The 225,616-nt window shown below is 37.5% G+C and overlaps 29 protein-coding genes, 1 long non-coding RNA gene, 1 other non-coding gene and 1 pseudogene across 40 annotated transcripts; 13 read left to right on the plus strand and 19 right to left on the minus strand.

The window, feature by feature from the left end:
- Positions 1–6,118: 6,118 nt before the first annotated feature.
- TRNAS-UGA lies at positions 6,119–6,200 on the minus strand. Its single transcript has one exon. It is a non-coding gene; the product is annotated as a tRNA-Ser (tRNA).
- Positions 6,201–6,719: 519 nt separating this feature from the next.
- On the minus strand, positions 6,720–10,725 carry LOC125477970 (putative E3 ubiquitin-protein ligase RF298). Of its 4 annotated transcripts, XM_048585512.1 has the most exons (4): positions 10,565–10,725; positions 9,064–9,975; positions 7,822–8,970; positions 6,720–7,452 (listed from the first exon to the last, which is right to left on the minus strand). In XM_048585512.1, exons 2-4 carry the CDS (start codon positions 9,910–9,912, stop codon positions 6,928–6,930), a joined length of 2,523 nt encoding a protein of 840 aa, XP_048441469.1. In that variant the 5' UTR covers positions 9,913–9,975; positions 10,565–10,725; the 3' UTR covers positions 6,720–6,927. The 4 variants fall into 4 exon arrangements, with proteins under 4 accessions (XP_048441469.1, XP_048441468.1, XP_048441470.1 ...); XM_048585511.1 differs by having other exon boundaries at positions 7,822–9,975; positions 10,565–10,724; XM_048585513.1 differs by lacking the exon at positions 10,565–10,725 and having other exon boundaries at positions 7,822–9,417; positions 9,516–9,658.
- A 1,791-nt stretch (positions 10,726–12,516) lies between these two features.
- Positions 12,517–15,028, plus strand: LOC125477972 (methyl-CpG-binding domain-containing protein 4-like). The gene is made up of 2 exons (XM_048585532.1): positions 12,517–12,675; positions 14,143–15,028. The coding sequence occupies exons 1-2, from the start codon at positions 12,640–12,642 to the stop codon at positions 14,674–14,676; spliced, it is 570 nt and encodes a 189-aa protein (XP_048441489.1). The 5' UTR covers positions 12,517–12,639; the 3' UTR covers positions 14,677–15,028.
- Positions 15,029–18,078: 3,050 nt separating this feature from the next.
- LOC125478145 (piezo-type mechanosensitive ion channel homolog) lies at positions 18,079–32,734 on the minus strand. 4 transcript variants are annotated; one of them, XM_048585933.1, is made up of 21 exons: positions 32,305–32,734; positions 32,118–32,198; positions 31,078–31,237; positions 30,827–30,987; positions 30,324–30,480; positions 29,963–30,149; positions 29,490–29,605; positions 28,441–28,525; positions 27,364–27,579; positions 27,103–27,280; positions 26,749–26,877; positions 26,395–26,568; positions 26,051–26,284; positions 23,883–25,433; positions 21,040–23,537; positions 20,383–20,778; positions 19,833–19,991; positions 19,114–19,623; positions 18,840–18,984; positions 18,603–18,747; positions 18,079–18,428 (listed from the first exon to the last, which is right to left on the minus strand). In XM_048585933.1, exons 1-21 carry the CDS (start codon positions 32,351–32,353, stop codon positions 18,293–18,295), a joined length of 7,467 nt encoding a protein of 2,488 aa, XP_048441890.1. In that variant the 5' UTR covers positions 32,354–32,734; the 3' UTR covers positions 18,079–18,292. The 4 variants fall into 4 exon arrangements, with proteins under 4 accessions (XP_048441890.1, XP_048441892.1, XP_048441891.1 ...); XM_048585935.1 differs by lacking the exons at positions 30,827–30,987; positions 31,078–31,237; positions 32,118–32,198; positions 32,305–32,734 and having other exon boundaries at positions 29,963–30,088; positions 30,324–30,463; XM_048585934.1 differs by lacking the exons at positions 30,827–30,987; positions 31,078–31,237; positions 32,118–32,198; positions 32,305–32,734 and having other exon boundaries at positions 29,963–30,120; positions 30,324–30,447.
- Positions 32,735–36,972: 4,238 nt separating this feature from the next.
- Positions 36,973–39,314, plus strand: LOC125478054 (protein RESISTANCE TO PHYTOPHTHORA 1, chloroplastic-like). Of its 2 annotated transcripts, none has more exons than XM_048585780.1 (4): positions 36,973–37,398; positions 38,326–38,536; positions 38,630–38,715; positions 38,902–39,314. In XM_048585780.1, the coding sequence occupies exons 1-4, from the start codon at positions 37,132–37,134 to the stop codon at positions 38,926–38,928; spliced, it is 591 nt and encodes a 196-aa protein (XP_048441737.1). In that variant the 5' UTR covers positions 36,973–37,131; the 3' UTR covers positions 38,929–39,314. The 2 variants fall into 2 exon arrangements, with proteins under 2 accessions (XP_048441737.1, XP_048441736.1); XM_048585779.1 differs by having other exon boundaries at positions 36,976–37,398; positions 38,630–38,799.
- A 293-nt stretch (positions 39,315–39,607) lies between these two features.
- On the minus strand, positions 39,608–41,946 carry LOC125478017 (transcription termination factor MTERF4, chloroplastic-like). Its single transcript, XM_048585659.1, has 2 exons — positions 41,789–41,946; positions 39,608–41,315 (listed from the first exon to the last, which is right to left on the minus strand). Exon 2 carries the CDS (start codon positions 41,285–41,287, stop codon positions 39,722–39,724), a length of 1,566 nt encoding a protein of 521 aa, XP_048441616.1. The 5' UTR covers positions 41,288–41,315; positions 41,789–41,946; the 3' UTR covers positions 39,608–39,721.
- A 139-nt stretch (positions 41,947–42,085) lies between these two features.
- On the plus strand, positions 42,086–44,543 carry LOC125478018 (auxin-binding protein T85-like). Its single transcript, XM_048585660.1, has 5 exons — positions 42,086–42,247; positions 43,216–43,322; positions 43,632–43,835; positions 43,914–43,981; positions 44,219–44,543. The coding sequence occupies exons 1-5, from the start codon at positions 42,157–42,159 to the stop codon at positions 44,328–44,330; spliced, it is 582 nt and encodes a 193-aa protein (XP_048441617.1). The 5' UTR covers positions 42,086–42,156; the 3' UTR covers positions 44,331–44,543.
- Positions 44,454–47,410, minus strand: LOC125478113 (exosome complex component RRP4 homolog). The gene is made up of 8 exons (XM_048585900.1): positions 47,346–47,410; positions 46,535–46,792; positions 46,305–46,410; positions 46,135–46,176; positions 45,910–45,999; positions 45,311–45,376; positions 45,150–45,215; positions 44,454–45,019 (listed from the first exon to the last, which is right to left on the minus strand). The coding sequence occupies exons 1-8, from the start codon at positions 47,408–47,410 to the stop codon at positions 44,570–44,572; spliced, it is 1,143 nt and encodes a 380-aa protein (XP_048441857.1). The 3' UTR covers positions 44,454–44,569.
- Positions 47,045–49,141, plus strand: LOC103947539 (probable galacturonosyltransferase-like 4). The gene has a single exon (XM_009358448.3). The coding sequence runs from the start codon at positions 47,570–47,572 to the stop codon at positions 48,620–48,622; it is 1,053 nt and encodes a 350-aa protein (XP_009356723.2). The 5' UTR covers positions 47,045–47,569; the 3' UTR covers positions 48,623–49,141.
- Positions 49,142–51,124: 1,983 nt separating this feature from the next.
- Positions 51,125–52,832, plus strand: LOC125478064 (BSD domain-containing protein 1-like). The gene is given in 4 exon segments (XM_048585816.1): positions 51,125–51,351; positions 51,354–51,505; positions 51,507–52,416; positions 52,419–52,832. Coding segments are annotated over 4 exon segments (1,410 nt in total). The 5' UTR covers positions 51,125–51,254; the 3' UTR covers positions 52,670–52,832.
- Positions 52,833–53,789: 957 nt separating this feature from the next.
- Positions 53,790–59,020, minus strand: LOC103947542 (RNA demethylase ALKBH10B). Its single transcript, XM_009358449.3, is given in 8 exon segments — positions 53,790–54,565; positions 54,649–54,803; positions 54,980–55,095; positions 55,213–55,314; positions 55,583–55,700; positions 55,825–55,955; positions 58,442–58,607; positions 58,609–59,020. Coding segments are annotated over 8 exon segments (1,629 nt in total). The 5' UTR covers positions 58,987–59,020; the 3' UTR covers positions 53,790–54,102.
- Positions 59,021–71,673: 12,653 nt separating this feature from the next.
- LOC103942748 (ADP-ribosylation factor-like protein 2) lies at positions 71,674–74,212 on the minus strand. Its single transcript, XM_009352951.3, is given in 4 exon segments — positions 71,674–72,527; positions 72,530–72,654; positions 72,726–72,838; positions 74,054–74,212. Coding segments are annotated over 2 exon segments (555 nt in total). The 5' UTR covers positions 72,558–72,654; positions 72,726–72,838; positions 74,054–74,212; the 3' UTR covers positions 71,674–72,000.
- A 495-nt stretch (positions 74,213–74,707) lies between these two features.
- Positions 74,708–77,177, minus strand: LOC103942747 (L10-interacting MYB domain-containing protein). The gene is made up of 3 exons (XM_048585729.1): positions 76,770–77,177; positions 75,500–75,818; positions 74,708–75,409 (listed from the first exon to the last, which is right to left on the minus strand). Exons 2-3 carry the CDS (start codon positions 75,815–75,817, stop codon positions 74,816–74,818), a joined length of 912 nt encoding a protein of 303 aa, XP_048441686.1. The 5' UTR covers position 75,818; positions 76,770–77,177; the 3' UTR covers positions 74,708–74,815.
- Positions 77,178–83,269: 6,092 nt separating this feature from the next.
- Positions 83,270–86,610, minus strand: LOC125478095 (E3 ubiquitin-protein ligase SP1-like). Its single transcript, XM_048585876.1, has 11 exons — positions 86,148–86,610; positions 85,969–86,021; positions 85,651–85,772; positions 85,440–85,535; positions 85,095–85,232; positions 84,949–85,014; positions 84,483–84,595; positions 84,217–84,327; positions 83,991–84,034; positions 83,798–83,906; positions 83,270–83,706 (listed from the first exon to the last, which is right to left on the minus strand). Exons 1-11 carry the CDS (start codon positions 86,219–86,221, stop codon positions 83,604–83,606), a joined length of 1,029 nt encoding a protein of 342 aa, XP_048441833.1. The 5' UTR covers positions 86,222–86,610; the 3' UTR covers positions 83,270–83,603.
- Positions 86,611–89,403: 2,793 nt separating this feature from the next.
- LOC125477968 lies at positions 89,404–91,187 on the minus strand. Its single transcript, XR_007258810.1, has 5 exons — positions 90,857–91,187; positions 90,364–90,494; positions 89,767–89,904; positions 89,621–89,686; positions 89,404–89,503 (listed from the first exon to the last, which is right to left on the minus strand). It is a non-coding gene; the product is annotated as an uncharacterized LOC125477968 (long non-coding RNA).
- A 10,163-nt stretch (positions 91,188–101,350) lies between these two features.
- On the minus strand, positions 101,351–103,200 carry LOC125478114 (E3 ubiquitin-protein ligase SP1-like). The gene is made up of 4 exons (XM_048585901.1): positions 102,490–103,200; positions 102,302–102,354; positions 102,040–102,143; positions 101,351–101,464 (listed from the first exon to the last, which is right to left on the minus strand). Exons 1-4 carry the CDS (start codon positions 102,558–102,560, stop codon positions 101,351–101,353), a joined length of 342 nt encoding a protein of 113 aa, XP_048441858.1. The 5' UTR covers positions 102,561–103,200.
- Positions 103,201–103,409: 209 nt separating this feature from the next.
- Positions 103,410–107,103, plus strand: LOC125468292 (elongation factor Tu, mitochondrial-like). Its single transcript, XM_048585851.1, has 12 exons — positions 103,410–103,752; positions 104,004–104,079; positions 104,301–104,393; positions 104,520–104,594; positions 104,674–104,778; positions 104,891–104,981; positions 105,068–105,273; positions 105,615–105,698; positions 105,915–105,980; positions 106,071–106,133; positions 106,392–106,632; positions 106,755–107,103. The coding sequence occupies exons 1-12, from the start codon at positions 103,568–103,570 to the stop codon at positions 106,820–106,822; spliced, it is 1,353 nt and encodes a 450-aa protein (XP_048441808.1). The 5' UTR covers positions 103,410–103,567; the 3' UTR covers positions 106,823–107,103.
- A 4,687-nt stretch (positions 107,104–111,790) lies between these two features.
- LOC125478031 lies at positions 111,791–115,799 on the minus strand. The gene is made up of 5 exons (XM_048585732.1): positions 115,641–115,799; positions 114,326–114,503; positions 113,296–113,701; positions 112,884–112,964; positions 111,791–112,651 (listed from the first exon to the last, which is right to left on the minus strand). Exons 1-5 carry the CDS (start codon positions 115,725–115,727, stop codon positions 112,150–112,152), a joined length of 1,254 nt encoding a protein of 417 aa, XP_048441689.1. The 5' UTR covers positions 115,728–115,799; the 3' UTR covers positions 111,791–112,149.
- Positions 115,800–121,326: 5,527 nt separating this feature from the next.
- On the plus strand, positions 121,327–123,763 carry LOC103939340 (BTB/POZ and MATH domain-containing protein 2). The gene is made up of 4 exons (XM_009349421.3): positions 121,327–121,993; positions 122,106–122,454; positions 122,743–123,019; positions 123,351–123,763. The coding sequence occupies exons 1-4, from the start codon at positions 121,566–121,568 to the stop codon at positions 123,527–123,529; spliced, it is 1,233 nt and encodes a 410-aa protein (XP_009347696.1). The 5' UTR covers positions 121,327–121,565; the 3' UTR covers positions 123,530–123,763.
- Positions 123,764–124,065: 302 nt separating this feature from the next.
- LOC103939353 (aspartic proteinase 36) lies at positions 124,066–125,985 on the minus strand. Its single transcript, XM_048585583.1, has one exon. It carries the CDS (start codon positions 125,588–125,590, stop codon positions 124,154–124,156), a length of 1,437 nt encoding a protein of 478 aa, XP_048441540.1. The 5' UTR covers positions 125,591–125,985; the 3' UTR covers positions 124,066–124,153.
- A 4,486-nt stretch (positions 125,986–130,471) lies between these two features.
- LOC103939354 (aspartic proteinase 36-like) lies at positions 130,472–132,029 on the minus strand. The gene has a single exon (XM_009349440.3). It carries the CDS (start codon positions 131,946–131,948, stop codon positions 130,512–130,514), a length of 1,437 nt encoding a protein of 478 aa, XP_009347715.2. The 5' UTR covers positions 131,949–132,029; the 3' UTR covers positions 130,472–130,511.
- A 9,515-nt stretch (positions 132,030–141,544) lies between these two features.
- Positions 141,545–149,280, plus strand: LOC103939341 (mediator of RNA polymerase II transcription subunit 33B-like). The gene is given in 13 exon segments (XM_009349423.3): positions 141,545–141,903; positions 142,576–142,686; positions 143,481–143,828; positions 144,048–144,367; positions 144,473–144,564; positions 144,704–144,841; positions 144,843–145,062; positions 145,388–145,598; positions 145,979–146,090; positions 146,202–146,363; positions 146,481–147,138; positions 147,246–147,452; positions 147,727–149,280. Coding segments are annotated over 13 exon segments (3,987 nt in total). The 5' UTR covers positions 141,545–141,616; the 3' UTR covers positions 148,848–149,280.
- A 3,602-nt stretch (positions 149,281–152,882) lies between these two features.
- On the plus strand, positions 152,883–155,551 carry LOC103939343 (protein PALE CRESS, chloroplastic-like). The gene is made up of 7 exons (XM_009349425.2): positions 152,883–153,061; positions 153,273–153,340; positions 153,521–153,715; positions 153,874–153,960; positions 154,419–154,469; positions 154,715–154,894; positions 155,191–155,551. Exons 1-7 carry the CDS (start codon positions 152,944–152,946, stop codon positions 155,434–155,436), a joined length of 945 nt encoding a protein of 314 aa, XP_009347700.2. The 5' UTR covers positions 152,883–152,943; the 3' UTR covers positions 155,437–155,551.
- On the minus strand, positions 155,517–158,930 carry LOC103939342 (isoamylase 2, chloroplastic-like). 2 transcript variants are annotated; one of them, XM_009349424.3, is made up of 2 exons: positions 158,774–158,930; positions 155,517–158,303 (listed from the first exon to the last, which is right to left on the minus strand). In XM_009349424.3, exon 2 carries the CDS (start codon positions 158,251–158,253, stop codon positions 155,641–155,643), a length of 2,613 nt encoding a protein of 870 aa, XP_009347699.2. In that variant the 5' UTR covers positions 158,254–158,303; positions 158,774–158,930; the 3' UTR covers positions 155,517–155,640. The 2 variants fall into 2 exon arrangements, with proteins under 2 accessions (XP_009347699.2, XP_048441634.1); XM_048585677.1 differs by having other exon boundaries at positions 155,517–158,280; positions 158,774–158,925.
- A 1,110-nt stretch (positions 158,931–160,040) lies between these two features.
- LOC103939355 lies at positions 160,041–161,381 on the minus strand (annotated as a pseudogene).
- Positions 161,382–169,365: 7,984 nt separating this feature from the next.
- On the minus strand, positions 169,366–170,657 carry LOC103939344 (EID1-like F-box protein 3). Its single transcript, XM_048585824.1, is given in 2 exon segments — positions 169,366–170,391; positions 170,394–170,657. Coding segments are annotated over 2 exon segments (891 nt in total). The 5' UTR covers positions 170,605–170,657; the 3' UTR covers positions 169,366–169,711.
- Positions 170,658–173,426: 2,769 nt separating this feature from the next.
- LOC103939345 (protein HUA2-LIKE 2) lies at positions 173,427–190,384 on the plus strand. The gene is made up of 17 exons (XM_048585902.1): positions 173,427–173,792; positions 174,431–174,507; positions 177,638–179,725; positions 179,985–180,444; positions 180,954–181,062; positions 181,242–181,354; positions 181,535–181,722; positions 181,803–182,286; positions 182,383–182,812; positions 183,041–183,220; positions 183,295–183,350; positions 187,795–187,881; positions 188,004–188,080; positions 188,179–188,240; positions 188,814–188,932; positions 189,715–189,882; positions 189,995–190,384. The coding sequence occupies exons 1-17, from the start codon at positions 173,670–173,672 to the stop codon at positions 190,025–190,027; spliced, it is 4,854 nt and encodes a 1,617-aa protein (XP_048441859.1). The 5' UTR covers positions 173,427–173,669; the 3' UTR covers positions 190,028–190,384.
- Positions 190,385–196,010: 5,626 nt separating this feature from the next.
- Positions 196,011–196,642, plus strand: LOC125478061 (small polypeptide DEVIL 14). The gene has a single exon (XM_048585803.1). The coding sequence runs from the start codon at positions 196,240–196,242 to the stop codon at positions 196,396–196,398; it is 159 nt and encodes a 52-aa protein (XP_048441760.1). The 5' UTR covers positions 196,011–196,239; the 3' UTR covers positions 196,399–196,642.
- A 1,648-nt stretch (positions 196,643–198,290) lies between these two features.
- On the minus strand, positions 198,291–203,558 carry LOC103939346. Of its 2 annotated transcripts, none has more exons than XM_009349433.3 (9): positions 203,418–203,558; positions 202,889–202,953; positions 202,249–202,411; positions 200,917–202,061; positions 200,257–200,430; positions 200,036–200,152; positions 199,526–199,705; positions 199,397–199,443; positions 198,291–198,773 (listed from the first exon to the last, which is right to left on the minus strand). In XM_009349433.3, the coding sequence occupies exons 2-9, from the start codon at positions 202,934–202,936 to the stop codon at positions 198,455–198,457; spliced, it is 2,193 nt and encodes a 730-aa protein (XP_009347708.2). In that variant the 5' UTR covers positions 202,937–202,953; positions 203,418–203,558; the 3' UTR covers positions 198,291–198,454. The 2 variants fall into 2 exon arrangements, with proteins under 2 accessions (XP_009347708.2, XP_018501033.2); XM_018645517.2 differs by having other exon boundaries at positions 203,316–203,467.
- A 1,346-nt stretch (positions 203,559–204,904) lies between these two features.
- On the minus strand, positions 204,905–211,544 carry LOC103939347 (DUF21 domain-containing protein At4g14240). Its single transcript, XM_009349434.3, has 13 exons — positions 211,226–211,544; positions 211,033–211,109; positions 210,692–210,775; positions 210,469–210,582; positions 210,069–210,152; positions 209,761–209,832; positions 209,291–209,358; positions 206,707–206,794; positions 206,502–206,575; positions 206,047–206,407; positions 205,841–205,887; positions 205,675–205,744; positions 204,905–205,298 (listed from the first exon to the last, which is right to left on the minus strand). The coding sequence occupies exons 1-13, from the start codon at positions 211,500–211,502 to the stop codon at positions 205,188–205,190; spliced, it is 1,527 nt and encodes a 508-aa protein (XP_009347709.2). The 5' UTR covers positions 211,503–211,544; the 3' UTR covers positions 204,905–205,187.
- A 1,789-nt stretch (positions 211,545–213,333) lies between these two features.
- LOC103939356 (protein WHAT'S THIS FACTOR 1 homolog, chloroplastic) lies at positions 213,334–214,547 on the plus strand. Its single transcript, XM_009349444.3, is given in 2 exon segments — positions 213,334–214,219; positions 214,222–214,547. Coding segments are annotated over 2 exon segments (1,197 nt in total). The 3' UTR covers positions 214,533–214,547.
- LOC125478082 (annexin B11) lies at positions 214,447–216,353 on the plus strand. Its single transcript, XM_048585852.1, has 3 exons — positions 214,447–214,586; positions 215,447–215,559; positions 215,748–216,353. Exons 2-3 carry the CDS (start codon positions 215,496–215,498, stop codon positions 216,206–216,208), a joined length of 525 nt encoding a protein of 174 aa, XP_048441809.1. The 5' UTR covers positions 214,447–214,586; positions 215,447–215,495; the 3' UTR covers positions 216,209–216,353.
- The last annotated feature ends 9,263 nt before the right edge of the window (positions 216,354–225,616 follow it).

The raw sequence follows: 225,616 nt of genomic DNA on the forward strand, positions 1-225,616 counted from the left end.
CCCGAGTCAACATTATAAAATATTGTGCTAAAAATATGAGGTGACAGAAAGTTTATAGAGAGTCTTACTTTTGAGATAGTTTCCTTAGCATTCCTTTCTCTGCACATGAAATTGAAAAAATTGTGAGTTCTAACTTGAAATCTGTAATCAAACACTTAAAAATTATCAAATCAATTAGGAGGACTAGTTCCATTCACATTCTTTTTTCCTTTTCCCAGTTGATGACTTCTATAGACCAAGTAAATATAGAGGCACTGTTTGGTGGGTTGGATGAGATAGGTTGTTATTAATTAAAATAGACTTAAGTCCAATTTGTTGGTTGTTGTGTCAAAATGTGAGATCGACAGAACTAGACATGATAGGTTATTAATCTACAATAGAGTGGGTTATCTAACATATCCTTATACATGAGTTACAAATTTTGTCTTATAAATCTCTGCCAATCTAATTTCATCTCTACAATCTCAATCTCATCCAGCTTACCACACGGGCCAAAGTGTAGACTACTGCTCAAATTGTTGTAGAGAATTATACTGAAGTACTATAATGAGATATAACTCATTCATGCATTATAACATGAGTAGAAACATATGGATACCATAATTTTTTGTTTGTTGAAAAAGATGTTTTATTCACAACAAAACCTATAAAGAAAAATTAAATGGGCTCTAAGCTTTATAAAAACACAAATAATCAACATTATAAAAGATTAGCATATACGAAATATATCAACTTTATCGTGCATTTATATTCAACATACAAGATAATTAGGTTCGCCTTTGAGATTTTAAGGATCTTGTGCAAAAGATAGTAAATGAACTCGTGTAAAAACTCTTGCTACAAAGCTAATTTATATGTCAATAGTTGTATTAATAAGGATTTAATAGGAGTATTATTACTTGAGTTATAGTCCACATCAAACAAAATCATGAAAATAATTAAATAGAAACAAAATTTGGACAAAGTCGGCAAAACTAAACTAAAAACATAAAACCTGATTTCTCTCATGCATATCGAGGTCATATTTCTCGCATTCACATGTAGAACCTATAAAATTTTCCAAACCGGCATATATGTATATGATATCATCTTTTAGGGGACTTTAAGATTGAAAATTTGGAAGCCCTGTACAAAGGCACTTATTGCACCTGCCCAAAACCACCACAGGAAATAATTATACCAAGTAATTATATTCTAATTCCATACAAAAATGTTTGGAGAAGGTGAAATCCTACAATCCTATTCCCAACTGCTCTGTATAAAGAAAGAAATGGTGATGAAATTTGTACTATTTAGGGTTTATATACAGCCTGCCTAGCTGTATATTGGACTCTAGAGACATGTTGCTCGGTCTGGGATTTAGATTAAGATAATGTAGATTAATTTTTTAGTAATGACGTCGGTTCAAAAATAAAGACAGAAAAAGAAATGCAAATAATTATTAATTATTATTTGAGGAAAAGAAAAAGAAAAAGAAATATGAAAAGTAAGAACCCGACAACTACAGCCTACAGACCATGCATTGCATGCAAGTAGGATTCTTTCTGGGAACGCCACGTCACCTGAATCCGGCGTATCCGACTCTCCTTGTGCAAGCCTAGTGGCAGCTGGATGCTGGGAGTGGAGCCCAGTAATTTGAGAGTGAGGTGGTGTGTGGGGCCTGTGCGCTCCTGCTCTCATCATTCCTTAAATCTGAAGGCCCACCATTTTAGAAGCATACGTATGTATACGCATATGAAACTAACGTTGCCTTCTTATTATTAAATATGTTATGTTGTCAAATTACCAATTTAAGTTACACGAAATAATAAGTCAAATATCTGACACGGTTACAATTCTACTGATCTTGGCTTCACTAAGGCCCTGTTGGTAATGTTTTTTTTTTTGTTTGACAAAAACTGCTTAACTTTCAAATTAGTAATAAACGTTTCGTAAAAATAAAATATTTTACTTATTTATAAAACAATGGCTTCCAAACATCAGTTTAAATGCAACTTGTAAGTTGTTTTAATATAAAGTTGAGTTGGGCTTTCAATGAATTAATTTTTGAAAATCATAGTATTTATCTTTCTACATACATTCTCTCCAATAGAGAACATTGACTGCCACCATTTACTACTGGAACCATTAACCTTACATCAATAGCGCAATTAATCATCGTTGTCACCACTACCACCACCATCACCACCGCCACCACTGGCACCACAACTGTCAAAACCATCGTTGCCATTACCACCACCATAATCTACCATTGCCGCCACCACCACAACTGGCACCAGAGCTACCACCACCACAAAAATATATTATATTGAATTAATATACCTAAATGTGTGTACCGAAATGTATTATATTGAATTAATGTACTTAAATGTTTGTATCGAAATGTATGTACCGAAATATGTGTACCTAAATGTATGCACTGAATTGTATTATAATGAATTTAATGCACCTAAATGAAGAAGACAAAGTACGTATATCGAAATTTATTGTATAACAAAAATTAGTTTGCCTAAATGTTTACAACAAAATATATTACGATGAATGAAATGAAAATGAAAATGAAAATGAAATATAATAAATACATTAAAATTAGGAAGAAAAATAAGAAATAATTAAAACATCAAAATATAATTAATAAATGAGGTGATTAATGTATCAAGAGACTAAAATTAGATTGTGATCTTACTCATGGTTTTAGTCTAAAAGTCATATTTGCTAAGGATTAGAATAAAGTTTCCTAGTACTATAACTATCTTACTTTTACATTAAAATTTACCAAATACTTTACATTGTTTTTCATAATCACAACACTTTTAAAAATACAGCTTATCAAACGCTCAACTACTCAATTTTAAAACTGATTATTCTTAAAATACAATAGAAACAATTTTTTTCTTAAAAAACACAACAATTCCAAATTTTCTCTGAACCTATTACGATGAAATTCCTTATACGTAAATGTCACCCTGTGATATGTTGACACATTTGGCAATACCTACAAAACGAGAAGATCTTACCTACAACTTGGATGCCTTTGTCAATACGTAAAAAAAATTAATTTATAACTTAAGATACCGTCCTAAAAACATCTTGAAATAAATAAGTCCCTCTCCTCCAAAATACGCTCCCATGACTACGACTGGTATTAGCCTTAAAAATACAGATATAAAATGGTGACAACATATTAGAAAAGCCAAGATTGCCAGACAAAAATGGAACCCGCGTTCTCTGAAAGTAAAGAAATATTAAATGAGGGTAGGGAAGGGAGGCACATATAATTACATACACGCATATATGAAAGATTGGGTGAGTTGGGGATTTGTTAATTTATGAATTAATGGGGTGACTTATTTTGTGGGTCTAGCTGGATTTGATGCATCAAGAAAGATGCCGATTGCATGCTTTGGACCCATAAGCACTTATAATTAAGCACTTTTGTTTTCAACAAAAACATGACAGTTTTTTCTGTTGTCCCCACGTATACCTAAGCATTCATATCATACTGTTCTACTCAGATATACCGGAATATTAGAATTTTCGATCGTTCAGTATTAAAAGTGCAGTTTAATTTCGGGTCTTTCACTTTTGAACGACAGAGAAGATCATTCAGAATGTATATTTAAGTTCATCTCCATGTCCTTGTCTCTGTTCTTCTTTTTTGCTAGAGATCACGGGATTGTCTCTGTTCTTGTTGTTTGCAAGAGACCACGGGAAGTAGGGTTTTTCAGTTTTGGTTTTTAGCAGAGGTGAACTGTTTACTTTCTGGGCACAATTTCATCATTTGACCTAACATTGCAGGTAGATGTGACAAATCAACTTATTAGGTTGTTAATGAATACCTGTTAAGGCCTATTTAGTTTGTTTTCAACTTACCACATCACTATCGCTACCAATCTTACTTTTATAGTATGATGATGCAGGTTCTATAGTGGTTTGGTGCCGTAATATGTGAGTTTTTTTTTTCCACAATTCAGTCCCTTAACCGTGCTAAATCAAAAGTTCCTATTCTAAATCATTCTACTCTTGTGAAACTCTAGTGTAATTAAGAAGAGTAAACACATTGTTCTAATCAACTGACCTAACTGAGGTCTGCTCAAAATTTTGGGATTAAACTATAATCATCTTTGGCATGACAAAGAAATACAAGTCAGAGTCAGATCAAGAAATATATTCAATATGATTGTGTAAGAGAATAAATATTGATTGGCAGTGCATCATGATGAGCAGTTAGTAATATAGTAGGTAGCATTTTTTTGAGAAAATGAACCATTCATTGGCCTATTTATGGCCAGAGGTTTCAATGGTGTGGGGGTGATGTTTCTCCCACCGTCAATTTGATGGATATATGTACATGCATAATTCACATGGCCAGTGCCCCAAAGAATTGCAAATTTATGAGTCCTTAATTTATTTACTCTAAAATAGCAGAAATTTCATTTATGTATATGCCTACCTCATGCCTACAAGGGCCATAATACCGGGATTGGGATTCTGTAACATCTCACATCGTTCAGGGGAGTGGATCATGTAAGCCTTATATGTATATTTTCATCTCTACCTAGCACGAGACCTTTTGGGGACTCACTAGTTTCGGGTTCCATCGGAACTCCGAAGTTAAGCAAGTTCGGGTAAGAGCATTCCCAGGATGGGTGACCCACTGAGAAGTTCTCGTGTGAGTTCCCATAAACAAAACTGTGAGGGCATAGCTAGGGCCCAAAGCGGACAATATCGTGCTACGGTGGAATCGAGCCAAGGATGTGGTGAGGGCCCGAGCTGGGATGTGACAATTTGGTATAAGAGCCAATCCCTGGTTGGAAGTGTGCCGACGAGGACGTCGGGCCCCTAAGAAGGGTGGATTGTAACATCCCACGTCGCCCAGGGGAGTGGATCATGTAAGCCTTATATGTATATTCTCATCTCTACCTAACACGAGGCTTTTTGGGGACTCACTGGCTTCGGGTTCCATCGGAACTCCGAAGTTAAGCGAGTTAGGGCTAGAGCATTCCCAGGATGGGTGACCTACTGGAAAGCTCTCGTGTGAGTTTCCAGAAACAAAACTATGAGGGCGTATTGTGCTACGGTGGGGTTGAGCCCGGGATGTGGTGGGGACCTAGGGCGGGATGTGACAGATTCACTCTGGATTAAAGTCCACGGATCGAGAGATCCAGACTATTCAAGAGAGAGAGAAAGAGATTTGGATCGTTCAAGTTTTTGAATTTTTGTAAAGTGGGTCAGTGAAATGGGCTAATGGGAGCTTAGGATTGAAATTGAGCGGTCTGGACTGTTCAAGAAAGAAAAAGAAATCTGAGCCGTTCAAGTTTTTTTGTTTTTTTGAAGTGAGCCACTAAAATGAGATAATGGGGAACATAGGATTGAAATTGAGTGGTCCATAGTAATAGATTAAGAATGGATCTCATTCCATGATATTGGACCCCAATTTTTTATTTTTTAGTACATTGATATTTTCATACTAGGGGGAGGGGGAGTTCGGCTAAACCACACAATGGGAAACCTAATTTAGTATTGAATTCGCCATCCACGAGATTCGAACCTAAGACCTGTCACGTCTAAGCGAAAAGGAATACCATCAGACCATAGTACTAAATGACATTGGACCCAAAAAATTAAATCTGCTAGAATCACTTTAGCTTTATTAGGTTTGGCTATAATCATCATTACTTATTAATATTTCCATTGATTACTGTCCTCAATCCTAATATAGGGTCCACTGTATTAACTAGATCATGTATTCATGTTGCTTTAAGTTAGTTAATATGACTAATGTCATTGATTTAACACGTGATGTTACTGATTGATGTGTTATGACATAAATGATGGTACCGCGACATATGAAAGTTAGTTTCAACGTTTTTGGGTGAACCTTCTGCATTTGCTTTCAACTGGTGCAGGTTAAGAATTTGGTGGTCTAAGACATACTTATAAAGTTGTCTTTTTATTTGATACAAGCGATATTTTTCTATACGTAAATAATTTCATAAAAAGGAATTACTAGCTTTCTAATAGGAAATTATGAGACTTCAAAATGTGTAAGAGTGCATAGAAGTAGAACCTCCAGAAGTAGAGCAGAATTAAACCAAAATAAAAAATAAAAAAAAATCGTCGACAGCAGGGTTCGAACCTGCGCGGGCGAAGCCCAACAGATTTCAAGTCTGTCTCCTTAACCACTCGGACATATCGACTTCTTGTCAATACCTTCAAATAATTTTCTAATAAAAGCGTTGAATTAGGATTTAAAAGGCTTCACATTTGTCTGTGCCGTCGTGCCGAGGATTAGATTGGAAAGCTCATAATATTCAAGATATGTTAAATGTAGAGGTGAATGATATTTTTTTTTCCATTGCAAGGGTTAGATTGTAATACGTATTCTAGTTCGGACGAAATTTCTTTAGTTCTTCCTTTAACATACCTTGCAAACCGTAGATTATCTAATCCAACCCAATCTTGGGTATCAAGACATGAAAAATATAAACAATAAGTTCTTTTTGTTTTGTTTGAGGTAAGAAAAATGGAAAACTAATGAAAAGAACTTGAAAACTTTAAGTTTTAACGATAAGGACAAAATAAAGGGTAAAGTAAATAGTACCAGGATGGACTTTTTAGTGTAAAAATATGATTTTTCATTAAAATAAACAGTACCGTGAGTTTTTCGTTAAAGTTCCCTAAAAATCAGGAAGAACAGAAGCAGAATAAATGGGGCATTGCAGAAGGTAAATTTCATATTTATAAAAAGAAAGAAAAAAACATCCTACCCTCTTCTCTATCTATTTCTTTTTAGAGCTAAACCATTTGAACTGTGAGTCTGTGACTTAGAAAAGAAAAGAAAGACAAAATCCACCATAGCATGAATGTGTTTAACTAAGTTTCCTCCATTGATCCAGTCACCGTTCTCGCTACAAGGTTTACACGCTAAGGATGAGCATACTGCACGTTGATCCTCCGCTGAATCGGGGTCCTACAAGAAGGGCAATCCTTCATTCCTTGTTTCTTGTGAAGCTCATTGCAATTTGCACAAACAACCTGATGTGCACACGGAAGGAACACCACCGACATCTCCTCAGATAGGCACATCACACACTCGCGGTCCTGTCTCAAGTCCTTGGAATTCTTTACCTTCTTGAGGCTGGTAAAGTTTTGGTTTCCCTTTGTTGCCATCCCACTTTTTCTGTCTGATGGGGAACCTCCAAAGGTTCCGGCAGCTCCCCTTCTTAGTGCTGCAATTCTAGAGGAGTCGGACTTCAACTTAAGTTCTGATAACTTGCTCTCAACTTTTCTGATGTCTTCCATATACTCCTGCATATCATATTCTGCACTCAGTTTGATCCCGTCCTCCTCCAATTTTGTCAAAGCTTCATGTTGTTCTCTGTCTTTTCTTATGAAGTCGGCCTGCGCAAGTATTTTCTCCCTTTCTATCTTCTCCCTTTTCCATCTAGCCTGTAAAATTTAGTAGTACATGTGAGAAATAACAACCAGAACATCAATGTATATTACCAAATATGCAACGGACCATAACATTATCCCAGTAAAAAATTGAATGGAAGAAAGCTAGTATTACATGTGTTTGCCTCTTTACTAAAAATTTCTTTGTTTCTTCACTCTAAAAACAAGCTTCCTTATTAATTATTATGCTCAGTGAGAAGAACTGTTGAGTTAGCGGCACCACAAGCAAACAATTTTCTGATAAACAAGGCCCCACGACTTTTTTCATGAATTTATTCCCTTGTTCACCAGTATCCCACAAGTGAGCTCACATAACATAACTTTGAAAGTTATCTGTTATATCTACACGTTGAAGAAGCATACCTCGATTTGAAGATGGACATTTTTTGCCTTGCCTAAATCCTGTTGCAGTGCAGCCACCTTCTTCTTTCCTGTCTCAAGCTCTTCCTTCAATGCGCTCCTCTGCCCCTCCCATGCCCGGGCCTTTTTCAGTGCATTCTGCTCCCTCTCTAATGCTTCCTGGTGACGTGCAGTCGAATCTATAGCCATTCTTTTGGCAGTACTCCTCTCCTCTTTCAGAGCGGAATTCTCCAACTCAAGCCTACAGATATTAGAGGTAGCTTTCTCAACCTGGTCAGTTGCATTATTTAAGGCATTCTCCAACTCAGAGATTCTCTTCACGGTGTTCTCCTCCAACATCTGTTTCTCTTTTTTAAATTTCTCTGCTTCTGCCTTCTCTTGCCTCAGTATTTTAAGTTCAGGTCGTTCCTTACTAAGCCTACGAGAAACCTGCATAATCTTCTCATTGGCCCAATTAGTCCAGCTTTCTATTTCATTCTGCAGCTCCTCAAGCCGAGGAACTAGTTTTAAAATCAGTTCATCCTTCTCATCTCGCGCGACATACTTTCCTAGAGACTTATCATATGGGATGCCAGCATGGTAATCAAGAGGAACAAGACCCTTTAGCCGAGGAGCTACCTTCAAAAACAGCTCATCGATCTCATCTTTTGGGATATTCTTTCCTGGAGACTTGTCATCACATGGCAAGCTAGCACAGCAATCATGAGTCTTGGGGGTTGGAGAGATGCCAACCGGGGTCTTGGCCTTAGGTCCAGATTTGTTTTCCAAACAAGACTTCTGGGAAAGATTGGGATCTGCAGATCGCAAGTAAGATATAGGTAATGTTACTGTGCCACCTGTTGCTAGTGAAGCAGATGAAATCTTGGTTGAAGCACTATGTCTTCCAACTGAAGAAGGGATGGCGGATCCAGCTTCGGCACTCAACTTTGAGGATGCAACTGTTGCTCGTCCTCCAGGAATTTCAGATGGAGGCTTTAGCCTCTTCTCCAGAACAAAACCACCAAAAGTGACTTTCCCTGATTTGAAGCCTCCTCTTTTCCCATAAGCGCTGTAATTTTGATCCGTATGGAAGGACTTCTTACGAAGTGCTGCTAATTCTTTCTTGGTGCGCCCTGTTAGACCAGCTCCTGACTTTTCTTCAGTGGTGTATGTCTGAGATTTTGATTGGACATTTTCCCCAGTGAATCCTAAGCATTTTTCCAGACTATCTAGCATAGATGATAAACTATCTTTCTCAGGGGTTACCTCTTCAGGTGCATGAGAATGCGTACTGTTGGAATGGAAACGGAAACTTCCAAATTTGAGTGTTTCAGGAGGATTGCTTTGAGCATGGGCAGGCAGTGGCTTTGAGGAATTGGCTTCATCGGGATTTGGAAGAATGGTTTCAGAACTATTTGCCTCTGAGCTTAATTGGGGAGAAGAAGAATCAGCAGATTCTTCAAAACCAAGAGCACTAAATGGATCTCCTTCCGATGTGCAGGCTAGCAAAATGTTTAAGTCACATATCAACAGCCACCACATTGCTTCCGCAACTGATAAGGATAGCCTTACCTCCCTAACCACACTGATCATTTCTAGCATTGTGTATTCCACCAGGTGCTGCAAATTAACAAACTGATCATTTGAAGCATCAATATCTTTTTCTTTCTTAAGAAATTTCAGGGTATCACTAACAATATTTGCTAGAGGGTCTTTACCGCCAATGTAAAGGCCGCTTCTCAAAACAGCCTTTTCAGCAACCTCCTCACTGTACCCATGTTCAGCAACCTGCTTAATTGCACTCCGGAAAATTGCTTGCAAATAAGACAGTAGTAGTTCTTCAAGCTGGCAAGCAATTGGGTCATCCCAATCTGCACACTCAAAAGCTCCCACTTCCACTTCTTCTGGCTGAACCACCCCCTCCTCAGCTAACACATTGTCACTCAATTTTCGACATTCCTCTGAAGGTAATTCACTCTGAGGGGTTACGGTTAGGGGCGAACCAGGGTTAGTTGCATTCTGCGGGGAAGGGTCAGCTTTTCTCTTGTTCTTACTGCCTTTTCCTAAGGATGTCCCTTTGCCTTTTCCGGTACCACTGTTGACCATTTTTATCATACTAAGAACAACAAGAACTCACTCCGTAGTATTTTGCACCGGTCAACTCTAAATCAATTAACCCTACACAACCCAACCAACAAAACAAATAAATATACCAAAAAAATGACAAAAGCTGAGAATTTTAACAAAAACAACATCAAAAAATTGTCAAAAGATAAAATGTACAACCATATTCTCAAACATTTTTTTCACAGACAATCACTAAAAATTAAATTCTTCGATGTATCAAGGAAATAATTACAAACAACAAGATATGTATGCATTCCTTAGTCTTCAAGTTCAATTAAAAATCAACAAGAAATACTATCAAATTTCATACTCTGAGCTACTAAGCGAGAACAAATAGGCACAAAAAGAACATCTCCTAGAAGCACTTAAATCGTAAGAAAGTTGGAAAACAGATTAAGCGCAACCCAATTAGCTAAACCCAGCAAAAATCCAATAACGCATGCAGCCACACAAGTCCAACTGTTGAAATACCAACCCATTTCTCCAAAAGCATCAGAAACTCGACTCCCATTTCACAAAACCCACAAAAATTTGATCCCGGTGGGTGCAAAATCTTAAACATATACAGCAAAAAATATGAACCCATATGAAGTAAAAAAAAAAAAAAGGATTTTTATACCCAAATTGAAGAGAAACGTACCGGACGAGCAAAGTTGTGGGGGTGGGGAGTGGCTAGGAGGGGGAGAGAGAGAGAGAGAGAGAGAGAGGGGTAAGAGAGTGAGCTTCTGCACTGAGTCAGTGTCTGGGGTTTTGGGGATGGTTTAGCATGGAAGGGCCACATAACAAAATAAAATTGGTCCCTTGCTTTGCACTTGGCGTCTTTAGGCCTAATTTTGGCTTTTTATGTATAGAAAGAGTTATAATGCATAGACCCTCGTATCAATTAGGATGGCGATTTTCACACGCTCGTTTTTCATTTGCAATTTTATTCTTGTTCGTTAATTTTATTTTTATCACTAAACACCAACTTACTTATGCAACCTTGAGATGCACAAATTCCAATCATTCAATCAATGTATTTTTTTGCTCCAACATGAATTCTTGGTTTTCTCTAAGTTTACTAATATAGAATGAAAAAGTATGCGAATTTTACATTACAATCTTTTATTTAATGCCTGAAATTCATGAATATATTAATTAGAAAGTAGTTGAGCACGCATGATTTTACGAATTAAAATTAATGCTAAATAGGGATTTGCACTATTTGTAGAAGGGCATATCCACCTTTAACATCAATGTTATAATTAGGTGCATGCATTAGAACAAAATTAATGCTAAATAGGGATGATTAAAATGTTAGGTTTTGAGGGACCAAATGAAGTTAATTTAGAGTAAGCATAAGCAAAGACAAATTTGGAAAGTAAACATTATTGTTATTTTTCATATCCATGTCGATCCAGATGCAATGATTAAATTGCATTAATTACCTATGGAAAAAAAAAAAATGTAACACCTGAATAATTAAAGGGAATCTCTACACCTATACAGTTTAGGAAAGCGTTTATTTATGGTCATTACCCTATTTATCAGTATTGGATGCGTTTACATTTTGAGATTTGTGTTTATCCACTATATCTTAAAATTAAACTAATGTAACGATGATAAATATAGTGGTGAACACTCCCATTTAAGAAAATGATTATCTAACGATAGTAGTTGTTGGTTTTTATTTTTGGACTCATTTTGTATATTATTTGATTTAAAAGACAATTTCTTACATTTCTTTTTGGAAGATAATCTCTATAAAGTTCATCTCAAACTGTCTAGATTATTACCTGTAGTTAAAATAGAAATAAATTCTAGCAAACGAGGCAAATCGTTTTTTGATGCGCTTGTTTTAACAAAAAAAATGAATTTTGAAAATAATAATAAAATTGTGAGGGCATCAAATTATAATTACCTTGTAAATATCAATGATTTAATATGAGCTCAACATTTAACGCGGTGCATGATTAATTCAATGATCCAAGGATGATTGTTTATTATTGGGACCTATAATTAACGTGTTCCAAAGATTATTGTTCATTATTAGGATCTATAATTAACGATATCAAAGGAGTTTTACGCAGTATGGAGATAACAACGTTGAATTTTGTGCATCAGGAAGCAAACAACGTAGCACACAGGCTAGCTCGTGCTGGTTTGAGTGTTTCTAGTGAAGATAGGTGGGTTGAATTTCCCCCGGTTTTTATTTTAGATGCTTTGTTAGAAGACAATCAAGTGTAATCGTTTACATTACGGTAATGATAGCTATTTATACGGAACAGTCTTTTTCCCTTAGACTTAGACTGTGTTGAAATTCTCAGCAAAATTTTTATTAAGACCCATTTTAGCATCATATCCTCTTTTTGTACGTGTTTTTTCGTATTAATGAATATTGTACTTTCTTCACCCCAGAAAAAAAATGAGCTCAACATTTTTTATGCTGAATTTTTCATAATTCATTGAATTATTAATATTTTTAGTTTTTTTTTTTGGACAAATTTAATATTTTTAGTTATTAATACAAGATATAAACATTTAAAGGGTAAAAACGTCATTTTGGTCAAATATAAACGGATGAATTTTTTTTTTTTTTTTTTTTTTTTGTGGGGAGAAATAAACGGAGGATCCGAATAGAGCACATACGGTGTCATCCTCCTCCTTCGGCTGTTTGGCTGCTTTGGCTGGATTCGGAAAAGGAAGAGAATTTTTCAGCGGCCGAAAAAGCGCCAAATGAACGGCCAATCCCCCAAAACATCGTCGTCCAAGGTACGGATAGCATCCCTTCAATCCAATATTTTCACTTTCGTCAACATCTCATCTGATTTTCGTTCGTTGCTGGTGAAATTTGAAAATTGTGGTCCGTTTGGTTGCCGAGAAAACCCGGGAAAATGAAAGAAACTGAAAAGAAAATTAAAGGGTTCTTGTATTTCAATTTTTTTTAGTAATTTGGGAGCTGAAAAAACGTAAACTGGAGCGAATTCCAGTTCACTGTGATTGCATTTCCAGATTAATTTGTGCTTTAATTTTCTTTTTCTCGGAAGTCGGAACGCGGATAGAAAATCTTTCGAAATTGAGGTAGTAAAGGCTCCGCATGTCAATGGGAATTGCTCATTGAAATTGGGTTTTTGAGATTTTAGGGAATAAGTAACTGAGGATTTAATGCTAATTGACCTAAAAGATGCTAGACGCTAAGCGCTAGTCGGGCGGCGGGCTGGACTTAGATCCTAGGCGGTTAGTTGGTTTTAAGTAAATCTATTGTATTTCGTGTAAATAAATGTCTTTTTATACTTAAAATATATATAATTTTATCATAAACTAGAAAATAGAATGACATATATATTATGAAGTATTGTAACATAATGAAAACATGGGGAAGCAAACATATAATGTGTGTTTATTTAAGTTTTCAATAAGTTTCTTACAATTTATTGGAAATAATAAAATGCAAAAAGAAAGTTATCTATTTTTTATTTGAGCGAGTTGCAACCTAATCAGGTGTCTAAGCGGGTCTAGGCGGGTGCCTTGGCGGTCTAGGCGAGCGTCTCAGCAGGTCTAGATGCCCTTTCTTAATTTTCAAACGCCTAGGCAATAATCGGGGTAATGGCCAGCCGCCTGGTGCGTAAGCGGCGGTAGGCTGGAATTTTTAGAACAGTGCCTAATTCAAATTAATTTTTCATGTTAGTAAAATGTAAAAAATTTAGCAAAGATAGAATTATGGGCCTGGGATTTAATGCTAATTGACCCAACTAATGTTTCTTTGATAATAATTAGCAAAGAGGGGTTATCATCTTAATAAATTTTGTAACTTTTTCGAAGCGTGGCCGTATTTTGAGTGTTAAAATGTGCTTCTTCACCTTACTGGGAAGTGCTAAGCAATATGTTGTTGTCTTCACAGCGTAAATGGTGTTGAAATTGGTGTTGAAATTATTTAGCTGAGAGATTTTTAAGAAGTTCAATTTGGAATAACTTCGACTATCGCACAATGACATGAATCATAGATATTTGCTCATACCGGGAGTCCTTAGGCTTCACATAGCATTGAACTGTGGTTGCAATACATTGAACAAACAAACTTGTGCTCTTTCCATAGTGTTCTTATAATTGTATGCTATCTGGTATGCATTCTTCTTTTAGGATTTTGAATTTCGTTTCCATGAGTAGTTTGATGAAATGCTTGTGATTTGGATGACTAAATCATTGAATGTGCTATACCCATTTGGATTCTCTTGACAGAAACCAAATATAGCGAAAAGTTCGATTGATGTATATGCTGCCCAGTGTGAAGAATGCAAGAAATGGAGAGTGATTCATTCAGAAGAAGAGTATGAGGAAATCAGGAGCAAAATCAGTACAGAACCCTTTTATTGCAACAAAAAATCTGGTGTGACTTGTGACGATGCTGCCGATATTGAGTACAGTGCTAGCAGGACCTGGGTCATTGATAAGCCTGATCTTCCGAAGACCCCAGAAGGTTTCAAGAGACATTTGGTGGCTAGAAAAGATTATTCCAAACTGGATACGTATTATATTACACCCAACGGAAAAAGACTAAGATCCAAAAATGAGATGGCAGCATTTTTAAGACAAAACCGTATGGATGAAGGCATATCCGCTTCAGATTTCGACTTCGCACCCCCAAAGGTAATGGAGGACACCGTTCCTGAGATCTTCAGTAAAAAGGGCTCTGATAGCGTCCGCAGAAAATTTAAAATGAGAAAGAATGAGGATAAGAGCACTGATATCACTGCTGAAGAAGATTTCGAATAGCTCATGTTGAAAGACTGCCGGCGAAAATCTTGTTGGTAGGTTTTGCTTTGTGTAGAAATGATGTCTGATGTACTACTCCAGCCATACGCGTGCTGGATTTTTGTTGTAGTTCAGCCGCAAGTTTATTCGGATAGATGTCTTGGGTCTGTTTCTGAAAGGGATTCGAAAATTGATACTCGCAGTTGTATTTGGTTGTGTTTCCATCTCGTTTTGTTACCTTGGTACTGTTTTATGTAGGAAAATCAGTTGAAATGCTGTTCTGTTTTTAGAATTTTTCGTGTGTTGTTTTTCGTTTCAAGAGATTCAAGTGATATATAGTCTTTGTTTTACAAGGAGAAGTAACAAAAGTCTACTGAAATTTGTATGGCTTTTTATCTCGAACTTGTACATGCCAAATCAAAATCACTTTTGAAATAATACATTGTGTACATGTAACCACTAAGCCATCTGCGATTAGGCGAACCGATGCTGAAAATGAAGAACAGGCATGACTGCCGGCGTTTTCCGTGGCCGGTTTCGTGCATTCGAGCAGCATGTGTGTTGACCTGTAAATCTTCACCGGTGTTCGATATGATCTCTTCAACTCCAAGCTCACCCTCTGCTCTTGCAGCATATATATCTTCACAAATGGCTATCAACCTATATACCAAAAAATATCATACAAAACCCATTTAAGACCAACCGAGCATGTAAGAATTTGTTTGAAAGTGCTTTTAAAATGGCTAAAAGCACTTCTAAAATTGGTTTTGGGCTATTGAAGATTTCAATGCGCTTCTAATAAAACAAAGGATAAATTCTAATAGGAAAAAAAAAAAAAAAAAAAAAAAAAAGAAGGAACTTTAACGAAAAGCTCCTGGTACTGTTTACTTTAACGAAAACAGCCAGATTTTACCTCTTTTTGTTGAATTGATTCAGGCGCTCAAAGGTAGGCTCCTAAAGTAGCAAGATCGTGCCGAGAAAGTCGAAAAGCCACAGCCACGGGCTCTCGTCCATCTTACCGAAAGAAGGCTATAAGATTATATATTAAGACTACCTAACCATTGATACCAATCCTGATCTGATAGCATATGTACCAGTGAAATCCTCGTATAGGCCAAGTTTCGTTAAGCCAATTGCCTGTTGAAATGGTTGTCTAATGTATGCCCCTATCTGATCGTAAGAGGATGCTAAAAAGGGCTATTTTTTCATTTTGCGTTGTTTTGCTTTCACAAGACAAGCTTAATGCTTCCCGTAATTCTTTCATAAGTAATTGATTGAAGGTCATCCCATTCTTCGCTAAGGAGCTAAGCTAGTTGTAAGAAGATGTGTAGGCCTAATGTCAATCTATTCCTTGAACTATAACCTAAGAGTCTACCCCCTTTTCCGCCCGACTCTTTGTTATTTTTACACTAAAAAGTCAATCATGATACTATTCACTTTACCCTTTATTTTGTCCTTATCGTTAAAACTCAAAGTTTTCAAGCCATTTTCATTAGTTTTCCTAAAAAAAATATTTGTCCATTTCTCTTAAAGATTTGATTCACATTCCTCTTCTAAACAAATCACAATTTGACATTTACGTAGATTTTTTCTTTTTATGTAAATTATTTGTGTATAAATATAATGTTTTAGACTTGATTTATCAAGAATTAGCCAATCAGTGTTTATTTTTAACTTAATATGTGCATGAAGCAAATATTGTGTGCTCGTTTATTATTTCTTTGTAAACCAAAAAAAAACAATATTGTGTGCTATCATCATTGTGTATCAATTGAAAATTACATTCCTATAATATATACAATAATTACGAAGACGATTGTGAAGTAATTAAATATATTCCAACAGTTCCCATCCTCCAACTCTATGAATACAAAGTTATACGAATGACAATGACAATTCAATAGCTATTTGTACACGCATTTTCCTTAGAATTCTCATTACAAAGTTTAAGATGGTCGCAAAAGCATTGGCACTCTTCAGCTGTCTAATCATTCTTGTTCTTCTCAGTTCAGGTAATTAATTAGTCTTCCCCCATATATATACATACATTTCCCTTTAAGGGAAGGAATTCCCGTTAAAAAAGAGGATTAGTTATTGGACCCACTCGATATCGATGATCAACAACCCCAAATCTTCTATTTTGTAAGTTTTGATTCATTGATCATCCTTCACTTAAATCCGAAAAAAATTGCCTAATTAATTGTCCCGATGAAATTCAATGTTTTTTTCTTAGAATTTAATGTTTGTCAACTTGTGTCAACTCAATTAAAAACATTTTCCGATTTAGCTAATATTTTTCAAAATTGATCTATGAGGTGACGTAAAAAAATAAGTAGTTTCAATCGTTAAAGTGCAACGTGGTGCCTATCCCATATCTAATTTTGCTGCAATGCAGGTAAAAATACAAAGGCAGTAAGAGCCCCGAAGATGGACGAGGAAGGCAAGTTGTGCACTGATGTTATAGATGATTACCGCTGCTCGAGCGATAAAAAACCGACTGAAGCCGGATGCCAAGACAAATGCCGAGAGAAAAATTCGAAATCCTACGGAATATGCGAAATGCCTTCCGGCGTCGCCGATCATATACTTTGCAAGTGCATTTATATTTGCTGACCAGACTTCTGGTTTTTTTTTTTTTTTTTTTTTAATTTCTGGATTTTCAATGTGGAGAAATCGAATAAATAAAAAACAGATGTTTGTTATGTTTGTTTTCGATAATTTAAAATATTAGTTAATTAAGATGACCAAAATACTGTTACTCTTCGTTTAATTTCTTAATCGTTCTTGTTGTTCTTCTAGGGCCAAGTAATCTTCCACAAGTATCACATGTGTACTTGTTGCTCAGCAATCTGCATCAATTAGTGATTGAAATTTATTTGATATTGGAAATATTGAAAAATCATAAAAAGATTGAAATTTTTTCGATACAGGAAATATTGGAAAATCAGAAAAAGATTTTGCAAGGTGAAGTTTACTCTATAGCGGAGAAATTTCGGTTAAAATCGACAAATTTCATCGATATTTCTAATATATCATTTAAATGCCGACAAACGGTCATATAATATTCCAAAAGTTTCATTTTAAATTTTCACATTTTGACAAACTTTCCATCATATGAAAAATATAAATAAAAACATAAATACACACATTTCTAAATCTTTCAATGGAGGATCTCGCCAATCAAAAAGAAAATTAAACGGGATCTCAAATATCCATCTATCCAAAACTCCTATCTACGTCTCCCAAAAGTGAAATCAAATGTAAATATAATTTTTTGATCTCAATTTTCCATTTCGCCATTAGAATTAGTTTAATTTTTACTCCAATGTATACGTGTAAACGAGGAGATGTAAATTTACTGTAAAATCTTGTTCTTTAAACACACACTGGCTTTTTTTTCTTGAACTTGTATTGAACCATACATACATGACAAATCAAAATCCTTTTCAAAATAATACATTGTGTACATGTAACAACTAATCCCTCTGTGATTAGGCAAACCTATGTTAAAAAATGAACAACAAGCAGCACGAATGCCGGCGTTTTCGATGGCCGGAAAAGAATTTGTTCTGCATTCCTTCTATAACGGGTGTTAGTGAAACCTAATGTCAGCAATTTAAACCTAGATAGAGGAGAACTAATCCGGTTTCGTGTATTCGAGCAGCATGTGTGGTGACCTGTAAATCTTCACCAGCGTCCAGTATAAGACCTCTTCAACTCCAAGCTCACCCTCTGCTCTTGCAGCATATATATCTTCACAGATTGCTATCAACCTGTACATAAGAAAATATCATACAAAACCCATGTCAGACCAACCGAGCAAGTAAGGGCCTGTTTGGAAGTGCTTCTAGAATGGCTAAAAGCACTTCTAAGTGATTATGGGTTATTAATGATTTCAACGTGCTTCTAATAAAAACGCTTCTAAATTTTTATTAAGTTGGCTTTACCTATCACAGGAAGGAAGGTTCTCATAGGGGATTCTCATTCGCAAGTCAGAGCACTGAAGTCTGATAAAGCGGCCAACAGCAAGAACAAATGTTATGTAGAGACCCCAAATGCTGAACTTGCTCAGGGTGTCACCCAGAATACCCTCTGAATATCACCCGAAAATGAAGAAAAAAAGCAATTTTAGCCAAGAGAAAACGAACATATGAAATGACACATGATGCTTTTGGTAAACTTACGTGGCGGTGTTTCCTCAGATACGATGATGGCCATCGGTCCAGTCAAACCTCCACACCCATTGACATCTGATGAATTTATGTCGTGGAAGGACCACCACTCATAATTTACGCGATTCAGAACAAGGTCAGCGCTAACAAAATTATCCTGTAAATCGTATTTCAGTAGTTTTAACAAATAACTGCTATACAAATTACTGCAGAAACGCAACAGATAGAACTGACATGCAGTTATGGTACTAGAGTTAGTAAAACATGCATGCGCGAGAAAGGGTACCTCTAATTCCAACAGTCTGACATCACCAGAACCAGTGACACGGAAGTATCTTGGATAAATGTTGTATATCCTAAAGCTGTTTATGGAGCCATTGAGAACCTTTTGGACATCTGACTGTTTTGGAAGATCCTGAGACTCCAAACTTCTTTCATATTTCACAGTTTCCTTGCCCTTGGGTCTGTCCCTGGAAAGTACCCAAGTAAAAGATATAGCCATGTTGGGGTCCCAATCAAGGGACCGAATGAATCTGGTTTGAACTACATCGGGGATAAGCCACAAAGTACTAGCATCAGATTCGCAACATATCAACTGGACGTCTTTCTTATTATAGGTATCCAGATAACCTTCAGGATCGAGATTAACATCAGAGTCGAGTTTGTCCCATTGGAACTTTTCACAAAGGGTGGTTTGATACAGGGTCAATCTTCCACTCGCTGTCTTTATGTCAACCTGAACACTGGCATCTTTGATGGGATTTTCAATGTTCGTCGGGTTACCACTGCTGTACATCTGCAAGGAGCAAAGGAGTTTTTGATGCATGATTCAGAAAATAACCAACTGTTTCTTCTGCTCCAATAGTAAACTTAATATTAAAGCACAGGTTAGCATGTCTACTTGTTTGTGTGTGTGCCAGGTTGCCTAAGACTGAGCAAAACCATTTACTTTATGAACTCATGATACAAATTGGTAATCAGTATCTGTGGGTGAACATTACTTACCAGCATTGGGGCCCAAATAACACAAATCAATATGAAAAACAGACATATCCCGTTGCAGCATTTGGTCATTTTCGTTTGCTTATCTCCTTGTTTGTGTGTTGCTCTATTCAAGACTGCGTCACATTTGACAAGGTACAAGCTTGCATGTATGTCCTCCAGCTAAATAGAAAGCCAGTCAGTTACGGAAACAACATGAATATGCAAATGTTCATGTATTCTGAAAATATACATATAGTTACGTATAAGCAATCAAATAATGTTTTGACCAAGGTATTTACAGGGAGAATAAGATATACCAGCTGTGGTGGTTCTTACGAATCTAACCATCCCATTAATTTCAATTTTCAACACACAATGTGATCCCACTCTTTTAGGTTTCTCTATAAATTATTCATATTTCAACAATGATAGCAATATCAATAAACGAACACAGTAATGATAACTGATGGCACTCCAGTGATGATTCAGTGCATGGTTTTGAAAGTTGAAGTATTATCTTTTATGCAAGATTAAGTATGATGGAATGCTCCAGATAGGTTTAGAAACTCACTTTCAGCCAATCATACATGGTCAAAGATGTGGTTGTGCATGACCAGTCAAGTGCACATCTCAGTTCATAAAGGAAAGGCAGAGCGCGGTATAGTCGATATCCCAAATAATTAATTCTTGAAATCTCACTAGTCAAAAACTGCCGGTACAAAGTGCTTTTATGAGGAATTCCATGTCGGAGTTGTATAGCCTGCAGTGCTAAAGAAACTGCTTTTGCAAGAAATATAGCACGGAGTGCTAATCCTCCAGCATGTTGGTGGGAAGGCTCCATGTTCCAAGCATACTCTGTTACTGAATATGTGAAGAGGATGAGGTTGAAAAGATAGAAAATCACTTTTCCGGTGGCAAATGAACAGAGATAGATTATGCGGTCAAGCACGATCAAGAAAAAGATAATCTGCACGAAAAATCACTTAACCTTTTAGCAATTTAGATAACATTATACATTTCAGTCTTATTAACCATAATAAATGATATAAATTCGTGGACCGAAAAAGAAACAGTGCAATGAATTCCTCCACCATAGCTTTTGGTATAAACCAAGAACAAAAGGTGAGTTATTTAACTTCAAACTTGTAACTCCATGCTTTTTGCAATAGATCTTAAAGTACTTGATTTTTCACTAAGCATGACCTAAAATGATGAAAAAATAACTAACCATTAAGATGAATACAAACTCTTTCGGAAACTGATCTTCAAGCTGATACACATCAAGAAACTCACTTTTATTTTTTATGACGGATTGGTAGAACATGGCGACTAAAAAGAAAACAGTCAGATCGGCACCAAATACATATGCATACAGATCAATGTCCCTCTTGCCTCCTCCAATAACTGAGAGTATAGGGTATGGAAATCCTATTTCTTCAACAAACCCAGCATCTTGTGCTTTAAGAATTTCCTTCGCCACATCAGCTGCTGGAGTAAGTGACTTGTACCATTCTATTGAATCGCCACACTCTGTCATGGGGGAGGCATATACCACCTCAAAAACAACCAAGGCTACATTTGCATTTTCTTGACTCTTTTCAATGCTTTGGACATGCACCCTGCTAGCGAAAGGGCATAGATTAGGGGTTTTCTCCATGCACCTTTCATCATGAATGATTTTAAGCAATTGATTTACTCCAGACTCAATCTTTTCTGGCTGAATCCCGTCTTCTGGCCATGAGCGCACATCCATAGACACCTGAATAAAGTAAGGAGGGGAATCTGCTCCCTGTGTCAGTGAATTCCAGTACCTAAAGAAGCTTCTGATTATTGATTTTATTGCATTTTCCATTATTTGCAGCAATTTCTTTATTTTCTGACTCCAGCTATAACTGACAGGAATCTCATTCCCATGGAAAGCACTCCTCCTATAGAAGTCGAAGTCTGTAGACGACATCCACTCACCATCTTTTGCGGTTATCGAGCTCTGTAAGAGGGTAAATAAGTAGACAAGAAAGAGAGGTAATGAACTGACCACAAATGAAGATGTGATTTTATGTTCAGGAAATCCCCACTCACGAAGCAAGTCTGAAGCAACACTGAAAGCCCAGTGCTGGATGATAATCTGGTACAGATACTGAAGCAAAATATAGACTTCTGTGTAAATCAGCATAACAACCCAGAAGATGTAACTTGGACCAGAATTTACACATAGTGCGTACAAGAATAAAGCCGCCAGATACACCATAGAAAGCAAACTGAAGTTCCATAAAAAGACAAGGATAAAACAACAATAACACACAATATCATTGTTGGATCGCATTTGGGACCATATGTGACGGAGGATCCTTCCTAACTGCAGACTTGTTGCATCAGAACTCATGTCGGACTGCACGGAAGATGAACGGTTAAAGGACACCTTAACTTTCTGGCTCTCCATTTCATCATATACCCCATCCTCAACAGAAGAGTGCTCACTGACATCAAACTCATGATCAATGTTCAAAAAGCTTACAAGGTTGTTAACTGCCTGATTTCCAATCGACTGTACCTGGGAAACGCCATCACCTAGTAGATGAACTGCAGATATTAGTGGGCTTTCCCTTGCTTTCCCTTTAACTTTGTCCTTCTTTTCTGAAGAAGTGAAAAATATGCCATCAGCAACATCATCGTCAACTTCAGTGATCTCACAGTTAAGAGATTCTATTGAATCTCTCGCAGACTCCATCACTGTTGGGGTTTCCACATTCACTGGTGCAGGAGATTCATGCAATTCAAAAGGATATAATGAATCCTCTCTAAGTATCTGTTCCTTTTTCAGTTGTAATCCTTCTTTGTCAGAGGTCCCCCGATCGTTGTTCGAGTTAAGAGAAGTACTCCTCCTCCTTCTTAGGCCTTCACTGACAGCAGGAGAGTCACCGCAATTAGTAACTGAATTCATGCTGTGGAGCTGGATTTGCAGGTTGAGCATCTCTGACTTCATTTTCTCCACTTGCAGGTTACGCTGGTGTTTCTTCTCCTCAGATTCACGAATATGTTTTAACTGTGCAGTTTTCCATGCAGCTTTCTTTTCTTGCTCACGCACAATCGCACCAATTTGCTCAGCTTCAAGATAACGAGAAACATAATCAAACTCTGGGGAGGAGAACATATAGGACTGAAGTGATACCAGCATAAAAATGATAATTTCAACGAGAGCTGATCTTGCAGTAATCCGAAACCCATAATCATACTTATAAAATCCAATCATCTCAAATACGTAATCTACGGTCTCACACTTTCCAGCACAGAACTCCCCCACGAAAGGAGATTGGTATGCAAGAGAAAGAACGATAAGAGCAAAGTTGTATATGCGCAAGAACTTAAATATCTTGTTCCTCTTCTTTAGTATTTCAAGTCTCACCCGAAAGAAAACCAGCGCAAAAGCAAGATAACCAAGGTGCAAAATGTCATACTCAATAGTTCCAGTAATCAACACCAATGCTAGCACAAGATCCAATAGATGGCAGTAGCAGTAAAGCCTCAGGTAGTCAAAGAAGGTCCACATGCTTTTGGTTTCGAAAGAGAGGTCTCTCCACACAAATAAATTATTACGTTGAGATATCACTTGACGGTAAGTTGATGACACCGAGAATCCGGACAAATTATCAGCACGAAGTTTAAAACAAGCAAGCATGAAGACGGCAAAGTAGCTGATAAGCATTCGCGGATCATCGACAATAAGTCCTAGCATAAGTGGTATATATTGTTAATAATTTAAAGGGAATGAATTGATCTACATAACAACTGAAATAGAAAAGGAAACAAGATACAAGGTCAGACAAAAAAAAAAAATTGTCTTGAAACTTGAACACCAATGGAGTAATAATCCATATCAATTTTCTGCAACACTCTCCAATCCAGCAAAGAAACTAAATAAATTTAGTAATTCAGAAAGCATGTATCCCTTCGAAAGGATAGTGTTCAGAAAAGAAAATAAAAATAGTGTTTCTGTGTGCTCATGCATGTGTATATTTGTGTGTAGTGTGCGCGCCTGTGTGTGTATGCCTCAGATGGCTACGAGAGTAATACCTAACCAGCAGTACTTGCAGTAACTGAAATACATGGTTGAGCTTTTCCAGCAATCATGGCAATGTGCATTAGTCTCATCAGGCTGACTTAGAGACCACAGACTCCTCCAGATGGCAAAGTACTCGAGGATGAGAATGGATGCAAACAGGAAAACTAATATGGGCCATAGTTTACGTATAATATGCCGATTCAAAATAATACATGTAGCAAGTAACGCAATGTATACCATAGAAATGGCATTCAATAAAGCAAAGCTTGCAAGAAGCAATGCAATCATGTTTATCTCAAGACCAAAGAGGTTAAACATATTCTCCATCCAGAATTTCAAATAGATTTTTGCGATACGCTTCTGTGTGTCAAATCTCTCCTTTCTCAAGACAAGAATCCGCTTCTTGTTCCATTTATGACTCTCCTTGGTGCTGCCCCAAATGTACCCAAATGAATATTTGTTATTGCTACTACCCTCAGAATCTCTTGCTTTAGGGGACACATGGTTAGGCAACTGCGATGAACCAGGAATAAAAAAGGGCCATGATTGGCTCCTAGCCCCTTCTCGTTTCACTGAAATCGCTTCGGAATCTGTTGATTGCTTGTTATCCTCACTTGGGATGGAGCCATTAATATTGGCATCGGCATCTTCTGCTGAGACAAACAATGGACAAGGCTCTTCCCACTTTCCTTTGTTCAGGATAGTACTTGGCATCTTTTCCAACCAGCGAAAAACATTATATTGAAGAGTACATGCAGCAATCACCAGAACTTTTCCTCTCAAGCCAGATTCTAGACCCCAAAATCCCGGTTTAAATACACGGAAACCCAAAAAAAGGGAAATATAAGAGTGCTTTTGTCCAGGAAACATTGCAGCCTGTCTACCCCACATCTGAAAAAGGTACTCAGTTGTTACTAGAAATCCTGTGTAAACCAAGAATGATTTAGATGGGAAATGTGAAGCTTTAGGTAAAGATGAACAGATGACAAGGCCAAGTAGATAAAAGAAGCCAAAGGCGCTTATTGGAGATAAAGATGCATAGAATAATGCAATAAACAAGATCTTGTTGCTGTGCCAAATGACAAACCGCTTTACAAACCCAAGCACTCCAAATTCCAACACATGGGCATCATCTGACCTGTTATACCTGCTCTGCCTTCTCTCATAGCTATAAAGTTGCATCACAATCAAGACTGCTAGGGATTCCCAAACATTTTGCAAAGATGAAGCTTCTGAGTCATAACCTAGATAAAAGTAAAGGTCTATGAACTTGGACAACCACAGCTCAATGCTCGGGAAACTGCTCAAGCTATAGATAAAGATAAACACCACAATTGCATATGCTTTCAATGGGAACCAAAGGCGCTTTTTTGTTCTCTCGACAAGTTGTCTTCCAATGATCCAAACAAGGAGAAGGAATATGTACCCAAATGATATATAGTTGGGTCTCACCAAGTATACAGTAAGGAGAATTGTCAGAAAGGCAATGTAGGTTCCACATGATCGGTACACAGATAAAAACTTCTGCCCAATTGCACCGAGGAATAATGCAATTCTTCTCTCTGGAAAGAGAAAACAAATCAGAAAATATCAATGTCAACAGTAATTAAAGAGAACACTAGAAGTAGTAGAAAAATGTCTGCTTTAGATGGTCCTAAAATACAAGGTTGATTTATAAAACCAAAAGCATAGACTTTTGAGAAGGAAACCAACAATGTATAGTTTTGAGAAGTTTTATTGGATCTGTTCCATTTCATCAAATATTCATTACATACTTCACCATACACGCATTTGTAGCATCCCAAAGTATGTTATCAAATAACTCTGTTTCTAGTGGACCCTGCAATTTGAGTAACCGTTTTTTTCTTCGTGTGCACAATCGCATGGGTTAAGTACACATAAGAGAAATCAGGAACTGATTTCTAAAAGCCCAACTTCAACTGCAATCCAATATAAGATCCAACTCAAACGAATGAATCATTCATTTCACATTTTCTTTCTTATGGTAATTCATTTAACACCATCTACATCACTTTGACGAAGCATTCACTAGATTATCACTTGAGAGTAAATGAGAAGGTTCAGACCAACTTTCAAATTTATTCTGCAATTGTCAAGAGACCAGATTTGGCCACATTCATGAAAATAATAAATAAATATATCAAGGATGAAATGATACCATAAGAAGGATTATCATGGCTGTACTGAATGGCTGAGGAGGCATACACTGACAGCAAAACTGATTTATTCAGACCAGCTTTCAAAATGCTGAAACCAAATGGACGGCTAGGTGTATGCTGCACAATTGCTGAGAACGAAAATAGCATTTCAAAACCATGGTTATGAATTGCACAGAAGCAAGCAAGCAAAGCTATCTGCAAAAAGTCCCACGAGCTTTCATGTTGAAGAAGACCTGCATCATTTCCAGAAAAGATAATATCACTAGACATTTAATTTTTCTTTTGGCAGCAGTTTCTGACATAAAGCATAATAAAAGTCTCATATGAGAAAACAGTTGCATACCCAATTGTGATAAGATTTCTGCACTCAAAGTGCCTTTTTTCTCCAAAGTATCAGAGATCGGATTAATCTGAATGATATACAATAGTGCAAAGTGAACCTCACATAGGAGAATCAAAGACTGGCGCATTTTTCTGTTAATGTTGTGGCTCAAAAGATACATCAAAAAGAATATCACTGAATCACAAGTCAAAACATAAAACTAATTAGAAAACTGTAGTATGTTGTAATTTAAGCATTAATTTCATCATTACTAGATAAAGAAATAAGACTGAACAAAAGGCATCATGCTAAGTTGCTAACAGTAAATTTCATTAACTAATAACTAAGTAAATTAGATACTGATTTGATACATACCATATACAGCATGGATGAAACCAGGTTTCATGGCAATTAGAAATATCAGTGCCAGCATGATAGCTCGGGAACTTTTGCGCAGTCCCCAAGCAATTGTGGCCACTAGCAATACTTTGGTCTCTCCCTCGCCTATGATAAAGGATATAACGGGATATAATTAGAAATGACCTAAGTATATGCGTAACTTAAGTTAAATTCAATGGAACAAAATCTGCGTGAGTGTGGAGAAAAAGACTTGACAAACATATAACTTAACCTAAGCAGAGCCATCTAGCAACCCCCCACTACCACATAGAAGAAACAACAAGAGCTACTAGTTATTCAATCAATTGGTTTCATATTGTATCTCAATACCTTCTACAGTACTGTTGTCATTTGAAGGTTGTCCATCCTCATCAGACAAGCAAAGGAAAACCGAGTTGTTCACAAGATTACCCAAGGCAACCAGTATTCCAAGACAAAATTGTGCAAGCAGAAAGAATCCAGGTATGGGATAATGCCACAACCCAATCATCTCCCATATGTCCATGTTCTGACCATGTAATCAAAATAGTTAACTTCCAATCATTTTCTGTTAAATTCAGACATGAAACATCACCAGAAAGAGAGTACTACCTTCCCGATTTTCCGATTCAAGAATGCAAATGCTACATTGAAAATATATGTGCTAGCAGCCCACAAGAGAATGAAGACAAGCAGCAGCCCGTTCAGTCGATGTAAACGGAATAAGGAAGGGAAGGCATATATGATGTAGCCAACATATGCAAGTAGCAAAAATGCACATATACTTGCAAAATGAAAACTCCAAAACGAAAGAGCAAACAAGGAAACCTGTCAAATTCACCATAAAAGCCAATTAATAAAGACTGAAAAGAATATAGATCTTAGAACAACAATTTCAGCCAGATGCAATTAAATGAAAAACCGGAAACTCATAAGTTAAAAAAAAAATGTCACAACCCAGTTTTCCTCCCAAACTCTACCTTACATGGCCTCTGCAAAACCTTATTATACAAACCCTAAACAAGTCACTCACCAACTCAAGCTAAAGAACTCAATCATTTGAATAAGAAAAAAGAGAGATGAAATTATTGCAAAACTACCAAATACCAATTGGTGCATGAAAAAGACTACAATAATGTATTTGTATCATCATCAGTTCATCATCATACTTTCCATTGTCCTACTCATATGAGGTCATGAAATATCTCCTATTAAGTCAATGTATTTTAATATTTTTGTACTACTTCTGTCCAGTGTTAGCCACTTAATTTCCTACCTGGCCACTTTATCTACCTAAACTTTTAAATTTCCAGTTAATCTTAATTTAATAAAATAAATACTTTATCTTAAGTTTCCAAGTCCAAAACTTTAGTAGAAAAAAAGAGCATATCCATATTGTTACAATGAGTTTATTTTTGGAAACCAAAAAATAGCAAGTAACGAGAACCTTGTTCTCACTGGATTGGAAAAACATAAAACCTAAATGAACACTTTGGTATGGCAAGTAAGATCCCTAGATGATGGTTCCAACTAAATAGATACCCAATGCCCCACGCATTAAAATCAAGCACTTAAATTCACAACTGCCTCATCTTCACCTTCAAAAAGATGGCATGCATGGGTCAATTCAGCCTCAATAAACATCATGATGTTGTTCAGTCAAGAAGAAGGGAGTATAGGAATACATACTGGGAAACCATATGTGAAGAAGTTGATACTAAAGGTCCGGAAAACCGCTCCAGTCAATAAAACATTGGTATGCCTTACACCAGATCTGAAAACAATAAACAATTACTTAAGCTGCAAGCAAACACACTGACAATTATAAAGGTTCCAACAGAGAGAAGTAACCAGTTACACTAGATCCAGCAAAAAAAATTTTTAGTTATGCAATAATTGAAGGCAAACAAATCATCAGAACAAATAAGGAGATATTTTTTATTAGTCGCAAAGTATTTTATGCCGGGTATAGCCTCAAGGATCAACTAAAACAGAATCCAAACAGGGATCTAGTGCTTAAGGGAAACAGCAACGTCAAGCCAATCTGCATGAAGTCACTTTTGGCGACCGCGGCAGGGGGGGTGTGGGGGGGACATAAACATGGATAAACATCGTCTGCGACATGTCAACTATGTGATGTTGACTGATGGGTTATCATCACAATCTTTCTGACAATATCAATCTTAGTTCTTTCACAAGAAAAAAGTGAAAAAAAAAAAAAAAAAATCATAGGCTTGATGAAGGGTCGACCCTGCAAAGTCTTTTGATCTTGACATTGTTTAATGTGCTACCAGAAAACTACAGGCTCTTTTTCATTTATTTACTGGGGGATGATTCTAAGAAACTGAACTCCAAGAATTTGTTGACTTGGATTACTCTAATTTCATCTACCATGTTCTTTAAAAATTACTGGCCTCTGATATGGGTTGCAGCTTTAGTCAGATTCATTCCAAACTTTCTATATGTTAAATGAGCCCAACCTATCATGTTCTGATCTTATATCCAACAAATGGTTTTGCATGTACTTATCCTGCTACATATCATGTTCAATTCAAAACTCTGCTTCAGCAAGATCAAAGATATGGACTTAGAGTAGGAATACAGAAGGTCTTCCTCCCTCTATGTTAGAACTTAGAACAAAATCAAATAGTTAACTTATATGCATTGAAGGGAATGATTAAAGGAGACGGCACACGGTGAACCAGATGACAAGATGTTACAACATCCAAGAATATTACCTAGATTCACGAATAAAAAATGAATGCTTCGAGGGAAGAAGTTGCTCCGTCAAGTTATTTTCTTTCATGGATAAAATAAAATCCATTTCCTCCAGATCACATTTAACACAGGATAGCTGCATTAGAAGGGAGAAAATGTAAAAGAGAAACCACAAAAAGTAAGCACTGAAGCACTTATGCAATAAAGTACCATGGACGACATACACATTTGATAAGTACTATGGGATTGGCGCACATATCACACACTTTAGCCATATCACAACTTTGAACTATAGTTTACACTTTCATACACAAATTTTTAAATATTTTATGGTCAGATTAACTTGAATAATGTAACAGTATCACCCAGGAAATAATTATTACATTATCAAACCTGCAGAACCTAACTGTAGATAAGCTGAAATCAATGGTTTTTAAGTATCCTACTACATAAACTGTGTTGAATTTGTAGAAGACATAAAACATATCCATACCATGATGTAGAATAGTAAAAGAGAGCAGCATGAACAAAATTCAGTCCAGTCCGAATGTAAAGTTATTTTGAACAGACCAATGAACTCAGCTACCCATCGTAACATATCCGGAAACTCCACAGGGAGCTGATACACATAAAGCAAGACAATGTTGAAACCTGCATACAAGTGAAAAGGCTTCCACCACCTTCAAACCCATAGATGCAACCATGAGCAACTGAAGCGAAACTAACTAAAGCAGATGCGTACATAGATAGACATATAGACAGATAGTGTGTGTGTGTGTGTGTGATTGAGAGAGAGGGAGAGAGAGAGGCAACAATATCATCCAGTGACGAATGATGGATTACAAGGAAATCACCTGAAAAGTCCTAGAAAATTACTTGACAAAGACCAATCCACAAGACCAATGCAGCTCCCAATAAAAAAGGGTAGAGAAACCCATGAAGGACGGCTAATTCCAACAACCAACTGAATGGCAGGCAACAGCAACAAGGCAGCAACTCTAAGATGAGAACCTTCCAGAAGGAACAAAGAAATAATCCAAATCAGTTGTTACTTTTGTATGATTAATTCTGATATGATCAACTTAACCAACTGATAACTGATGATTACACACGGGCATGTATATGCCAATTTAACATAAGCTTAATGAGGTGAACAAATTAACTGCTAGAAGCATCTTTAAAAATTTGCAAGAACATCGTCCCAAGAAGAAAATCAAATGCATAACAAGAACCGTGTCCAAGCTTTATACATTACAATTGGATTTCTTTATGTATTTAATGTTATATGGGTTGAAAGGACAAATCATACATAAAAACCAAAGAGAAAAAAAATAAATCCGGGCAATTAATTACTTACAAATTAGTCGTTCAATGGTTGATGAGAAACGACCCCAACATGAATCACATGATGAAACAAGACCAAATCTGTTTCCATACAAATCAACTAAGGCAACAGCAACTACTGATAGTTGTAAGAGTAAAAAGTATAGCACGAGAGGAGATTTCCATGACTGCAATCTGCAAAAGCACACACAAAACACTGTATAAATGTATGTGTATAAAATAAAGCGATGTGAGATTAAAGTAGAAACAAAAGCAAATTCATACATCATGAATCCAATAACATTTGCCCACCAAGCATCGACTCCGCTCCATTTATTTCCCTCGATAGCCCATATAACAAGATATATCACTTGAGAAAAAATAACAAATAAAGAAAATATAACAATGATCCATGACAATAAAAGCCGCCTTCCAAAATGAAATCCTACAAAAAGAAAAACACTGTCAGAAGAAGTAAAGTTAATTATATAAGTAATTCCAGCATTTAGGATAATCAGAAGCAGCATAAAAATACAAAAACATTTATCTTTTGTCTCATAAATTGCATTGATAACACCAAATTTTGCATGAACCCAACCCAAGGTTCGACATTGAGTGAGATCTTAAATAAAACTTGAACGGATACCCAAAAATTCATGTTCCTTTATTGTTAAAAGAAGTTCACAGAATTTATGCATAAATTTGGCATCTATGTGGGTGGACATAGCTACTCAGGACAACAAAATCTGACCCTCATAGATGCATTGAAAAAGGAATCATGACAATTATATTTTAAACCGTAGTCGAACTTCCTACTAAAGATATTATTATGGAATCCATAACTGCATAATATGTTTCTCTGTTCCTTATACATAAACACACAATAACCATCTGTGACAACGAAAACAAAAGAAAGAATACTGCAGAATCGTGCTATCACGTTCATGAAATAACTGAGGCACATGATTGAATTTACGGACTGGCGAGTCAATGCACCTCATGCAACAGTCAATATGCAGTATGAACTTAACTAAGTGATTGTGACCTGAAACACTCTTTTACAATTCACATTGTTTTCGGGCAAAGTCAAAACTTTAGCTAGTCTCATGTAGCTAACATAGTCATATCAAGAAAACCCGTTGCATATGAGGAATTACATCATTTACATGTCAACTCACTAACAAGAAATTAGTAATCCATAAGCACATTTTGCACATAGTTTCCTAGTATCTCACAATAACATTTTCACTTGGTACCATGTCTACCTAAATTCATTCGAAATGTTGAAACCAAGCTGGAAAATTCACACAGAGCAGTTAGCTTACCTAGTTTCGGTGCATTAAATAGAATAAGAAGAAACGCTATCAAATTGACCAGAGAGAGGACGCTCCAGTTGATAATAGCAGCTGTAAGAAAAAAGATGGTAGCTTTTTGAGTTGCAATTAAATTTCCAACATTGGCAAAAAAACAAAAAAAACAAAGGCATTTGCATTTGAATTTGAACTTGATTACCTGCTAGCAGCAGCAGAGGCAACACAAACCCGCCAAGAAATCTCCCCATTACATGCCCCAAATACCAAACCAATCACTTCAATTCCAAAATTCCACCAATGGGTTTTCGATTCACATCAAATTCACGAAAACCCATTTGCCAAAACCTTCAAATTTCCTGAGAAACTCCAAATTTTCCTGAGAAAGCTCCCAACTTGAACAGAAAATGAAGAAGCTTGGATGTAGCTTTCTTCTCTGTTAGGCGCACGATAACGAAACAAAACAGAAAATTGGTACGTTACTCCTCCAAAATTCGCGGCAACTCAAACAATCGTCGAAACTCCAAGGTAATAATTAATCAGAAATGTTAATCTCTGGAGCTCCGATAGCTACCAGTCGGAGCTGAAAGTCGGAGTTATATTTCTGAGATTGGCAAACAAGCAAGAAGCTTTCAGAAAATAAAAAATAAAAAAGTCATTAATTATATTGCAGCCTGTAAATTAAGTGATATTTGTGACCAATGGAAAATTAGAATATTGTTTTTTTTTTTTCGGATTTTTACGATATTAACCAAGGTCGGACAGAATTTTCTGTTATTTTGGTGTGATTGGTGGACTCGCGGCGAAGTAAGGGAGTCGTACGCGTGTTCGTTTTTCTTTAGGGTATTATTTTGGCCCTACTTAGGTCATCTTCAATCGATCTGGTCAAGAGGTCATAAAGCTAAAAATAACTCAGAATTACATGAAAACCGTCTCCAACTGAGAGTTAGGCCAAAGGACTTGTGGGCCCCACTAGGCCTAAACCCCCAAATCAGGCTAGCGGACTGGCCATTTCCAGCAAGCCCTCTAGCGTCAGAATGTCAAGCTTGACATTTTGCCAATCCTCCAGAGCCAGAATGTAAAGTTTGACATTTTGCCAGCCCTCCAGCTCACCCCATTTGAATGTCAACAATTACCTAGCGTCAGCATGACGCCAGCGAGCAAGAGCTACCTAGCATCATGCTGGCGTTAGGTTATGTAAAACCCCACCCCTGATTTTAAAAATAATTTTGAGTTTTTATTTAAAAAATTGTTTTTTGGATCTTAATTGGTGAGTCCAAAGGGCCCACCCCCTGATTTTTTTGTCCCCCGACCCCAATCTTTCTTCATTATCTCCTTCTTTCTTTTTTCCCTAACTCTCTCCTCTCTACCCGTGCTCTCCCTTTGCACTCTCTCCTTCTGGCTGAGCACCACACCCACGCACCCACCACCAAAATCACCTTATCACTTCGGCGAGCACACCCCCAAGTAACCATCATTCTAGATCCTAAACTAAGCAAGGAAAACTCTTCTTCTCCTTCACATAGCACGGCACAGTTACTGTGCATCCATTTCTGACAATGTATCACCGTCTCCGGTGAAGGTGAGCTTCGAAACTCCTTCTATCTTCCTCCCCTGTAGGCTAGATCACTTTATTGACAATTAAAAGTGACTTTGGTGAAGGTTTGGATGTGAAAACAGATTAGGAAGTTTCCCCCATATTTTTCGGCGAGAACCCGGCCTTTGCAGGCATTTTTTGCCCGACTCTGGCCACCACTCGCCTCGAAATTGGTATAGATCTCTTCCTTGCTTTACGGGCTTCATTTTGGTATTTTGGTTTACGTGAAATGGTTATGTTTTGAGCTAGGGAAGTCCCCGGCCATGTTCCGGCCTTCCTTTTCCTTTGGGTCTAGCGACCCATGTGTTGGACTCAGGGCGAGCTTTCAAGCCCAAAGCCCCAAGGAGCCAAGGCCTTTTGGGCTGTGCAAAGAGGGCCCAAGGCCCATGACCCCAACCCTTTTACCTAGAAACCTAAACCCAACCCAATTTCCTAATTCTAAAATCCAACCCAAAACCCTAAGTGAACTAAGGCCCTTGGGCCGTGTGAAGCTTGGACACAAGCTCAAAAACCCTAGGGCCCTTCGGCCTAAACCCTCCAGCCCATCAGACGGAATATTCCTATGTTGACTATTGTTGACTTTTCAGAAATTTAATCGGGACCCTTCTTAGGGTAATTCGACATCCTGAATCCGTTTCCGATGTTTGTTTTCCCAAATTCAATTGTTATAATAGAGTTTTATTAATTGGACCCTTTATGTGCTCAGGGGCAATTATTTGGGGTGCTTCCGTCTTCATTAGTTTGCGTGGCTCTTCGGCGGCAAAGTATCTATGAGTGGACCCCTTCTAAAATGCATGTTTTAATAGTAGAAATGCATACATGAAAAGCATGATTTAATGATTACGTTTTATGAGAAATTGATTATCATGTTATACTAAGCTTATTTTGGAATACCATATTTTTTGTAAAACCCATGTTCTTGTAGGGTATCTGATGGATGGTGATATACTATTTAGAACATGTTTTCACACACTTCTTTATAGTATAGATGATGGATGACTTTATACTATGAAGATGCTTTTGAAATACACACACACACACTTATGTTTGGAAAATCTATATTCAATGTTTTTGTGCGTATCTAGTGGTTTGCTTGAAGGCGATGATACTTATATTGGCTTCGTGCTGGGTGTAGGTTGGTGGCTTCGACTGTATGATACTGATACAGATACTACTAGTTAGTACACTATATACGAAATATGTTTTATGGAAGGTTTTATGGCATGCTAGAGTTTTCGAAGAAACCTATTACATATTATGCTATTTAGTTTTCATAAAACTTTAGGGGTTAGTATGTTGAATAACTATTTTACTATTATATATATCAAATTGGTCCACCCATGTTTGTTTTGCTCCCCCTTAGGACTTAGAATCGAGGCGTACAATCCCAGCGTCAAGGCATTTCCGCATTGGCATCTTCGAGTCTTCTCGGTGTAGGACCCAATCCTCTTATTCATTCAATTTTATGTTATTCTTTTTAGTGTTCTAGTTAGTTGTATGCTCTGAACACGTTCCTCAAATGCATGTTAATTCATTATATTTAAATTTATAAGTTTTATTTATTTCTTGTTCTTAGCATTTGCATGTAATAAATGGCTTGCGTCACCTTAGGGTGTTGGCCAACACGTGCCTATCGTAATGTTCAGGGAATATCGGGATCGGGGCATGTCAGGTTACCATTGGAATTTGATTTTTTTTTTTTTGTACGAATTTAAAAAAAAAATCTAATTTTTTTTCCTGTAAATACCTACACCATTCATATAACATTGAAAGCTAAAGATAAAAAGTGTCACGTGGATAAGAATCATATCTAAAATTTACATAACCAATTACCTCTCAACACGTGGTATTCAAAATCCTATCCGAAAAATTATTAAGATTACATAAAGATAAGAAATCTGGAGATTTACTCGATTTAGCGACACGTGTCACTTAAAATCCTATCCAAAAATTTATTGAGATTACATAAAGATAAGGAATTTAGAGAGTTACTCATGTTAGTAACACGTGTCACTCGAAATCGTATCCAAATTTTTTTTGAGATTATATAAAAATAAGAAATCCGAAGGCTTATTCATTTGGCGACAAACGTCACTCAAAATATGTCCAAAAACCTTATTTTAATATGGTAGTTTAATTTAATTAACCATATTAATTTAATTAAAATAATAAATTATGTTTGGCCTATGGCCCTTTGGCCCCCTCGGTTGGAGATGGTATAAAATATGGCATAACACTGTTCATTAAAATATAATTTCTTGCAAGGCTACAGGGCTAAAGGGAGTTCTTTGGCTCTTCTTTAGTTGGAGATAGCCTTATGTTGGGCCCACAACCAATGAATAAGAACGAGATGTACCTATAGCAAAACGTAGAGATTTTTCAATGAGTCCGAAACAAGTGCAAAACATTACATTCATTATAATGACATGTAATGTTTTGCTTCGTGTTTCGAGCACATTGAAAAATTACTCTGCAAAATGAAGAATATTTTGTAATTGACATAACAATTAATTTGACAATTTTTCTGGGAATTGTTATTAGCATTCCTAAAATCTCATTTGGCACTCCAAACTTTCTATAATTAGAAAGAAAAATACACTTGTGTGGAGTGTAGAATGAGATTTTTGGAGTACTAATAACAATTTTTTTTTTTTTTTTCACATAAATAATCTTCAAGCAGTGACTTAAAAGTTTACAATTTTCCGTTATGATATGCATTACAATCAAGTGAATAAGAAGGTGTACCTTTAAGAAATTCTTGTGTTCAATAGTTGGACCAAATAAACTGTTTGATTGACCTACCCACGAATAAATAGGCCCCTTTGTATTTAAGTATCACTCGACCTTATGTAGTTAAACAACCCGATGTAATGGTCTTTGTAAGCAACTCAGACAGTCCACTTGATACACTATCAGGCACATGAGTTATTCTGCACTTTGAGGTGCGAGAAGGACTTAGATGACACATGTACATTGTCATCATTTTGCCTCATGTTAATAATACAATGATATATGTAGGTGGTGCTATTTACACACTCGTTATTAATTTATATTCTTTAATCCTCTTCAATTCATTCGACCCAACGATCAAAGATTGAGAGGGATGTATGAAATGTAAAAGGCTGTGTATGTATGTAAACACGAAAAATTCAAATTTCGATGTCTACAATGTATAGCACCATTTATGTGTAAGTTTCGCTCTATATGACATTGTGTCATTAACCAGGAACGTCGCACTGACGGTATGTCTGTGCCATATATGTCACCCAATTGTATGGGCCAGAACTCTCCATTCAGTGAGGCCTAAATGCTGTCCAACGTCTCTTTCTTCCCTGCCTCAAATTTCTTATCTCCCTCTGTTTTTCCTCTCACCTTTTTGTTGTTGAATTCTCAGAAAAAAATCTTATCAGCGGAGAGAGAAAGTGTTCAAACATGAACACCTTAACTTCGACGTCTCTCTGCAACCTCCAAGTTTCAAGGTATCCTTCCACCGTTTCGAACCAGAGAAACGTTTCACCCTGCAATTCTCCACTTCCCGCCAAAATTTTCTTCAGACTTTATGCCAACGCCAACGAGCTGGATGCTCAGCCAGCACTGGAGGAACCAAAGCAAGAGGTGGAAAAAGCCGAGCCACACGAAGCTGGAAAATCCTCCACTTTCCCTGCTGCTGCTTCTCCACTCGACAAGGACCTCAAAAAGGTTGGATTTTTAAGCTTTTTGTTCAAATGGGTGTCCTGAAATGCAGTTTATATACAAGACTTTGTTTGTAAATTTACTTCTGAATTGTGAAATTGGGTAGTGAAAACGGAATTATTATGTCAAGTGGGTTGTTGAGAGTGTGAATCCCGCATCAAGAAAAACTTTCCATGCTCATATTATGATGTGGTTGTTGAAATGTCCCACATCGACCGTACCAATGAGAAAAGAAGAGTTTAAATATCCTAACTCCACTTCAACTAACACCGAGACCTTTTGTGATAAAACTCCACGATGGATTGTGCATGTGATAATTACCAACTTGGGACAGTATCGGTGTTGTTGGAAGTGGACCTTCAGCCTGTCTCTCTAATGATTCTACTCTGGTATCAGAGGCAATTTGCAAGATGTGATTTAGAGTTGGTTTAATGTGTGCTTTAGTGAGCCTAATGTGGGATTATGAATCGATTTGAGTTGAATTCGGGTGATCGAATTGAGTTGTGGAGTAAACTTGTGATTAACAACCAGTTCCAGTCCTCTGAACAATCATCAAATTCGACATGGTTAGATTGAAGGAGTTGTAAGCAAGGATTAAAGAGCTCTCCTCAAAAGAACCTCGTAATTTTCTGCAGTACTACAAATACAAGCTTTTTGCTTGTTACACTAATGAATTGGATGAAATTTAAGCCAAAAATCGGCATTGATTTCTACCCGAAAAAGCGTTTCACTTCGACCTGATTACCAGAAACATGAACAATGAACTGAGCTAGTAGAAGAAGCTAACAAGTAATGTACATTGGAGAATAGTCTGATTTCGGCTATTGTTTTCAAACATAATTTACCTACCTGCATTCCGTTTTGTTTTGCAGATAGAATACTGGTATGTTCGATTTCTCACAACGTTATACTTCCATTTCTTGTAACAAACAGGTTGTTCAGAAGACTGCTGCAACCTTTGCACCAAGGGCTTCCACAGCTTCCAAAAACCCTGCCGTGCCCGGCAGCACTTTGTACACTGTTTTCGAGGTTCAAGCCTATGCCTCCATGCTGCTAGGCGGAGTTCTGTCCTTCAATCTCATCTTTCCGTCAAATGAACCAGACATATGGAGATTAATGGGAATGTGGTCCATTTGGATGTTTAGTAAGTTATCCCCCCTATAAATTTACCTGCAAAGTTTCCTATGTGGTAAAGATATAGTGACTGAACAAAGAATTTAACCTTCTAATTTTGCAGCAATTCCTTCACTGCGCGCACGAGACTGCTCAAAAAATGAGAAGGAAGCTCTAAATTATCTCTTCCTCCTCGTCCCGTTACTCAATGTTACAATCCCATTCTTTATTAAGTCCTTTGCTGTCGTTTGGTCTGCTGATACCGTAGCCTTTTTCACCATGTATGCGTGGAAGGTACGTGATCAGAGATTCAGATGTTTACTTTAGGCATTCCTTTGTATAATTTGTGATATTTCTCTGCTGATGTAGTTAGTAACATACATTCTGTTCCTACAGCTTGGTTGGCTACAAACAAAAGACTAGGAATCCAAGTTGCTTGCTTTTTCAGATGAATAGATAGGCACATGATTATACGAAGTTTCTCGATGCTGATGGCTCGGAAGTATGAAGAGAGCTTGTACATTTACATGAAAAAAGTGGTGCTTGCCTCACTTGCAGCCTGCAGGAGCCAAACCCACCGTCAGACTTTGGGGAAATGCCGCAATAATGGACGCATTTGTTCATGTTCCGGCGATCTTGTTCATATAGGATGGATATTGACAAGAGAAAATATAGTTGAACAAAAGTTATGAAATGATAAATTTGTAGTTTTGTACATAGAAATACTGAATCGTTTCGCTGTTGTTCTTGCAACAACATAACAATGTCATTCGTACTTCTATTGGAATCTCAAAAAGTTACCGCATCAATTTGCTCCCTTGTCCTCACCAGAACTGTGTTCTGCTTAAGTTCACGATCGAACTCAAGACGAATTTGGTGTTTAAATAGAAAAACTCAAAAATTTACCCCATCAACAAAGAAAATCCATTGTGGAACTAACAAAATACTCGTGAAACAATACTCTCAACACGCGTCGTGCTTTGAGAAGGGTGGTGAGCAAATTCGGACTCAATTGGTTTCTAGCATCTTCCTCTTCCTTTACATTCTTGCTATATTAGCACATGTAAATACAATAACATCACAAGTACTTGCAAAAAAGAAAAAGTGTGTAATGCTTCAAATAAATAAATTTACTTTCACAATATAACATCCACAAAACTCTACTGGAAACCCCAATTTGAAAGGCCAAATTGAAGGTTGAGTGATCATTCTATTTCTATACATAATCGTCATCGCTATCATCATTGTAGTCAGAACCTGAATCGTCGCTCCTTGGTTCTGTGAGTGTATTCATATCAAATGACGGTAATGATTCCATCTCCTCCATGTCAATAGTGTCGTAGTCCATTCGTTGCGCAAACTTTTCATCAGAGCAGTTGAGAAGCCATCCGAGGGAGCATTTCAACCCTTTCTTTGAAACCATCTTATGTCTTGGTTTTATAGTCGATTCAAGACCGTAAGTAAAGAATGCAGGGAAAGCAACCAAGTCATCCAAAGGCCTTTGCATCTCTGTTTGAAAGAAATCAAAGCTGAGTTTCATGATGTCGAGATTCAAGGCAAGCAACTGGGGACACCTAACGACCATCTTCCTCACTTGCTCCAAGGAAAATCCACAATTCTTAAGGAAATCGACATGCTTCATCATAGGTCTATCACTGAGGCTAACAACCTGAGGCATCTTCTCAACAACTCTGCCAAAGTCCTCGGGTTCCAAATCAATTACTGACTTGAGCGAACTTTGTTGACTGAGAAGCTTAGGCTTGAGATCAATTCCTATGATCTCAGGATATTGTGCCACTACAGAAGCAAGTGATTCTTCTCGAACGCAAAACTCCAAAAGGGATTGAATATTTGGTTTCACCCTCTCCTCCAATCCAAACCCAAGGATGTGAGGCCGCTTTTCTATCAGTCTAGCCACACCTAGTCTTGGAATACCCAACTTTTCAAGATATTCAACAAACGGCTTGATCACCCTACCAACACGCATCCCTAAAATCTCCGGGTATCTAGTTAAAACTCCGCCAATCTCCCTTCTTGCAACCCCAATTCCAACTAAGTAAGCCACTGAAGTGCTCATGGTCCCCTCAAGCTTGAATCCCAGCACTTCTGGATATTTCTCAAGAACCCGAGGAATGTCATCGGGTTTGATATCCATTCCTTGAAGATACTTGACCACTGGTGAAAGGTCAATAACAACACTAGCATGCAGGACTTGTGGATATCTTCTCAAGAACTCAGTGAATGTGGATTTCCTAACACCCAACTTCCCAAGATAATCGAGCACAGGAATCATGTTTTTCTTCACACTGCAGCCAAGAACAAGTGGATAGTTGTTAATGTCTTCGATTGTAAGCCCAAGATTGTGAAGAAAATCCACACGTTCCCTCATAACTTCGACTGTAACAGGAAGCTCCAATCCATCAAGCTCATCAGGGACAATACCAATTCCTCGCAAGAAATCATAAACCCGGGCACGATTTTCCATCCTTTCATTCTTCATATCTAACAGACTAGGACGACTGTATAAGGATGAAGAACCTCTTTCTCTCCTACCTAAACGAGTGGTGTTTGGATTTGAAACCGACGAATCCTTATAACTGCTTTCTGACCTTCTACCAGAAACAGAATACTGACACCTTGTTATCAACCCAATCAACTTCTCTCGGTTGCAAAGCGTGGATATAGAATCGAATCCGGGCTTAAGAGATGTAAGTGCTGGTAACTCTGAATGCACAAGCAAAAAGCTGGGCTTCGTAATACCAGCATAGCATCTGATCTTCATACTTCCAGATTTAAAACTACCAACACGCCTGCGAAAAACGAAGGCACAACTCAAATACAAAATAGTACACAGCAGAGAACAGCATGATAATCTTGTTCATCAAAGAAAATCTACTAATACAACATGATAATCTTGTTATTTTCTTACGTTTGACTTACAATTCAGCAACCAAAAGAGTCTTAATTTTCATTTGTGAGACAAATTTCTACAAAAATACATAAAAAGGAATACAATTTTCATACCGTAGGCACCAAAAAAACTTTGGGTTCTACCATTTACATCCAAAAATACATAATACGAAGAATTTAGCTTTTCTCAGTAGCAAAAGCCGGACAGCAGAAAGTTCAGCTTCTTTCAGAAGCAGACAGTAAAAAGCCACCCAAGACACAAACTTTTGAGAAAACCCAATTATCCATTTCTCATTTAATCTCCATTTTCGTAAGCGAAATGCTCGTTAACTTGAACAAAGTTGCAGAGAAGGAAGAATAAGAAGTAGCTGACCTGTTCGTGGAGTCGGCTGGCTCTGGCTGAGAATTGGGTAACCTGCTTATCCAGAGAGCAGCTGAGAGAGACCGACTCAACAATGGTAGTCAGCTCAGTGGAGCAGCAGCTGTGTAAACACTGGTCTCCTCCTCCGTCTTAAAGCCTAAACCTTTGGCAAGGGAACTGGTCTGGTTTGCCTTATCCCATAAAAGTGCTTTTGGGCCTGAACGTGTTTTTGGTCCTGAACGTGCTTTTGGGCCTGCGGAAACCCAACATAAAGTTACAACCAACCACACTCCCCTCAAATAATTAGAAACAGAAAATCACTTAAGCACACCCCAGGATAAAGATGCAGAGAAAGTAGAAGTTGTGGAAGGAACGAGAAAATGGCAGGCCCTTCTTCTCTTACTATCTTTTTCTTCTTCAGCTTGCTGTTCTTCTCTGAGATATCTGAAGCGTCCAAATGCTCACTCAAAGGTAAAGGTCCTTCTTAATCTTTCATTAATTTATACAATTCGTGCTTCAAATCTCCATTTTTTAATCAAAGAGTATTAACAGTTGTTTTCTTAATCATGGGTTTATGGTTAATCAGCAATTGATTCATGATTAATGTCTCTGATGGTGTTTGATTCTGTACTTTTCTGGGGATTTTGAGCTTTCCCATATGGTGAAATCTTCCACTTTCTTATATCCCTCGATCGTGGGCTAATATGCTTATTAATGATATAGACTAAGCTAATTAACTGTTTCATTGTTAGTGTATATTTTGATGGTGAGTAAATTGTTGCAATGGTCCCTTCCTTTAATTAAATTGGGACCATGGTCCTTCAACTAAAAATCCATTATCATTGGTCACTAACTCATCAAAGTGTGTAGCTTTGGTCATTTTCGTCAAATTCGTTAAAATTTTGTCAAAATAAGTTATATTCGAAGAAGCATTACTACAATTAAGGTCCCTCAATTCATCAAAACGTGTAGCTATGATCATTTTCGTCAATTTCGTCATAATTTTGTCAAAATGAGTTAGGTTGGAAGGACCATTGTTATAATTGGGTTAAATTTGAGGGACCTATTGCTCCAATTAGGGTTAAAGTTGAGGGAACATTTCTCTAGTTGGATTAAAGTTGAGGGACCAATGGTAATGGATTTTTAGTTGAGGGACCATTGCTCCAACTGAGTTAAAGTTAAAGGACCGTTGCTACAATTTACTCTCTTATGGTTAATGAGCATTTGATTCATGATTAATGTCTCTAATGGTGTTTGATTCTGTTTTCTTCTCCTTTTGAACTTGATATTTTGGTTGTTTCTTGGGAATTCTGAGCTTGCCCAAATGGTGAAATCTTCCACTTTCTTATATCTTTCGGATTGTGGATAATATGCTTAATAGTGATATGAATTAAGCTAATTAACTATTATATTGCTGAAATGGTATATATTCGATGCAGGGTTACCTATAGTAAGAAATATCAGTGAGCTTCCGCAGGATAACTATGGAAGGGGTGGTTTGGCACACACAACTGTTGCTGGTTCACTCTTGCATGGGTTGAAAGAGGTATTGGGTGCACCATTACACCGTTGTTTTTGAGAATTTACTGTTCTTGTGATCTTGTGGCTTAGAGGACCTATACCATTTGATTTGCACTATGATCTTCAAAAATATTTAACTGAAAGTTGTCCGATAATATAATTGTTCGTGTTGATGATCTTTTGAGAAGTATATCCGCTATCATCGAAAACCACCGATGTTTTTGAGCTTGTCGTTCTTTCCTCTGTCAACATCTTATTTTGTGATAAAACAAGATATAAATTTGCAAAATCGTTTGGGAGACATGATATATGATGCAATTTATTGGGTTCACAGGTCGAGGTTTGGCTACAAACATATGCTCCAGGATCAGGCACACCAATACACAGGCATTCTTGTGATGAAGTTTTTGTTGTCCTAAAGGGAAGTGGAACTCTCTACCTTGCACCAAGCTCGCACGAGAAGTTCCCTGGAAAGCCACAAGAGTTCTCTATCTTTGCAAATAGTACATTTCACATACCTGTTAACGATGTTCACCAGGTAAACCCAAGCATTCTACGCTTAATATGTTTTATTTTTCTCCGCTATGCAATTCACAACTTACACACTGCTTTGCAGGTCCGGAATACAAATGAACATGAGGATTTGCAAGTACTTGTCACCATATCTCGTCCGCCAGTTAAAGTGTATGCAAACTACCTTCTTTCATCTTCTGTGTTTAATATCATCTATTGCTTCTTCAACTTCAGTCCTGTGTCAAACAGAGCACCGTGATATGATGCAGATGCATTCTTTCGCGTTCTCATGCTGGGTTATTTGTTTCTTCTTTTTCGGGTTTTATTCGGGTTCAACATTAGTACACTAATATTCTTTTTTGTTCATATTGCTTGAATGATACTTCTAAGTTCTACCCTTGGTTTCAGGTTCATATATCAGGACTGGTTCATGCCACACACTGCAGCAAAGTTAAAGTACCCCTACTATTGGGATGAAGAATGCCTCGAAGTCGAACCACCACCAAAGGATGAGCTATGATATCTTAGAAACGTCGCAAACAACCGTTGTAAATCATCTAGTCTCATTATCGTTCGAAAAAGACATTGAGAATAGAGTTTTGATTTCAATGTACATTTCGCAATTTGCAAAACGACGAGTAACTGGGATGAAAGACTGATGAAAATTGTGATACACATGTAGAGATTTCAAACGATAGAAATTTTCTGTTTACTGGAAAGACTCTTGAATACAGATTACATTCGTTAGACAACAAATCGTCACTTCTTTTTAGTCATGCTTCGGCGTACAGCTTCCTTCTCTGCAACCAGAACACAAACCTCTGCACCAAGCATTTCATGTATATCTACGTTTATAGAACTGCTCAAATCAACCGTCTCCATGATCACTTCTACAGTAATATTTATGCCTAAAGCAGGCAATACGCGGATAGCATTTGCGGTCCTGCATATGCTCTCTCTTGTCTGTTGGGGAGTGTAGTTTTTCTCCTGATCTTCGGGACTAAAGGAATTTTTATCGGCTTTGATAGCATCTTGTTCTGACTTGTGATCCACTACCATATCATCGGTAACTTCAATGCGTTCACCAACCCAGATGAAACCATTACAGCCGAGTATCAGGTCAATGCCATAGTTTTCTAAGTGATGGAAGTGCTGCTTTCGTCGTTTTACTAGATAAGAAGGAACTGTGAGCAACTGACCCCTTCCAAGCTGCAAAGCAGGTTACAAGCATGGTGAGAAATACTAACAAATGATGGATACTCACAAGACCATGGATGGAACGAAAGCAATGCAAGATAAAATTGAAAGGAAAGCAACAACGATGGAGAGAATATCGAACCTTTCCGTACTTCTGACTTCTTGCTTGGAGATGTAAACCATCATGTTGAAAACCACGAACTTCAGCCTGGAAAAGGGCAAGTATTTGTAACAATTGACCAAGTCTTAATTTGTTCCTTTTTTCTATTCAACTAGGCCAGTAATACGTGTTACATGACTTACACAAATGACATCGTTCTCTTCCAAAATGCTGCGCACGTTGAGTTCATCCAGAGCAGTTTGCCGCCTCTAGCAATTGAAAGAGTGAAACTTAAGTAAGGGATTGTAACCCTAAATTTACAGTAGTGGAAAATCCAAATTGATCCAAACATGTCTCCGTTTCAAGAGTGGGTGATGGTGGAAATACGCCACTTCTATTGAAAAGGAGTTCAAATTATCTAAATAAATAGAATACATAATGAATAAAAGGGTTCAGTAGCGTTCAGATTGATAACCAAAAGTTCAAACTAAGAAAATCTAGATCATCTAACAGATTCAAATACAGCAATATGAATCGATAGAACAGAATTCCATGCTTTGTGTCAAATATGTCCAACGGTAAATTGGCATTCCTTTGTTCCATCTCGGGGTTATCTTTGGCCCTAATCCACAAAACTGTAAATAGTGGACAATGTACTGAACAACGAACTAGTTAGCATTCTTCTTGAAAACTGTTTTACACCACTCCGAGTCACTTATCTAGCAACACTACAAATTGCATATCTGGTAAAAGAAACTTATCGCTACTGATGCATGCTGCGAACTTGGGCTAACAGTTATACCTGGATGCCGTCAGGTAAGTTCATCGATGAAAGCATCAACACTGCATCATGGCTATAGTTTATCTCCACTCTCCAACGTTTCGGAGCAACCTGCACAATATTAATCTTCAGATCACAAAAACAGACACATAAAACCAACATACACAACAAAGAAAGCAAATTAAATCATCGAAAATCAAACTTTCGATAAAATTACGAAAGGTAGTTCAGCATTCCGGTTTTTACCTCAATTACACGCCCCACTATGATATCTCCAACCTCTGGTTTGTACCAACCATAATTTTCGTTTTTCGAAAATTCATTAAGCGCCAATGATCAAAATTTCAACAAAAATTAACAAAAAATCAAACTTTCAAATTCTTAGAAAACCAAATAATTAAACACTTAATTACTATGTACCTGGCCCTTAAAGAACGCACATAAACCAGCTTACTGACTCTCTCGACGACCCCGCGAACCGTCGCAACAACTTCCCCATTGACCTCAGAGGTCCCATGTCCCCTGAATCCACAAGAAATCTAAGATACCCAGAAATTATTTTACAGATAAAATAAAATTTTGTAGAAAAACCAAGTCAAAAATCACCAAATCAGAGCATTCTAGAGAGAGAAAGAGAGCGGGGTACTTGAGAAGGCCGTCTTCGTAGTTAACGGGGATGGAGTCCGCGACGGTGACGGGGGCGTTGGAATTGGCCTTTGAAGACAAAGACTCGAGCTTTTCGAGAGCTCTCTGTAGCCGAACCTTCTGGGTTTGGTTCAGCGAAAGCTGTATATCTTCATCTTTCTCGCTGTGGAAGAGAGAGCGAGAGAGAGAGAGGAGAAAAACCCTGAACCCTGGCCTGAGTTCCCAGATCGTTGCATGGATTGGAAGGCAATGAATGGGCCTCACGTTTTAAGGCCCAGTTAAGAAATGATGAAAATAAGCCCACATTAGATGACGTCGTTTCTGACATGTTTACTTACATAAATTGAGAATATATTATAAAAAATAAAAATAAAAAAATTTGAAATAGGTCCAATTTTATAGACTACCTTTTGAAATAGGTCTAATTTTTAGTAACTTTTGACTTTTGAAATAGGTTTAATTTTTAGTTACTTTGGACTCATTTCAAAAAACCCCTATAAAAAATAAAAAATTAAAAAAAAAAACCTAAGGGACGGGTTAAGTGAAATATGCTTAGTTTGAGTTTGATTTTCATGAGTCCGATGTTGAGGTTCTCAGTTGTCGGAAAATAATAGTTTTTCAAGTTTATTTTTTACTGCTTGGGTTTTTCTATAGTTTAGAATTTGAACCTAACTCGTTAGAATTAGGTTTTATTTAGAAATTAAAATTTAGTTATTATAAATAAGATGCTTATTATTCACTTGTGCGTAATATATGCTTGATTTTGGGACATGGGGTCTTACGTACCATAACTAATAACCTTACCTTTTTACACATAAAAATCCCCCTCTCCTCCTCCGAGCAATCTTCTCTTCCTCACAATCCCACCAACCTCCATCCTCCCCCCAAATTTTTTATTTTCAATCATTAATCTCTAACCTCTCCCCTAAACCGTCTCTCAACCAGCCTAGCTATGGCTACCACTCTCCCTCATCCTCCTATTCTTCCTTGACCCCCTCAAGGGCCTCCACCACCTTCTTCTACCATTAAGGGCAGGATGGCCGCCTCATTGACATCGCATGGCCTCCTGTCTCTCCTCCTCCTCCTTCTCATCTTCCTCCACTGCCCCACCCACGGGGCCGCCACCACAGGCATCCGCCTTGGCATCATCCGGAAAATTTCTCCGGATGTTGCCATTTTTCGAGAAGCTCCAGCTTTTCGAAATGGGGATGTTTGCGAGCATGAAGAGAAAATTCACATTGCCATGACACTTGACTCCAATTACCTAAGAGGCACCATGGCGGCTGTGCTTTCAATCCTGCAACACTCGACGTGCCCAGAGATTGTCGAGTTCCACTTTCTCTGGGCACGGTTCGAGCCCGAGGTGCTCTCCAACATCAAATCCACCTTCCCCTACCTCAAATTCAACGTCTACCGCTTCGATTCAAAGAGGGTACGTGGGAAAATATCAAAGTCGATACGCCAAGCCTTGGACCAACCCTTAAACTATGCACGTATTTACCTAGCCGACATAATCCCAGTTGAGGTGAAAAGGGTTCTATACCTAGACTCGGACCTTGTGGTTGTGGATGACGTGGCAAAGTTATGGAAGGTTGACTTGCAAGGCAAGGTATTGGCAGCGCCTGAATATTGCCATGCAAACTTCACCCAATATTTCACAGAATCGTTCTGGTCCGACAACGAAATGTCCAAAACGTTTGAGGGCAGAAATCCTTGCTATTTCAACACAGGGGTGATGGTGGTGGACGTGGATAAATGGAGACAAGGTGGGTACACTAAGAAAATGGAGGAGTGGATGCTGGTGCAGAAGCAGAAGCGAATTTACCATTTGGGGTCTTTGCCGCCGTTTTTGTTGGTTTTGGCTGGCGACATCACGGCTGTTCATCACAGGTGGAACCAGCATGGACTTGGTGGGGACAATCTCGAAGGCAAGTGTAGGAGTTTGCATCCTGGCCCTATAAGCTTGTTGCATTGGAGTGGGAAGGGCAAGCCCTGGTTGAGGTTAGATTCAAGAAAGCCCTGCACCGTTGATCATCTGTGGGCCCCCTATGATCTCTACCGTTCATCAGCTCATTATTTTGAAGAATGAGAGATGATGAGATCAACGGTGTGGGAAGAGCAAGAAGGTGAGAAATAGTTTTGGAGTAAAAAATTTGGGTCAAGGGGGATAAGGGAGTTTGATTAACTAGAAGAGCAAGAAGGTGAGAAAATGGTCACTGGGTAAGTTGCTATCCTTTTTCTTTTTACCTTTTAATATTTATCCTAGACCAAGTAAAAATAAAAAATAAAAAGCAAGAAAAAGTATAGAAACAAAAGTAAAACTTTAGGGAGTAAATTAATTTGGGCTAAGGCTGGTTAATTGCAAGGAGGGCATATATTTACTTAAAGGAAACACATGGAAGAGGAAGAAGACTTCACAGTGTTTGAGTTATTTTTTCTTCTTCCGATGGAAATGTTATCAGCATAGCTTTCGACCACCGGAAGATCCTCTTACCGGAGTTTTATGGCGGCCCTCAACGTTATTTGTTTAAATATGGAATGATGTCTCCATATCCAGTTTAGTGTATAATTAAGTTTATTTAGCCTAACAATATGTTGGTACATTTTTGTTTTCCTTATTTCATTTTTGGTACAGTTTTTCTTGTACCTTCTTGTAGCATCTTATAGTTTGATGAGATGAAGAGCAATTGAGCCTCCAAAATTTATCAAAAACTAACTCTTTCTACCACCAAACAAGGCTCCCAATTCCCAAATTTTGATGGGAGTCATTTGGTAATTCAATTAGAAATATCCAGTCTTGGATAGGGTATTGCTATCCACACATCATTTTTATTTCTCACACACCCTTCTTAATTTTCGTCATTAGATCGAACAAATTGAAAAAGATCAGTGGCAAAAAATTAACAATGTGTGGTGGAGGTAAAAATGGGTATGTGAATAACACTTTCCCTCATATATCCTCCACCATTTCAATTTTTATTTTTGTTGTTTTGTTATATATGATTCCTTTTCCCTCACGGTTTCAATGTTGAATGTTGATATGAATTCGTTTCGTGGACCAAATGGTCACACTGAACAAACTTAGCTAATGCCTTCTTATCAAGAAATTTAAAAACTTTCAGTATAACAATGACATAATCACATAATGTTCTAAATTCAAATGTTGTAATTTGAGTGAACAAAAAATTGGACAATTTTTAGTTCACCCTTTGCACTCGGCTGCGAATTCTCATGTTACATTGATTTGACTCATTTGAGCATAGCCATTTCATCTCTCGGAAGCTCTTGTGACTACCCAATAATCTCAGTAATTGCAAGTTGCAACCCCAGTGTGCACTGCAGCCCGACGAGCCACCATGCCAGCCGCCACATATGACATATAGCTAGGGCTAAGACTTACTCGGCTCAATGCCATTGTTCCTCCTCATAGCTTCCTTTCTACTCTGAATAAAAGCTTTTGATTTTTCGTCTTCGATCTCCATTGCTAGTGTCAACTTTTCACTACTCATTGCACCCTTTTCCTTTCTTCTTCTCATTTTTCTCTTTATCTAGTTTTGGTACATCCTCAATGCTCGAAACATCATGTTGCTTTGTGTCCGGAAACATTGCCCTCCACTGGTTCACCTACCTTGTCAATCTGCGTCCATCATCGGTTTGCTTGGAGTGAACTTGAATCTGAATATACCTGAATCCTTCTTGCGCGTTTGATGAGCCTCATGAAGGTACGTTTTCTCAACCCCATTAGGGTTAGCAGCTGGAGCCATAGGCTGTTCGTCTTGAGGCATCGGATGACCTAACGTTACTTGCTTAACATGGCGTCTAGCAACAAGGCTATTCACAATGAAGGTGAAGAACCTATGGAAAAAGCCAATAGGCTGCGTACGATTGAGCTTCTCCTGCACTGCACGACTTTTTAACAAATCTTAGGAATTATGATTAGGGTAATGCTCCTACATATAAAATTTGGTGTCTTACCTCTATCAGAGCGATGATTTAGATGTGGTCTATAAAATGTAGTCTTTCTAGCATTTTTTGCTGCGATTTATACATCATACATATATATTAGTCAATTAAATATAGACTCGTTTTTAGAATGTGCCATTTTATTTCGACAAGTATAAACTGTATGCGATGAAAATTACAGATATATACACAAATCCACAAACATCTTGGAGGAGTCTCTTGATAGACTTTTCATTGTGCTAGACGATACTACTTTTATAGCCTAACAACCCAACTCATGGAATATACAACCCCATATGGGGAAGATCCGACATGAAGGTTTCAGACCTTCGTGTCGATGTGAGTTCTTGGAACAATAACTTTACAACATTATTTTTTATTTTTAATATTTTTGATACAATGATATATTTATATTCAGGAGGTGAGAGGCTTAGGCTAAGTCGGACCTTGCGATAATAATCGGAACCGACAGATCACTACGCTCTACCTTCGTCCCTGCTTGATAGGTGGGTCTATCACAAAGCATTGGGCCTACAGTCCATTCTTTATGTTGGGCCCATCTCCATAGTTAAAGCCCAAACACCAAGCTAGACATTGGCCACCCAAGTGACCCAACTCACTGATGTGCGCACTACACTTCAAGCGCACGTTAACATCCCTAAATTCCCATTTTCTTCTTCTACGGTACTCCAACCCCTCTCTCTCTCTTGCAATTTTCTGGTAATTCCCAATCCCTCTGCTTTCCCAATTTTTCCTCCATGAATTTCTTCAAATCCGTATTCTCCGACGACCCAGATCCCCTATACCCCGAATCCGAATCTGAATCCGAATCCCCAACGACTCAACCCAATCCCAACCCTACGGCAACACCGGCGGATGGAATTTCGGCGATCTGATCAAAACCCTAGCGACCAAATCCGAGTCGGTGATTGAGACCTACCGCCGCGACCTGCAGGAATTCGGGTCGGGTCTAAAGAAAGAGATCGAGGTGGCTCAGGGGTCGTTGGAGGACGGTGGGGCACGTCATCGATGAGTTCGGGAACACAGTGCTGAAAGGGACGGCCGAGATCATCGCTCAGGGCAAGGACGCGATCCTTGCCGACGACGAATTGGATTCCTCGGACGCCAAAGATCAAAGCTTTAGTTCTCAGCAGGGCTTGAATTCGAAACGGTACAGTAGGTTTGACGCGCAGGTGCGTGCGATTCAGGGTGACCCTAGCACTTACTGCGAGGAGCCTGAGGATTTGGATGATTACGAAAAATGGAAATCTGGGTTTGATCTGGAGGAGAAAGGTGACGAAATCGAGAGGCTTTTCAAAGAAAACGGAGCTATGGAGGGGATTTACAAAAGGGTTGTTTCGAATAGCGTTGATCACGAAAGCTTTTGGTGTAGTTACTTTTATAGGGTTTATAAGCTGAGGCAGGCTGAGGAAGTGAGAGTGAATCTCGTTAAGCGGGCAATTTCGGTCGAGGAGGATGAGGAGTTAAGTTGGGATGTTGATGATGATGAGTCTGATGACAATGTGAGCAATGTGGTGTCGAAAGAGAATTCGGGGAAAAGTACTGAAGTGGCTGCTGAAGGTTCTGGTAAAGATGGGAGAGTTGAGGACTTGAGGGTTGGGAATGAGGTTGGAGAGAAGAGTTCCAATAATGCGGGAGAGGGGAGCAGTGTTAGTGAAGAGACTAATGTGGTGTCGAAGAAGGGCGATTTAGCAGCGAATAGCGAATTGGTCAGCAAAGATTCTGAGCAAAAGATTGTTATGGAAGAGAGCAGCCATGTTGGGGAATCTCAAGTTGTTGATCAGAAGAAGGGTAGTGCTGTGGAGTTGAGTGGCGAAAAGGAGTCCAAAAAGAAAATGCAGGTAGAAGGGGATTCCGGGAAGAAAGATTTACCATTGAAATTGGAGGAGAAAGCGGCAGTGGAGGGAAGAAGAATGGGGCTGCTGAATCCGGTAAAGGCAATGAAACGCCGGAGGCAGAAGACCTTGGGTGGGATGAGATTGAGGATCTTAGCAGCATTGATGATAAAAAAGTTAGCCATGGTGGTGGAAGTGGAAGTCCTACTGATAAAGCCGAGCTCCGAAAGCGGCTCAGTACTGCAGCTGAAGAAGAAGAAGAAGATTTAAGCTGGGATATTGAGGAGGATGATGATGATGTACCAGCTAAAACTTGAGTAGCAAGTAAATTTGAAAGTTCTTGGTTCTTAAATTTAGTGCACGAAATTTTTTGTACTCCCCCAATTTGTTTTTGTAAGTGTAATATATGTAAGGGGGGATTCTTTTAAAATTTTCCCTTTTGTTTTATAGTCAGTTTGTTTAAAATGCAAATAGGTTCCTTTATATCTGAGACTTCCTTAGCAAAAGTTATCTAGATATTGTTGGATAATGACTTAGTAGGAACGTCTAACTACGTCATAAGCATCTCTTGTGAAAACTCGAGAGTTTCTGTGTTTCGGTCCCACCTGGTGCGAGAGATACCCTAATCAAACAGCACGACTAAAGCAACACATCCGAAGGAAATCAGGAGGTTTCTCGAACAACATGCATTCCAAATCATGTGCTAGATCTATTTATGAAGCGCGGTTTTCACGTTTTTAATGTGAATTATATGCAGTCCCTTCTGCGGCATTTGCACTGAACAGATGCCCACAATGTAGTCCCGGGTTCTAATACTGTCAACAGAGCTGGCAGTTTCTCATCCAAGAGAAAGTTGTTGCATATGCTTATATGCCTACCTAACCCCTTCTTCTATTGACTCATTGGTGCAGTAAGTAGTAACTGTGAATTGATATTGCGCAGTGTAATGTGGAAAGCATGCAGATTTTTCCCCACTGATGAAGGATCTTGATGCCCCTTAGAATCCTTTGTTTTGACAGAAATAAGTTAGGTTCAGCCCCTTTTCAAATCGCTCCGTGAAGACTGACTTCCAGAAAGGTTATCGAGATTATCAATCTTTTAAGTGGGAAGGGAGCGAGACCAAGCCGAGCCACAGAGTAAGCCCTTCCCACGTGTCAAAATGAATGCAGCCTCAACCAGAAAGGTCAACCTGCGCCTTCGATTTAAGGTTCAAAACTCTCCAATATAATTTAAAAAGGACGAATTTGCAATAATAGTTTTTAATGCGGTTTTTTTGTTGTGTTATGTTTCTTTTTCCACTCTTGGTTTCAATGTAATGTACTAATGGCCCTGAATCCGCCAGGGACGTTGTTTAGCGCATTTGCCCTTGCACTGGAAGTCTTGTGTTTGGATCCCTTTCACCTAAATATCGCTTGTATAAAAAATTGCGGCTATGAATTGAAGGAAAGGATCTTGTGAATAAAATAGTTTAATCCGTCAATGAAAAACTTTCAACATAATACAAAATTCAGCTCCTTTTACTTGAGCTAAAATTCACACCCCACAATTTTGATACCCTACTAAATCTGAAGGCCATACACCATCCAAGAAAAAAGTACTGTAACTCATCTAACAACACCTAGGCTTTGTTTGTACAACAAGAAAAGATTCCTGTAGAACACAAGAGAGAACGTGAACGCAAACTTTGCTGATTCATATGATTTTTGGACCCAGGGCTGTCTCTGGCTAACTTCGGACCTTCGTTCTTCCATTAGACACTGATGCTGGGCTCAGAAGTGGACTCTGCCACATGTGTTTCTGCTGGGGAAGGGAGTGCCATAAGCCGTCCCTTTTGGGCGCGAGGTGGAAGATGCTTTGCTGATTTTCTTGACCCCCTGGTCCAGGGCAAGAAAACCCCGGTACCACTTTGAGGAACTTTTTGAGGGCTCGTTACCATAGGACGAACGGGGGTTAGCATGACTACACCCCATTTGGGCATCACATCCATTGCCTCATAACCATTGAGAGCTGCTCCATCTGGCACCGCGTATGGGCTCACCATCCCAGGTTGCCATAGAGTCATGGCACCATTGTGGGTTGGACTTTGGGGAGACTGGAACTGGTTGGAGTCTACTCGGACTCTGAAGAATGTGATGCTCACCCTTCTGTTTGGAGATGGACACATCACGTGTCGTGACATGTCAGCACTGTTTCCCCTCATGACTAAAAGGGACCTGCAGAAGTTAAACATTCAACGTTTTCGCTTTTCAATCACCGTGAAAAGATAAGTGAAACTGAAAGAACTAAGAGTACATACCCTTGTTTCAGCGATAGCATCAGCGGCCCCTTGTAGTTCCCATCATTATCACTCAGAAGGGTGCGCCCGAAAGCCATTGCTGATTCAGAGAGGAGAAGAGTGGCGATGGGCTGGTCCAAATGGGGTGGTTTCAGGAATGGCTGTGAATATTCTCCCTACAAAAAGAAATGATTGCCATTAGAACTGTTTCTCTCTTAAATTAAAAAGAAAGTGCATAAACAAAGACTCATAACACAAACCAATGCCGTGAAGCGCCCTCTTTGCTGCTATGTTCTAGTAAACAGTAACAGAGGCGGTAACATGACAATGCAGCAAGCAAAACATAGAATACCTCCTCAAAGAAGTTGATGATGCAACCATTCGGTCGTTTATACTCCGGAATTAACTGCCATAGTACAAAGTGATCAATCACATCTTCGAGAAGAGCTGGAATCGGCCCTATATTGTCTATAAAAACAAATTAAAGTTAGCTTCGGTATTTAGAATAAGGCCCTGTCCGAATTTGACAAACTGAATGACATTTATCAAATAGTTGAAGTATGCATTACTAGTTTCGGTTATTACTTGTAGTGTCCTCCTTGATCTGCCCGAAAATTGGAACGCCAAACTGAATCAGCTCTCTCCTGTTTCCCTTAACCTGCTTGTTGAACAAAATGAAGGTCTCGCCTGTATTCAGTCAAGAAGATAAGAGTTAGATTCTTGAATGAATACTGATAACTTAGATTAGCCTTTCCTATGTTAAAAATTGAGTTAGCCTCGATAAAGCTACATGGAAATGATTTCACATTCAAACTTCAGAAGCGAATTTTTTAAAGAACAAATGGATATCTACAATTATCCCCAATACACAAAACGACATAATAGAACAATGTATAAGACCACATTGAACAAGATACAACCCAGGATGAGTTTCACAAACAAGGGATTCCTTTACCTGAAAGCTCTCCATTAAGTCCAGCCGCGTGGAGATCATTTACGAAGTCAGTCAATTTGCAGAGTTCGGTGTCAGTGAATATGTCCTCGTATAGCTTTAACCCTTTCACAACATTCACCTGCCAGTTTCGGTTATCTGCTAGTCAGTAATAGCTACCTGATTTTCTTACCAGAATATACAGCATAACCAACTCTTTCACTTCTCTCTTGTACAGGTAATATTAGATTGAAGAAATAACTCACCATACGCCCTCTGACCAACTCCTTTGCTGAGAAACCTTTAGTCAATTTGATCTGGGTACGACGCTCCTCACACTCGTCATGATTAGAGCATATCTCGTCGTTTACTGAATTGAGCTGCGCTTCTTGTGAACCTGCAGTAAAAGTATGCAATCGAATTGTTAAAAAAAATGCAATCGATAATCATATGAACTCACTAGCAATAAATCAAAATTAGTAACAGTTGCACAAGTTAAACAACCAATTATTCACGTAAACATTCACATACTACAAAGGGAGAAATACAATGAGGTTATTTAACAAAGGCGAAATCTAAGACAGACCAACTGATCTAAAAACCAGTTGGTTTATGTTGTTCCGAAGTCAGCTAGCGTATAATTAAGTAACAAACTAGAATCTATCTATATGCCAAAATAGCTATCAAACAGAAATGATGCAAAGTTTCCATCAAATTCAAGTCTACGAACATCGCATTTGCAATAGATCAGTGATACTCATGTATTGTACGCAAAGATTTGAAACATAACTGAACAAGTGTGTTTTTTTTACTGTTAATACCGTAAATCATGTATAATCGTTTCTATATACCAATTTAACTGTTAGTACCATGAATCAGGCGGTACATAATAAACTAAACAACAAATTTTAACTTCATTTGTAATTGATTTGCAATACTAGACCCTTCATAACTGATAAAAAAATCCACAAAGAATTGAATTAGCTTCTATGATTGTGGAATGTGCATCTTGAACACAATTTCTAAAACATAAAAATGGTGATATGGCCATTTTATTCCTGATAAACCAATGCTTCCACCTGCCGTTCATAAGTGCTTTTACAAAATGCAAAAGCTAGCGCTACTCACCACGCACAACCAAATAGGCACGACACAATAACAAACAAAAATGCAGTAAAGCTACACGCAACGCACCACTATAAGCATTCAGAATATCGGAATCTTGAATAGTGGATTCGGGTGTCCGAACATAAGAACACCCGAGCCAGTTGGTATTCACACATAGCCATACATTACTCGAAACTTGCACGAATATAAAAACTACATATGCACGATTAACACATTAAATCGTCCTTTTAGTTTTGGCCAACATGTGCACGATTATATACACTACTCAAATTTGAACCTATTCATTATTATTTTTTAGTGTGACGGAACATGACATAATACAAATGATTGAATATTTGGGTAAAAATATTTACGACCAGTAATATGTCATTTAATTTACGGAGCTGCATTTCTGGCATCTTGAAAATCTCTGGATCTTTTTCCTGGGGATTCTATGATCGTAACTGTTCATCGTGTGATCAAAAATCATTTCAAAATTTAAAATTTAAAACTAAATATAAATAGTACTTAATGAAAAATTAATCACACGATGTACAATGAACGGTCACGATCACAGAATTCCTAAGATCCCTAGGAAAGAATCCTTTTCCCAGATGCCTCTATCTTATGTTTGCTTTGTTATGTAGGGCTTTGTTCTGTGTTTAAGTTTAGACTTTTCTAGCACAAATTGTATCTTTCTTTCGTTAAATAAGCTCATTTTTTTTTTTCAACCAAAAAAAAAGTCCGGGCCCACACAGAGATGAGCCCCACACAATAATAACTAATTTTAATGTTGGGTTGACCACCAACACTTTGTCAAAGGGCACCTAACAACCCAGACTGAATCAACAAACAAAACGCAGGCGGTGACGTCAACGGCTCTGATCAAGCCGCCCACCCTTTAATCAAAGGGCACGCATCTCGAGAGCCCGAACCAACCATGACACCGAGTGCATCCAAACTTTCCCCTACCCTCGAATTTCTGAAAACCCCGCTAAAACCTCGGGAAAAGAATTCAGCCACAATAAATAATTTTTTAACTTTATTAATTTCCCATTATTTTTTGGAAAATTTTGAAAAATATCATATAAAAAAAGAGAGATATTTATTAAAGAACTTTAACAAAAAATTTTCAATACTGTTCATTTCAACGAAAAATCATATTTTTACATTAAAAAATCAATTATGTAGTATTCACTTTACTTTTTATTTTCTTTTAAAATTCAAAATTTTCAAACTCCACCGTTAGTTTTCCTTGTTTATTAAGCTGGGAAAATTAGAAGTCAATCCGTCAAAAAGCAACGTTGAATTCAAGGTAGACGAGGAGATACGGTTTTTCAAGGAAATGTAAAACGGACCTGTTTTGAATCTCGGATCAGGTGGAGGCGGAGAGAAAAACACGTTTTTATTTGGCTCCTAAAAATAATGGACCAAAAATTATTAATTAATATAATAATATATTTTTGCAATCAGAGAAAATGATGTAGCAAAATCATTTTTATTTTCTCGGGAACCAAACACGGGAGCAAAAAGCTCTCCAGATACCAAACAAGGGTTTTTTTTTTTTTTTTCTTTCTCACCAACCAAACGGACCCTTCAGAATACAAGAAACTTTCTCAGAGTAGCTTCAATCAGAAATAACACAGCTGAATCAGATTCAAGAAAGATAAAATATTTTCAAAAATTCGATCGCAAAAATTAAAAATTTCTACCAGTTCATATCAAATTTCAGAATCGTATGTAACAAATCCAAACTGTAGAGGAAAGGAATCAGACCTGAATCAGTAATCTCGCTATCCGGCGACGCCTCTTCTTCGGCAACGTCATCGGCAGCGACAATTCCATTACTCTCCGCCACCTTCTCGTCACTATCCTTGTCTTTGTCCGCCTCCAAACACGACTTAACCTCGTCGCTCTTGCAATTTTCTTCTGCTCTCAAAACTGTCGCCGTTCTCCACGCACCTTTCCACCCTTACCTTCTTCGGCCCGACGTTTCGGAGCTCCACCATCACATCGGCAATGGAGTGGTACTTTTGCATCTGGAGCACCGGGATCCAATTGATCCTTCTCCGGTGTATGGCTGCGAAAACAGAGGCGTACTCGGCGCCACCTCCCCCGCTAAGCTGAGTCAGGTGGCCGCAGAGGGAATCGATGATTGCGTTTGCCGCCGCGAACTCTCCTCTGTACCACCCGATAATTGCGTCCTTCGCCAGCTGGTCAGATACCATAGTCACCGGAGCCTGCATCGGCATCATTGCGGGTCCCAACACGGGCGCGGCTCCATCAGTCGGCGACGCAGCTGGCCCAACCGCCATCGCCATCTATGTTACCGTTAATACCGAAATCAAATCCGTTCTCTTTTCTACGGACTCCGAAACCAAATATCGGATGCTTTTTTCCGGCGTTCGTCTCAGTAATCGTTCGATATTTTAGGAGGAGAGAGAGCAAAGAGAGGAGAGAGAGGTTGAAGATTCACATGGAGGGGTTTGGGTGGGAACTACATATATACTACCGGAGGAGTGAGAGCGGCTATGTCCTTGTCGGCGGGGACCACCGGTTGACGTGGCAATTTTGAGGTGGGGACGTGGCGTTGAACGATGTTTAGGGTACGGTTGGGCCGAATTGCAGGAAAGATTTTTCAATATAACCGGCATATTAGGTGGTACATCACGTGTTATTATATAAATAGTGAAATATGTGTGTTAAAAAGTTAATAACTTAAAAAATAAAATTTTCCACCATTTATATAAAAACACGTGATGTACCACTCGTATTCTCGAATTGCAGAGGCGGGGACGGTGTGTAAGTAAACTAAAATGACGGAAATGATCTTTTTGTAATTTTTTAATAATCCAACATCCCGATTAGCTTTTTTTTTTTTTTTTTTTCGAACTTTAACGAAAAACTACCAGTAATGTTCACTTTAATGAAAAACCATATTTTTACATTAAAAAGTCAATCTTGGTACTATTCACTTTACTCTTTATTTTATTCTTATCGTTAAAACTCAAAGTTTTCAAGCCCTTTTCATTAGTTTTTTTTTTCATAATTTTTTAATATTATTTTTGAGGGGTTACATGTTCGATTTTAATCAATATATTTGTGTTACCTATTTGTAATTAGGCTCGTCGCAATAGCTTAAATTTGTTATGCACTTTGTAATGTTGTAAAACTCACATTGAAGATGAAAAAATAAAAATAAAAATTTAATTTGAGCTTGGACCCAAAGTGGTAAGTTAATGGCACCGATGATGGCTAATAAATAAGATGATGAGTAAAAGCAGGTTAGGTTACGGGTTCGAAACTTCTAATAAAAAAAATTGGTAGGTTAATAATGTCGCTTTGTTTATCTTTTGGTAGCTTAGTGCCATTTTCACATTTCCAATTTATCTGCATTTTCATTAACATTTTTTGGTCTTAGTACTTTTCCAAAAGTTTAGAATTTTATTAAACATGAACCTTATTTTAAATGGTACCCTAATTTGGTGATTTGGATGAGTCTCAGCCTTATATTAATTCTAACCAAGTTCATAATTTTAGTCTTATAAAATTAAATATTGGGTGGATATTTCAATAACTAACTGAAAATGTATTGCAGAATGCGCGTACAGTTTATGATTTAATTCAAAGAATCCAAAGCATATTGTATGATTGATGATCAAATAATGAGTACTCGTATACCCGTTTTATTTGATCTCACCATAATGTAGAAGTGAGATTGGTAGTAATGATAATGGTGTAAAATGAAATCAAACTAAATAGATCTTAATAGGTACACATTAACAACTCAATGGATTGATTTGCCATCTCTAATGCCGAATGCCTATGCATAAATTAATGAGGAATTAGGTAATTCAAATGTCTAATATTGGATCTAATGAATATGATCGTAACTAGTTAATTAATCACTTATGACTAATTATTGAATAGTACATTTACACCTAATTGTCGTACGAACTAATTAAGAGCATCTCAACACCTTAACTAAATGAAGCTTTTTGGCTACTTTAACAAAAAAAAAAAAAAAGTGTTATTAGACCCATCCCAGTGTCTTATTTTCTCACTCACATGATAATCCCACCCACCATTATTTCCAAAATAACCATAATATTTTTTTTAAATAACTCTAATACATCTTTAAATAATATTATAATAAATAAATAAATAAAGAAAAAAAAGAGAAAGAAAATGCAAGATCTAAGACCTAGACATTCATCATCTCCTTCACACCTAACGCCGCCCTGCAGAGACCCTGGATCTCCAAACCACTCTTCTTCCTCCTTTTTTGTCAAAACCGCAAATCTCACACCCAATTCTCATTTTTCTCCATTGAAGTTTCTCACCTTCATCTAGCACACGCCCATTCCTTCCTCCAACCTTTCCGTCCATTCTAACCTAAATCTTTCCCAAACTCTTTCCACCAAGATATCACATCCCACCCACCATTATTTATTTATTATTTTAAATTATTTTTTGTTTTTTCAAAATTTTAGTACTGAATTAAATAGGGGTTTAAGAGTTTTCTTTTAAAATGATAAATATGTTATTAACATTTTCATTAAATGGTGGGTAGAGAAATAAGACATCAGGGTGGGAATTTCACCACTCAAAAAAAAAAAAAAAAAAACCTCCAATAGGCTGGCTAACTTTACAAACAATAATTAGCTAAATTTAGTTATACTTTGGCCAACGAATGGAAAGCTCTTTGGTTGAGATGATATAAATTGAAAAAGGATCCTTGCTTGATCCTTTTCTTGATAATCCGGGGATCCCATGATTATATCCGTTCATTGTATATCGTGCGGTCAGAAATTATTTGAAATTTAAAATTTAAAATTAAATATAAATAGTACCTAACGAAAACTGACTGCACGATATACGATGAAATGACACGATCACGGGATCTCCAAAACCCATGGGATCCTTTTCCGTATAAATTATCATGTAATCATAGTTTATACATTGTACAATGTGAATTCTTGTTTTTGGTTAATTAATTACTCTGCATTTTTGTCTTAGATCACCATTTGTAGCCTATCAATCATGAATTTTTTGGTTTACGAATAGTTGGCGTTGTTGTTTAAGGTAAGAAGAATATTAACGGATTAACGGTCCTTACTAATTAGCGTATTGCATGCATGTAACGATTAATAAATTCTTTCACCTAAAGCGTAGTTACGTGACCTCCGTTATATATTAAGTTATCGAAATCTTTATTTCTCCATTACTGATAAGTAAACAAGTCCTTAAATGAATTGTAACAAGTAATCGATTTGCTTGATCCATCATTTTAATCATCAACTAGTTATATGATAGTAATTTTCCAAGTATTCCATCCATGAAACACTTTTTAATCTATTTAGGATTTGTATTAGCACACTATTTTATACTAGTTCAATTCACAAAGAAGATATATTGACTTAATTTGATGAGATCATGGTTAGCTCAACTAGCATGCTAAAGCTTTGATGAGATCATTTACAATGAAGATTCATTGACCTAATGTTAATTAATGAATGCTCTTAACTAACTGTATTTATTTAACGGCTTTTTATCTAAAATGGTTCCTAAGATTGGCATGGCTCCTCATTTTGGTCTTTGAGATTCGAAATCGATAGAAATGGTTCTTGAGTTTCTCCACCATCAATTATTTTGGTCATTATGTGAAAGTTTTATGTTAAATATGACAAAAATATCCTCAATTTAATGAACAATGGTTAAAAATGATTTGACAAATTAAGGATATTTTTGTTATTTTATCCTTATTTAAAGTAGATTTCATGGAAGCACCAAAATGATTGATGGTGGACAAATTCATGAGCCACTTATATATATATTTTAAATCTCATGAACTAAAGTAAAGAGTTATGTCAATTTTAAGGATCATTTTGATTAAAAAGTCTTATTTAAACTTTAGAAAAAAGAAAGAAAATGTTGATAATGTATCTAAGAAAAAACCAAAACACACTACAGAAACACAAGAGGTGGTTTTGCCCATAATGCTATTTGACATCACTACAAGTAGGCATAACAAAATTTTATGACAAGACCGACCCAGAAAATGCCATATATGCGGTGCAGGGCAGCAACCCCATAACCAGGAAAGTTCGTTTTGGGTGGTAGGGTCCAATGAGAGAGCTCTCCATTGTTGTTGGCTTGTAGACGAGGAAGGAAAGTTGTGCGGGTCCCAAGACTGTAGGGTGGTGACCTAAAGTTTTAGGGTTAGCAATTTGTGCGTTCTTCTTTGTTGTGTCCACAGACTCCACTCTCCACCGAAGACATGGATGGATGGACGATAGCTTCTCAGCAGTTGCCACCACCATAAAAGACAGTAGTGGACTGCCAAATAATTAAGCCGGCTGGCTGTCTGGCTAAAAGCTGCTTATAACAAAGCCACTTACCAATCCGCTTATTGCTTTTTTACCTTTTTTTTTTCCTTCAGTTTTTGTGTTATTTTAGGGCAAGAACCTTTGTTATTCTTAATAAAGGTTTGCTGTCTAATTCTCTAACTCTGCATGAAAACAAAATAAGCAGCTTCTTTCATAAGCTTGACGTTTACCTGTCAATCCATGTGAGTTTATATCTTTATGTCATACTAATACTATAATGCACGTAAAACATCTGATTGACATTACATCCACATGAGAACATATCCCATTTTGTTTTAATTAGTACGTAACCCAACGTAGACTTCATTTCAAATTCAATTATGTGGTCTTTAATTGATACTCTAATGTTATCATAATTTCTTTCTTCTCTTTTTCAAAAGGGGACCAGTTGTTGGTTTTATACGGCAGTTGATCATTTTAGGGATAGAAAAGACTCACAAAGGCATTTCAGCCTCTCCTTGACCACCATCGTGCAATTCACCCACCGCTAGAAATTAACTGAATCCAGGACAATGCCGCGTGTAATACAGGTCTAAAATTCGTTGCAACCACTAAACCAGCATGTGGTGATTCTAATGTTATCATAATTAAAACTGAGAATATCATGAGATAGAACTTAATGCTTGTATTACAAGATCCTCCATATATATATATATATATAAGGTCGTTAATATATGAAGCTAGGGCTCCGCACGGACGCAAAACTTCAAAATGGAGTTGTTCTGAGCAAGTGAAACTAAAGTGGGGGAGGAGGGAGAGAGAAGGGACGGTATGCATCTTTTTAACAAGAGCATTTTCAGTCGTGTCTACTGCGCACTTTAACATATTTTTATTGAGTACGTTATTTGTAAAAAGAAGGGTTAGAGAATCCAATTTGGGTAAAAACATCTACACCTGTCTCAAATTCCTCATTAGTATGGCAAATTTTAATCTTCCAATTAGGATAAAAAGTTCTTGTTTCTAAAAGGAATGACAAAGCCATCGTCTCCTTAAGTAAATTAAGAGGGAATAAATTAACTTTAAAGGCTTTAACCTTTATTAGAATTTGTGTCAATTGAGAATAACATATATTATACGAATCCCACATTACTGTGTTTTGTATACATTAATTTACATAAAAATGTACACATAATATTCTATCGACTTTTCTTTGGCTTTAACTTATATTTAAAAAAAATTCTTGCTTACCCTTTACATCATATTTGAGTTTCTAAGTTTGTGCAATGTTTTTAGTTCTCTCTCTATTGAATTTCGGGTCTTTCAATTTCTATGCAAATTAGTCCAATCTCTCATGTTCTGAGTTCAAATTATCTATGTATGTGAGCGGTCCTCCCACACATAAAATTCTAACTCCGCCACTGATTCGTGACATGTAAAACCTTTTCATAGTAATTAATGGTAGATTTGTAATAAAATAAAAATAACTCTACGTGGCCAAGTTTTGCAAGGAAGCCAGGCTTAAGCTGAAACTATATAGTGGGGGAAAAGGCCATGATTCCATTTGCCTTTTTAGCTCAAAATCAAGGGTACCCATGAGACTTGAGAGGTCCATGTAAAATGGAGTTCCTAAAAAGTGTGCCATTTGGATGGAGACCCACAAAATCACTTTGTAGAAAAGTTAAAATTCAATTTCTAACTTTCACGCAATTTGTTATCTTCAAAACTTCATGCCAATAGAAACTCAACATGTACATCTCACGCTATGAACATGAACATCAATCTTTTTCAATATAATTTAGCATCTACTTAAAGGAACCATTTATTCTTGATGCTCTTGATAATGACATTAATCTATATATCGATATCGTGTTTGTACGTACGTCTTCACTATGCATGCCAACTTTGAGGGTTCCATTTAGGATGTGACATTTCAAACATGAAAACTTTAGTTACTTATGCTCCACTATAAAGAAAGATACGAGTTTAGGTCAAATAGTTGGATGAAAATATTAATATTATATAAATATCTAGGTGTGGTGAGGTTCGATCTTACGTACCTATAATTAAACCTCTAATATGGATCTTACCTACAAAAATGGAATCCAGGAATTTTCTCAAGGGGGTTATAATTTCTTTAATTCGAAATGCTCTCATCTAATTAACTGACTGGAGTCGTTTTGGGAGCTGCTTTGATCTAGTTGGCTAATTTTTGTTGGGTGAGATATCTAATTTTCATTGAGTGAGACAAGTTTCTTGTAAATTAGCAATTTTGTTTTTCATAAACACAATTGTATTAGAACCAACCCACCCTACCCTAGGAATTTAAAAAAAAAACAAATTTATTATTAAGGGAATGAGGAATTGTTTGATATTATTGCAATAATTTAGAGGATAAAGAGTTTCAAACTACAGACGCATGAGTAGAAACCAAATACCTTATCAACTAGGATATAAGACCACATATGACTCTGCTAATATAAGGATGACTCCGCCCTTGCTTGATTACCCGAAACTCCCAAGACCTACCATGAAGATAAAAAGAATCTCTATATTAATTCATCCAAAAAATGTGACCTTCCCTTTACTTTGAACGTGCTTGAGCTTGTGATAAGTACTGCTTTTTTTTGTTAAATTTGGATGGTGGAGGATCGAGGAAGATGTACACAACTCACACATATGTAACCTGGACCATGTAACTTGAAGTAGAAGTGGTTGCATATGATTCCATTTATTGAGAAAACGCAATTAAAATAATCGAACATGTCGTGTGGTTTGTTCACGGCCGTGAGGTTGGGAGAAAGATAGTTAAAGAAGAAATCCATTCCTTTTCGTGATCTGTAAAATCTCTATGATCGAAGGTGCTCGAAAGAAAAAGTTGATAAGTTTAGGCTCCTCTACCTCCTTTGTTCTATTCTCTTCCTTTTTATCTTTCATGCCAGTATAGGTAGATTATAGAAACATTTTATTAGCTTATGATTTTAGTTTGTTTAATATTTGTTATATCAGATGGCACTTTATGGCAGAAATATCATATGCATTTTGATACAGGTTTGATCCTATTGATTATTTTCTTTCTCAAAAAACTAATTATTTAACTCACTAAGGTCTACTAAAAAACATTATTTATAGATTATATATGTGAATGATTCTCATTGCCAACCTCAAAGTTGATGTCGATTTTTTTATTTTTATCTTTTTGTTGTAATAGCATCTTCAAATTCAAACTAATGGTCTGTTGGGGCCAAATGTATAGCATGCATCTCCAAATTAATAATAGTGTGCAAATAATGTGCTATTTGTTTGCGTAATGGGTGGTGCTGTATAGAAGTATAAAACCGACACATTTGTTGACCTATTAATTATTTAATATATATTAAAAAATGTGTGTGATGCGTCCAAATAATTTTATCATTTAGCAATACTAAAGTCGTGTTGTATTTTCACCACATGCGTGCCGAGATAGTATGATATTAACACATTGTATAATTAGAGCTGTCTTATAATCCATACTGGAATTGTTCGGTTAACCCTATTGGACTCGTTATCCATCTCTCTACCTCTCAAGGTAGTTCTACAAATTAATGTAAAGATAGATTTTGTGGACAGGAATGCAAAGTCATAGTAGGTCATTTAATTGGTTGAGATGATTCAATGTACTTGGAATATGGGGTGGTACACCATACGTAGTGGAGAAAGATTTTTTTTTTCTTTTCTCGTGTTCCACCATTTATATAATGATTTATGACGTATAGCCTGTGTTACGAGTACACTAAAAAATCTCTCGTAATTTGGTTGCATGACCTAAAGTTTTTTTTGCCCCCTCTAAGATTTGTGAAAGAAATATCTATACATCTAAAACGTACTAGTCTGGTATTTTTCCACATGTTATAATATGATCAATAGACGATATGATTATGTCTCATTTTATAATAAACAAATATATATTACAAATTGAGTGAATTTGTACATCATGTACCGGTGTTACATTTCTAAACCTAACAAGTAACAAATTAATCTTAATATATAAAACTACCACATAGTTGTACGAAGGCTCACAAATTCAGTACTTTGCTGCAACCTCGTGATATTTTACATTCAATGGTTTACCAAGTAGAAATGTTTTAGCTAAATTGGTTGTAGCAATGTTCTTTTTTATGCATTTAAATTTGTATTATCTTATACGTAGTATAGATAAATTTAGTGTAAAACATCGATCAATCGTACAAAAAAGAAATTAGTCTACCATTAATTTCATTTTGACTCTCACTAAAACATACAACATGCGTTTGTCTGCATGTGTTTGGGTTTGCATGTGGGGGTTTTGTAAGGGAAAATTAGAATGCTCTACATCTTTTCTATAGTTGTTAGATTAAACATTCATCCCTTTTAAAGATTTGATTAAGGTGCTTTGATCAATTGCCACCTCAATAATTTTCTATTTATTTAATTTTCATGTCATTAATTTAAATGCATTTATATAGAGGCATAAGGTAACTTAGCAACTAATTGCCTACTACAATATAGGAATTTAATTTCGTCAGTCCCCTTCTACACATTAAATGACATTTTTTTTAATAAAATAAAATAAAAAATTAATTAACTAATTCCTCATTACCTTATTATCAGTATTTAAAAAAAAAAAAAAATCTCTTTCTATTAAAAATGTCTCAATAAAGTCTTCAATATATATTTTTTCACGTATAGATATATAAAAAATATACTTAAAACTTATGGTACAGTTGAGAACAAAAGTATTGACTTTTGATACGTTTAGATTTCAAATGTACCGAGAAACCAAATGTACCATAAAACCAAATGTACCCATTGTTGTGTAACCCTTTTGGTACGTTTAGATTTCAAATGTATAGATAAACTAAATGTGCCCACTGTCAGGTAACCCTTTTGGTACGTTTAGATTCCGAATGTACCAAAAGACCAAATGAACAAAAAATCACAAATGTACCACAAAACTAAATGTCTCTATCTGATAACCTTTTGGTACATTTACATTCCAAATGTACCGAGAAATACAAAAAATCAAATCCACTATAAAACTAAATGTGTCCATATTATAGGTAACTAGATGTAGCTATATAATCAAACAAATCTTTATTATGTGTTGGGTCTTCTAAATAATAAAATCTAACAATTTTTTTTTATAAATATTCTACTATATTCACAAAAAAAAAAAGAATAAAATTATAACAAACAATAAAAAAAATGCATAGAGATGGATAATAAATGCATAAATATAGGGATAAGAGGAAAAGAAAAAAAAAACGAAATGTCTAGGAAAAGTTGTGAAAAACTAAAATTCTAAACAAAATAAACTTATGTGAAAAACTGAAATTAATAACCAAAATTTTAAGAAAATGCTTGATCAAATTTTCAAAAGGAGTGTATGTTTAGTCTAAAAAATTAAAAAACGAGGCACCTATATCAAACGCCCCGTTTTGTAAACGTATATGAATCGTATGATTTGGTGGTTTGTCACAAAATTGAATTGTGAAATCGTTTTTGATCAAAATATCATATTATAATTTATATGCAAGCAAAGCCCGCATGCTTGAGCATGTTACATACAATATTTGATTACTGTTATTCATTTGGACGGCTTGACCTCTGCTGATTTATTACATAAAATAAAAACAAAACAATATAATATATAGTTCTTATACGTGCTTACAAATACTTTTTAAAAAAAAAAAAAAAAAACAGTTGATGATTTCATCATGACAGTTCATCTTTTTTGAAAATAAAAAGAATCATAAATGCATTTCAGGCTCCTTCTGACTACCATCGTTTGATTCACCATAATTAGAAATACAAGCCAATATGTGCCGTGCTAGAGTAATTAAATAGGTATTATGTACGTAGTAGATAATATTAACCTCGGATTAATATTATTTCTCAATCCAAATTCCAGTGCTGCTAACATCTTACTAGCTATATCTTCAGGTTACACCAAACAAATTAAGTTAACAAAAATTAAAGAATTTGTTTTCTATTCAGCAAATTCATTGAGATCCCCTAATTATGAGGTTTTCTATTCAGCAATCTGCTAGTTCATCGTAAAAACTTCTATTCACACACTCATTTGTATTCTTTTTAGATTCTTGTTAATTTTTTGCTATTGATATTCAATTTATTCAATCCGATAGCTGAAAATTAAGAGGTGTGTGAGAAGTAAAAATTAGTGTATGAATAGCACTGCTCTGACCAACTTAACTACACACCCATCTGTATAAATTGAACTTTATTTAAATATTACTATTTTAGTGAATTTGATTTTCTTTACTTTTGATACACATTTTGAGATATTCTTAGTTCACATATGCATGTTTGACCTGGCTTAGCAAGTGAGGGAACGCTTTAGAGGAAAACACAAATGCCATGCACATCAAGTATTTGCCAAATGCATTATTAATTAATCATATATTTATTTATGAGCCAAGCTGGATGAAGATTTCAATTTGAAGCAAGCAATGCCTTTTCCCCCTTTCCACCGGGCAATACTCTTTCCCTTTCAAGTTAGAGCAAATACTCCATCATTACATTAAACATAATCAATAAGCTCAAAAGTGTTATTGCAATGGCGTTTTATCACAATGGCAAAAAGTGATAATGCTTATGCACTCTAGTGCAGATTTGATCCTACCGATCATCCTCCCCTTAGCATTTAACAATTTAACCCACTAATGCTATCGTTTGTCAAAAAAATAGATACAACATTGTTTAAGCCAAATAACCAAAAGTATTACACCAAACTTATTAGCATAGGTGGGTGTTTAATTGGTGTTACCACACTAGCCAGGCTATTAGTTACCTTAATCACATTGTACACTGTCATTTACTCATTTTATGTTAATCCAATTCTTAATTAGCAGTTTTTATAGGAAAAAATTACAATATATTAGTAATGAAAATGGTTACGACCTAAGGGAGAAAACTTGTTTCGAGTCATAGAAAATTAGACGAGCTAAACTACACTTCCTGGATTACAGATAACAAAGCAATATACGTCTTCACCTGTTCTGAGCAATTGAAAAGTTCATACCCTACATAGAACGGCACCGTCGTTTGCCTAAATACTCGGACTGCTAATGTTTTAATAAATAGTTAAATGTGAGGAAATTCTTATGTGTCACATATGTTATAATGGCAATTTGAGATGACTAATGGAAGGAAGGAGAGGGCATTGGAATGATATGACCCCAATTAGGTCAACTGTCTCCCCCTAAACATTAGGCATGACCCAAAGAAGTCCTGAAAAGACAAGGACGTAGAAGGCCATGTTCATTTTATATGTTTTTGTAAATAGTTAAGGGTATGTATTATGTGTGTGTGTGTGTGTGTGTTATTAAGACTCAAATATGTAGATGGGGTGTATATATTGCTTAAAGAAGGGTGGAGTGAATCTATCAGTGGATTATTACATCACGTGATGGTGTGACAATTAAGAAAAATGATTCAGGTATATAAAACACGATTAGATATGCTTTTTTATAAAACGTTTTTACTCAGTAGCGCTTTTGTCAGTAACACTTGTTGTTTGATATGCAATCAAATAAGTGCTTTTACACCGTAAAAAAAAGCGCTTTAATAATAACTGAAGGTCATTATTTAACAAATAGAAAAGTATATATGGCATATGGAATATACAATGAGAAGTTTCTTACAGAAGGCGGCTTAGGTAGCTGCATAATGCACAACAGTCAACGAAATAATTCAAAATTAGGAAGCAGAAACGAGAGAAGAAAACAAGAAGTCGAATTAATTAATTAGTGAGTTGAATTTTGTAGGTGTAGGTGTCATTCAAGATTAAACAAAGGCAATGGAATAAGAAAGCATGGTCATGGTGTAACACCCTCTTACGCCGTCACGAAAGATATTCAAAAGCATGGCAAATCCCAAATTCTAAATTAATCATAGCTTTATTTACATTATAGTATTGGTCTATATTATTATTACTGGCGATGATATTACTCGAAGTTATCAAAGAGTTTGAACTCGAGACACATTAAGTTGAATAAAAGAAATAATGTCCTAACTAAAAGAACAATTCATCGCATAAATGACACATTTTATTCATAATACATTATTATAAAAGACATATTCATCAGTCGCATGCAATGTGACACTAATATTAAATAAGATGTACAAAAGATGAAACGAGTGTGCAGAAACCACTTGTAATTTCTCTAGTGAACCAAAGAATGGCAGCTCCATTTCATAGTAACCATCAGTCCATAAAGTTAGACGGGCCCAACTGGACCTACGCTCTCGCGTTTGGAAGAGATTTGTCGATGTATTTAGAACACAGGTCTACATCACATGTAAATATACAAGTAGAGAAAAAAAAATTGCAAATATGTCACCGCTTGTATAATTATATATGATGCATTAATCCATATTTCCGACAGACTAAAAAAATCTCTACGCATTAGAAGACTATAGAAGCTTCGTGCACTAAATGACAGATGGGGTCCACTACTGAAGCAACAAACAGAGTGGGCCAAATAGAAAAATCCAATTATGTTCTCGTAAATCATTGTTAAAGCCCATAAGAGCTTACCCAAGCGACCTTTTAGTGTTGTTGGAATGTCCAGTTGGTCGGCTTGGTCATATTGACGTATTTTTCATCTCCCCATTGCCAAACTATATAAATTAAGATATCGCTCAAGCGCTAAACGGTTAATAAGTTAATACGATGCTAATCACTCGTTTGAACTACTACACAGCATCGTCTCATTAACTAAAACACACATCGTCTCATAAAAACTCTTAGTGAGAAACAATCACAAACAGGCCGATACATCGACAACATAATATAAATGTAAACATAGCTTGTCTCGCGACATTCATTACAGCGCGGTCTTGCTGTTGCTTACCGATCACTTCAAGATTCCGTTTGGGTTCTTCCGTTGCTACAACAAATTGAAGAAACATATTCTGCCAATCCATGGATTGTGATCCCCATTACCTTCCAGTGACATAAAATTGGCACTAATCAAGAACATAGATCCGAGAGGCAATGTCTTGGACCAACCAATCGAATCCCTCAAGCAGTCCCTCACCGGTGAATGCACTGCAGCCGACAATTTGCCAGTGCCGAGTTTTATCCATAGCCTCCAAGTTCAAAACCTTGGCAATTTCTTCCGGAGTAAGGGCACCTTTTATGTCCTGCTTATTTGCTAGTATCAACAAGGATGATCCAGAAAGCCTCTCCTCCTTCAGAAGATTGTCGAGTTCCGCTTTGCAGTCTTCTAACCTTCTAAGATCTGAACTGTCAACTACCCATACCAGACCATCAGTTTGCTCGAAATAGTTTCTCCAGTACGATCTTATTGTTTTCTGGCCCCCGACATCCCATATATTGAGGGTATACTTTTGGTAAATGATGGTCTTGATGTTGAAGCCGAGTGTGGGACTGACAACACTGGTGTCCTCTCCATTAATTCTCAGCACAATGGTTGTCTTGCCGGAATTGTCAAGCCCAACCATGAGTATACGTATTTCTTTTTCCTTCTTTTAATCTTTCGAATAATGCTGAGAAGCCCCATTTGTTCCAACCAAAAATCAGATTGAGCTTCTCCAAATAGACTTTGAGGTTCGATGCAAAAACCAATTGAGACTTCAATGACGCGTTCAAAACCTGAGCTGTTAAATTAGGAAAAATTAAATTGACAAACAGAGCAAAAACAAAAAATTAGGAGGACAACAAAACTTACTTTAGTTGTCTGTCGGATGGTAGGCAGTGGTTGTTGGCTCAGTCCTGGTAGGAATGGGTGAAGTATGAAGTGCTTAGGGCCCGGCTAACGTGATTATTCTGTTTTACCGAAGACTGCACAAATATGAAATTTCCCTTATACAACAAGAAAACACTAGGAACTTCACGAGTGTGCTATTTACTGCAAAGCCCATTTGTGCTGAGAATATTTCATGAGGACTGTTGAACACATGCTTATGATCAGTTAGCTAAGAAAAACCTAAAAACATGTAGTTACTGCTCCGGTGCGGCCTATGAAGTAAACATAAAACATCATGCAGACAAACACCTATATACATGCTCACAGGAACAAGAGATGCATATATACTGGATTAGTAACAAAACTCAGTTTGAAATTCAGAAAGTCTAACGCAAAAAACAAGACGCTGTCGCAAACATCGACTACAATCTAAAACAATTACTATACTAATTCCTATTTTAGCTGTGGAGGTTGAGCTGGCGATGGCATTACAAGGAAAAGAAAGGAAGCAAAAAGAACAATACATTTCGAAAATTCGCAGTCCACCGCAATGGTGCAACACGAATGATTCATCGGTCTCGAAAACACATGATATTCAGGACATGGCATAAGTTCTACGGGACTGCCAAAGGGTGGGAAACTAATGCAGAAGAGGTACATTAGCCTCATAAGAATATCACAACACACAATCTACACACAAGTTGTTCAGTTGAGATTAAAAAGCACAAAGTCTAAAACTTCATAACTAGTTCAATTAGGACTGCTAAAGTCCATGAAACACAAAATATATCACAACACAAAATCTAATTGCAAGTAGTTTGATTGATCAAGTAACCATACAACAACAACAACCAAGCTTTATCTCGCTGATGGGATCGGCTGTATCGGCTGTATGATCCTAGAACGATACTGCGCTCGGTTTTGCACTAGTCTTCCGATCAAGTTCAACCATACATAAAATTAATTATCTCAAAGTCTAAAACGTTAAAAGTATAATTTAAAATCAAACCAAACCCAAATGTAATCGTATCCTCACAAGAAGTTTAGAGAGAGAGAGAGAGAGAGAGAGATAACTAGAAGGGTTGTGGTGAGTTGTTGGGGCTGAAATTCGAAAAGTGGGTTGGGGGAACCTGATGAAAATAAACGGTGGCCATCGATATCGGGTATATAAGGCGGAGATCAGAGCATCCGAGAGGGAGAGTGAGTGGTGCATTGGTCGCCATTGTTGCAGCTTTGATAGTTTCAGTTTCAAAGATTAAAGCTTTAACACGAGAGAGAGAGAGAGAGAGGGAGAGAGAGAGAGAGCTTACCCACGTGGGGAATTTCAGACTGACTCGGCGTCGGCGGTTCCCGGCGGATCTGATGGAGTGGGAAATAGACACACCAACTCTGTGTACGAGAAAGCGTTTCGACGCGGAGCTAAGTCGATTCATACAAAATTGCACATTAGCCACACCAACTCTCTGTATAATTACATTTTGGTTCTCAAAAAATTGTACTTTTCAACACGGAGCCGAATCGATTCATCCAAAATTGCACATTAGCCACTCACTCTCTATACAATTACATTTTGGTTCTCAAAAAATTGTACAATTACATTTTGGTTCTCAAAAAATTGTACAATCACATTTTGGTTCTAATAAAAAGTTGCAGAAGAGGAGTGGAGGAGAGAGGTGAGTGTGTATTTAGTGATGCTAGAGAAAAATTAACTTAAATATTGGTATGTTTGGACCCTTATTTGCAAATTGCTTTCAGAAACGTCCTCGGGCCAATACATTGTTTTATAATATTTCTTTTCTTTTCCGCAAAAATTTTCATATTCATCGATTTTCTTCTTGAACAATTTATAAATAGCCAATTCTCATACCGTCATATTTACACATTCTTTCTAAATTTTTCGTCCAAAAAAATCACTTTGCCGTCATTAAATGTGAAGTTGCACAAAATATGTTGAAACATGACCGGAAGAGAGAAATTGCCACTCATAAAGTTAAAACAAAAGTGGAAAGTATAAAAATTAGCACTTCTTATAGCACTTGTCCTAAAGAAAAATCTATATCATTACCAAAAACTTACTTTAGGCTATACAGCCACATTCTTTTCCTTGCATCAGACATCTTCATGAACATCCTCCTCCAATCCGAACTCGTAAACCTCTCACAAGCTCTAACATAGGCGGCGTCATCCAAATCCTCCATAGCCTCGAGTATTTCCATACAATCTTCAATCGAGGCCAATTCTCTAAAAGAGGATGAAAAATCGTTCTTCTTTCTGCATTCAACCTTTGGTAACGAAGATTCAGTCTCGGCATCTGGAGATGCTGCGCATACATCCACTCCATCACCTAGCTTGGCCGCCTTCGATGTCTTTGATTCCTTTCTTGTGCGGCAATAACCTGGGGGACTTAAAGGACGGCGCTTTTGGGTCTTGCTAGTACCTTCGTCTCCTTTATTTTTAGTATCTATGCCGCCTTCAGTATCAGGGCTAGTGCGTGCCCCGGAGCTGGGAAACTCGGACTCTAAGCCTCTCTCGACATCAGAGTTTGGAGGAGATGCAGTGGATCCAGAATGCATTTGTCCAGTAGAAGGTATGTGGTTGAAGATCTCTCTGAGCACTTGATACTCCGGGCATCCCTTTCTACGAAAGCGACTAGCAAACTTGTTTTTCTGCATGTTTAGCACATGAGTTAGAGCTGCATAGCATATTGCAAGACTCCAAAACAGTTCAGTTGTAAAATTTCACAAAATCATACATACCTTAAGGTAGGACTCCCAAACTTCTTCAGATGCATGTACCTTGTCAGTCTCAGGGTCCCAACACATCCCCGTATGAGCCACAAGCTTTGCAAACTCACGGTATATCTTGCGCAAGCGATTGTACTTTGCCTTCAATTTTTCACGTGTGTATCGTTTGCCAAATTTGATAAAAAACTCATCTTCTATTGCATCCCATGCATTCTTATCCACAGTTGAGCCTTTCAGCCTTTTTTTTCTCTCTTCATGCAACAAGTGAATAAAATGTTTCTCGACCGTCACTGGCCAACTGGCGACATCTTCATCTTGGTTTGAGCTCATCCTACGACAAATACAAATAACCAAATCTCAAATGTCAAAGAGAACAGAGTATTTACAAACAAAAAGTCCCCAAATATAAAATACGAACATGCCTCTAAATAACACAATCAGTAACTTTAATCAACCACAGAATCTATATATGTTGAATGCACAACCGGCAACAATCTTTGGCTAACGATAAGCACACATAAATGCAACTTAGTTTTACGGTCAGAAAATTGGCTTCCCCAAACGAGTATGTAATATGATAGTCTATTTACTCTAGACGACCATGCAAGGAATCCGAAAAGTAGTAAACTCCAGAGAATTGCACTAAATCTATGAACCATATTCCCTAGTAAATGAGAATCTCACTAAGTAATGAAACTATTAAACCATATTTTCACCAAAAATAGTTCAGTATCACACATGAAAATGTTGATTCACAGTATAATCAAGTCAAAAAATGCGCTACAAGAGAGTCGAACAGATAAAATCAGCGCCAAAAGCATTATCTTCGGTCAGTAAATCGACAGCATTTTGCTCACTATTCACTAAAAAATTCACAAGTAGACCCTCGATAACATATTCACTTCGGAGAAAAACACTTCAAACTCAATAAGTTTCGAACCCAATTGAGCTCTGGAAGTATTTTTGTATAAGTTGTCGGGGTGTTTTAGTCGTCCCGCAAGTAAAATTGGCCTCTAGGCTTTATGTCTAAGAGGAATTTTCACAAACACATTGTAAGCAACTAAAAAGCATTGCGTTTTATACACCTAAAAACAGAGAATTCATCTCAGAAAACAGGATACCCATTACGAATGAAGAAATTTATGCACAGATTTTCCATACGAACGAAGAAATTTCAGCAAACCCATTACGAAACCACAATAAATTTCACGAATTTCAGAGCACAAATTAAAACCCAGCAGACAATCGCTGAGAAAATCACAAAAAAGTAGAATAAAATTACCTTGGAGGAGGATGACCCAGGTAGCAGAGGAGAAGACAGATGAGAGAGAACTAGCTGAGAGCTGAGGGAGCAGCTAGCAGATGGCTCGCGTCGATCAGAAGCAGAAAAAACGGTTTCTGAAAATTCTTCGAAACGGAAACGGCTGTTTCTGAAAATGCGTTACGTGTTTTCAACCGCGGAAAACATTTCCAGTCCGTTTCTCAAAATGAAAAACGCTTTTGAGAAAGGTACCAAATTCGGCCGGGCCTGTTTCCGATCCATCTTGGATCCAGTTTTTAAACTCAAAAACCATTTAGAATTGAAAGCTCAAGTGCCCACGGCCTTAGCAAAATCCAATTTCTTGATACAAATTCTAAAATCGTTTTCGAGTTTGAAAAACTCGATCCAAGATGTGTGTCAAACATGCACGGGATCTTTCTTTTTAGTTAAAGTTTTGCGAGTTTGTATTTTACTTGTTACTCGTTTTCAAACATATGTTCTGTAAATTTAAAAGCAAAAATATCACTCTTAACATATAATTTTATCATTATTTGTATGCGTTAACGAATTTTATCTCTATTAAAGAGATAGTATAAATGATGGTATAACTATCTAAAAAGTGTAGTATTAGACTCAGTTAGATCCAAAGCACGCGCCATCCTCTTTTTTAGGTCCTACTGCGCCGTCCTTGTTCCCCGTCCCAGGGTAGGATCTATTCAATAGATTTCTTTTGGCAAATCCCAATTCCCAAATTGGATTTAGAGATTTGGGTTTGGAATATTACATGTTGGTTTAGAAATTCAAGTAGAATTCTCATTTATAAACTTAGGCGGACAATACAGTTGCATTCCAATTGTTTAAGAGCATTCATCCCAACACTTGGAGGTTGGATTCCACCTCCTAGTATTGTTGCTAACTAAAATTAGTGACTAATACAAATAAATGCAAATGTAAATGTGCAAATAAAAACAAACAAAAAAATTCAATCCAATTGTAAGTTGCTTTGAAAGAATAAATAAAGAAAGAAAAAATGGGAAAAGTAAGATAGGTTTATGTTGTGGTCTTGGTAACATAGTTTGCTTGAATCATCGTGGATGACACAGGAATCATTCTTTGTAAAAGTGGCAGTGACCATCTGGGTATAAGTCAAAAGAAAAAGAAAAACAAACAGAATAATCACTAATTAAAACCAAGTGACTAACAAGCAAAAAAATACATGAGAGTTTTATGCTTTTGTTGGAGAGATTTGTTAGTGTATTGAGAACATGATCGGTACACTAAGTATCATAGTACAAGTAGATAGACATTTAAAAAAATAAAAACATCCTCCCTACTTATATTATGGTACTTAGTGTATCAGGTCATGTTCCGAATACACTGAAGAAAAAAATCTCACTTTTGTGAGAGGTGCCCTACAGTCGACATGATTGGGGCATCTCTGCACAAGTTTTTCTCATTTTTTCTAGTTTTACTTGGTGTTTTTATATGGTTTTGGATTCTTGTTAGACTTTTTCCCTCTAAAATTCTACCCTTTTTTTCTTCTCTTATATACAAATAATATTGGGAGGGGAAGAATCTAATGCAGGACTCGGGTGCAATATTAGCGAGTAAATACTTTTAATTATTTGAGCTACAAGCTTCGTCATCGGTTGCTAACTACAATTCATATTGCTAGCCAAAGCAAACGTGCGGAGTAATCAAACGGCAACTTATTGCAATCTTATTCAATGGCAAACAACACCAACTCAAGCATTAAATATGTAATCAGATTTAAAGATGGATAAAGAGAGCAGAGAGAGAGGACAACTTAAACAATGTAAGTTTATTAGGCATTAAAATTAAGAAAAATGCTAACATCAGTCGTGCTTAGGTCGTGAATTTAGCAAAATCCTTAAAGTAATGCATGCAGCATGCACACACAGAATTGGGAAATCACGACGTACTTCCCACCACCACCACCGCGACCACCCCATTAGTATTTCAATCAGAAAAACCCATCAAACCAAACGTTTAAACAACAGATTAATCCCCTACTCGCGCTTAAAAGAAGCATTCTTTCAACTACCAATATTCGATGGCGTCGATTTGAACTTCTTCTTCGTATCACGAATATACTTCGAAACTCTGTCGTTAATATCCAATCCTCCTTGATCTTCAATATTCCCAACTTGAGAGTTCTGTGCTTCATGCTTGCCCTCCTTAACTTGAGAGTTCTTTTTTTCAGACGTGATTGGAATCTGAATCACTACCGGTGCTGATTCAGCTGACTTCTTGGGTTGTGGTTGTGGAGCATCGCTGCTACTAGCATGGGAGGCAGCTTTAGGTTCTTGTGGAAAAGGCACGGCTCGGCGAATTGCTCGATATGCAGGAGAAACTGTGATGGCGCTGAAGATTTTCTCACACACTCCCTTTGAATCTGATGCAGCAGAATTATTTCCATTCTTTTCCATCAAGTAATATGAATATGAGATCAAGTTGTGAAAACTGAGAGTGATTTTCTAAAGAACATAGAAGGGGGTATTTATATGCATTCTATAAAGGAGTCATGGTTGGGGTAAGAATCCCAGATAGCTAGTCATTTTTCAGACATCTTTACCCTATTGCTCCGTCGTTTCTTATCTAAAGAGAAAAGTACTTCGTCAAATTTTGGGATCATATTCTCAATCACTTTAGGTACTCCTTTTTTAAGGGATCGAGCCTTGGCGCAATGAAAAATATGCTTATTTATGACCGAAAGGTCACGGGTTCGAGTCGTGGACATATTCTCTTTATAAAACAAAAGTAAGATTGCGTATTATAGACGTCTCATCTCTCCGACCTTTGCAAAGAGTGAAGTCTTATTGGCGCCTTTTTTACTTTAGGCACCCTATATTATGAGGAAATTAGAATCTAAAAAGTACCACTATAACAAAGCATATGCGTATAGCAAGCGACTAATGTATAAATTTATATCTGGTTCCAACAGCAACTTTTGACAACTTAGTTTGAGATTCCAGAGAAATTCATCACACCGCGTGCACTATCCTGCATGTTATGGTATGGTGGGCAACATGAATGATACTTTATGGACCGTGTCAGTGGCTTATGTGTTCAACCAAAGTGAATTTGTAACATCGACGTAGTGCTGTGGCGGAGACACCAAAAAATTATTAGACTCTGACAAGGAAATGCGACATCCGGAAACACAAACATTAGCGTATATGTGGGAGCGTATATGCGGGATTGGATTTGATTTGAGTGTCAAAATATGACCAATAAAGAAACTAACCCTTTGTAACTACAGGAATCACTGTTTTCTACCTCGTGAGCCGTGACAAACCAAATCACGGATGAACTTAACACCAATTGTTGAAACAAAATTTATGAATACTTCTAGAATAAGTAATTTATTGAGAAGGACTTGTAAAGTTTGTAGTTTCGTTAATGTGAACGAACTTCCACTTCACATTTGACGTGTTATGTGGGGATAACATGGAATGAAAGGCTAGGATTGTAGGGTTATATTCGTTCCGTTTGTATTCCATCTAGATGTAAGAATCAAGTTATAAATATAAAGGAAGGAAGAATCAAGTTATAAATACAAGGAAGGAAAAACTACTTCCTTTTTCTTATCCTTTTCCCATAGGGTCAGCATGCTTATGTCATCTAACTTCTAGGAAAGTTTTATGTTTATGCTCTAAATGCTATTTTTTAATAATCGATAAGCATTGGATTTGAATTTTGGTCGTTAGATCTTTTTTTTATTGTTAGATTTAATTATATTCGATCTCAGCCTTTGGATTCAATAAATCCTAAGAGACATACCCATGTGGGTGGGGTCCTACGGTGGTGCCCACACCATTTTCTGGGCTAAATCATGGGGGAATTTGGCTTTTGTTTGGCTTTTAGCTTTTAGCTCACATATTTAGCATGTGTTGGGTTTTGTGGGGGAAGGGAATAAAACCTAAAAAATAGCAATTAGCCCAGGATTGAGTTTGATCTAATTGGTGGTTAAGTGATGCCAATGAAGACTAGCAGTCAACTAGACTTGTAGAAGGATCGGATTTGTATCCATAATCAATAAGCATTGGATTTGACCAAGGCCGACCCTAAGAATTTGGGAGCCTAGATGAGTCTTCAAAGTGAGGTCCTAGAGTTCTATGATCTTTGACCCTTTGTACATTGATATGTATAAAAAAGAATTCCCTAAATACATGAAAAGATCTATTTCTACGTCAAATATGACTAAAAATTAAAAGTTATACAAACATTAATTGAATATTACATAATCTAATTTTTCAACCAATTCCTTTTCAATTGATAAAATAGTTAACCCATTCAATCTTTCTGGTGACATAGTTGATCGGAGATAAGATTTAATCAATTTTAACTTTTGAAAAACTTCTTTATATAAAGGCAACTGTAACTGATATGGTTAACAAAATTTTATAAGCAACCCATGCATTCGGGAAACAACCATCCATTTGTCTCGTATATTTCAACAATACCATTGCCCAATTTATTTTATTTGGTAAAATTTCTCTCAAGATTCTTAGCTCTAGAACTAAGTCTTTCCCATCAATATCAATATGCTTACCATGTGAAAGAGCGATAGTTTTTGAAAAAACGAAGAGAGAAAATGAGTGGGGCTACATAGAGAAAAAGGATTGGCATTTTTTTTATTTTTAATTTTAACTAAATTTCAAAGAGTAAAACTAAAATAGAAAAAAAAAATTATGTGGAAAATTATATTATTGCCTATGATTTCATTTTAAATATTTTTATTAAATTTAAATTGTAAAAATTTAAATATATATTTTTAAAAAATGGGGGCCTAGGCGAACGCCTAATTCGGCTTCCCTCACAACCGGTCCTTGATTTGACTTGTTGATCCATATCCGATAAGCATTGGTTTCGAATTTAAATCCAATTATTATTGATTTTAAATTTTTTTTAACAAACGATATTATATACATTAAAAAGGTGGATGAGTGGACTAAATTATTGATTCTAATTTAAAACCTAAAAACGATTGAAATATCATTGGTAACTTCCTTAATTTATTATTATTTTTTTAGTACATCGATATTTTTACACTAAGGGAGGGGGAGTTTGGCTAAGCTACAAAATGGGCAGCCAAATTTGATATCGAATTCGCCATTCATGAGATTCAAACCTAAGACCTTTCACTTTCAAGCGAAGAAGAATATCATCAGACCGTAGTACTGAGTATAATTAGAAATTTTCATGTTGTATCCTAAGAAAACAATGTGTAAATTATAAGTTCATAAAAATTTAAATTAATATTACACACAAGTATAATATTACAAAATGATATAATATTTGTTAGGATTAAGTACCTAAAACTCCTAACCTTTTAGTGTCATTCCAAATTGGTTACAACATTTTTAAACATTCCAACCAAGTACCCAACCTATTGAAAATGTCTCATCCGTTAAGCTCCAATTAAATTTTTGTTAAATAACTAGGGCTTACTTTGTCTTTAACATCAATAGAAGGTTATGGAAGCATAAGGTTGCTGAAATGGTATAGACTGCCATGATGCGGCCATCACCTCCAAACCCAACACTCCACCCTACAACCCAAGCTGCCAACATCAAGAAGGTCATGAGGTTGTTGAAATGGTATAGACTGTATTGATGCGGCCCACCACCATCTTCACCGCCCATAAAGAAGAACTAAAAGCCTTACTAGTTGAAAAATCGATGAATGAGGAAATCACTTGAGCAGAAATAAGCTCCTTGAAACCATATTTGAATTCTTAACCATCTTCTTTGTTAGAAGATTTTCTAATTTTTATTTTTGTTTTCAATTTTATTTGTGAATTTGTTTATTTGTTTTTATTTTTTTAACTTCATGTCTTTTTTGGAGTTATATTTATTATTATTGTAGTGTCTGAGTAAGCAAATAAGTAAGACGCATTGTTGGCACATGTACATTTAACAAAAAAAATTTAAGAAATACTTAAAATCGACTTCCTCTTCTAAATGATGACAGAATTAAAACATGAAGCTCACTCTTAATAGCTTATGGGGCACTTGCTGGAAACGGAGACAAAGAAGAAGACGAAGAGAGTTCAAACTATTTTCTTTAGTTCCAAGGATGCAGCAAACAAAAGACTTTTTATCTAGTTGAATCGTAATTGGATCGGGGATTTAAAAGTTTCGATCCAAATCTTTTTAGTTATCGATATCCTTTTGTATCTACATCTCTATTCTCATCACATTTGAAAGACAGAGATACAAGGGGATCATTTTGTTTCCAGACACTTCTTGTTAATTTTTATTCTCATCTCATAGTTTGAGCATGAAAATTGTTCCACCAAAAATAAGAAAAAAATACGGTAATACTATTCACACATCCGATTTTACCTTCCACACCCTCCTTATTAATTTTTTTCTTTAATTCTTTTTAATTCATATCAAATATTAAGAGGAGTGCATCGAAAGTTAAAAAGAGAGGACAGCACCACCCATAAAAAAACAGTATCAGCGAAAAAAATAAAAAGGCAGACCGAAACCTGACAAGAAAAAAAGGCCATAACTTTTACGGATCACATCAATTTACAAGAATGTCTACCGCTTACATCATTTACAATTTTCAATACAAAGAGAAAGTTCAGTAACTGGATAGAAATCACCATGCCACTAAGATTTCCGGAAAGAAAAATATATAAAAACTGCAAATTTACTCATAAGCGAAAGTTTACGGGGGCATTGGCAGGTTTGCCCCGGATAACAAAGTCTTCGTTTAATCGCGGGCATGTTTGGAAGTGCCTCTCTGGATAGCACTTGTGCTCAAGGCATCCAGATTTCTTCATCGAGTACTGCAGCTCAATACATTTGAAGCAGAACCTTAATGACGGAAAGTCTTCACAGCCTGATCAATTCGTCTCCGGCAGAGAGGGCAACTGGTCAGGTGTAAGGAGCAAGTTGTACAACAGCACATATGACCGCACCTGATAAAATAAATGAATCAGTGATGTGCTAAATTCGTAAGGCGATCAATTAGACTGCTAATGTATCATACACTGAAAAGGCAGTTCTTACGGGACAAAAACCGCATTGTACTCCCGCTCAAGGCATATCACACATAAATTTGGCATCATACGGTCTCTCTTGCTTCCATCTGATGCATTATCATCTTTTTCGTTTGAACCTGGGAGAAAAACGTAAAGCCTTTTAGTACATTTTCGAGCGCATATTGCAAATAATATTGTAATGAGGTCGCTCAGCAGTATACCTTCACTATCTTCCCCAGATCTTTTAGCAGCTGCAGCAAGAACCCTGCATGCACATGAATTTCAGTATCCATTTGTCTCAGATAGACAGAAGAAACAACGGGAAAAAAATATATATATATATATATAAAGCCAACATCAAAACATGCTCTGTTTTCTTTAATTAATCATACAAGCAGCGACTTTCACTTGCAAGTTCCAAATGAACAGACAAACTTGGCTACATACCTTTTCTGCAATTCCCTACGCCGCTTTCTCTCCATGATGTATTGGATAGAATGCTTAGCAACCAAATAAACACCAAACACAGTCAAACCCATGGATGCATATTTGTACCACCTAAAAAAAGACATCTATATTAATTAGACAACAGAAAAAACACACCATTAAAGCAAATGAGCAGTGCATGAGTGCAAAAACACCAGCCCATGGACCTACTCATGCACACAAAATGTTAATATACACTATGGCATTCCTATTAAGTTATAAATGACCTTGCCCATTTTCCAAGGTTTGCAATAAGCTGATCAATGGTCTTGGGAGAGACATAAAATGGCCCTTTCTGAGGTCGTTGAATCCGAATTGTACCAATGTCATCTTTGACAGCCTGACACATATCAAGCAATAAGAAAAAGCATCAAATGAGTGTGTACATCATAACATTGCAATGCACAAATATTCCCAACAAATAACATCCTGAAAATTAAATGCTAATTATGAAACTACAGCTTCAGGCCGTTTTACAAGAATGCAAGTTCTTCTATGGGACACGGATCATTTTTGGAACAAGGATCATCCAACTCAAGTACATTTTGAGACCATACTAAACTAATCACGTTTGTGTAACAAGTAATTGTATAACGTATATATCATCGGAATATTACCTTCTATATTTTAGCTTTTAGTCTATTTAAGTATTTGTAATAAACAGGATACAGTATCATATTAAACTAGACATACCTCACCAACAACACTCATAGAAGTACCGGTTGGAAGTACCCTCTCAATTCGTTTGACTCCAAGCATCTGAGACAAAGTAGCCATTGTATTAGTTAAACCATTGAAGTTTTCCAGATACAATACAACAATTACTAAACTAAGCAAACCTTGAGGCCTTGGAGATAATCTAATGTCCCACGTACGAGGGATCGTCCTGACTCTTCAAATACCTCACTTGCAACCGGCAATAGAAATCCTGTGGCAGCTCGAGCTCCCACCACAAACACGCGACCAGTTCCATCATCCTGATATAAAGAATCCAGGAACCACCATCATATCGAGTTAGTGAACTTTCAAATCCAACAAACAACAACAACAAAGCCTTATCCCACGAAGTGGAGTTGGCCAACTTTCAGCTCCAAGTGAACCAAAAAAATATTTACTCAATAAGCACTGGACATGTGTGGAGAGGAAAAGCTAGGGAAAGAGAGAGAGAGAGTACAAATTCTCACCAAGTACCAGGGGACTTCTTTACTCATTGAAAGCATCAAAGCAGAATCCTGTATCCATGAGCCAGCATCATTGTGTTTCAGAAAATGCTGTTCTGCCTGAAGAAGATCAACAACATAGTTAATTACCAATCACACGTAAGAAAACGAAACACCACCACACCACCAATGAAAGCATCAAAATATGTTCTTTAGAGTTATAACATTTGTGTACCGTTTCCTCCACAACTACGCCTCTTAGACCAGTGAACTCACAGTTGATGGGGGTTTCAGAGCTAACTCTCCCTGAGACCGCAACTACCAATGGCAATACACATTCGGAATCCAACAATTTTGCTGAAAAGTGAAAGAACACAAGAACTCTAATTCAGGGAACAAATCCAGGCAGACTAACGGCATCACCCGAAAAATAAAAGTAAGTAAATCTTTTTCTAGAAGATGGACCACATGAAAATATATTTGATTCAAACAAGGCACCAAAACAAAAAATTGAAGCAAAACTAATCTTTCGCTTTCGAAAAAAGGCGCATACCCAATTCCTTCAACTGATTAATTCGAGTGGTGGATTTAAGAATCTCTGCATCCCTGTGTAATCACAAAAGACCAAATTTCAAATTACCAACAAAAAAAAAGGTGATTCACGATTGAAAAATGTGTAATTTGATCATCATTAAAGCCGATTCGATTTCGAAAAACGGAGCATACACTGACCTGCCACTGCTCCTGCCAAGAAGGTAAAGAGCAACTCCACTCAGACAACAACTCAATCCACCCCAAGGTAGCATTTTTAACCGCCGCAAAGATCGATATCCTAATTCCAAACCCTTGCGCTATTGCTCTCCGCCATTGTTACGCCAATACCGGAGGCGTCAGAGCTCAAAAACCGGACCCAGACAGAAATCATACACGAAAGACTGATCTTTTAAGGCGAATTTGATGGAAAGATATCGAACCGAATTGAAATTAGGGATTTTGGGAGAGAGAAAGGGGAAAGAGAGGAGGGAGATTCTAGGAAAATAGGAAGTCGCAGAGAAAAGGATTGTCGAAATTTTCTGTTTCTTTTCCGGGAAAGTTGAAAAGGAAGGAAATTGGGAAGGGGGATTTGGGGGGGGACGGAATCGGATACGAGGAGTGTTGGAAAGGGCGGGGGAAGTGGGGGAAGAAGAGTGTGTGGAGGGAGGGAGGGAGAGAGAGCGGGTGACAAGTTTTCGGTTTGGGGATAGGAACTGTGTGCAAAGAGAGGAGTAAATGGTCGGTCCCACGTCAGTTAATTTTAGTTGGTGCCTACGACATTATTCAGTTGAGATACCGCTACATTGAGCGTCCTCCTTAGATGTAAGTCGTTACTACTCCATCTGTAACGTCGAGCTATATTTTAGTGTGCAGAGTCTAGCAGATTAAGTGTAATAATACAATTAGTTAAAAAGTAATTTTTTTTAATTAATTGTATTATGACATTCAATGTATTAGACCGTGTTTCAAGCATATTGAAAAGTTTTTTCTTCAATAGTTGCGTGAAAAGATGATTTGTGTTGCTATTTTTTCTTGTTTTTTCGAAAAGACAATATTATCTAAACTAAGGAGGGCATTGGCAGATCCATTTAGGGACCCGGGGGGTCCTAGGACCTTTCGGAAACCCGAAGAAACACTTGTGATCGACCTTCGAGACCCTCCAACAATTTGGGCAAGTGCAGTGGAGAGGCTTGTTGCCTTTATGGATGTGTAGACAACAATGCTTATAACGAAGAAGAAGAAGAGGTTTTTAATTTTTGTTTTAAAAGACCTAGCCAAAACGACAACGTTTTTGAGTCAAGTCATTATAAAAAATTTAAAAACTAAACTATCTCTGTTTTCTCTACAGAGATCAAGAATCTCTGTCTTTTCCAGTATCCCCAAATTATATTTAAAAACTCCTAACCCCAATCGTCATAACCTTCCAACTTTAAACCCAAGTTACCTTATCCCCCACCACCATTTACGTTCCACTGCCTTTAGCTACCTAATTTTATTTCTTCCAATTTCATATAAGTTTTTTAATCCGAAACTCTAGTCCCAACTCCCAATTAATAATATATATGTTACATTAACAAATTTTATCTTTGTAGAGTCATTAATTGTGTTATGTTGTGGAGGAAAATTTGTTGGTTTTATTACCCTTGAGATTAATCTTGATTTAGTCAATTAACAAAATTCAATAGAAAATAGCGATATAGAACCAAATTAGTCTAATATTTTTTTTTTGAACTTTTATCTTGGGACCCCCCGATCTTGAAATCGTGGATCCGCCACTAGAGGTGGGAAAGTGGTCTAAGCCTCACAATAGGCTAGCAATAACGTGGTTCAAATTCGCATGTGACGAGAATCGAACCTAAGACCTCTCAATTACAAGTGAAAAGAAATACCATTAAACCGTAATACTAAATGACTATGACTGTCTGGTCATAGATTTACAAGTTCAAGTTGGGTTTAAGCCGAACCATTTCGAGTCCAGACACTATTTTCATCAAGACTAGGTTTTTGGTCCAAAATTCGAACACGGCCTCGTTTCTCTCAATTTTAGTCGCCTAATTTTTGTTCCCGTGTCAAATAATAATGTGTCAAATAATAATGATGCATAGCATAATTTATTTTAATCTTAACTCATTACCTATCCTCGTAAGTCTCATTATAATACAGTTTGAGTTTGACTGGAGCATGCTCGGCTCCTTCTTGGAGCCTTTTTAAACTACATAAAAAATGTAAAGGTAAAAAAGTTTGTGGTCACAATACTTTTGCTTGAGCTGAAAAACTGAGCATAAAACATTGGAGGGATAAAAACCCTTAAGAGCGAGAGGTTTTTTAGTGAGCAGAGAACACGGTTCAGTATATATGTGTCATAACAAGTGGTTGGATACTTAAAAAAAAAACAATTTCAACTGCTTGTATTATGACATTTGAAGTACCAAACCGTGTTTCCGACAAACCATAAATTTTCCTTTTAACAGCAATGGTGATGAAAAGGGATGGTTAACATCACGGAAGTGAAACATCATATACAAAAACTGTTACAGTTAGTAATTATGTCCACGATTTCTGACCGTTAATGCGTGAGTTACAAGTTAATAACATTGTTCCACCCACAAAAGCAAAAGGCATTCTAAAGCAAACAAGTTTCAAGACAGAACGATTAAGAATCCTTTAGGCCTTCAGTATCCTTATACAAGATATGACCCAATCTGGGAGACTTCTTCATCAACTGGAGCAGCTAAAAACATCTGAAGCCAAATCTTACGCGGTGAAAGTCTACTTCACCACCTGCACAAATTCGATTATGTATCAGTGTATCGAATGCCCAAAAAAAACATAAATCGGTACCATCTGATACGTCCACGGCATTTTTGCTTAAATTTTGAAGAAGAAAAGTGAAGCCTTTAGTACAACTGCGAGCAATGCATAAACTGCGCGAATAACATCAAATGTATTAGGGGCGGTTGGACACTCCAAAACCTACCTTCATCATCTTCCCGAGAGTTTTTAGTAGCCGCAGCAACATCCCTGCACAAGCAGGGTAAGAATTTCGCTGTCCATTCATGGGTATCAACAGACAAATGAAACACTGGAAGTAACATATTTTCATGATCTGTGACAACTTTGGAATATACGCGACAACTTGGGGCGAAACTTACCTTTTTTGTGATTCTTCTTTATCTCGTCTGTACCTTCTCCGCAACACTTGACGACGCCTTAGTTCCCTCTTGACATATACGGCAACTTCAACACCAATAAAAGCGAGACCAATCACAATCAAACCGAAAGATAAATATTTCATAATCCTGGCAAAGACAATTTATGTTAACTAGCATTGGAGAAAGCACACACGAAGATGCACAACAGCAGATGCACAATGCGTGCACGCAGACACACTAGCAAACACATGCTTGTATGCATTCAAGGATTATTTTTATACACAACCTTGCGCCAGTCCTCTCGTCTTCAACAAGGGAAACAACGGTGGTGTTGCGAGAGACATAAAATGGCCCTTCGCTCGGTGCCTGAATCTCAATGTTACCGGTGCTATCTCTGACAGCCTGAACGATAATTTAAAACGTCAAGAGACAGAATGTATAATCAACAAAAGCTCCATCAAAGATTTTCCTGCGACAAAATGGCCCTTCGCGTGGTGCCTGTATCCGCATATTACATACCTCACCAATGACATTCAGATGAGTACCCACGGGAAGTACCAGTTCCGTTCGTACGACTCCAAGGATCTAAAGACAAACCAGCAAACATATTACTTGAACTGCAAGGAAGATTTTTTCAGATTTAAAGATTACTGCAGAAAACAAACCTTGAGGGCTTTGGGATCATCTTTTGACGTGCAATCGTAACATCTTTTTGCTGCTTCAAATACTGAACTTGAAGCCGGAAATGTAAAGCCCGAGGCATCTTGTGCTCCTCTTACATTCACACGAAAAGTTCCATCGTCCTAATATACAAAATCAAGGAACATAAATAAACAGAAGTGCGTAGGCAGAGAAAAGAGATATGCGGAAAATATTTGTTAAAATTTATATATTCGAAAAGCAAGTTATATTTACTTAATCAAGCACAAAAAAAAAAAAAAGGATATCAACAAGATTGTTTATTACCAGTTCACACAAGAATAAGAACAAAATAAACGAAGTCACCACTTAAAAAAATCCTCCTTAATAATAATAAATTGTGTGATTTTTCAGTTTGTTCCCACACGGAGCAGAACACCACATGTCATTATATAATTGGAGAGACATTTAAAAAAGAAAATTTTTTCTTACTGTATAATAACATGTGATGTATTGTCCCGTATTTCGAGCACCTTGAAAAATCTCTACACTCGAGATAACAATGTAATAGTTGGACGATGTGTAAGGGCGTTCGCACTGAAGAAACACCATAATTTGCGTACCTTTTTAGCCACAATTACACCTCGTAGGCCTTTGAGATCCTTAGACTCGCACTCCAGGGGGGTTTCCGAGCAAATCCACCCCGAAATTGCAACCACCGTGGATGATGATTTACCGTTATCCAACAATTCATCTGGAAATTAAGTGTAACAGGATAAGGATTCAAGATGTAAGAACTTATTTATTCAGGAACACAAATTCAAGCAGATTAACGAACTTGGCAAATCAATTGATCTTTTCCCAGCAAATTAAGATTTTCTATACATAAAGGGCGACCTCATGCCAATAAGGCTACCCGCTTTGCGAGGGTTGTGGAGGAATGTCTATCGTACGCAGTCTTATTCTACTTTGCAAAAAGAGGTTGTTTCTATGAGTCGAACCCATGATCTTTCGATCACAAAGGAGCAACATTCTCATTGTGCCAAGGTTTGCCCTCTAAGATTTTCTACACATACGGAAAAAAATAAACAATCTTTGAGAAAAAAGGCAACATACCCAATTTCTTCAATTGAGCAATCTGAGGGATTGATTGAAGACCGTTTGCGTTTCTGTAATTTCACAAAACACCAAACAAGTAAAACTTCCGAGAAACTCGATTTATATAACAAGGGTTTAGAGTTAAGAACTTGAGAATGTGTAATTAATTGTTACTAAGATGTGCTTAACACAAAATTTGTTGAAAGGAAAATATTCAACTTGAATCTAGACTAAACTATTGAGAGATGGAGGAGCATATGGAGAGCAAATCCGTTCTAACCAATACAACTATGCCCACATTTGAATATAAAGTTGTTGACCCTAAAAATTATAAAGCCTACGTGGCGCACAGGCCGAGTAACTAATAAGCTAACTACATCCTTCGGTTGAATGCGAGGCATGCCAACTCGTCGGCCGAGGAGTAAAATTTGTTGATGTTACGTTGAGTGCGCTGCTGACTTCTTGATCTTGCGATTGCGGCTGAGGAAGGAACAAATCTCGGCCTTTGGATTCTCGAGCCTGAAGACAAGGCTACTAGTTATGTGAAGTTCAATATCAAATTCGGCTCTCAGGGTGCCGAATGTAGTAACTTGGTAACACCTCACATCGCCGAGAAGGCTAATGAGATGACCTATGGCAATAAGGATTCGAAAATCCTTCTCAACCAAGACTTGGATAGATAACCAGTCGTCCTTGACGCAGTGCTGTTTATCCAAACTGAATGTGCTTCGGGAATGGTTGATTCTACAGCAACAATGTTGTTTATCCAAACTGAAGATGTTCGCCGGTTGCCTTCACAGTGCTGTTTATCTAAACTGAAGATGTGTCGGCGGGTAAAAGAAAATAAAAAATCTCAAGATGTTTTAGAGGTTTTGCGCAGGGCAGTTATGTGTTGAATTGGATGTCTTTTTCCCGTTGTCATTGCATCTGTATTTATAGGATTGAAGTACTTGCTCTGCATGGACTGGACTTGTAGAATTTGATTTCAACTCAAACTTGTTTAGCCAAAACTTCAGTCAAAGACTTCTTAAGATAGGCAAGAGCTTATCCTTTAGTCGTCATCATCATCTTACTCTAACCATTATTCAAAAAACAAAAACATTTGTTTTTTCCTTCCTTATCCTTTGCACCCCTCAAAAGAAACCGTGCCTTCAGACTATCTCTTAGTTCAGCTAGGAAACCGTGCCCTCACATCAATGTTTTCCTTCTTTATTTCCACCATGTTGATCCAGGTGGCGCTTATGCATGCAAAGTTACATGGGATAAAATCCCAACAAGCACATTCACGTGGCCACATCCAAAAGCATATACCATTTGACACTATATTTATCTGCTGCCGCATATCCCAATATTCCAAACATTCAAATCAATCGGGATATAGATAACTATCAAGTTTAAATAATTTAATATATTATTAAGAGATAATATCATGATTAAAATCACAATATTATCTCTCAATAATAATTGAAAATCATTTCAACCATCCTGTCCTTCAACGGCACTTGATTACTCGGACTGATAGTGTAAAATCGGGTCCAAACATTGCCCCCCAGTTTCCTTGATCTTAGGCCCACAAGCTGAATGGTTAAGGAAATTAGCGCAGTCAAATAACCCCCGCTATCGTAGAAAAATGAAGTGACTCAGCGAAGTAGATGACTCTTGTTCGAAGAAACCCCTGTTTAGTTGAAAACTGATGGGTACCACTTGTTTTCAACAGCCCATTTGTGATGGCAGAGAAGCTGCAATGGAGCAGAAATTGAGACAGCTACCATAGCTCTCGACTGCCGAGGTTGAGAAAAAATTTGGGAGGGTCGAGAAAAATTGTTCTTGGAGCTCAGCATGCCTATATATACATAACTAATTATATATAACTAATAAAAGTGGTCGAGGAACATTAGCTAGATACGTTTCGTGACCGAGGAACTTCATCGTTGGCCGAGGTCTTAAAGTGGCAGAAGACCATCATCACATATATATAAATCCAAAGCCACAAAAAACAAAATCAAAACTTGGCCCATTGGCCTTGGAATGATGTTGTCAGGCATGCATATTTCTGTCACCTTTTTTTTTTTTTTTTTTTTTTTTGTTTTTACGAGGGCTCAGTGCTCGTTGCCCCCCTATTTTCTTATGCATCGGCTTAAACAACTAGATGGATAAGAAAATACATAAAAAATTGAAAACTAATGTATAGGAATAAAAGTGGCCGATCCATGAAAAGGAGGAGGCCAACAATGCTTTATTCCAAGTCGAGATCGTGTAATAACAAAATTTTCAAATTGATTTTTGTGACATCCCGTCCCGGAGTTATCGGAACCGTACGCGTGAAATTACCATTTTACCCCTAGTTACTTTGTTATGTTGTTTGGTTGTTTGTGTGGTGTTGGAAAAACTTGGGCCACACACACACACACACTGTCTCACTCACCCTCACCCTCTGTCTTTGTCTCTGTCACTCTCTCCCTCCCGTGTCTCTCTCTCCCCCTTCTTCTCCACCTTATATGTACGGACACACACCCACACAACCTAAAACGTCACGGATCGAGGGATCCAAGGCCACCATTGAACTCGTGGAGCTGAGTGGAGTCTAGTGGTGCCATTTTCAGGTGAGAAACCAGTCGTTTTCACGTCGATCTCGTAAGGTCCGTTTTGGGTTACTATTCATGCAAACCTAATCTAGTATGTTTTTGGACATTCTAAGCTTGTAGATGTGTTAGTGAGGCCTCAAGGAGCTTGGGAATACTTCGTTGGGTGGATTTGGACGTCGGGAAAGCTTAGTTTCAAAGTTGGCCGAACTTGGATCGTTGTTGCAGGTGAGATTCTTTGATTTTTAGGCCTTAAGAGTAGTCTAACGTGATTCCACTAGTCCTAAGCTTCATTTTGGTATAAAGAACGTGAAAAATGGTTGAAAAACGAGTGAGAAAACAAAGTTTAAAAAATTTCCAGTTTTCCGGCGCCGGCGGCGGCGCCGGCGGCGGCGCAGACGGCGGCGGCTCGCCGGAGAAGACAGGGGAATATTCCGTTAAGGCTAACGGAATATTCCTAACAGAAGCTAACGGCGTCAGTCAAGGTTAACGGAATATTCCAGGGAATATTCCTGACGGCGTCACCTGACGCCGTCAGTGTGCAGGTCACGTGGCCGCGCGTGGGGGCGCGTGGACCCGTGCCTGTGCTGGCGCGTGGGGGCGCGTGAGGTGTCCAAAAATTATTTTAAAAATATGGTTGTGATCGTGAGGTTGTGTTGATCACGTTGGTATATTCATTTGTCCATTTTGAGCAATGTATGAGAAGTTATTACGAGAAACGGGTTATGTGCTTTAAAGTTAACGTTTTTATAGTTGTTTCGCATCTAGGTGACACGTACCCAGAGGACGAGCGTGCACAGGCGAGACAGGGGGGCTACGACCCTTCTACATACCAGTGAGTGGGCTTTTGTTTTCCGTATCTACCTATATACATTTATATTCCCAGAAATTGATTTAAAAAGGGTTAATTGCCTTATGCCATGTACTTTATTATTTATCGTTTATGCATCGTTACATGCATCATTCGTGGCATACATATACATATGCACATGTCATATATATTTATGTGTGGGTGCTGTGGAGGCATAGGTAAGTGCCAGGTAAGCGTTAATTAACGATTGCATTACATAGTGTTTAGAGATGCTTAGAGAGCTCATAACCTGCACCCCCGGTGTTAGTGCTCCCGCCCAGAGTAGGGCACAGTCCTTCACGTGTTGTTCACCTCCCGCACCATACGCTCAGCTTGGATCCAAGTTAGGTGCATAGGCCTGTCGTACAGACCACAGTAGGTGGTTCCGACTCGTAGGTGACCCGCGATTATTCGCACAGCCTTCACGTGATCGTAGCACTAGAGCGTTTATATGTATTACACCCAGGCCTGTCGTACAGACCACTATAGGTGGTTCCGACTCGTGGGTAGGTTTAGTGTTTGAGATTGAGATTTGGGCTCTAGATTTAGCCGTACAGGTCACTTAGGGGACTCCGGCTACCAGTGATACGTGATTGATGTGATTTATGCCTGAGCACTTGCATATCATTATGAAGCTTTAAGATTGGCATACCCTTGAGCATGATTGGCATATTTATACATACGTACATATGTTATTTATCTGGGAAGTATACAGGTTTTACGGCGAGGGGTTAGTTTGTGTTTTGCTAAATGGTTTTCAAAGAGCTTTGTTTTTGCCCACTCACGCTTTTGTTTTGCGCCCCTCCAGGTTCTAGTTGCTTAGCCGTTGCGGTGGTTTCCCTTGCGAGCTTTCCGGCATTCTGACAGACACTCCACATTGTAGGTTCGCCTTCGGGCGTACTACTGTTGTTGTTTTATTTGGACTGCTGTAGACCTGCTCTGAATTTGTATCGCACTAACTAGCACTTATTCTAGTACTAGTATTCCAGTTTTTAATTATTCGTACTTTCATTTTACTACTCTATTAGCTTCCGCACGTGCACATGGCTACGTCACCTTTGTGTGACGGCCAGCACGCTCCTACCTCGGTCGGGGTGTGTCAATTTTGCTCTAGGCTGAATAAAGAATTTTCTCCAAATATTTTTGACTCAGCAACTTTCGGCCGCCGAATGTGTTGGACAATTATTATGCCCCCCAGGCATAATAATTTCGCCAATTTCGGCTTTTAACCCGAACAACTGGGCCGAACGGGATTGATCCATATCAGCTTTATCGTCAAATACCATATCGATTGGTGTGGTTTGTTCAACTGAAACCATGAATTGGTCTTGTTCGTCATTGGAACACTTTTCTGACGAATTATTTTCTGAGTCAATTTTTGGCTCAGAAACTTAAACATTTTCTTCTAGGCCTACCACACTTTCAGCCTCGATCGAAAAAATAGGTGCCTAGGTTTTTCTTGTTGGCCGACCATATTTTTAGTCTCGACCGAAAAAATAGGTGGCATTTGTTCTTTAGCCAAATTAACAATTTTCTTAGGCCGATGTCTAATTACAGATGGAGCGGAAAATTGCCCCCCGGTCTTTTCAACCAACCATTCCTCAAATGGAATTGATTTGTAGTCGAAAACGTACGAAAAATATTTTCCATCTAGCCAGGTATTAAATCGAGCCCTGTCTTCATTTACCCATTGCTCTTGCAGGGTAACATGAGTTTTTATTCTCAACATGTAAGCGAATGACTTTTGCATCTCTATATGGCCATGAAGAATTTTTTCCACTTCCAAAGATCTTTTTCATTCCTCATTGTGTTTTTTCAATTCCTCTAGGAGCTCGTACAATTGGCTACATGGAGCCGGATTGGAATCTTGATATATCATATGAACTTCATAGTTTTAGCACTGGGTCCCACGGGGCGTGCCAAAATGTTGACCCTAAAAATTACAAAGCCTACATGGCGCGCAGGCCGAGTAACTAATAAGCTAACTACGTCATTCAGTTGAATATGAGGCGTGCCAACTTGTCGGCCGAGGAATAAAATTTGTTGATGTTGCGTTGAGTGCGCTGCTAACTTCTTGATCTTGCGATTACAGCCGAGGAAAGAACAAATCTCGGCCTTTGGATGCTCGAGCCTGAAGACAAGGCCGCTAGTTCTGCGAAGTTCAATATCAAATTCGGCTCTCAGGGTGCTGAATGTAGTAACCTGGTAACACCTCACTTCGCCGAGAAGGCTAATGAGATGACCTCTGCCAATAAGGATTCGAAAATCCTTCTCGACCGAGACTTGGATAGATAACCAGTCGACCTCGACGCAATGCTGTTTATCCAAACTGAAGGTGTTTCGAGAACGGCTTATTCTACGGCAACAGTGCTGTTTATCCAAACTGAAGATGTTCGCCGGTTGCTTTCACAGTGCTGTTTATCCAAACTGAAGATATGTCGGCGGGGGAAAAGAAAATAAAAAATCTTAAGATGTTTGAGAGGTTTTGCGCAGGGCAGTTGTGTGTTGAATTAGAGGTCTTTTTCCCGTTGTCATTGCATCTATATTTATAGGATTGAAGTACTTGCTCTGCGCAGACTGGACTTGTAGAATTTGATTTCAACTCAAACTTGTTTAGCCAAAACTTCAGTCAAAGACTTCTCAAGATAGGCGAGAGCCTATCTTTTAGCCGTCATCATCATCTAACTCTAACCATTATTCAAAAAACAAAAACATTTGTTTTTTCCTTCCTTATCCTTTGCATCCCTCAAAAGAAATTGTGCCCTCAGACTATCTCCTAGTTCAACTAGGAAACCGTGCCCTCACATCAATGTTTTCCTTCTTTATTTCCACCATGTTGATCCAGGTGGCGCTTATGCATGCAAAGTTACATGGGATAAAATCCCAACAAGCACATTCACGTGGCCATATCCAAAAGCATATACCATTTGGCACTATATTTATCTGCTGCCGCATATCCCAATATTCCAAATGTTCAAATCAATCGGGATATAGATAACTATCAGGTTTAAATAATTTAATATATTATTAAGAGATAATATCATGATTAAAATCACAATATTATTTCTCAATAATAATTGAAAATCATTTCAACCATCCTATCCTTTAACGGCACTTGATTAATCAGGCTGATAGTGTAAAATCGGGTCCAAACAAAAGTAAGAATTTCTTTAAGTGAAAGGACAATATTTTGGTTGAAGATAATCTAAACTATGAAGAAGAGGATTCGAACTTTAATGCATAGGAGGAGCGAATATGCTCTAAACAATATAGCTACGTCCACGTCTATACGACATAAAGCTATAGGTTTAATTTCAAAAGGCAGATCCAAACTGACCTATCATAGCAATAACCAAGAAGGTACAAAGCAGCTCCGCCCAAACAGCATAATAACCCCACCTCGACCATGCCCTTCTCCGACATTATATGAAGAAGAAATCAAAACTGTTTGCTTTCTTTCAATGTGGTGAGAGAGAGTTGGACACAAAACTTCAGGTTCAGAAGCTAGAAACCCCCAGCCAACGTGAAGTCTTTCAATCGAGGAGTTTTAGTTAATAAGGGAACTTATCATAATACAACTTCAAAAAGCACATGATGGATTGGTCAACTAACATTCAGTCTCTATTTTGTTGAAATAAGGTCTCTGATTGAGAGTTAAACAACTCGTTAAAACTAATTTATTCATTCAATGTAAATATATTGTGGTATCAAAATAATTTCTTATTTTTTGTCAACAAAAGTTCAAAAATAGGACGGTTTGTTTAAGTGACAAGAATGAATGGAAAACAATTGTGCCCATACATCGTACTACAAGTTCGATTTTTACTGATTATTTAATCTACTAATGCTAAATTTATATTAAAAATAATGGATGGAAAACAAATTAGAATTAAGTTAGAAATTCGATTTTCTTTAATCGTAACCAAAAAAGTAAACTCTTTATAAAAAATAAAGGTTTTTTAGTCAAAATGGTCCCTAAGATTTGCATAACTCCTCACTTTGGTCCTTGAAATTTGAAATCAATAAAAGTGGTCCCTGATATTGTCCATCATCAATTATTTTGGCCATTCCATAAAAAAACTCCATTAAATCAGAGTAAATGACAAAAATACCCTCAATTTTTTGTCAAATCATTTTGGCCTATTGTTTGTTAAATTGAGGGTATTTTGTCCTTTTCAATCCTTATGTAACATAATTTTTCGCAGAATGACCAAAATAATTGATGATGAATAATTTCAGGGACTATTTCTATTGATTTTAAATCTCAGAGACCAAAATGAGGAGTTATGCAAATCTCAAAGATAATTTTGGCTAAAAAGCCAAAAATAAAAAGAAAAGAAAACGAAAGTAAACTCTTACTTTTCACAGTAAACTCTAAATTACCATAGTAAATATGAAATATGGACCAAGAAAAGTAGTTGATTTGACTCTTACTAGCTTGTCAACTTTGTTGATTTTGGTGAGAATCAATGCATATATACTTGTCGAAACCCTAATAATTAAGGCAGAGTTGATTAGTCGTGAAATTCTTATACAAGATAGATATGATCCAATCTCGGAGAGATTTCTTCATCTGCTAACTACAGCAGCCAAAAACATCTGAAGCAGATCTTCAAGAGCAGACGAAAGTCCTCACCAACGCTGAAAAGCAAGTCTTCTAAATATACGTAACTTGCGGGACAAGTTACCTCTTCAATAATCGGCGATTCAAAACAACAACGCACACAACCAAACGAAAGATCCGGAATAGAGCAACCTCGTAAGGAGATGTTAGAGAATCCACACATGAATTGAAGAATATGCAGATCGCTCCAGCAGCAAACACAAGCGCGCACGCATCAACTAGCACGTATGTATACATAACCAACCGTGCCAAGTTCCGACGGTCTTTAACGAGTTGATTGACGGGTATGGGGGAGACATAAAATGGCTGCCCATCTTTCGGTTTCTGAATCCGAATGGTACCACTTTCATCTTTGACAGCCCGAATATGATTTTGAATAATTAAGACATCATCCAACTGTAGTACATTTTGGTTGCAAACTAAACCGAAAACTTTCTACGATGTATGCAGAAGCATATATGTACTTGCATACATCACCAACAACATTGAATGAAGTACCAATTGGAAGTTCGCGTTCGATTAATGCTTTTTCCACGGTCCTATAGGACCATCGAATTAAAGTTTTGCCAAATTAGAACGAACCATCGAATTAAAGTTCTGCCAAATTAATTACTATATCAGACATGTATTTTCAAGTCATCTGTCATATCGAGAGGGCTATCACAGTCAGGTGCAAAGCAATTACCCCCTATTTGTAAAGTACCCCTCTTCCTATTTAGGGGGTTGAGGCGAGAAACAGCTCGATAAACCGTTCCGCGCACCGGCCCCAAAGGATGGGGATGAAGGACGGACGCCCAGCCCATGCAAAGATGAAGATGTAAATATATTCAAAGAACCATTTATCCAAAAAATGTTTGTCCATACAGTGCATCCAAGGATGGAGTTAGTGTAGGCATAGGGGATGCCCCCACTCATTTTAAAAAAAGTATGGTTGCGTTCCAATTCTTAAAAAAAGGTATTTTATACGACTTTACTTCATTAATTTGTTTTTGGCATTTCAATTTAGAATTTTTAGAGATCAATGTATAAATGATAATATGATATTTTTATAGAAAGAGATATTTAATGGTATTGGTAATGATATTGGTATGCAGCGCTTTCAAAATATAAAAACGATTCAAGGAATAATGTAATATGTTGTATGAAAAACTTTATGGATTAATATATTAGCGTTTTGTTCAATAAATTCTTGAGATTTTTAATTGTAACTTTGTTGTTTGAGAATGCCCCCGCTCATATAAATCTCTGGCTTTGTCCCTGAGTGCATCGGGCACTTGGTCTGAAGAACCGCATGATATTATTCAAGGTAATGCTTGAGGATTGTAATTCTATTCGACTATTCAATAAGAAATCGCAAAAAAATTACCGATCACAAATTTGAGAATAATTAATCAAGAAACTTGGAAATAAAATATGTATTAATATAAATTGGAAATTTCTGGCAAAAAGTCGAAGGGAGTTGCACAAAGACAAATTGTCAACATATAAACTAAGACCAGCTTAATTAGGCCTTCAGATTCTTAGAGAAGATATGATCCAATCATGGAAAGAGTTCTTAAGCAGCGGCGATTTCACGTACTCAGTTTCCAAACTAACGTAACTTGCGCGACAATTCACCTTCTTAGTCTTTTCTCAGAAAAACATAATACACAGCCAACCCGGCGGATGCAGCATACAGCACCCTGCAGGTGAAGAGATCAAATATTATAGTTCGGACAAAATATAAATCACAAACGAAGAATATAGATACATGGCACGAGCAGCAAACGCGCAGGTAGACACACACGAGCGAATGTCTGTAAGCATTAATGCATGGATTCAAAGTTTCAAATAACCAACCTTGCCCAGGTCCTGTAGTCATCAATGATCTTGTCGATGGTTGAGGTGGATACATAAAATTGCCCTTCTTTTGGTTTATGAATCTGAATGGCACCATTATCATCTTTGGTAACCTGAGAATATGGACTCGAAACATTCAGACACCGATTTAAAGTACTACAACATACGTAGAAGGATACAAAATACTACTTTCATACCTCACCAACAACGCTCAAACAAGTACCAACTGGAAGTACGCACTCGTTTACTTGGTCTCCAAGGACCTAAGACAAAACAAAGATCGTATTAGTTGGCGTTTAACCATCGACTTTTCAGAGTTTTGTCGGATTAAAGTCAGGGCAAACCTTGAAGATTGAGAAGGGAGCATCTAATCTCTTATCAGCTGCCCAATTTTCAACTGGCAAGCTAAAGTTGAAGGCTTCTTGAGCTCCCACTACGTTCACATGACAAGTTCCGTCATCCTGTATAATAAAGTCAAGGCAGATGTAAGTTAAGTCAGTTAGTCGAGGCGACGTACCAGCCTTTTTGCATAGAATTTCGAATTTCACTTCCTATAGCAGTTTAGAATATCTCACATTGTAAAATCTAGTTAATATTTACTCAATCAAGAACTAAAATTAAGTGAGCACCAAAGAGAGGAGAACAAAAATCCTTACCAAATACCATGGGACTTCTTTTCTCGTTTTGTTTGCCGAAACAGACTCTGGCCAATTCAACAACTTTACTTCTGTCTAAAGAAGATTTCAACAAGAATGTAATTAACTACCGATTACACCCACACAAAAAATTCAACACTAAATAAAAATAGGAGAGACGTATACCATAACATATTGACTATATATTGAGAACATGTCATGAGGACATGTACTCCATTCCTAAATCAACATTTTCTATATCAATATTTCATATCAAGTTACCAACACAATATCGACATGATATTGATAATATGAAAAACACATCGACCATATAATGAGTATCCCATTCCATGAACACTAAAATGGAATCCCGGCCTTTGTATATATGTGTGTGACGTAGGAATAAAGAAGTTGCTTGACGATGTTGGCAGTTTAGGGGCATTATGAGTCGTTTAGAGGGTCAAAACAACGGTTTTATTAGTTTTGGGTTGTTTTGTTAATTTTTCATTTTTTTTTGTTTCGCATTTCTTTCCTTTGTCCTTAGGTTTTGTGGAAGCAAAGCTTGTAAGAGTTACTGGAGTTACAGGAACCTTTTTAGGAATCGTTTGTGAACCGTAAGTCCTAACCTATACATTCCTTTCCGCTGCGTCAGTAAGTTATGATTTCGGTACCTTTCGAACAATTACACCTTGCAAACCACCAAGCTCACAGTCGATGGGTGTTTCAGAGCCAACTTCCCCCGAAATCGCGACCACCGTGCCCGATCCATGATTTTCTGAAAAGCGAAAGAAGACAAATATTATTGTTTAGGTAAGACAACAAGATTGATATGTCATGGACGGATAAAATTAGAAAAAGTTGATTCAAGCGTTATAACTTGCGTGTGACGGCACTGTGGAATCGGAAAAGACAGATTTCGAAAGAGGAACGCACCCAAATCCTTCAACTGGCTGATCCGAGGGACTGAGTCAAGCTTATCTGCATCACTGCAATAATACAAAAACAAAACTAAATTAATAACTAACTCCCCCAAAAGAAATTGAACTTCTAAAATGTACCAAAACTACAATTCTTCTTTCTCTGAAAGACGGCGAAATCGAAAAATGGAGCAAAAGAATTACTCGTTGAGGAACCAGCCGGTGGAGGAAAGAACAGCTCCGCCCAAGCAATATCCTAATCCCTTCCAAACCATCTTCTTTTCTACTCTCTCTCTCTCTCTCTCTCTCTCTCTCTCTCTCTCTTCTTGTAATTCAACTGATCATTATTTACGCAACAAGACGCCCTCTAGTTATAAAGGAGTTCTTGGTTGGGAGATTATCCAAGTTCCACTTGACTTAGGGTTACAGAGTGTTTGTAGCATGTTATAGTTCTTTCTTGGGGAAGAATCCAAGTCCTTTCCCTTCAAACTTTTTTCCCGTTTTGCACCACAACAATCCCTGCCTTGTGTGTCAAGTTTGAATATTCTAATACTCGATCCGCTCATATCAGTTCGTTTACGTCCACTCGGACGAGAGATTTTTTATGGACTGTCACACTGTCATGTAAAATATATAAAATTAAAAGATATTGAAGCTAACTCTAATTTTTTTTTTTTTTTTTTAGTATAACAATATGAAAAATACAGAAACTTAAAAGTTTGCTTCAAAGAAATTGATGAAATTAAAAGAACAATAGTAACATATAGAAATGTAACAATATTGGCATCAAAGTCATGTAAATTATTTTTACGATGTACATTACTTTGTGAGTCTGAAATGAGCATATATGTTGTACTTAAGAAATTTTTTAGTGTGTCAGAAACACGACTCGGTACATTAAATGTCATAATATAATCGGTTGAAAATTTGTTTTTCTCAAGTGTACAACTAACTGTATTATTACAATTATTATACCGGACCATGTTATCGGCACAAAAATTCTCTCTATGTAGTGAGTGCATACGTGGCAAAGTATGAACCCACATTTAAAGCACTCGTTGTGTTAAACCAAGTCGTTGAAAAGACGGGCCGGGTTTGATTGAAAAGGTGCGTTTCGGCTAAGCCCGTCAGCAAAAACCCTCGAGAAATCCCAAAAGCCCTAAAAAAAGCCTAAAACCCCAACGCTCAAATCTCCGCCACACTGCGAGTAGTGAAGGCTCTGAAGCCAAACATCCATCTCTCTCTCTCTCTCTGTTTCTTCTTCTTCCTCCTCTGCATTTCAATGGCTGCGGTCGCTCTCAGAAACCCTAGCTCCAAGCGCATCCTCCCCTACTCCTCGCAATTCTACTTGTGCAGCCGAGGATCGATCGCCGCCGCCGGTTCTCCAATCTCCGACTCCACCTTCGGAAATGACCGATCTTGTAGCCCTTGTCCTTGGTGGCGATCCATGGCCACCTTCACACGCACGTTAGTATTCACTCGTTGCCTCTTTGTTGCTTTAAAGTTTGAATATTTCAGTTTTCATAAAAATTTAGGATTTTTAGAAGCGAATTAATTGAGAGATTTGCACCGTTTTAGTTTTTTTTTGTTGTACTGGATTTAATTGGCCTGTTTAATTGCTTGTATCTGAATTGGGTGTTGCGTCATTGAAGTTGAATATCTATGGATGTGAGTTTTTCGGTTTATGAATTGTAATCGCATTGTTTATGCATACGTAGAAAACCTCATGTGAATGTTGGAACAATTGGACACGTCGATCATGGAAAAACAACGCTGACTGCAGCAATTACAAAGGTCCGTCATTTCAATGTATTGATTGCATTTCTATATGCATAATTTGTGGGGTGTATTTGGATCTCTGTATTTGCTTCATACAATGTAGCATGAAAGGATGTTGCTAAAGATAACTGCTTTCCCAACTCTAGTTCGGTCCATGTGACGGACCCAGTTCATATGAGAGAAAGGGGGAAAATGGAATTTTTTTATCATAATATAACTTTTCGAGTTTTTCTCAGGTACTGGCAGAAGAAGGGAAAGCTAAGGCCGTGGCCTTTGATGAAATTGATAAGGCCCCTGAGGAGAAAAAGAGAGGAATTACAATTGCGACGGTTAGATGTTTTTCTTTATGATCAGCTTTGCATTTTATATTCTTGGAATGGTTTATCTTCCATTTGTTTCTGACTCATTCTCCAAAATATTATTCTGCCTAACTTAGGTTTGCCTTCATTTTTTAGGCTCATGTAGAATACGAGACTGTTAAGCGCCATTACGCACATGTGGACTGCCCAGGACATGCAGATTATGTCAAAGTAAGCTTTGAATTCGAGGGAATATTGTTAAATAGCTTCGTGCATGGATTGTCGTCTAATACGAATGGTTAATATGTAGAACATGATTACTGGAGCTGCCCAAATGGATGGAGGTATTCTGGTCGTCTCTGCTCCTGATGGGCCTATGCCACAAACAAAGGAACACATTCTGCTCGCCCGCCAAGTGGGTATTTTATTGTTGTTAGACTTTAAGAAATTCAAACTGATGTGTTTTTTCTTGCGCATTTGCGGTGTATAATGATGTGTATATTTTTCTTGTTGGGTGTATTGCCCAGGTTGGTGTGCCATCACTTGTATGTTTTCTCAATAAAGTTGATGCTGTTGATGATCCAGAGTTGATAGAGCTGGTTGAAATGGAGCTCCGTGGTTAGTAGATTTAAGAGATCATATTATTAGCGGATAGCTTTATGTTCAACATAAGTTCTTATAAATTTGCTTTATATTTCTGGCAGAGCTTCTTAGCTTCTACAAGTTCCCTGGGGATGAAATCCCTATCGTCCGGGGTTCGGCTCTATCGGCTTTACAAGGCACAAATGATGAGATTGGCAAAAAAGCAATCTTAAAATTAATGGAATCTGTGGATGAGTACATTCCTGACCCTGTACGCCAGCTTGACAAACCCTTCCTGATGCCAATTGAAGATGTTTTCTCAATTCAAGTAAGTTGGCCATGCATTTAGGTACACTCAGACATTTGTTATTTCATTGCAAGAATTGTCTTAAATTTGGCCTGTAATTTTGTTTCATAATATCTAAGTACAGTTCCACTGTAATATCCTATTACTATTGTATTGATCATGAAACTATTATTATAAGCTTTTCTAGAAATATGACGTGCTTTATTTGAATCGTCCAAATTCTCATGTTGCACAGTTATTTTTGCCTTGCTTTGTTCTGCTCCTTATTTTCACTGGATTTTCTCCTTTTTTCTCTTTTGTTGTTACAGTAGCCTCATTGCAGCAGTCAATTTATTTATTAATCTCTTTTTATGTCTTAAAAGGGTCGTGGAACTGTTGCCACTGGCCGTGTTGAACAAGGGACCATTAAAGTTGGTGAGGAAGTTGAGATTCTGGGGTTACATCAGGTCCGTGTGACACAAGTTTTTATGTTTTATTGTGGTGCAAAGCTTCCTTATGCATTTCTTCCCCTTTTACTTCTTTAGCTGATGATTTAGTATATGCAACTCATTTTATGAGTTGCCATTGGCCTTAGGTGGACCTTGAATATAAGTGTCTTTGATAGCTTGAGGGTAAAATACCAGTGTACGAATGGCTGGTCCTAAGTTTGTGTTCTTTTCCAGGGTGCTCCTTTGAAAACAGTGGTGACCGGTGTTGAGATGTTCAAGAAAATCTTGGATCATGGGCAAGTAAGTGACTTATTCTGAATACTCTTTAAGATACCACGGCTCTTAATAGCAGGAAATATATCTCATTCATGGGTTTGTGCACTTGGCTAGGCTGGTGATAATGTCGGTCTTCTTCTTAGAGGTCTAAAGAGGGAAGATATCCAACGAGGACAGGTAAGTGGTTTCAATTGTAGAGGTCTTGGTTTCATATTACTTTTGGTACAACGTGCGGAAATTCTATTAAAACGCATATTTAACCCTTGTAGATTACATAACTATAGGTTATACCGTGTGGAAGCTATTCTTCTATTGGTTATTGTTTATGGGAATGCCATAAATCTTTATCTTTATTCTGGCAACTAACTATGTTTCGGCACCAACTGCCGTAAATGTGGGATAACTCCGCCTCACTTATTTGTTCCCATTGCACAGGTAATTGCTAAGCCAGGAACCGTGAAGACACACAAGAGGTTTGAAGCAGAGATATACGTCCTCACAAAGGATGAAGGTGGACGCCACACAGCCTTTTTCTCAAACTACAGGCCTCAGTTTTATATGAGGACAGCAGATATCACTGGAAAGGTAGAATTGCCCGAAAATGTTAAGATGGTTATGCCAGGAGACAACGTGACTGCAGTTTTTGAGCTGATTCAGCCGGTTCCTCTTGAACAAGGTTTGTTCACATCTTCTGTGTGACAGAAAACTAAGAATTTGCTTAATACGACTTGTGAGTGGTTGTCCGAGTCTGAATTGTGATTTTTTTAAGGCTAAAGATTCCCTATGTTCATTTGGCAGGACAAAGATTTGCCTTGAGGGAGGGAGGAAGAACAGTTGGTGCAGGAGTTGTTTCCAAAGTACTTTGAGAATGAAGGTTTCCCGGTCCTGGATCCTTTGATCACTTTCTGTATGCACATTCATGGAAAACGGCGCGGGGAAACAAAGAACACTTCACTTAGAGAAGCATGACATGTCATAATTGCTTACACAATCCGCATTTTATGCGTTTGTTCTAGGTTTTGTCGATGAGATTGTTCGGTGTTAGAGTGAACAGAGTCAATTGAGTAAATTCGGCACCTTTGCGTCCCATTAGTTTCTCTGTTCCCAAGGCTGGCAATAATTTTAACATGGTTAGTTTGTTCAAGCAGTTTACATTCTTTCCCATGTACAATATGGCATTTTTCCCATTCCTCGCTATTCCATTTCGCCTTCCTCGGAGCCAAAGACCTAGTTGTTTTGTGTGGTTTGTTTTCTGGTTCGCTCCTTGACCGAAGAAATTGCTCCCCTTTGGTATCAGAGGTGTTAAATTGAAACAAGAAAACAAGTAACCAATGCAAATAGCTTATTAAGGTGAGACTTTCCGTTGAAATTCTTGACTGGCGAACCCATTTGACAGTATTATGGGACTCACTGTTTTTCACTTATTTTTTTAGTTTTCGGTTTAAATATTCTACTAAATATACATTTGTTGCTCAATAAATTATAAAACTGCTTCTAAATTCTTTAAAAAGTCTAATTTAATGCTCAGGAAAATTATTTTTTGAAAATAAAAAATTTGCATTTTTCTCAAAAAAAATGGGTGTTAGGCGGGCTCGACGTATGCAAAACGAGGCGGACTCAGGTCATGCAAAATGAGGTGAAACATGCCACGCAATACAAGCTAGGCTCTGTTCATAGAAAATGGGGCGGGCTTCTTGCATGCAAAACGAGGTGAGCTCACGCACGAAAAACGAGGAGGGACTTCGCACAAACTAAGCCCAACCCTACGCACAAAAAACGAGGGTGGTTTCGTGCACGCCACAACAACGCGTGCTCCATGGATGAAAAAAGGACGGGCTTCTGGCACACAAAATGATGCAAACACCTCACATGCAGAATGAGGTGAACCCAAGCACACAAGACGAGGCAGGCTCCGCTCATGCATAATGAGGCGAACTCCCAGATGGTCAGAAAATGAGTCGAGCTCCACGCACGAATAAAATATATTTTGAAGAGCATGAATATGATAGTTTGTTGTAGTGGTAAGAGAAATAAAAGAAAAACCAACAAAAATGATTCAAATTCTTAGGGTGACAGAAAGTCACATGTGACTGAATTTCTGGCTGGCACAAAGTCACGCAGGACTTTGTGCCACTCCCAAGAATTTGAATCATTTTTGCCAATTTTTCTTTAATTTCTTTTACCACTACAACAAACTATCATATTCATGCTCTTCCAAATATATTTTCCCGTGCAAAATCTATTATAATTTGTGTTTAAACATTTGTAATCAACGATTTAAAACCTAAATTTAAAGATATTTGAACTCTTTTTTTTTTTTTGGTTAAGTTTTCTTTTATCTAAATCTAAATTACTTTTTTGGCTTAAATATCTAATAAATATATACTTGTTGCTCAATAAACCGTAAATCCGCTTTCAGATACATTATAAAGATTTCCTTAATGCTCAAGAAAAATATTTAGAAAAAAAATAAAAAATTTGCATTTTTCAGAAAAAAAAATGTGGATTAACACTCACAGTTTTCAGTCGGTTTTGCAAATTCTTATATAAATCACCATTCAATCTATTTATTTTCACCTTCGCCTCACTGTGAAGTTTTGAAAATTAAGGTGAGACTTTCCGTTGAGATTCTTGAGTGTCGAACCCCCTTTGATAGTGTTCTGGGACTCACTACTATGATTTTCACTTATTTTTTTAGTTTTCAGCTCAAATATTTTACTAAACATACATTTGTTGCTCAATATACTGTAAAACTGCTTTCAAATTCCTTACCAAGTCTAACTTAATGCTCAGAAAAATTATTTTTCGAAAATAAAAAATTTACATTTTTGTAAAAAAACATGGGTGTTAGGCGGGCTCGACGCACGCAAACTGAAGTAGACTCAACTCAGGCAGAATGAGGCGAAACATGACACGCAATACAAGGTGGGCTTCGCTCATAGAAAACGGGGCGGTCTCTGGTACGCAAAACGAGGCGAGCTCATGCACGGAAAACGAGGGGGATACTTCACACAAACTGAGGCTAGCCCTGCGCACAAAAAACGAGGCTAGTTCTGTGCACGCCAAAACGACATGGGCTCAATCGACGTAAAATGGGCGAGCTTCTGGCACGCAAAATGATGCGGACACCTTACATGCAGAATGAGATGAACACAACACGAGGTGGGCTCTGCGCACCCAGAACAAGGTGAACGCCCGAATGCTCATAAGACAAGTTGAGCTCCACACACGGATAAAATATGTTTTGAAGAACATGAATATGATAGTTTGTTGTAGTGGTAAGAGAAATAAAAGAAAAATAACATAAATGATTCAACACCCCAAGAATTTGAATCATTTATGTTAATTTTTCTTTTATTTCTCTTACCACTACAACAAACTATCATACTCATACTCTTCTAAATATATTTTTTCGTGCAAAATCTATTATAATTCGTATTTAAACACTTGTAATCAACAATTTAAAACCTAAATTTAAAGGTATTTGAACCTTTTTTTTGTTAATTTTTCTTTTACCAAAATCTAAACTACATATTAATAGAACTGTCTTTATCAATCAAAAGAGGGTGAAAGACTATTTAACCAATGAAAATTTTGCTATTTGTTGTTTAAGCCTCACCTACAGGTGATTTTAACTTATTTTTTTTCTTTTAGGCTTAAATATTTTTCTAAACATACACTTGTTGCTCAATAAACCATAAATCCACTTACAAGCACATTTTAAAGATTTCCTTAGTATGGGGAAGGCAAAATTGTTTCAAGCACTTACTGAACCAAAAACGCCTCTTGTTTCAAAAGAGGAGGACGAGTTATTCACATTTCATTTGATGGTCAAAGGCGAATTGAAAGCTAAGCAGTGGTAATTCTAAGGATTCTCTTCGTGGAAAGATAGAAGTTTCCTACGTTACCCGTAATATGTGGAAGTATCGGCATAATTTCATAGAGTCATTTGGTTCAATGGAAAGGGGGGAATCACCGTTTCACAGCCGCTCCTCTACAACTACCTTTCGCCCAACATGATCACGAACGAAGACAGAGAATTGCGTAGATAGAAGGACGAAACGAACCAACCCACTTGTCCTGATCGGAACGATTGAAGAAAGAAAGATAATGGTGGCCCCTTTCGCCCAGGGGGCATCGTCGGAGAACAATGTCGGGGACAGGGTGAGAACCTTCCGTCGGTACGCCCTTTAAGTGTTGGTTCTTCCATATTTAGATATGGCCAGATAGAAGAGATCTATATCTTTCTATCGATAGATAGATATATTGAGAAATGGATATTGATCTGGTTTCAAGATCTATGAACAAGAGATCCCTAAATATCCATTTGAAAAAACCAATGTTCTAAAAATCGCCTAGGCGGCCGGGCGGGGAGGTGCCGCTTCGATTAGGTGCCAATCGGCGGAGAAAAGCAGGGATGTGTTAGGCGCCCGCCTAGGCGGTGGTGCTAGGCGGTCTTGTCACTGTGTTGCCTTCTTTCGAGCTTGCAGTCGCCGTTTTCTCATTGCCTTCCACCTTCAGTTGCACCCAGACCTCAGATCTCCTACAAAATTCGACGAAAAGGGAGTGAAAGAGAGAAAGGGAATGAGGGAAGGAGAGAAAGACGATTTGCTGCGAAGAGGGACGGGGGGAGAAAGATAGCGCTGCAGAGAGAGAGAAATTGAAAATCTATGCAGATGAGATAGAGAGAAAGGTGGAGGTGGGTGCGGCTATGTTCTCTAGGGTTAGTAGGTTTTTTATTAATTAAAAGTTTATGGACTTTGTTTCAAGATTTGTAGCAGGCCCAATTTTAAACAATTAAACAAAATAAGAACCAATAATAATTATGGTCTTAAAAAAACTCTAAAATTTTATACAATACTTATATTTTATAACAAATATTTATTTTGTATGTTTTGTATTTTATTTTTTTCAACAAGTATGATTTTTGTGTGTGTAAAAATGGACGTATTTATATATTATATTATAGATTTATTTAAAAAATACAAATCCGCCTAGGCACCCGCCTAGACTCCGCCTAGCCGTCTAGGCGCTAGGAGTCAGCCCGCCGCCCGATTAGCGCCTAGCATTTTTTAGAACCTTGGAAAAAACAGATGAATAGTCTGAATGCTACGTGAAGAACATAAGCCAAATGAAGGAACGGGATGACCTAGGATGTAGAAGAGCATAATATGAGTTATTTGGCATATTTTGATTCCTATATATCCACTCTTGTGGTACTTCATTATATGCTATATATAAGAATTATAAGATAATATATAAGATCCATCTGTATATATATCATCATCTATATCAAGAAAGTCGTATGCTTTAGAAGAAGCTTGTACAGTTTGGGAAGGGGTTTTGATTGATCAAAAAGAAGAATCTACTTCAACCGATATGTTGAGGCACGACCATATATAACATATAAATCATACTTGGAAAGTGTGGACAATTAGCTAAAGCAGCAGGTGCTGTTGCAAAACTGATTGCAAAAGAGGAAAAATCGGCCACATTAAAATTACCTTATGGGGAGGTCCGTTTAATCCAATAATTGCTCAGCAACAATTGAACAAGTGGGATTACAGCTTTCTCCAGACTTCTGGGAAAAGCATGAAAAAAAGAGGCTTGAATGGTACGATCCCTCTTATCACCCAAGAATGAAAAGAGTGATGTCGTAGTTCTTGGTCTATGAATATACATTGTTAGATCCTCCGTTTTATTTTCCCATTGAAGCCGAACCTAAACCTGTGCTCGAGAGATAGTTGTCCATATACTAATAAGGGCTGTATGGATTCTCGAGAAGAGAGGAGCTGTGATGGTCCCTCCCGGACCACCTGGATAACATGAGTGAATAGAATAGAAAGTTGAACCTACATTGGATGCACAAAATTGTATTGTGTTACAGACCACAATGTTACGCTCCTATGAATTTACATTCTACATTAACTATTGCTACAAAAGTACTACTACCGGCTGACTGGTCATTAGCCAGAGCTCCGGGGAGCTCCGGTTCCCGTCAGCTGTGGAGTGGAGTGCTTCGGAATCAGAATTCAATGTCTTTCGAAGAAGGATCCTTCACCTCATGCCCATCAAGCTTCATCTGTCTGACGATCACCCAAATCGGACACCATGTGTACATTTATACTCACCATCCGGTCCAATGTTCTTCAAACCATCTTTACGTTTTCTCTTTCCTCTTCTCATTTCATGCTCAAGCAAGCCTCAACACCGCCACTGCCATCAATGTTCCCGCTCTCAAGTAAATCTCCTTCACGCTTCTATCTACCCTTTCCATGATTTCCTCGTCTTTTAAAGCCCGCTTCTTTGAATTCTTGCTGATTTGCACGATTGTATCCCTCAGTTTGTTCACCCCACAAGAGAGCCAAACTAATGCAAATGCAACTCCAGTATTCAAGAGTTTGGACGCACAAAAGGGTACCCTCCCAGAAGCTACTTTACAGAGGACAGAGAAGAGGACAGCCAACCCAGTTCCAGCAATAGCGGCAGAAAACTGGGTCAGGAGATCCGGAAGCTCGGGGCCAGATCGTTTAAGTGAGAGGATTGCCACTTTCCCATTCTGTTTTCTGCTCATCATTATAGATAGAAGGCTCTCACAGGCGTGGAAATAGTTCCTCTTGTAGAGATCTCTATCTTTGCCCGCTTTTTTACCACTCTTCTGCTTTGGCTTCGCCTTTGTCTTAACTTTTTCAGGACTGTTAAGTAAAACAGACGTAAATTCAATAAGAATCATGCCCTGATCAAATATTCGCTGGAATAATAGGCGTACAAGTGCGGAAACTGTTAATATCTCGTTCAGTATTGAAACTGATATCACTTAAAGCAGGTAGATACGAAGATATTGAAAGAAATAAGTTGATGTCATTAAAAAGGAGAAAGAAAGCGAAAACAGTATCAAAGCATGAGCCAGAATATGAAAAATAATACCTCTTTAAAGGAGCAAGGGTAGTAGCTTGCATATTGAACGAAGTTCCATCAATAACAACTCCTGCTTCCCGGCACCCCACACTGGTCCATAAAATTATTGTCAGGTTGTATGTTATAGGAGAAAAGAATGAATAGGAACAGAAAAAATCGAGAACATTTATATTATAGTTGGAAAGTAGACTATTCATCACACCGACGAGTAATTTTCTAAGCAAGCATTATTGAGGAGATCTTCATTTTAAACTCGACCCATAAGATCTACCTATGCCGTACTGGTAAGGAAAACCCATGCATGTATAACCAAACACCTTCATTTTTAGAAAATATTCATTTGGAGGAGTAAATACGTATTTGATCCTGTAAAACAGGCAGTGACATATTTGAGTGAAAACAGGTTCAAGTCCATGCGTACCTCTTAAAGTGCGGAACCAATACAGACTGCTTTTTCCAAACAACTGTGTTTCTCAAGGAGTAAAATTCAGCAACAACTGAAAGGAGATGCTTCATCTCAGCCTCGGTACCTGTGAATAAGACTCGACCATCGGGCTGAACTGTAACTTTTGAACTCCAGTGAAGGCTGCCTACAAAGTCCAAGAGGGGCTTCTGGGTATTCAACTCACTACTCGGGTAGATAAGAGAAGGCATTGATGGTTGTTGGCCCATTTCATGTAACCCCATCAAGTCATATAGTAAGGTTATATCTATTCCGCCTCTCTCCACTTCACTTTCTCCTGATCTGAGGAACTGCAACATTTTTTCACGTCTTATGAAGTGTTCGGCAATTCCACAGCTGAACAGCACTGAGTCTGGACGAACATCTGCAATCAGCATGAAAAAGTGATAATTCAACATACTGCAATGAAAGAATATTTCAGTATTACAAATTCAACAAGGATATAGCAGCATTTCGGTCACTCCCCTCAGCCTTCATTGCATCCCAGTAACTATGCATGAATTGATAAAAACACACGCCATTATAATTCTCCTTTATTTTCATGGGCAATCTTATACCCAATTGAGCCATTCTTTTAACAAGTGCATGTGGTCTATCATGCATGCACGTACGCACAAACATGTATTGAGGGCGATAACTTTGCAACAAACAAAATTATGCTCACGCCACTCGAGGCCCAATAGTCTAACCCAACATGGTGAGTATACGATGTCTTTATTGCCACTACAGTTATTCAACTATTTTGCATTTGTTTAGTATGCAGGAGTCCATCATTTATAGAAAGTCACACCACACGTGAACAAGAATAAATCAGATAGCAAAAATACAAAATTTCTTAATTTTACATGCTATAAACGCAATAGAACACGATAGCCAAAGTTCAACTTCACCGAAACATACAGAAATGGAATCAAAATAAGTTGCTTATTACTAAACTCATATTTTCAAGCAATAGCTGCATACAACAAAAAGCTCACGAGGTGCATACCTTGCACATTCAGAGCAGGTCTTTCAATTTCTGAGACAGTCTTTACAAACCAGTTGGCCTCCGGCACTCCACTTTTGAGTTTCCATGGCTCCTCACATTGCTGCGGCATCAATTTCAAAGATCCTAACTTTGTGATTTCCTCCTTTGCTCCAAAACTTGGCATAAATGATTGGAAATCCTGTGTTAATCAAAGATTAGTTTCTTTTAGAAAAACTAACTACCGGCAGGGAGCCTGGGACCAGGACAGATAACCACCAAACAACTACAGCAAATTCTTTATGAACTTACTAGCAACAGCTTTAAAAGAAAAAGGAAAATACCAACAGACATGCAATTCCTTTGAAAAATAAAACGAAACAAGAAATTGAAACCCCAATTAAAACTAAACTACAAGATAAAATCAAGCCACATTTGGTACCTGCAATTGGATTGAATAACTCACTACATCGAAAGTATGTTGAAGAAATGAAGGTCAACTTCCTAAAAAAACTTGCATTGAAGGGATTGGAAAGGAGAAACCAAACACAGTGTCGTTCTAGGATTCATACAACCGACCTCACTTAGTGGGATAAGGCTTGGTTGTTGTTTGTAGGGATTAGATGGATTCGTTATGAACGAAACAAGAAAATTGAAAGTAAAGCTAAACGTACAAGATAAACCAAGCCACGTTTGGTACCTAAGACAGGATTGAACACCTCACCACATCCAAGGTATGCTGAAGTAAGAAATGAAGGTAATCTTCCTAATTTTGTTTGTCAACATAAAATTTATCTCTTCCGACAAAATTTCCTTCATTACTAATCCATCCTCCACCTTGAACTTAGACAAAATTTGAAAGCTGGCCACTATTTCTTCCATCAACATACCTTAAAACTAATGAACCATCCAGTCCAAACGAATCCAATACTAGACACCAAACATGGCCTCAAGCAACCGAACGAGTCCAAACAAACCCAAATCACAAATCAAACATGAATCCCAAAAGAACCCCAAACAACAACATGATATCAAGCAAGAAAAACAAACCCAATGAATCTCCTTATAAAACAAAAGCAAAAATGGAAACTTCTATCTGCAAGTCAAAAGCCAAAACCTTCGGATAAACTGAACTGATTAATACATGAACAAACCCAAATCATAAATCAAACATGAATCCCAGAAGAACACAAACAATCACACAACACCAATCAAGAAAAAGCAACCCAAATGAATATTATTCCAATATAAACCCAAAGATGAAACCTTTTCTTCAGGAAGAACAAAAAAAAAAAAGAAAAAAAAGTCATATGCTAAACTCAAAGCCTTCTGCTTTTACCTTGATATAGCTCATGGGTTGCTCCTGGTTCAGAACGAGGCCGTGAGGGCAACCATGGAAGGCCATCAGGCAAACCTTATCCGCCATAGCCGAGAGAAACCCAGTTCCAGAAAACCAAGAAAACCAAATTTCTTTGCTAATTTGGGGTCGTGGCCTCCTCACACCACCACAAACTGATCCATCTGTCGACCCTCAAAAACCCAAGATTTTCAGAAACCGGTAGGTCTTTTTTGTTCTGTTTGCGTGGCAGCCACATAATTTAAATCGAAAAACCAAAAAAACAAAGTGGGATTTATGCCGTCCAGTTGTTTGATTGATCGAGAGGTTTCTGATCTATTGAGAATCCAGGTTGGATTTCTCACATCGGACGTAAAAATGTTGTCTGTTTCTGCCAACTTGGACTCTCCGAACTATTGGGTTTCATTGTCTATGAATTTACGCACCGTACTATGGTTGAGATTTTTCAAAGTGATTGGCACACTGGATAATATATCGTGTATTATTATATAAATGGTGGGATATGTGTGTTAAAAAGTTAATAACTTATAAAATATAAAATTTTCCACCATTTATATAAAAATCGTGTTGTACCACATATGTTCCCATCACAATAAAAAAATTTCTTGTCAACTTAGACCGTTCGTTTTGCATACCATTGAGTTTGTGGGCCTTTTGTTGATTAGGATATTTTGATCCTTTGATTAAGTTACCGCTGATGAGTGATGAGAAATGTTGTAGCGTGTGATCACACGTACCAGAATCGAATTTGACAAAAAAAAAAATATATATATCTTTGCATCGCAATTGACCCACAAAGGAAGAAAATTTTCAATGCTCTCTCTAAAGACACTAAAAAATCTCTTTCATTTGAGGAGTCCTTATACTATAGTTAACAACACATTCATATTTTTTTTATTTTTTTCTTGATATTTTTAGCATGCATTAAACTCAACAATGCATGTTATAAATTGGTGTACTCGAAAATTTTCACAATTTGAAGTTTGAACTTCTATATCAAATTAGGTGAGTCAAGAACTATGAGGTAGTTCAGTGGTTGAAGATAAATTTTAGGTCTGTATTTTATCGTTTGAGATTTGATTCTTGATACTGGTGAATCACACGAAGATGGTCAGAGGTATGCCTTTGTAAGTTTTTCTGACTTTCAAAATGATGGACTACCATAACGAAACTAACAATTGGTCCCTTTTTTAAGAAAAAATAAAATAAAATTAGGTGAGTCAATGTTCTAGTATTTGTGGTGGTGTTAGACTTGTCTTAGTTGTCTATACTTATGGTAGCATTCCCCACCACTCCATTTATTTTACCGTCCAATCAAGTAATGATAAAATTTAGGTAGATTCATCAAGTAGAGATATGAATCTTGATTAATGAATTAATGGTGCCAACCTTCAAATATACTACCTATTTGACCTCGACTATTGTGGTCACTTGGCTCTACCAACTCAAACATATAAAATTGATTTCTGAATTTGCCCACCATAATCATTTTGGTAATTTTGTGAAAAAATATTTCAACATTCTCGTCAAGTGGACGGATTGATAGATTTTTTTATAAATTGACCAAAATGATTTACAATGAACAAACACAAAGATCACTTGTATCAATTTTCATTGTCAAAAGAGAAAATTGTAGTAGTGGTCCTTCAACTTTAACCCAATTGGAGCAATGATCTTTCAACTAAAAATTCATGATCATTGGTCCCTTAACTCATCAAAACGTGCAACTATGGTCATTTTCAACAACTCAGTCAGAATTCCTTCAAAATTAATCATGTTGGAAGGATCATTGCTTCAACTAAGTTAAGGTTAAAGGATCATTGCTCTAATTAAGTTAAAGTTGAGGGACCATTTCAATGTTGGAAGAAATTTTTCAATGCTCCGTTCCGTGCTCTGAAGACACTAAAAAATCTCTCTCATTTGAGGAGTCCTTATACTACAGTTAACTACACATTGATATATTTTTATTTTTTTTTCTTGATATTTTTAGCATGCATTAAACTCAACAATGCATGCTATAAATTGGTGTACTCGAAATTTTTCACAATTCAAAGTTTAAACTTCTATATCAAATTAGGTGAGTCCAGAACTATGAAGTAGTTCAGTGGTTGAAGAAGAATTTTAGGTCCGTATTTTATCGTTTGAGATTTGATTCTTGATATCTTTGTGAGTCTTTCTGACTTTCAAAATAATGGACTACCATAACAAAATTAACAACTGATCCCTTTTTTAAGAAAAAATAAAATAAAATTAGGTGAGTCAATGTTCTAGTATTTGTGGTGGTGTTAGACTTGTCTTTGTTGTCTATACTTATGGTAGCATTCCCCACCACTCCGTTTATTTTACCGTCCAATCAAGTAATGATAAAATTCAGGTAGATTCATCAAATAGAGATATGAATCTTGATTACTGAATTAATGCCACCCTTCAAATTTACTACATATTTGACCCTGACTATTGTGTTCACTTGACTCTACTAACTCAAACATATAGAATTGGTTTCTGAATTTGTCCATCGTAATCATTTTGGTAATTTTGTAAAAAAAATTTCAACATCCTTATCAAGTGGACTGGTTAGTTTGACAAAAACACCCTTAAGGGGGTCACATGATCGTTTACGTGATAATTTAACGAGGATATTGACAAATTTTTTTATAAATTGACCAAAATGATTTACAATGAACAAACACAATGACCACTTGTATCAATTTTCATTGTCAAAAGAGAAATTTGTAGTAGTGATCCCTCAACTTTAACCCAATTGGAGCAATGATCTCTCAACTAAAAATTCATGATCATTGGTCCCTTAATTCATCAAAACGTGCAACTATGGTCATTTTCAACAACTCAGTTAGAATTCCTTCAAAATTAATTATGTTGGAAGGACCATTGCTTCAATTAAGTTAAGGTTAAGGGATCATTGCTCCAATTAGGTTAAAGTTGAGGGATCATTTCTCAAATTGGGTTAAAGTTAAGGGACCATTGCTACAATTTTTCTCATTTCGTTTTTCACGTTTGCCCTTTGATTCAGCCTCACGTGTGTGGCGTGTAACTTATTAGTGACGAAAGTTCTAACGGAGTTGACAAAAATGACCGTAGCTGCACGTTTTGAAAAATTCAGAGACCAATGATCGTGGATTTTTAATTAAATCACCATTACTCTAATTAAGTTAAAATTAATGGACCATTCCTACAATTTCTTCTTGTCAAAACCCAAAGAAAAAAGAATCATATCGATTTGAAAACCATTTTAACTAAGAAACCTCCTTTAAAGTAAAGGCATTAATCGATTATCTTGTTATAGTAAATGCATTACTGTATACTGCATCTGCATGCATGCATACATAATCATATGGTCAACAAAATAAGAAGAATTGACTTGTAGGAGGAAATAAATATGACTACCAAACATCAACCCACTAAATATTAAACCACAAGGACAAATATTTGTTCGTAGCATAGTATTTTCACCTTCAAAACACACAAACACAGCCCACCATTTTTTCAAGTCAAAATGGGGCAGACCATCTTACTAGTTGGGGATCCTGGGCCTTTGAAATTTGATCAAACGGCTAAAATTATGATAACTTTTAAAGGGATCTCCTGTTTGTAGCCGTTAGATCAAATTTCAAGAGTCCGGATGAATTGATTGTGTGACTTTGGTAGGAGAAATTTGAAGGGGATCTCTTCCCCACCAGTTGGTTCATTCATACATTATACATACATATAATATCGACACATTATTAACTATGAGCATGTGATCTAATATTATTATTATTAATGTCAATGCTTTGAATTCTCATAATTGTTCATATTGTGATGAAACACTTGCCAACGAAAGCTCCCTTAGCAAAATCGAATTTAATAAAATTAAATATTTTACCTAACTGAATTACGAAAAATCTTGTCTAATACGCGGCATTAAGTTTTCCCTATGTGACAACACTCAAGGCACATTTTAGTGCATTTTATTGTTTTTCTAGCTTATTCTACCAGATTCTTAAACACGTGGCATAATGACATGGCCTCACCAGGATGTAGCGTGGTCCTTTCGGTAGAGTAACCTCCCTCAGCAGCCTGTCCGCCGAGTGGCAAGTCCGATGCGCGCACATCGCCGAGTGGCGCGTTACGACAAACCTAATCCCACACCATTTGAGCAAGAAACCAACGGCTATTTAATCTGTGTTTTGTTGACTTTTCACCTCAACAAATAAATGAAAAATTAATAACAAATTGTAGGAACTGGCTAAATGCATATATTTAAATTTAGGGAGTTTTTATTTATTTATTAATATCCTACATGTTAATACACCTCACTTAAAAATGTAATATTAAACAACTTGTAACTCTAATATGAAATGACTATTCGAGCCCTCATAGCTGCTCTCACTCTCCATTATAGAACAAAACCCTAAAAACACAAATAAGTTGATGAAAATATATCTTTTGATGAACGGAACAAAAAAATAAAGTTTTGCTCCTCGTTCATTTGTTGGTTTTCACATTCAAGAAATTATTTAAATAATGGAATAAAAATTTGACTTTTTGCAAAGCCCTGCTCTAATTGGAATCCAAGAAATAGGAAGAAAACTAGAGAATGTTGAAAATTTTAAGATGTAATTAAATGTAATATTCTTGTGGTTGTTTGATGATAAAGAAATTCAATGTTTATTGGCTGGTTGGAACTGACATGACCTTATAAGAACAGTTCCCATCATTTGTCCATCAGGCTTCTTAGAATCCAACGTGATTGTTCAAGAAAATTTGACGGATGTTTATAAATCAAATGACAAGATGGAGATTTTATACAACAATTTAATTCATCTTTCTTGTTTTTAAAATGTGGATTATTCTTTTGTTTGAAAGAGATGAAGAGTTTGATGTGTGGTTAATTAGTTGATGATTGTGGGGTGTGTGAGGTGTGGGGTGTATGAGATATAAGGTGTGAGGGTAGTATTGAAAAATACGGGGGGGTGTGTTAAGAAATTTTTTAATTTAAAAAATAAATGTGGGGTGTATTAAGTATATGGGGTGTAGTCAACAAAAACGTGAGGTGTTAATAAAACAAGGCTTAAATTTAATATAACTATTATTTGACGGTCATATATAATTTATATGAATATGTGTATTTTATTAAAGCTCTAATAGAGTTGACGAAAATGATCATAGATGCACGCTTTGAGGAGTTAAGGGATTATATGTCATGAATTTTTAGTTGAATGACCATTACTTCAATTAAGTTAAAATTGAGAGACTATTGCTATAATTTCTTTGCAACAAAACAAATTTAATTTGGGGAAGCATAAAAAAGAAAAAAAGGTTAATACTATGAGACAAAATTTGCAAACTAATTAATGTGTCACCCATTGTAATGAGTACGTTTATCAAATGTTTTTTTTTTAAAACGTTTAAGTATAAATTAATTATCAACTTTTATGATTTTTTAGTTTTCAAAATTTTATTTTACAAATTTAGTTTTTCTAACGTTACTTAAAAAAAAAAAATTGTACGGTTTATGATTAAAATTTTATTTGTTACGTGGGTTAATAGGAGCGCGAGTAGGTCACGATTACGTAGGTCCGCAAGTGCCTCTTTCTGCTTTTCCCCGTCAATAATTCACATGTCAGAAAAATCCAACTATAAAAAAACACCTTCACGAGTCATCGTCTTCCACTTCCCATTCTCTCTCTCTCTCTCTCTTCGTTCTCATTGTGAAGCCCTGCAAATTCACCTTCGAGAAACGAAACCCTAGATTCTCCATCACTTTCCCGAGAAAATCTTCGGGAAAAGATTGAATCTTTCTCTATACAAATGTCCTAACTTCCTCATTTCCCCCGTCCAATTTTATCCGAATTCCACGTTTCCGATTAAACCCTAGATCCCAAATCCAAGTAATTCATTTGGGTGATGGGTAAGGTTCTCAGAGAAACCTCCAGGCCCTTGTCCTCTTCGTCTTCCCCAGCCTCTTCGCCGCCTCCGACCACCACTGCGTCGACGTCGATCACCGAGACCGTCAACGGGACCCACCATTTCAAGATCAACGGCTATTCGCTGTCCAAGGGGATTGGGATTGGGAAGTACATAGCTTCCGATACGTTTAATGTCGGTGGGTTTTCGTGGGCTATCTATTTCTACCCGGACGGCAAGAGCGTTGAGGACAATGCCGCCTACGTCTCGCTCTTCATCGCGCTCGCCAGCGAAGGAACCGATGTGAGAGCGCTGTTCGAATTGACGCTTTTGGATCAGAGCGGGAACGAGAGGCACAAGGTGCATAGCCATTTCGGGAGGACATTGGATAGCGGCCCTTACACGCTCAAGTATCGCGGAAGCATGTGGTGGGTTGCCGAATTTTTTCGGGTTTTTGATTGATTGTGTATTTTGCTTGTTTCTTGCTTTTGAGTTCTTTCTTTCTTGTGTGATGAAAGTGTATTGCTTTATATGCTGCAGGGGTTACAAGCGTTTTTTCAAAAGAACTTCTCTGGAGACATCGGACTACCTTAAAGATGACTGCCTATCAGTTAACTGTATGGTTGGTGTTGTCAAGTCACATACACAGGGACCGAAAATTTACTCTATACCGATACCGCCATCCAGCATGGGCCATCAGTTTGGCAAGCTACTGGAAACCGGAAAGGGAACTGATGTTAGTTTCGAAGTTGACGAGGAAATTTTCTGTGCTCACAAGTTGGTACTAGCAGCTCGATCACCTGTATTCCGGGCCCAACTATTTGGTCCCATGAAAGATCAGAACACTCGTTGCATAAAAGTTGAGGACATAGAGGCTCCAGTCTTCAAGGTTTGTTGCATGTCCTCTTTTCCTTGGTTACTGATGCTGATAAACTTTTGCACTTAACGTTATAAGTTGGTTACGGTATTTGTTTGGTATCCATGACTTTGATCTCATAGTTACTTTAGCTGCAATGTCACTAGCAGATTGCATCATTGATGTCGGTACTCTGATATGTATTGCAGTAGTGATTTTTTGTCGTTTGGTATTAAGTGGTATAATGTGGCCTAGCAAGAAGTAATAAGATTCGTTTTCATGGACAAATCCCAATTTGGGATTCATTTTGTCCGTGTGCAGGCGTTACTTCATTTTATATACTGGGATTCACTGCCTGGCATAGAAGAGCTTACTGGAATCAACTCGAATGGGGCTTCCACTTTGATGGCTCAGCATCTGCTTGCAGCAGCAGATCGCTATGGCTTAGACAGGCTCAGGTTCATGTGTGAGGCAAATCTTTGCCAGGATGTCGCTATAAACAATGTGGCAACGACATTAGCTTTGGCAGAACAACATCACTGCTCCCAGCTGAAACCTGTGTGTCTCAGATTCATTGCAACTCCCGGAAATCTATTAGGTAACCCTTTTCTCTATGAGGCTTTATTTCACAAAACTCTGGAAAGTAGAATTGTTGATGATGATTATGGATGATAATTTGGTTATATGTGGGTGATAATTGGTAGGAGAAATTAATATTCTTCATTCGTTAACTATTTTAGATGTGGAATTCATACGTAAGCTTTTGAAAATGGTTGGTAAAAGTAGGGTATTAAATGTAATTTATGTTTTCGTATTACTTCTCATGTCGTTTTGGTCCTTGTGTAGTCTTTGTTTAATCATTAGGTTCTGAATAGAAATGCTATGTAACTCATTAATTGAGACTTCGTTATACTGTTTTTGTTTTGCAGGTGTTATGCAAACAGATGGTTACAAACACTTGAAGGAAAGCTGCCCGTCCGTTCTGACCGATCTCTTGGAATACGTAGCTAGTGTTAATGAGCATTCTGCAACCTTATGCAGGCAAGGGAATGAAACTATTCCCGATGGCAGTGACATCCATGGCAGGCGGGTGAAGCAAAGGCTATAGTAAGTGAACTTTCTAAACATTTTCTCTTTAGACAAGGAAAAAATGGAAAGAACGAATTGAAAAGAAACAAAAAATGTGAGGAGAGACTATTTCTAGATTTAGAAATAACTGCTAGTGTTTTTAGCCTTTTGTAATTCAAAAAGATGTCGATGTCCACGTTGGCTTGTAATGTGAAAGTTGTAGTACTTACTGTTTTGATTGATCGAATGAAAATTCAATTCTTTTGCTTTGTAATTCTCTCCTTTTCTATGTGAAAGTTGTAGCAAAAACTCAACTCTCTCTCTCTCTGTCTCTCTCTCTCTCCCTCCCCCCCCCCCCCCTAGCATGGTATATGACCTGATGTGTTAAATTCCTTGACTTCTTAAAGTGGTGCAATTAAGTAAAAAGGGATGCCACGTTACTACGATGACATCCCCAGCCAAACACGTACTGCCATGTGCCATATGGGAAACTTAAAGCGCAAGGTACTGCGGCGAGTACAAATTGTATAACATTAAACAAATACACACAGAAAATTCCAACAGTGTTTTAACATATATGGATGTAAAATCCCACAATTTCATTGATAAAATTTATGATGCAACAAAAAAGAATGAATGCTGGCCACTTTGTTGCAGTAAAAATCTAAAACACAGCAGATATTAACAAGAAGAATGTCAATAATAATCTCCCAGTTGTAGAAGTGGAAGCTGAAGAAAGATTGTGAGCACCAATTGTATCTACCCCTCCTGTCTTCTCATTCCGCACCTTGATGCTTGATGAGCAGTTGTGGTCGGCCCATCCGATCATCTGATTCTCCAGATCATAAATCACCAGCTTGTTCGACAGCACCAAATCACCAAGAAGCGTCATGGAGTCTCCGCTTTTCGATTTCAACCCGCTGCTCTGCCAGCCGGAACACCACACATCTTCCTTCAGCTGGAACAGATAGTCATGGGGATAAACCGTCAGGGAAGCCGAATTCTTGAAGTGGAACTTCACCAATGGAAATCCCTTGTCTACATTGTTGGAAAATTGGAAGCATGTGAACTGGTCGTCAACTGTGTGCAATTTCAAGTCTGGTTGCTTGGCTAAAATCTTCTTCATCACTGCGTCGAAAACCTCCTCCGGGAGATAGCCTAGGGTTGTTCCGCTGTCGATGATCGTCCCTGCGTTTGACCCCGTGTCGAAAGCATCAGAGGCGAGCTGCAGGACATCACCTCCCACCTCAATTGCCTCCATTACAACATTGTAATGCGCCTGCCCCTGCACCAACGGAGTTCTGTTCTTCACTTTTGGCTCCACAACTTCGCCAATGGCGAATATCCCGCCTCCGCCAACATTGTCCAAACAATGTGCAAATTGTTTCTTCACCTTCCCGGAAGCAGCCAGCTGGGAAAACACAGACGAATTCGCCTGCCCGAATCCTAGAATCCCATCAAGCGCCTCGGATGACTTGCCCAGCTGCCCTGATTGCTTAGCTCCGCAACCAAACACAACACTGCCATTAGTCCCCTTATCAAATTGAATAGTGTCCTTCACAAAGTATCCTGCCGTCGCACTTCCGTCGCCATAAGTCACGTCGTATTGGCAGAGCAAGTCCGGCCGGCAGCCCGGAAGCTGACCGTTGTATTTTGACGTGCAAAACTCCTGATTACAAGTAACAGCATTCGAACTCGAAGAGCCTTTCGGATCATACAATGTGAGCTTCACGCCAATATCACTTTTCTTTGGACAGTTTGTGCAGTCGATGCAATTGACCCACAGGATGTCACTCCCTGTATCCACCTGGACAAAATAGTCCTTGGACGGCGACCCAATCCCGAGCTTGGCAAAGTATAATCCGGTCTCTGACGGACGGCCATTGCCGCCCAGCTGTACATCCACCGCAGAAGCAGAGCCGGCGAGAATCCGGCCGCGGCGGAGGGAATCGTGGGCTTTGAGCTCGCTCAACGACCGCCCGTCACGGCCGTTGAACTTGTGGCTGACGGAGAGCACGAAATTTGCCGACGCATCTGGAAAAAATGTGGAGAAAATCAGAAAACAACCCAGAACGGCTCTTGGATTTATGTGAAGATCCATATGAAATTAAAGAAAGCAGGAATCTTTGGGGTCGGAATCGAGATTGAAACCAATCCAAAGATTCAATATTTGGAGTTTGGATTGGTGGTCCGAAAATTTGAAGCTTCTGAGATCTGGATTATTTGGACCCCGCAGGGAAAGAAGCTTCTTTTGGGGAGAAAATCCGGATTCGAAAACGATTCCTGGATTGGATTTTGGGGATTTAGAGAGGTGGGATTTGTGGAGAATTCATGGGCGAGTTGGGTGGGGGAAGGAACAAGGACGTCGGCGAGGGAGGAGGGAAAGGCATGTGTAGAGAGAGAGAGAGAGAGAGAGAGGGAGGGAGAGGAAGAAGAGAGACTTGGGAAGTTGGGACCGAGAGAGTTGCGCGTTTTCTTGAACGTTGGCTTAACACTAATTAGGAATGAGTTCTTCTCAACTTTAAACTCAAATGTTAATTAATTAATTACTTAACCTACAAATTAAAATTGTCAACCACCCAACTAAAAAAGAGAGGTAATAAGTCAAGATCATATATAAATATATAAGGAATTGTTACTTAGTATGTTGGTATTTCTCTTTATCGGTAAGTAAGAGATCTTATGTTCGATCATCGTCAAAAATGAATTTAAAGCACATTATTGTTTTGTTATTATGAGGCTAAATCCATCGTCATCTTTATTAATATAAATAATATCGTTTGTTCATAAATAATATATATATATGTACACCGATTGGTTGTTCAACACACTAACCGTTCACGTTGATGTACCAATTTGTCTTTAATTAATATTAATATATAAGTATCGTGTAGATAAAAAAAAATTTATAAAACATAATGTGTTTTTAAATGATTAAAAACGCTTTTAATAAAAATATTGTTTTACCAATCTTTAAGGTGTTATCAAAGCTGCATACATGTGAAAATAAAAAGGAAATTATGTTGCCGACTAGTAACTAGACTATTGATATTAAAATGTCTAAATTTAAAACTTTAAAAACTCTTTTTCCAATAATAAGAAAAATAAAGAGGATTGTTATTGGTATTTCAAAAAAGTCATTTTGCTTTCCAAAATTTATATAATTAGAAAGAAAAATACACTTATAAAGAGTGCCACTATTAGTTTCCAAAATAAGATAAAGAGTTTTTTGAGCAAGTACCACCTAAATTTGTAAGCATGTGAGATAATATCACCTAAACTTTCAAGTTTTATTTTTTACGACTTAAACCTAAGTTACTTTTCCTCCATTTTGTTGTTAAAACATGTCACTTGCATAGATATTTTTGTCAATTAACTTTATGGGACTGACTTGTGACGACCCATCCCTAATTTTCCATGTTATTTCCTTACTAAGTATGTAAAATAACAATTATACCCTTGTTGGCAACGTGGAATGCAAAGTGGACGTTGTTGTTTGACTTTTAAATTATTTTTTCTTTTATTGTAATTAAATAGTACTCATTGTTACGAACTGTGTGAGCGTGAGTTAGACCTGAATCGAATTTGTAATGAAGAAGTTACGTTTAGTTAAAGTATATTAACAACAGATAAAATTGTACACGTGTATGCGAATTAATCAATGTTAGTGAATTATGTTTTAGATAGGATGAGTTAGATAGTTTATAGTTTTAAATTGTGCAAATTGGACGCTTTCCCACTTTAAAAACAGATCCCTTATTGGTGACCTTATCTCACCAACCAATCAATTTTCTTCCTTATTTTTCTCACCAATTAGAAACTCTCTTTTTCACGCCGTATCTCTTTCTTTTCTCTGCAACACAAACACCATAATCAAACATAGATCAAACTTCAAATCACCACCATCGTATCCCTCTCATCTCCACGAGTCCATTTGTACAAGCCGATTAAAAAATAGCTGAGTTTTAAGCTTCCAACTCGGAGCTCCGATTCGGGTGTAGGTTCTCCGACGACTTTCCATTCGAGTTACAAGGTTTTGGAAGGTTTAGAAGCAACTAATAACTTCCTAAGGTCTCTAGCCTAAGTTTGAAGTCATGCCAACGTGCCAACATGTAGACACACGACTTTGAGACGTTGGAATTAGGGACGAGACCTTCGAGGCATTTTTAATCCATTTTTGTCCACTTTTTGGACTTTCAAAAGGTACAAACTTGTTCTTTTCTTCCCAAGCTTCATTTCCATATAAAGTACATAGACAATGGTTGAGAAATGAGGAAGATATGAAGTTTTTACAAAAATCCGGCCAACTTTTCCAGATTCTGGCTAATTAGACGGCGGGGGTGACGGTGACTGGAAAATTAGAGAAGAAGGAGAATATTCTGTTAAAGTTGACGAATATTCTCAAGCTGTTAAGGTAACACCGTTAGACTTAACGGACCTGCGCGTGTGGCAGCAAACTAGCAACGCGTGAGGGTGCATGCAGCTTCGCAGAGGCGCATGGTCGATGTATATGGGTTTGTGATGTTGAGTAGAATGTTTTCATATATTTAAACCCTCAATTTGAGCAAACTATGAGGGATTTTTCTAGCCTTTTCGTGTACGTTTTAATTAATTAATTACTATATATAGTTCTTTACATATAGGAGAGAATTATCCTGAGGAGGTACGAGGTCAAGTAAGGCTACGAGGCTATGATCCGTACTACGTATCAGCGAGTGGCTGTTTGTTTATATATATATATATATTTATATTATATGTAAAGTTTTATGGTTTCCACAAATACTTTGGATTAATATTATGCTTATCATGCCATGTTTTATTTCATTTTAAAAGTGCTATTATATTGTTGAGATTTATAAATTGTCATGGCATGTTCATATACATTTTACCTGCTCATCATGCATGCTTGCACTAGTGTAGTATTCGCCTCGGGCTAGGGCTAGGCTTCACGTGTATGTTCACATCGCACCGCGCACTCATTTTTGGATCCATTGTAGGTGCCAGTCATTTCCTAGGTTGCAATAGGCAACTAGGACTCGTATGTGATGCGCCTAGTGCCAGTCTTCACGTGATTGTAGTACTAGAGCGTATATTATGATTACATCTAGTCCTGTCCATGTTAGAATTCCTCTGCATGAACCTGTGTGTTAGCATAGATTGATGAGCACTTGATTTTCTTATGCCACAGTTGAGATATTATGATTTGTTGCATTTCTTGAATTATTGTTGAATTACCTTTGATATCATACTTATACGTAGTATGATTTTCTGGAAACTATACTTGTTTTATGGTAAGGGGTTAGTATGTTCAGAAAATAAATGTGTTTCATAAACCTTTGTTTTTGCCCACTCACACCTTCTATTTTTCGCCCTCCAGGACTTAGTTAGCTGAATCATCTGTGGTGTACGAGGGATCTTTGGCGATTATGACATTCTCCCAAATAAATGTAGGAGCTTATTTCCGGTTGTGTAAGACCTTAACTAGATTCGACTGCTCTACTTATGTCGTACTGTTATCTAGGCTCTGACTACTTATATTTTATGGGTTCTTCCCACTACTGCTGCACTCTCTTTATTAGCTTAAATAAATTCTAGCTTCGGTTTAAATTTTTCCATATTTTATACATCACTTACCTTTTGGCTACGTCACCTTCGAGTGTCAGCCAGCATGCCTCAACTCCGATCGAGGTGTGTTATGGGACTGACTAGGATTAGATTGACTCCAAAATAATACTGCATGAGTCAATATGGCACCAAATTTGGGGATTTGTACAGATCTAGTTCGACAAGTCCCTCCATGAGAGTTTGAAAATTAATATTTGAATAAATTAAGGTAAACCACATACCCACTTGTTGACCTATAAAAAAAATCTTGAAACTTCATTGTAAGTTGCATACTTTTCACTTCAATTCTTCAACAACACTTGTCAAAATCAAACCCGAAATCAACTTTTTCAGTCCTTTTCATGACTTGACTCCAACGCCCCTATAAAAAAAATTACCTTTTGCCTTCGGACAAATTGATTTCATCAAGCCCTAGAAAGGCAATTGATGATAATAATTAAAATTTATGTGGTATTTGCGCATATACTTGCAAGTTTAGATAATACTTATGTAAAATTTTCTAAAATAAAATAATAATTTGATTGGTTTATTACAAACAAACTCTCTCTCACTCCCTTGTTGTTAATCATTTGTCACGTTCTTTAGTTTGTGTGATACTCTTTATTTGGCCGGCAACGTTTTTTAATGTCAAAAGGACTTGACCAAAATCCATATGAATTCAGAAAAGATAATATTTGCGTCTAAAACAAGAAAATGGTGAATCCAATGACAGAGATGAACTTCTGTATGCAAAATTATCATGTTTTGCAGAGAGTAAGCCTCACATCGAGGGAATGGCAGACCTCGCATGTGTTTATAAACAGTTGAGTTACATCTTATATTGCCAATTCGATTTATAGTGGAACATCAACTTCTTCATAATATCAAAGCAGGTTAACGCACGTATGAAGCCCAACGACACATGTGCTTCACGTCCTCTGGTTGTGTTGTTCATGTGCTAGACTTAAAAATTCATTACACGTAAGAGAATGTGTTGAGAGTAAATCTCACAGTGGGTAAGGGGTCTGTTTCTAGACATTTTCTCTGTAGACAACCAAAAAAAAAGGAAAGAACGAATTGAAAAGAAAAGAAAAAAGTGAGAGATTATTTCTAGGTTTAGAAATAACTGCTAGTGCTTTTAGCCTTGTGTAATTCAGAAGGATGTTCATGGTATATGACCTGATGTGTCAAATTCCTTGACATCTCTAACCGAACACGTACGGTTATGTGCCATTTGAGTTACTGCAGACATTCCTTACCAAATACATTCTACCATGCAGGAAACTTAAAACGCAAGGCATTGTGGAAGAACAATTTGTATAACAGTCAACAAATACACACAGAAAATTCCAACAGCGTAACATATATGGATGTAAAATCCACAATTTCATTGATGAAATTTATGATGAAAACATACTCTAAAACACAGCAGAAATTAACAAGAAGAACGTCAATAATAATCTCCCAACTGTAAAAACTGAAGCTGAAGAAAGATTGTGAGCACCAATTGTATCTATTGCTCCAGTCTTCTCATTCCTCACTTTGATGCTTGATGAGCAGTTGTAATCGGTCCATCCAATCATCTGATTCTCCACATCATATATCACCAGCTTGTTCGACAGCACCAAATCTCCGAGAAGCGTCAGGGAGTCTCCGCTTTCCGATTTCATCCCGCTGCTCTGCCAGCCGGAACACCACACATCTCCCTTCAGCTGGAACAGATAGTCATGGGGATAAACCGTCAGGGAAGCCGAATTATTGAAGTTGAACTTCACCAATGGAAATCCATCGTCTACATTGTTGGAAAATTCGAAGCATGTGAGGTGGTCGTCAACTGTGCGAAGTTGCAAGTCAGGCTGCGTGGCTAAGATCTTCTGCATCATAGGGTCGAAAACCTCCTGTGGGAGATAGGCCAGGGTTGTTCCGCTGTCGATGATCGTCCCTGTGATTGACCCTGTGTCGAAAACATGAGAGGCAAGCTGCACGACTTCACCTCCTACCTCAATTGCCTCCAGTACAACATTGTAATGCGCCTGCCCCGGCACCAACGGCGTTGTGTTGTTCACCTTTGGCTCCACCACTTCGCCAATGGCGAAAATCCCGCCTCCGCGAACATTGTCCAAACAATGTGCAAATTGTTTCTTCACCTTCCCGGAAGCAGCCAGCTGGGAAAACACAGACGAATTCGCCTGCCCGAATCCAATAATCCCATCAAGCGCGCTGGATGACTCACTTATCTGACCGGATTGCGCAGTTCCGCAACCAAACACAACACTGCCATCAGTCCCCTTATCAAATTGAACATTATCCTTCACAAAGTATCCCACCGTCTCACTTCCGTCACCATAAGTCATGTCGTACGAGCAGGGCATGCCCGGTTGGCAGGCTGGAGGTTGATCTTTGAATTGCGACGTGCAAAAATCCTGATCACAAGTAATAGCATTCGAACTCGAAGAGCCTTTCGGATCATACAATGTGAGCTTCACACCAATGTCATTTTTCTTGGGACAGGTTATGCAGGTGATGCAATTGACCCACATGATGTCACTCCCTGTATCCACCAGGACAAAATAGTCCTTGGACGGCGTCCCAATCCCGAGCTTGGCGAAGTACAGTCCGGTGCCGGACGGACGGCCATCACCGCCCAGCTGTACATCCACAGCAGAAGCAGAGCCGGCAAGAATCCGGCCGTGACGGCGGGAATCATGGGCCTTGAGCTCGCTCAACGACCGCCCGTCACGGCCGTTGAACTTGTGGCTAACGGAGAACACGAAGTTCGCCGACGCATTGGAAAAAAATGCCGAGAGAATCAGAAAACAACCCAGAACGGCTCTTGAATTTTTGTGAAGATCCATTTGAAATCTAAGAAAGCAAGAATGTTTGGGGTCGAACCGGGAAAGTTGTGCGTTTTCTTGAATGTTGGCTTAACATTAAATAGGGATGGTTTCTTCTCAACTTTAAACTCAAATTTTATTTAATTACTTAATCAACAAATTAAAATTGTCTACCAGCCAACTAAAAAATAGAGATAATAACTAGGTCAAGATCATAGTATACATCGGTCGTTGATGTTAGATGTCAATGTTGATGTTCGTCTTTAACCATTTTTAATACAAGTATTGTTTGAAGGAAAAAAAGCTGTACAATTATAAAAGTACTTAGAGAAGTGCTTTTAGATGATTAAAAATGTTTTTAAAAAAAAAATTAAACAAATCCGTAAGGTGTTATCAAAGCTACTTACATGTGAAAATAAAAAGACAATTATGTTACCAACTAGTAAGCAGACTATTCATATTAAAATTTCTGGATTTTTCTCCGATGATAAGAAAAATAAAATAAAATAACAATTTCTTATTTTTTAAACCAAATTTGTTATGTTGGCTTAACACTTATAATGTGCTTGTTGATAATTGAATTATTACTAGCTTTGGTTAATGCGTTTATTTTTTATTGATGACACATTATTTGACTTGCAAATTTAGTTTAAAATTTTGATCGGATCATTGCCTTTTTAGGATATGACGTGGAACATTGTATTTGCCAATTGGATATTTCTTGGCCATTACCCTTTTAGGGTATGACGTGGAACATTGTAATTGCCAATTGGATATTTCTTGGCCATTACATGGAGATTAATATGAACACTCTCTCTTGTTGTTGATCATTTGTCACTCTTTAGTTTGTCAAAAGGACTTTGATAAAGTCGACCAAAAATCCATACACAAAAGACAATATTTGCATATAAAAACAAGGAAATGATGAATCGAATGGCAGAGATAAAATTTGTATGTAAAATAGCATGTTTTGTTGAGAGTGGATTTCACGAAGGGATCTTGTATGTACTTCTAAGTAGTTAGGTTACTTTTTATATTGTCATTGGGAGTAGGTTGGCCATGTGTGAAGCCCACCGATCACACATGCTCTATGTCACCTGATTTGTGTTGTCCACATACTAGGCTTGAAAATTCGCGACACCTGAGAAAACATGTTGACAGTAAATCCCACATTGGGGAAATGACGGACCTCATATGTGCTTATAAGTAGTTAAACTATGTTCCATATTTCAATTAATTTTATAGTAGAACCTTAACTGTTTCATATTTATTATGTGGACATCTTGTTTATGCATTGAATTAGACAAAATACAAGGCACAAAAAACTTCTAAAGGTTTTTCTTTTAAATTCTTCAAACGGATTCTAATCTTTGTTTTATTCTTGTGGTGTAGTGAAAAAGCACTAAAAATGCATGACGTCTTGTTTGGAGCTCGAATAGTGATTACTATGTCATATGTGTAAGATCTCGTTGTGAAATCAATGAGATCATATTGTGAATGTCAACGTGATTTTCTTGAGATTACTTGATTGACAAGTAATTTTGTAGAAATCTAATGGAGTAAGAATCGTGAAGTCTTAAACCCTAATGCAACTAACTGATGGAAAACCGTATTAAGGCAAACATAAATTGATATCATGGTGGGACACTAACTGACATGATTGTGATTAAGTTGATATTTCCTTCCAATAATAGGCTAAGATGGAATGAACCTAATCACATACAAATAGAGATGTCCCTACTCTCATATTATCGTTCTTGTGCATGCCATTCCCTATTCAAGGCTAACACATATCGAGTATTGAGAGTAGAAGACTCCCTTCCCTTCAATTCATCATCTCTCCGCCTCATCAACTAGCTAATCAGACGCAAGCCCTTCTCGGACGGATTACTCCTTTTGCTCCTCAACCTCTGTAGGTGTGCTTCCTGTTGTGTTTCTGTGTTTTGTTCTGGTAGTTTGAAGAAGAATGGAAGATGAAATAAAGAAAGAAGAAATTAACAATGGTGAGCTCTCAAAGGAATGTTGCTTCACTCTGCAAGTCACAGAGAGGCAATCCAATTCTCATTAACTTTTTCTCAGTCTATCACCTCACACACAAAACGTGCGGGTGGAATATTATCGTTAGGATCCAAGTTGGATGCTTTCTGATTACAAACTAATCTTGACCCTTCATCTAGCTAGTTGCTAGGATTACAACACTTGGCATGTCTTGCCTTACTACCATACAACTTCTTACTTGGTATTTTAACTCAAGTGCATACACATATTAAACTAAGACTTATTCCTAATCGGCTGTAGACTTACAATTCAACACTCCCCTTTAAGTCTAAAGCTGATGTCACTCCAAGTTTGGTTTTGAGAAGATTAAATCGATCATTTGCGAAAGGCTTTGTGAAGATATTTGCCAATTGCTCTTCTGTGGGACAATAGATCAGATCAATGATGCCTTCCTGCAATGCATTTTTGATAAAATGATACCTCTTGTCAATGTGCTTGGTCTTCTGATGAAACACAGAATTCTTAGTAATTGCAATGGCAGAAGTGTTATCACGGTGAAAAGGAGTAGCTTCAGTTTGTAATTCTCCAAAGTCTTCCAAAACAAACCTCAACCATATTGCTTGAGTTGTGGCTTCTGATGCACTTATGTATTCAGCCTCTGTAGTTAAGTGCAACACAGTTTTGCTTGATTAAAGCCCAAGAGAATACACCACTACCAAATAAGAATGCATATCCTGATGTGCTCTTGATGTCCTCCAATGAACCGCCCCAATCACTATCGCAGAAGCCAATTAAACAAGCTTTTCTTCATTTCACATACTCCTAGGCCATAATCCAGGGTTCCCTTGATGTATCTAAGTACCCTCTTTGCAGTTCCATAGTGTCTATTAGTAGGACAATGCATAAATCTTGCCAATCGACTTGCTGCATACATTATGTCCGGCCTTGTAGCAGTGAGATATAGAAGGTTTCCCATAATACTCCTATACATTTCCTCACTCGTAGATCCACTTCCATCATCTTTAGACAGCTTCTCAGTAGCTACAAGAGGAGTTGTGACAGTCTTTGCTTCATTTAATCCATACTTACTCAGTAAGGAGCTTGCATACTTCTTCTAATGAATGAAGATGCTAGAGTCAGTTTGAATCACTCTCATCTCAAGAAAGTGATGAAGAAGTCCTAAATATGTCATCTCATACTTCATTTTCATATCTTCCTTGAACTCTTCTAGCATTGATTTGCAACTGCCAGTGTAGACTATATCGTCCACATAGATAGAAACAATCAAGACATATTCTCCCTTGCCTTTATATACAGAGTTGGTTCACTTAAACTCTTCTCGAAACCACACTGTGAGAAATAATTATCAATCTTTCCATACTAGGCTCTTGGAGCTTGTTTTAGACCATAAACAGCCTTGTAAAGCTTGTACACATTTTCTTCCTTGCATCTGACTACAAAACCTTCATGTTGCTCAACATAGACCTTTTCTTGTAATACTCCATTCAGGAAAGCAGATTTCACATGTAACTGGTACAATTTCCAACTCTTTTGTGCAGCCAAAGCTATTAAGGTTCTAATAGTGTCCAACCTAGCAACTGGTGCATAGGTTTCATTGTAGTCCAAACCAGGCTTTTGTGCATAACCATTTGCAACTTGCCTTGCTTTGTTTTTCAACACTAAACCATCAAGGTTTAACTTGGTTTTGTAGACCCATTTAACTCCTACAACAGGTTTCTCAGTTGGTCTGTCAACAAGCTTCCAGGTACCATTCTTTTCAATCATGAACAACTCATCATCCATTGCTTTTGACCAAGACTCATCTTGTTTAGCATCCTCATACTTTTCTAGGTCCATGATGCACATATTACATTGAGCCAACACTTTATTCAGATTCTTCCATTTCAATGGTGTATAGTCAAATGCTTGATTGTGCCCTTCACTTAATTTTAACATGCTTACAGCTTCACCTGAGATAAGTGTCTTGGATTGAACTTCAGAGTCTTCAATACTAAGAATTCTCATAGATGGAGATAATACAAATGATGTAGGAGACAACACCATTCTGTCACTTCTTCCTGTGCTTATGTCACCATAAATAAAGCTTCCAATATTGAAAGAAAATGACTCTGAGTTCTCTTCCCAGTTCCAGGCAACTTCTTCATCAAATACAATGTCTCTTGACAAGACTGATTTCTTGGATAGTGGATCAAATACCCTATACCCATTTTCATAGGTTGCATATCCCACAAATATTCCTTTGAAACTTTTAGGCTCCAACTTATGTCTGTGTTCACTAGGAACATGAACATAGCATAGTGAATCAAATACTTTCAGGTATGTTATTCCTGGTTTCCTCCCAGAATAAGCTTCAAAAGGTGTGATGTTGTTTAAATCCCTTGTGGGACATCTGTTTAGAATGTACACTGATGTATGAACTACTTCTACCCAGAGAAAGTATGGCATCATCTTCTCATGCAACATGGATTCAACCATCTCAATCACATTTTTGTTCTTCCTCTCCACTACTCCAGTTTGTTGTGGAGTATATAGTGAACTGTCTTTTTATTCCTTTTTTTTCACTTAATAGGTCGAATTCAGATACTTGAACTCCCCTCCTCTATCACTTCTTAAGCACTTAACCTTGAATCCACTTTGTAATTCTGCCATAGCTGTGAATTTTTTAAAACAATTAAATGCTTCATACTTGCATCTTAGAAAATAGATGCAAGTCATTCTGGTGAGATCATCTATTAACAGCATGAAATACTTATTTCTAGTAATTGAATCATTCTTCATAGGTCCACACAAATCAACATGAATTAGTTCAAGTGGAGCAGTTGCTTTTTGCACTTGATTTCTTGGAAACTCTTCTCTGTGTTGTTTTCCAAATTGGCAACCTTCCCAAACTTCATTGTAATCTTCAAGCTGAGGTAAACCATGTACCATTTCCTTGTCTCCCAATTGTTTGAGACCACCAAAGTGTAAGTGCCTAAGTCTCTTGTGCCAAGTCTCAGTAGAGTGAGTGACACCTAGTTTTCAAGGCCACCTGATTCTTAGATAATAAAGTTAATTGATATCACCTATTCACTTTCTTCTTCTTCACTTTCACAACCAAGCATTCTAATGATGAACCATCAAACATACTGCACATTCTACCACCAAACACCAAGAAGTATCCATGATCATCTATTTGACCAACACGTAGCAAGTTTACCTTTAAACCAGGTAGGTACATTACTTCACTAACATACTTTCTGTCTTTGTTTGTATCAATCACCAATGAACCTATTCCTGCAACATTCACAAGGTCTCAAGTTGGCATTTGAACTTTGCCAGCTATGTTGGTTCTCACATCAACAAGCAATTCCACATTTCCTGCCATATGGTTGCTATAACCACTATCAATGTACCACTCTCCATTCACTTTTGGTTATGTGACTATGTTATTTGCATAAAACAAAATTCCTGTCATCTCCACTTGATTAGCATTGTTTGCCTTTTGCACTGTTTTAGCTACAATACATTCTCTAGCCCAATGCCCAAATTTATCACAATTGAAGCATTTTGGTTTCCCTTTGTATCTACACTGACCAAAATGGTACTTAGAACACACTTTGCACTGAGGCTTTGCAACCTTTTGACTCATTGACTGAGATGCATTCATATTCTGATAAGTATTCATGGGGATTTCTGCTGAAACTTGGGTTTTGATTCCCATCTCTTGCCTTTAGAATTCTAGATTCTCTGAAATCTGGATGAACCAGAATGAGCACCACCATTGTTTTGTTCTTTGGATTCACAGAGAGTGAAACAAAAGCTCTCTCAGTGGTATCAACACTGTGCAAATCGAAACGTTGGTCTTGGCTTTCAAAATTGCCACAACCTCCTGCAATTCTACAGTCTTCAAACACTTTGTATTCTCAATGACTAGACATATGGGATCATATGGTTTACTAAGGCTAATTAGAACTTTTTGTACAAGTCTTTCATTAGATAGAATTTCACCAAACGTTTTCATCTGATTAATCATGTATTTAGCCTAGTAAGATACCCATACATAGTTTCATCATCACGCATTCTAGCATATTTGAATTCACATATCAGATTTTGCAATTTCTCAGACCTTACCTAATCACCACCATGGTAGTCTCTATTCAACAAATCCCATGCCATCTTTGTTGATTATGCATTAGCAATTCGTGAGAAAATTTGATCTGAAACTGCATTCTGAATGATTCCCAAAGCTTTGCGTCTTTCATCAACACAACAGTCTATTTCTTCATCAGCATCATCCTCCGATGATCCTTTAACCTTCTTCTTCTTCAGATCAGAAGTTTTAACTCCTTCTCTACCAAATTCCACAACCCATGTGATTTGAAAATTGTCACCATCTTGATTCTCTAGAACTCGTAGTTCTCACCGAATAAAATTGGAGTTCTCACTTCCAAGCATTCATATTTAGACATATTTGGTTCGAATGGGTTGATTTCTCTTATCAGGTGATAACGGGTCTCCGGCGACCTTCACTGAGCTTCGAGCGAGCTTCGATTCAGCTCAGTGGATTCACAGATTTACGCCCAGGCTCAGATGATCGAACTTGGCTCTGAGGCCATGTTGTGTTTCTGTGTTTTGTTCTGGTGGTTTGAAGAAAAATGGAACATTAAATGAAGAAAGGAGAAATTAACTATGGAAAGCTCTCAAAGGAATGTTAGTTCACTCTGCAAGTCACAAAGAGGCAATCCAATTCTCATTAACTTTTTCTCAGTTTATCACCTCGCACACAAAACGTGCGGGTGGAATATTATCGTTAGGATCCAAGTTGGATGCTTTCTGATTACAAACTAATCTTGACCCTTCATCTAGCTAGTTGCTAGGATTACAACACTTGGCATTTCTTGCCTTACTACCATACAACTTCTCACTTGGTATTTTAACTCAAGTGTATACACATATTAAACTAAGACTTATTCCTAATCAACTATAGACTTACAATTCAACATTTCCTTGCCACTGCAAATAAGTTGTGTTACATCCCAGCTCGGGCCCCCACCACATCCCGAGCTCGACTTTACCGTAGCGTGATATTATCTGCTTTAGGCCCCGACCACGCCCTCACGGTTTTGTTTCTGGGAACTCACACGAGAACTTCCCAGTGGGTCACCCATCCTGGGATTGCTCTTGCGCGAACTCGCTTAACTTCGGAGTTCCTACGGAACCCGAAGGCAGTTAGCTCCCAAAAGGCCTCCTGCTAGGTAAAGATGAGAATATACATATAAGGCTTACAGGATCCGCTCCCCTGAACGATGTGGGATGTTACAGTTGCATCATGTCATATTGATGCATGCAAGTGCCAACATACCTGCACAATATATACATGTTAGCGTTGCTGTAATCCTAACTTCATGTTGATCTTATTTGTACACTGTTACAATAAGAGCATAAAACCAAAAATAAAAAATAAAAAAATCTATATGATTTAAACATGGGTCTCATCGTTGTGTAATGAGGTAAGCTTGAGCTGCAATGCTATATTAGGCCTTGGAAAGATCCAAGCTTTCATCTTAGTGTATTTGCTTTATAAGCTCATGACCACACCTAAAAACCCTAAACTCTAAACCTTAAGCTTCAAGATGAGCTCCAATGCTATATCAGGCCTTGGAACGATCCAAGCCTTCGTCTTAGCGTCCTAGAAACCCTAAATCCTAAAGTCTTAAGCTTCAAGATAAGCTACAATGCTATATCAGGCCTTGGAACGATCCAAGCCTCTGTCTTAGCATATTTGCTTTCAAGCTCATGACAACACCTAGAAAATATAATTGTTGGAGACATGTAAGATGCTCGATTCCACGACGTAATGGCCTTAATGCCCTACAAACAAGAACCAGAAGTGTCAGTTATGTTGGCATCACCCCATCTATGGTGATCACATTCAAGTGACGGAAATGGTCTACTGATAAGTTAATAAGGTCATCTCCAACCGAAGGGTCCAGAGGGCTAGAAGGCCGAAAATAGCTCAAAACCGTCTCTAACTGAGGGCTAGGCCAAAGGATTCGTGGGCCCCACAGAATTTGAAAGGGCCAAAGGGCTGGCTGGAAATTTTTTTAATACTGTCGGTTATAACCGACACAAATAACATGAATTTTTTTTAATATAATTGTCGGTTATAACCGACACAAATAACATGAATTTTTTTTAATATAACGGCTAGCTGACACAAATAGCATGGAAATTTTTTAATATAATGGCTAGCTGACGTCAGTTAGACGTTATTTTTATTTTTTATTTTTTTTTTCACAAATTTTTTTTTCCTATAAATTCTATTTTTTTCTATAACTTCCTATAACTTCTATTTTACAAAATTTGTTTCATATTTTTTTAAATTCCATTTTTTGTCCTATAACTTCTATTTTACAAAATTGGTTTCATATATTTTTTTTTAATTCCATTTTTTTCCTATAACTTCTATTTTACAAAATTTGTTTCATATTTTTTTTTTTTTAAATTCTATTTTTTTTCCTATAACTTCTATTTCATGTTGACGTCACCTAGCCGTTGGATTTGAATTTAAGTTGTAGGTTTTAAACAATAAATTATGTTTGACCCTATGGCCCTTTGGCCCTCGGTTGGAGACGATTTTTTGTGACAGGGCTAAAATGAGCCCTATAGCCCTCGGTTGGAGATGGAAGCAAATATGACCATGTACTGTTCATTAAAATATTATTATCTTGGAGAACTAGAGGGCTAAAACGAACCCTCTAACTAGCCCTCGGTTGGAAATGACCTAAGATTTGTGAATCCATCATGAAAGACTAAATGATTTTCCACATATCCCTGGTTAGATAAAGTTTGGTGACGTTATAAGGTAGCGTTTGAATGTGAGGAATAACATCTTCCGGTAATCTAGACCAACACAAATAGACAAGGACACATCTTTTGAAGAGAATCAAATCAAACCGGACCATTCTCTAGCTTTTAAACTAGATAAAGACTCTTGAGTAAAGGAAGGAAGAGCTTACATAAATGAACCAAAGGATTTAGTGAAAACATTACGGACTGTCTATTTATTTGTTATAATTGATCGACAAAACGATTTTAATTGATATTTTTGCTGAGAAATTCTTTACAGAGTAATTTAAAATATGAATAGTTTTGATCATAACATAAATTTTGTGAATATATCATGAAATATTTTAAGCAGAAACTCCTTTTAGAAAGTTGAAGTTTCACCATAAAACCAATTGCAACATGGAGAGTAGCCAAACTTACTTATAAACCCATGTAAGATCCGTCCTCCTATCAGTATGAAATTCATTCCCAACATGTCCGTCACATGTGAAGAATTTTCAAACCTAACGTGGACAACACAGACAAAATGATGTGGAACGCATATAAAAAAAATTAAAGTTACCCTATAAAATAAATTGATAATATAAAAAATAGCACAATTTACTTTCTATGCAAGATCCTTCGTCGCGTGGATGTATTAATTAATTAATTCTCAACTCTTACCTTAAACGTATACAGTTATACTACCTGCTTCCAAAACTGACTTTACCGCTTTCTTTCCTCCTTCCTCACTCCAAATATTACTCAAATTCAAAATCCGAAAATATTCCAATCGAATAGAGCAAAACCTCCGATTCTCCCTCTCTTTAATGCAACCCTAATTTCCTCCTCCGACGACGACGATGGCCGGGTCCGTACAGCAGGCGCCGCCGAGTCAGCTGTGGGACTCGGTGCTCCAGCTGACCAAGTCCGCCCAGGACAAGAACAGTGACCCGCTCCTCTGGGCGGTCCAGCTCAGCTCCAGCCTCACCTCCGCCGCCGTGTCCCTGCCCTCCGTCGAGCTCGCCCACCTCCTCGTCTCCCACATCTGCTGGGCCAATCACGTGCCCATCACGTGGAAGTTCCTCGAGAAGGCACTGACGGTCAAGATCGTCCCCCCCATGCTCGTCCTTGCTCTGCTCTCCACCAAGTACTCTCTCACTCCCTCAGTACATTGGTTTTGATGTTTTAATTAAAATTATTGTGTTAAAGTTGCTATTTTTAGTTTGCTGGTTACGGGAGAGTGAGAGAATCTGAGATTGTGAAGTATTTACGATTTACGTTTTCTTGGGAAGTTGATTTTAGTAGATGAAATATCGGATTAGTTTTGATATACGACTGTATGGTTGTTCGGTTTGAATGGTTACTAAAATGTGCGTGCAGGGGTAGGTAGATTGACAAATTATGTGAATTGGTTAACCTAACTAAGATTGCACTAGGGGATCTGCTTGTGCGAAATGTCCGAGTTACTTGTAAAGTTGTAATCTTTGTACAAGTTCAAATGAAAATTCTGGGGCTTTGTGAAATTATAGTTGGTAGTTTGCGGTTGAATTATGCTTCATCATATGGCGGACAACGCTTTGAAAATGGTTCAGAAAGATGTTATTGAACGAATAATTATTTAGGAAGTTAAGGTCTTCATGCCCGTAGTTCCTTCGTTGAGTTGGTGTTGGTGGACGAAATTCATGCATGTGCTGTCTTGTGTGATGGATGGTCTCCCTTAGAATATAATGTCCTTACAATTATGCTTAATCAACAGTTGTTATGAAAATGTACTTTTACATGTTAAAACTCACATTCAGTGTTGTCTTGTTTCATATAGGGTTGTTCCAAATCGACAGCTTCACCCTGCAGCATATAGGCTCTACTTGGAACTTCTTAAAAGACATACATTTTTATTTGCTTCTCAATTGAATGGACCAAATAGTCAGAAGTAAGTTTCAAATTTTCTCCTTTTGTTGTACAATATTATTTCCCAATAAGCCTACCTTGAACTTGTGCTTATGTGACTACATACCATTATTGCAAAAAGTCTTGACAATAAAATCTTAATTGAAGGCTTCTTTTCTGGAAACAAACAAGTCCGTGACAATGAAACATTGTGCTTAGTTGTTCTTCCTTGACTTTTTATCTTGTATGCGGTCTTAGGTGCTTCCACTCTTGCCAATACATAAGAATGCAAAATGTGTATTTTATTTGGTTTCTCAATAGGTACAAGAATGTAATCTTTCCATTTTAAACATGACAGTTTGCACAGAGGCGTTCAGATTCCTCCTTCCCTCTGTTAAAGAAATGCTCTTTATTGATGAACTATTTTTGCCCCTTTTGCCTTTCCATTTCCCCCACATGCCCCTTTGAAAAAACAGTGACTCGTAGAGAAGTTATTTGTATAACTTAATGTCATAAACCAAATTCTTTCAAGTTTCAACACTATGTGTGCCTATTTAGTAATTTTTTTTGTTTTTTCTGTCTCATGCTTTCTGATTCCCCGTCCCTCTGTTGAAGAAATGCTCTGTATTGATGAACTATTTTTCCCTTTTGCCTTTCCTTTTCCCCCATTTGCCCCTTTTAAAGAACCAGTTCATCGCAGAGAAGTTATTTTTATAATTAATGTCATAAACCAACCAAAGTCATTCAACACCATCTATGTCTACTCAGTAATTTCTTCATTTTGCTGTCTGATGCTTGTGTGATAGTTTCTAATAATATCTTTTGATGCGATTGCAGGATCATAAAATCCATTGATGATGTTCTACATCTTTCCTGGCAGTACGGCCTTCAAGTGTCTGAACCTGGAGTTCTTATTGTGGAGTTTGTCTTTTCAATCATATGGCAGTTACTTGATGCATCCTTAGATGACGAATGTTTGCTGGAACTTGCCCCAGATAAGAAGCCTAGATGGCCTACCAGGCCACAAGATATGGAAATAGATGGTCATGGTTGCTTTAATGAGACGAGAAGTGAGCAAAATGAAGGTTTGCAGAAAGCAAATACTGCAATGGCTATTGACATAATTGTGGAGTTTCTGCAAAACAAAGTAACTTCAAAGATGTTGTACTTAGCCCGTCGAAATATGTAAGGATCTTAACCTTTTCTCTTTTTTAATATATCTGTTTACTTTTTTTATTCTTGCGCATCTTTCTGTTAGTCATGCCATGTTTGTGAGGGAGAAGTGTGAAAACAGCAGTTTGGCCAATTGCTGGTGTGATGCAATTTGACTAGTTTAAAATCTCATATCAGAGTTTGAAAAGCACCGTTGGTGTAGATACCAAACATATCACCTCTTCTTTTCAGGCCATTGCACTGGGGAGGTTTCGTTCAGAAATTGCAAGTGCTTGCGGCCAACTCGTCAGTTTTGAGGACTATGAAACATATAAACCCAGAGGGTCTTCTACAGCTGACATCTGATACCCGTCAACTTCTGACTCGGGAACGCAAAACAATTTCACGACAAGAATTTCATGCAGTATTGGCTTCTGGGACTTTAATGTCCTCTGGCTGTCAGTCTCATGGAGTGAGTTCATCTGCTTTTTGGCTTCCCATTGATCTGTTTCTTGAAGATGCTATGGATGGATCAGAAGTAGCTGAAATTAGTGCCGTCGAATCTCTTACCGGTGCGGGCCAATTCTTTGTATCATAATCCTTCTATCATGCATACCTAGAGCTGATAAGATTCTAGTACTCCTAGCCAGCAATATTGACTTGAGTTATCGTTGCAGGTTTAGTGAAGGCTCTGCAGGCAGTTAATGCCACCACATGGCACAATGCATTTTTAGGTTTATGGATTTCAGCTCTTCGGCTGGTTCAAAGGGTAAGAATTGATGTGAACCAATTTGGAAATTCCTATCTAATGATTGATTGACATCTTGTTATGTGCTACGAAGAAAATTCTCAAAATAGTGAGTCCAACTGACCTTTTATCACATTTTCCCTCTTGATTGGTTTTGTAGGAAAGGGATCCTAGAGAAGGACCTGTCCCTCGTCTTGATACCTGCTTATGCATGTTGTTGAGTATTACGACGCTTGCGGTTACTAATATTATTGAAGAAGAGGAAGCTGAATTGATAGGAGGAAACGGAGGGGGATCATACTAACCAAAGGAAGGAACAGGCTCCTGGAAAGCGCCGCAAAGATTTAGTTACCTGCTTACAGCGATTGGGTGATTATGAAACCTTGTTGACTCCACCTCAGTCTGTTTGTTCAGTGGTGAATCAAGCTGCAGCCAAGGCAATAATGTTCAGATCAGGCCTTACAGTCAGTAATGGATACCACGAATCTGTTAGCGTGAACGACATGCCAATAAATTGTGGTAAGAAATTAATTTTTCCTTCAGCCCAGCAATTTGATTTATGATGGAGTTTTGAGAAGGTATAAAATAGCTCTCGATTTGAGTATTCATTTGTCTACCACTATGTTTTGGTTTTTCTCTAATTCTGCTTTCAAGATCAATTGTTTTTTCCTTCTTATGCTTCAGAGGGTTTCGTTCTGTTTTAACATCCATAATTCTCTTTTTGGTCCTGTTTATTTTTCTTCCCATTAGTCTCTCGCTCTCATGCTTTCCTTAATTCTTATGGGGCTTAAATATATCTTTATCTATATTTCCATGAGCCTTTCCTAATATTTTGTACTTGCAGCGGGAAACTTGCGGCATCTGATTGTTGAAGCTTGTATTGCGCGGAATATCCTAGACACATCAGCATATTTTTGGCCAGGCTATGTGAGTGCACGCAGCAGCCAAGTGATACGCAATGTGCCCGGCCAAGTGCCTGCTTGGTCTTCAATAATGAAGGGGTCACCTCTAACTCCATCACTGGGAAATGCTTTAGTTGCCACTCCAGCTTCTAGGTATGCTATTGTATCATTGCTACATTTTGTGTGTTTTTATTTTTTTATTTCTTATTTCAAAGTACTCTGATTCTACCATGTTTAGCCATAACAAAGAAGCAGGGTTGTGATTGATAGGCAGTGATAGTCTCACTACATAAACATGATTTCTAAGTGGGAATCATGTATTTTGGGTCAATGATTTTTTAATTTGTATCATTGTTTAGCTCATAACTTTAGGTACCAAATAATGACTATAGCATCCATAATTTATCTTGGCATCATGACCTGGCCTTCAGTTACCCCCTTCTTTTCCTGAAGCAAGGTATATCAGATGCTCTTTTTTGTAAATTTACCCAGTGGTATGGCAACTGAATTTAAGCTCATGGGTTTGATGGAAGCTTAGCAGAAATTGAGAAAATATATGAGATTGCAGTCAATGGTTCAGATGAAGAGAAGATATCTGCTGCTACCATTCTTTGTGGGGCTTCTCTTCGTGGATGGAATATACAGGTAGGGTCTCTCTCTCTCTCTTGCTCTCTCTTTCTATTTTCTCCACCTCCCTTCCTCCTTCTGCTAGCCTCTACTGCATGTTAGTCTCATTCAATTCTTTGTCCTTTGCAGGAGCACACCTGTCTTTTTATTATAAGATTGCTGTCACCTCCGGTTCCTGCAGATTACTCGGGGAGTGATAGCCATTTGATCGGCTATGCTTCATTCTTTAATGTCCTTCTGGTTGGCATATCATCTATAGATACTGTACAGATTTTCTCCTTATTGGGATTGGTATGTTGGATCCCTTATTGAAATAGTTAAGATTGCAAAAGTTCTTGTGTAATGAAGAAAGTTTCTCGAGTCCTTCATGTTTTCCAAAAACTAATGTTATTTGTCATTCACTTCTAGGTTCCACTACTTGCAGCTGCATTGATGCCTATTTGTGAAGTTTTTGGCTCAAGTGTTCCCAATTTCTCATGGACTCCTACAACAGGGGAAGAACTCTCATGCCACGCAGTGTTCTCAAATGCTTTTACACTTCTATTGAGGTTGTGGAGATTTGATCATCCACCTCTTGAACACATGATGGGCGACTACCCAACTGTGGGAATCCAAACTGGTCCAGAATACCTCTTGTTGCTGCGAAACTGTCGATTAGCATCCAAGGGTAATTCAATCAGGGATCGAATAAAAAGCAGAAGAGTTTCAAAATTCATCACCTTCCCTTCAGGTACCATTACCATGGATTGCTTTCCAAGACTGAAACTCTGGTACCAGCAACATCAAAAATGTATTTGCTCTACCCTGTCTGGGCTTGTACCTGGGACTCCTGTTCATCAACTTGTTGATGCACTCCTGACCATGATGTTTAGAAAAATAAATAGTAGTCAGCCGTTGACTCCAGCAACGTCAGGTAATAGTAATTCATCTGCGTCGGGAACTGATGAGTCCTGTATTAGACTCAAGGTACCAGCCTGGGATATCCTTGAAGCAACTCCATTTGTACTTGATGCTGCTCTTACTGCATGCGCCCATGGAAGACTATCTCCCCGTGAACTGGCTACAGGTTTGTTGAATACCCCTTATGCATTGATAGAAAAGCCGAACTGAAAGCTCACCTGTGAGAAAGGTGTAGGTTAAGGTTTGTTAACTTTGTTGCATGCTTCATCTCAGGACTGAAAGATCTAGCTGATTATCTTCCAGCGACTTTGGGAACCATGGTAAGCTATTTTTCAGCTGAAGTAACACGGGGAATATGGAAGCCAGCTTGTATGAATGGAACTGATTGGCCAAGCCCTGCTGCAAATTTACTACTTGTTGAGCAGCAAATAAAGAAAATCCTAGCTGCCACTGGTGTTGATGTCCCTAGCCTCGCAGTTGGTATGTCCTTTATATTCTATAGCTTTGTGAAAGAACGTTTCTGTTTTTCAAGAAGTCTTATATTGTTGTAATATGAAAAATCATGATAACTTCTAATAGTTCAATTGACCAACTTGTCAGTTGTACACTCATGATTGAAAAAGTGAATGTGTTCTGTCGATATTTCAGTTGACCAACAAATTTTAGACTAGGGAAATTGGAGCTTTGAGTTCATGCTGTAAACTTCTAATAGTTGTAACGTTAACACTTTAGGCCTTAAATTTATTGCTTGCAGGTGGGAGCTCCCCAGCTACACTTCCCTTACCATTGGCAGCCCTCATAAGTCTCACAATAACTTATAAACTTGATAGAGCCTCTGAACGTGCCCTCCATCTGATTGGACCGGCCATGAACTCCCTAGCTGCTGGTTGCCCATGGCCATGCATGCCGATCCTAGCCTCATTGTGGGCCCAGAAGGTAAAGCGCTGGAGTGACTTCCTGGTGTTTTCTGCTTCTCAAACTGTCTTCCACCACAACAGTGATGCTGTGGTCCAGCTTCTTAAGAGCTGCTTTACATCTACTCTCGGGTTAAGTTCCTCTCATGCTTACAGCAACAGCAGTGTGGGTGCCCTTCTTGGTCATGGCTTTGGTTCCCATTTGTCTGGTGGGATTTCTCCTGTTGCCCCTGGAATTCTTTACTTGCGTGTGCACCGGTCTGTCAGAGATGTAATGTTCCTGACAGAAGAGGTGCTCTCTCTTCTAATGTATTCTGTTAGAGATATTGCATATTGCGGGTTACCAAGAGAGAGGGTGGAGAAATTGAGGAAGACCAAGCATGGGACGAGGTATGGACAGGTTTCTCTTGCTGCCGCAATGGCACGCATCAAGATTGCAGCTACACTTGGGGCCACTTTAGTTTGGATATCTGGCGGATCGAGTTTAGTTCAATCCTTGATCAAAGAAACTTTACCTTCCTGGTTTATATCGACCCGTGGTTTGGATCAGGAAGGCAGAGAACCTGGAGGTATGGTTGCCATGTTGGGAGGTTATGCCCTTGCATACTTTGCAGTACTTTGTGGGACGTTTGCTTGGGGTGTGGATTCAGTATCACCAGCATCAAAGCGGCGACCAACGGTTCTCGGGCGGCATTTGGGATTTATTGCAGGCGCGCTGGACGGGAAAATATCACTGGGTTGTGATTGGGCTATGTGGCGGGCATATGTGTCAGGATTTATCAGCTTGATGGTGTCATGCACGCAGAAGTGGGTGCTAGAAGTTGATGTGGAAATATTGAAGATACTGAGCAAGGGACTTAGACGGTGGAATGAGGAAGAACTGGCTCTGGCCCTGCTGGGACTCGGTGGCGTTGAGGCCATGGGCGCAGCAGCTGAACTAGTCGTTGAATGTGAGGTCTGAACTTCGTGGAGGCATGTAGGCATCCATCAGAGAGAAACTTACGTACAGCGGGGATGCCATTGTCCGTTTCAGAGAAGTTCTTTCCGGTGAAAAGGCGACTTACGGACTTGTGAATGTGAGGTCCGAACGTCGTGGAGGCATCTAGGCGTCCATCAGAGAGAAACTTACTTACAGCGGGGATGCCATTGTCCGTTGTAGAGAAGTTCTTTCTGGTGAAAAGGCGACTTACGGAGATGCATGTCTTGTACGATATTCCTTGTTGCGATGTAAAGATTGGGAGATTGGGAGTTCAAATCTTTTGCATCCATTTTGCTATCATGAACTTAACACATGTCAATTAATGATAGAGACCACACACTAAGTGAGGGCAGAAGATTCATGCAAATTACAAAGGTGATTCTTTTATTGAATAATAAAATGATTTTGTGTTCAATATTTTGATTGAAGGAAAATGAGATTGTACTAAAATAGTCAAGGGCAATTCTCATCAAGTTTTTTTAATTTTTTAATGTCTATGTGGGGGCACACCGACACGTGGTTCATAGTCATTTCTTGCGTTGAAGTTATGTCACATGGTAATGGAGGTTCATTTGACGAAAAGCGTAACAAAGTATGAAAGTGTTTCACATTCCTCACTTTAGTTATGAGACTATGATGAAAAGAAAAAAAAAATCATATCTATGCAATTTTAAAAACAACGGAACTTCAAGTAGTAAAGTGAGAATTATCAGACAGTTAAATATATTGTAAAAATGAGATTGTAATAAAATAGTATCATATTTTTTCTACAAAAATAAAATATAAAATATAAAACAACATTTAACTATGAAGCGAAAAATAACTAAATATATGAATTAGGTGAAGTAGTTAGTACATGATGACGATTTTGGAGCATTAATAATATGACAAGGAAACTATTTAACTCAATTTTACCTTATGCATTTTCTTTTTAAAAGATTAAACTACATTACATAAAGGATCCCCCACTATCCCATTATCATGTGGATCAAAAAGACATCAAAGTGTTCTCGAATGGGAGATGTCGTGCATGATGTAGTGGATCGGTCATTTGACTCTTTTTTCGGCTGTACTTTTATAGAGCAAACCAAGATGGAATTAAATGTCTTTAATTTAATTTTTTAATATATAAGTCTGATTGACAACCTATATGATGAAAATTAAATTATTTTTAATTATTTTTTAATAGTTAATGTAACAAACTATGGAGCCCAATATATTAATAAAAAAAAATATTTGACACATTTGTTGGGAAGAAGAAGATTTAACATTTATATTCAATGAGCCACATCAACAATTATAGAAAATTTTGACATATTATTTTTTACATCTCTTTTGGACATGCCCTTACAAGTCATAATGAAAGAAAATTACTAAACCAAATACAAGATCGAAAGAATAGCAAAAGTATCATCGGTTCTAATCTATTCTATAAATGTAATTGATCCTATAATTTGGAAAGAAAAAAAAAAGTGATAGGAGTGTTTATTTATTTATTCAGTTCAATTTACAGAGAGTTGGATGAGGACCTCAACCATAGAATTCAAGCTAGATGAATGAAGTGGAAGAGTGCATCTGGCATGTTGTGTGACCGTCGTATGCCACTAAAGCTCAAGAAAAAACTTTATAGGATAGTAATAAGGTCGGCAATGTTTTATGGCACAGAATGTTGGGCGATGAAGCATCAACACGTACATAAAATGGGTGTAGCAGAGATGAGAATGCTTCGTTGGATGTGTGGGCACACAAGAAAGGAAAAGATTAGGAATGAGGATATTCGAGGTAAAGTAGGAGTAGCCGAAATTGAAGGAAATATGAAGGAAAATCGGTTACAGTGGTTTGGACATGTAAAACAAAGCCCTACTGACATTCTGGTTAGAATATCCAATTACGTGATAGAGATTCAGGGCTGAATGGGTAGAGGAAGACCTAGAAAGACTTTGGAAGAGACTTTAAGAAAAGACTTAGAGTACTTGGATCTAGACATAGAACCGAGCGTAATGACGTTCTAGGATTCATATAACTTATCCCACTTAGTGGGAAAAGACTTTGTTGTTGTATTCAGTTCAATTTACGGTAGATGTTCAATTTACGATAGACACAACTCTTTTTACTTTTGACATTTAATTTTTAGCTTTCATATAAAAATAATTAAAAAACATACATTAGTATATAAGAGGCAAAATAATATCAACTTAGGTTTAGTAGTATTCCTCTTTATTTGTGACTCAAGACAATTCATGGCTTGTTAAGACATGTCATGCCCTACATTGCCACAACTCACGAGGCTTGTTATGATATGCATTTTTCTAACACTTTGTCTACTATTTAGGAATAATTTAAAAAAAAAAAAAGAAAAAAAAAAAAAAGAAGAAAGATCTAGGAATAAGTAGACACTGGGCCTAAAATTATTATTTTTTAAATTAATAACAAAACAGGATGCTAGTCATATAATTAACGTGTTCTTACTAAGAACACATTCATTAGTAGAGCTAAAAATTTGCACGTATTACCGGTAAGAACACGCTTATTGGTAGAGCTGAAATTTTACAAGTGTTCTTACCAGTAATAACCTTCGTAAATTTTTTGCTCAATTAGTTAACATGTTCTTACAGGTTAGACCCCTTAATATATAATTGCCTACTATGTTGTACTAATTTCCAAAAAAATAATTTAAGGCTCCTGGGTCTACTCTTTCCTAGATCTTTTTTTTACATATATTTTGCTAACACTTTGCCTACTATTTCAGAATAATTTGAAGCGAGGCTAGTGTCATGGCTAATAGTGATGTTTTGGCATGCCACGATTCAAAGATTAGCATGTCAAAGTGTTAGAAAAATACATGGCATGACACACTAACCCTTGCATCGTGGCATGCCAAAATATCATTGTTGGCCCCGACATGACAAGCGTCGCAAATTGTAGGCATAATGCATGTCATGGCACGCCATGCATTATGTCAATAATTCGAGACACTTGTTATAGCGTGTCAAGATAAGTCATGGCTTGTAAAGACATGTGACATGTCATTGCATGCCAACATCGATGTTTTGGCATGCCACAATGCGAGGATTAGCATGTCGAATGTTAGAAAATGCATGACATGACATGCTAACCCTCGCATCGTGGCATGCCAAAACATCATTGGTGACCCCAACATGACAAGCATTGCGAATTGTCGACAGAATGCATGTCATGACGCACCATGCATTTTGTCGACAATTCAAAATGCTTATTATGGCGTGCCACGATGGAAGGGTGTGCGTGTCAAGACAAGTCATGGCTTGTCAAGACATGTCATGCCCTGCATTCTAGCGATAACTTGAGCGGCTTATTATGACATGCATTTTTCTAAAACTTTACCTACTATTTTGGAATAATTTTTTTTTAAATGATCTAGAAAAGTAGATCGTGGGGCCTAAATTTTTTTTTTTTTAGAAATTAGTACAAAACAAGACACTAGTCATATATGAACGTGGTGAGAACACGTTCATTAATGGAGCTGAGAATTTACATGTGTTCTTATCGGTAAGAACACATTCATTTGTAGAACTGAAAATTTACAAGCATTCTTACTGGTAATAACCTTTGTAAATTTTTAGCTCAATAAGTGAATGCGTTGTTACCAGTAAGAACCCTTCATATAATTGCCCACTATGTTGTAGTAATTTCCAGAAAAAATAATTTAAGATTCTGAGGTCTACTCTTTCCTAGATCCTTTTTTTTTACGTACATTTTGCCAACACTTCGCTTACTAGTTTGGAATAATTTAGAAGCGAGACTAATGTCGAGGCTAATAGCGATCAGCGAGATGTCTTAAGTTCGATTCTCACTAAAAACCAAATTGAAATCATATTATTTGACTTGTCCATTGTGAAACTTAACCTACTTTTTAGCTCTTTAATGTAGATAATATAGCTCATTAAAAATAAAAAAGGGGGCAAAATAATAAAAAAAAAAATTATGGATAAATTTATCATTCAACAATCTTAACATGAAAAAATATTGGTACTTTTTAGAGTTGACGGTCAGTCTCGCCCTGTAAAGTATAAACACTCATCGAGTGAAAACAAGAGAAATGGAAGCGAGGGTGTTCTCGCTAACATGCGCAGCGCCTCCGCTTTCACCGACGCCATCGTCATCTTCCTCGCATACAAGGCTCTGGTCCTCTCAGTTGAAGCCAAAATATGTTTCAGGTGCATAACACAACCTCCCACTATTCACTCGCATCAGTTGGTTTTTGAAATTTGAACTTTTTCTTTCTATTAAATTTGTACGCTTTCTGGGTTTTTAATTGGAGCTTTTGAACTTTTCTCTCTGAATTTTTATGCTTTTCTGGATTTTTATGGCAGTTTTGAACCTTTTCTTTTCTGAATTTGTATGCTTTTTTCTGGGTTTTGATGGCAGTTTTGAGGAAGAGCATGAAAAAGGAAGAACCAGTATTAGAAGGTCTTCCCAAAGAGTACTACGACGATGTGAGCGTCCTTTATCCTTTAATTTGGCCAAATGGGTGCTCAAATTTAATGTTTTTCTGTGATTTTACGTGTAAAGTTTTGTATTTTATTTTTGGGTTTTGCCGAATTTAGTAGCGGTATTTGTTAGCATATTTTCTAGTTTTGGAAGCTGGAAGTGGAAGTAAACTTTTTCTGAATTAGGAATGGCAAGCTCAGCAAAGGGAGAAGACAAAGGAGCTCAATCGAAGGCGCCAAGAGGAAGACGAAGAGGAGGAGAGGAAGGTTGAAGAGTATAGGGAGATTGGCATGAGATTGAAGGATTATCCTGAAGAAGATGTCCGAAATGCTCGGAAGCTGATTTCAAGCTTTATCAGAGCAGCTGAAGAAGTGGAAGAGGTGATTTCAGAAATCCCATTGTGCTAAAATTGGCTTTAGTCTTTTAGGAAGACATTCAGTTTTCACTGTGATCACTTTCAGTTTCTTAAGTTTGTTTGATTGCGTTTTGTACTTGTACTCGGACTGTGAGTTAATTGATGTTCATGATTTATATGCAGAAAATTGAGGAAGCTGCTGAGAAAGGGGAACTGACTGAACTTGTTTTGATGGTCATATGGAATCGCCTTGACCTCGCTCGACGTGATGTAAGTTGATGGGACTATGACAATTTCGTGGTTGTGCTGATGTTTGTTGATGACCAACACAGTGACTATCTTTAGTAGTATTTGTAATTGTAAGGTTTCATTAGCTCAAATTTCAAAGTTTTGCGGTGACATGATATCAGAATTGTGGTCAAGAAAATTTAATTTTTTCCTTTAATTTGTTCATAACTTGATAGAATATGATTCTGAAAAAAAATTGATTCAGAGCTATAGAAATGAAGTTTTCTGTAACCTAAAAGTCAGTGGCTGCCCTTTAGAAACGGGCAGTGGTTACTGATTGCTTGAGATCAACATACGCAACCTAATAAGTAGCTTGGATCAGTCTAATGTTATAGATAACCTATCACATATTTCCTTGTGACTCTTCAACTGTCGTCATCTCTCTCTATCTCTCACGCTCACCAGCTTATTGATTTTGGGTATTTATGACCTCTTTACAGGATGAAAAGGATGTTATTAGAAGTCTCGATTTGCTATACAGAAGGGTCGAGGTACGAGCTGCTCTCATCCTATTCTATGTTCTAGCCATGAAATGTTGATTTTAGTATTATGGAATCAGCTGTTAACCTTTTTATACTTTGATTCCATTCCAAGTGGGAGAATTTGAGCTATTGCAATCACTCAATAATTTCAGTGTAGAATATCTTACATAATTAGTTTAGATTAGCCAAATACACCCTAACCCGTTGTGTACAATTTTATATTCAGAAAAATTGAGTTCTACTTAACATTTTAGGCTGAGATTTTGAAAAGGGAGGCTACTCCTGCGATGAGACTGCTCAACGATCTTTTGAATATGCATGATGGGTTCGATGGTGAAGGGTGGCTGAAGGAATGCAAAAAGCGCATGATTGATACTTTTCCGCGAGAGGATCCATTTAGCATTCTTGTTCCAGCAGGATTTGACATTGATAAGGTATGATGCGAATTTGCAGATTGCAGACTTATTATGATTGCTTGTTTCCAGATTTCCAGCAGAAAAGTTTTAATCTGTGAAGAAAATATCAAGACTTGTAAACGGACAAAACAGTTTACACTTCAAAATGCAAATGACCATTGTTGGAAACAAATTTTTGTCCCAAAACAAGTTTTTTAAGTATTATCAGATTATTGATCAACTCATAACAGACGGTGATGCCAACAAATTTGTATCTGTTACGTCATTTTTGTCATTTCTGACTTCTTTATTTGATTGTCTTTTTCCTCTATCAGCACGAAGGACCACTCAGGCTACCAGTTGAAGCTGATGATGCTCTGTTGAGGGTAGACTTTGTTAGAGAGGTCGATGCATTGCTGCAAGAGGTTCGGGCTGAGCAAAGTGAAGTACAAAATGAAGCACAAAATGCACAAGGGCTTGATCCTGAAGCCATTGCTAATCGGTTGAAGCAGCAGGAGAAGCAACGTGCCATACGCTTGGTAGAATCCATACTAGACCTGGCCATCAATTTGCAGTGGTAGCAAAATTATTTTATACTAGCTTTTTCTATTTTCTTGGTGAAGGGGTAAAGGGTTTTTCGTTGGCTTGAAAAGATCAAAGATTATTCAGTGAAAATTAATGATTTTATTGCTTTAATCGAAGATTAATGGCATTGAAATTACAGGAAAAGGCTCTTGAATTTACATGGAATTTACAGCAGTGCCCTATGTGCTACTATACTGGAGCTACAAGCTTCTGGCTTCAAACAGAGCACAACTGTGGGACTTCATTTCGTAAGCAAATAAACCCGCCGGTTGTTCGGCAACTGGCTCGCCGTCAGTTGAGAAAAAACCTGGAAATGGAAGAGCCGTGTCGACCAAACGGAACCATCCCATACCTTCCGGCAGTGGAGGCAGAATAACAGTTTCTGAAAGATCAGCTGCACTGAAGGCAACAAATAAGTCACCCCATGAAGGGGAAGAATCATCTCCTGATTCGTTCGCTTCCTCTTCGTCTGCTTTCAACTTCATGGCAAGGAATTTGCAGGATGGATCTTCCCATTTGGGAGAAGATCGATCACTCCCGTACCAGTCTATATTTTCTTCTTTCAAGAAGTTCCTCTTCTGAAGTAGGTCGCTCCGCCTTATCCTAAACGAACTTAAAAATGCGATGAATTGTGTGGTTTGAGTAGCAAAACCTGCTCCCAGTGCGTTCCAGTCGAAAGCTTTTCTGTCGCTGTATGCAGGGGAACCGCCTGTAGATTGTCCGCACTCATCTCCCATGTTAAGAACCGGAACGCCGAGTGAAACAAACAAGATAAAGAGAAAGTTACGAATTTGTTTAAGTCGCCTTTCAAGTACAGCGGTTTTATTTGTAGGCCCTTCTTCCCCACAATTCCAACTCAGTTCTGCAGCTAGCTCAACACCGCTGAAACTAACGAGGTCCACGAGAGGAAGTCCGGAGTTCCTGGAAATAAGGTTGAAAGAGAATGCTGGTCCTCGTCCATCTGAGAAGATGTCCCCGTTCCCACAAAGCCGTGTAGCAAGGTCACCCAGAAGACCCTCACCCCTCAGAAGGTTTCTCACATCATTAGAGAATTTCGTATTCACTTCTGCCCACCTCTTCCAGTGAGGAAAGCGAGTTTCCTTTGGTCCCAAGCCACGGGGATCCCAACAGTCTGCGATGATCTTGGCCTTCGAGAGTAGAGGATCAAAACCAATTGCTTCGACCAAAGGCGGGCGAGATAAGTATTCACCATTAGACCCTCGCAACAGAGATGATGCATTTATAAAACAAAACCCATCAACGTGAAACTCAGTCACCCAGTACCGAAGACTATCCAATACCATTTGTTGCACGACAGGATAGTTACAATTCAAAGCATTTCTGGCTTCCAAATCCTCAACCCCGTTTACATGATAATACGATGAGATATCGATTCCTTGCATAGCTTCACCCTCAGCGGTGTGGGTGAAAACAACTTCCAGTAGGACCTCTACTCCGTCGGCATGAAATTTTTTCACCATCTCTTTCATAGAATTGACAGCTGATACAGGCCCTCTAGAAGGTCCGAAACAATTCATTGGTGAAAAGAAATGGACAGGAAAATATGGACCCTTTTGCTCATCGAATGAGAAAATCGGCTCTAACAAAACTGCATTCACACCGAGAGCTTTAAAATGCTCCAACTTCTCTGTCAAACCCGAAAATGTGCCTGCTATGTTAGTTGGTAGCTTACTAGACTTGTGTTCGGTAAAACGTTTCACATTCAACCGATAAACCACAAGTTTTTCCAGCGTTAAGTTGGGCAGAACATCACCAGCCCAGTCAAAAGCAGGTTCCTCACATAGTCTTCCAAGATACTTCGACCCTGTCCCATGTGGAACTGATTTCGCAATGTTCTTAGCATATGGATCCAGCAAGACATTCCCTTCATCAAATCTATAACCATAGCTCACAAAATCCCATGCATTTTCAAATGACGCATGCCAGATGTCACCTGATCGATTAACATATGGATCTAGATCGAGCTCCAACGCAGGTTTTTCGGCTGTGGTCTCATCATACAAGCATAAAACTACACTTTCTGCATTTCTTGAAAAGATGGCAAAGTTCATAGAACCGTCATTAGAGAAAGAGAGACCCAATGGAGCAGGACAGCCTCGACCAAAACCAACTGGAAAACAGAAATTTGTCTTCCTATGGCTTCTTATTTCCAAGTCACTCAAATCAGCGTCTGCGGGAGATTTCAAAACAAACGAGAGGTAGAAGGGGATTTGTTTAGCCTCAAACTCCAATTCGAGAGTAAACTTGCCAGAAGATGTCCCAGTGAATGGAGTTTCAAGGGCAGTTGTTCTGTCAGCTGGGGTCGAACTTCTGAAATTCGAAGGCACGAAACTAGATGAATCAGCTCTATACATTCCCCAACTCAGTACTAGTCTTCTATCACTTCTGGACGGATGTAACAATGAAACTTCGATATTCACAGTGTATTTGGCATTTCTCTTTCTAACAAAGACATTTACCAGATCCCCAGTGTCTGTCCTAAATAGATAAGTTGATACCTTGCTTGGTTCTTCGGTTTCAGTACCGGTGGAGACTCTTTGCTCCATTGGCTCAACAGAAACTCGGGATGTAGCATACACTTTCCATTCACGGTCCCTTGGAGGCCTTTCCTTGAAAATTTGCACAACTTCTCGTAAAACTAGATTTCTTTCTGTACCCAATTTTACATAACCATGAACACCGTTGTTCCTGTGTCTATAACGATCCATAGCTGTCAGCTTAGGCAATTCAGTGGTTCCACAATTCAAACAACAGGAGGTCTGTATTGCGATTGACAGCGGAAGAGTTGCCATCCTAGAGCCTCAAACACGAAGGTCTCCCTACTCAAATGTGCACAGGCATTCTGTTCAAGAGAAAGTATGTTAATTTTTCCTTAAAACCAAACAATTTTTTTCCAAATCTCCCTAATATTTTGGATCCTAGCAAATCATCATCTTCTGAACAAACTTCTTACATCACCGGCATTCGATAAAGAATCATAATTTCCAATTTTTCATGCTGCAACATGAAATTGCAAATTGCAATGACAACATTTTACTGATAATAAAAAGAACAGGATCCATGAGAGTGGTCACAAATGATCAGAAACTATCAAATGATAAAAAAAACCGTGTGAATCAAGAAAAGAAGCTAAACCCAGATTTTAGTTTGAGATAATCTAAGATGGGTTGGTCATAATTCAAGTAAAAACAATAAAAAAATCCAGACGGGTGTTCATAATTAATTGCATCAGCAGCTAACAACCAGACAGAAGATCATAAGCATTGACAAATTCAGAGATTGAATACAACGAAGTGGGAGATATGAACTTACAATATTAGACTTGCATAGTGAGAATCAGACTCATGCAGAAGCAGGAGGAAGGAGAGAGAGAGAGAGAGAGAGAGAGAGAGAGAGAGATAGAGGCCAGTCACATTGAAGAGGAGGAAGGCAAGAGAGCAGAGAGGTGTGGGATTTCGTTTTTTGGAAAGTTGTCAGGATTTTATTGGCCGCAGAGCGCAGCAAAGCTGATCGAGATCGAGATGGGTAAGCGTGAACTTGAATTGTTCCTACGAAAATGCTCGACCGTTCGATTTTAGCTAAAATTTAAACTCTGTAAAGATAATAATATTTTAACAAAAATTTTTATAGCAATGATCGTTTTGAGTGATACCGTTAAAATTTTCGTCTAAGATAAAATGTTTTAAGAGAAAAATAAAGGTTAAAAGTAAAATACGAAATTATCTATACCAACACATGTCGAAAAATTCATAGAGTTAGATCGTCTTTATCTTGAATCGTTCTACTATTAATTGTATCGAATTCTAATAAAATTTAACACATGTCGAGTTCTGCAAGATGTTAAACAGGGATAATATTGATGTAATTAGTAGTAGGGTGTGATATCCATAAATCTTTTTTTACTTCTAACACACTTTCTAATTTTCAGCAGTCGGATCGGATGAATTGAAAAAAATCAAATGCCAGAAATTAAGAAGGAGTGTGTGAATAACACACCCCTTATTAGTAGTAGGTTGCAGGCCCGTCTCTAAAATTTTAACAACATATTACATTTGTTAATAAAAAATAAACTCATGTTAAAATATACAAATGAGTAAATATGGCAAACGGGTCGTGTTTATCGTATTCGTATCGTTTCCACATCATATCAGTTATCTTAATAAATCATATCGTGTCAACCTTGTTATCTTAACGGGTTTTTAATAAGTGACCCGATAATGGCTCGACTCGTTAACGGATCGTGTCGTTTTGTGTTAGGTTAATGGGTAATGCAACAAGTTGTCTGACCTAATGTCTAAAACTTGCAAACAATCGCGTTCATGTCATTTACGTGTCATATCCATTATCTCAACAGGTGATCTGATAACAACTCGATTCGTTAACGTGTTCTTAATGGGTAACCTGATAATAACCTGACTCGTTAACCGATTAACCCAAACCCTGTTATTTTCACGTCGCTTCATGTCGTACTAACGGGGCATTAAAAAAAATTGTCAGGTCTATAAATTAGAACCCATCACTACATTGGCTTTCTAATATTACAAATTAGGCTCCTATTATGTATCCACAGAATAAAGACTGCTAATCAATGATCCTCATGCATATACAAGAACAAGAAGAAAGCTTTGATCCTAAAAGATGTGTCTGCCGACAAGGAAAAACTAACTGCGAATTTGCGGACTGGCATCAGATTCGTGTTTACTACCCATTTGAGACGTTCTCTTTGTACGAACAAGAGGACTACTATCCTCTTCATCATCTTCTACTTCCTGCTTCTGCATCTGCATCTGCCCTCCCTTGAAGACGGGGTGCACGTAAGCGTCCTTCAGATAGGTCATCAAGTTCAGGTTTGGTTCCGTTGAGCGCTTGACTGTATCCTTCACCATTGCCTCCTGTTTTTCGCCAAACCAAGCACATTGAGAAAATGGTAATGCTATTGATACAATATAGTAACAGCATTAATGATGTGAGAGCCGCATTTTTAATGACTCCGTGTGTGTTAGTAAACGCAGGATAAGCTAGAAAACATGTCGTTGTAGTAATGGTATTCGATACAAAACTAACAAAACCTTGCACCGGAAACATCAACCTAATTACCTGTAGTGGGAATTTTACGAATGCTGATTCAAAACGTCCCTTGCAGACTCTATGGAACCAGATTGTCAAAATAGGTTGCGCGATGAGAATGAACGTTGATTTTGCAACGCCTAATGTGCCGAACAGCCGCATTAGTAGAACTTGTGCTATGATTAGACATATGATTACGCGAAGATGGCCAGAAGGCTGCACCACTCTCATATTTCTGGTCATAGACATTAATAATCTGGCAGCAAAAAGGTAGTGCCACCGTAACAATGAGCTAATCTGCATTTACTAATGGCAGAATTGAAGTATTAGATAATGTACCTGATGACGATAAACTAGGAAGGCGAAAGCGAAGAAGATGTAGAATGAAAGGAAGAAGTAATGGCGTAACAACAGAATACACTAGCCCGAGTAGAAAATATAACTGTGTCCTGGGTTCGTTTGTAGTGAAATTCAAGGAACCGGGATCCATTGCCTACTCCCTATCTTGTTCTGTCGTAACCAGAAATGCGTTCTTGAGGTGAAACAAAATAAACGGCGTCAATCTGAGGATTTCTGCAGCGATTCCACTCCAACCATCAACCATGATATAAGTGATGAAGAATGTGGCTTTCATTGGGATGGACCTCCCAACAGTTTTTGTGAATCTACATTATTATGCATCTAGAACGCACGAATGAAACAAACACAGACTGTCCAACAGATAATTGTTTGACAAAAAAAGACAACAAATTACACTAGAAATACTCACTTCTTCGCTCAACTTCCCGATCTTTCCAGTGTAGTAGTCAATCGCGTCGACTCTATCTCCCCACAGGCCCAAGAAACCAGTCATAGAAGAACATATAAATCAAGTTAAGCAAAGAAAGAGACCTTTGTAGTAGGCCTCGTCATGGGATTTCTCTCAAACTTGTTTTGGTAACAAACAAGCCAATTTTTCGTACTCTTCTTCTTGTCGACCAACTGTGCAAGTTTATTTGCATTGTATACAACTTACAAGCATTTAAAGTAAGACAATTCACTTCGATGTCGGGTTGTAGTATAATGTATGCTCATTAAATTTGTTTTTCAGCACTCTGTGTGTGTGTGTGTGTGTCTATATATATATATATGCTGATTCCTTCACCAGTCGAACCAGTAAAACTCAACAAGTTCAGAAATTCGCTTACCTGATGTGTAAGATAGTGATCGTGTAATATATTGCATAATATGTTTTCCTAAAAGTAGCTGATGTGAAATCCCATTGAAAGAGGGATGCGATCTCCTAGGCATTATTGTGGAGATATTTAGTTGACTTAGTTGTGTATATATATTGTACTTTTTCTTTGGCAATAATATACGAAAACTATTTAGCCCATCACTTTCCATAGCCCTGCAATATACTATTCATTCACTTTCAATTAACGGCTTTGCAGCAAAACAATACATGGGCTTGTTAGACGGAGTCAAGGTCAAGCTGTACTTACCGCAATCTGAGGAGTTGGGATTCTGATCAAACTCTTATCCTTTCTGATACTCCTCATTTTTAGGACTTGTATTTCAAATATTTGTTGTACGCAAAGATGTGTATGTAATCATGTCTTTCTGTTTGTATTTTTGAAGTTCTGTGTATCCAGGGTTTTCAAACCCATATTGTAATCCCTAAGTTGTTATAAATACATGTATCCCATTATTGATTAGGTATGCAATTGAAGTGAATCCTAAGAGTGCTAAAGTTCTTATATGGTATTGAGCCTTACTGTCTAACGACAAGATCCTTGTTTTTTTTTTTTTTTTCCACACTTCAATGGCTAAAAACAATGTCAACTCTTCCAACTCCACCTCCTCCAACCCACCTACCACCACTCCATTCCATATGTTTTCCACTATTGTCAATATCAAACTTGACAGAACCAACTACCCACTTTGGTTGGCTTAAATTCTCCCAATTCTCAAGAGTAGAGATCTGATGGGGTACGTGGATGGTACTTTGGTGTGCCCTCCCAAAAACTTGCCTAGTGTTACCACTGTGGATCCTGCGTACACTGCATGGATCCAACAAGATCAAAAGATCCTTAGTTGGATAAATGGCTCATTGATTGCTTCTGTTTTGTCCACTGTGGCAAGCAAGAGAACTGCGCGTGCCACTTGGGAAGCTTTGGAGCAACGGTATGCCTCCACTTCTCATGACAGAATTTTATTCCTACAAAATGAGTTGTTGAAGACCAAGAAAGGCGATCTTTCTGTTGCGGATTACCTAGATTGCATGAATGCGATTACTGATAACCTTGCCCTCGCCAGGCAACCTGTGAATGATGATGAACTCGTGCAAATTGTGTTGAACAATCTAGGACTTGTGTTTGAAATGACAGTAAGTGCTGCTCAAGCTCAGGATACTCCTATCACCTATCCCACCCTTGAGGTACTTATGTTGACTACCGAGCGAAGAATGGCAGATCAGAATGTTTCCCTCGTTGAACCTGCACCTATCAATGCCTTTGTTGCTACTCGAGGACGTGGTGGCGGACGTTCTCGTGGGACTGGAAGAGGTACATCTCCATCTAATCGTGGTTTTCTATCCAATCAACGAGGATACAATCCTTGCAACAATAACAACCAGCGCAATCAGCCGGCTAATGGTGAGAGACCTCCTTGTCCTGGTGAGAATATTATTTGCCAAATATGTGGCAAACCAAGCCATCATGCCTTTAACTACTACCAAAGAATGAACATTGCTTATGAAGGTCATCATGCCCTTGCATGCTAGTCACAAACCCATTGGTTGCAAATGGGTCTACAAAATGGACCTGGCTTTTCTACCCTCCCAGTTCCCATACACTCGCTTCCCCTCCTATTTGTGTAGTCACGATTAAGCCACGTCAACATTTTATATCTTTATTGCTTTTTGTCTTATTATCTCTATAAAAAATCAATATAAAATATTGACGTGGCTTAACCGTGATCGCACAAAATAGGAGGGGATGTGAGTGTATGGGGAACTCGGAGGGCAGAGAAGCCAGGTCCCTACAAAATTAAGTATAACTCTCGTGGCATAATTGACCAGTACAAGGCTTGTCTTGTTGCTAAATGCTACACTCAAATTGAGGGTATCTATTATCAGGAAACCTTTTATCCTATTGCTAAACTCACTACTCTTCGTTGCCTCCTGGCCGTTGCTAGTGCCCATCATTGGACTTAAACATGCCTCCAGAAACTGGTTAACAAATCTCTATATGGACTTAACAGGCCTCCAGAAACTGGTTTTCCACTTTTTCAGTCACCATTCAGAAAGCTGGTTATCAACAGTCAAAAGCTGATTATTCCGTTTTTACAAAGGCCCAAGGTACCTCATTCACTGCAGTCCTTATCTATGTAAATGACATACTTCATACACGAAATGATCTTAAAGAGATGGAACGACTCAAAACATTCATTCTCACACGCTTCAACATCAAAGATCTTGGTGATTTAAAATATTTTTTGGGCATTGAATTTTCTCATTCTAAGAAAGGCATTTTCATGTCTCAGAAGAAATATGCACTAGATGTTTTGCAGGATTCTGGCCTAACAAGGGCACGCCCAGACAAGCTTTCAATGGAACAAAATTTGAAACTCACTCCCACCAACGGAGCATTGTTAGATGATCCCACCAAGTACAGAATACTAGTCAGACGATTGATTTATCTTACTGTCACCAGGCCTGACATAGTATTTTCAATTCACACATTGAGTCAATTCATGCACGAGCCTCGCAAACCTCATTGGGATGCAGCTTTACGAATTCTCAAGTACATTTAAGGTACTCCTGGTCAAGGTGTGTTATTTCTTGTCTCCAACAATCTTGAATTAAAGGCCTTTTGTGATTCCGATTGGGGCAGTTGTCGTAGCACAAGAAGGTTAGTTACTGGGTATTGTGTCTTTCTTGGAAATTCCCTTATCTCATGGAAATCCAAGAAACAAGGTAATGTTTATCGATCATCTGCAGAAGCCGAATACTGAGCTATGGCTAACACATGTTTAGAGCTAATATGGTTGCGCTATATATTGCAAGATTTAAAGGTTTCGCAGAAATGTCCCACACCATTATTTTGTCACAATCAAGCCGCTCTATATATTGCAGGTAATCCCACTTTTCATGAGCGAACGAAACATATTGAAATTGATTGTCACATCGTTCGAGAAAAACTATAAGCTAGAATGATTAGTCCTTCACATGTACCTACACATTTCTAGTTAGCAGATTTATTCACAAAGGCTTTAGGGAAAGATCAACTTGTGAAATTGCATGACAAGTTGGGACCTCATGATATTCACTTTCTAACTTGAGGGGGAGTATTAAGAAAAGATCATATAATATATTGTATAATAAGTTTTCCTAAAAGTAGTTGATGTGAAATCCCATTAAAAGATGGATGCGATCTCCCAGGCATTATTGTAGAGATATTTAGTTGACTTGGTTGTGTATATATATTGTACTTTTACTTTGGCAATAATATACGAAAACTATTTAGCCCATCACTTTCCATAGCCTTGCAATATACTATTCATTCATTTAACATATTTTAACATGTTTTAACATGAAAATATCCAAATCCAAGTTCATTCATGTGTGAGAGTTGTATTCATTATTTCAATTAGAGGCAAGCTCTTTGTATCATCAACTTTCAACTAGATCTATGTTTCCTACTAATTTTTCCTCTTAATTTCCCATCTAAAATGTGTCAAGGTATCCTGAAATCAGAATATTTGTATCCAGCGAGTATCCGACAAGTGTCGTATCAGCTGAAGTATCGAGAAAACTGAAGTGTCTATGCTTCATAGCACAACAAGTACCTCATAGCAACTTTTTTGTGTCGTCCAAGTTATGTTAGACACAAAAATGACTTGAATCGTTAATACTTTAGCAGCACTACAAAATCAAAATGTTGTGGCCCTCTTTGAAATTGACCCCAAACCTGAAGGACATATTTCACAATTAACTCAAAAAATTAAAATTAGCAAAAGCATGAAGGAAGTAGCAATCCGAATGTAAACGGCGGAATCAAGGCCGGCGTGATCAATGAGCTCCGGTTCGAGTATCCGCAGCACGGCAGGCATCCAATTAAGGAACTTGATCTAGGTTTTAGCGTCCAAATTGACGAATTTCTTGACGAAGGCGCCGGAGCTCGTGGGGCTCCCCCTCATCCCCTTGAAGTACCATTTCGGAAAATAGACTCTGTCGTTGAACAGCTGCAGCCGCAGCAGCCCAAACGCAACTAGAAATCCGAACGCAATCAACATGTTGATGGCGGCGGACATCAGGACATCTTGAAAATTTGCCATTTTTATTAATTAATTGATTAATTATTCCCCTCCTGAATTCAAATTCAAGACCTCGATGACGGCGATCAGTTTTGACGCAGTGGAAGTTATAGGTTAAGGGATCACGAACGGTCTTCTACACGGAGGAACAGGAAACGGAAGAGAGAGCGGTTGGATGGCGCCAACAAGGTCGGAGGCATGTTTGGTGTCGCCGGACTCGCGCTTCTGAATGTTGTAGGGAATATCATTTGAATTTGTTCTTTTGACTGAAATGCCCCTTCAATTACTTTACTTTCTTTTCTTTTTCTTTTAAAATATGCTTTATTATTATTATTATTGAAAGAATATTACAAGATAAAATCCATTAACTACAACCCGCCTCCAGTTGTAAAAGATAGATTGTCCTGGTGATTTGGGTGTTTTGAATTCTCTCTCATCCTTTTTAGATTGTGTTTGGTACACTGACAAGAATTCACAAGAAATGATTTATCATATATTTTCCTTGAGGAAGAGAAATGCAAATTCCAAATTAAGAAAGCAATTGTATAAATAAGAGCTCAACTACGTACAAGCACATTCAAGATTTATTATTTCTTGATGTGGAATTTATACTCTCAACCCGTCCCTTTACGTGTGGTGAATTTTCAAGTCTAACACGCGAACAACACAAATCTGATGACATGAAGCACGTGCAACCGTGGAGCTTCACACATGGGACAACCCTATACTGCTATGTAGAAACATGAATCCTCTAATTAATAGTTTACAATGGTTAATATGAAGAAATTCTAAAACAAATACAAATACAAGATTACATTTCTAAAATTACGAGAGGATTCCAAGTTAATTAAGTCTATTTCAACAAAAATACCACTTTTTAGGACATAATGAGCATTTTTCATTGTTATATATTTGTCCTAAAAAGACAATCAATGCTTTTTTGTGTCATCCATGAGAAGGGCGTAAGGCTTTACTTTCCCTCCTACTTTATCATGAATCAAGAAATCGTTTCCCAAGCCCGACTTAACATGGGAAAGGCAACACTTTCTTCCAAGAGCATCTAATATATAATATGTCAAAATTTTATTTGATGGTTGATGTGGTAAATTGAATACAAGTGTTGAATTCTTTTTTTTTTTTTTCACTGAATGTGTCAAATATTTATTTTATTATCTTATTGGGCCTAAAGTTACATTAACTATTAAAAAATAATAAAAAATAATTATAGTTTTTATTCTATTGGTTGTTAATGGAACCCATGTATTAAAAAATTCAATTAACTATATTGGACTCATTCTTTGTTTGCTGTTAAAAAAAGACAGTTAGAAAGTCAGGAGTCAAATGACTCACATGCCACATCATATCTGGCATATCCATTGGAGAACACCTAAATGTCTTTTAATCCTATTTGACATATTTGACATTTCATTTGGATATGATCTAACATACCAAACGTAGCTTTAGTGTAATTTTTTTTTTCATCACTTGATATTTTTTTTTAACAAACGATATTATTTACACTAAAGGAGAGGAGGTGGTTTTAGCCTCACAATGGACTAACAATAATGTGGTTCAAATTCGCTTTTGACGATAATCGAACCTAAAACCTCTCACTTACAAATGAAGATGAATACCATCAAGTCGTAGTACTAAGTGGCTCTAAGACCTTTTACTTATAAGTGAAGAGGAATACACATAGACCGTAGTACTAAGTCGGGGTGAGCTTAGCCTCACAATGGACTAGCAATAATGTGATTCAAATTCGCCTTTGGCGAGAATCGAACCTGATATCTCTTACTTACAACTGAAGATAAATATCACTAGACCGTAGTACAACCACTAGTTCTAGTTAAATTTCATTTAACAAATGATATTATCTAAACTAAGGGGAGAGAGGTGGGCTTAGCCTCGCAATGGGCTAGCAATAATATGGTTCAAATTTGCCTTTAGCAAGAACCGAACCTAAGATTTCTCACTTACAAGTGAAGAGGAATATCACTGGACCGTAGTACTAAGTGGCAAACTTAGTGTAATTTTAGTGGTAGAATTGCATGTATTCCAAACAACAATCCGCATCCAATTGATTGGACATAATTTTTCTTCTTGTACACACTCTTAATTATTCGTGGTTTTTATTCTTCCCTCAAATATTAGTTTGTTTGTTAAAAAAAAAAATTACTTTGTTTGCGTTTGATGTTATTTGCTTGATTACATTGTAAATGTATAACAAAGAATATATACTTTTCAATTTGATAATCTAAACAATCTACTTGTAATAAATCATATTCAAATGAGACCAATCTAATTTATGATTGATCTTTATGTCACCAAGACATTGTGTTATAAATCTCAACAACTAGTAACGAATGGTTAAGTTGAGAAAATATCAGTGATATTGATGGTGGACCTTGTTGGGCATGTAAGTTTATCATGGCGTCAGACCAGACTATTTTTTCGGCACGTCCTGTGCCTGGGTTAGTGGGCTCAAATATGCTTCCTAAAGTTAGGCTTTTGAAAAGATAAGCTAGCTCCAACTTAAGGCAACTGAATGCATATGCCTTCAAAAAGATTGGCATTTGCTTCAAAGACTGAAACCGATTAAACCAGTTCTCAAAAAGATTGGCGTTATTTCCGGTATAATGATTTAACCAATTCCCGTCCCTTGTGACCTCATGTTGGGTGATTGATGAGGGCGCGTATTGGAGAATATGATCCCGTATTTGTCTCATGGCAAAATAATACACAATTTATACGTGAGTTTCCCCTCTTAATATTGTGTTTGATGTTATTTGCTTGATTACATTGTAAATGTATAACAAAGAACAGATACTTTTCAATTTGATAATCTAAACAATATACTTGTAATAAATCAAATTCAAATGAGACCAATCGAATTTGCGATTGATCTTTATATCACCAAGACATTTTGTTATAAAACTCAACAACTAGTAACAAATGGTTAAGTTGAGAAAATACCAGTAATATTGGTCGTGGACCATTTTGAGCATGTAAGTTTATCATGGTAACAGACCAAGCTATTCTTTTGGCAAGTCCTATGCTTGAGTTATTGTGCTCAAACATGCTTCCTAAAGTTGGGCTTTTAAAAAGATGAGCTAGCTCCAACTTAAGGCAACTGAATGGATACGCCTGCAAAAAGTTTGGCAGGTGTTGGCTCCAAAGATTGAAACCGATTAAACCGGTTCTCGAAAAGATTGGCGTTAGTTCCGATATAATGACTTAACCAATTCTCGCCCCTTGTGACCTCGTGTTGGACGATTTATAAGGGCATGTATTGGAGAATATGATCCCGTATTTGTCCTATGGCAAAATAATACACAATGAATACGTGAGTTTCCCCTCTTAATATCACCAATATCTTTTGTGATAAAACTCGACGTCTATGATTAAATTAAGACAATATCGATCAATGATATTATTGGTGAACCTCCTTGGATCTATTAATTTAATATAAACTGTATTATGTTCGATTTTTAAAGTAATATAACTTAAATAGTTACGACATTTACTTCTCGGAATCCTGACATTCCAAAAGAGTTTTTACTAATAAATATCAAACCCACAAATTAAACAAAGGGGATTCAACAGTACAACGAAAGAAACAAAAGAACAAGAACTTGGAATATGCGATTTGTGGTCGATAGAATCGACAAACCCAAGTGGCGATACAAAATCCCATATTCCCCCATCACTACTTTCCACAAATATAATTCCAACGAAAATGTACGAAATTACACGTCAGCCTAACTTAATGTTATCCAAACCTCCACATCATCATACACCTAACAAAAAATCTCCACATCAGCAAAACGACACGCAACAGTGCGAATCACCGGGAATACAGAAAAGCAACAGACAGATAGGCTGTCACTTTGCGGGCCCGTCCACCACAACTTCCTCCCCCATCGACCCAATGCTTCCATTCGTAGCCGTCCGATCGTCGTAGCTGATTCTGCGGACCCCACCGTAATCATCATCACCGAAATCCGAATCATCACAGCCGTCCATCTCGGTCAATCCATTCTCATCGTCCGACAGCGGCACGAGCCAGCACATGCCGTGCATGTGCCCGCTCACACAAACAAAATACTCCAACGCGCCGTGGTGCGAGCCGAGCCGCCGCGCCGCGCTCTTCGGAACGAGCCCCGCCGTAGTCATGCTCCACACGGGGGCCCCACAATAAGGACACCTTACCCGCTCCTCGAGCTTCACCCGCCGTCCGATCAAATACGCCCTCGTCCGCGACTTGTCAAATCCCTTAAATACCCCTCTGTAAATCCCCAGATCGTCCTCCTTCTCCCCCATCGGATGCTCGCAGGGGTCGCTGACGTACAGCAAATCGCCGCGGCACTTCTTCGTGAGGAAGCTCTGCCCCGACGTCTTTGAGAATCGCGACGATTTGACGAGGTGACCCGGGGTAGGTTGACTCACCTTGAAATTCCGAGTCGGCTCGCATCCGCCGCAGAAGAACATGAGCTTCGCGAGCGTGTGCCATCCGCCGCCGATCCGGCCGTTGGGCGCACAGTTCTCCAGCGCCGCCACCATGCGGGGGCGCGGTACTTGCAGAGCTCCCGCCACAGCAGCCGCTTCACGATCGCCCGGAGCTTGTGATTCACCGACGCGGTCGAGGAGAGCGCTTGGATGTCCCAGTCCATGGACTGGAAGACGAGAAAGAGTATCCGCTCATTCAGGATCCCGTTGTCGTCTGAGTCGGACCGCTCGCTCGGCGGGTTCGGTCTCAGTCGCCGGTTCGCATTCATCGCGAAAATTCCGACTGAATTTCGACTCCCTTTCAAGATGCAGCTAGGGCCGCGAGCTGATATATAGTGGCGCCGTGAATACAGTATCTGGACACGCGTCCCGTCCTTAGTGGTTGGCCAGTCGTGGGTACGTGTCGACTACTTATTCGCCAACGGACGCGTGGTAGTTTGCAATTGCGTAGATCATTGCGATAGCGAGTCCAGGAATTGGGAATAATTGAGGAGCTGCCACGTACTAGTTTGTATTTCGGAATCGGAAATATCTTTTTGGTGGCGAAAAATATCTGAGAGCGTTCTTTGATGTCGATTGTCGCGGGATGTCGAACACGAGTCCACTGGATAATCCGCCTCACACGTGTTGGGATAATGTGCTTCCACGTGTGATTCAATCGACTTACCTAAAGTCTGTTTGACGTTCGGTTCCATCTTTTTGTCGTGACACGGTCAAATTACGGAGCAAGGTATCAATGAGGGAAGAAAGTGGTTCTGCGGAATCCAAAAATTACCGTTCAACTTTGTCAGGGGTACGACAAAATGGTATTCCAAAAAACGGCATGTAATTGTGTTGGTATTTCAATTCAAAAAAGTTATTTTATCACATGGAAATCGTACTATGTGTATTGGTCGGTTCTGTCTTTAATAGAGAGATAGTACAATTTGTAATCTTTTTGGAGGATTTTTATAATAGAACCACCAAAAAGATGAAGATTTATAGGGTTGTTCCCTCACACGTGTTGGGATAATGTGCTTCCACGTGTGACTCAATCGATTTACCTAAAGTTTGTTTGGCTTTCGGTTCCATCTTTTTGTCGTGACGCGGTCAAGTTACGGAGCGAAGTATCAATGAGGGAAGAAGGTGGTTGATCTGCGGAATCCAAAAATTACCATTCACTTTGTCAGGGACAAGACAAAACGGTATTTCAAAAAACGGCATGTAAATGTGTTGGTATTTCAGTTCAAAAATGCTATTTTATCATTATCACATAAAAATGGTACTATGGTATTGGTCAGTTCCGTCTTTAATAGAAAGATGGTGCAATATGTAAGATTTTTGGAGGATTTGTATAACAGAACCACCAAAAAGATGAAGATTTCTAGGGTTGTTCTTGATGTTAGTGGGTAAGATTTTTTGTTCTGTTGAGCAATGCCATTGTCTATTAGTTGTTAATATGCTCCATATAACTGTCGTTACTATTCATACTAATGTGACTAGCACGTCGTATCTATATATTCTCAGGTCTTTCGAGTGACATTTTTTATTCTGGTATTTAGAAATTGAGGATAGATCTATATGTTAGTTTGTTGTGTCATTCTTAAATGTAAGTATTGCATCGTACATACTTTGTTTACTATCCTTGCTTTGTGAATGTATGATCCTTGCTTGCAAAAAGTATTGCTTCGTACTTTGTTTACTATCCAAAGGCAGGAAAGACGTGTATAAAAGTATTTATTTTTTGAAGCATAGAAGGACGGTGTTAAATCGGTGGAAACAACTTCTTTGCAAAGTAAGAGTAAGCATGCGTACAATAGATGTTCTCCTCTTTTTCCCGACTTCGACAAACCGGGAAGCTTTATTGGCTTGGGGTTGCCCTTTTAGAAGGACGAAGTTATGACTACAGATGTGGGGTTGCAAGAGCTTTGATATATCACCGGATGTGCATCTTTTTCATTGATCTCATTAACTAAATTTAGTTAATAGTGCCTACCTAATGTGCTAAATCTAGATTATGGTTACTTACAGTAGTAAAGTTATAAGTTCATGAAGTCTTGTCTTTTTAGGGATGAGTTCGGTTCTGTTTTCTTCGTTTTGTTTCTCCAGCTATACTTTTGTTGATTCTGCATAACACAACGTCAAATCATGCAAGAACTATAAAAAACCCGAAACGAGAACGTAAAGAATCAAATGAAAGTCACAGTCCAAATAAAATATTGAACCAAGAAGAGTAAAACAACTCTTTATTCAATAACTCTCATCACGTTTAGAGGTTTTGAAAGAATTAGGAGTCAATTAGATGGCGCTAAAGGTGAGATGTGAGTGAGAGCAGCTGAGCAGGTTCGTTAGAGACCTTAAGGTCAAATATTAAATGTAAAACATTGTCGTTTTGAAGGGTTTTGGTTGGGTTCAGTTTGGTTTCCGAACTCTTGAAACCAAACCAATAAAATTCAGTTCAGTTCAATTTTTTTTTTTTTCGATTTTCGATTCTTAGACTTTGGTTCAGTTTTTTGAACCCCCTCTATAACTACTAAACACATTAAATGTGAATATGAGAAGATTACTATTACCATGTTTTTTTTATTGGTGATTGTAGTTTTTATTCATATAAAATAATAGATAATGGGCTCGTTTAAATGTACTTTTAAATAACTGAAAGCGTTTTTAGCGAGAATATTTTTTGTTCCAAAAGCATTTGAATTAAGTAATTTCCTAGAATTCACTTGCGTTTTTACTAAGAATTCGTTAGAAAAACATTTTCAGTAATTTTAAAAATACTTTCTAAACGAGCCCAATATTGTTAAAACAAAAATATGAACTGGGCCTTTGCGTACATATTGGGCCACGGCCCATTTCCGAACAGAATTGTAGTTTCGAGTTCCGAGTTTCCACTTCGAAACATGGCCTTCTGGATTTTGGGTATCACCTCCCCAGCGTACGTTAGCACGCTCCAGCACTGGGCCCAAACAAAACTTACACTACCCTACGCATCCCCAGCGCATGTTAGTCTCCGCTTCACCTAACCAACTCATCATCTCTGCGTGTGCGCTTCTTCCACATAAAAACCCTCTTCTATCATACTCATCCCCCCACCTCTTTCTCTCTCCGCCCCCACCCCATCTTTCTCTCTCTAGAATTAGGGTTTCGACTCAGTCGCTCCCTCTCTCTCTCAGTTGCCGATCGATCTTCGTGCTTCAATGCCTGCGAATCTCCGGCTGAGATTTTCCTCGAAGTGCCAGATTGTTCAATTCCTTGGGCGATTGCGGCACGCCGTCCCGGAGTTCGTCGTGTATTCGTTTCGGTTTAAATAGCGGGTTCCGATTGAATTGGAGCGGCGTCCGCTGGTTGTTTGATGGCTCCCAGCCGGAGGAAGGGAGTTAGCAAGGCCGCTCAGGCCGCCGCTGCTTGCCGCCAATGGAAGGTCGGCGATCTTGTACTTGCTAAAGTCAAAGGCTTCCCTGCTTGGCCGGCTACCGTAAGTCTTCTTCTCCGAAAATTGAACTGTTATCGGTTTATTTAGGCTGTATGCTGAGTGAAGACGGCTACCCAGTTGAGGAATATGCTTTAATTAGGGTTTTTGTGCTTTTCTGCAAGCTTAGTTAGTTTGTTACCGTGTTGGTTTGGTTTTCTGGATCTGAAATTTTGAATTTCTTTCTTTGGTTAATTTCATTGAGTAAATATTTCGGCTTTGCAATTTCTGTTGTTTGGGATATTGTTATTTTACTTTAATCTTGGTAGTTGGAAGTGTTAAATGAAAGTGGAAATGCATGGGTGCCTCAGATTTCTGTATTATCCTTTTGAAATTAGGATTCTCGTATTCTTTTTCTTTGCATGTGGAAATGGGAGTTCGATGTGACGCTTCATTTTTCTGCAATTAGATTGGGAAAAAGTTTATTTATTTCCTATCAGGGGGTTGAAGCTCCCTTAATCTTATTTACCTGTGATTCTCATGCACAGTGGTTTGAAAGTGCAGCCACTGCATTGATTTTTGATTCTTCACATGCTTTCAGTATTAGACTTGCTTTCCAGTGATTCCCAATGGTGAATGCAGAAAATTGTGTCTCTTTTTATGTTCAGTGTGAGTGATTATCAAGTTGGTTTTTCTGGCTGCAGGTAAGTGAACCAGAGAAGTGGGGCTACTCTGCTGATTGGAAGAAAGTTCTAGTCTTCTTCTTTGGAACCCAACAGATGTAAGTACTTAATACCTTCTTGATTAACTTTAACTAAGATCAACGGTGGTGGTTTCCACTGTTGTGCAAGTCAACAATTGATTAGTTATGGCTTTCCTTTCAGATCAGACTTACTGACGGAAGTTAACTTTGTACTTTATGATAATATGATGTCATGTTGTTTGAGTAAGGTATGATTACTATGATTGTACTGAGTTTTGAAGATTGAAGCTGATTACATCATTCTTGTCTTTTAAAATTGGTATCTTAACTTGTGTTGCTAGACTAGACTGTATATATGTATTTGGTGAATTTAAAATTGCTACCACTGTTATTGCGTCTATCCTTCATTTTGGTCCTCCTCGTCCAGTTAGTTGTACATGAAGATGGTACACCAAACTGTAGTTGTGGATATTTTTCTATAGATTGCCTCTGAAAAATAGGGATGGCACTAGAAAAGTGTAGTGGCGAGTAATAACAGCCAAAACTTGTCTGTTACTGATGATTTGTTGTTATTAGTTATGGCCCTTATCCTATTCCATTAAGTCGGGATCAAACATGGCCATTTGGATAGGGACAGTGGCAATGTCAATAAGCAACTTTTAGTTCTTCATTCCTTTAAATGCACCAACAATGTTGTGCAAAAGACAAGAGAGTATAATTATTTAATCAAGCTGACACGTTATATGTAAAGTGATTTATTTGATATGAATTTGCTCTCTTCCTCTCTTTAGCATATAATTTCTTTCTCTTGTTTTCATTTGGCTTATTTAATTTGTTTCATATCATATTTAAACCTTAAAAATAAGAATTATTTAACAGATATCAAAAGAATGGGGATGGATTTAGTAGTTGGTTTTATTCACGATCTGAAGTTCTATAGTTATGCCAAAATCCAAAGACGGGTTGCTTATACTGGTTTACTTCCCAATAAGTTGAAGAGTTTCTGAATCTTACTAGTTTCTTTGTCTTTTGTACCCTATGTCGAATCATACAAATAGCTGGTAAGCTTGCAAATATGGGACTAAAATGAGGAAGTTTCAGGTTCACCCTCCAAGTACAGTAACCTTTACTTAGTAGTCCCACATCGGAGAAACAAAGCTTTTGGAGGACTATATTATTTACTGACATTGTGGGTTACGGATATATTTTATCAGTTAAGAAGAGTAGTATAGTTCTTATGAGAATAGTCTGAGGCTGTGAGTCGAATTCTAGATTTGATTGTGATATTTTATTGGATGGACGCCAATATAGGTTGCATCAATACTGAGGAATGTACTTAACTGGTTTTAGTTCTCCCACTGAGAATTTTTCATTCTGTTTACAGTTTCTGTTTCTGGATAACACAATTTTACTTATTTCTGGTCATTTTGTGCATATTGAAGTACAGTTAAAGTGATGGGGGTAAAGAAACTCCTGAGAACTTTGTTTTAGTTTTCGGGAAGTTGACTGAAGGGTTCTTTTGAAGGGATAAAATTCATTTTTTTCCACAAATGTAGAAATATGCATGTAGAATGGGTTGAATAGCAGTTACAAGGACCACATTTGAAATTGCTGTCTGCGCCTAACATAACGAATCTGCCAGTAATTATTACATTATGATTAGGGAAAGATGTTCTCCATAGTGAATACTTGTTAGTTTCTGATTGGTTTAATTGAACTGTAGTAAGTTTTATTGTTTGGTACTGAATGATGAATGGTGGGTGTGATTATTCTGTACCCTTTATTAGAGTATAAGTGAGGATTGGTTTGGGACCTGATTGTTTTATTTGTCTTTGCTTTGAGGTGAATGTATAAAGGAGGAAGAATTTATATATTTTTATTCCATCATATATAGGGTAATGTTCTCTTGTCAAATATCCTATGTTGCAAGACTGTTAATCTGAACCGCATATTCAAGTAACAACCTGATCAGTTATCCCTGTTGATAATCTGGCAGCCTAACATGCCGGACATTCTGGAAAGAGGACATTTCCGGAAAGAGAACATTTCCCTGTATATGTTTATAGGTATATAACTTAGGTGGGTTGATCTATGGGAGATGTTTGGGACGAATGCTGTTCCGTTTTGGGTATAAAGACATACTCTATCCAGGGTTCACTCTTGGACTTCTGGTAATAAATTGTAAAGCATGTTTGAGACTGGTGTATTTTCTTCTATCGTAATTGCGCCAAATATCCTATGTTGCAAGACTGTTAATCTGAACTGCACATTCAAGTAACAACTTGATCAGTTGTCCCTGTTGACAATCTAGCAGCCTAACATGCCAGATATTCTGGAAAGAGGACATTTCCCTGTATGTGTTTATAGGTATATAACTTGGGTGGGTTGATCTATGGGAGATGTTAGGGATGAATGCTGTTCTGTTTTAAGTAAAAAGACATACTCTATTCGGGGTTCACTCTTGGGCTTCTGGTAATAAATTCTGAAGCATGTTTGAGACTGGTGCATTTTCTCCTATCTGAATTGTGGCTTAACATGCAAGACTTGTGTAAGTATGTTTCCATAGCCTTTGTTGATGAAGGATGAGTTAGTTTGTCTTATCTACTTGTTGCCTAGAATTATATTTGATACACTAAAATAGTATCTCTTCTTTCCCTTTACTTGTATTGTTCATGTGGATGTGCACAGGAGTGTCCTTACATTTGTGTACGTTTGTGCATATTTTTTTCATCCCAGAGGGCTTTGTGAAGGATTGTAAGCTCAGATTCTGGCCTTTAAAGTTGTGGATCCTGAAAACTCCCGTATGATCTGGTCACATATAAAGGGGAATACTAGTAAAGATTATGGAAATGATGGAAATTATCTTAAAAACATGGAAATTGTGAACGGGGCTTTAATAAATGCTAAACCAATCAATAATGAAATATAAATATCATAAGCTAATACATAATTGGTTAATATGGGGGTGTATCACCAGTATAGTATATAGATATATATTCACCTTCGAGTTCTTGTCCTATCACCTTCAATACTAATGTGTAAAAACATCTCTATTTTTTCGTTATATTGCATCACATGCCCCTTTGATCGTGTTGATATTGAGTCATTGACTAACAAATCCAACTGATTTTGTACCTGTGCACTAGGAGTCCCATTGGATATTATCTTGCTGTTTGTCTTAATTCTATTGCGTATTTTTGTTATGCAGAGCGTTCTGCAACCCTGCAGACGTTGAGGCATTTACTGAGGAGAAAAAACAGTCTCTTCTGGGCAAGCGTCACGGAAAAGGTGCTGATTTTGTTCGTGCAGTCAAGGAGATTATTGATAGTTATGATAAGCTGAAGAAAGAGGACCAAGTTGATGATTTCAAATCCACCGCAAATGGAAGGAACACAGTGGATTCTTTGTCCAACTTGCGTTCAGAGGATCAGTCAGAAGTTCCTGAAGCAATTCTGGATTCACATTCTAAATCTTCACATTCAACAATTGATAGAAATGAGCCAAGTGTTTCTGTCGAGAATGCTTCAGCAACTGCACAAGTAGATGCCATGCACGATAAGGAGGCCTTAATTGAGGAACCTGCTGCTACAGCAACGATTACTGAAACACCTCTTCCAGTGACCTACTCTTCAAGAAAGAGATCAAGAGACTTGCGATCACAGAAAGAGGAAGCACAAGCTCGTAGGTCAAGAAGTTCATCCAGGATGGAATCACGTAGAGTACGCAACTCAAGAATGTCATGTGATGATGATGACAAGAATGCTGGGGAAGTATCTGGTAATGTAGTTCGGAATGGATGTCTAAGAAGGAATAAACGAGTACGGAAATCACCTGATGCCTCTGAGTGTGATGATGTGAATTCAGCTGCTTTTGTTTCAAATGGTTGTATTGAAGATAATGGTTCTGAAGTTGCGACAGTTGATTCTGATACATTTAGTCTGAATGAAGGCAGTGCTGTTGATTCTGGTTGTAAAGGTGAACACTCGGAGGCTGTTGCCGAATGCTTGGATGGTGATGCTGAGTTGGTCAAAAGACTTGATCTCCAAATAAAGGCTGTTGTTATCAAGAAGAAAAGGAAGCCAAACAGAAAGCGAATTACTAATGATGCAGCTGAGCCTATTGCTATGGTGGACAAGGAGACAGTTTTGGAGGTAAAGCAAAGTAGTAATCAAACTATACAGAATGATTGTGGGAAGATGAATGGAAATTCCTCCAAGGAAGATGGAGATGAGCACCTGCCATTGGTGAAACGAGCGAGGGTGCGAATGGGCAAACAATGTTCTGCTCACGAGGAAGTAGCTAGCTTTGCACACACTGAAGAAAGTCACAAGGAAGTTGTACTCAATCCATTGGGGCCAGTCAGCACATTATCAAATTGTGATGAAAATTGCCCTTCTGGTAGGGACTTGTCTGTGGTAAATGAAGTTTTGGATAATATTACACCATCTGGAGGTTGCAGTGGCATTTTGGGAAACAGACCTCAGCTTTGGAACACCAAGAATGACCAATCATTTGGTTGCTCGGTTGATGGCGAAGCTGTTTTACCTCCATCTAAGCGTCTTCATCGTGCTCTAGAAGCCATGTCAGCTAATGCTGCTGAAGATGATAGATGTAATTATGAATCTTCAGTCACAAAGATGTCTACTATTGGTTGTCATCATTCTTCCACAAGCTCATGCCCTCCTATGACTGTAGAAAGTAATACAGGGACTGGATTGGGACTGCAGAGTGAAGACTCTTTGGGCATTAATACGTCAGGGGTTGATGCTTCTGGATTCTCTACCAGTTTAAACCCTGTAGTCTTGGAGGAAAATGCTAAATCAGTTGTGGTAGTGAATGCCGATAAAAAAGCTGAGAGTCCGAACACCCAAAGTCATGAATGCTCTATTAATGAGTTACCAGATTCTGGAGACCATGTTGGTGGTAAAGATCTTAGTGGTGGTTTTTCTGATTGTCACATTATGGGAAGTCCAGGGCATTTATCGCCAAATATGGACAGAAGTGAGGCTGGTACTGGGCTTAATGAAAGTTCAATTGATGAGTTGCCTATGAAGGACAAAAACAAAGACAAAGATGAATTGAGCCATTGTGAAGCAGAAAATCCTGATATTGAATGTGATACTTCAGAGCATACTTTGAAGAGCATAGATCCTCCTGTATCAGGCACCAACCATGGAATTTCTGAATTTTCACCTTTAAACATGGCTAGTCCACTTCATTATGGTGAAGAGGGCCCCGGTGAGAAAGTTGAGGGTTTGGAATCCCACGTTCAAGATACGAGAGAAGTCAATGACATGTAAGCTTCTGTTCAGTAGTATAGTTTTGCAATAGAATTTGATAGTTCATTATTTTCTTGTTCATATTTCACAAGTCCCCTCCACCTTTTCCGATTATGTAAGTAAATGCCTTGGTTCTTAATTTGTGCACTCTTTTTTTCCCTTCCATTATCAGAGGCGTTTTGGTAATTATTTTTGGTCCCAGTATTATACTTTACTTGAAGAACTTTTAGGCAAGTGCTTTTTCTAAATCTCTGTTGCTTGTATTTCTTTGTCTAGCTTTGATGTGGTGAAAGAGGTTGAAAATAAACAAACAGAGAATGATCCAAGCTCAGTTTCCTATCCAAATGAATACCTGGGTGATAAAAATGTCTCTGGTATCCGGTCAAGTCCATCCCTAACAGATGGAGGAGATTCTATTGCACATGCATCACCTCTCAATACGTCAGGCTGTCACATGTCGACTTCAGATAGTAGTAATATTCTTCAGAACAATGGCAGTTGTAGTCCAGATGGTGATTTGCAGAACAGGAGAACTTCATCTATTCAACTTGGTGAGGACGGAAAGTCCGAATCAGTTGTCAGTCAAAGACCAAAATCTGTGAGCAAGTACTCAGAAATACATGCAACTCTGTTATCATTTGATACAATGCTTGGAACATTGACAAGGACCAAGGAGAGCATTGGTCGAGCAACTCGTGTTGCTATGGACTGTGGAAAGCTTGGTGTAGCTGCTAAGGTAGGTGAAATCTATTCTTTAATGTAGGTTTGAGACATGGAACCATATTCCCCCTCCTGGATTTTTTTTTTTATAAGTTACAAAAATTTCTATATCAATTTTTTGTAAAACCTTTTAGATATGTGAATGCTATCACAATAACTAAATGGGGACCGGTGATAACTCATCATTGTAGTTGTAGATGAGACAGTATCAACTTGTATTTCTCTTGGTACTTAAAATAATGTTAAAATATTGAGTATGCGCCTAGATCCCTTTTCCTATTATTTTTCTTCTTTAAAGCTCGGGTGTTAGAAATTCTTTGGTTTAGTGAGGAAAAATTTATGTAATATATTCTAGATGTATGATTGCTTTCTTGATGATTAGATGGAGACCAGGAATATCACTCTTGTAGTTGTAGAGGTTATATAAACTTATTTTGCTATTTCTCATAGTACTTAAAATAACGTTGATATTTTGATGGAGGAAAAATATGCATCCTTTTATAATTTCTCTTCTTTAAAACTCAGGTGTTGGAAATTCTTGCCCGTTATTTGGAAACTGAGTCAAGCTTACACCGGAGAGTGGACTTGTTCTTCCTGGTGGATTCAATTGCTCAATGCACCCGAGGGTTGAAGGGTAATACATCTATTTTGTTTATCAGAGCTAGTTGTCTCGCACAAATAGAATATGGTTGGTGCTTGTCTTGATATTATGAATATACTGTGTTGAAGGTGTTGGAGGGGGTTGAAGGTGTTGGAATTATGAATGTACCATGTGTTGGATTTTGTTGTGTTGATATTGATTTTTAATAATAGGTGATGGTTGTGGTATGTACCCTTCTGCAATCCAAGCAATCCTGCCACGGTTATTGTCAGCTGCTGCTCCTCCTGGAAGTTCTGCACATGAAAATCGTAGACAGTGTTTAAAGGTAAGCCAAGTTATTTTTACCTTTTGGGGTCTTTCTTTTTTTGTTTCCCATTAATAGCATGTTGTAATTGCATCCTCTTGCCCACTCTTCATTATTGTTTAGTATTCCGTAAATTGCTGACACTACAGTGTTATCTGCATTGTGCTAAATGCCTTACCTGTTCCTCTTCTTTTGTATAAGGTTTTGAAACTTTGGTCAGAGAGAAGGATTGTTCCAGAGTCCATAATTCATCGCCATATGCGAGAATTAGATACATATGGTGTGTCTTCTTCTTCTGGTGCATATGGTAGGCGCTCCGCGAGAACGGAAAGGTCTTTGGATGATCCTCTTAGAGAAATGGAGGGCATGCTTGTTGACGAATATGGAAGGTTTGAATTGGCTGGACCTCACCTGTAGATTTTCTCATGTTCTCATATAAAATTGTTTATTGAGTTCTTTTTTGCTACAGCAATTCAAGTTTTCAACTTCCGGGATTTTGTATGCCCCGCATGCTCAAAGATGAAGATGATGGATGTGATTCTGATGGGGAAAGTTTTGAGGCTGTCACTCCTGAGCACAATCCTCAGGCCCATGAAGAACAAGAAACCACACCTGCCACTGAAAGACATAGGCATATCTTGGAAGATGTGGATGGAGAGCTTGAAATGGAGGATGTGGCTCCTTCCTGTGATGTTGACGTCAGTTCATCTTGTGGTGTTGCCGGAGCCAATGGTGTGCAGGCTTCACATAATCAGTTTGAACAGAATTGTCGACCGTACTTTGCCCCTCCACTACCTCGAGATGTGCCACCGTCATCTCCTCCACTACCATCTTCTCCTCCGCCTCCGCCCCCTCCACCACCACTGCCTCCACCTCATGTCGTGCATCCTCCATGCGCTATGCCCGATGCCTATATGAGCAGTGTTGATTCAAAGTCCTACACTGATGCACATGTGCGTATTTTCCTTACTTCTCTTGTTTTCTTTAAATCTGTAAAAAAAATTGTCCTAATATTGCTTTTCTTCTAACTTTTGGATGTGCATTTGCAGAATGTGCATGGCAACAGAGTTCACCCTCCACCTCAGCAGTTGAATTCACCAAGAGTGAACCATACAATTCCCGATGCTGTGCACTATCTTGCCCCTGAATGCAGAGATCATCAGAGACAGATGCCTGATTCTACATCGTGCTCTTATAGTAGTTTTCCTACATATTCAGAGAGAAATGTGACACACTCTGATGGTGCTACCTTCCATAATGAAGGTTACCCTTTACGACCACCTCATGCTCCACCATCCAATCAGTTCTCTTATGTTCAAGGAGACCAACCGGTAAAGCCACAATGCGAGGCTCCGCCTCCTTATCACAACAGATTTGACTATGGGGACCGAGAGAACTATTACAATAATCATGAAAGAATGAAACCTGGCCCATATGAGCCCTGCGATAGCTGGAGATTTCCTTCACATTATTTTTCAGGTAAGTTTTAGAGTACAAATAATTTTAAGATAGCAAGGCTTTGTATTTTATTGCAATATTTCGATTTCAGAATTATTGGCATTTAATGGTAGTCTTTACGTTTTCCCTTTCACTGGTAGTACGGGGAAGGAGTGGACTCTAGAAGTACTACTAATTTAGGAACTAAAGGCAAAGTTTTTATTAACTTAAAATTTTACTATTTCAATTAAATTTTTCTTTTTTCAATAGGTCCTCGATATCCTGATAAAGGCAAGATGTCTTATGGAACTGGTGCATATGCTGGCCCTCCATGTGAACCAACAAGAGGACCTGGCCAAGATTGGAGATATCCTCCCCGCTCGATGAGCCACAGAGACTCTATGCCCTTTAGACCACCTTTTGAAGGTCCCATACCCATCACAGGCAGAGGTGTGTGAATTTTCTGTAATAAGTCCCCTTAATCCATGAAAAAAACTCAATACTTTCGTGTTTATTGGTTTTAGACTGGGAAAAGTTGCTGCTTAAAAGTTTTCAAGCTACTATAGGGGACGTTAAAATTGTAGGCTAAGCAACTCCTGTTTGTGCTTCAGGTCCAAGCTATTGGCGGCCAAGATGACCGAAATGTAGCACATTGTCGTCAGGACTGGTGTGTTGCTAGCTCCAATTTACTCTAATTTTCCTTTCTTTAATAGTGGTTAGTAAACACTCATGCTAATTCGACCAAAGTTGATGAATTTTAGGTATGATCCATTTTTGATCTTGGTCCTGCCCCGCTTATTCAAGAGCGTCAGTCATGACTGACGCCGCAAGGCACAGACCTTTAGACGAGGAGGAGGATAAGGCACCGAAGATCGACTGTCAGAGTATAGTGCTTTCGTTCAGTTTTGTACATATGTAATTCTATTAGCCTTCCTCCTGCAAACGCAGAGCAGGGAAGACGGTCATGTGTAGAGATGATTGAATCGATGAGAGGCCGTGAGTGAATGACTCTAGGGTTGGCATTGTACCATTTTCCTTCATTTTTTGCCAATTTTATCTCGAAATGTTAGAATAATTTATTTCTTGAAAGCCCTTCATAGGAATTTTGTGACATATGCATGGGACGTTTGTTTTATTAACATAAACTCGTTGGTTCGGTTCGGTGCAATTTTGTGTCGTAACTTTCTTCTTGCTCGATTGTTCTATTAGTATTTCTAGTTCAGTACAACAAAGTCAATTATCTCACTAAGTGGAGTTTTAGAACGTAGTTGTGCTCAATTTTATGGTAAGTTTTTCTTTCGCTTTAAGTACTTTATGTCTTGGAGTTTCATTCTAAGTCTTCCTAGGTTTTCTTTTATCTCTTTTGCTTTGAGTTTTTGTCTCATAATCACATTTTCCTATTCTTGAAATAAACAACTCGCACACACTCCCTTTCCAAAAAAAATAGACACACCAAGCACTACGCTTAGATTTATTGGATTTGTTGAATTTCTATTACTTCTGCTTCACTTCGGATATCTTTTTTCTAAATAGTGTCTTTTCTCTTGTGTCTGCACATCTAACTACAAGTATAAAGATAAGGATCCTCTTTGGATTTTCTTTGTAAGGATTCTTGGGATCATTTTCTAGTGTCTATTCATCGTACATCGTGTGATCAATATTTATATTCAATTCTAAATAATAAAAAAATCAAATGATTTTTGATCGTAGAATAACAGATAAAATGACATGATGAAGCGATCCCGAAATCCAGATAGAATTCTATTCCATAGTTCATTTCAGTAGTTCAGAACAAAGAGAACCTCGAAGTAACCAAAAGTTGTTTAGGCGTTTTTGGTGTGATTGATGAGGGGTCGTTGAATCTCAATCATGCAACTGAATGCGGCATAAATTCCAAATTACTTGTCTAAAGTGTGACCCTCACCGACATACATGACCTGTTTTTGGTCTCATGTGCTGTTGTCTTTCCAAAAAAAAAAAAAAAAAAAAGGGCTCTTTGTTGGGTAGAGATAAATGTCACATGGCAAAATGGTTTCCAAATGAATTAAAAAGAATTGAGAATGTTTGGAGAACGGTTAACAACGTTTCAAATTGTGTTTTGAAATAAAATTAAAAATGCTAGTAACTAATAAAAATATTTTCTGAATACTTTCATCAGATCATTTTTTAAATCTCAATTGTTGAAATGACCAGTGTTTAGTATGTTGTCGTCGACATGTGATCCTATGTCATAATCTTTGATCTTTGATTCACATATCGTTAATATTTAATTTTAACCAATTCTCCATTTTTCAATAAAATCCAATGTATTTGAAGAAAAAAGAATCAATTTTGATTATAACCAAAGACATTTCTTACAAAAAAAAAAAAAGTTCAAAACGAGTCGTAAATTGCTTTTCATATTACAAAAAAATGCATCATTACACTCATGACATGACCAAGAGTCTAGTGGACCCGTAGAGAAGAAAAACTGGTTAGAATTCTAGGAATGAGGATCCTCTTCGGATCCTTTTATGAGGATCCTAAAGATTTTCAAATTATATCTTTTATTATACATCGTGTGATCATAAATTATTTTAAATATTTTTATTTTAAATTAAATATAAATAGTATTTGATAAAAACTGATCGCACAATATATAATGAACGAACACGATTTGAGAATTCCTATTATGTTCACAAAGAGAATGGAGAGAGGATCCATTGGAAATTCTAGAAAGACAAGACATTACCGACTGGGCCAGCAGACAGACCAGACCACCTCTGAACCCACTCATCATTCATCACCCAACAAGAAACTGGAGACTGAAATTTATATTGCCTCTGGATTAAGAAACTTTTGAGACTCTTACCCTCCTGCCATGTGATTGATTGATGACAAATAAGGCAACTGTCGTTTAAAAAAAATAATAATAATAAGAGCCGTTCCATCGTGGTAGAGGCTCCCTAGGGCTATCTACTATACTATATATCCAATGAATAATAATTGTTTTTAATAAACAGTAATTATTTTTTGCATCTTCATCCTTACACTGAATAGTCATGACAATTCGAAATAAAATAATACAAAATAATTTTATTTGTAATTTTAGATAAGATTTTTAATTCTTTTCGTTGCACCACGTGTCATTATCTGAAAAGACAATAGCAATAAAATATTAGTATTTATTTATTTATAAAATAATACAAAATAATTTTATTTGTAATTTCGGATAAGATTTTTAATCGTTCTTATTACGCCACGTGTCATTATCCGAAAAGACAATTATTGGTGATAGATTTTCGATAAGATTTTTAATCGTTCTCGTTGCACCACGTGTCATTATCTGAAAAGACAATTATTGGTGATGGATTTCCATTAAGATTTTTAACCAATCACGTCGCGCCACGTGTCATAATCTGTTTACAATATTTGAAGATAGATTTCCACCAGATTTTTAACGAATGATGGCATGCCACGTGACATTATCTACAACCTAATCCTTTCTGAATCCTTAATATAATCTATCATCCATCCTCAGAAATCTCACACCAATTTTCTCAAGATCTCTATCATTATTCATAGTTTCTGCTTCCTTATTCACCAAAATCTCTAACATTATTCATAATTTTTGCTTGTGGTTCTGACATTATACCAAGCTTGTGCTTGAAGTTCCTCCACAACGTGGGAGAAGTAATAATTATAATCAAAGTAGGTAATGTAAATTTTGGTATAGTACAAACAAATAAAAAATATATTGTTACATGATCCAATAAATTTTCTCCACTTCGAAGATTACCACTAGCTTGTGCCAAGACGTCTCTCCACGTACTAAACGATTTGCTGAGTAGTCTCCAACGACTGAACAAAGATTCTTTTGTTATTTTCCCACCAATTTTCTCAAGATAATTGGTATGAATAAGACCTCACATTTATCTCAACTGCATCTCATTACCCGAAATCGGATCATGAGTAATTTCAACCCAGCTAGTACACAACGTAACATCTTCAATAAGCGATCAATTCGTACCTGCATCATTAGTCATATTCTTGGAAAAAATTTGGATTGAAACTTTGAGAGAAATATAGGTATTTATAGAAAAGTAAATATATAAAAGTATGAAATTGGATTGAAACTTTGAGAAAATATGAAATTGTGGTGTAAGGTAGAAGATAATGTGGTGTAAGGTAGAAAATATGAAATTGTTGGAAAAAAATTGGATTGAAACTTTGACAAGATATGAAATTGTGGTGCAAGGTAAAATATAATGAGAAGGTATTTATAGAAAAGTAAAATCATTTTTTTTTAATTTTTCAATTTTTTTTTTTGGATTTTTAATAATTTTTTACATTTTTAAAATTTTTTATTCACCTAATTAATCTATACCGTTGGATTTAAACAAATTTGAATTCTAGCATTCCAGATTGTGCCCCATGGCACAACGGTAACATTTCTGAATTTTAACTGTTTTTTCTTTTTATTTATTTATTTTTTAAGTCGACTAACGTGGACTGTTGATCTCAGATCCAACGGTTGATATTAAATAAGATTTTTTAATTTTTATTACCGTCGGAAATCCAACGGTTCACAATTTGTAGCCGTTGAAATCCAACGAGCGTGGGGAAGTCACGTGGCTCCCCAACGGTAACAAAAAATTAGTGCGCCGTGGGCTCCTTTTCTGACTTTCTGTCCCCTAACGCGCGCCTGACAGAAAAAAAATTAAAATAGGCGTCTGACGTCAGCTAACCTCAGACTCACCTCAAGCGCTTTGGCCAGCGCAAATCCACGGGCCTGGCGCTTGGGCCTGCTCGGGCTCCCTCGCCAGCCAACGTTGGACTTCCTCCCTCGGACAATCAGACCCTGTGCTAAGGCCTGTCCATCGAGCAATTGCTCCCGCTGGAGCTGCTCTAAGGCAACTGTCCAACCCTTTCCTCCTCTCCCTTCCTCCCACAGTTTCTCAGTTTATTATTTTTCCTTATAAAGTCAGCTAGAGAGATAGTCTAGAGAGAAAAACAGAGAATATTTTCCTTGTAAAGTCAGCTAGAGAGAGAGTCTAGAGAGAAGAGAAACAGAGAAAATGGGTGGTTCCCAATCTGTCTCTGAGAAATCCATCCATGAATTCACTGTAAAGGTAAAAACCCCATCTCAAAGATGATAGCTTTTCTCTTCCAAGGCAATCATTTGGTTCAGAAAATCTTGAGAAAGTTTGGTTTTTTGGTTTTTTTTTTTTTTTTTTTTGGGTGATGGTGGCAGGATAGCAGAGGGAAGGAGGTGGACCTCAGCGTTTACAAAGGGAAGGTTGTCCTCGTTGTCAACGTTGCTTCCAAATGGTGGTTCTTCTTCTTCTTCCCTTTTTCCTTTTCTTTTTCTTTGTTTTTAATTTCTGGTTTAATTTCAATTGATTAATTCTTGTATTTTTGTTCTTCAGTGGGTTTACTGATACGAATTATACTCAATTGACTGAGCTTTACACCAAATACAAGGAGAAAGGTTAATTTTTTTCCCTCTTTAATTACTTTTTCCCTGCTGCAGCTCTATATGTATGAACTTGTTATTTAGAATTGAGTTTGAGTAATGTTTGAATAAAAGGGGCGACCCCAAGCCAACAAGACTCCGCTTTGCGAGGTTTGTGGGTGAACGTCTGGAGTATGCAGCTTCAGCTTTGCTTTGCTAAGAGGCTGTTTCCACGACTCGAATCTGTGACATGTGAATTATACGGATAAAACTGTGTTTTATTTAATTTTTCATAAACTAAATGTTATGATTCCATTGCTAATTTCCAACTTTGGTGCGAAATCTGTGTATCAAAATTGTTGGGATAATCATTTTAGAATTGAGTTTTGGGATGAAGCTTTAATCTTGAATGAGGTTGTGGGAAATATTTCTGTTTTGTAAACCAAATGTTATATTTTGTTTGTGTTTCTAGTTTCCAAGTTCTTGTAGAAATCTGTGCATTGAAATTTTTCGTGTGATTTGCGCTCACCATGCTGTCCTTGTACTTATCGGTGAGTAAATATTCGTTTAGTTTTGTCTTTGATTTGGTTTGGACATGAGTGATTGCAGGTTTTGAGATCTTGGCATTTCCGTGCAATCAGTTTCTGAGGCAAGAGCCCGGCACAAGCCAGGATGCTGAACAATTCGCATGCACAAGGTACAAGGCTGAATATCCAATATTCAAGAAGGTAACTGAGTAACTTTTACCATTACTATCTCCTAATCAATCAGATTATATTGATCGTATATGGTCCTTGTGAACCGTGATGCCCTAAGCTTTCTTTGAGCCTCAAAAGGGTCTGTTTTGGAATTCTGGACGGTTAATTACTAATTAGCAGAGATTGGGTAATCGAAGCTGCTCTCTAACTATAAGAGCCGTTCGAGTAAGGCATGATTGATAACTTGATATTGAAATATAATTCTCTTACTCATGCTGGGTGCTAATCCACACTTATTTCAATTGGTGAGAGAATGAAAGTATAGCGGCTTTTGCCTTTTCCCATAAGTCATAGGCCAGGCTGCAGTTGGCTAACCGAAAGCTGTCATTGTTTTAGTATAACATTAGCACTAATTAGATTATGGGGGAAAAAACCACTCTTCAAGCTCACGATTTCTGGAACAATTTTTCTCGTTCTTCAGTTTTGTGGAACTTAGTAACCTTTTGTTTCTATTTCTTTGATTCGTTTCTTGAGTGCTAAGGCGATGTGCTTGAAGCTGAGTAAAAAACTGAGGAGCAACCCTTGACTTGAAATAAAAGTATGGAATCAAACAAGCTAATTGGTGATGGTAATATATAACCAGTAACTAGAATAACTGAAACAGTGTTAAATTTGGCTTGTCCTACACCCAGGAGAAGTAGCGGAAGTCGATTGTGGTTTGCTTTATTCTATATCTATACTAACGTTAATCTTATCGATTGCTTTCCGAGCAATATATCTTAAAACGGAATTCTGTACTCTTCTGTATCCAGGTACGTGTCAATGGGCCAGAAACCGAACCTGTTTACAAATTCCTCAAAGCAAGTAAATCTGGATTCCTGGGGAGTAGGATAAAGTGGAACTTCACCAAGTTCTTAGTTGACAAGGATGGCCATGTCATTGAACGGTACGGCCCAACCACCTCCCCGTTGAACATTGAGGTACTCTCTCTCTCTCTCTCTCTCTCTCTCTCTCTCTGTGTGGACACATTCACAGAGAAGCTTTACTCTGATCATGAACTGAAATAATTATACTTCCTTATCTACGACACAGGCCGATATCAAGAAAGCGCTCGGGGAAGTGTGACATTATCAGGCAGTTCATCTCCAGACAGTAGTGAAAGAGCATAGGAGTTCTTATGTTTAATTATCTTTATCCCCGGTGTCTATATTACGTCTTCTCTAGCTCTTCCTTCCCGTCTGTGTAACCATTCTCCCTTTTTTGTTTATCGGTAAGAACCCTTCTCGTGTTTGTGTTTATTTTTCTGTATAATTCACGTTTTTTGTAGAGATCATATGAAATCAGAGTACACTCCAGATGAACAATATGAGTTGTTCCATCAGGTGTCTTAGAGTGGAACTGTGGAATTGTGATTCTTGTCTATTTGGTCGGAAAATATCACAATGCTGATAATGTACTTGCTTAGGTTCTTTCGTTTCTTCATCCGACAAGTTGGATTTTTGTTCAAGTTTTTGTGGGAGCAAAAACATTCTCATTGGTTTGTTTTCAAGGAAAAAAAAAAAAAAAAAACATTCTCATTGGTTTTGTACAATAGTTCTGACTTCCGAGGACCTTTGATCCTTCCCACGCGTGTCCTACTTATCATATGATGGAAAAAGGACTTGGGTGTGACCGTCGGTATCCCGGTGCGAGTGCTAATGCTTGCATGCAGGTATTAGCACTCGTGTACTGATATACCGTTGGTGGCACGCAAGAATAATTCCAATGGTGGAGAAAGATGTTGGGTGTATATACCGATCATTATCCTATGACTTGTTCACTTGCACTCGATGGGTGCTAGAAAATCAGGAATCGGATCAATTAATCGTCTGTCTTAGTTGATCTCATAGTCATTCATTTTTTCGCTTCCATGATTCATAATTTCCGCCATTTCACATAAGTAAAACATGCCAAATAATAAAAACCTAATGTGGAATGTTGTCAAGTATCAATACTTATCCCTTTGATTTTTTTCATCCTTTGAGAGAGACGATTACAAATATTTTATGCATTAGATTTGTTAGCTCTCATTGCAGGAGTATTCCCTGAGAAAATAAGGATCTCTCTCAGACCGACGTCTGGTGCTCGAAGCCACTAATTCAAAGGGGTGCCCCCCAAGTTGTCCATTTGTAGGGTTCACATTCACACTGGAGTGCAGGTTTTGTAAGGTGGTGGTTGCGATGAATTGAGATTTTTTTTGGATTTCTACATTCGAAGTTGACAGACTTAAGAATTCAGATCACTCAGTTTAAATCACACAACCCCAATAGCTTATCTCACAAGTTTACTTTACATAAAATCAAGCATTTGAACGCTTCAAATCTCTCTCATCATGTCGCTCTCGAAAAATATGTGAAAATAATATTCGTGAAAAGTTTAAAAACTTCTTGATGAGATGAAGTCAATGAAGATAATGTTACATGTGAATGAATTTGTATATGGATTTTGCGACGGCCGGTAATGATACAGTGGACGGTATGTCGGTTTGACCAAAACAATTTGGGGTTGAACATAGCACGACATGGTGCACGTCATATTTAGCCATGTGAGGGTGTGGCTGGCCCATTGTACTTGTCGTAATTCGACACGTGGACTTTTGGTAGTATTTGTAAAATGTGGATGTTGCTATTGTGAGTTCAGCTTGTGACAACCATGGCTTTTCGACAGCTGTTCAATCACTCAACAGCAAGTTAAGGAGACAATTTTAGTGTCTTCGGAATACCGGCACATACGTCATATGTGTTATTATAAAAGTGGATGACACTTCAAAAAAAATAGTCCCTCTACTTATATTGGCTAGGGGATTTTCTGCTAATTTGAGACAGGACAGGTTAGGGAGGCAGAGACTTGGAGTTTGTATTTTGGCAGGAAAACTAATGAAAATGATTTGAAAACTTTGAGTTTTAACGATAATGACAAAATAAAGGGTAAAGTGAATAGGACCAGATTGACTTTTTAGTGTAAAAATGTGATTTTTCGTTAAAATGAACAGTACTATGAGCTTTTCGTTAAAGTTCTTTATTTTAGCCTTAAACTTGCTTTGGACAAAAGTGTATCTAGACTTATAGTCAAGATGAATTCAGCGCAGCTGCAGAAATAAGATAGATCAGTTGGAGCATCATCGCTTGGTTCATATTTTCAGAGAAAAATTTTGTTGTTTATAAGTTAGCTAGTTGGAGTTATAATATCGATATGGCGGTTTGCGTTTTTGATGATCCTTCTATGTGGCTTAGGATGGTGTTGATGGATTATTGCTTACGGATCTGCAAGGCTCATCTTGTCTGTTCGGATAATGTTTATTAGTTTTGTTTGGAGTTTTTGGCCCCCTTATTTTCTTAAAAAAAATAAAAAAGTTGACGTACCTCCATTTAAAATAAAATTAAAATTTCTGAATGGGAGTTTTAACAAAAAGTTCACAGTACTGTTCACTTTAACGAAAAATCACTAAAAAGTCAATTCTAATACTATTTATTTTACCTTTTATTTTTTTCTTATCATTGAAACTCACAGTTTTTAAACCATTTTCATTAGTTTTCTTTTCTGAAAACCTGCACTGCCTCCTCCTCCTCCTCCTCTCACGCGACTATCCTTTTTGCAACAAGCAAAGCAAACCACCATATACCCACAACTCAACAACTCCACAATGCTCAAAACTCCTTCAGCCCGGCCGCTCCCTCCACCACCAAACACCAGACCAATATCTATGTCATCGGCACTGGAACCGTCAGCATAGCAATCACCTAGACCATCTCACCGAAGACCTCACCGACAAGCCCGTCCTTAACGACGCCAACCCCAACAAGCAGCGAGGTGAGATGCTCTACTCAAAGCTCGCGGCCGTTTTCCTCCTCTACACCAACATCATCGCCGACGTCGAGTACTCCGTCACTCCAGGCCAGGAATTGGCATTTTTGGAATGTCATGTGCTAGTACATGGTTGGTTTAATCGATTTTGGAGCGTTTTCTCTTACTTATAATTACTTTCACGTTGGATGCTAACATTCATTTGAAAGTGTTTTTAAAATGACTGAAAGTAATTTTAAAGAAATTGTATTTGAGATTCAAAAATATTATCATCAAAAGTACTTTTAATTATTTTAAAAACACTTCCCAACGAGTCCTAAGAGTTACTGGAGAATGTGAAAGTTACAATGAATGATTTATCGTCAAAATAAAAAGAAAGAAAGCATTACTAAGCAATTGAAACTCTTAGAATATATTAAAACTTCCTTAAACATTATAATTTGAAATGATATTAAACATCTTACCTTCAAAAAAATTAAGCAAAACATCTTACCTTGACGTTTAAATCTCTATATGAATAAAAATAGGGTAGTACTATTCAAACACCTCCGGTTACCTTTCACATTCTTTTATTAATTTTTGTTCATTGAGTACAATTCATACGATTCAAAAATTATAAATTGAAAGAAACGTACGTGAGGAAAAAAATGAGTGGACAGATAGCCCGTCACAAAACTATTGTCCGGTCGACTAGAAAGGTGAATTGTTATTGTGACATGACCATATAAAATAAATAGATTAGTTCTTATGCCACTAACCAAGGTATAACACGTGTCCAATCTTTTCGTAATCAACGTTATCCATCGCAGTATTATTATTATTATTTATATATATATTTTAAATGTGGACCATTTCTTAAGGAAAACCATATAATATTGATTGTAAAAGAATTGTAGTGCTCACGTGATAAAATATGAGAAAACAGCAATATAGATTAGTTGCAAGAAATATCGATACGAATAATTAGGGGTGGGTTTGGTACGGTTACAATATCAAAATTCTCATACCAATTATCGTACCAAACTTTTAGTATACCAAAGTTCGGTATTGTCAAATAATTTGGTTAGCATGGTATGACAATATAATTGCTACTTTGTTCTGGGACAAAATCTATTTTTGTTTTTTTAACCCAATTCAAGGGCAAAACTTTTTTTTGTACTTTTATCTCATACATTGTAGCCTAAATTCATCTATTATTCATCATTCACAATTCACACACACAATAATTCAAATGATGCATTAAAATTCATGATGAAAATTAAGCTTAGAATCCAAATAGAAGTTACGAACCAAAACAAATAGAAGTTAAAAGTTTCAAACCAAATGAAAATTGGAACTAAACTTCAAAAAGTAAAATCCATTGATCAATTCTTCAAGTTTGAGATGTCGAAGCATTTGAAGGAGGCATTGAACTTGTAGAAGATTGAGCTTGTGTTAAGCCTACATTACAAACAAAGAAAACATATTAGTAGCAAAAAGAATTAAAGTTGAAAAGCATTTAATAACAAATGTACGAAAAAAATTAAGCATATCTTATTTGTTTCCACTTCTTCCATTTCCTTGTAAAATTGAAGCATATATTCCTTAGGTTCCTTGTAAAAGTTTACTTCATTCAGTCCTAAACTAATCACTACTACATACTAGTGCCTCTACCATTTTAGGAGTCAAAGATGCCCTAAAAGGGTCCACAACCCTCCTCCCTAGACTAAATGCATTTTCACTAGCAACGGTAGAAGTGGGGATTGCATAGATATCCTTGGCTATTTGTGAAAGAATTGGGAAACTCTTTTGTGTTTGATTTCCACCAACTCAAGAGAGCAAAGCCGCCAACAATAATGCTAATATAAGGAGCGGCGAAGTACTTATCAACTTCATTGGATATCTCCAAAAAGCGTTGCTCCCTCATTTCTTGTATAAGCTCCTTATCATTTCAATTTTGTTCTCATCACCCCCATAAACTTGAATTATGAACTCCTCATTTAGTTCCACATCTTCCAATAGAGCCCCAATGGTAGTAGAACACCTCCTATACTCATTATACAAATCAAGCAAACATTTTTTTAATCTCTTATACTCATTATACAAATCAAACAAGCAATGGAATATTATAAATATGTGTTAATATAATTATATATTATATTATTTATAAATTATATATTACATTATATTTCAGTACGGTACGGTAATACCATGGTAATGGTATCCATTATCAATACCATACCATAAAATTTCAGTATAGTACAATGTCGTACCATTACTGGTTGGCACAAAATCGGTATGGCACGGTTGACAATTCGATTGGCACGACAATTTGGCAAAAAAATTCACCCCTACGAATAACAAACATGACAGCTTTTAGGTTTGTTTGGTTTGCATTTGGATCCTCTCCTGAGCTTAGGAGGCTGAGCCTCCTAAGCAAAGCACACGGGCTGTTGGATTTTGATCTAATGGCTACAAACAGGGGGCTCCCTAAAAGTTATAATAATTGTAGCCGTTGGATCAAAATCCAATGGCCTGTGTGATTTACTCAGGAAGCTCAGCTTCCTAAGCTCAGGAGAGGATCCAAATCCGTTTGGTTTTTAGATGTTTATATCTAATTCTCTATTAGTTGCTACAAACAGAGGGCTCCCTAAAAGTTATAATAATTGTAGCCGTTGGATCAAAATCCAATGGCCTGTGTGATTTACTCAGGAAGCTCAGCTTCCTAAGCTCAGGAGAGGATCCAAATCCGTTTGGTTTTTAGATGTTTATATCTAATTCTCTATTAGTTGACTTTTACACGATAAAAATGTAGAAATCTATGTTTAGTCTTAACAACTGGAACCCTAATTTCCCAAAGAAAATTTAGGATATATGCCCCCTTAACTATTGTTAAAGCGTATTATTTTCGGATATAACAGACAATTAATAGAGTCTTAAAACAGTATATAATCTCAAATCAAATCTCTTTATTGTAAATTTTCTCTAATATTTTAATTAACTTAATCACGATTCTGATAATCTTTTTAGGTATTTGAAACGAACATGCATGTATGCATGCAGGTTTATGAAGGTCAGACAGGGATGAGTCGGATGACCCCTCCAATAGAAGAAGGAAGAGCCGATGAGAGGTCCCTTTCGAAGAGGCTGTAATCAACGAGCAGACAAGCTATTGGTGGACCCCACGCCCTGTCTAATTGGCCCAACCAGGGTCCAACATTTGTCAACCACCACCACATATTTTTGTTCCTCTCTCTCTCTCTCTCTCTCTCTCTCTCTCACTCTCTCTCTCATATATTCTTCTTCCTCCTTCCTTCTTCCTCTCCATTTTCTCTATTTAAACACCCTTTGTCCCTAATCATCCACCCACCCCCATCAAATTCAAACCCGCCACCACAACAAGTCTTCCAAACTTCTTCTAAGTCTCTTCAAATTTCAATCACTCCCACTCTCTCAGTCTCGACCGCTTGATAACCATCTCGTTTTTATTTTTCAATATATTCTTCGTTTTCTGTATGGACATGGAAGCCAAAGCGATCCCAACGAGGACATCGAGGAGTACTAGTTTGAAGTTTCGGTCATGGGGACGGTGTTCGAAGCACATACGAGAGCAGCGGGCGCGGCTTTACATCATCTGGAGATGTAGCGTGATGCTCTTATGCTGGCATGAGTGATTAAGAGGTTAATTATCATCCGAATTAGCACTGGCTGATCAAGTTTGAGACTGATCAGTATTAGCTAGGGTGACTAATTAACCATACGGGTACTGTGGTTTTCTCTGTATAATAATTAATTAGGCAAAGGTGACCAGTTTTGCATAGATGGTAGTTTAATTTGTATTTAGACAATTAAAGCTCCAAATGTCTGTTTGACGTTGTAAATATCTGATAATTTAATGTAACTCTTGTTTTCTTAGTATGCTAGTGAAATAAATCCTATACATTTGCGTGAAAAATATACTTGGTTTATTGTTTTTGATACAAAGATATATTTGCACTAAAAGGCTAAAGGTTGGGGGAATAAAATGTGTTACAAACTCATCATTCACGAAATTTGAATCTAAAACTAAGACATTTCACTTATAATTTACGAGTGAAACAAAATACTACTAAAATGTAATACTAAGTGGCACTTGTCTCCTTAATGAAAGTTTGAGCATGTGCGAATTATATGTAAGGACTAATAAGGGTAAGGGACAAACAATGTTCTACTTAAATTTCCACTACTATCACAAATATTTGAGTCCAAATTCAAGAGTTTTACAAAAACCAAAATGTTAGGGAGACTGTTTATAGACCATAATCAATACACCTCATGATGTATGGATTGATGGTTGGATTCTTTCTTTAATGATTTAAAAGAGTCCATCGTCAGTCGCCATATAATGCGATTCACAAAATATAGTTCAAGTAAATTGTCTCTCTAACATTACCCTTCATAAAAAACACAAGTCATTGTGCTTGAATTTTTCCTTTAGAAAATATGCTCGATATTGAACTGGTCATCCATGTCAGCCGAACTTGAAACTTACAAATGGATAATACAACCGTATTACTTACGTGCCCAAATTGAAATGTTAAACTTGCTGCCATTGCCTTGGGTCAAAACTGACCAGTCTGGCAAATGTTTCTGCTTGCTCAACGTGTAAGGAACTTACTGATTGGTTTATCCGAAAAAGCCATTTGACTTCGACATTTTTTTAAGGTTAAGTGGATGCATGTATATTCATTAGTCAATAACCAAACCATCTGGACATTTTAATTTCCAGCTCTCATGTTTTTGAACAACTAGCTCACCATCACCATCATCCACCATTTGGCTGAATCGAGTTCGCAAGAATCACAATGACAACTCCAAATTGCTTATAACATTTCGAATATGCATGACCAAAACAATTATATACATAACAGGTTTGAATTCGTGGACACATATTTTTTATAAAGTTTTTAGAGCCCACTTTGTAATATATTTTATTGATTCAAATCGTTTATTTTTTATGTCTTCCCTCAAATATCAGTTGTGCCAAAAATCACCCAACCACTAAGCTATATAACTGTTGGATTAAATTTAGTGTTTTTCATAGAACTGTGTTTTTATATTTTCTTCACTACAAATGAATACCATGATTTCAGAATTATCTAATTTTTTTGCAAGAATAATCTATAAAAAATTAATTGAAATATAGGCAGTTCGAATCCTTGAAAAAAGTTATAGATGTGAGCCATAAAAATGTGTTAGATTGTGAATTTAGTATTTCTTCGTAGAACCGTATTCTTATATTTTCTTCACTACAAATGAATACCTTGATTTCAGAGTTATCTAATTTTTTTGAAAGAATAATCTATAAAAAAATTAATTAATTGAAATATAGCAGTTCAAATCCTTGAAAACAGTTATAGATGTGAGCCATAAAAACGTGTTAGATTGTGAATTTAGTGATTCTTCGTAGAACCGTGTTCTTATATTTTCTTCACTACAAATAAACTATGATTTCGAAATTATCTAATTTTTTGCAAGAATAATCTACAAATATATACATACACACACACACACACACACATGTATATATATTCAAAATTCGGCAAGTCTAAATTATTATTGTTTTGAATCTCCACTGTACAAAATTCTATATCAAAATATATAAATCCTACTTAATTTGAAACAAAAATTGCATCCGTCTTCGAAGTTGATACTGTTCATATTCACAGCTTATGATATGTAGTATAAGGCTTAGACATCAAAGTCTTTGTCGAAGACATCCCATCCGTCATCCATAAGCTCCTTTCGATCGGCCTTGCTTCTTTCCTGTTCGAGTATGCTTTTTGGTGATAGGCCGTCAACTGAAGGAGCGGGGCTTACCTTCTCCGGCGACTTCAGTAACTCCAGTCGTTCTGAAACTAAATCGAGTGCCACGCTTTTCATGGATGAGCCTGAAGAAGCTAGGATGCAGCTCGTCTGGCTCGAAGATACTGACTGGCTTAGTGGAACCCGCTCATCAAATTTCTCTTTCAGAAGCCTGACGTCCTGACAAATGACGGAAATTTCTCCTCTGCACATGTGTGAAAGTAGTGTATTATCATCTCCTCAAACTCATAAAAATACATACAGCAAATAAAAGCATTGAAAGGAAACAAAAGTTTTGAGGAAGAAATAAAATTGTAGTAAAACATAAAAAGAACACCAGATAGCGAAGAATTTGAGGTTCGGACTAGAATGTGACGTAACAGACAACTAGTAGATGAGATTACATTGATAATGCTTGAAAAGTGACCTAATTGATTTTAGAAATAGATGATTTAAACTATTGCTGGAGAAGACAGATGACCTATGAAATAAATGTAAGACAAGATGAAATATAAACGGTAACTTTACTTTATCTAGGGTAAACTGCAAAAACAATCTCAAAACATAACTAAAGTTCCTCAGACACAAATTCCAAGTCTAATATGCAAAACGAGGTTCGACAAGATGCACAATTGGTAATGAAGTTTTCTGAAATCAGTGCTGTGTACTACATCCTATTTCAAGCACATGGACGGAACCAAGATGTACTATACTTGCAAGTTGCTTGGCATCAGCCACTTTACATAGGTAATAGAGACCTCGATGGTCCAAACTGTAAACCAAACTTTAGAGATTATATATTAAAACAATGGAGACAAAATTACTTACTGTAGCATATCAACAATGCGGCCACGGTCCATCAGAAACTCCCGTAACTGCAAAAAGCAAAATTTGAATGAATTATTGTATCTGTTAGCTTAATTTAGTATGTCCATGGTCACTGAAAACAGTTGTTACCTTCGAATTTTCATCTGCTTCTTGTTGCAATATTTTCGATTCCTGAACAACTTTCTCCATCTCCGCTTCTTGTTCAGCAAGAGCTTTCCGGGCACACTCTTCCTTTTCCAGCTTGTCCTGCTCAGCCAGTCTCCTTGCCTCTGCTGCCGCATCCAGCCGTTCCTCAAGGGTTTCTCGCATCTGCAGTGACAGAACAAATAATGAGCTAAGAAAAAGGATCATCTTTGTATCAGCTGCCCTACATCAACCAAAGACAAATATAATTGTTGCAAGTAGTCACGAATAAGATTTTCCAATATCTTTACTGTACGAATACTTAACATCTTTTTGTGATGATATTGTTTGATAAATAAATAAAGTGAAACAGATCATACCATTGTTGCTTTTAAGGAATACAATATCAAAAAGACAGCATAAAAATGAGGCAATCAAAAGATAAAATTAGTGAAATAAAGCATGCACCAACAGTAATGCAGTGCAATAAGCAACTCGATGAAGTGGAGTCAAAACCTCATTAAGAACCGCAAGTGATTTATCTCTCTCATCCGATAAGTTGAGCAATCGAGACTGAAGCTCCCTCGCTTCAGTTGCTAAAATTGCTTTCTCCCCGTAGACTTCTCCAGCATGCTGCAGAAAAAGAATATAACCTCAGTTATGATGCACCCTTAACTAAAAATGGCAAGTCAGAATCCATTAACTTCGAACTTTAATCACATCTCACAAAATACTACCATGTCATTTCCATCTTTTGCATGTGCCAACATCTGTTTAAGTTCCTCCACCTTGACCATTATATCCAAACCTCCCCTAGAAGCTTCCTTTTGAACAATGTCCACTTCTTTCTCCTGTACTTCCACTTCTCTCATCATGCTGATGACTGACTCCATGGCTGAAAACAGGGTTTTCTGCAACATTGTTAAACGATTAGGAACTCTATCATTAGAAAGAAGAAAAAATAACTCCATGGCGATAGTGGTTCAGCAAAAGAACACATGCAAAACATTAAGAATACACTCCCAAATATCAGACAAGATTTATTATCCCAAGATAATACATATTATAGGTAAAAAAAAAAAAAATGAAATGGAGCACATAAACCAAAGGTTCAAATCTATAAACATGCTATCATTGGATCCTAACCCAAAATCAGATAGTACTTGTATCAGACAGAGGAATTAATACACACTTCCAAACATCCATGAAGTACAGAACATCATCACATTAAAAATATTAAGATGATATAACTACTCTGACAAGATGGGGCCAGGTTTATTTAGAGTGTGAGAGTATTGGAAAAGACCAACTGTGAAATTCAATTTTATAGGAAGGGCATCTACTTCTGAATTGCAAATCGCAACCCTAAAGCTAACAAGTCGTAAACCTATTAGTACCTTGTTATTTTTAGCATTTTCAATGATCTCTTCAAGAACATCAGTATTGCATACGCTGTCTGTGGTGTTCTCCTCAATATCAACCATTTCCCGTGGAGAACATTCTTTCTCAGAAGTATGATCTGAAGGATCAGTTGCCCGTAAGTTGTCATCAGCAAGAAGAGGGTCTGAACAAGGAACGTCACACTGAGAAGCATCTAGTGAATGTTCTACGAAAGAAGAATCAACTGCAAACGGTTCCACTTGATCACGTGTGTCATGGAGAGCCAAATCAGAATCACAATTCAAAGGGAGATAAAAACTTTTCCATTCAGGAAATGCATCAACCAAGGTGCCATTCATCACATCCTTTCCAGGCATTGAAAGGGTCGTAATGCCAGATGCAGACTGCTGCAGCCCAACTTGGACATCAAAATTCATACCCTTTCCATCAGAAATCACTTCTTCACTTCCAGTACTTATATCAGCATCTGATGGAACAGGACCATTTGGAAATGAGTTCACTTGCTCTAGCAGTGTGGGATTGTCATGAGAGATGCCATTTGTATGATCATTTTTGTTGTCATCATCAACAGCTGTCGTCGCATCCTTTCCAGGCATCGAAAGAGTCGTAATGCCAGATGCAGACTGCTGCAGCCCAACTTGGACATCAAAATTCATAACCTTTCCATCAGAAATCACTTTTTCACTTCCAGTACGTATATCAGCATCTGATGGAACAGGACCATTTGGAAATGAGTTCACTTGCTCTAGCAGTGTGGGATTGTCATGAGAGATGCCATGTGTATGATCATTTTTGCTGTCATCATCAACAGCTGTCATCACATCCTTTCCAGGCATTGAAAGAGTCGTAATGCCAGATGCAGACTGCTGCAGCCCAACTTGGACATCAAAATTCATACCCTTTCCATCAGAAATCACTTCTTCACTTCCAGTACTTATATCAGCTTCTGATGGAACAGGACCATTTGGAAATGAGTTCACTTGCCCTAGTAGTGTGGGATTGTCATGAGAGATGCCACTTGTATGATCATTTTTGCTGTCATCATCAACAGCTGCCTTTTCTGGTTCTGGAAGAGGTTCAAACTCGGGTTCCTTAATTACCTGCTGGTGCATCAATAATTTACCCTTATCCTTGTGTTGAGCTGCAAGTTCAGCATAGAATTAAAGACTTAGATGAAATAAAAAATAAATAAACAGAAAAAATGGAACATTTTAGTATTACAAGTAATTATCAATATGCAATGACATGAAAGAGGCAAAAGTATGTAGCAGCAAAAGCAGAACAATTCCAGGAACAAAAGAAGGTTCTCGCGAGAAGCTACAGAATACCTGTAACTGGGAGAGCCTCGGGACTCTGAACCTGAGTGGGACTGAAAGCCGACGAAAATGACTGTGTAGCCAAGTTAGGGAACTCATTAATAACATCAAGCACAGCTGCATCGGCATCGAAGGGATGTTCAATAGCAATAGCCTTCAGAATGCGAAAATCAACCTGAGGCGAATCAGAAGAAAGAATATGGACGGTCAGTCTGAGTAAAAAATAAACATTTTAACCAAATACAAAACCCAAGCACCCTAGACTGTACAGATTCAATTAAGTTGCAGCTTTTACCTTAATGGAAAATCAAAGAAGGCTATGTTCTCACCTATGATCTTAGGCAAGACAATTAATGCATATTCCATAAAATCAAACTAGAAGTCTCAGAATCATTAGAATCTACTGGAATAATAACTTAAGAAAACAAAATGGCGAAAAAACTCGGAATATGGGTCCCCAAAACCGCCAATTGTTCAGATTAAATTCCATGCACTCATTTGACAAATTGTTAAGCTTCATACCTTACAAGTTTGACAAGACTTACACATAGAAAAACTATAAAGCCGAAAGATTTAAATGGAAACATAATTACACAACAATAACAAAGGATAACAATTTATAATTGAATTCCAAAATGTTAAGGAATCATACCTGTGGAAAAACTTCCTTTAAGCAACCAAAAACAGCATTGAAACCCATCTCCAAGAGATACGATTCTGCATATTTAAAACAGAATACAAAATTACAGACAAAATTCATCCATTTGAGAGCCCCAAAGCTGCAACTAGAACTATATTACAAAATTCAAACGAAAAATTAGGTCAAGATCTAAGATTAAATTTTTTTTCTTCACTTTCTAAACCCAACACTCTGCCGCGGATCAAACTTAAAAATCATAATCTTCATCGAAAATTCAGAGCCAATGATACAAAATTAATCACAATGCAAAAATCACAAATGCGATGAAATGAAAATCACAATCGCTACGTTTGGATGCCGAGCAAATAACAAATAAATACAAAAAAACTAAAAAAACTAAAAACGAAAAGATCAATTTTTTCCCATAACAATTCAGAACCTTGAATTATGAATATCAAAATTTGCGAAAATTGAACACTTTCTCGTCCTTTTCTCGGCAGCCAAACTGAAAAACAAGGAAGAGGAAGATGAAAAGACTGACCGTTCGGAAAGGTGGAAGGAGGAGGGAGGAGGAGGAGGAGAGTGTTTGTGGTTTTTTGTACGGTATTTGTGGTGTTCGATTCTCGGGAAAAACAATGACTAGGCCGAGTTGTCTTGACCCACGCAGCTAAGGAAACGGGTACACTCGTTAATCGAGCTGGTGTGCGAGGGTAATTTCGTCAATTCATCCAAATGTAATCTTGGCATACGAGGTTTTTACTCGCTGTGATGGGCCCGGGTTTAGAACGGTTAGCTGACGTGGAATACGCGAAGTTTCCCGCCGCTTCTACTGGCCGACTTATTTTGCGACCTGGGGCCCATGAGGATGCTTTTTATGAAAATTTTAGAAATTTTCAAATCGTGCAGTTAATTTTTATCAGATATTATTTATATTTAATTTTTTAAATAAAATATTTAAAATAATTTATAATCGCAACATGTATAATAAACGATGAATTATCACAATTTAAAAATCCTCGAGATTCTCACAAAGAGGATTCTCATTCACATGGGGGCGTGGCCCCCAAATGGTGAAAATCAACATGTGAAAAGGGAAGAAAGAGACTTACCTATTCAGTACATGCAGGAACGCCTCAGACTAATGATGTGATGTTATATGGTAACATTTGCTTTAGTGTACCCGCGTTATGATCTGGATGTCACATTCACATTTTGGGCGGTTGGTAATTTTTGGAAAATGGGAAAAATTCGAGTCTTACAATCGAACCAGCCCACCACATACTATCACATCATCAGTTACTTTTTATTTAGACTTAATTAACAAGCCTACAACAAAATGATGCCATCCCATCAATCTTCCCTTCCTTTTTTTTTTTTTTTTCCACCGATAAGCACATTGACATAATTTCAACGAATATTAATTCAAATGTTCACACTATCGATAATATGAATGATATTTCAAAAATCGATGCGATTGTAGATGTTGATCGGTTGGACATGTCGCATGGTGGGGCATCATGACATGGAAAAAAATCATCTGATCCAAAAATACACATCAGTAATTGTATCCAAGTTTAAATCCTTCTTTATCATATAGAAAAGTGCATTTATCAAGAAAATATGAAATAAATTCTTTCCGATTTTTTTTTAATAAAATGCAAGAGACTCCAAATTTTCAAACAACGTGAAAAAAAGAGATTAAATTGTAATAATGATCTTTTATTTTTAATCAAATTGCAGCAATTATCCCTCAACTAAAAATCCATTACCATTGCTCCCTCAACTCATCAAAATGTGCAGCTATAGTCATTTTCATTAACTTCGTTAGAATTTTGTCAAAATAAGTTATGTTTGAATGACCATTGCTACAACTGGATCCCTCAACTAACAATTGGGTTAAAGTTGAGGAACCATTGCTCCAATTGAGTTAAAGTTAAGGGACCATTGCTACAATTTACTTTTTTTTTTTGGTTTTGGGGGGGGGGGGGGTTGGGTGGGGTGTGGGTGGTGTGTGGATATTTACAATAATTCAATCTAAATCCTCATGATACTTTTCTAAACCCAAATGGTTTAATGTAGTTGTAGGACACACCTAGTTTTCTAGCTCTAGAAATGGACATGGATTTGACAAAACAGAGACAGAAATTACATGCACGCACTATAACCTACAAACCCTAGCTTATGGATAACACCGTAATATTCGCACGCGGCTGATCGCAACTCCGTGCCATGACGAGTAACGAAGGACGCTAGCTGCTGGCGTTCGTAGCTAGTTTTTCCAACCGCAAGTCTGGAACAACTTACAAGTCTGTCATCTCTTACCGCCTAGAAGAGGCTCCCGTGGAGACCCTGAAAACCTCACCGAATGTCCATCATCTTCTGCAGACTTCTTCGGGGTTTGCCCGTGCTTACTTAGAGCGCCCTGAAGGATAACGAGTACATAATTAGACAAAACAACTTCTAACTTCAGAACAGCCATACAAATGACACACAGCTTGTTACTCAATCCAAAATACGTAATCGGGGAAGAAGCAAAAAAGTTTGATACTTCTATCACTATTTGTAACTTCTTCTTAAAGCATGAGGAATGCGCATCACGAGAACAAGGACTTGGAAGAGCTTCGCGGATACTTTTACATAAACTCTGTTGAACTACAGCGAGATGCATGTTTGAAAATCACAGATTTGGTGAAAGCTTCAGTTACTGGAAAAGCTTGTGCTTTTTAAGATATATTGGTTGACAACCTCATGTTCCAATGACTTAGCGAAAGACTGACAAGTAAATGATGTTAACTTACTACAAGCAACTTCCGAGTTGATGGAGCTCGTGCCATGGATGAAGCAGCTGCTGCAGCAGCCACACGTATCCTATACAAATCACACATTCCAATTTAATCAAGGAGCTTGACTGAGAGAGAGAGAGAGAGAGAGAGAGAGAGAGAGAGAGTTGAGATCCCATCGTACCTCCTATGTACATCGATATATACATCTGTCTCATCTACAATTTCCTCCTGCATTGAAAAGAGGATTAGGAAAATTCATCATTCAACAGAGCGCACGTGAAAAGAAATAGTATTGGCATTCTTGTTGTCGTTGAACACATAATATTACACTGACTGAACCACATAAATTGAACTTAAGGGTAGGAGATTGATCGAAGCAGAGCATACTTGCAGAAGTTCTTCAAAAACATCCTCTAGGGTGATGATTCCTATGACCTCCCCGTCTTCAATGTCCTCTGATGAATTTTGATTTGTAGCACCATTCGGTTGAACAGTTGGCTTGTTTGTCAGAGACTTTGGAGCTTTATCTATGTCGAGAGCAACACTCCCTGATTTGTCATCTTGCTTGATTGGCAAGGACGCAGCTAGTTGAGATTTTAACTGTGCCAGTTTATCCTCCTTGAAATTCTCTACGTCAGGAATTGTCAGAAGGTTGCTCTTTCCTTTGCTCTTCACTACAGCTGCCAGGTGACTGCTTCCTTTTTGAAACTCGTTAAGTATATCATAAAGCGGCATATCTGCTGGAACCCTGGGAAATCCATGCATAATTATTTAAGGTTTTCCCACATACAACAGAAGTAGATATATACATAAAGGATAACATGGAGAAAGAAGTGACGCACCTAGGCATTCTTCGAATCGAAACAGCACTGACTGGAATCTCTGCTTCTGCTCGTACTGTGAGAAGACTTTTCACCTAAGTCCATTACAAAATAAATGAATAACTATAAAAATGACTTGCGAATCCTACAATCAGCTGTGACATACCAATTCTACAATTAACTGTTATCAATGGTAGGAAATCAACGGCCAGAAGTTTTCACTCACCAGAAGGAGGCCGATAATGTTTTTCGGATTTTCAGAATAGATGGGGACTCGACTATGACCTCGCGCAAGAATTTTCCCAATTGCTTCCCTGAGGAAACAAATATCAGTTTAAAAATGAATCTTTCCCTCTACAACAGAAAACAAAAAGAAGACCAACACCCATCTCAATTACTACCAGATGATCCTCATAAGTTCTTGTCAATACCTAGTTTCTACTCTATTCTGCTCAATATAGCAGCAGATACTGTTGTACTTTTATGCGCAAACAGAAGTGAATTCTAACAAAATACCAACATCAATGTCGTAGGTGAAAAGTAAAACAAACAATCTCAAATTAACATAAAAGATTTATAGTGGTTTGGCGTAAAGCGTACATCCACGAGCGAAGCACGGCAAGAAATTTCACTAAACAAACAGAGATTACAAAAGAGTATTTAAACTCTCACAACCCAAATCCCACAATTACAAACCCTAAACCAAACGGGTAGAGAACCCAAAACTAACGGAGAAAATTCTCCCAAATTGCTCTCTAACTCACAAACTCACAAATTGACTCTCACTAAATTGCCACACGAATGAGCCACATCAGAATACACTAACCCTAAGGTTCTATTTATAGTGCATAGGACTTAGGTTACAATAAGATTCCTAACAGGAAGTAAATCCAAATCCTAATCAAATAGGTAATTAACAAAATCTCTCCACCAAGGAAACCAACTAAGAAGTCAAAATCCAAACCCAAATAGGACACCAAAACCAAATAGGTAATACAAACCTAATTTTTTACATCATCCTAATTTTGAGCCGTAAAACCCAACAATCTCCACCTCGGCGAGAAATTAGCAAACTTCCAAATCAAATACAAACTTTAAATTTGGGATACCAAAATACAAATGCAAACGTGCACCAAATTCTTTCGAAACTGATCTCCACCTAGAATCAAAAAATCCAAAAGTCTTCAAACTTGAAATTTCCTCCAACGCCTTCTCCAACAAATTCCATTACGGAAACTAGCAAATACGAAACAAAATCCAAGCAAAACCTTGAACATATAAACAAAAAGTGCGAATTGAAGAGCTTGAGTACCAAGCTCCACCTCCTCACATAACCTTTAGAGGAGTTCAGAACAATGATCTTCTGCAATGTTTGCATCAACACTAGCAAAAGACTTATCAAACGACTTCTTTTTGCCCTTGAGTTTAGGGCAATCTACTTTCCAATGACCTTCCTTATAACAATAGCTACAAGTGTTCTTTCCAAGTTTGCTCCTTTCCTTATTCCTTCCTTGAACTACCAAAGCTCCATCTTGTGTGACAGGCACTTTATTCTTTAGCTCTTTAGAATTCAAAGCGACTTTAACATCTTCCAAACTAAGACTTTCTCTAGTGTTCATACGAAGGAGATAAAGAACACAACAAAGTTATCGCATAATCCTCATCACTAATTTGGTCGTCCACACTTTTCAAATCCATCATAAGTTTACTGAATTCATCAACATGCTTATGAATTGACGTACCTTCATCCATACGAAGAGTATGCAAACTTTTCTTCAAATACAACCGTTTAGCAAGAGATTTGGTCAAATACAAACTCTCCAATTTTAGCCACAAATCGGGTGCAGATTTGAGGCTACCAACTTCACGCAAGACTTCATTCGATAAAGTCAACATGAAGTGCCCGTTCCATAATGTCTTCTTTTTCTTCATCAGTCCACGAATTTGGCAAAGCCTTCACACCCTTTAGCGTTTTTAAAAGCCCTTATTGAACTAACAAAGCATGCATCTTCAATTGCCAAATACCAAAGTCATTGCCGTCGAACTTTTCATTATCAACTTTCACCGACGACACAGAAGGCTTCATAGTGACTACCAAGCAAAGCCCAAGCCGAAACCTGGCTCTGATACCACTTCTTGTACTTTTATGCGAAACGTAAGTGAATTCTAACAAAGTACCAATATCAATGTCGTAGGTGAAAACTAAAACAATCTCAAACTAACACAATAGATTTACGTTGTTCGGCATAAAACCTACATCCACAAGCGAAGCACGGCGAGAAATTTCACCAAACAAACGAAGATTACAAAAGATAATTTAAACTCGCACAACCCAAATCCCACAATTACAAACCCTAAACCAAACGAGTAGAGGACCCAAAACTAACGGAGAAGATTTTCCCAAATTGCTCTCTAACTCACAAACTCACAAATTGACTCTCACTAAATTGCCACACGAATAGCCACATCAAAATACACTAACCCTAACGTCCTATTTATAGTGCATAGGACTTAGGTTACAATAAGATTCCTAATAGGAAGTAAATCCAAATCCTAATCAAATAGGTAATTAACAAAATCTCTCCACCAAGGAAACCAACTAAGAAGCCAAAATCCAAACCCAAATAGGACACCAAAACCAAACAAGTGACACAAACCTAATTTTTTGCATCATCCTAATTTTGAGCCGTAAAACCCAACAGATACAACAAAAAAAAGTACGATCTAGAGATGTAACTGCTATTTCAATATAACCACACAAAAGAGAGCACAAAATAAAGAATACGTAGAAGAGTCCAAGGCAAACACACCAGTCTAAGTTTGAATTAACATCCAAGGAAAATGTTGATTCAATAGGTGTCATAGCCTCCTCTGCGGTCTGGACATCAAAAGAAACTTTACTATTATGAATCCTTCAAAGAATAGAGAAAATGCAACACGCAGACGTGGATTGTGATGTTATCTCAATACTTAGAAGGCATGCAGAAGCTGAAAATTGCAACTAAAATCAAACACCCAGGAAGACAAGGACCAAAATAGATTGGGTACCAGTATCAGAAATACAGCAAGAAGATCAAGAATGCACATAGAAAGCGAGAAAATTGTATATATTATAGAACTGAGGACATGTACATGAAGTAACACTAGAAATTTTATGGAAATGCCCTTATATTGTCAACTTATCTTCCCTCAAATTGCTCTGTAATGTCTCATAAATTTCCTGTGTCATATGCTGCAACGACAAATGCAAAGCTTAAATACATCTGAAGAAATTGGGTACCTTTTCAGTTAAATCTAGGGCTCCACTGATAATCGTTGTCTCATCATGTGTGAGTTCACCTCCCTTACCAGCCTAAAATGGATAGAAATAGCAAGTCAAGGAAAACAGAAAACAATCTGAATTCGGCACAACTGTAACTGTTCTGGAATTTTCAGCAGCCATTCACAAATCATAAAGTCACATTCAACGCCCAGAACTAGTTGCATCATTTATCACTACCGTTGTTCAACAAAATAAATTAGTAGTTAGGAAAAAACTTTGGACATATGAAAGTAATGTCGTACACACTTCCAATCTAAGCAGCTTACCTCTTGGCCATGAATAGAGACTAGGGCCTTCAATTGAGCCCGCCTAAACAAATCATCACTATGTCCAAGTACCTTATCAAGAACCTGAAACCATGGGTTACATCTACAAGCTATAACATCAATTTCCGAATCTGAAACGTATTGGACTTCCGTCCATACTATGTTTTACTAAAATAGGAAACATACTTTATGATCCAAATATGAAAATTATAACAAGCATAGTATTAAAACGTCACTGGTGCCGAAGAAGAACTTGTCTCAGTGTTGATGTGATATCTTAAATGTCTCATAGCCGCAAAAAGCAATTTACTAAGCAGATGACTGAGCTATAAACTAAAAAAGACAATAACTTGAAAAGAAAATTAAATTCAGTGATCCAGTACAAACGATAATTACATACCCTTCCAATTGGGTATGCAATCGGATAACAAATGGCCATCAGAATGCGGACAAGCCAAACGAAATTGGCACCAACCGAAAGCCCATATCTTGAGCAAATAGATTGCGGAATAATCTAGTCCAACATGGAAAAGCACAGGTCAGTCACAGTCCCATAACTTCATTTAACACTAACCTATCCAACTGCATTTCAATAATAAATAATAACTCGGAAAATGCCGTACCTCCCCGAATAACAGAACAAAAGTTACAGACAGCACAACAGCAACAACTGGGTGAAAGAGTTTATCAAGGTATAAAGGAAGCGCCTGCACAACCAAAATTCAACACAAGACAAGTAAATTAAACATTTTCATATCTTTTTTTTTTTTGGTAACAACAATTAACATGTTCATATCAATGTTCAGCATCACAACCGCATCAATTGTGGTTAGATGAGTGTGATTTAATCCGTCTATTTCACAAATCTTGAAATTTAAACTTATCTAACGAAAATCAATGTTTAATCTATTACACAAATCTCGAAATTCAAAGTTTGTTGGCATCAATAAATTGTCAAAAGTACCTCCATGGCACAAGCATTACAGAGAAGCAACGTGACCAAAAGTTGGTGCTGCTTTTGCACAACAGGTAGTATCTTAGCTGCGCACAGAGACGGATCAACATCAAACCACTAAAATTAATCGCATAATTAATCTTAATTAAGTATAAATAAACACCAATTCCTTAATCAAATATCAATTTTCCAAAAAACCGACCGGCTTGCTTCTTCTCAGTGGGGCTACCGCTGCGCTGGAGGATTTCGAGGTCGACGAGGTTGAGTGACATCAACCCCAAGGTAAGGCCGGACATGATCCCGGCGAAGAGGACGAGCAGGCACGAGACGCCGGCGTAGAGATACCACGACCCCGTCCCGAACGGAATGTCGTCAGACGTCATCACCAGGTCCTTGGCACCGTTCCACGACATCATTTTCGCCGTCGTATTCGGCGGCGAGATTAGGGCGCTGGTTTGGGCGGTCGGCGGAAGCGGCATCGGGAAGGAGTGAGAGAGTGGCACGCCGTTTTTTGGAGTGTCCTGACTCGTCGCAGTGCGGGAAGGTGATGAGGACGTTGACGATGCGCACGATGTAAACGTGGAGAGTGGAGTCGTAAAGGATCTACGGTCGAGATTCTGCCAAATGCGGATCCGGGAGATCTGTTTTTTTTTTTCATCCGGAGGAAAAGCAAAAGTGTAAATTGTACGCCTTTAATTAAATTAGAGTGATGATTCATTAATTAAAAATTTATTATTATTGATCTCTCAACTTATTAAAACATGTAATTATGGTCATTTTCGTCAACTTTGTCAGAATTTTATCAAAACAAGTTATATTGGAAAAATCATTGCTACAATTGGGTTAAAGTTGAGAGACAATTTCTCCAGTTGGATTAAAGTTAATGGACCATTTCTCCAGTTGTATTAAAGTTCAGGGACCATTGATAATAAATTTTTAGTTGAAGGATTATAGTTGCATGTTTTGATGAATTGAAATATCAATGGTAATGAATTTTTAATTAAGATATCATTGCTCCAATTGAGTTAAAATTGAAAGACTATTGCTACAATTTACTCAATTTGAGGAAGACATAAAAAAAAAATAAACGATTTGAATTGACTGGGGTCCTAAAAAGTGAAAACTCTGTATAAAATAACGTCCACGAATCCAAACCCATTATATACATATTCTCAAATGAGCACATTGACTTTTACTCAAGTTGCAATTTGTTACTAAACAACAAAGAACTTAATATGGTCTAGTGTTGTTTTTCTTCATTTATATCTATACGTGAAAAATATAAATTAAAATTTTATAGATGACGAGTTTGATATCAATTTATATTTTTTAGAACACAATTAAAAAATTTTCCTAACCATGATAATATATAGGGTAAATTACATTTTCATACCTCAGGTTTGGGCTCTATTTCAATTCCTTACAACATCTTCAAAACATTTCATTTTCATACCTTAAGTCCTATTTTATTTCAAAATAATACATCCGTTACATTTTCCATACATGGATCCGTTAAGTGCTGACGTGGCTGCCATATATATGCCACGTGGCAAAAAAAATTTAAAAACCTGAATTTTCTCAAAAAAAAAAAAAAAAACCCATTATCTAGAAGAAGAAGAAGGAGGAAAAAAAAAAAAAAACCCAAATCTAGTTACCCACCCGCAACAAGAAGAAGAAGAAGAAAAAAAAAAAAAAATATATATATATATATATATATATATATCTGCAACCCATTTTGTCCCCACCCCCTGCAAGAAGAAGAAAAAGAAGAAAAAGAAGAAGAGGAGGAAGAGGGATTTTGGGGTGACTCGGGTGGGATTTTGGGGTGGGTGATGATGGATGGGAGAAGGGGACGGGTTTCTTTTTTCTTTTTTCTATTTTTGAAAATTGAGGTTTAAAGAAAAGAAAAAAAAATTGTCACGTGGCATATATGTGGCAGCCACGTCAGCACTTAACGGATCCATAGATGAAAAATGTAATGGATTTATTATTTTGAAATAAAATAGTACTTAAGGTATGAAAGTGAAATGTTTTGAAGATATTGTAAGGAATTAAAATAGGCCCCAAACCTGAGCTATGGAAATGTAATTTATCTTAAATATATATATTAATAGACTTTATATGGGCCAAGCAGCCAAGCCCAAGGTAATTCAAATGGACCAGCTTCCAAGCCCAAATCCATAAAACAGTCATACAGTTCAAGCCCAATTCAACTTTGTAGCTTTGCAAGCCCAATTTGATATTTGCTTCTCTCTCCTCTCACTCTTACAGTGTCCAGTGACTGAGTCAGCTCGGTCTCCGATTCCGGCTATGCTCTCCAAAACCCGACCAATCTCCTCCTATATGCGCACCCGCAAGCCCGCTCTCACACCCAGCACGCACCCAGCAACCCACCTCCAATCCCAATCAATCTCCAGCCTCAAAGTCGTCTGGCGCAAGGACCAGAAGCTCGACCGGGCAATCGAAAACGACAAGCCGTACAAGCTCTGAGCCCGCGTCGTCAAGGAGGTGCACAACGAACCGGGTCGGGTGATCCCGCTCCGGTACGTCGAAAAACGGCGCGAAAGGCTGCGGCTCAACATCAAAGTCAAGACCTTTCTTAGCAGAAACCCAGGTTTGTTCGATGTTTACTATGATAGAATTAAACCCAAATCGGAACCGGCTCAGTTTCTTCGATTTAGCGATAGATTAAGGATGTTTCTGCAGGAGGAAGAGAGGATTTTTAAGGAAAATGAGCCGTTGATTGTGTCTAAATTGTGTAAATTGCTGATGATGTGCAAGGATAGGGTTGTTAGTGTTGATAAATTGGTTCATGTGAAGAGGGAATTCGGGTTTCCGAACGATTTCTTGGTTAGCTTGGTGCCCAAGTATCCGCAGTATTTTCGGATACTTGGGTGCCCCGGAGAGGAGAATTGTTATCTGGAATTGGTTTCGTGGAACCCCGAGTTTGCGAAATCAATGATTGAGAGGAGGGCAGAAGAGGAGTCGAATTTGACAGGGATTCGGGTTCGGCCGAATTTTGACTATAGGCTGCCATCAGGGTTTTTCTTGAAGAAGGAAATGAGAGAGTGGGTTAGGGATTGGGTGGAAATGGATTATATTTCTCCGTATGAAGATGCGTCGAAATTGGATCAAGCTTCGCGGGAAATGGAGAAGAGGACCGTTGGAGTTTTTCATGAACTGTTATCGTTGTCTTTATTAAGAGGATTCCTGTGCCGATATTGGGGAAATTTAGTGATGAGTATAGGTTTTCGAATGCGTTCTCGAATGTGTGCACAAGGCATGCTGGGATATTCTATCTGTCGTTGAAGGGAGGGATTAAGACGGCGGTGCTGAGGGAAGCGTACAAGGATGATCAGTTGATTGACCGAGATCCACTGCTTGAGATAAAGGACAAGTTTGCGGAGCTATTGGAGGAGGGATGGAGGGAGAGATGAGAGCATTTGGGGTTGCAAAGGGAAGAGGTTGAGAAGAACAAGGAAATAATGGCTATGAGGAACGAAGAATAGGACAAGTGCATGGTTGGTGATCAAGAAGCGGTGAAATTTGCAACTAGATGACAGGTAATGAGGAATTAGTTCTTAATCATATGTATTGACATTGAGCTGCAAATAGTGTTGAAAGTATTGGATGATCTCGGTTGTGAGGGATTGTTGTTTTTAATTAACCAATTTCGTCTCAAATATTGTAGTGATTCTTGGTGTACCTGAATATCTTTGATGGAGGATGGAACTGCTTTTTTTGCGTGCCATATTAAATTTGTGTTTGTTTTTATTCGATTCTACAACAGTTCATGAAAATGGAAATTATTGACGGAAGCACTATGACATTTTGGGATGCATGCTCGCCTATGTGATGCGACATTGTCATGGATTTGTAATCATGCACAATGTGTTTCTCACATTCAGTTCCATCCCAACACTTACTGTATTCGCAATATCACACAATTTTAGCAAATATTGATCTTGTATTGTGCAGGCAAAGTGCAACTAAGTATTGATGTATTAATGCTGGCGATTGATTTATTAGACAATGAACACATTCCGACTTCTAAAGGGAATATCCACTGAAAATGGTTATGATGAATTTGCTTCTGTTTAGAGCATCAGTTAGTTTATACCGCGTTGGAAGTGAATGCTATTCTATTTACCAATGGTAACTGAATTCATCTCTTTTTAGCTTTCCTATTCTGCATTTCTGTATAGCCTTCGGTAATGAACCGGAAGTTCTACCTCCCTCAATCTTCATTTGAGCTTTAGCTGTAACCGTTTCATTTCTTTGAACAATCCTGGAAACGGGGCATGCATCGAATTCATGTGTATTTCATTATCTCTATGTTGCGACCAGACAGGATGGTAGTGTTTGTAATGTCTGCTAAATTGACAGGGAAATGACACTTATAATGTAATTTCTGTTCTTGCAGTTTGGTAGGAGCAAGGTCGGTTGTGGAAACACTATTTGGGAGAGTTTGCATGTCACCTAACGCAAACAGAGTCATCACACCAAATGAATGGGAACCTAAACCTCATTCCCTCGGTAATCTCCATTACTTTTTTAATTAGTCTTTTATTTATAATTATTACCCACAAAGAGAGCCTAACAACTAAGAAAACAAGAAGCTTGTGAAACCACAACAGTGTATAAATAGACGAATTAGCCGAAGAAGAAGATAGCTGAAATGGTCATGGAGAGAGTCAGGATTCTTACTTTAACCTTGTTTGCAGCTTCCTTGCTCTTCCTGCCGAAGATGAAGGCGCAGCATGTGTTCCCGCCTGCGCGCCCTCTCTGTGCATCGCAATTTGTGCTTGCTAACTATGCTTGCTCGATGCTCCCCTTTACTCCGACGCCCCCACCAACACCCCCCTCCCCTCCCCCTTCGCCCCCCGATGATGATGAAGGACAGGAAGAGGAACATGGCCGGGGCCATGGACACGGTCACGGACATGGACACAACCACGGACATAGACGTGTCCATCACAGGCACAGTCATCATGATCATCAACCCATTCCTGCAGAGGATAACTGTTGTAAGTGGTTGACCCAGCTGGACAATCAATGTGTGTGTGAGCTGCTGGTTCACCTGCCTAACTTCCTCATTAGGCCTGCTCATGCGTACACCGTGGTTGTCGGAGAAACTTGCACCATTAGCTACACGTGCGGAACTCCGATCAGGATCAAGATATGATGAATAAAGCATATTTACTTGCTCATCAGCGTACGGAAAATTAATTTATTTGCACTCCTTGCTTATATTTGGTTTTATATGATGTTTTCGTGGTATGACTGTAATACTTAAAATTTAAAATCTTGTTAAAATTTGGCGTTGTTTATTTAACTGCTTATTATATTTCTAGTAATAATGAGCTTTCAACGTAAAAGAATTGAAGTTTATGCATGGACAAGAGGCGAGGATCTTAACCTATCAATATAATTTTGATTTTAGACCCTGAAATTCAACTTTTTTCCTACCTAGATTGCAACTTTTAGGGTTGTTTTAAAATAAAAATTTAATCGAGAAAGATTAGATGAGATTAGCTTAGATTATACGAGATTAGCTTTTTGGCAATGGTCGCTTACGAGGCACCTACCTACACATGAAGGGATGAGGACTATTATGCCCAAACCCCTTGGGTCCCTCCTCCACCATTTTTCTAAAGAAATACAAAGGAAAGTAAATGAAAAAATACAAGTGGGGGACTAAGTTAAAATCCGTAATGACCAAATGATCAATGAAACTGATAATAAAGACAAAATGAAATATCACTAGCAAGGGTAAAGGCAACAAAATCTGGAACCGTAAAAAATCAGTGATAGACATAACTATCTGCCCGAAATGAAGCTAAAGAATCAATAACTTGATTTTCTTCTCGATAAACATGTTCATATGAACTGCATTTGACAAAGTTGTTATTCTAATGAAACCAAGTGATCAATCCAATTCAACAAAGCGATCAAATCCAATCCAATCCAAAACAAACCAACGTAAATGGATCCGATGGCGTATTTGCTTGTGAGAATCCAATCGAATCCAATAAAGTTTTCTCTGGTATGTTTATTAAATTTAATATATAACGAACAATTTAAACTATTTGATAGAACTACATTTAATATAATGTGAAACGAATACACTTTTCTTTAGCGTTTAATCTTTGTTTTTACACCTATATCGATTAGAACTTGTGACTGAATTAGACTCGACGAAAGTTGTTTCACATTTGATGTATTTATGTTTCATACTATTAAAAATGGAGATCCAATCCAAACCAATAAAAGGAATTGGGTTGGTTTGGATTGAAAATCAACAATCCAAAATATATATTGGATCAAATGTGGATTCGTTAGATTTTATAAATCGACGAGCGCTCGTAATTGTTTTAATTTCTATGTTGAATGTGATGTTTTACATTGAGAAAGTGAATCCCGTGCCAAGAAAATAAAGCTTCGCATGTAAGTTTAAATGATCTTGAGCGTCTCCATGCAAAGCAGCATTTATTAAAACCGTACATATCTTGAATGGCTAGATTTTTCTAAACCAATGAACATTCCTAGCTGCTTTACATTTTGTACGGGATGTGATGCAACAATTTTCCATGTTGAAAAAAGGAATTCTACGCTAAATGAATCCTACGCTAGGGTTGCTTGTTAGTTTATTTTTCTTTTTGTTTGTTTGCAAAGAGTTCAGGGGAGGAGAGACCTACTCCGTACCAGGGCCAGAGCATGCCACAGCCACTAGGTTCTTTAAAGACTCACGGAAGGGTTCTAGCCCCTTTTTTGATTCTTACAGATCTCTCACCAAGAGAAATTGTTGATAGTGGATTTCGAACCTAAGTCTTGATATAACGAAGAAAACAAACATTACCAACTCAATCCTCATTAGTCGTTTTATTTTTCTTTTTGTTGGAATAGATGATTGATAATTTATCAATACATATAGAAACATAATCATGAATCCAAGAGTTCATAAATAAACTAGTATCTGTGGTTCACCCGTTGAAGTATAGAAAATTAGGGTTATCTTCTTGCTCATAGAATTATAGAACGTGAGAGAATTTTCATTCTGATCAAAACACAAAGCAGTACATTACATGTCATTATTTAATTGGAGGAATTTTTTGTTTCAAGTGTCTCTCAAATTGTACAATAACATAAGGTGTCCTCGTGTTCGGTGCACATTGAAAAATGTATGGTAGAATGTAAGATAATATTATCATTATCTTTGGCTCCATGAATGATAAGTTTCCAAGTGTCCGCAAATGCGACAAGAATGGAAAATGGAGATTGTATGTATGTTGATAACAACCCCAATAATAATATGTTCCAATCTAAAAGATGGTGACTTGATTGAAGATTAGTTTATTCGAAATTTACCTTTACTTTTACCAAAAGGAACAATTGACTATAAACTAATTGGTTGTACAGGTCGACGGTATCCTCCCATTTCACCCAAAACTTTATTCGATCTCTGGCCTTTTTAGCTTTCTTTGTTTTGTTTGCTATGAATTTATTCTCTGCCCTTAAATAGTGAAATCTATATCTTGACCATGTACCCACAGTTTACAAACTTAAAACTTCCGTACTAGGAGGACCCCTTGTGAACCTAAAGATGTATATACGTAGACGAATTTATGGCACTATTTTGTATTAAGGGTTTAGGGTTTTTTTGTAGAAATGTATTTAACATTTTTTGTTTCTACAAATTAATGTTTTAATGGTTTTAGATTTGTCTAATTTTTTACAAAGATGATCTATGAATAATGTTCTAAAAGATAGACGGTTCAAATCGTTAAAATATATTACTAAATGGGCCCTACAAAAACGTGTGTCAAAAACTGTTTAAGAAAAGCAGTGCCACGAATCCTGCCCATATATATGTATATATTTTTCTTATAGTAATTAAAAAGTTCAAATTGTTCTCAAAGATATAATTTTGGTATATGAAAGAACAGACTCTTTTTTTATTTGTAAAAAGGTTCACAAGTATTTGATGCTACGCGTATTATAGCTCAAATAAAAGATTTGCTAAGATGTCACTGATGTATAATTACGTGGTGAGACTTGAGATATATAATACATGTATGGTTATATAAAATTGAGCTTTAATGAAAAAGGCTTTTCTAAACTTTTTATTAACAAAAAATCATTCACTAACTTTATTTAATAAAAAAAACTTAAATTTTAATAAAAATAACTTAAGTTTTAATAAAAATGATAAAAGTTTAACATAATAATTAAAAAAATAAAATCTAACGCGTGCGTCACATCACTCAGTTCCACACACTTTCCCTCCATCCCTCTTTCTCCATCCACCGTTATTAGCTCCTCTCTCTCTCTCTCTCTCTCTCTCTCTCTCACATATTCCCATTAAATTTCTCTCTCCTCTGATCTTACCTATTCATATTAACTTTTTTTTTGTTTTCTCATCTCTCATATGACTCTACTCTCACTCCATAAATATTGCAATTTTTACTTTTTATTTTATTGTATGTTTATTTGACCATTATTCCATAAATTTTTTGGAACAAACTAAGTAATAATATTACAAGACAAAAAGTAAAGAAAAATTTTCATTTTTTAGTTTCATAAACAATGCTTATTTTAATTTCAAAATAGTGATTTTATCTTTAATTTGGACAATTTTTTAAGTTTGTGTCATGTTATGTTAACACTAGTTATTTTTACAACTGAACATTGATTATTTCTAGAATCGAACACTGATTATATTTAGAACTTAACACTAACTATTTCTCAAACCAAATAATGACTAACTCTTAAACCGAATACTAGTATTATCACAATTTCTTAAACTGAACATTGACTATTTCGTAAACTGAATACTTACTATTTCTTAAACTGAACACTAATACTATCACTATTTCGTAAACTAAACATTGACTATTTCTTAAACCGAACACTATTGCTATCACTAATTCGTAAACTAGTACTATCATTATTTCGTAAATTACTAACTATTTCTTAAACCAAACACTTATACTATCACTATTTCGTAAACAAAACACTAACCATTTCTTAAACCAGACACTAGTATTATCACTTTTTCTTAAAAAGAAAACTAGCTATTTCTTAAATTGAATCCTAATACTATCATTATTTCGTAAACTGAACATTGACTATTTCTTAAACTAAACACTAATATTATCACTATTTCATAAATTAAACACTAACTATTTATTAAATTGAACACTAGTACTATCGCTATTTCATTAACCAGGGTAGAGAAAACAATGGACAATAGATGAAGCTCAACTGGAAAATGCACACTAACATCTATGGTTTTGGGGGCCAAGAAATTAGTGGCCAATGGTTTGAAAAATAAACTTGGAAAAGGCATGTCATCAACATTAACTAGATACAAATGATTAGTTGTTATACTGATTAATGGATGAGTCGTGAACATTCGAACAATGAATAGCAAACCCAAATAATTATTCTATACATGAGAATGTCGTCAAAAGTATTATGATGGTCGAATATCTTCAGGAAGTGTAATCCAAAGCAATTAGTCATTTAAGTCTGAAGAGAGCATGTATTTCTCTAATTTTAGGAAATATGAGAGCCTATTCCATTCTCACAAAAAGTTCAAATAGGAAATCATCAGTTAATATTATTATGGGAGATAGTTTATTACATTTTCGTTAAAAATGGCGAGAGTGGGAATATGAGGGGAGCATTGAAAGTACTAACTATCATCATTAAAGCTCCTAAACATGAAATAAAGAAAGAGGAAGGAGGCACGTGGAGCTATGAAGCTAGGGTTTGAAGTTACTAAAGAAAATAATAATAAAAGATGTGGGCTGCTACAATATATATGGTAAGTTTACAAAATTTGCAATGCACTCGCTTTTGTGAGGTTATTTTTTGGTTATTATTATTATTATTATTTTGTCCTTGTTAGACCATCTCCAACCCTTGGCCTAAAACCTAAAATTTTTAGCCCAAAAATAACTTTTCTGCTCCAACCCTTCTGGCCTAAAATTTTACACTGAGATTATTAAAGAATGAACTTAGGCTAATTTTTTTTCTTAAATTAACCTTTTAAAAAAATTATGTAGACTATCGTAAATTAATTTTATGAACATTTTAATCTAAAAATATTTAAATTCTGATAAATATTGAAAAATAACTAAATCGACACATGAAACTCACCAAACTTTCAACTTTTACCAATCGTTCAACTTTCACCAAAATTTCAACATTCACCAATCGTTCAACTTTTAGCAATCTTTCAACTTTCATCAATCATCCTTTATATAAACACATGTTGAATATTAGTTGATCACACAATCTTCAACCTTCAATCATCCTCTATATTCACCAATCTTTTAACTTTCAAAGTGTTTTTGTTTCCTAAAAATCCTCAATATCTCATCAATGGGTGATAGAAAAAGGTGTAACAGGGCAATGCAGATGACACAATATCAAGTAAGCCTTGACATTGAGGATATAGAAATGATCAACGTAGAAGCTGAACTTGCAAACTCGTTTATGCAATATGAGCACCATGCCGAATCTAGCTATCGTGGTTCTGTCACGAGGCGTTCATTTGTGTAGCATGATAGAGAAGAGTGTCATGACCGAATGATGAAAGATTATTTCATCGAACGTCCGAGATTTCCTGCTCATGATTTTCAAAGGCGGTTTCAGATGAGGAGAGAGCTTTTTGATAGCATCTTGAACGCAGTTGTCAATCATAACCACTACTTTGCAAGGAAGATAGATATCGTTGACCAACAAAGTCTGTCACCTCATCAGAAGCTCACTTCTACATTTCAGATACTAGCTAATGGGTGCTCTATAGATTCAATTGACGAATATTGCTGACTTACGGAGAGTACTGGTATTGAGAACCCGAAACGCTTCTGTCAAGCAATTCAAGCCATATATGGAGCCACATACCTCTGCAAGCCAAATCGTGAAGACTTGAAAAGGCTTCTACGTAAGGTAGACTGAAGAGGCTTCTACGCAAGGTAGACAAAAGAGGCTTCCCTAGCATGATAGGAAGTCTCGATTGTATGCATTGGGAGTGGAAGAATTATCCTACTGCTTGGGCTGGCCAATTCAAGGGCCGTCATAACAAGCCAACCATAGTGCTCGAGGCTGTGGCGTCTTATGACACATGGATTTGGCATGCATTCTTTGGCACTCCTGGATCAAACAACGATATCAACATTCTTTGGTCTTCACCTCTGTTCGATGATGTTGTCAATGGATGGGCACCAGAATTTCAGTACAAGGTAAATGGTAATAGGTATGAGCTAGGTTACTACCTATGAGCTAGGTTACTACCTAACTGATGGTATTTATACTAGTTGGTCTACCTTTGTCAAAAGTTTTTCTCATCCCAATAGTGCAAAGAAGAAACTATTTTCACAGAGGCAATAGTCTTATAGGAAGGATGTGGAAATAGCGTTCGAGATCCTACAAGCTCAATGAGCCATTGTTAGAGGGCCTGCATGACTTTGGCATACCACAGACCTCTATTCAATCATGATGACGTGCATAATTTTTCACAACATGATTGTAGAAGATGAATACATCGAAATTGAAGAAGATTTAGATGAAGATGTGGATGATGACCAACCAACACATGTGAAAGCTATTGCAAGAGATGTTGAATATCTCATTGAAACCACATATGAGACCCAATAGGATAGGGTCACATTGAATGAGTATATGAGACGTTTACATAGAATCCAAGCTCCTGAAGGTCACGACACACTCCACAAGGATTTGGTTGAGCATGTATGGCACTGAGAAGGTGAACGTTGATGATGTTGGTTGAGCATTTATGTAATAATTTTAAGTGTACTATGTTGGTATTTTCTAGTAATAAATTTAAGTGTCTTCTTGTGCAAATTGCACGCTTCCTTTCCACAAAGTGTACACTTTGTTGATAATCTTCCACCGATCATAAACACCACCAGTTTCCCTTCAACCGACATTGGAGTTTTCATGGAACTTATCAACGATTTTACCCCACAAAACCTTTCTATTTTGATTCGTGCCGACGGCACCATCTTCGCTAATAGAAATCCATGCCAAACATAAAGCAATATCTTTGTCAAATGTCCAATTACGACCTCTAACTTGCTCTTTTGCCATCTTGAAAATTTGGAAATGAGAAGAAATGGTAGAAAGAAAAATTTGAAGAATTGTAGGAGAAAAGTGAGTTTTGTGTGGATGTTCGAACAAATACATAGGTATTTGTAGAGTTTTTGGGTGAATTTTGAGTTAAATAATTTTTTTAAAATTATTTTCGCCGTTAGATTTAAATTTGGACCATTAGATTTTTATTTATTTATTTATTTATTATTATTATTATTATTACCGTTATATTTGATTATATTTGATCTAAGCTGTTAGATTCAATAAGTATATAAATATAAAACTAAAAAAAATAAATTGAACCTGGACCGTTGGATTAACCAATGGCCCATTTAAATCTAGTTGTTGGTTCGAGAAAAGTAGTCGTTGGGCTATAGTACCGGTTGACATGTGGGGGGACAACCCTACGTGATTGGGCCTCGGCCGGGAAGATACCTTGCGCGTGCAGTGCGTTGGGCGACTCGGTTTTGGGGTCTGGGCTTCACAGCCCACTTTTCACTCTCACCCATGGGCCCCACTTCAATTTGTGGGCTAAAAACTGGCCAGTATTTGGCCCCCTTTTTAAGTTTTAGGTTTAGGTCTTGGGTTGGATTTGGGAAGGGGAAGAGAAAATTTGGGTTTTAGCCCAGGGTTGGAGTGGTCTTATTAAATAAAATTATAGGGTGGTTTTTGGTTAAAATGCAAACTTTTGAAGTTATTTTCATTAGTTTTCCTTATATAAAATTGGTGATAGGGAATTTTAACTTCGTTTGGACCTAGCTAGTTTTATGGCTGAAATATGGGGATGATGGATGTTACCGGCATAAGATAGACAAACACTTAATTAAATACCATTGCTGTATGGCAGGTTTTCTTCACAAATAGATGGATGCAATTTTTTATTTTATTTTTTGGTGTAGGTGATAGATTGTGGGTATTTTCCTAAGTTGGTCCTAAGCATTTCATTTTCCCGGTGGCTGGATATGCTTCTTGGATTTCATTCTCAAATTAGGGTACAAAAATCCTACAAAAGAGAAGATGAATAGGAACCAGAATAAGTATAGCATCGTGCATCGTGCATGAAAATGACAACAGTTAGTGAGTGGTTTCCGAACATCTACAATTTGTTTCCATTTTCGTTGTTTTTTTGTTTCCTTGTTGGGTCAGGAACCCAGGAAAAAGATAGGGCAACAAGTTATCAGAACGTTCTGTGTTAATAATACAATGATATTTATAATTTTCTATATTTATTTGTATTATTGATATAGAACGCCACAATAACAGTGTAAACATATAATATAAATGAAGAAAATTAAGGTTTCGCCATAAAATTCATTAGGAACATAACAAGCAACTCAATTACTTATAAACACATAAAATACATTTCTTTCTTCAATATAGTGATGCTCTCAACAATGAGATTGATGCTCTTATAACAATCCATTCGTCGTGTATCGTGTCTATAGGCACACAAAAAGAAAATCTAAAAAATCCAAAGCCACTTGTGGGACTTTGTTCTCATGCTTCTTGCACCTTCACAGTAGAACACGACAGGCTCGCCCATCTGCCCACTTGCCCAGATATGTGCCTTTTGGCGCAGCGGCATGAAGCCACAGAAAAAGAATTTTAGGTTATCTTCTCTCTTTTGGTTATTAGCTTTTTTTTAGTTGCTTTTGTTAGGGTTTTTGTGTAAATTAGTTAGGTATTATTATGTACGTGAGGTTCACCAAAAAACAGTAAGTAATGAGAACTAACTAACTAGATTAGGGTTTTTGAGTCTTGGACAAAAACAGTGAGTCTACCAAAGCAATCCATTAGGGTTTTTGAGTATTGGACCGAAATGGATGGAGGATTTTTTTGGGGGGTAAAAAATAGGGTAACTAACAAGACTGAGCTAGCTTTGAGTCATTGTCCACTAATGATCTATGTACGAACTTGAGTCAGTGTATGATGTGTATCCCTCCTATTTTAGATAAGCACCAAACATCGGCATCCATGACTTTTGTTTAATTTAACTGGACTCGTTCTCTTCAGACAACTAGTCTGCAGAGTAAGATTTTTACATATTTATTAAGGAATGCTAGTCATCGTCTCAAATGAACTTCCTCATTTTATCTTCAACTTTCATTTCATTTTCATGATGCAATTTCACAAGAAAATTGAAAACTTTTTTTTTTTTTTTTTTTTTTGTAGAAAAGCCTTTAAAGATATCATATCTGCAAAATCTCATTTGAGCTAGTAAACAAAGAAATTAGGCAAAAAAATGGGCATACTAGTTTGGTTCGTCTTGCTGTTACGGCGAGTCATGGGCTCAAATGGGACATTGAAGTCTAAATCTACAATATTTGGGTCTTGCTCCCGCTATGTTTTCCCACATGTTCTTCGATCCTTTTAACCATATGTTTTATATTAAATTTTGATAATGTTAATTGAACATTTAGATAACTTCTAATTTGAATGATTTTTTGCAAAGTTGATCATAAAGACTAAC

Source organism: the organism of the source record quoted next, unplaced genomic scaffold, assembly GCF_019419815.1.
Source record: "Pyrus x bretschneideri cultivar Hongxiangsu unplaced genomic scaffold, Pyrus_bretschneideri_v1 Contig23, whole genome shotgun sequence".
Taxonomy (NCBI): Eukaryota; Viridiplantae; Streptophyta; class Magnoliopsida; order Rosales; family Rosaceae; genus Pyrus; species Pyrus x bretschneideri.

Excerpts from the sequence above, each read along its gene's own strand:
- LOC125478054 (XM_048585779.1), top strand. The coding sequence starts at position 37,132 with ATGAACACCTTAACTTCGACGTCTCTCTGCAACCTCCAAGTTTCAAGG. Across the intron at positions 38,537-38,629 it reads GTGGTCCATTTGGATGTTTA|CAATTCCTTCACTGCGCGCA; the intron begins GTAAGTTATCCC and ends CTAATTTTGCAG. Across the intron at positions 38,800-38,901 it reads TCACCATGTATGCGTGGAAG|CTTGGTTGGCTACAAACAAA; the intron begins GTACGTGATCAG and ends CTGTTCCTACAG.
- LOC125468292 (XM_048585851.1), top strand. The coding sequence starts at position 103,568 with ATGGCTGCGGTCGCTCTCAGAAACCCTAGCTCCAAGCGCATCCTCCCC. Across the intron at positions 105,699-105,914 it reads AGATTCTGGGGTTACATCAG|GGTGCTCCTTTGAAAACAGT; the intron begins GTCCGTGTGACA and ends GTTCTTTTCCAG. Across the intron at positions 105,981-106,070 it reads AAATCTTGGATCATGGGCAA|GCTGGTGATAATGTCGGTCT; the intron begins GTAAGTGACTTA and ends GCACTTGGCTAG.
- LOC125478031 (XM_048585732.1), bottom strand. The coding sequence starts at position 115,727 with ATGGCGGATAAGGTTTGCCTGATGGCCTTCCATGGTTGCCCTCACGGC. Across the intron at positions 114,504-115,640 it reads AACCCATGAGCTATATCAAG|GATTTCCAATCATTTATGCC; the intron begins GTAAAAGCAGAA and ends TGATTAACACAG. Across the intron at positions 112,965-113,295 it reads TTGGTTCCGCACTTTAAGAG|TGTGGGGTGCCGGGAAGCAG; the intron begins GTACGCATGGAC and ends TTTATGGACCAG.
- LOC125478114 (XM_048585901.1), bottom strand. The coding sequence starts at position 102,560 with ATGGTTTGGAAGGGATTAGGATATTGCTTGGGCGGAGCTGTTCTTTCC. Across the intron at positions 102,144-102,301 it reads CAGCCAGTTGAAGGATTTGG|AAAATCATGGATCGGGCACG; the intron begins GTGCGTTCCTCT and ends TTCGCTTTTCAG. Across the intron at positions 101,465-102,039 it reads AAGGTGTAATTGTTCGAAAG|ACAGAAGTAAAGTTGTTGAA; the intron begins GTACCGAAATCA and ends AATCTTCTTTAG.
- LOC103939340 (XM_009349421.3), top strand. The coding sequence starts at position 121,566 with ATGGGTAAGGTTCTCAGAGAAACCTCCAGGCCCTTGTCCTCTTCGTCT. Across the intron at positions 121,994-122,105 it reads AAGTATCGCGGAAGCATGTG|GGGTTACAAGCGTTTTTTCA; the intron begins GTGGGTTGCCGA and ends TATATGCTGCAG. Across the intron at positions 123,020-123,350 it reads AACTCCCGGAAATCTATTAG|GTGTTATGCAAACAGATGGT; the intron begins GTAACCCTTTTC and ends TTTGTTTTGCAG.
- LOC125478145 (XM_048585933.1), bottom strand. The coding sequence starts at position 32,353 with ATGGGGAGATTTCTTGGCGGGTTTGTGTTGCCTCTGCTGCTGCTAGCA. Across the intron at positions 30,988-31,077 it reads AATGTTATTGGATTCATGAT|ATTGCAGTCATGGAAATCTC; the intron begins GTATGAATTTGC and ends GTGCTTTTGCAG. Across the intron at positions 28,526-29,489 it reads TTTTTTATTCGTGAATCTAG|ATCTGGTGTAAGGCATACCA; the intron begins GTAATATTCTTG and ends TATTGTTTTCAG.
- LOC103942747 (XM_048585729.1), bottom strand. The coding sequence starts at position 75,817 with ATGAGCTCAAACCAAGATGAAGATGTCGCCAGTTGGCCAGTGACGGTC. Across the intron at positions 75,410-75,499 it reads TTTGGGAGTCCTACCTTAAG|AAAAACAAGTTTGCTAGTCG; the intron begins GTATGTATGATT and ends CTAAACATGCAG.
- LOC103939345 (XM_048585902.1), top strand. The coding sequence starts at position 173,670 with ATGGCTCCCAGCCGGAGGAAGGGAGTTAGCAAGGCCGCTCAGGCCGCC. Across the intron at positions 181,723-181,802 it reads CTTGTTGACGAATATGGAAG|CAATTCAAGTTTTCAACTTC; the intron begins GTTTGAATTGGC and ends TTTTTGCTACAG. Across the intron at positions 183,351-187,794 it reads CTATAGGGGACGTTAAAATT|AGAGAGAGTCTAGAGAGAAG; the intron begins GTAGGCTAAGCA and ends AAAGTCAGCTAG.
- LOC125477970 (XM_048585511.1), bottom strand. The coding sequence starts at position 9,912 with ATGATAAAAATGGTCAACAGTGGTACCGGAAAAGGCAAAGGGACATCC. Across the intron at positions 7,453-7,821 it reads ATGTCCATCTTCAAATCGAG|GCTAGATGGAAAAGGGAGAA; the intron begins GTATGCTTCTTC and ends TAAATTTTACAG.
- LOC103939354 (XM_009349440.3), bottom strand. The coding sequence starts at position 131,948 with ATGGATCTTCACAAAAATTCAAGAGCCGTTCTGGGTTGTTTTCTGATT.
- LOC103947539 (XM_009358448.3), top strand. The coding sequence starts at position 47,570 with ATGGCCGCCTCATTGACATCGCATGGCCTCCTGTCTCTCCTCCTCCTC.
- LOC125478113 (XM_048585900.1), bottom strand. The coding sequence starts at position 47,410 with ATGGAGGTTGGTGGGATTGTGAGGAAGAGAAGATTGCTCGGAGGAGGA. Across the intron at positions 46,177-46,304 it reads GTTCTTTAAGGGCCAGGTAC|AAACCAGAGGTTGGAGATAT; the intron begins ATAGTAATTAAG and ends TATGGTTGGTAC. Across the intron at positions 45,216-45,310 it reads AAGAGAACGATGTCATTTGT|GCTGAAGTTCGTGGTTTTCA; the intron begins GTAAGTCATGTA and ends GCCCTTTTCCAG.
- LOC125478017 (XM_048585659.1), bottom strand. The coding sequence starts at position 41,287 with ATGAAGATCAGATGCTATGCTGGTATTACGAAGCCCAGCTTTTTGCTT.
- LOC103939347 (XM_009349434.3), bottom strand. The coding sequence starts at position 211,502 with ATGCCGCTTCCGCCGACCGCCCAAACCAGCGCCCTAATCTCGCCGCCG. Across the intron at positions 209,359-209,760 it reads CCCTAGATTTAACTGAAAAG|ACCGCAGAGGAGGCTATGAC; the intron begins GTACCCAATTTC and ends TTTGATGTCCAG. Across the intron at positions 206,795-209,290 it reads GTTAATTCAAACTTAGACTG|GGAAGCAATTGGGAAAATTC; the intron begins GTGTGTTTGCCT and ends TTGTTTCCTCAG.
- LOC103939346 (XM_009349433.3), bottom strand. The coding sequence starts at position 202,936 with ATGGGTTTCAATGCTGTTTTTGGTTGCTTAAAGGAAGTTTTTCCACAG. Across the intron at positions 199,444-199,525 it reads AAGCAGATGAAAATTCGAAG|TTACGGGAGTTTCTGATGGA; the intron begins GTAACAACTGTT and ends TGCTTTTTGCAG. Across the intron at positions 198,774-199,396 it reads CGCATTGTTGATATGCTACA|AGGAGAAATTTCCGTCATTT; the intron begins GTAAGTAATTTT and ends ACACATGTGCAG.
- LOC125478095 (XM_048585876.1), bottom strand. The coding sequence starts at position 86,221 with ATGCTACCTTGGGGTGGATTGAGTTGTTGTCTGAGTGGAGTTGCTCTT. Across the intron at positions 86,022-86,147 it reads CTTGGCAGGAGCAGTGGCAG|GGATGCAGAGATTCTTAAAT; the intron begins GTCAGTGTATGC and ends GTGATTACACAG. Across the intron at positions 85,015-85,094 it reads ATTATCTCCAAGGCCTCAAG|ATGCTTGGAGTCAAACGAAT; the intron begins GTTTGCTTAGTT and ends ACTTTGTCTCAG.
- LOC125477972 (XM_048585532.1), top strand. The coding sequence starts at position 12,640 with ATGAACGGCCAATCCCCCAAAACATCGTCGTCCAAG. Across the intron at positions 12,676-14,142 it reads CCAAAACATCGTCGTCCAAG|AAACCAAATATAGCGAAAAG; the intron begins GTACGGATAGCA and ends TTCTCTTGACAG.
- LOC125478061 (XM_048585803.1), top strand. The coding sequence starts at position 196,240 with ATGGACATGGAAGCCAAAGCGATCCCAACGAGGACATCGAGGAGTACT.
- LOC103939353 (XM_048585583.1), bottom strand. The coding sequence starts at position 125,590 with ATGGATCTTCACATAAATCCAAGAGCCGTTCTGGGTTGTTTTCTGATT.
- LOC125478018 (XM_048585660.1), top strand. The coding sequence starts at position 42,157 with ATGGCAGGCCCTTCTTCTCTTACTATCTTTTTCTTCTTCAGCTTGCTG. Across the intron at positions 43,836-43,913 it reads CTGTTAACGATGTTCACCAG|GTCCGGAATACAAATGAACA; the intron begins GTAAACCCAAGC and ends ACTGCTTTGCAG. Across the intron at positions 43,982-44,218 it reads TCTCGTCCGCCAGTTAAAGT|GTTCATATATCAGGACTGGT; the intron begins GTATGCAAACTA and ends CCTTGGTTTCAG.
- LOC103939343 (XM_009349425.2), top strand. The coding sequence starts at position 152,944 with ATGGAAGCGAGGGTGTTCTCGCTAACATGCGCAGCGCCTCCGCTTTCA. Across the intron at positions 153,716-153,873 it reads CAGCTGAAGAAGTGGAAGAG|AAAATTGAGGAAGCTGCTGA; the intron begins GTGATTTCAGAA and ends ATTTATATGCAG. Across the intron at positions 154,470-154,714 it reads TGCTATACAGAAGGGTCGAG|GCTGAGATTTTGAAAAGGGA; the intron begins GTACGAGCTGCT and ends TTAACATTTTAG.
- LOC125478082 (XM_048585852.1), top strand. The coding sequence starts at position 215,496 with ATGTCACCTAACGCAAACAGAGTCATCACACCAAATGAATGGGAACCT. Across the intron at positions 215,560-215,747 it reads ACCTAAACCTCATTCCCTCG|CTTCCTTGCTCTTCCTGCCG; the intron begins GTAATCTCCATT and ends CCTTGTTTGCAG.
- LOC103939342 (XM_009349424.3), bottom strand. The coding sequence starts at position 158,253 with ATGGCAACTCTTCCGCTGTCAATCGCAATACAGACCTCCTGTTGTTTG.